At 39.2% G+C, this 288,358-nt stretch overlaps 1 protein-coding gene across 14 annotated transcripts; it reads right to left on the bottom strand.

Moving 5' to 3' along the window:
• Nucleotides 1-166,568: 166,568 nt before the first annotated feature.
• On the bottom strand, nucleotides 166,569-288,155 carry CHRDL1 (chordin like 1). Of its 14 annotated transcripts, none has more exons than XM_037989035.2 (13): nucleotides 288,046-288,155; nucleotides 284,370-284,497; nucleotides 283,433-283,525; nucleotides 255,213-255,325; nucleotides 252,191-252,284; nucleotides 212,689-212,834; nucleotides 211,773-211,866; nucleotides 193,091-193,158; nucleotides 186,347-186,515; nucleotides 181,439-181,648; nucleotides 174,195-174,362; nucleotides 172,047-172,136; nucleotides 166,569-169,031 (listed from the first exon to the last, which is right to left on the bottom strand). In XM_037989035.2, the coding sequence occupies exons 2-13, from the start codon at nucleotides 284,461-284,463 to the stop codon at nucleotides 168,901-168,903; spliced, it is 1,470 nt and encodes a 489-aa protein (XP_037844963.1). In that variant the 5' UTR covers nucleotides 284,464-284,497; nucleotides 288,046-288,155; the 3' UTR covers nucleotides 166,569-168,900. The 14 variants fall into 14 exon arrangements, with proteins under 14 accessions (XP_037844963.1, XP_072869554.1, XP_037844964.1 ...); XM_073013453.1 differs by having other exon boundaries at nucleotides 181,454-181,648; XM_037989036.2 differs by having other exon boundaries at nucleotides 212,689-212,831.
• Nucleotides 288,156-288,358: the final 203 nt, after the last annotated feature.

Genomic DNA, 288,358 nt, shown 5'->3' with positions numbered 1-288,358 from the left:
AAGCATTTGCTTGTCTGTAAAGGATTTTATTTCTCCTTCATTTATGAAAGTTAGTTTGGCTGGATATGAAATTCTGGGTTGAAAATTCTTTTCTTTAAGAATGTTGAATATTGGCCCCCTCTCTTCTGGCTTGGAGAGTTTCTGCCGAGAGATCTGCTGTTAGTCTGATGGGCTTCCCTTTGTGGGTAACCTGACCTTTCTCTCTGGGTGCCCTTAACATTTTTTCCTTCATTTGAACTTTGGTGAATCTGACAATTATGTGTCTTGGAGTTGCTCTTCTCGAGGAGTATCTTTGTGGCGTTCTCTGTATTTCCTGAATTTGAATGTTGGCCTGCCTTACTAGGTTGGGGAAGTTCTCCTGGATGATATCCTGCAGAGTGTTTTCCAACTTGGTTCCATTTTCCCCATCACTTTCAGGCACACCAATACGATGTAGATTTGGTCTTTTCACATAATCCCATATTTCTTGGAGGCTTTGTTCATTTCGTTTTACTCTTTTTTCTCTACATTTCTCTTCTCACTTCATTTCATTCATTTGATCTTCAGTCACTGATGATCTTTCTTCCAGTTGATTGAGTCGGTTACTGAAGGTTGTGCATTTGTCACGTAGTTCTCATGTCATGGTTTTCATCTCTGTCAGTTCTTTTAAAGTCTTCTCTGCATTGATTATTCTAGTTATCCATTCATCCATTCTTTTTTCAAGGTTTTTAGTTTCTTTGCACTGGTTATGTAGTTCCTCCTTTAGCTCTGAAAGGTTTGATTGACTGAAGCCTTATTCTCTCAACTCGTCAAAGTCATTCTCCGTCCAGCTTTGTTCCATTGCTGGCAATGAGTTGCGTTCCTTTGGAGGGGGAGATGCACTCTGATTTTTTGAATTTCCAGCTTTTCTGCACTGCTTTTTCCCAATCTTTGTGGTTTTATCTGCCTTTGGTCTTTGATGCTGGTGACATACTGATGGGGTTTTGGTGTGAGTGCCCTTTCTGTTTGTTACTTTTCCTTCCAACAGTCAGGATCCTCAGCTGTAGATCTGTTGGAGTTTGCTTGAGGTCCACTCCAGACCCTGTTTGCCTGGGTATCAGCAGCGGAGGCTGCAGAAGATAGAATATTGCTGAACATCAAGTGTTGCTGTCTGATTCTTGCTCTGAAAGCTTCATCTCAGAGTGTACCCAGCTGTGTGAGGTGTGATGTGCTGGTCTGCACCTAGTGGGGGATGTCTCCCAGTTAGGCTACTCAGGGGTCAGGGACCCACTTGAGTCTGTCCATTCTCAGATCTCAACCTCTGGACAACCACTGCTTTCTTCAAAGCTATCAGACAGGGACTTTTACATCTGCAGAGGTTTCTGCTGCTTTTTGTTTAGCTATGCCCTGTCCCCAGAGGTGGAGTCTACAGAGGCAGGCAGGCCTCCTTGAGCTGCGGTGGGCTCCACCCAATTTGAGCTTCCTGGTGGCTTTGTTTATCTACTTAAGCCTCAGCAATGGCAGGCGCTCCTCCCCCAGTCTCGCTGCCACCTTGCAGTTAGATCTCTGACTGCTATGCTAGCAATGAGGAAGGCTCCATGGGCATGGGACCCTCCAGGCCAGGTGTGGGATATAATCTCCTGGTGTGCCGTTTGCTAAGACCCTTGGTAAAGCGCAGTATTAGGGTGGGAGTTGCCCAATTTTCCAGGTGTTGTATGTCTTAATTTCCCTTGGCTAGGAAAAGGAATTCCCTTCCCCCTTGTGCTTCTTAGGTGAGGTGATGCCTCGCCCTGCTTCAACTCTCACTGGTCGGGCTGCACCCGCAGACCAGCATCAACTGTCCGACCCGCCCCAGTGAGATGAACCTTATACCTCAGTTGAAAATGCAGAAATTACCCGTCTTCTGTGTCGTTCATGTTGGGAGCTGGAGGCTGGAGCTGTTCCTATTTGGCCATCTTTGGCGCCACTCGATATTCCCAAACTTCTTTGAGGTTTCATTCATTTTTTAAAATTCTTTTTTCTTCATCTGATGGATTGGGTTAATTCAAAAGCCTTGTCTTTGAGCTCTGAAGTTTTTCTTCTGCTTGTTCCATTCTATTGCTGAGACTTTCCAGTGCATTTTGCATTTCTCTAAGTGTGTCCTTGATTTCCAGAAGTTGTGATTGTGTTTTATTTATGCCATCTACTTCACTGAAGAATTTTTCTTTCATATTCTGTATCATATTTTTTATTTCTATTGGTTGGACTTCACCTTTCTCTGGTGCCTCCTAGATTAGGTTAATAATCAACCTTCTGATTTCTTTTTCTGGCAATTCAGAGATTTTGTCTTGGGTCCATTGCTGGTGAGCTGATATGATCTTTTGGGTGGGTGGGAGTGGTTAAAGAATCTCATTTGATTATATTACCAGAATTGCTTTTCTGTTTTCTTTTCATTTGAGTAGACTATGTCAGAGGGAAGATCTAGGATTCAAGCGGTGCTATTCAGACTCTTTTGTCCCACGGGGTGCTCCACTGATGTAGTGCTAGCCCCCTTCCCCCAGGGATGTGGCTTCCTGAGAGCTGAACTGTAGTGATTGTTTTGCTCTTCTGGGTCTAGTCACCCAGCAGAGCTCCTGGGCTCCAGGCTGGTACTGGGAGTGTCTGCAAAGAGTCTTGTGATGTGATCCATCTTCAGGTCTTGCAGCCATGGATACCAGCACCTACTCCAGTGGAGGTAGCAGGGGAATGAAGTAGACTCTGTGAGGGTCCTTGCTTGTGTTTTTGTTTAGTGGGCTGGTTTTGTGTTGGTTGGCCTCCAGCCAGGAGGTAGGTACTTTCAAGAGTACATCAGTTGTGGTCCTATAGGGAGGAGGCAAACTTGCCCTAGGGATACCTGGTTAAGCATTCAGGTTTCTCAGGTGGTGGGCAGGGTCATAGAGCTCCCAAGAGATTTACCAGGGCAGGTATAGAAAGACCACCAGGTGGGGGCAGGGATAGACATGTCTGAGCTCAGTCTTTCTTTGGGCTGGGCTTCCTGCAGCTGCTGTGGGGAATGGGGGTGTGTTTCCTAATCCAATGGAGTTATGTTCCCAGGGGGATTATGGCTGCCTCTGCCGAGTCATACGGGTTGCCAGGGAAGTGGGGGAAAGCCGGCAGTCACAGTCCTCATCCCACTCCCATGCAGCTCACAGTCCTAACGTCCAGTCTCACTCCCACTATGCCCCCTCAACAGCACTGAGTCTATTTCCAGGCAGCTGGTGACCAGGGCTGAGAACTTGCCCCAGACCACCAGCCTCCCCGCTGAGAAAGCAAGCAGATTTACAGGTTTTTGGCATCTCAGGGAGCCTGCAGCAGGGATCCTGTCCTCAAAAGGGTCTGTGGATTATCTCGACTTTTCTGGTATGTTCCTGTGGTAGTTCTTGGAGCAAAAGTTAATGATGTATGTCTGCACACACTGCTCTCTCTGTCCAGGTGGGGGCTGCAAGCTAGTCCTGCCTCCTATCCGCCATCTTAATCCCCTCTGATATCTTAATGATATTGAGTCTTCCAATTGTGAACATGGCATGGGATGTCTTTCCGATTTTGGGGGTTTTAAAAATTATTTTTCAGCAATATTTTGCAGTTTTAAGTGAAAAAGTCTTTCACCTCTTTGGTTAAGTTTATTCCTAAGCATTTTATTCTTTTTGATGCAATTGTAAATGAAATTGTTTTCTTAATTTTCTTTTCTAATCGTTCATTGTTAAAGCAACTAATTTTTCTGTGTTGGTTTTGTGTCCTGCAATTTTGTTGAATTAGTTTATTAGTTCTAACAGTTTCCTTAGGGAATCTTTAGTATTTTCTGCACATAAGATCATGTTATTTTTGAAAAAAATAATTTTATTCTTTTCTTTTCAATTTGGATAGCATTTATTTCTCTTTTCTTCTTTCTTTCTTGCTTGCTCTCTCTCTTTCTTTCTTGCTTTCTCTCTCTCTTTCTTTCTTGCCCTTTCTTTCTTCCTTCCTTCCTTCCTTCGTTCTTTCGTTCCTTCCTTCCTTCTTTCCTTCCTTCCTTCCTTCCTTCCTTCCTTCCTTCCTTCCTTCCTTCCTTCCTTCCTTCCTTCCTTCTCCTTCCTTCCTTCCTTCCTTCCTTCCTTCCTTCCTTCCTTCCTTCCTTCCTTCCTTCCTTCCTTCCTTCCTTCCTTCCTTTCTTCCTTCCTTGCTGAATTGCTCTGGCTGGGACTTCCAATACTATGTTAAATAAAAGTGATGAGAAAGGGCACCACTGTCTTGTTGCTGATCTTAGAAGAAAAGCTTTGTCTCTTACCGTTGAGCATGATTTTAGCTGTGGGTTTTGCATATATGGCCTTTCATATGTTGAGGTAGTTTTATTTTATTCCTAGTTAGTCCAGAGTTTTCTTTTTATTATGAAAAAATATTGAATATTTGTGAAATGCTTCTACTGCATCAATTGAGATGATCATATACCTTCTTGCCCTTCATTCTGTTTATGTCATATATTGCTTTGATTTTCATATGCTGAACCATCCTTGTATTGCAGGCATAAATCCCATGTGGTCATGGTCTAAAATCCTTTTTATATGTTGTTGAATTCTGTTTGCTAGTATTTTATTGAGGATTTCTGCGTCAATATCCATGAAGTATATTGGTTTGTAGTTTCCTTTTCTTACAGTCTTTCTCTAGCTTTGATATCAGGGTAATAATGCTGGCCTCATAGAATGAGTTAGAAATCATCTTCTCATCTTGAAGTTTTTGGAAGAGCTTGAGAAAAATTGGTGTTAATTATTCTTTAATGTTGGTAGAATTCATCTGTGAAGCCATCTGGTCTTGAGTTTTTCTTCATTTGGAGGCTTTTGATTACTGATTCAATCTGCTTACCAGTTATAGGTCTATTCAGATTATCTATTTCTTCATGATTCAATCTTTGTTGGTTGTGTGTTTCTAAGAATTTGTCCATTATATCTTTATTATCTACTTGGGTTGTTCTAGCAGAATTTTTCATACAATTATTCACAATGCTCTTTTATAATCCTTTTTTGAAAATCAATTTTCATTTATTTATTTTTATTTATATATTTATTTTAGTTGGAACCTGTGTCTTGAGGGGGTTGTCCTGGAACTTCAGTCTGCAGGGACCTGCCTGGCACCAGAGTCTGCTGAGGTGACTCTTGACCCTGTATCTGCTATATCAAGCCTGAACTTTAAGACCATTGATTACATAGCAGTACTTTTTTTCTTTTGCCCTTAGTTTTGATACTCTTTGATTTATTTCATTATAGTTATAAAGTCTATTAACTTTTTATGATTTGTCATTGTTAACTTATATGCATCATTCTTTCATGCATATAATACTGTAGATGTGGTATTGCTCTGTGGGTTTTTAGTATTTTGTTATGACACTTAAGACTAAACATCACCACACTAATTGAATAGTTATTCTGCTCATCTCTGAGAGATTAAACATGCAAAGTATCACATTTAGAGAGGACACAAGAGTCTCCCCAAAGTGACCATATTGTCTTAAGTGATGAAATCCTAAACTATGATGTTGGTGTGATGAATAGAAAGTATGAGTAAGGAGTGTATATCAGAGGTATCAACAAAATTAACACATGGGGCTAAATATGATCATATTGATGAATTTACTTACATGCGACATGGAGGTTGAAGGGGCCATTCACTAAATCATATGGTCAATAGTAAGAATTAAGACTAGAGGACTTGAATGCTGCTTGACTATGACACAAGAAGAAGAAGAAAGAGTCAAAAATGACTCACTCCAAGATTTCAAGCTTTGATGACTGGGGAGACAAAAAAAGGGAACAATTTTTTGAGAAAATCATGGGTTTATATTGAAATAAGCTTGATTTTGAGGTGACCAAGGACCACTGACACGGGCCATATAGAGCTGGAGAAATAGGACTGTAGTCCCAGGGAGAGATTTCTGCTAGAGCCAGAGTTGGGAGTCATGTATATGAGCGAGTATGGAGAGAAGAAAAGCTGATGGCTAGGAGAACCATGATGAAGGATTAGATACTTGGGAGAAGAGCTTCTTGAAGAAGAATAATACAGATACCAAGAGTGGGCAGATTGGGGAAAAGAATATATGTAGTGAGACACCATGGTGTAGACAAGAAATCTAACACAGAATGAAAACCAAATGAAAACACAAAGATTATACTATTTTCTTCAAAAGTGTTATTGCCCTCCAACTATTCCTTTGTGGATGACTGGGACTGAAGCAAGCCAAGGAAAATCAAGATTCTGCTGGAAGAATCTATGGAAGACAAATTACCACAAGTATCTCAGAAGAAGAGAAGACTCAAATGGTAGAAGGACAATGAAATGTTCATGCTTCATGGAAGGAATACTAAAGAACAAGGCTTTTTGTTGGCTTTTTTTCTCATTTCCTAGAAGAATGCAGTAATTAAGATGTAGTCTGACCTTTCAGTATGTATGTATACTTAACGTTGGTGAAAAGTAATTGAATTGGCCAAGGCCAGGATTCAATATCTAGGTCCATTTCTTTCTTTCCTCCATCAACTTTTAAAAAATCCTCTTGAAAAGTATTTAAGCAGTGTGGCAAATACGTAAAAAATTATGGAAATGCAGGACTCAAATTGCATTAATTTGGATTATGCATTTTCTCAGTGTGAAGAATGTGTCAATATTTCTGTTCTGTACTTCTATCTTAATGGGTTTATTATTTGGCTTAAAAACTAGACTTTAGGGCTGGGCGCAGTGGCTCATGCCTGTAATCCCAGAGCTTCAGGAGGCCAAGGTGGGCGGATCATGAGATCTAGGAGTTTGAGACCAGCCTGGCCAATATGGTGATACCCTGTCTCTACTAAAAATACAAAAATTAGTGTGGTGGCTCGCACCTGTAGTTCCAGCTACTAGGGAGGCTGAGGCAGAAGAATCGCTTGAACCCAGGAGGCAGAGGTTGCAGTGAGCCGAGATGGTGCCACTGCACTCCAGTCTGGGTGACAGAGTGAGACTCCATCTCAAAAAAAACAAAATAAACAAACAAACAAAAACCAAAAAAAACAAACAAACAAAAAACTAGACTTTAGGCTGTAATGTAGAATATTAGGTGTTGACTCCAAAACAAATTTGTTTTCATTGAACTTCAAAACATATTTGTTTATATGTTTGAAATTAATCTATGTCTCTTGTTACCTCAAACACATATTTTTGATGCATTTTCCACCCACAAATAATTGTCAGCAAAACAGAATAGTTATATTCAAGTTAAATAGGCAATGCATCTTTATTGATTCAGAATACCTCTGACATTAAGTCATATGCTGAAATGGCACTCACTTCCAGCTTTGCTGAAGGCTTGCTCTTCTCCCTAAAGAGTATCTGTTCATATTAGTAAATAGCTATTGAAGCAACATTCTCAGTTGCAGCAGTTTGTTATTGTAATTCCCTCAGCTGCCTTATTGATTTGTTTTTCTACAATTGTTGGCCACTGCCACCTACAGTTGAACATGAAAAATAACTATTTTAAAATCCACTTTCAACATGCAACCACATTTGAACTAATTTTCCTGGTGGAGGCTGAAAAATCAAGTGTTTAGAAGTGGATGTTAGGTGGGTCATCTCTGGTCTTTACATGAATTGTGTCAAACATCATCTTCTCAGTGAGGTTTACGTTACCCACTCTATTAAAAATTGCAACCCTCACCCTTACAAAACACCCCCTACTATGTTTCCCTCTTTATTCTTCTCCTTAGTACTCACTGCTATCTAATATACTATGACAATGACCTATTTATTTTGTTCATCGTCTCCCCAACCAGGATGTAAGCCCACCAAGGCAATAATTGCTCACTGTGGTATTCTCAAAGCCTAAAATTATGTCTCACATATAATATAGGCTCCTAGTAAATATTTTTTTGAGTGAATGAAGTCAGAGTCATTCTTAACCTAGAGGCCAAGGGCAGGGCAGGACAGCTCTTTGAATAGCATTGTGAACTGGTTGGTGATGTTTTAATGCTCCTACATTTCTTAATAGATTTTCTAGGCTAAATAGTAGAGATGGAGTTGATTAATGTAAGCCTTCCTAGAGGTGTGTTTGGAAGTGTGCTTTGAAAAGGAAGAAGGCCAGAGAGCAGGGGAAAATAAAAGAAAGACCTCCCAAATTGAAGAAATACTATTCTCCAGAGTGGGGATAATTAGCTTAGCTAAAGGGAAGAGTCCTTATTCAGCAGTACTCAAAAATTAGAATAAGAGGATTGTTGTTAGCCAAGGGCCCTGAAAGCCAGAGAAAGGGGTTTGAAGTTGACATCCCAGGGAGCAATGACTATAGGAACACAATCAGCAGATGTCAAGGTTACTGCTACTTTGTAGCTGTGTGACATTTTACAAGTTACTATTATCTCTATGTGCTTCAGTTCTCTCATCTGTAAAATGGAGACAAAAATAGTATAGTGTCTACCTCCTAGCATTGTAAGAATTGAGATAATACAGGCAAAGTACTTGGCACAGTGCCTGGCATATACTGAACACTTAATGGATTTTACCTATTATTGTCATCATCGTTATAATGTTGTGAGTCTTCTCATAATTTATTATATTATGAGTATTTTATATTTTCTAGTCAAAACTGTTGTTGCTTTAGAGAGTCACCAAACAAAGGGCTTTGGTTGAAAATATTGTTGGGGGGAATTGGGGTGAGTGTTAGTTCATGAGCAACAATCATGAATCACTTTTATGGGGCTGCCCATATGAATGCTGACATGAGTAACTATAGGATGCAGTGGATCCTGAATAGCTTTCTGGATTCTGGACAGCCTGGACAATCGGCAAAATGGGGAGGGGAAGGCAGATTATCTGAAATTTTTAAATTTTGGCACTGAAGGTGAGCTCTGCATATAGACTACTATACTATTACCTCTTTATAGAGAGAATTACCTGAGTGTAATTCCTCACACTTAATGATCTTAGCAAGTAGCCAATGAAGGAAGAGTCGTGGAGTTAGTAGATGAAGTGAAACCATCATTGTTATTTGAGGTCTTGGTCACAAGATATGAAGTTTCTTAGTACTACATGTCTTAATCCATTAGACTGAGTAAATTATAAACAACAGAAATTATTTTTTACAGTTTTGAGTCTGGGGAGTCCAAGATCAAGGTGCCGGTGCTGTCTGTGGAGGGCCCACTTTCTCATAGATGACACCTTCTTGCTGTGTCCCCACATGGTGAAAGTGGTGAGGGGTTGCCTCTCAGGTCTCTTTTACAAAAGAACTCATCCCATTCGTGAAGGTTCCACTCTGATGGGGTCAAAAAGACCCTACCACCTGCTAATAACATCATCTTGGGGGCTAAGAGTTCAACAGATGAATTTCAAGGGGACACAAACATTCAGAACATAGTGCCACATGTGGCAGACAAGGAAGAGGGAGCCAGAAACCAGGACAAGTCTGTTCACCAGGACAGTGCAGGATACCTAGGACAGGCGGCACTTAATTACATTACTCAACTCAACCAGTTAGGTCATCATGGAGTAGTTCTGTCCACATGCTGTAAGGTTCTCAGCTCCTGGACTAGGATTTGATTCTTGGGAGAAAGCTGGGAAAAAGCAAGTTGAGAAAATCACTCTATGGATGAGGAGGTCATATGAATGAAAAGGAGATCATATATACAGATTGTCGGTGATTATCTACTTTAAGCTGCCAGATAGACTGTGAAGGACAAGTATGATTTGGACATGTGGGATTGTTTGTGGGGAGAACAGAATTCAAGTCAAAGGGAATAAGGTAGGGAAATAAACGAAGCTGAGAAGGTACAGAATAGCTGAAATGTAGGGGTAGGTCAGTGGTGTGATATAAGGCTGGGAAGGTAGTTTGGGGCCATTTTGTGAATGGCCCCAAATGCCATATTAAAGAGTTTTAGGATTAATTCAAAATAATGGGAAACTATTGAAGGTTCTGGAGCAGGAGAGTAACATACTTAAAGATGTGCTTTGGAAGAATTAATTTGTTGGCAATTAGGTGTGTGGGTTTCAGGGATGTTAACTTGGAGATTAGGCAACTAGTTAGGAGGTGATCGTTACTTGGACAGGAGGAAATTTAGGACAAACCTGGGGCTGTGGTAGTGGGAATGGAGATGAAAGGACAAAGTCAAAGCATTTGGATGCTCAATTTGGCAGGAAGTGACATCTTAATGGCATTAGAGTACAAGCTCTAGTACGGCAGGGATTTTTGTCTGTCATATTCACTGCTGTATCCCAAGCACCTAGAATAGTCCTTGGTACATAGTTGGTGCTCAATAAATAGTTTTTCAATGGTGCCTAGACATTGTGCAACTTCTATACACTAACCTGCGGTATGTGTTTGCACACCTGACTCCTGAAACCCAGCTCATCTTTCACACTAGCTCCAAGCCCTACCTCCCATGGTAATGCTCCCAATTCCTGCTCCTCTATTCATATTCATGACCCACCAATACTTACAGTCTTAATGATGATAACATTTTGAGTTCAGTTTTTCTCCATTCTTCCCTTTCCAGTGTTTTAGCTATATAGTTTAGATAACAAAAATATTTGTTTAGGACCCAGAGAAGACACTGTGCAAGGGCTGCCAAAGAAAGAGTTGTGTTGTTTCCAAGGATCAAGTGGAAAAGAGAACAAGAGTATATTTGGAGGGTCTGCACTATAGGAAGGAAATGGGTAAGGTTTTCCCTGTGCAATGACTTGGACAACAGCTAACAATTTGGTATTAAACACTAATTTAATAAAAATTCCGTCTAATAGGCAGATTCAATTTTAAAAATTAATTTTTAAAAATTATATAAAAAATAAAAAAATAACTTTTGCTTATTTGGATACTCTGTAAACTTGAATTAAGTTCAGTTGTTTGCACAACTTTTGAAAATATTACCACATTCTGGTTTCATAACAGTAGAATAGAAAAACACTTTTAGATCTTAGTTTTGAAAAATACCTGATTTTCCAGGCAGCCGAATGCAATCAAAGAAAGAGATACCAGTAAGTTCAATTGCATTCATGTTTGAAACCACTGAGAAACTCAGAGCAACCAAAGTGAATTAAAAGAAACCAAGAGAGCCAAACAAAATGCTTACCAGTTGGGCATCAAGAAAAGCTTTAAAATCATGCTTGTAATTCTAGCTTTTAGAGTCAGAAGCAATTACAGGTAAAATTGCAGGTAGCTTTGAGACTTTTAGAAAAAGCTTATGTTATTTTAAAGACCATACTCATATAACATCCTTGTATAAGACCTTTCATCTTGAGGAAGCTTAAGAAATGCTGGGCTGCAATTTCCCTTAGTGCCTTTTTAGTAGTAAGTTAGATACATCAGAAAGCAAAGATGTACAGTCAGCCTGCTAGTGACAATTTATTGCATAAGTATAGAGAAATATGATTCATCTAATTCACTAAAAATCTTCTTCCAGGTAGATAGATATTGCCAATTTGGTTGAGTACATTTTTGAACTTTTCAAGTGTCACTTTTAGTCCTGTTCCTTAAACCCAAACACTGTCCTTGGGATTTTAGGGGCTGAGGGCCTGACAGAGTTATGAGAAAGGCCATTTAGCTTGGGCTTACTCAACATTAAAAGAGGATTTGCAGTTAGCTAGCTGAGATTGTGTCTAATGTGAAGACAAGTAAAGCAAATAACTCTGGCCTCTTAAAGTCCACTTGGATGCACCAATCTATGTGGGTTGATTGCCTACACTAATCAAATATACCAGAAAACTGCCAGTACCCTATTGTCACTTCTAAATTGAAGAGGCCATTTGACATAGTCTAATCTAGTTAGTAGGTTCCAATTAGGTAGGATCTCAAAGGAATATGGTAAACAGCGTTAATTGCAGTGAACTTCAAGAATGACAGGGTGATGGAAAAACTTGGGCCTGTGTCTCCACTTATGGTGGCATTTTTTTTCTCAAATATATCAGTGAGGCACAGTAAATAATCCTGCCATGTTCTTGTGATTGTTCCACCTTTTAGATGAACCAGAGTTGATGGTTTCACTGAAAGGTAATTAGATTGGTCTCAGGTATCACCATAGTAAGTGAATTCTGCATTTATTGTCACCAGTCATTTCTTGGAAGGCAAAAACCATATAGGTTGTGACTAGTAAATTACTGTCAGATAAACAAAGGTGACCAATTATCCAGGTACTCAGGACGCAGGGGTTTCCTAGGATGTAGAACTTACAGTGCTAAAACCAGGACAGTTCTGGGCATAGTTGGTCACTCTAAAAGTTCAATCTTGAGAGTTCACTAGTTAAGACCATATAGCATAGTTGTTGTAGGCACATACTTAAATCTGGTTCTACCACTTAATACCTGTATAAGGGTCACAACATCTTTGATGTTTAAATTCCTCATGTGTATAAAATTTGCATAGTATTAGAACCTACCTGAAGGAGTAGGTGTGATGATTAACTGAACTAATAATATTGCATTAAGCTCAATGCTTGGCACACAATAGGTGCTTAATACTTGTTAGAAATTATTTAAATTAGGCCGGGTGCGGTGGCTGAGGCCTGTAATCCCAGCAGTGTGGGAGGCCGAGGTGGGCCGATCACGAGGTCAGGAGTTTGAGACCAGCCTGACCAACATGGTGAAACCCTGTCTCTACTGAAAATACTAAAATTAGCCAGGCGTGGTGGCGTGTGCCTGTAATCCCAGCTACTCAGGAGGCTGAGGCAGGAGAATCGTGTGAACCTGGGAGGCGGAGGTTGCAGTGAGCCCAGATTACGCCACTGCACTACAGTCTGGGCGATAGAGCTAGACTCTGTCTCAAAAAAAAAAAAAAAAAAAAAAAAAACAAGAGAGAGGGAAGAAGAAGAAGAAGAAATTATTTACATTAGCTATTATTAGGCTTGCAGGCAAGATGTTGCAATTGCGAAGGGCAGAGGTAGGGGCCAGACAAGGTTCTGTATACAGGCAGCTCAAGTAAAGAACTAAAACTGATGGTCTGCCACTTTTATTCTAAGCATATAGAATTACAGCAATAAATATTAAAAATACATAGTTAAGTTTAAAAACAACAAAGTGATCTTCTAAGTATCACAAAGAAAGAGAAATCACGGAGCCATAAGGGAGGCTGTGAGGGCAAAAGGAATGAACATAGGCCTAAAGGACTGAGATTTTAAATATTCACATGGGAGTATAGGGTGTGCAGTACACGCCAGAGAGCTAAAACTGGCCTTCCTGCTTAGAACTTGGTGCTGAAAAAGCTTTGCACCATCCATGAATGGTATTTGGGCCTACGTGGGTGTGAGATCCTAATTGGCACTGCACACATGATGGGGAATCACTGAATCAAAAGTTAACCTAAAATCTAGTTTGAAACTATGAATTTCATATGTTCTTGGCAGAGGCAAACAAAATGGTTCCACTGGGAACCTAGCACAGAGGCACATGAAGGACTTCTAAAAATATAACTTCTACTAAAGATGACCTTGCAAACAAAAATTATAAAACATATGGAAATATCTGAGGCCAAAACACTCCAGACACTGATCAAAGGGAAATTCATACTTGAATAAATAGATATAGTAGGATATTCTAAATGAGGATGTAAAATAAGAACGTTTATAATGTCAAAATTGATGAAGGAATAGAGTCCATTAAATAGGAACAGGATACTATGAATGAATATTGGTAAGTTTTTTTGTTAAGGATCAAGTAGAAATATTGGAAACAAAAACAAGTCATTGAGGATTTTTGCTTCTAGGCATTGTAGAGAAACTAGTACCAGACTTGTGCATCTACTGTACACAGCTGGGAAAGTGGACAAATGTATGAGGCAATTGTTTCCAGGTATCAGCTAATAAGCAGTGTAAGAGAGTGATCTCCAAGAAAACTGAAACTTATAATAGGACGAGTCCCATGGTCACTCTGGTTACTTATCCAGGGACAATTTCCTGAACACAGCACAGGAAAGTGGATCCCAAATGGAATATGACAATACTCTTGAGCTGATGAGGCAGAGATTAAATTTGGGGTTATTGAGGCAGATGAAAATTGCAGAGTAGAGTACCAAAGAGGAATGAACTGCACAGAAAGAGTTCCCATAAATTTATTGAGAGGTGTTTCCATGTGTGTCTTTGGCAAAAGTTTTGTTTTTACATGTATAGAGTGAGACTCCATGAGACTGAGCTACAGCAAGTTTGAGAGTTGAATGAAGATACTAGAGGTAGCACAGTCCTGGGGAGCGTTGAAGAACTGGACCAGTCAGAGTGGAGAGACCTCATTGATATCCTGGGCATTTAGCTGGGGCTCAAGAAAAAACACAACTTAGGAGTAAGGACCACCTTTTAGAGTAATCACCAATCTAGCTTCACCCTAATAAAGCCTAAAACCAATCCTTGACAGCATCAAGAATAGCTGGCAATGAATTAACTGCTTGCCAGAGCAATACCCAAGAAGAGCCAATTAAACTTGAAGTAAGTAAAATTTAAAAAATAATAAAGGTTAGAGCAGAAACCAATGATGTAAAAATTAGATAAATAATAAAAAATTAATAAAGCAAAATGTTTGCTCTTTGAAATGATTAATAAAATTGATAAGCCCATAGCAAGACCAGTTAGGAAAAGAGAATATACAAATTGGAGCAATCTTTGTCACTAAAGAATCTACAAACATTAAAATGATAATAAGGGAATATTGTAAACAAGTTTAGGCCAATAAATTTGACAACATAGATGAAATGGGCAAATTCCTTAAAATAAGCAACTTGCTAAAACTAACCCAAGGATAAATAGAAAAATTCAAATAGATATCTATTAAATACATTGAATTCATAATGAAAAACCTTTCTTCAAAGAGAACCCCAAGCCCAGATAGTGAATTTTATTAAGTATTTATAGAAGAAATCATATCACTCTCATACAAATACTGTCAGAAAACAGAGACCATCATAACCCTGACATCAAAATTAGATTAATATGTGAAGAAAATTACAGACCAATATACCTCATAATCATAGGCACAAAAATCCTTAAGACAATATTAGCAAATCAAATGCTGCAATATATAAAATGGATAATACATCATCTCCAAGTGGGGTTTACCCCAGAAATGCGAAATTGCTTTAACATTAAAAAATCAATGTGACTCAGTACATTAAAGACCAAAGGATAAAAAACTTACAATAATCTCAATGAACAACAATCATTTGGTAAAAACCAATGTTTACTTATGAATATATATATTTATATATACACACACATAAATTATGAAAAGGAAGTAAATTCCTCAATTTGATAAAGGCCATCTACACAAAAAAGACAGTTAATGTCCTACAAAATGGTGATATAGTGAATGCTTTCTCACTAAATTTATGAATAAGTAAGATTTTATTATAGGTTATAGGCAGTGCAATGAGGCAAAATAGAAATAAAAGCAATAAATATTAAGGAGAAAGATATGAAAATATCTTTATTCCTAGGCAACATGATTATGTTCATAGGGAATCCTAAAGAATCTACAGAAAGACTACTAAAATTAATGGATACATTTTACACAGATGCAAGATACAAAGTCAATATATGAAAATCAATTGTATGCCATGAATAAAATTTGGAAATTGTAATTAAATAAAATAGTACCATTTATTATAGTATCAAAATTATGAAATGCTTAGGGATAAATTTAACAAAATACATGTAAGATCTGGACAATGAAAAGTAGAAAACATAGCTGAGACAAACCAAAGAGGACTTAAATAAACAGAGGGACACATTATTTGAATGTGTCAGAAGATTCAATATTGCTAAGATGTTCATTTTCCCTAATAGAACCATAGATTCAATGCAATCTCAAGAAAAAAATTCAGCAGCGCTTTGGAGAAAATGACAAAGTGATTTTGAAATTCATATGGAAATGCAAAGAACCTAGAATATCCAAAATAATTTTGAATAAGAATAAAGTTGGGTGATTGATACTGTTTCAAGACTGTATATAATGTTACAGTAGTCAAGTAAACATGCTATCAGTATAAACATAGGCACACATATTAATGAAACAGACTAGAGTCCAGAAACGGAGCCACACAATAAATGTGGCTGAGACTAATGAATATCCAATGATGAAAGAAAAAGAAAATTAACCTCAACTCATACCTCGTTCCTTTTCTTTTCTTTCTCCTTTCCTTTCCCCTTTCCTTTTCTTTCTCCTTTCCTTTCCCCTTTCTTTCCTTTGCCCTTCCCTTCCCTCCCCCTCCCTTCTCCTTCTCTTCCCTTCCCTTCCCTTCTCTTCCCTTCTCTTCCCTCCTCCTCTTCCCTTCTCTTCCCTTCCCCCTTCCTCCTTTCCTTTCTTTCCTTCCCTTCCCTTTCCCTTTCCCTTTCCCCTTCCCCTCCCCTCCCCTCCCTTCCCCTTCCCTTCCCTTCCCTTTCCCTTTCCCATTCCCTTTCCCTTTTCCTTTCCCTTCCTTTTCCTTTCTGTACAGAGTCTTACTCCATCGCCTTCAGGCTAGAGTGCAGTGGTGGGATCTTGGCTCACTGCAACCTCTGCCTCAGAGGTTCAAGCAGTTCTACTGCCTCAGCCTCCCGAGTATCTGGGATTACAGGCACGCATCACCAGTCCTGGCAAATTTTTGTATTTTTAGTAGAGATGGAGTTTCAACATGTTGGCCAAACTGGTCTTGAACTCCTGACTTCTTGAACACCTGCTTTGGCCTCCCAAAGTGCTGGGATTATAGGCGTTAGCGACTGCACCCGGCCTCATACCTCATTTCATACAAAAAGAAAAATAAATAACTTAAAGTGAATCGTGGACCCAAATATAAAATATAAATGCTAAATATAAAAATTCTAGCAGGAAATATAAAAGAAAGTCTTTATTATCTTGGGGTAGGCAAAGAACGTAGAAGCAGAAGGAATATTTCTAACTCATTCTATAAGGCTAGCATTACCCTAGAACCAATAGCAGACAAAAACATTACAAGAAATGAAAACTACAGACTAATATTTTTCATGGATATAGTTGCAAACATCCTTAACAAAATATTAGCAAATAGAATACAACAATATATAAAAAGAATTATATACCATGACCAACAGGGGTTGATTCCAGTTATGAAAGGCTAGTTCAACATTCAAAAAGAAATTAAGGTAATTCATCACATCAACAAGCTAAAGAAGAAAAATCCCATGATCATATCAATAGATACAGAAAACGCATTTGATAATCTAACTTCAATTCATGATAAAAACTCTCAGAAAACTAGGAAGAAAAGGGAACTTCCCCAATTGGATAAAGATCATCTATAAAAAACCTACAGCTGACATCATACTTAGTCATGAGAAACTGGATGCTTTCCCTCTAAGATCAGGATCAAGGCAAAAATGTCCCATCTCACCACTCCTATTCAACACTGTATTGAAACTCCTAACTAATGCAATAAGAAAAGAAATGATATACAGATTGAGAAGGAAGAAATAAAACTGTCAGTATTCACAGATGACATGATTGTCTATGTAGAAAATCTCAAAGAATTGACAAAAACAAACAAATAAACCTCCCAGAAATAATAAATGATTATAGCAAGGTCGCAGGATACAAGCTTAATATAGAAAAATCAATTGCTTTCCTATATACTAGCAATGAACAATTGAGATTTGAAATTAGAAAGCCCACACAGAGACTTACACAAATATAGTCAACAAATCTTTGACAAAGGAGTGAAGACAATCTAATGGGGGAAAGGATAGTCCAAAGAGACTAAATGGTTCGGGAACAACTGGATATCAAACACGCACACGAAAAAATCCAGATATAGACCTTACACCCTTCAGAAAAATTAACTCAAAATGAATCATAGGTTTAAATGTAAAACACAAAACTGTAAAACTCCTAGAAGATAACATAGATAACCTTGATAACCTTTGATAACTTTGGATCTGGTGATGATTCTCATTGATTGTGCCTTTGATAAAATATCTTTGAAAAAAGTTGATAAGTTAGACTTTCATTAAAATTAAAGTTCTGCTCTGTGAAAGACAGTAGGAAGAGAGTGAGAAGATAAGGCACAGACTGAAAAAAAATTGCAAATATATATTTGATAGAAGATTGTTACTTTAAATGTACAAAGAACCCATAAAACTAAACAATAAGAAAATGAAAAATCCAATTAAAAAATGGACAAAAGGTCTAAACAGACACCTCATCAAAGAAGATATACAGATGGCAAATTAAACTTATGAAAAGGTGCTCAAAATCAAATTTCACTAGGAAATTGCAAATTAAAACAACAGTGAGATACCACTACATGCATATTAGAGTGGTCAAAATCCAAAACACTGACACCACCAAATGCTTGTGAACATGTGGGCTAACAGTAATTCTCATTCACTGATGGTGGACGTGCAAAATGGTACCCTCATTTTGGAAGGCAGTTTGGAAATTTCATACAAAGTTAAATACAAAAGTTGAAAATGTATGTGCATGCAACAACCTGCAAACAAATATTTGTAGCAGTTTTATTCATAATTACCAAAACTTCAGTAGGTGAATGGATTAAGTAAACTGTGATACTTCCAGACAATAGAATGTGATTTAACACTTAAAATAAATGAGCTGCCCAGTCATGAAAAGACATGGAAAAAACTTGAATGTATATTACTAAGTGAAAGAAGCCAATCTGAAAAGGCTACATACATATTCTATGAGTCTAACTATATGACATTCTGGAAAAGTCAGAACTACAAGGACAGTAAAAAGATTGGTGGCTGCCAGTGACTTGAGGAGATGAAGGGATAAAAAGTGGGGCACAAAGAAGTTTTAGGGCAATGAAACTATTCTGTATGATGCCATAATTATAGATATATGTCAATATACATTTGTCAAAACTCGTACACTACAACACAAAGAGTGAAACAATGCAAACTATGGATTTGTGTTGATAATGATGTTCTCAGTGTAGGTTCATTGGTTGTAGCAAATGATATTGATGCTGGGGAAGTTAGAGGAGGGAGTGAGATATCTGTGTACTTTCCACTCAATTTTCTTCTTTCATATTTTATTATATTTTATTTTTGAGACAGAATCTCACTCTGTCACCCAGGCTGGAGAGCAGTGGTGTGATCTTGGCTCACTCTGCCTTCCATATTCAAATGATTCTCCTGCCTCAGCCTCCCGAGTAGCTGGGATTACAGGCACGCACCACCACGCCTGGCTAATTTTTGTGTTTTTAGTAGAGACAGGGTTTTGCCATGTTGGCCAGGCTGGTCTTGAACTCCTGACCTAAGGTGATCCATCCACCTCGGCCTCCTAGCATTTCCATGTGAACCTAAAATTGCTCTAAAAAATGAAGTTTATTATTTTTTGAAAAAGGATTTGAGGCACAACTACTTTAAAGAGAGAAAGAAAACTTCAGTTCATACTTCACTTCATACACAAAATTAACTTAAAGTGGATCATGGACCAAATGTAAAAGTCAAATGTAGAAATTATAGAATAAAATATACAAGAAAGTCTTCAAGATCTTGCAGTTGATAAAGGTTTCTTTAGATACACAAAAAGCAATAACCATAAATTTTTTGAAATGGTAAGTTGCATTTGTTAAATTAGTCAGGGTTATCCAGAGAAATAGACCAATAGGATGGGTAGGATGGGTAGATTACACACACACATACACACACATGTACACACACATACATACACACACATATACACACATACATTGAATTAATTCACACAATTATGGAGGCTGATAAGTCCTAAGATCTGTAGTTGGCAAGCTGGAGATACAGAGTCATTCCAGTCCAAAGGCTAGCAGGCTTGGGATCCAGGAAGAACCCATGTTTCAATTTTTAGTCTGAAGGCAGGGAAAAAACTGATGTCGCAACTCAAGCAGTCAGGCAGAGGAGTTCCCTCTTACTCAGCCTTTTTGTTCTATTCAGGCCCACAAATGATTGGATGAATTCACCCACATTAAGGAGGGCAATCTGCTTTACTGAATTCGTCTATTCTAATATTAACCTCATCTGGAAACACCTGGAACAATGTTTGGCCAAATGTTTGGGCAAGCATCAGAGCCCCAGGCACCCTGATAAGATTAATATTTTCATTTTATTTCAATTTGTGAAAGAAAGAGCTTTGGTTTTCTTGAAAGGAATTTAGGCACAGAAGTGAGGAAGAATAGCTATTTTGGGCAGGAAGATCTTTCTGGAACACCAAAACAACACTTCATAATGGCCACTTGTTCTGTCTAAGCACAAGACTGGCTGTTGGACTGGTTCCTCTCCAGTGTACAATATCTTAAGGCCCTTTTTCATTTCCACTGAAATGGTGAAAAGGCTGTGCTAGAGGAAGTGTAGCCAGTCAGCAGAGCCCCATATTCAGTGAATTCTGTCAGATAGTTTATTTTAATTTCATCTGATCTGCATTGTATGATAGCAATGGTAATCTCTCCATGATGTAGGGCTTTTACTAGGCTTTGAGCTCCTCTTCCTTCTATCATAGATCTACAACCCTTTCACTGCTAATTAATATCTCTTAAGGAAAAACCAGGAAAAGCAGCTGCAATTTGCAGGAGCTGGTCTTGCTTCTTGTGAGCAACTCTTGGGTGGTACATGGGGAGGCTGAAAGTTTGGCAGGCTAATTTAAAATTTTTAAAGTAACTGCAAACTTCAATTATCCAAGCTCTGAATGGAGCCTCCATAGATTTTGTGCTATGTCCTCAGTGGCAGCCCGCAGTAGCTGCTGCTTTATTTATGTTGAAACTTACTATGGCCTTTTATTGATCTAAAGAAGAAAAACAAACATCACATATTCACATCATTAGAAGTGTAATATTTCCTCCAACAAAACATGAGACTGGCATGCCAGGAATGCAGATGTTTGTCTGTATCTGTGGATTCCAGTCTTTCTCACAGTCTCCTTACTAATTGTTCTGCCAGGCAGCTTTTGACTTTTACAAACCAAACCTGATCTGTGTGTCACTGCTCTTTTTCACAAAATTCAATCTCAAAGAATAAAATAACTAAGGTGCCCTTAAAGGATATATGGAAGGAAAAAAGAAAAACCCTAAATCAATAAAAATTGAATTAGAGTTTGAAAACTTGGGGGTAAAATTGCATTTAAATGATTGGAATTCTTTTTTTTCTATGAGATAATAAAATTAGGCTCCTTAGTAACTATTTCTTGGGATTAAATGAATGGCCTTAAAATACTAAGGGGGCTAATCTGTAGTGATTATGGGACCCAACGCTGTTGCTACAGCTACAGACAAAATGCTTGACTATATTTTCTGAGTAAACAAATAAGTTACTGGTAGCTTAACAAAACTGATGGATCAATGTTAATCAGAAAGAGAATTATTTGAGTTTGTGTAGAAAGCCTGCAAACATCTAAATGAATTGACAAATGGGATCTCATTAAACTAAAGAGCTTCTGCACTGCAAAAGAAACTACCATCAGAGTGAACAGGCAACCTACAGAATGGGAGAAAATTTTTGCAATCTACTCATCTGACAAAGGGCTAATATCCAGAACCTACAAAGAACTCAAACAAATTTACAAGAAAAAACAAACAACCCCATCAAAAAGTGGGCAAAGGATATGAACAGACATTTCTCAAAAGAAGATATTCATACAGCCAACAGACACATGAAAAAAATGCTTATCATCACTGGCCATCAGAGAAATGCAAATCAAAACCACAATGAGATACCATCTCACACCAGTTAGAGTGGCAATCATTAAAAAGTCAGGAAACAACAGGTGCTGGAGAGGATGTGGAGAAATAGGAACACTTTTACACTGTTGGTCGGATTGTAAACTAGTTCAACCATTATGGAAAACAGTATGGCGATTCCTCAAGGATCTAGAACTAGATGTACCATATGACCCAGCCATCCCATTACTGGGTATATACCCAAAGGATTATAAATCATGCTACTATAAAGACACATGCACACGTATGTTTATTGCGGCACTAGTCACAATAGCAAAGACTTGGAATCAACCCAAATGTCCATCAGTGACAGACTGGATTAAGAAAATGTGGCACATATACACCATGGAATACTATGCAACTATAAAAAAGGATGAGTTTGTGTCCTTTGTAGGGACATGGATGCAGCTGGAAACCATCATTCTTAGCAAACTATCACAAGAACAGAAAACCAAACACCGCACGTTCTCACTCATAGGTGGGAACTGAACAATGAGATCACTTGGACTTGGGAAGGGGAACATCACACACCGGGGCCTATCATGGGGAGGGGGGAGGGGGGAGGGACTGCATTGGGAGTTATACCTGATGTAAATGACGAGTTGATTGGTGCTGACGAGTTGATGGGTGCAGCACACCAACATGGCACAAGTATACATATGTAACAAACCTGCACGTTATGCACATGTACCCTAGAACTTAAAGTATAATAATAATAATTAAAAAAAAAAGAAAAAAAAAGAATTAGTTAAATCAACCATTCGTATGTTTATATTTCCATGGTACTCAAGCATCAGGAACTGGAAAACAACTGAATAATTGATTCAATTTTAGATATTTTACCTGCAAACATTGTAAATCTTTTAAGGATAGTTACTATGCTTGCACACTTCCTTTCTCTTCCACACAATGCCTACCATTATAGCGTCCTGCAATAACTGCTTGATTAAATGTTTGGTAGGATGTTGTTAGTCTGTATAAATAATTTACATTTATATTAGTCTGAAAAGCTACCTGTGACAAAGATGCCTACTGACCCCCAAAGATTCCTGCTGCCATTTCACAGTGGGGGGTTGCTGTTGAATAGCAGCTATCTAGCCAGGAACTGCATATCCAGCCCCCTTCACATTTAGATGGGGCCATATCACTAATTCTAATTGAACTTTAGAGGAATTGCTTTGTGTTATTTTACACCAAAGTAGTTAAGAAGCAGTGACTTTAGTCTATTTCTTCATCTGCTGGCTGAATAGAGAAAATTCCAAGCTCCCCCAGGAGGGCAGAGGCATGAGATGGAAGGATTTGGGTTCTTGATGTCGATGCGATGCAGAAGCCCTTCGTATCCAGAAACATTCACATTGAACTGTGAAATACTTTTACTGTGTTATGACACTGAGAGTTTTGAGCTTATTACAGCAACTAGTGATATCTTAACACACTGTGAATTTTAGTGTTTGTGAGCTGGAATGATGACCTGGAGGTCACTTATGTTGAGTCTCCATGGTATCAACAGACTGAGAAAGTGGTAACTACATTTTGGTAGGTCTCACAGCCTCACAAGGAAACTGTGCTTGTTATCTTCTATTTGCCATTTCCAAATCCAGTCTTTTCCCCTTTCTTTCCTGCTTTCTGGCCTCCATAATCTGAACTACACCATTACATCAACCAACTCCCTTGCCCTCTGGCATCTGGCTGAGTTTGGCTAATGGGATGCTGCCGCAGGAGGTCAGAGGGAAGGATGAGAATGAGTTCAGGTTATTGATTCCTTTGGTTCTCTTGCTATAAGTTTTCCTTGGGATGGCTGTGTCCCTCAACCAAAGGTCACCACTTCTCTCAAGGCAGCCTTCTCTACACTACTTTCTTCTAACTTTAGTAACTGTTCTTCCCTGTTGTCTCTTCAGATCTAGGTCTGATAACAGCTTTGCTAATAGCTCTGAGTTATTGCACTATCCATTGTGTGTCCCCTATGTTTCATTTACTTTCATACAGTCTCTTATTGCAACTCCCCTGAAATTCTCCTAACCTGAATATGTCGTCGGTTTCTTTTTGGGACCCTAACTAACACAGGGAACCAGAATTTGATGCTCACAAGACAGTATTTTTGCTCTATCATTGGGATCTGAGGTTATTGCCTGAACAAGTTGGCTACAAGTTGGACATTTCTTCCAACTGTTATGTATATGCATTTTGTTTTCTACTATCTATCTATGCTTTAAAGATATGGAGCATAGTAGTTAAGAATATTTGGCATCAGTTGTCAGGCTTCAAGTTAGGATTCAAGTTAGGCTACCTCTATTGCTTATTAACTATGTTACCTTGGACAAGTTACTTAGTCTCTGTAAGTCTCAGTTTCTTATCATTAAAGTGGACATAATCATATTACCAACTTCATGGGGTTGTATTGAAGCCTAAATGACTGATTTATATTAAATACTCAGTAAATTTTAGCTCCATTATATGCTTTGCTAAAATCGATGTTCCATGAAGATGAGCCTTGTTTAGTCTCTGACTTTATATTCTGTCATCATACAATCACACAAGTTACAGTTTGAGAAGGATGAATACATTTCCATGATGTCTAAAGTTGTTTAAGAAAAGCAGCTGTAAGGGCCAAATTGTTGGTATTTGATTTCTCAGAAGACAGGAAGGAAGGGAAGGAAGGCAGGCAGGCAAGCAAGAAGGAAGGGAGGGTCGGAGGGAGGGAGAGAGGAGGGTGAGAGAGGAAAGAGAGAGAGCTCAAAGTGGCTGAATAACATGGCAATTAAGAACATAAACTTGGTTCAAATCCTGTCTCTGATGCTTATCAAAAATGTGACCTTGGGAAAGTTAATTGATCTCTATGTAACCTATTTTTTCATCTGTAAAATGGGGGACAGTAATGATATCTGTCTCATAGAACTGTCATAAAGATAAGATGAGTTAGCAAATGTAAAATGCCTACCACAATGCCTGGAACGCTGTAAGCATTATATAATTGCTTATTATTTCCTTGGATAAATTCAGAACCTAGTTGTAGTACCTTACACAAAATTTCGATTTTGAATTACTTATGGAGTAGGGGCATTGTGGGCACTGTATGTTTTTCAAGTGCTTCATGTCATTGAAGATTTTATTTAGACCTTGCCCTGCTTCACAGTGTGTTGCTTGTTTGGAATACACTCCCTAGACAACCACCACCCTCTTAAGAGTAGCCCACCACACACTTCTTCCTATTTAGAGGCAAAATTATCAAAGTCAACCTCAAACTTCCCCACGCATTAGTTGCTCTTACTTCCTGGGCTCTCACGGCACTCTACCATATTGTGTATGTGGATATTTCATTCACTAACCCAAGAGCTCTTGTCTACATCTTTGTAACTCCCAGTGTCTGGCACATGGTAGCCTTTCAATAAAAACTGGTTAAATTGAAGCATGCTTTCAGTTACAGTCAATGCAATGGTCTCATTTCACTTTAACCTTTGCCACAACCATGCAAAATAGGTATCAGTATTCCACTTTACAGGTGAGGAACTGCAGATCAGAGGGCTAAGTGACATGCCTAGGTTTACGTAAGAAAACAAGTAGTAGATCTGGGGTAGAACTCAAGTGTGCCCATCCACTTTCAAGTCAATGGCTAACCTATTTTAATGAGTAAACACTATGGCATTGTATTAGTCCATTCTCACACTGCTCTAAAGACATTACCTGAGACTGGGTAGATAATAAACAAAAGAGGTTTAATTGACTCACAGTTCCGTATGGCTGGGGAGGCCTCAGGAAACTTACAATCACAGTAGAAGGTGAAGTGGAAGCAGGTACCTCTTCATAAGGTGTCAGGAGAGAGAAGCAAGCAAAGGAGGAACTTGCCAAACACTTATAAAAGCATCAGATCTCATGAGAACTCACTCACTATCATGAGAACAGCATGGGGGAAACCGCCTCCATGATCTAATCACCTCCCTCCCTTGAGAAGTGGGGATTACAGGTCCCTGCTTCCATACATGGGGATTACAATTCAAAATGAGGTTTGGGTGGGGCCAAAACACAGAGCCAAACCATATCAGAAGGACCTTTTGTTGTCAAGACCACATCTCTGTTGCCACAAATTAGGCTCATTTTCTCTCATAGAATAATGAGGTATTTAATGTATAATAAATCATATAGTCTTCATAGTAATTTCCAAGAATTCTACTAGTTAATACCTGGCTAGCAGGTAGAATAAATCTTAAATTGTTTCTGGTCTAGTCAGTCAAAATAGTTGACTATTTTTTTGTGAACATGGTCTTGGTATAAGGAGAGCCATATTTGAAGCACCGTTCATAACATATATGAGCATGCCTTTGTGCAAACGAGTTTGCAATAGATGGAGTCTCTTTATATTAAGGCCTAATCTACAGGCACATGATTAAACTGAGTGTATTTGAAATGTCTTAGTGTTTCTAAGTTGTCCCAGCTTATGCAGATGGCTCCATAAACCAAGAGAGTTGAATTTCTAGTTCTCTGCCATTGAGGGGTCATGGGCTTGGGTTAATGAATTAGAGTCACCAATTTTCCATCATGTCTGATTCATGAGCTCTGTCTAGATTCTGTTTCAAGCCTTCCTTATTTACCAAGGAGACTGTCTCTGCTCACACAACAAAAGAGAGAAAACCTAATGAAAACTATGTGGAAAATGAGGAGTTGTTTCTTCTTCAGATTCATTTTGGCTGTAGAGTACATGCACATGCTTGAGGGTGTGTTTTTGTAAACTTCCCTTCCCCTCCATCCCTGTTACTTAGCTGGCTTACCCCATGATTGTGACTAAGTTGGAACAGTCCTCTTGGGTGTGCCTTTCTCTTTCTGGAGAGAGTTAAGTAGTAACAGGATCAGATCATTTTGACTTGAGGGAGACTGAAGTTTGGGTTGTTCGCCCATTGTAACTCTTTCTCCTTGGTATAGCAAATCCTTTGTCTCCTAACAGCCCTCACCTTTGAGTGTTTGCTAGGATATCAGAAGACAGTGAGAAACAGAAGTTTTTGTTTTCACGGGGACTAGAGTTGGATTCTACAAACTTTGGCTGCATGTCTAGGATCCAGTTGTTACTTGTAGGGCACAGTTGAAAATATGTCTCAATAGAAAAATCTCTAAGCATATGTACATGTTTCTTCACCCATATACATCTATTTTGTATTTTAAGTGTGGTTTAGGGTTGTCTGCATACTTATTAGTCCCTAAGAACCCTGAAGAACAAAATGTAACATTTGTACATTCACAGAAGTTTAAGAAAAACTCAACAGTTTAATTCATACCTCAAAAGGAGTTCTTCTAATGACTGCTAATTACTCCTTTGGCTGTTATAACTATAATCTGCATTTTCAAATCTCCCTGTAGGCCTCAGAGCCACAGGGCTGTGCCAGGGTCCCAGATACTCTCAGATATCTTCTTGCCCAAGTTCTTTCAATAAAGGGAAGTCAGACTTTGTTTCCAAGCTTCCTTGAGCTAATTTTCCTTCTTTACTTTTCTTTCACCTAAATTTTTTTCCTTCCAGAATTGGCCCTATAGATAAGTAAAGGAAGTAGTTTTCTGCTATAATTTCAGAAGTATCATGTGAAGCACTGACCAGAGAGTCCCACACAAGGTTTTCCAACTGATCAACCTCAATCTCATTGTAAGAGCCATACCTACTTTCTGAGATCCTTTCTTTCTTTGCAGTAGTAGGGCCCAAAGTTTCTGACTGCTTCCGTTTCCTCCATAGCTGACTTACTCGGACTCTTTCTGCCCAAACTTGATTGCAGAGTGGCTTGCAATCTTCCTGGTGCCTCACCCTGCTGCTGTTTCGAATGATAAGTCTATAGTCCATTTGGGAGTCCAGAGCAGAGGTCAGTGAATTACACTTCACTTTCCAAATCTGAGGCCACTACTTATTTTTGCAAATAAAGTTTTATTAGAATGCAGCCACACTCATTGGTTTATTTTCTGTCTATGATTGCTTTTGCATTATAATGGCAGAGGTGAGCAGTTGTAATAAAGACTTTGATGGTCTACAATGTCTGAAATATTTACTGTTTGCCACTTAACAGAAAGTTTGCTGATCCTCGCTCTAGAGGTTTGAAGGCTAATCACTACAGGAGAATAAGCAGGGGCATAGGAAGGCTAATCACTGCAGGAGAACAGACATGGGCCAGCACAAATAGCAAACATGGAGCCAAGTTGTAAAATTTAGAATTTTTTATGTCACAGTTTCTGATAAACAGTTTCTGACTCCTAAAATAGCAAACCCAAATCCAGATGGGTTTCAGGTGGCTGCTTTCAATGCTCCATATCTTTGGATGCCTCACCCACTGCTCCATATCTTTGTTTTCTCTCAGAGGTTAGGATGAGCAGGCAGATTCAATTCTATAGAAATCCATATTCCCAGAATATAGTCTCAAATTGCAATCTAGGCAAAACATTCACATTACACAAAGTAGGTAATTTGTATCTCTGGACACCTAGACTTGGTAACACTTAGGCTTTTTCTTACTTTCTGCACCTTCCCCTCAAATCCATCCAGAGTATATACATTTACATATATTTATGTAGTTATTTCTTTTATTAGATTAAAATGTAAGAGTGCTCTGGAAAAGGTTGACATAGTTAGCCAATAATACCTTGGCTTGATTCTTTTTATTAGCTTCCTGTTAGAGGGCAGGACTCTGAGTATCACATGCTGTTTGCTTTCAAGCTTGTGTTGTCTCCCCTTCCCAGAACTGAAGCTGCTTGACTCCTTCTGGCAGGCTTCGGCTCGACCCATTCTCTAGGACCAATCCTGACTATGGTCAGAAAGGACTAACAGTCACCTTGTCTAATATTCTGGAAAAAGGTATTAGGTTAATCTTGTTTTAGGTGAGACCTGACTTTGTGTTCCAGCTCTGTTATCTTCCCTTCAGTCTTGTTTCTCGATTGTTCATTTTGTCTTAACTATCTAGTGCCCAGTTACACTTTGTCTATGTCCTCTTGGCATAGGAATCCTGTCATATACACATTGCCCAGTGGTTGGGGCCCTGCTATTTGCCAACATATTGCCTGGATATTGACTTTCTACCTAGATTTTCAAATGTCACCCACCTGTGGATGACCAGTTGCTCTGTTCTGTTCAGCCATGGGGATACCCGTTATTTCATTTTCTATCCCTCAATGCCAACTACTGGAACGTTAAACAAATGGTTGTTGAGGCCCTGAAGAATGAGGTTTTTGCTCTCATTTTTGCTCTCTCATTCTTAGAAGCCAACAATGATTCAATATTTGGGACTTTTATGTCCATAATGGACATCTCTGGGCCTCCCCACAGTGGATGAGAACCGTGGAGATCCAAGAACACCAGCCTTGGCTGAGGAAAGAAGTATCATATAGTCCATGAAAGCTCATAGAAACTTTGATTCATCTGACCTTTTTGTGGCTGACTAACATGATTTTCATGGCTATTTAAAAATTTATTCCGTTTACATTCTTAGTATAATTTTTGCTTGCTTTTCTCCCTTTCTTTTAACTTTTCTTTTTTTGATATTTGTGCACTTTGACTCTGATAACTGAGAAATAGGGTGAAGACTTCTGCATGAGGCTTTACCCTCTCAGATGGGTTAACCCTTGCATGAGTAGTAGGGCTTTAACTTGGAAGCCCAAAGAGGTCAACCTACAGCCCTAATATCCCCAGAATCTTCACCATGGTATCCAGAAAAGGCAGTAGGAACAGGAGACAGAACCCTGGATGGAGAACAAGAACCATATTTTGTCTTTTAATAAAGCAGTAGTTAACACAATTCCTGATATAGATTATGTACTCAGGAAAGCATCTGTTAAATGAATGAATAATTGTATAAAATTTTTACATACTGGTTTAGCCCATTTTTCCAGTTAACATCTGTAGGTTGTTGTTAGCAGTGTTTTTTTATTTTTCAGGGTGGGGGGAGGTACAATACTCATCTGACCAACATAATTAATCTTTATCCCTCTATTTCCCCAACACACAGTGATAAAACACAGCCTGTGCAACTAAACATTTGAATTTCTTCCTAAAAGAGAATTATTTTAAGCCATACCAAAGCTGAAAACTTTGACATGAGGTGACAGCTCATATTTATGGCATTCAATAAAATTCCCTGCTCTAGAGGACATCCCTTTCCATAAAGACTCAGATGACATGAGGGTGAACTAAGACAGTAATAAGCTAAAACTAGCTTGTGTTTTCAACATAGCTCGAGTTCATAAGGCACAATGTGCCAGTCTTTGCCAGATGGATGAACCCCACAGTAGTGCACTGTTTCTGATGCCTATCAGCTACACCTAGTATGTTGTAGCTGTGGTACAGCCCAGAGCTGGTGGAAAAAAATTTCCTTCTGTCTGTTCAGACATCATCTCAGCCAGATTTAAGGTGCAGTGACTCTTTATCATCTTGGCTTTTTTGAGCTGTTGATCCTCTCTTTACAGATGAGTAAACAGACACAGAGAGGTGAAGTGATTAATTAATTAATCACCTAGCTATATCAGGGACTAAACTTGAACTTGACTTTCCTTCTCCAGTTCAGAATTATTTTATTACCCATGCTGCCATGCTGACTGTGGTGACACCGCTTATATCACTGGGCTAGCTTGGCTCTTATGGCAGGCACTTTCACCACAGAGATTTTATATATGTCTGACATTATAACCACTGGTTGAAAAGAAGGAAATAGTGGCTCATAAATCACAGTCACTTAACTGATTGATTATCCAACCAAAATGACTACATGTACATGTGAACAAAGAAAACAGAAATTATCACCCTTCCTCAAAGTAGACACATCTGTACAAATTTTCCACGTAGGATGAATCAATTTAACTAATTATGCTGGGATATGATTTATCAGTTTGGAAAGCAATATGATATATTTTATGTTTCCTTAAATTTGTTTCAAAATAATTCTGAGGTTTTCGCTCTCATTAAAATCCTATCTACCTACAGAAGAGCCTTCAATGATCCCTTACTGACACATTAGATAATTAACATTTATTTTCACCTATGTGAAGACACTCGTGTGTGTGTGTGTGTATGTAGAAGAAAAAGTATTTAAGGAACAACATAACATATATCGTTCCTGCCATTGAGGATTTTGGAATCAAATTAGGGGGGCAAAGCTAAGACTTAAGAAACCAGCATAGAGCAATACAAGATGTATACAGCTAAATGCTAGTGTGGGTATTATTGATTACGGAGAGAGATGGCCTTAGTCTGAGGCAGTCAAGGAAGGTTTTTCAGGAGACAGAGAACTTGTTCTAGGATTTGAAATGTATTAGGATGTTCATAGGCAAAGGAAACAGAGGAAAATAATTCCGAGTAGAGAAACAACACAGGAAATATAGGAATTAGAAGCATAAAAGTTAGAAGGGCAACAAGACAATCAGTATAAATGAAACAGAAAGTATGTCTGTGGAGGGGTGAGCTCAGCCCAAACTCCTTTGGCTAGCATTCAAACCCTACTTTACCTGTCTCATATAGTCATGATACAATCCAATGACTTTTCTTCTTCCCAAAGAATAGGCCAAAGACCATTATCCTGATTAAGTCCAACGTCCTAGCGGGATACCTTCCTTCATACATGTGGCAAATGATCAAAATTAATTGTGTTTCAAAAATTTAGTGGTAACTCTACCAACGCCTATTAAATCAGTGTGAGAACTCAAATAGCAGATGGAAAACATTGGTCCTTAAATGACGGTTTTTTTTTTTTTTTTTTTTTTTTTTTTTTCTAGAATGAGCAATGTTGTTAGGGATCATAGGGAAGGTCATGGAAACAGTTTTGGAAACTTTGCTTGCAGGAATTAATTGCCTTCAGTTTCGAAAGGGCCTATTTCTTTCTCATTTACAGTCAAAATTTGGTGAAAGGGAAAAGTTGCTACCACACAATGGCAGGAAAATACCCACTATTTTAGAGAATGTGCTGGCTCTTGCTGGAATTGATCCATCTCTGGTAAACTGTATGTGCTGTAATGTCTGGGGTAACTTTTTCCCTGGTGCCCCCATTACCACTTCAGATCCTTTGTTAAGCAAACAATATAGGAGTTTTCTTAAAACAGGGCTCCGAGTGCTTATTCTCAAATAAGCCCTGCCTCAGTTGCAAGGTCTTTCATCTGAAGATGACCTATCTTACGTGTGTGGGAATACAGTTTTCCATGATTACTTCAACAGCTGCATTCTGATAATCTGCCTGGGGAATAACTGTTGATGGATAAAATACAGTCAGCTCATCTTGCCAGTGAATAATGTGCTTTCTGGTTCTACCACGTGAAAATGAACCGCTCAGATCCTCTTCATCTGGAATGATTTCCAGGGAAGAATGAGTGACTGAAACTGCTGACACTTTCAGAATAAACCCTTGATGTCTTTGACAATTGCTCCAAATGATTTGTTTTGGGATAAGCTTTCACACCATATAAGGTAAAGTGACTGATTCTATAGCGATCCAATTGTTCCTTTGTCTCCCCATTTACATATAACAGTGCTGTCAATGTTTGACTGAAAACACCTAGCAGGCAAGGAAAATGCTCTTCAGAACTCTGCTCTTCAGAGTTCCAAAGAAGGGATAAAACATCTTTTATCACCATCAAAATAGCCACAGAGTTGCTTGGAGACACATTTGGGGCAATGTGGTTCACTGTATCTGGTTCCAAATTCCAGATAGATATGGGAGTTAAATAGGAGATTAGGAGTTAAATAGGAGTTAACTAAATAGGAGATGAGGTTAGAAGGAGGAGAAAATATTTAGGTATTTCTTTTATTGGTTTATATGTCAAATTCTACCTGGAACCAATTAAGAAAAATGTAACTTCCCTTTTTTTATGCAACTGGATGCAGATTTGGAGAGCGGTTGAGTTTCAGACGAAGTAGTGCTTACATCCAATGGCGAAATGGTATTTATGTATTTAGGGGTAAGAGTTAAGGTTGCTTTTCCTCTAAAACAAGGATTCTCAACCTAGTAGAGAGGAGGAATTGCAATAGGTAGAATCCCTAAGCCCTTCTGTGATGTATGCCCTGTGGGAGTGTTGGAGATATCCTTCTCAGAGTTCTGGCCAGGGAGTGATTTAGGGAACAATTCATACATGAGACAGGTTCTTTGAAATTTCATGTGTGAACCTCTGAGGGATATATATGCAACATCAATCCAACTTCATTTCTTCAGTGAGGAAGTTCCTTCTTGTGTGGCTGATGCAGTCTGGAGAAAATCCTTCTCTGGACCTCTCTTGATTAAAATTTAGTTATTTATTTGGTTGATGCATTCACCAGAGCCATTCTCTTCTATTTCTGTAATTCACCTTTGGGTTGTAGTAGATTGGTATAGCAACGACTACAAATGTGTTCATATTTCTCTGCTCCATATCCTTGTATAATCCCTGTCTCTACTGAATCTGGGTTTGACTGTGTGACTTTCCTTGACCATGGGACTATATAGAACATGTAAACAGACATTTGAAAATTATTTGCACATTGGGACTTGTTCTCTTTCATTGTTTATAGAAATCCTGTGAAGGACACAAGTGAAGAAACCTGTTGTAACCTGCTGAATAAAGACAGATCTGTGGTCCAGTCACCCTTATTGCTTCTGCCAATAGCCTAAGAAATGCTGGATAAGAGAGTGAGACTATTTTTGATCATCTAGCCACTAGTTGACTGGCAAGCTGATTACAAGAGCATGAAAGAACCCAGTGGAATTGGAGAGCTAATGACCCATAAAACTCAGAGTTGATATTTTAAAATGCTTTATAGTTTTCTTTTTATATATGCACCATTATAGTGTCCATTTTCAAATTATTCATCTGTTGGTTCCTGGGGAAAATTAATAGTCTATAACATTAAGTTGATTTAAAACTTGGATTTGAAAAGTCTTTGTAGTGTTGTTACCTTTTTTAGCAGTGGAGTGAATAACATTAATATGTCTACTTAATACCAATAGAGATTTTCCCCCATTTGACCAATTATAAAAAATATCATTAACGTTTTTCAGGATACATTGTGTTTGCATAAGGCTTTATTATAAAATCGTTACTTTTTCCAGGAGGAGATGTGAATATGAAAGAACCGTCAAGTAGTTCCAATGTTCCCCCAGACATGGGGTAGATTACATTGTAGTTTAAACTGTACCAATTCTTTTAACCAATAAATCAAATAGGCACTCTAAAGTACTGCCTAATTTCTATCATTTCATCTGGGTTTTAACTCACTTCAGTTATTATAGAAAGAAAATGAAGAAATTGGTAAAAATCAGAATACAGTCGACCATTGGATAACATGAATTTGAACTGAGTAGGTTTATTTATACACAAGTTTTCTTCTGCCTCTGCCACTCCTGAGATATTAAGACCAACTCCTCCTTTTCCTCAGCCTACTCAGCATGAACATGATAAAGATGAAGACCTTTATGATGAGCCACTTCTGCTTAATGAATAGTAAATATATTTTATCTTCCTAATGATTTTCTTAATAGCAAACTCTTTTTCAGCTTACTTTATTATAAGGATTCAGTATATACTAGGTACAACATACAAAATATATGTTAATCGACTGTTTATATTATTGGTAAGGCTTCCAGTCAACAGTAGGCTATTAGAAGTTAAGCTTTTGGGGAGTCAAAAGTTATACACAAGTCTTTCACTGCTTGTGGGTGGAGGTCAGCACTCTTAATCCAGTGTTGTTCAAGGGTCAACTGTATTACAAATAACCTATAGGCAAATAGAGTCTTTGTATGGCCTGCAAAACACATAGAGTGAGTAGGGCTAAAATTACTTGGCAAAAACAAACAAAAAAAGATTTTTCAGGGTGAAAAAATAAGTTTCTTTCAAGAGAAAAGGAAAAAGAGACTCCAGCAGTGATTACCCCACCTGGTTTAGATAAGAACCATCAGGGCTGGGACTGTGGTGAGACAAGTGAGGCACTCAAAGCAAAAAATGAGAAAAGGCACTAACTTTGAGGGTCATGCAAGTACAGGGTTGCCAGCATGACCATAAGAGTGAATGCTTCCTTCAGTTTTGTGCCCTAGGAAGCTCACTTCAGCTCCCTGTAATCCTGGCCCTGGGGGACCACAGAACATGAGCCAAATAACTGGTGGTTGTTTTAAATCACTAAATTTGGCAGTGGTTTGTGATACAGCAACAGATAACTGGTACGTGTTGGCTATTTCCTCCATTCTTGTTTCAGAATGGCAAAATGAGCCCTGAGGGAATGGAGCTGTAAATCCAATTAAGTTAATGAGCTCCCCAAGAGGAGATCCCCTGATGCATTCGATAAACAAAAAGTTTTCCACATCAACTGTGGATTCCAAGTCATTGTTCGTTTTTGATTTGCTTTATTTTAGGGGTGGATGGTGTCTCATTCTTCACAGATAAAACTGGTGCCAACTGACTTACTGCTGGCAGAATATAGCTGGTTCCCTTTTTACCTTTCAGCACCCGTGAAAAATTTTAATTTTTCTTAGGTGGTAATTTTCAGAGGGAGGTGATCATAATCTTGAAAGACACAATCCCAAACACCATAATCCCAAATGTTGAAATCCCAAAAGTTAAAAATTCTTGAATTCTAGAATCCCAAAAATCAAAATCCTGCAAATATAATTCTAGAAAAAATAAGTTGAAATACTTTAAAGGATATTTAATTACATCTTAAAAAGAGAGATTTATTTGAGAAACATACAAACATGATAGAATACTTCATAGGCCACTTCATGCAACAAAATAGGCAATAACAACATACATATTTTTGCAAGCATGAACACTCAGGTATACAATGACAGTCCACAGGTATAACAGTTATGAGCAGATGAACCATTTTAATAAAGAAATAGCTCAAAGAGGGAAATGTATAAATACATATCACTATGGTTGGTGATTGTGTGCACCCAGCTTTAGAACTATAGCTGAAATACCATGAAATACATCTGAAATACCATGATCTTGCCAAAAGATCTTGGATAGAGAATATTTCTCACACACATCAGATGTCAAAAAGCTGACCTGCCATTCCATCTGCATATGTCAAGCAACTCAAGCAACTTCCATTCTCTTATGGCCTTGGCCTAATTGGAATATCAAGTACTTTGCTTTTATTTCTAATTGCATTAGTGAAATTATCTAACAAGTAACCATGACATAGTAATTTTAGGAACTTAAAAACTTTTCACCTTTTTTTTTTTTTTTTTTAGAAAAAATAAAAAAGGAAGGTTGTGTTTTTTTTTTCATGTGGCTCTTTTCACCCACTTTTTTAAAATAAAGGGGGCTTCTTATATCTCATACTTTCTACATTCTAACAAAAATAACAAAGCAAAGTCAGGATCAGTGATTTGACCTTTAGACACCTTGAGATGGTCTCTTTTTGACAAAGCTATCCCTGAATCTGAAACAGCTGTCTTCTTCTTGCTGCCAGGCAGGTCTGGCTGTTCCTCATATAGTATCCCAAACATCCCTAGCAAAACTAGAGGAGACGGATAAATTCCTAGAAAGACACAACCCTCCTATCTTAAATCAGGAAGAAATAGAAACCCTGAACAGTCCAATAACAAGCAACAAGATTTAAATTGTAATAAAAATATTACCAATGAAAAAGTCCAGGACCAGACAGATTCAGAGCTGAACTCTACCAGACATTCAAATTAGAATTGGTACTAATCCTTTCGGCACTATTCCACAAGATGGAGAAAGATGGAATCCTCCTTAAATCATTTTATGAAGCCATTATCATGCTAATACCAAAAGCAGGATAGAACATAACAACAAAAGGAAATGTCTCTGTTGAACCAATATCTCTGATGAACATAGATGTAAAATTTCTTAACAAAATACTAGTTAACTGGAACCAACAGCATATCAAAAAGATAATACACCTTGATCAGGTGGGTTTTATACCAGGAATGCAAGGATGGTTCAACATATGCAAATCAATTATGTGATACATTATATAAACAGAATCAAGGACAAAAATCATATGATCATTTCAATAGATTCAAAAAAACATTTGATAAAATTCAATATAGCTTCATAATAAAAACTCTCAACAAACTAGGTGCAGAATGAACATACCTCAAAATAATAAAGACCATATACAAGAAATGCAGAGCTAACATTATACTGAATGGGGAAATGTTGAAAGCCTTTTCTCTAATAACTGGAACAGGACAAGGATGCCCATTTTCATCACTTCTATTCAACATAGTACTGGAAGTCCTAGCCAGAATAATTAGGTAAGAGAAAGAAATAAAAGGCATTCAAATTGGAAAAGAGGAAGTCAAATTATCCTTGTTTGTCAATGATATAATTTTATATCTAGAAAAACCTAAAGATTCCACCCAAAAAATATTAGATTTAATAAAAAAATTCATTAAAGTTGCAGGATGCAAAATCAAAGTACAAAATTTAGTAGTGTTATACACCAATAATGATCTAGCTGAGAAAGAAATGTAGGAGGCAATCTCATGTTTAACAGCTACCCAAAAAAATATCTAGGAATAAATTTAACCAAGGAGTTGAGAGATGTCTACAAGGAAAACTACACAATACTGATTAAAGAAATCAGAGATGACCAAACAAATGGAAAAAAATCCCATGCTTATAGATTGGATTAATATCTAGCTAGTGTCAATTAATATTAGGTTAATATCTGATTGATATGAGAATCAGCCAGACTTGTCTGGCAGCAAGAAGACAGTTTTTTCAGGATCCCAGTTGGCTTTGTTAGAAAGAGAGCATCTCAGGCCGGGCACGGTGGCTCACACCTGTAATCCCAGCACTTTGGGAGGCCAAGGTGGTCGGATCATGAGGCCAGGAGATCAAGACCATCCTGGCCAACATGGTGAAACCCCATCTCTACTAAAAATACAAAAAATTAGCCGGGCGTGGTGGTGGGTGCCTGTAGTCCTAGCTACTTGGGAGGCTGAGGCAGGAGAATGGCATGAACCCAGGAGATGGAGCTTTCAGTGAGCAGAGATTAAAAAAAAAAAAGAATAAAAGAAAAAAAAATCATCTCAACATGCCTAAAAGTCTAAAAGTCAAGACACTGATCCTAACTTTGCTTTATTATTTTTGTTAAAATGACCACACTGTCCAAAGCAATCTACACATGTAATGTAATCCCTATAAAAATACCAATGTTAACTTTTGACCAAATTAGAAAAACTAATTCTAAAATTCATATGCAACCAAAAAAAAAAGTCCAAATAACCAAAGCAATCCTGAGCAAAAAGAATAAAGCTGGAGGCATCACATTATCTGACTTCAAATTATATTACAAGGCTATAGTAACCAAAACAGCATGGTACTGGTATAAAAAGATACATAGATCAATGGAACAGAATAGATAACCCAGAAATAAAGCCATATATTTACAGCCCATTGATCTTTGACAAAGCCATCAAAAGCATATACTGGGAAAAGAACATTCTCTTCAATAAATGGTGCTGGGAAAATTATGTTGCCATATGCAGAAGAATGAAGCTGGAACCCTATCTCTTACCATGTACAAAAATGAACACAAGATGGATTAAAGACTTAAACATAAGACTCAAAACCATTAAAAACTAGAAGAAAACCTAGGGAAAACTCTTCTGGACACTGGTCTTGGCGAAGAACCTCAAAAGCACAGGCAACAGAAAGAAAAAGATAGACAAATGGGACTTTGTTAAACTGAGAAGCTTCTGCACAGCAAAAGAAATTATCAACAGAATGAACAGACAGCCTGCAGAATTTAAGAAAATATTTGCAAACTATTCATTCAACAGGAGACTGATATCCAGAATATACAAGGAACTCAACAACTCAACAAGAACAACAAAAACCACACAGATAATCCCATTTAAAATTGGGCAAAGGACATGAACAGACATTTTTCAGAAGAAGACAAACAAATTACCAACCCGTATATGAAAAAATGCTGAACATCACTAATCACTAGAGAAATGCAAATCAAAACCACAATGAGATATCATCTTACTCCAGTCAGAATAGCTATGATTAAAAAGACAAAAACAAAACAAAACAAAAAAAAAAAAACAAAAAAACCCAACAGATGTTGGTGAGGATGCAGAGTAAAGGAAATTTTTCATACACTGTTGGTGGAAATGTAAATTAGTACAACCTTTATGAAAAACAGTATGGCAATTTCTCAAATAACTAAAAATAGAACTACCAATGAATTCAGCAGTCCCACTACTGGGTATCAACTGAAAGGAAAGAAATCTATATATGAAAAAGACACCTGCACTCATATGTTTATTGCAATACTATTAACAACAGATAAAATATGGAATCAACATGTGTCCATCAATTGTTGATTAAAGAAAATGTGGTATATATATGCAATAGAATACTATTTCAGCCATAAAAAGAATAAAATATGCCTTTTGCAGCAAAATGGATGGAATTGAAGGTTATTACCTTAAGTGAAACAAGGCAGGCACTGACACAGAAGTATAGCTTGTTCTCATTCACAAGTGTGTCAAAAAGCTTTTTCTTACATTTAACCTAAATACTTTGTGTTGCAATTCACCTTTTCCCCTCTGAGTTCTGTCTCATTATCTCTCTCCATATGTCTAAAGACAACTGAACTGTGTCTTTTGGAGCTTTTCTGATGACTGAGTGAGTGGGCTGAATTGACAGACCAGTTTAGTCAGGCATTTCCTTTGACTTGCTAATTTTTTTCTCTCCACTATATTGACTAGGTGTTTGACTGAATCCACCTCACCAGCCAGTCTTCTTGGCCCTGTGAATTTCTGTGTGTGTGTGTGTGTGTGTGTGTGCCCACGCCCAGTGGTGGGATCATTATACAGTGGTTTCAATCACTACTTTTGATTGAACCAAGCAACCTTGGTCAATTTACCTGGCATTGCAACCAGCAGCAGACATCACAGTGGATATATATCACCCCAGTTACTGTGATGAGTAGAGAGAAGATGGGCTTGATAGATTCAACTGGAAATTCTGTTCTGATTTGGCCTCTGAACATACAGAACAAACAAAACTGTGAAACAGGCATGTTTGATTGGTGATGCCCTTCTGTCTCATCTATCACGGTCTCACTCTTTGGCTACTTTCCTGGCACAGTGCTTATGCTCTCCATACCTTTTATTTCCCCCAGTAGCCAAATATCTGTCTTATGCTCCAGCCTGTGGGTTCACTGATCAGTGGTTGAAAGTAACATCATTTATGGGTGACTCTGGGTGTTGAAAGATGAGGCAGTAGGAACAAGTCAAGGTTATAGGTAAGAAGTTGGTGAAAGTGGGACTGTATTTCTCAAAATTGCCTTTGCAAGAGGCTAATTCTGGGGATGTAAACAGAGTTTATGGGTAGAAAGTTTCTGTGGGTAAACATTATAATAGTCTGCTGGTTTTGGGAACCCTTCTCGTCTTGTTCTCACTGTACTAACTTGGGAAAATCACCTTATCTCTCAGAGCCTCAGTTTCATTATTGGTAAAATGGGGTAAACACAGTATGAAGACCATAAGATTGTGTGAAGAACAAAATAAGCTAATGCAAGTAAAATTCTTAGCACAGGGCCCGGCACAGTAACTGCCTGATTAATGTGAGCTTTTTTTATTCATAAGTAAGTTTTGAACACTCTAGATTATACAGGTTAACTTCTCAGATCCTTTGACATGCTGATGTGCCTAGTGTATCAACACAAAGAGGTTAGAAAAATAAGCAAATGCTTATTAGATCATGGAACCTCTCTTTCTGTCAATGTAATTCTCCATAAACTTATGCTCTATGAAGAACACTTTGGGAAGTTCTGGTGTAGAGAAAGAAGATGTGATTTGGAGACAGAAAGAACACTTAGGTTCCAGGTTGACTTGAAAATGACTTCTATTTCTTTTTTGACTTTGTTCAAGTCACAAAATCTCTCTGAGCCATGGGTTTCCTGTTTGTAAAATTATGAGCATGAGACTACCTGTGTTATCTGCCTTGTAAGATACAGGGAGAGAGAGTTTTATAAGCTATCACACATTATACTAACATCAGGGATCAGAAGGAGGAATGATCATGGTGAATCCAGGTGCAAGAAGGGGTGAAAAAAGGACTTCTTGTGTGGTGAATTCAAGGGTGTGGTCAGCGAGACCTCAGGATGACAGTGAATACAACTGAAATGGGCACAAAGCAGAGCTCCCTGGGACTTGCAGTGTGAGGCTGTCCGGATTTCTATGCCCCATCCATTTCTGTAGGCTCTTTTCTCACTGTAGTTAGTCTCCAAAGCAGGCACTTTCTCTAGATGGACAGGAGAGTTCTAAGGAAATCCAAGCACTCCATGATCTATTGGTCAGATTCCTGGCTTACATCATTTGCTACTTTCCTCGGTGTGGATTTATAGAATCCCTGAAAATCAAATAGTGACCTAATTCACAAGATTTTAGTCACTGGAAACAGCATTCAGTGTTTTCTTTCCAAGGCTCTTTTAAAGGCGGCCTATAGGAGAGTTAATACATACCTGAAATAGTAGGTTGATGGGGAAGACCATCTGGGCCAGGAGAGGCTCATCAGCACCCCACAAGTTATATCAGAGAGATGACTGTTTCCTTCCTCTACAAACTAGACCAGGCACAGGCTTGAATTAAATTAATTTTTCCTCTGCCTGTTGTTCTCAGACACACACAGCCCAGTGGAAAGACTATAAACAGAAAGCATGTGACTGACTCTTGTCTGTAACATTTTGGCTGGATATTAAACTTTCCTGCCTTGGAACCACCCACTATTCCCTTCATCAGTAGCTTTCAGCATGCTTCTTCCAACTGGTCTAGATGCTTGATTAGTATAGTGGAAAGAGCACTGGGCTGGGAATTGAGACCTGGAGGCCCAGTCTGTGCTCCTGACTCACTCTGACATAAGACAAGCTATGACCCCTTCCTGAACCTCAGTTTTCTCATCTGTTACACAAGGCATTTCAACTGGGGTGATCTCAAAGCTCCCTTCCAGTTCAGCCTATGGTTTTACTTATTTATTTTCATCCCTGAGATTGGAGTCACCTTCATTCCATCTTCCTGTATGGAGCATATCAATTTAGGTTAATTGCAGGATGTTGGAGAGCTGTCCAGGAACATCTGAAACATTGGAATATTTGTTTGAAATTAATCAGACACAACAAGACATGCAGGTGGCTGCTCTTTTCTTTCGACTTTTTGCCTCCTAGGATTCTGCCTCCTGGAAGGTGTTCACAGGCCACAGCTGCAGAACACAGCCTGTGGATTGTTGCCTAGAAGAACATTCTCTGTAAATGGGAGGGGTTAGGGCAAGACCACTAATTGAACTCCTTTCCCAGTAAAAATAGGGGTGAAAGTGTTGAAGGAAAGGGTACAGTGTAGGGGTCAGAAAATCCAGACTTACCAAGAGCAAGAACCAAGGTCACAGCCCTTATTTCTTGGCCCGTGGTCTTGTCTGGGGATTCACTTGGATTGACGTCATGAAAGAGACTGTCTCATGCTGGCCTCCACCCAGCCTCCAGATGTTTCTAAATACACTGATGCCTGGGGTCACTTAGGCATATATCCCCACAGTGGCCTGGCAGTTTTTCATTTCTCATCAGTGCTTGAATGCTGATGGGCCTCATTCAACCCCACCACCTTCTGCTCTTCAGCCATAGTCTCATTGAGCTCTCTAATCTTGGAGCCTTTGCATATGCTGCCCTCAGGCTGACTTACTATCTCTTATGGGGAATCTTTTTCTCCTTTAAGACTTATCTCAAATGTTACAGTCTATGAGAAGTCTTCTGCTATTGCCCTATGCCAAGTTGATTGCTTCTTCATTTATATTTCCACAGGACTCTAGAAACTCTTCTACTTTATACCCACTATTTGGCAAGCTCCATGAGAGCAAGGACCACTGATTTTGGAGTTAAGATATTGTTAGCAATAATGTGTCATATAGTTTCAAGTAGCTAGAAGGAGGATATTGAATATTCCTTACAAAGAAATGATAAATATTTGAGATGATGGATATACTAATGACCCTGATCTGGTTATGATACATTATATGTGTTAAAACACCACTATGTATCCCATAAATATTTACAATTATTATTTGTCAATTAAAAAACTTAAAAACTTACACTTAAAAAGATAATGCTAGCTCCAGGAAGAGAAAAATCCCCAAATCTCAATCTCAATGGTTTAACAAAGTAAAGTTTATTTTTCACTCACATATAGTTGGTGATAGCAAGAGTAGGTGACAGTGTTACGTGTTCTGCTCTGTGAAGTCATTTAGGACCGAGGTGATGGGAAGCTAGCTTCTTTTGCATGTGGCTTCCAAAGTCCCCGTCCATTAGCCCACTAATGGGAGAAAGTAGACAAGATCATGCACCTTAGGTGTTTTTATGGGCAAGGTCTGTAAGTGGCACACATCACCTCTGTTCTCTTCTGTTTGCTGGAATGCAATCACATAACCACATGTAACTTCAAAAAAAGGCTGGGGAATGTAGTCTAATCATGTGCTTGGGAAAAAGAAGAAAAATATTTTGGCAAACAAGTCTGTCTCTAGAGGCCACACTGCTTTATTCACTGCTGAATCCCCAAGATGGAGTCCAGCAATCAGGAGGTGGTGAGCACCTTGGATTGTGATGGAAATTCCACCACTGGGCTGTGAACTCATGGTCTAGTGTCTTAAACCCTGATCAAGCACAGGTACATACCTTGGGCTCAATAAATGTTGATTGGTCATTATTGGAATTGGTGTATCCGGGAGGTGTTCCTATTCCAGAAAAAAATTTGGTATAACACCTCCTAAGGGCAACTCGTTCCCTAGTAAGTAGCCCCTGGTTGGACTGGCTTTTCTAACCACCAGAACACCCCTGATCCCTTGGTCTTTGACCTAACTTTATCCAATCACCAGAATTATCTGCTCCTCAGACTTCTTGAAACCTAACTGTCAATTCCTGCCTAGCCAGAGAGTTCTGAGCTTCTTTCTATGTAAAGGCTTATCTTATTCCATCTCCGTTCTCTCCCCTTCTCCACAAGAATGCCCTCAATTTTGCAACTTCAGCATTTACACTGTCTTTAGCTACCTTCTGTCCCATTATTTTTATAATTGGAGGGATGGAGGTGATGAGGCAGGGGAGATGCTTATATCCCAGCCAATGTCAGTATTATGAATATCTCACAATGCTTGCCTCTGCTCTAACCTGGTCCAGTCCAGCCCAGGCCAAACTAACTTCTATGGTTTAGCCAATCAGCATATATTTTTTTGGAGATACATTGCTGGAGCCACAAACACATTCATTAATGGTGGCCAAGAAATGTGTTCTTATCCTGCAGCTGTCAGAATCCAGAATATCTTACCAGCTAAAGGTTCACTCAGCCACACATTACTATTCCTTATGGAATTCTTCTCTGTGAGAGAAATAGAATTTGGAGGCCAGGCATCGTGACTCTTACCTATAATCCAAACACTTTGGGAAGCCAGGGTGGGAGGATCACATGAGCCCAGGAGTTCAAGACCAGCCTGGGCAACATAGTGAGACTCTGTCTCTACAAAGCATTTTTAAAAATGAGCCAGGCATGGTGGCATACATATGTAGTCTCACCTTCTTGGGAGTCTGAGGCAGGAGGATGTCTTGAGCTCAGAAGTTAAAGGTTACAGTCAAGTTAAAGGTTGATATGATTACAGCCAGAAGTTAAACGTTACAGAATGTAAAGGTTATGATTGTGCCACTGCACTCTAGCCTGGGTGACAGAGTGTGTCTCAAAAAAAAAAAAAATGCAGCAGGTTGGATGGCCAGGACACACAAATACTTCTGAAGAGGCCTTGGGGAATCACTTGGACATGACAGGGAACATTATTTAGCCAAGGAAAACACAAGATTTGGGGTTAGACTTTGGCTAGAGTGAGCCAAGAGCAAGTTTGCAATATTGCTACTGTTAGCTTAGAGAAACCTCAGCTCACTCTTCCTGAGGCCTTCCTCGTGCTGCAGTGTGATTTTTCATCCACTGCCCACAAGGGCCTGGGACACTGTACCCCTCAGCTCTCTCTCCTACTTCCTATGGCTGCACCTGCTCAGGTAATTTCCCTCTCTAGGAAGATGACAGCCAATGTGCCTCTACTCTTCCTTATATCTGCCCTGTCAGGCCCTCCATGACTGGGACAGAAAGAGATCTAAAGGTCTGACTCTGAGTAAGTAGGGAAGTTGGTTATTAGTCCTCAGGAGGCAGCTGTCCACTTTGCCAGTACTAAATGGCAGCTCTTGGCTGGCCCAATTATTTTTCTAGAAAGGGGTTCTTTCACCTCCACAGAATGTGGATCACAAACAACTGGATGCAGTGGTTCATTTTGCTTTTTTTTTTTCTTTACTTCTGCTTTAGATGAACATATGAGAGCTTGTTCAATTGACTAAGGTTCTCAGACAGAGATGGAAAATGAGGAGATAGTATAAATGAGCCCAGGAAACCAAATAAAAGAAATCCCTCAGGCTTTGGACTCACTGGAGGGAAGTCAAGAAGTGAGCCCCTTTTCTGATACCTTCAGGGCGAAATGGCTCCCGACTGTCCATGAACTGGTGGGGGTCATAACTTTTTTTTTCTTTTCTTTTGAGACAGAGTCTTGCTCTGTCACCCAGGCTGGAGTGCAGTGGCACTGCAAGCTCTGCTCCCCAGGTTCACACCATTCTCCTGCCTCAGCCTCCCAAATAGCTGGGACCACAGGCGCCTGCCACCACACCCAGCTGATTTTTTGTATTTTAGTAGAGACGGGGTTTCACCGTATTAGCCAGGATGGTCTCGATCTCCTGACTTCGTGATGCGCGGTGGGCATTATAGCTTTTAAGGGGAAGGGAGGTAAGTGCAAAACTCAAGTCCACTGAGCAAAATACTATGAGACACAGTCATTGAAGCCATTTTTGGAGGAATAAAAACTAAAGAAGCTGGGACACAGGTCTTTCTTTAAAATTTCTATCTGAAAGTAAAAGAAAAAAAACTGAGTTAGGGAGGAGAGCTTGTGAAGAAAGAGATACATGTGAGATACAGAGGGTGGGGTCATGGGTTACAAAGAAACAAAGAGAGTGAGAGAGAACAAGAGCAAGAGTGAGAGCAAGGGCAAGAGTGAGAGGGAGAGAGAAATGATCTCAAAGAGTTGGCCCCAAATACTTTTTTCCTTTAAAAGAGGAGGGAAATGTTTATTTGGATTAATCAAGAAAACAAAGGGAAATCTAATAAACACTGTAAATTCTGCTACCAAAGTGTTTATGTCAGACATCTCTTTTGTCTGTAAGTATAGTATTCAGCAAACTAGAGGAAAAAAAAATCCTGTGGTTGTTTATTTGAAAAAATGAAGAAAATTCCATCAGCAGAGAAATAAGCTTAATTTAATCATTTGGGGAAAATAATTACATGAAGTAGCTTTTCCTACTCTGCTTTGAAAGCCCCTTCTGAGTCATCAGAGGATCTGTAATTCCAGTATGTCGCTAAAGGAGAATGACGGATTTTGCACACATGTGAATCCTTTTAAGGGCAGCTCGATAAGACAGTATTATCTCTAGGATGGGAGGCTCAGTCAGCCACTCAAGCTAATCCTGAAATTGGAATAATTGAGTTTAATCATCACTGCCTCTGTGACCCCCACCCATCCACAGTCCTCAAGAAGACATTTTCAAGAGCTGTGGCTCTGACTCAGCAACAGTTTTAACGATTTCCAGGAAACGGATTGTTGTTCAAGTTCAAGAACAAGAAAGGAGAGGCTCCTAATCTTTGTTAAGAGCCAAAATTAGTATAGTCAAGTTCCTTGTTTATTTACGCAATAGTAGAAGCTCCCATACTAAAGAACTTCTGATAAGCACTTGAAGGGAGGCTAACAGAGTGGGAAGGCAAAGTAAATGATGTAAACCAGTCCAGGGTTCGGTTCCCAAATTTGCCCTTTATTGACTGATGTTACACAAGTTCCCTAACCTAAGTTTATTTTTTTCCTTTGTACAATTAGGCTGATAATAATAGTACCCATCTCACATGACTATTGCTATTTATAAGTGAGATAAGACTATCAGTGTTCGGTAGTTACTACTTATAATAATTATAAAAATTACATTAAAAATTCAGTCAATGTAATCCAACATGTCAACAAGTTAAAGAAAGAGAATCATATGATCATATCAATTGATGTGCAAAAAGCATTTGGCAAAAATCTAGCACCAATTCATGATAAAAACTCCCGGCAACTTAGGACAAAGAACAAAGAATAATTACCTACACCTGATAAAGAGCATCTACAAAAAAAGTACAGCTAATGTCATATTTAATAGTGAAATTTTGAATCCTCTTTTTCCTAAGATTGAGGAAAAGACCAGGATTTTCATCTCGTTACTATTATTTAACATCATACTGGAAGTTCTAGCCACTGCAATAAGGCAAGAGCAAGAAATAAAAGGCATACCTGTTGGAAAAGAACAAATAAAATGTTCTCATTTACAGATGGCAGAACTGTCTACGTAGAAAACCCCAAATAATCTACAAAAAGTTTCCTTAGAACTAACAAATGAATTTAGCAAGGTCACAGGATATAAGATCAAAACTCAAAAATAAATTGCATTTCTATATACTAAAAAAAGAACATGCAGGAAATAAAATTAAAAACACAAACTATTTACAGTTACTTTGAAATAAATGAAATATGTAAGTATGAACTTAACAAAACACATAGGATCTGAATGCTTAAATTAGAAAACACTGATTAAAGAAATCAGGGAAGACCAAACCAAACACCGCATGTTCTCACTCATAGGTGGGAACTGAACAATGAGATCACTTGGACTCAGGAAGGGGAACATCACACACTGGGGCCTATCATGGGGAGGGGGGAGGGGGGAGGGATTGCACTGGGAGTTATACCTGATGTAAATGACGAGTTGATGGGTGCTGACGAGTTGATGGGTGCAGCACACCAACATGGCACAAGTATACATATGTAACAAACCTGCAAGTTATGCACATGTACCCTAGAACTTAAAGTATAATAATAAAAAATAAATAAATAAATAAATAAATAAAAAGAAATCAGGGAAGACCTGATTAAATGGAAAGACATAGTGTCTTCATGGATCAGAAGACTCAGCATAGTAAAAATGTCAATTATCATCAAATTAATATTTAGGTTTAATACAATTCTTATCACAATCCTAGCAAGGTATTTATTTTGTAGGCATTGACAGGTTTATTTTAAAATTTACATAGAAAGGCACAGGTCCTAGAATAGCTAAAACAATCTTGTAAAACAGAATAAAGTGGGATAAATTACTGTAATATTAACTCCTTCTCTATGGTTAAAATAATCAAGATAGTGTGGTACTGATACATAGGTAGGTGGCATATAGATAATGGAATAGAATAGCAACACACACAATTATATTGTTGACGAAGTTGCAAAAGCAGTTCAATAGAAGTAAGATAGCCTTTTACATAAAAAGAGTCAGAGCAACTAGACATCCATAAGCAAAAAATAAAATCCTCATCCTCAAAAAGTTACAAAAATTGATATAATTATTTTTAAAATTGTTTATTTTAAATTTATTTTTATTTTTATTTTATTTTTTTTTTAAATTTATTTATTATTATTAAACTTCAAGTTGTAGGGTACATGTGCACAACGTGCAGGTTTGCTACATATGTATACTTGTGCCATGTTGGTGTGCTGCACCCATCAACTCGTCATTTACATCAGGTATAACTCCCAATGCAATCCCTCCCCCCTCCCCCCTCCCCATGATAGGCCCCGGTGTGTGATGTTCCCCTTCCCGAGTCCAAGTGATCTCATTGTTCAGTTCCCACCTACGAGTGAGAACATGCGTTGTTTGGTTTTCTGTTCTTGTGATAGGGGTCCGCCGGCCTTGCACTTTTACACTGTTGGTGGGATTGTAAACTAGTTCAACCATTATGGAAAACAGTATGGTGATTCCTCAAGGATCTAGAACTAGATGTACCATATGACCCAGCCATCCCATTACTGGATATATACCCAAAGGATTATAAATTATGCTGCTATAAGGACACATGCACACGTATGTTTATTGCAGCACTATTCACAATAGCAAAGACTTGGAATCAACCCAAGTGTCCATCAGTGACAGATTGGATTAAGAAAATGTGGCACATATACACCATGGAATACTATGCAGCCATAAAAAAGGATGAGTTTGTGTCCTTTGTAGGGACATGGATGCAGCTGGAAACCATCATTCTTAGCAAACTATTTTTATTTTTTAATTTAGATTCAGGGTATGCATGTGCAGTTTTGTTTCATGAGTATATTACAAGATGCTGAGGTTTGGGCTTCTATTTATCTCATCAGCCAAGTAGTGTACACAGTACCCAATAGGTAGTTATTCAACCCGTATCCCCCTCGATCCTCCCTTTTGGAATCTCCAGTGCCTGTTGGTCCCATCTTTATATCTGTGGGTACCCAATATAAAAAATGGTTAATATATTAAAAATTAACTCAAAATGGATCATAGACTATAAATGTAAAACATAAACCTATAAAACTTCTATTTTTTAAACTTCTAAGTTCAGGGGTACAAGTTCAGGATTGTTACGCAGGCATCATGGGGGTTTGATGCACAGATTATTTCATCACCCAGGTAGTAAGCCTAGTATCCATTAGATATTTTTCCTGATCCTCTCCCTCCTCCCACTCCCAATGCTCTGATAAGCCCCAGTGGGTGTTGTTCCCCTCTATGTGTCCATGTGTTCTCATCATTTAGCTTCCACTTATAAGGGAGAACATTAAGGTTTTCTGTTCCTGCATTAGTTCGCTAAGGATAATGGCCTCCAGCTCCATCCATATCCCTGCAAAAGATATTTTTTAATGGCTGCATAGTATTCCATGGTGTATATGCACTACATTTTCTTTATCCAGTCTATCACTGATGGGCCTTTACGTTGATTCCATGTCTTTGCTATTGTGAATAGTGCTGCAATGAACATGTACATGCATGTGTCTTTACAATAGAATGATTTATATTCCTTTGGGTATATACCCAGCAATGGCATTGCTAGGTCAAATAGTAGCTCTGTCTTTAGGTCTTTGAGGAATCAGCACACTCTCTTCCACAATGGTTGAACTAATTTACACTCCCACGAACAGTGTATGAGTTCCTTTTTCTCCACAACCTCACTAGCATGTGTTATTTTTTGACTTCTTAATAATAGTCATTTATTATATAATAAAACTATATATAATGCGTATATAATATATTATATTATATAATACGTATATAATACATATTATATAATTATATAATAATAGTCATTCTGACTGGTGTGAGATGGTGTCTCATTGTGGTTTTGAATTACCTTTCTCTAATCAGTGATACTGAGCTTTTTTTTCCATATAATTGCTGGCTGCACGTATGTCTTGTTTTGAAAAGTGTCTGTTCATGTCATTTACCCATTTTTAATGGGGTTGTTTGTTTTCTTATACATTTGTTAAAGTTCCTTATAGATAATGGATGTTAGGCGTTTGTCAGACGTATAGACTGTACATGTTTTCTCCCATTCTGTAGGCTGCCTGTTTACTCTGTTGATAGTTTCTTTTGCTGCACAGAAGCTCTTTAGTTTAATTAGACTCTATTTGTCAATTTTTGCTTTTGTTGCAATTGCTTTTGGTGTCTTTGTCATGAAATCTTAGCCCATGCCTATCTCCTGAATGGGATTGCCCAGTTGTCTTTCAGGGTTTAAAACTATAAAACTTTTAGAAAAAAACAGAGAAGAAAGTTTTGGGATCTAGGACTGGGCAGAGAGTTTTTAGATTTCACACCAAAACATATTCCATAAAGGAAAAACTGATGAATTGGACCTCATCAAAATTAAAAGCATTTGTTATGTAAAGTCTACATGAAGAGGATGAAAAGGCAAGCTACAGACTGGTAGAAGATATTTCTAAACTATGTGTGCCAAAAAGAACTAGTATCTAGAATATATAAAGAACTCTTAAAACTCAATGGTAAAAATTCAAACAATGTAATTAGAAATGGTTGGTTCCAAGTCTTTGCTATTGTGAACAGTGCTGCAATAAACATATATGTGCATGTGTCTTTATAATACAGTGATTTATAATCCTTTGGGCATATACCCAGTAATGGGATTGCTTGGTCAAATGGTATTTCTAGTTCTAGATCCTTGAGGGATCGCCACACTGTCTTACACTAATTTACACTCCCACCAACAGTGTAAAAGCGCTCGTATTTCTCCACATCCTCTCCAGCATCTGTTGTTTCCTGACTTTTTAGTGATCATCATTCTAACTGGCATGAGGTGGTATTTAATTGTTGTTTTCATTTGCATTTGTCTAATGACCAGTGATGTTGAGCTTTTTTTCATGTACTTGTTGGCTGCATAAATGTCTTCTATTTTTTTTTATTATGCTTTAAGTTCTAGAGTACATGTGCACAATGTGCAGGTTTGTTATATATGTATACATGTGCCATGTTGGTGTGCTGCACCCATTAACTCGTCAATTACATGAGGTATATCTCCTAATGCTATCCCTCCCCCGTCCCCGCACCCCACAACAGGCCCCAGTGTGTGATGTTCCCCTTCCTGTGTCCAAGTGTTCTCATTGATCAATTCCCACCTATGAGTGAGAACATGTGGTGTTTGGTTTTTTGTCCTTTCAATAGTTTGCTGAGAATGATGGTTTCCAGCTTCATCCATGTCCCTACAAAGAACATGAACTCATCCTTTTTAATGGATGCATAGTATTCCATGGTATATATGTGCCACATTTTCTTAATCCAGTCTGTCATTGATGGACATTTGGGTTGGTTCCAAGTCTTTGCTATTGTGAATAGTGCCGCAACAAACATACGTGTGCATGTGTCTTTATAGCAGCATGATTTATAAACCTTTGGGTATATACCCAATAATAGGATGGCTGAGTCAAATGGTATTTCTAGTTCTAGATCCTTGGGGAATTGCCACACTTTCTTCCACAATGGTTGAACTAGTTTACAGTTCCACCAATAGTGTAAAAGTGTTCCTATTTCTCCACATCCTCTCCAACACCTGTTGTTTCCTGACTTTTTAATGATTGCCATTCTAACTGGTGTGAGATGGTATCTCATTGTGGTTTTGATTTGCATTTCTCTGATGGCCAGTGATGATGAGCATTTTTTCATGTGTCTGTTGGCTGAATAAATGTCTTCTTTGGAGAAGTGTTTGTTCATATCCTTTGCCCACTTTTTGATGGGGTTGTTCGTTTTTTTCTTGTAAATTTGTTTGAGTTCTTTGTAGATTCTGGATATTAGCCCTTTGTCAGATGAGTAGATTGCAAAAATTTTCTCCCATTCTGTAGGTTGCCTGTTCACTCTTACGGTAGTTTCTTTTGCTGTGCAGAAGCTCTTTAGTTTAATTAGATCCCATTTGTCTATTTTGGCTTTTGTTGCCTTTGCTTTTGGTATTTTAGACATGAAGTCCTTGCCCATGTCTATGTCCTGAATGGTATTGCCTAGGTTTCCTTCTAGGGATTTTACAGTTTTAGGTCTAACATTTAAGTCTCTAATCCATCTTAAATTAATTTTCATAAAAGGTTTAAGGAAGGTATCCAATTTCAGCTTTCCGCATATGGCTAGCCAGTTTTCCCAGCACCATTTATTAAATAGGGAATCCTTTTGCCATTTCTTGTTTTTGTCAACTATGTCAAAGATCAGATGGTTGTAGATGTGTGGTATTATTTCTGAGGGCTCTGTTATGTTCCATTGGTTTGTATCTCTGTTTTGGTACCAGTACCATGCTGTTTTGGTTACTGTAGCCTTGTAGTATAGTTTGAAGTCAGGTAGCGTGATGCGTCCAGCTTTGTTCTTTTGGCTTAGGGTTGTGTTGGCAATGCAGGCTCTTTTTTGATGCCATATGAACTTTAAAGTAGATTTTTTCCACTTCTGTGAAGAAAGTCATTGGTAGCTTGATGAGGATGGCATTGAATATAAATTACCTTGGGCAGTATGGCCATTTTCATGACATTGATTGTTCTTACCCATGAGCATGGAATGTTTTTCCATTTGTTTGTGTCCTCTTTTATTTCGTTGAGCAGTGATTTGTAGTTGTCCTTGAAGAGGTCTTTCACATCCCTTGCATGTTGGATTCCTAGGTATTTTATTCTCTTTGACTTCCTCTTTTCCTAACTGAAAACGCTTTATTTCTTTCTCCTGCCTAATTGCCCTGGCCAGAACTTCCAACGCTATGTTGAATAGGAGTGGTGAGAAAGGGCATCCCTGTCTTGTGCCAGTTTTCAAAGGGAATGCTTCCAGTTTTTGCCCATTCAGTATGATATTGGCTGTGGGTTTGTCATAAATAGCTCTTATTGTTTTGAGATATGTCCCTTCAATACCTAATTTATTGAGAGTTTTTAGCATGAAGGGCTGTCTCTAATCCATCTTGAATTAATTTTCATATAAGGAGTAAGGAAAGGATCCAGTTTCAGCTTTCTAGTTATGGCTAGCCAATTTTCCCAGCACCATTTATTAAATAGGGCATCCTTTCCCCATTTCTTGTTTCTCTCAGGTTTGTCAAAGATCAGATGGCTGTAGATGTGTGGTATTATTTCTGAGGACTCTGTTCTGTTCCATTGGTCTATATCTCTGTTTTGGTACCAGTACCATGCTGTTTTGGTTACTGTAGCCTTGTAGTATAGTTTGAAGTCAGGTAGCGTGATGCCTCCAGCTTTGTTCTTTTGACTTAGGATTGTCTTGGAGATGTGGGCTCTTTTTTGGTTCCATATGAACTTTAAGGCAGTTTTTTCCAATTCTGTGAAGAAACTCATTGGTAGCTTGATGGGGCTGGCATTGAATCTATAAATAACGTTGGGCAGTATGGTCATTTTCATGATATTGATTCTTCCTATCCATGAGCATGGTATGTTCTTCCATTTGTTTGTGTCCTCTTTGATTTCACTGAGCAGTGGTTTGTAGTTCTCCTTGAAGAGGTCCTTTACATCCCTTGTAAGTTGGATTCCTAGGTATTTTATTCTCTTTGAAGCAGTTGTTAATGGAAGTTCATTCATGATTTGGCACTCTGTTTGTCTGTTACCAGTGTATAAGAATACTTGTGATTTTTGCACATTAATTTTGTATCCTGAGAGTTTGCTAAAGTTGCTTATCAGCTTAAGGAGATTTTGGGCTGAGACAATGGGGTTTTCTAAATATACAATCATGTCATCTGCAAAGAGGGACAATTTGACTTCTTCTTTTCCTAACTGAATACCCTTGATTTCTTTCTCTTGCCTGATTACCCTAGCCAGAACTTCCAACACTATGTTGAATAGGAGTGGTGAGAGAGGGCACCCCTGTCTTGTGCCAGTTTTCAAAGGGAATGCTTCCAGTTTTTGCCCATTCAGTATGATATTGGCTGTGGGTTTGTCATAAATAGCTCTTATTATTTTGAGGTATGTTCCATCAATACCGAATTTATTGAGCGTTTTTAGCATGAAGGGCTGTTGAATTTTGTCAAAAGCCTTTTCTGCATCTATTGAGATAATCATGTGGTTCTTGTCTTTGGTCTGTTTATATGCTGGATTATGTTTATTGATTTGTGAATGTTGAACCAGCCTTGCATCCCAGGGATGAAGCCCACTTGATCATGGTGGATAAGCTTTTTGATGTGCTGCTGAATCCGGTTTGCCAGTATTTTATTGAGGATTTTTGCATCGATGTTCATCAGGGATATTGGTCTAAAATTCTCTTTTTTTGTTGTGTCTCTGCCAGGCTTTGGTATCAGGATGATGTTGGCCTCATAAAATGAGTTAGGGAGGATTCTCTCTTTTTCTATTGATTGGAATAGTTTCAGAAGGAATGGTACTAGCTCCTCCTTGTACCTCTGGTAGAATTCAGCTGTGAATCCATCTGGTCCTGGACTTTTTTTGGTTGGTAGGCTATTAATTATTGCCTCAATTTCAGAGCCTGCTATTGGTCTATTCAGGGATTCAACTTCTTCCTGGTTTAGTCTTGGAAGAGTGTAAGTGTCCAGGAAATTATCCATTTCTTCTAGATTTTCTAGTTTATTTACATAGAGGTGTTTATAGTATTCTCTGATGGTAGTTTGTATTTCTGTGTGATCGGTACTGATATCCCCTTTATCATTTTTTATTTCATCTATTTGATTTTTTTCTCTTTTCTTCTTTATTAGTCTTGCTAGTGGTCTATCAATTTTGTTGATCTTTTCAAAAAAACAGCTCCTGGACTCATTGATTTTTTGAAGGGTTTTTTGTATCTCTATCTCCTTCAGTTCTGCTCTGATCTTCGTCATTTCTTGCCTTCTGCTAGGTTTTGAATGTGTTTGCTCTTGCTTCTCTAGTTCTTTTAATTGTGATGTTAAGGTGTCAATTTTAGATCTTTCCTGCTTTCTCTTGTGGGCATTTAGTGCTATATATTTTGTTCTACACACTGCTTTACATGTGTCCCAGAGATTCTGGTATGTTACGTCTTTGTTCTCATTGGTTTCAAAGAACATCTTTATTTCTGCCTTCATTTTGTTATGTACCCAGTAGTCATTCAGGAGCAAATTGTTCAGTTTCCATGTAGTTGAGTGGTTTTGACTGAGTTTCTTAATCCTGAGTTGTAGTTTGATTGCACTGTGGTCTGAGAGACAGTTTGTTATAATTTCTGTTCTTGTACATTTGCTGATTAGTGCTTTACTTCCAACTATGTGGTCCATTTTGGAATAAGTGTGATGTGGTGCTGAGAAGAATGTATATTCTGTTGCTTTGGGGTGGACAGTTCTGTAGATGTCTATTAGGTCTGCTTGGTGCAGAGCTGAGTTTAATTCCTCTATATCCTTGTTAACTTTCTGTCTCGTTGATCTGCCTAATGTTGACAGTGGGGTGTTAATGTCTCCCATTATTATTGTGTGGGAGTCTAAGTCTCTGTGTAGGTCTCTAAGGACTTGCTGTATGAATCTGGGTGCTCCTGTATTGGGTGCATATATATTTAAGATAGTTAGCTCTTCTTGTCCCATTGATCCCTTTACCATTATGTAATGGCCTTCTTTGTCTCTTTTGATCTTTGTTGGTTTAAAGTCTGCTTTATCAGAGACTAGGATTGCAACCCTTGCCTTGTTTCGTTTTTCATTTGCTTGGTAGATCTTCCTCCATCCCTTTATTTTGAGCCTATGTGTGTCTCTGCACGTGAGATGTGTCTCCTGAATACATCACACTGATGGGTCTTGACTCTTTATCCAATTTGCCAGTCTGTGTCTTTTAATTGGGGCATTTGTCCCATTTACATTTAAGGTTGATATTGTTATGTGTGAACTTGATCCTGTCATTTTGGTGTTAGCTATTTTGCCCATTAGTTGATGCAGTTTCTTCCTAGCATCGATGATCTTTACAATTTGGCATGTATTTGTAGTGGCTGGTACCGGTTGTTCCTTTCCATGTTCAGTGTTTCCTTCAGGAGCTCTTGTAGGGCAAGCCTGGTGGTGACAAAATCTCTCAGCATTTGCTTATCTGTAAAGGATTTTATTTCTCCTTCACTTATGAAACTTAGTTTGGCTGGATATGAAATTCTGGGTTGAAAATTCTTTTCTTTAAGAATGTTGAATATTGGTCCCCACTCTCTTCTGGCTTCTGCCGAGAGATTTGCTGTTAGTCTGATGGGCTTCCCTTTGTGGGTAACCTGACCTTTCTCTCTGGCTGCCCTTAACATTTTTTCCTTCATTTCAACTTTGGTGAATCTGACAATTATGTGTCTTGGAGTTGCTCTTCTTGAGGAGTATCTTTGTGGCGTTCTCTGCATTTCCTGAATTTGAATGTTGGCCTGTCTTTCTAGGTTGGGAAAGTTCTCCTGGATAACATCCTGCAGAGTGTTTTACAACTTGGTTCCATTCTCCCTGTCACTTTCAAGTACACCAGTCAGATGTAGATTTGGTCTTTTCACATAGTCCAATATTTCTTGGAGGCTTTGTTTGTTTCTTTTTACTCTTTTTTCTCTAAGCTTCTCTTCTTGCTTCATTTCATTAATTTGATCTTCAATCACTGATACCCTTTCTTCCAGTTGATCGAGTTGGCTACTGAAGTTTGTGCATTCATCACGTAGTTTTCGTGCCATGGTTTTCAGCCCCATCAGGTCCTTTAAGGACTTCTTTACACTGGTTATTCTAGTTAGCCATTCATCTCATCTTTTTTCAAGGTTTTTAGCTTCTCTGTGATGGGTTCAAATGTCCTCCTTTAGCTCAGAGAAGTTTGATTATCTGAAGTCTTCTTCCCTCAACTCGTCAAAGTCATTATCCCTCCAGCTTTGTTCCATTGCTGGCGAGGATATGTATTCCTTTGGAGGGGGAGAGGTGCTCTGATTTTTAGAATTTTCAGCTTTCCTGGTCTGTTTTTTCCCCATCTTTGTGGTTTTATCTACCTTGGGTCTTTGATGATGGTGATGTACCGATGGGGTTTTGGTGTGGATGTCCTTTCCATTTGTTAGTTTTCCTTCTAACAGTCAGATCCCTTAGCTGCAGGTCTGTTGGAGTTTGCTGTAGGTCCACTCCAGACCCTGTTTGCCTGGGTATCAGCAGCGGAGGCTGCAGAACAGCGAATGCTGCTGAACAGCAAGTGTTGCTGTCTGATTGTTCCTCTGGAAGCTTCATCTCAGAGGGGTACCCAGCCATGTGAGGTGTCAGTCTGCCCCTACTGGAGGGTGCCCCCCATTTAGGCTACTCGGGGGTCAGGGACCCACTTGAGGAGACAATCTGTCCGTTCTCAGATCTCAAGCTCTATACTTGGAGAACCACTACTCTCTTCAAAGCTGTCAAACAGGGACATTCAAGTCTGCAGAGATTTCTGCTGCCCTTTGTTTAGCTATGCCCTGCCCCCAGAGCTGGAGTCTATAGAGGCAGGAAAGACCTCCTTGAGCTGCAGTGGGCTCCACCAAGTTTGAGCTTCCAGGCCGCTTTGTTTACCTACTCAAGCCTCAGCAATGGTGGGAGCCCCTCCCCGAGCCACCCTTCCACCTTGCAATTTGATCTCAGACTGCTGTGCTAGCAATGAGCGAGGCTCCGTGGGCGTGAGACCCTCAGGTGTGGGATATACTCTCCTGGTTTGCTGTTTGCTAAGACCATTGGAAAAGCACAGTATTAGGGTGGGAGTGACCCGCTTTTCCAGGTGTGTCTGTCACCACTTCCGTTGGCTAGGAATGGGAATTTCCTGACCCCTTGAGCTTCCTGGGTGAGGCAGTGCTTCACCCTGCTTTGGCTCATGCTCCGTGGGCTGCATCCACTGTCCTGTCCCCACTGCCTGACAAGCCCCCGCGAGATGAACCCTGTACCTCAGTTGCAAATGCAGAAATCACCCATCTTCTGCATTGCTAACGCGGGGAGCTGTAGACTGGAGCTGTTACTATTCGGCCATCTTGGAACTGCCCCTAAATGTCTTCCTTTGAGAAGTGTCTGTTCATATCCTTTGCCCACTTTTTGATGGGTTGCCATTCCTGAAAGTTCCTGAACACCCCTTGAAATCAATTCCTCCCTACACCTAGGCTCAGACCAAAAAATATTTTAGAAAAAAGGAAATACTGATGTCAACTAAATGCATACAAAGATGTTCCAACATCAATAGTCATTGGAAAATGCAAACTAAAACAGTAAGATATTATTATAAAAATCTACAAGAATGGCTAAAATAAAAAGTAGTGAAATAAACAAATGTTGGTGATGATGTAGAAAAACTGAGTCACTCATACTTTGCAGATGAGAACGTAAAATGGTACAGTCTGGAAAACAGTTTTTCAGTTTCTTACAAAACCCAACATGCAATTACTATATGACACAACAATTGTGATATTGGGCACTTATGCCAGGGAAATAAAAACATATGTTCACACAAAAACCTGTACATAAATGTTTACAGCATATTTGTTCTTAATATATCAAAACTAGAACCATCCAAGAGACCTTTAAATGGGTGAATGGTTAAACAAACTGTGGTACATTTATGCTGTGGACTACTAATCAGCAATAAAAAGGAACAAATTATTGATATATACTAAATTTTATTTAATTTTAGTTTTTTATTTATTTATTGAGATGGAGTCTTGCTCTGTCACCCAGGCTGGAGTGCAGTGGCACAATCTTGGCTCACTGCAACCTCCGCCTCCTGGGTTCAAGCCGTTCTCCTGGCTCAGCTTTCCCAGTAGCTGGGATTACAGGCACACACCACCATTCCCTGCTAATTTTTGTATTTTTAGTAGAGACAGGGTTTCATCATGTTGGCCAGGCTGGTCTCGAACTCCTGACATCACGATCGTCCTGGCCCAGCCTCCTAAAGTGCTGGGATTACAGGCATGAGGCATTGCATCTGGCCTACTTTTTTTTTTTTGACTTTTAAGTTCAGGGGTACAGATTCAAGTTTGTTACATAGGTAAACTTGTGTTATGGGAGTTTGTTGTACAGATTATTTCATCACCCAGGTACTAATCAGTTATTTTTCCTGACCCTCTCTGTCCTCCCTAATACCTGTAAATTATTTTTCCTGATCCTCTCCATCCTCCTTCCCTCCATCCTCTGAAAGATCCCGTGTGTTTTGTTCCCCTCTATGTGTCCATGTGTTTTCATCATTTAGTTCCCACTTGTAAGCAAAAACATACAGTATTGGACTTTCTATTCCTGCGTTAGTTTGCTAAGGATAATGGCCTCCAGCTCCATCCACATCCCTGCAAAAGATATTATCTTGTTATTTTTTTTATGGCTGCATGGTATTCCATGGTGTATGTGTATCACATTTTGTTTATCCAGTCTATCATTGATGGGCATTTAGGTTGATTCCATGTCTTTGCTTTTGTGAATAGTGGCACAATGAACATGTACATGCATGTGTCTTTATAATAGAATGATTTATATTCCTTTGAGTATATACCTAGTAATGGGTTGTTGGGTCAAATGGCATTTCTGTCTTTAGGTCTTTGAGGAATTGTCACACTGTCTTCTGCAATGCTTGAACTAATTTACACTCCCACCAACATTGTATAAGCATTCCTTTTTCTCTGCAACCTCGTCATATATGCTGAATTTTAAAAGCCACTTCCAGAAGGCTACATACTGTATGATTCCATTTATATGATATTTTTATATGATGACTTTTAGAAATGGAGGACAAATTAGGGGTTTCAGGGGGTTAGGGAGAAGAAGGCATAGTTGGTGGGGGCTAGTGACTATGGTTGTAAATGGGTAACAAGAGAGATCCTTGTGGTGTTGGCACTATTTTGTATCTTGACTGTGATGATAGATACACAAACCACTATATGTGCTAAAATTGTATAGAACTTAACACACATACACGAATAAAGGAAAATATGAATAATATAGGTGGATTATGTCAATGTTGATATCCTGGTTGTGATTTTTGTACTATAGTTTTCTCAGATGTTACCTTTGGGGAAAATTGGGTAAAGGGTATATGTGATCTTTCTGCATTACTTCTTATAACTGTATTCAAGTCTATGATTATCTCAAAAATTTCAATTAAAAGCTAAAATTTATGAATATTGGTGTTATTTCTTTTATAAGGAACCCTGTCACCCAAATCTACATTTCTGGTCTGCTCCAGAGGGGAGAGTTGAATTGAGAGCTGACTTGTATTGGAAGTTTAAGCATAAAAGGTTCTCTTTTATGTTTGTTCATTAGGGGACTCCATGAATTCCTCAGAGGGAATTGTGGAGTCAAGCCATTGGGTCCCAGCTTTGCCACTTGTTAACTGTTCTGACCTCTGGCAAGTCTATCTTTTTCCTTATCTTTAAAATGGAAGTTATAATTCATTCTTCCCAAGGAAAGAATAAGGGGGAAGGGTGTAAGCAGAAAGGCATCAGTTGCTCTCTGGTAGCAGTTAGCTCTTGAGGCAGGGATAGGGTATGTCCTCCTCACACTGGGTTACTCACTGTACCTCAATCTGGCACAGTGTTTCTCCATAAGAGTACTATGGACATTTTATGAAGGGCACTTCTAGTAGATTGCCTCACACATTGCAGAATGCTTAGCTTTCCTGCTTCCCACCCACTAAATTATAGTAGCATCATCACCTCTTCTTCATTAAACAACAACAACCAAAAGCCTCTATAAATTTCCAGCTGTCTTTTGAGGGAAGTACTGAATATTGTCCATTTTTGAGAACCATAACTATGTGTCTTGCTAGTATGTAGGAGGTATTCAACAAATATTTATTAATGTTTGACTGATGGATTTTTTTTCTCCTGGGCTAAGGCTCAGGTCCATCTAACCATTGGCCCTGGATTTGGCCTCTTTGCAGGTTTGTTTATTGTAGCCAGCATGGCACCAAGAAAACCATTTGCATGGGCATCATTTCACCAGGATCCTGACTGTAGCAGTGAATGGGTGATTGCTCGTAGGACTGACACCAGCATGGCTACCTTGGGAGATATAAAAGGAGGACAAAGGGAATGCTTTCTCCTTTATGCATTTCGGAGGCTGTATGGTTAAGGCTTGCAGGGCTACAAGGGCCCCTTCACCACATTATTGAGCCAATGTATTCATTGCAGGTACAGTCAACTCTCAGTTATCCTCAAATGGGATATCCAAGTTACAGTGAAATAATTAGGCACAGTTAGTAGATAATGAAGCACTTCATGGACACTGTTTACTAGTTTTTGCTTCCTTTTAGTCCCTTATGAGGCCTGCAATTCAGCCAAAATGCTTATTTATCTCCTTCAACCCAACAAAAATATAAACTAGAAATTCAAATTCAATAGGTTGAGAGTAAGAAAAGGGGCTTTTAAAAAAGTTCCTGACATAGTCAATCCAACCTCTCCCTACAGCCCCAGATGCTATCAAACTTCCTTAGTTGCTGTGCAGGAAAGGGGGGCATATCTTTGTGCCCAACAAATTTATCTCTGCTATGGTCTGAATGTGTCCCTCACAATTCTTGTGCTGAAAACTTAATCCCCAATATAACAGTGTTTGGAGGTGTTGGTGGTTAGGTCATGAGGGCTCTGCCCTCATGAATGGGTTAATGCCTCTATCAAAAAGGCCTTCTGTAGTGGGTTTGCTCTCTTTCACTCTTCTGCCATGCGAGGACACAGCTTTCATCCTCTTTTGCATTTCACCTTTCATCATGTGAGGATGGAACAAGAAGGCTCTCACCAGATGCTGGTGACTTGAACTTGGACTTTACAATCTCCAGAACTGTGAAAAACACATTTCCGTTCTTCATAAATCGCCCAGGCTCATGTATTCTGTTATACCAGTACAAAATAGATTAAGATGACCTCCAAAATCACTCACAAATCCCTTTCCTTCTCTCTCTTCCCATTTTCTCTTATATTCACCCTAACCCAAGTCACTGTTATCTATCTCTATCTTGCCTGGACCATTGCAGTAGCCTCCAGACAGGTAAACAAATATTTTGCTCAGTGCTTTTTTTTGTTCTTGCCTCTGTTTGGCATTACAATTGCAACCTTATTATTCTTGCCTAATAAGTGGAGCTTTACAAATTAAAGAAGAGGTTAAGATTTGTGAAAACTTTAGGGAGCATCCTCCCTAAAGTTTACTTACTTTAGGGAGCATCCTCCCTAAAGTTTACTTACTTTAGGGAGCATCCTCTAAGGTGCATTTGTTATTTCTATAAAAATAGTTGCCATGAAGATGTTTTGTTTCCTTAGCAGTTGAATTGCCTCCTTAAATCTTCTGTATACTACTCATTGGTTTAGAAAGGTCTGTGATTCTTAGATGGGGAAAGGATCACCTATAATTCCTTCCAGAAATTGTTTGTATTTTTTTTCTTTTTGTACAGAGCATCTTTTAAGAGTATAAATCCAAATCATATCAGCCCCATTCTACCTGCTGTGCACTCTGCCTGCAATTCACTGTTCTGGGTGCTAAGGATGCAGTGATGGACCAGGCTGACAAAGCCCTCAGAAAGCTCACAGTCTTCTATGGGAGTTGACAAATAAACAATCAATCATAATAATAAATCTCTAATTACAAATTATCTTAAGTCCCCTAAAGGTAAAGGAAATATGTTATAAGGGAGAAGGACCTTAACCCCACTTATCACATTTTTGACTTCTCTCTCTCTCTCTTTAGCTTTTAATTTGAAAATAATTTCAAATTTATAAAATGGCATACCTTTTATCCAGATTCATCTGTTATTGACATTTCACCTCCCCATTTGTTTTATTATTTACTTTCTTTATATATGCATTTTAAAAATCAGTGGAGAATAAGTTGCATATGCTGGAGTGCAATGGCATCATCTCAGCTCATCACAACCTCTGCCTCCCAGGTTAAAGCAATTCTCCTGCCTCAGCCTCCTGAGTAGCTGAGATTACAGGCATGTGCCACCACGCATGGCTAATTTTTTGTATTTTTAGTAGAGACGGGGTTTCTCCATGTTGGTCAGGCTTGTCTTGAACTCCTGACCTCAGGTGATCCGCCCACCTTGGCCTCCCAAAGTGCTGGGATTACAGGCGTGAGCCACTGTGCCCGGTCTACCATGTATTTTCTATATATAGAGATACTCTCCTACATAATCACAGTACAGTTATCAATCACAAGAATTTGACATTGATGCAATCATTTTATCCAACTTGCTGTTTGTACTTGAATTTGTCAGTTGACCCAATGTCCTTTATAGCATTTTCCTCCTTCAGCAGAAGATCCAATCTATAATCACATATCAATTCACTGCCATGTCCCTTTAGCCTTCTTTACTCTGGAACAGTTTCCCAGGCTTTCCTTGTCTTTAATGATATTGACAACTTTGAAGAATAGAGTCCTCTTGTTATTAACTGAATTGTGTCCTCCCCCTCAAAATTCATGTTAAATTCTTAACCCCCGTGTGATTATATTGGAGATCGGGCCTTCGGGAAGTTAATTAAGATTAAAGGATGTCTTAAGGGTAAGGCCTTAATCCAAAAAGACTGATGTCTTTATAAGAAGAGCAAGATACATCAGATCTCTCTCTCTCTCTCTTTGTGAGAGAACATAGGAAAGGCGTATGAGGACATAGAAAGAAGGTGGCCACCTACTAGCCAGGAAAAGAGGCCTACTAAGAACCAACCCTGATGGCACCTTGATCTTGGACTTTCAGCCTCCAGAATTGTGAGAAATAAATATCTGTTATTCAACCCGCCCAGTCTCTGGTATTTTGTTATGGCACCTGAGCAAACTAATACCTCCTCCAGCACCCACTTTAAAATTAAAAAGCTTCTCATTTTGGTTTGGTTGTTATTTCTCTCTATTAAATTCAGGTTATGCCAGAATACTATATAAGTGATGTTGTGTTCATCTTGGGATATCACATATGAAGGCACACAATATTCATCTGGTCCTCATTGGTGATATTAATTTTGATCTTCTGGTCAAGAGGTTATCTGGTTTCTCCATTACAAATTTACTACTTTATCGTTAGCTATTAGTATGCAATCTGTGGAGAGACACCTTAAGACTGTGTAAGCATTTAGCAGCTTATCATGTTGGGTGCTTTGTATCCTTCCTGTCTCAGCCGAAATGTCACCTCCTCAAAGATGTCTTCCTTGACCATCTCTAAAATGGGTCTCCCTGTTTTGCTTTCAATTGCAACCCTGTCCAATTTCTTCACAGCACTCACCCTAATTTGTGATGATGTATCTATTTGTGCATTTGTTATGTCTGTAGCAAATTTCCACTAGACTGTAAGCCTGATGAAGGTGGGGGTCAAATCTATTTTGTCTATTGTTTTCTCTCTAGCACCTAACACAATGCCTGGAACATAACAGATGCTCAATAAATATATGTTGGATGAATGAATAAATGAATAAGAAGAATGCATGTGTGGTGTGGAAAGGATTTGCTAAACACCTGAGGACCCCACTGGTGCTGTCCTTTTGGAGAGAAATCCTCTTGTTAGTCTTCATTAACTTTGCAATCCATGTTCTATTTTTTTCTTTTTTCTGGAGGGGAAGATGCCATGACCAGGTGTGACCTACCATACATGAATTTTAAACTTCACTTTCCTGCTGAGTTATCCACCATATGGTAGACAGGGCTAAAACCACTCTGGCAGGCTTTATAATTCAATAAATGCATAATCATGCAAGTGTGCCAGTAGCCACTGGCAGAAAGCTGATTGATTGGCAGGCCAGACTCCATGACAGTTGTCTTCTGAAAGAAATTTCCACAGCTCCCTGGAGATGATTCTGCAAAGGACCCCTCTGGATAATCGGGTTAGTTATTTCCCTCACATTAAAAAAAAAAAAAAGAAAAGAAATAAAACACCACCCAATGCCACGTGCAGATTAAGAAGAGGTGGTTCTAGGAAGAAGTATTAAGTAGCCAAATCTATTGTTGGGATTTTTTTCTTTGGGCAGGTTTTGTCTGCCTTATGAAGTGCATACCGCCCCTCACCCCAGGCACCCGATGTCTTGCTGCTGTCCCTGTAAATTTCCCTCTCCAGGTGGCATCGTAAGTGCTGCTCTTCCCCTACACTTATTATGACTTATCGGACTAGCTTTGTGACTATGGGCAATACATGACAATTTTTCTTTTAAATTAAAGAAATCGCTAAGACTTCAAAAGCACAGGCAACAAAAACAGAATAGACAAATGGAGCTATATTAAACAAATCTTCTCCATAACAAAGGACGCAAGAGTGAAGAGACAGCCTATAGAATCGGAGAAAATACTTGCAAACTATACATCTAACAAGGGACTAATATCCAGCATATACAAGGAATTCAAACAACAAACAAACAAACAATCTCATTAAAAAGTGGCAAAGTTTCTGAATAGAAGTTTCTCAGAAGACATACAGATGACCAACAGCTATATGAAAAAATGCTCAACATCACTAATCATCAGGGAAATGCAAATCAAAACCACAGTGAGATATCATCTCTCCCCAGTTAGAATGGCTGTTATCAAAAAGACAAAAATAACAAGTACTGGCAAGGATGTGGAGAAAAGGGAACTCTTATATACTGTTGGTGGTAATGCAAATAAGTAAAGCCATTATGGAAAACAGCATGAAGGTTTCCCAAAAATCTAAAATAGAACTCCCATACAATCTAGCAATCCCACTACTGGCTATTTATCCAAAGGAAAGGAAATCAGTATAGCAAAGGGATACTGGCACCTCATGTTTGTTGCAGCCCTATTCACAATAGCCAAGTATGGAGTCAAAGTGTCCATCAGTAGATAAATGAATATGGAAAATATGGTGTATACCAATGTGCTGAATAATTTCCCCTGACTGTTTTGAGAAATCATCATGTATAATTTTTTGATTTTGAATATTTTTCTGTTCTTTTTCTGGAACTACCATTAATCAGATACGAACATCCTAGATGCTGAGCTATGATTCACTAACTTTGTATGTAATATTGTTTCTATATATGAAATACTAACTTCATTTATAAACTAAACACAGTAAATCTGAAAAAAAAAAAAAAAAAAAGAAATCCAGTGTTTCAAAAACTTGTGAAAATATATTTAAAAAACAGGGCCAGGGAGCCTGCCACACCATTTTGCCCACTATAACTCTCCTACATGTACCTACTGATACCAAGAGATAGTAAAATAGCCTCTGTTTTTATAGGCCCTATTATATTAGCTCTATTCTAAACTGTACCTCTCTAGAGAAAAAAATAGAAAATAGGGAATAAAAGTAAGGCAAATTTGACTAGTGAAAAGAGGATGCAAATAAAAAGCAAACTGGAAAGCAAGAGGAATATTAAGGGTGTGATGAGAGACTGAAGTGGAGATGCTTGAGAAATATGTCAGAGTATGCTCTGGTTTGGGAAATTGAAGAAGAGCCTAGATATTTAAAGTGCAATCCCATTGGTGATAAATGACCATCCTTTTCTCCTGACTCCTTCCCCAGCTGGTCATTTCTCACACCACCATATACAGCAGGCACATTTCAGGGCTAAGAATGACACACCAAATAACAAGCATCTTTTACAATGTTGTGAAGAACTTGCCAGAATGCTAAGTCAGGGAATCTGCTCAATTCCATTGGCTCCCACCATCAGTTGCTGGAATAGGAACCCCCAATGACATAGACAGCAATCAGTGATGCAAATATGAGACAAAACCCATCCCGAGGTGGGAGATCTCTGGGGAATAGACCAGGCTCCTATCCTTCTCAAAGAGGTAGAAACAATCTTGGACTTTGTCTTCCTCCTCAGACACAGGGTTAAAATTGTCCACTAGAGTGTGTTGATAGTCTTTACTCCTATCATCACTGCTACATGACAATGCTGCTTCTGGCTACAGTGGTTGTTGTATTCATCACCCTCTTTATAGATCAGCATGATTCAATTACTTCCATTGAAGACGTGAGTCTGGTTGGGTCTGCCTACCTCCTTCCTGTTACTTTTATTGATCAGCACCAGGCCTGCCCCAGATATGTGATTCTTAGCTTCCTAGCATGCCCTGAACATGTATATGTATATATCTGGGCCCTGGCCCACAGTGCTCTCAAAGCTATTGTTAAACACTGGTTTCAGCCACTTGAGTGGAACCAACTTGTTCCCTGACTGTTTACCTTTTTCTCTACCAGGTCACAGGTTTTTTCTTTGGTGTGACAGCATTGTCTTTCTGCCACAGCCAGGAGTAGCAGCAGTGGCAGTCTAGCCTTTTGGTAGCTGTAGAAAAGGGACATCTTGCTACAGGCAAAGGGAATAGGAAAGGCTCAGAAGCAAATACCTGTCTGAGGCTGGGACACAGGGCTAGATGTGAACCCCAGTCCTAGAGTTAGTGTCAACTCATAACCTTTTGCATTATGTTTAAATTGGAATTGGCAAGAGGAGAAAGAAAGATATAGATGTGAAATAGCCTACATAGTGCCTGGCATATAGTAGGCATTAAATAAAATGTCTAAGGTTGTGCTGTCTGCTTTCAATGATAACAGCACATTGTAGGATGATGAATCTGAATACTGTACTAATTTGATACAGGTTAATGTGCAGTCACTACCCCAGGGATTTGCTAGCTTGCTCACCCAGATGTTTTGCTCTCTGGTAGCCAAAGACTTCTGGTAAGTGCAATGTTTTAAGCCCCACACAATGAATTTTGTGTCACATGTGGTTTCTGAGGCACCATAAGCAGCCAGCTAGTTGGCAGTGGGTATTTTCATGAGCTGGCTAGAGATTCATGTTCAGAGAGTATCTATTATGTAATTTATTCAAGATTTAACACATATTTATCATGACTTATCTGGTAGATTATTACACTGTTCATCCATATTCAGTGTCCCTCCCTGCAGTATCTCTGCCTTTAGAAGGGTTATACTTCCCTACTCCTTAAAAAATCAGGCTTAGACATAAGACTTGCTTCAGTCAATGAACTATGAGCAGAAGTGACATATGTCACTTCTAGGTGGAAGCTTAAAGAAACAGGGCTTGCTTTGCTACATTCCTTTTTCCATATGCTTTGTTGACTGGCAACATCCCAGATGGTTCCTTTTCTATTGACGAGGGTCCCAGAGTGAGGTCAACTAAGATCTACTATGAGTAGAACCATCTACACTGCCCTTCTACCAACCTATTTTGGACATGTAGTATGGCAAGAAACAAACATTTATTACAAGCCACTGGAATTTTGAGATTGCTTCTAACTGAAGCATAACCTAGCTTGTAAAACTTTTAGGGATACCAGAAGAGTGATTATAAGCAGTTCATCTGCAGTTGGTACATGATATGGTTAGGTTCAGTGCTCCACCCAAGTCTCATCTTGAATTATAATCCCCATAATCACCATGGGTCGAGGGCGGGACCTGGTGGGAGATGATTGGATCATGGGGATGGTTTCTCCCATGCTATTCTCATAGTGAGTGGGTTCTCATGAAATCTGATGGTTTTAGAAGGCGCTCGTACCCTTCACTCTGTCACTCTCTCTCACCTGCTGCCATGTAAGACATACCTTTGCTTCTCTCTCACCTTCTGCCGTGATTATAAGTTTCCTGAGACCTGCCCAGCAATGTGGAACTGTGAGTCAATTAAACATCTTTCCTGTATAAATTACCCCCAGTCTCGGGTATGTCTTTACAGCAATGCAAGAATGGACTAACACAGTACATGACAACTCTGAGCTTGGACTGAGGGTTCAACTCACTTCTTGCTTTGATTCTGGTATAAATACTGAAAAGCCCAAGACACAGAGCTCAAGAAGTCGAGGTGTGAGAGTCCTCTAAAGACAAAGACTGTTCTGTGACTAAGCACTCTCTCTCTGCGCCCTCTCTCTGTAGTAAATGATGTAGAACCTCTGAGCTGGCCCCCTGAGGTCCGAGTTCAGTGACTTTCCAAACTTTATGAGAAGTATATTGTAAATCTTCACTTTCTCTCATCATAAACCAGTGTGAGAGTTGGCATTGTGTTGCAATGGGAGTTTTCTGCTTTTAGTGGTTTGACACTCTGGCCCTTTTGTTACAAATCCAGTTTTAATTTTCTTTACATAGTCCAGGCACAGCACATAAAGCTCTGTATACTGGGGAGGCCTATATGGTCAGTTTTTGATTTTTTTTTAAACTTTGTTGAAATTGATTACAAGTGTTTCAACAAGTACCCAGGTTATTTCCTTGTCTGGGCAGCTCAGGGACAAGGGGGAAACCAAGTTGTTAGAGCACACACAAAACTCGTTGGTATTTATTCTGGTATAAATATTGAAATTGGCAAATTTAGGAAAGCCCTGTATGGGAAGGTACATAGCAGATGCGTGGAAAACAAAGTACTGACTACCATTGCTTTTTCTAGCTTTCATTTTATTTTGATAAAATTTTACCTATGTATACACTTTTTAACTACTACCCAGAACAAGGTATCAAACATTTCCAACATTCCAAAAAGTTCCCTTATCCTCTTCCTCGTCAATACCTCCCCATTCCAGAAGAGGCAACTGTTCTGACCGCTATCATCTTAGATCACTTTAGCCTGTTTCAGCAGTAGGTATCAATGGAATCACATAGTATACACATTTTGTGTATGATTTCTGTATAACTGGGTTTTTAAAATTTTTAATTTTAACTTTTTCTGGGTACATAGTAGGTGCATATGTCTATGGGTTACATGAGGTATTTTGATACAGCTGTACAATGCATAATAATCACATCAGGCTAAGTGGGGTTCCCATTACCTCACACATTTATCCTTTGTGTAACAAACAATCCAATTATACTTTTTCTGATCTTTAAATGTACAATTAAATTATTTTTGGCTATAGTCACCCTGATGTGCTAGCAAATACTAGGTCTTATTCATTCTTTATATTACTTTTTGTACCCATTAACCTCTTGAATTCCCCTCCACCCACTGACTTCCCTTCTTAGCCTTCTACACTCTATCTCCATGAGTTCAACTGTTTTAATTTTTAGCCCTCACAAATCAGTGAGAATATGCGATGTTTGCCTTTCTGTGCCTGACTTATTTCACTTAACATAATGACTTCACTTCCATCCATGTTGTTACAAATGACTGGATCTCGTTCTTTTCATGGCTACATAGGTCTCCACTGTGTATATGTACCACATTTTCTTTATTCATTCATCTGCTGATGGACACTTAGATTGCTTTCAAATCATGGCAGTTGTAAATAGTGCTTCAATAAACATGAGAATGCAGATCTCTTTGATATACTAATTTCTTTACTTTTACATATACACCTAGGAGTGGAATTACTGGATTGTATGGTAGCTATATTTATAGTTTTTTGAGGAACCTCCAAGCTGTAATCTATAGTGGTTTTACTAACTTACATTTCCACCAGCAGTGTACAAGGGTTCCCTTTTCTCCACATCCTCCCCAGGTCTTTGTTATTGTCCGAATTTTGGATAAAAGCCATTTTAACTGAGGTGAGATGATATCTCATTGTAGTTTTGATTTGCATTTCTCTGCTGATCAATGATGTTGAGCACCTTTCCATATACCCATTTGCCATTTGTATGTCTTCTTTTGAGAAATGTCTATTCAGATCTTGGGATCATTTTTTAATTGGATTATTAGATTTTTTTCCTATATAAGTGTTTGAGCTCCTTATATATTCTGGTTATTAATCTCTTGACAAATGAGTAGTTTGCTAATATTTTCTCTCATTCTGTGGGTTGTCTCTTCACTTTATTGACTGTTTCCTTTGCTGTGCAGAAGCTTTTTAACTTGATGCAATCCCATTTGTTCATTTTTTCTTTGGTTGCCTGTGCTTGTGGGGTATTACTGAAGAAATCTTTGCCATGTTCAGTGCTCTGGAGAGTTTCTCCAATGTGTTCTTGTAGTAGTTTCATAGTTTGAAGTTTTAGATTAAAGTCTTTAGTTCATTTTGATTTGATTTCTGTATATGGCAAGAGATAGGAGTCTAGTTCCTTCTTCTGCATATGAGTATCCAGTTTTCTTAGTATCCAGTTTTTCTCTCAGTATTGGAGAGACTGTTTGTTACCTCATGTATGTCCTAGGCATCTTTGTCAAAAGTGAGTTCACCGTAGATGTATGGATTTGTTTCCGGGTTCTCTACTCTGTATCATGGGTCTAGTCTATGTGTCTGTTTTTCTGCCACTACTGTGCTGTTTGGTTATTATACTTCTGTAGTATAATTTAAAGTCAGGTAATATGATTCCTTCAGTTTTCTTTTTCTTTTTTTGCTTAGGATAGTTATGGGTATTCTGGGTCTTTTGTGGTTCGACATAGATTTTAGAGGTTTTTTTTTCTATTTTTGTGAAGAACGTCATAGGTATTTTCACAGGGATTGCAATTAATTTACAGATTGCTTTGGGTAGCATGGACATTTTAACAATATTTATTCTTCCAACACATGGACATGGAATATCTTTCCATTTTTGTGTGTGTCCTCTTCAATTTTTTGCATCCATGTTTGATGGTATTCATTGTAGAGATCTTTTGCATTTGATTAATTACTAGATATTTTATTTTATTTACAGCTATTGGAAATGGGATTACTTTTTAATTTGTTTTTCATATTGTTCACTGTTGGCACATAGAAATGTTACTTTTAGTTCTTTTATTATTATTATTATTATTTTTATTATACTTTAAGTTCTAGGGTATATGTGCACAATGTGCAGGTTTGTTACATATGTATACATGTTCCATATTGGTGCGCTGCACCCATTAACTCGGTCATTTACATTAGGTATAGCTCCTAATGCTATCCCTCCTCCCTCCGCCCATCCCATGACAGGCCCCGGTGTGTGATGTTCCCCTTCCTGTGTCCAAGTGTTCTCATTGATCAGTTCCCACCTGAGTGAGAACATACGGTGTTTGGTTTTCTGTTCTTGTGATAGTTTGCTCAGAATGATGGTTTCCAGCTTCATCCATGTCCCTACAAAGGAGATGAACTCATTCTTTTTATGGCTGCATGGTATTCCATGGTGTATGTGTGCCACATTTTCTTAATCCAGTCTGTCATTGATGGACATTTGGGTTGGTTCCAAGTCTTTGCTATTGTGAATAGTGCCGCAACAAACATACGTGTGCATGTATCTTTATAGCAGCATGATTTATAATCCTTTGGGTATATACCCAGTAATAGGATGGCTGAGTCAAATGGTATTTCTAGTTCTAGATCCTTGGGGAATTGCCACACTTTCTTCCACAATGGTTAAACTAGTTTACAATCCCACCAACAGTGTAAAAGTGTTCCTATTTCTCCACATCCTCTCCAGTACCTGTTGTTTCCTGACTTTTTAATGATCACCATTCTAACTGGTGTGAGATGGTATCTCATTGTGGTTTTGATTTGCATTTCTCTGATGGCCTAGGAATCCAACTTACAAGGGATATGAAGGACCTTTTCAAGGAGAACTACAAACCACTGCTCAATGAAATAAAAGAGGACACAAACAAATGGAAGAACATTCCATGCTCATGGATAGGAACAATCAATATCGTGAAAATGACCGTACTGCACAAAGTAATTTATAGATTCAATGCCATCCCCATTAAGCTACCAATGACTTTCTTCACAGAATTGGAAAAAAACTACTTTAAAGTTCATATGGAACCAGAAAAGAGCCCACATTGCCAACACAATCCTAAGCCAAAAGAACAAAGCTGGAGGCATCACGCTACCTGACTTCAAACTATACTACAAGCTACAGTAACCAAAACAGCATGGTACTTGTACCAAAACAGAGATACAAACCAATGGAGCAGAACAGAGCCTTCAGAAAGAGTACCACACGTCTACAACCATCTGATCTTTGACAAATCTGACAAAAACAAGAAATGGGGAGAGGATTCCCCATTTAATAAATGGTGCTGGGAAAACTGGCTAGCCATATGTAGAAAGCTGAAACTGGATCCCTTCCTTACACCTTATACAAAAATTAATTCAAGATGGATTAGAGACTTAAATGTTAGACCTAAAACTGTAAAATCCCTAGAAGAAAACCGAGGCAATACCATTCAGGACACAGGCATGGGCAAGGACTTCATGTCTTTTTTTATTATTATACTTTAAGTTCTGGAATACATGTGCAGAACATGCAGGTTAGTTACATAGGTATACAAGTGCCATGGTGATTTGCTGCACCCATCAACCTGTCATGTACATTAGGTATTTTTCCTAATGCTATCCCTCCCCTAGCCACCCACCCTCTGACAGGCCCTGGTGTGTGATGTTCCCCTCCCTGTCCATAAGTTCTCATTGTTCAACTCCCACTTATAAGTGAGAACATGCAGTATTTGGTTTTCTGTTCCTGTATTAGTTTGCTGACAATGATGGTTTCCAGCTTCATCCATGTCCGTGCAAAAGACATGAACTCATCCTTTTTTATGGCTACATAGTATTCCATGGTATACATGTGCCATATTTTCTTTATCCAGTCTATCATTGATGGGCATTTGGGTTGGTTTCAAGTCTTTGCTATTATGAACAGTGCTGCAATAAACATACATGTGCATGTGTCTTTATAGTAGAATGGTTTATAATCCTTGGGGTATATACCCAGTAATGAGATTGCTGGGTCAAATGGTATTTCTGGCTCTAGATCCTTGAGGATCACCACACTCTCTTCCACAATGGTTGAACTAATTTACACCTTCACCAATAGTGTAAAAGCATTCCTATTTCTCCAAATCATTTCCAGCATCTGTTGTTTCCTGATTTTTAAGTTATCACCATTCTAACTGGCATGAGATGGTATCTCATTGTGGTTTTGATTTGCAGTTCTCTAATGACCAGTGATGACGAACTTTTCTTCGTATGTTTGTGGGCTGCATAAATGTCTTCTTTTAAGAAGTGTCTGTTCATATCTTTCACCCACTTTTTTGATGGGGTTGTTTTTTTCTTGTAAATTTGTTTAAGTTCCTTGTAGATTCTGGATATTAGCCCTTTATCAGATCGATAGATTGCAAAATTTTTCTTCCATTCTTTAGGTTGTCTTTTCACTCTGATGATAGTTTCTTTTGCTGTGCAGAAGCTGTTTAGTTTAATTAGACTCCATTTGTCTATTTTGGCTTTGGTTGCCATTGCTTTTGGTGTTTTAATCATGAAGTCTTTACCCATGCCTATGCCCTCGGTGGTGTTGCCTAGGTTTCTTTTAGCATTTTTATGGTTTTAGGTCTCACGTTTAAGCCTTTAATCCATCTTGAGTTAACTTTGGTATAAGGTGTAAGGAAGGGGTCCAGTTTCAGTTTTCTGCATATGACTAGTCAGTTTTCCCAGCACCATTTATTAAATAGGGAATCCTTTCCCTGTTGCTTGTTTTTGTCAGGTTTGTCAAAGATCAGATGGTTGTAGATGTGTGGCGTTACTTCTGAGGCCTCTGTTCTGTTTCATTGGTCTATATATCTGTTCTGGTACCAGTACCATGCTGTTTTGGTTACTGTAGCCTTGTAGTATAGTTTGAAGTCATGTAGCATGGTATCTTCAGCTTTGTTCTTTTTGCTTAGAATCATCTTGGTTATATGGGCTCTTCTTTGGTTCCACATGAAATTTAAAGTAGTATTTTCTAATGCTGTGAAGAAAGTCAATGGTAGCTTAATGGGGACAGCATTGAATCTATACTTTGGGCAGTATGGCCATTTTCACAATATTGATTCTTCCTCTCCATGAGCTTGAAATGTTTTTCCATTTGTTTGTGGTCCTCTCTTACTTCCTTGAGCAGTGATTTGTAGTTCTCCTTAAAGAAGTCCTTCACATCCCTTGTAAGTTGGATTCCCAGGTATTTTATTCTCTTTATAGTTATTGCGAATGGGAGTTCACTCATGATTTGGCTGTTTGTCTGTTATTGCTGTGTAGGAATGCTTGTGATTTTTGCACATTGATTTTGTATCCTGAAACTTTGCTGAAGTTGCTTATCAGTTTAAGGAGATTTTCGGCTGAGATGATGGGGTTTTCTAAATATACAATCATGTCATCTGCAAACAGAGACAATTTGACTTCCTCTCTTCCTATTTGAATGTCCTTTATTTCTTTCTCTTGCCTGATTGCCATGGCCAGAACTTCCAATACTACGTTGAATAGGAGTGGTGAGAGAGGGCATACTTGTCTTGTGCTGATTTTTCAAAGGGAATGCTTCCAGCTTTTGCCCATTCAGTATGATATTGGCTGTGGGTTTGTCATAAATAGCTCTTATTATTTTGAGATACGTTCCATCAATACCTGGTTTCTTGAGAGTTTTTAGCATGAAGGGGTATTGAATTTTATTGAAGGCCTTTTCTGCAGCTGTTGAGATAATCATGTGGTTTTTGTCATTGGTTCTGTTTATGTGATGGATTATGTTTATTGATTTGTGTATATTGAAACAGCCTTGCATCCCAGGGATGAAGCTGACTTGATTGTGATGGATTAGTTTTTGATGTGCTGCTGGGTTCAGTTTGCCAGTATTTTATTGAGGATTTTCGCATCAATGTTCATCAGGGATATTGGCCTGAAATTTGTTGTTGTTGTTGTGTCTCTGCCAGGTTTTGGTATCAGGATGATGCTGGCCTCATAAAATGATTTACCCTCTTTTTTCTATTGTTTGGAATAGTTTCAGAAGGAATAGTTCCAGCTCCTCTTTGTATCGTGGTAGAATTCAACTGTGAATCTTTCTGGTCCTGAAATTTTTTGTTGTTGTTGGTAGGCCATTAATTACTGCCTCAATTTCAGAACTTGTTATTGGTATATTCGGGGTTTCAAATTCTTCCTGGTTTAGTCTTGGGAGGGTGTATGTGTCCAGGAATTTATCCATTTCTTGTAGATTTTCTAGTTTAATTGCACAGAGGTGTTTATAGTAATCTCTGATGGTAGTTTGTGTGTCTGTGGGATCAGTGGTGATCTCCCCTTTATCATTTTTTATTGCATCTATTTGATTCTTGTCTCTTTTCATATTAGTCTGGCTAGCATCTATTTTGTTAATCTTCTGAAAAAAAAAAAAAAAAACCATCTCCTGGATTCATTGATGTTTTCTGAATGGGTTTTCATGTCTCTGTCTTCTTCAGTTCTGCTCTGATCTTAGTTATTTCTTCTCTTCTGCTAGCTTTTGAATTTGTTTTCTCTTGCTTTTCTAGTTCTTTTAATTATTATGTTAGAGCGTCAACTTTAGATCTTTCCAGCTTTCTCCTGTTGGCATTTAATGCTATAAATTTCCCTCTAAACACTGCTTTAGCTGTGTCCCAGAGATTCTGGTATATTGTGTCTTTGTTCTCATTGGTTTCAAAGAGCTTACTTGATTCTGCCTTAATTTCATTATTTACCCAGGGGTCATTCAAGAGGAGGTTGTTAAGTTCCCATGTAGTTCAGTTTTGAGTGAGTTTCTTACTCCTGGGTTCTACTTCGATTGCACTGTGGTCTGAGAGACTATTTGTTATGAATTCCACGCTTTTGCATTTTCTGAGGAGTGTTTTATTTCAAATTATTTGGTCAATTTTTGAATAAGTGTGAAATGGTGCTGAGAAGATATGTATTCTGTTGATTTGGGGTGGAGAGTTCACTAGATGTCTATTAGATCCTCTTGGTCCAGAGCTGAGTTCAAGTCCTGAACATCTATGTTAATTTTCTGTCTCGTTGATCTGTGTAATATTGACAGTGGGGTGTTAAAGTCTCCAACTATTATTGTGTGGGAGTCTAAGTCTCTTTGTAGGTCTCTAAGAACTCACTTTATGAATCTGGGTGCTCCTATATTGGGTGCATATATATTTAGGATAGTTAGCTCGTCTTGTTACATTGATCCCTTTACCATTATGTAATGCCCTTCTTTGTCTTTTTTAATATTTCTTGGTTTAAAGTCTGTTTTATCAGAGACAATAATTGCAACCAGTGCTTTTTTCACTTTTCATTTGCTTGGTAAATATTCCTCCATCCCTTTATTTTGAGCCTATGTGTGTCTTCACATGCGGGATGGGTCCCCTGAATACAGCACACCAATGGGTCTTGGCTTATCCAATTTGCCAGTGTGTGTCTTTTAACTGGTGCATTTAGCCCACTTCCATTTAATATTCATCTTCTTATGTGTGAATTTATTCCTGTCATTATGATGCTAGCTGGTTATTTTGCCCGTTAGTTGATGCAGTTTCTTTATAGCATCGATGGACTTTACAATTTGCTATATTTTTGCAGTGGCTGGTACAAGTTTTTCCTTTCCATATTTAGTGCTTCCTTTAGGAGCTTTGTAAGGCAGGCATGGGGGTGACAAAATCTCTCAGAATTTGCTTGTTTGTAAAGGATTTTATTTCTCCTTTGTTTATGGAGCTTAGTTTGGCTGGATATGAAATTCTGGACTGAAAATTCTTTTCTTTAAGAATGTTGAATATTCGCACCCCCTCTCTTCTGGCTTGTAGGGTATCTGCAGAGAGATCCACTGCTAGCCTGATGGGCTTCCCTTTGTGGGTAACCAAAGCTTTCTCTCTGGCTGCCCTTAATATTTTTTCCTTCATTTCAACCTTGGTGAATCTGATGATTCTGTGTCTTGGGGTTGCTCTTCTAGAGGAGTATGTTTGTGGTGTTCTCTGTATTTCCTGAATTTGAATGTTGTCCTGTCTTGCTAGGTTGGGGAAGTTCTCCTGGATAATTTCCTAAAGAGTGCTTTTCAACTTGGCTCCATTCTCCCCGTCACTTTCAGATACACCAAACAAACGTAGGTGTGGTCTTTTCACATAGTCCCATATTTCTTGGAGGCTTTGTTCCTTTTCATTCTTTTTTCTCTAATCTTGTCTTCATGCTTTATTTCATTAAGTTGATCTTCAGTCTCTGATGTCCTTTCTTCCACTTGATTGATTCGGCTATTGATACTTGTGTATGCTTCACAAAGTTCTTGTGCTGTGTTTTTCAGCTGCATCAGGTCATTAATTTTCTTCTGTATACTGGTTATTCTAGTTAGCAATTCCTCTAACCTTTTTTTCAAGGTACTTAGCTTCCTTGCATTGGGTTAGAACATGTTCTTTTAGCTTGGAGGAGTTTGTTATTACTCACCTTCTGAAGCTTACTTCCATCAATTTATCAAACTCATTCTCTGCCTAGTTTTGTTCCCTTGCTGTCAAAGAGTTGTGATCCTTTGGAGAAGAGGCATTCTGGTTTTTGGAATTTTCAGCCCTTTTGCACTGTTTTTTCCTCATCTTTGTAGATTTATCTACCTTTGGTCTTTGATGTTGGTGACCATCGGATGGGGTTTTGGTGTGAACGTCCTTTTTGTTGATGTTGATGCTATTCCTTTCTGTTTGTTACTTTTCCTTATAACAGTCAGGGCCCTCTGCTGCCGGTCTCCTGAAGTTTGCTGGAGGTCCACTCCAGACACTGTTTGCCTAGATATCACCAGCGGAGGCTGCAGAATAGCAAAGATTGCTGCCTGTTCCTTCGTCTGGAAGCCTCATCCCTGAGGGGCACCTGCCAGATGCCTGCCAGAGGTCTCCTGTATAAGGAGTCTGTTGACCCCTGCTGGGAGGTGTGTCCCAGTCAGGAGGCATGGGGGTCAGGGACCCACTTGAGCAGGCTGTCTGTCCCTTAGCAAAGCTCCAGCACTGTGCTGGGAGATCCACTGGTCTCTTCAGAGCTGGCAGGCAGGAATGTTTAAGTCTGCTGAAGCTGCGTCCACAGCCACCCCTTCCCCCAGGTGCTCTGTCCCAGGGAGATGGGAGTTTTATCTATAAGCCCCTGACTGGGGCTGCTGCCTTTCTTTCAGAGTTGCTCTGCCCAGAAAGGAGGAATCTAAAGAGGCAGTATGGCTACAGCAGCTTTGCCAAGTTGCCGTGTACTCCACCCAGTTTGAACTTCCTGGTGGCTTTGTGTACACTGTTAGGGAAAACACCAGCCCATGCCTCAGTAATGGCGGACGCCCCTCCACGCACCAAGCTGGAGCATCCCAGGTTGACTTCAGACTGCTGTGCTGGTAGTGAGAATTTCAAGCCAGTGGATCTTAGCTTGCTGGGCTCTGTGGGGGTGGGATTCTCAGAGATAGACCACTTGGCTCCCTGGCTTCAGCCCCCGTTGCAGGGGAATGAATGGTTCTTTCTCACTGGCATTCCAGTTGTCACTAGGGTATGAAAAAAAAAAAACTCCTTCAGTTAGCTTGGTGTCTGCCCAAATGGCCACCTGGTTTTGTGCTTGAAACACAGTGCCCTGGTGGTGTAGGCACCTGAGGGACTCTCCTGGTCTGTGGGTTGTGAAGACCATGAAAAAAATCATAGTATCTGGGCTGGAGTGCACCATTCCTCAAAGCACAGTCCCTCATGGCTTCCCTTGACTAGGGAAGGGAGTTCCCCTACCCCCTGTGCTTCCTGGGTGAGGTGATGCCCCACCCTGTTTTGGCTCACCCTCTGTGGGCTGCACCCACTGTCTAACCAGTCCCAATGAGATGAGCTGGGTACCTCAGTTGGAAATGCAGAAATCACCCACCTTCTGCATTGATCTCCCTGGGAGCTGCAGACCAGAGCGGTTTCTATTCAGCCATCTTGCCCACCACTTGAAATGCTACTAATTTTTGTATGTTTATTTTGTATTCTGCAACTTTACTGAATTTGTTTATCAGTCATAATAGTTTTTTGATGAAGTCTTTTGGATTTTCCAATATAAGATCATAACATCTGCAAACAAGGATAGTTTGAATTCTTCCATTCCAATTTGGATATACTTTATAATTTTCTCCTGTCTGATTGCTCCAGCTATTACTTACAGTACTAGGTTGAATATCAGCAGTGAAAGTGGGCATCTTTGTTATGTTCTGGATCTTAGAGGTAAGCCTTTCAGTTTTTCCCTATTCCATATGATACTAGCTGTGGGTCTGTAATATATGGCTTTCATTATGTTGAGGTGTGTTCCTTCTATCCTCAGTGTTTTGATCATTTTTATCAGGAAGGGATGTTGAACTTTAGCAAATGCTTTTTCAGAATCAATTGAAATGATCATATGTTTTTTTCGTCCTTTATTCTGTTGATGTGATGAATCACATTGATTGATTTGTATATGTCGAACCATCCTTGGATCCCTGGGATATCAACATGCTCATGATGGATGAACTTTTTTATGTGTTGTTAAATTTGATTTACCCTAATGCCAAAATCAGACAAAGACACATCAAAAAAAAAAAAAAAAAAAAAAAGAAAAAGAAAACAATAGGTCAATATCACTGATGAATATTGATTCAAAAATCCTCAGCAAAATACTGGCTGACAGTATCAGACAAAAATCAGACAAAGGCAGTATTTTGCTGAGGATTTTTGAGTCAATAGTCATCAGTGATATTGACCTATTATTATCATTTTTTTTTGATGTGTCTTTGTCTGATATTGGTATCAGAGTAATACTGTCTTTGAAGAATGACTTTGGAAGTATTCCCTCCTCCTCTATTTTTTGGAATAGTTTGAGTATGATTAGAATCAGTCCTTCTAAATATTTGGTATAATTTAGCAGTGAAGCCAAGTAGATCCCGTTCTTTTCTTTGCTGGGAGACTTTTTATTATGGCTTTGATCATGTTATTTGATATCGGTCTGTTCAGGTTTTGGGTTTCTCCATGGTTCAATCTTGTTAGGTTGTATGTGTCTGGAAATTTGTCCATTTCTTCCAGAATTTCCAATTTATTGGCATATAGTTGCTCATAGTAGCCACTAATTATTCTCTGAATTTCTGCGTTATGAGTGGTAACATTTCCTTTTTCATATTCAATTTTATTTATTTGGATATTCTCTCTTGTTTTTCTTATTCTGACTAAAGGTTTGTTGATTTTCTTTAACTTTAAAAAAAAACTTTTGTTTCATTTATCTTTTCTATTGTTTTCTTCATTTCAAATTGATTTATTTCTGCTCTGATCTTTATTATTTCTTTTCTTGTACTAATTTTGGGTTTGGTTTGTCTTGCTTTTCTGGTTCTCTAACATTCATTGTTAAGTTGTTCACTTGAAATTTTTCTTCTTTTTGATGTGAGGCACTTACAGCTATAAACTTCCCTCTTACTTTCACTGTATCTCATAGGATTTGGTCTGTTACGTTTCCATTACCACTGGTTTCAAAGAATTTTTCAATTTCCTTTTTAATTTCTTCATTGACCCACTGGTTATTAAGAAGCATATTGTATAATATCGATGTGTTTTACAGTTTTCCAAAATTCCTCTTGTTATTGATTCTTGTTTCATTCTTTTGGGATCAGAGAAGATGCTTGAGATTATTTCAAATTTTTTGAATGTTTTAAGACTTGTTTTGTGACCTAACATATGGCTTATCATTGGGAATGATCCATGTACTGAGGAAAAGAATGTGTATTCTGCAGTCATTCAATAAAATGTTCTGTAAAAATCTATTAATGTCCATTTTTTCTACAGTGTGCAGATTAAGTCAGAAGTTTCTTTGTTAACTTTCTGTCTGAAAGATCTGGCCACTGCTGAAAGTAAGGTGTTGAAGTCTCCAGATATTATCGTATTGAGGTGTATCTCTCACTTTAGCTTTGATTGTATTTGCTTTATATATCTGGGTGCTTCATTGTTGGATGCATACATATATGAAATTTTTATATCCTATTGCTGAATTGACTCCTTTATCATTATGTAATGACCTTCTTTGTCTCTTCTTACAGTTTTTGTCTTGAAATCTATTTTTTCTGGTATAGGTATAGCTACTCCTACTTTTTTCATTTCCATTGGCATGGAATATATTTTTGCATCACTTTATTTTTAGTCTACTGTGTTTCTTGTAGGCAACAGATCATTGGGTCTTATTTTTTGTTGTTTGTTTTAATCCATTCAGCCACTCTATGTCTTTTGATTGGAGAGTTTAGTCCATTTATATTCAATATTATTATTGATAATTAAGAACTGACTTCTGCCACTTTGTTACTTGTTTTCAGATTGTTTTTTAATCTTCTTTCTTTCCTTCCTTCTTGTTTTCCTTTTAGTGATTATCTCTCATTGTATGATTTAATTTCTTCTTTTTAATTTTTTCGTGTATCTTTTGTATTTTTTGACTTGAGGATACCATGAGGCTTTTAAATATTATATTATAACTCATTATTTTAAGCTGAGAAAAAAACCACAGTTTGCCTAAACAAACAAAAAAGCAAAAAGAAAACTAATAAAAATTCCATACTTTAACTTTATCCCCCACTTTTTAACTTTTTATTATTTCTATTTATATCTTATTGTGCTATCTATGTCTTGAAAAGTTGTAGTTATTATTTTTGATTTGGTTCATCATTCAGTCTTTCTACTTAGGATAAGAGGAGTTTACACACTACAGATACAATGGTATAAAACACTGTGTTTTTCTGTGTGCTTACTATTACCAGTGAGTTTTGTACCTTCAGATGATTGCTTATTGCTCATTAACATTCTTTTCTTTCTGACTGAAGTACTTCCTTTAGCATTTCTTGCAGGACAGGTCTTGTGTTGATAAAATCACTCAGCTTCTGTTTGTCTAGAAAAGTCTATTTCTCTATCATGTTTGGAGATTATTTTCAGCAGATAAACTATTCTGAAAAATCTGCTGCCAGTCATATTGGAACTCCATTGTATGTTATTTCTTTTCTCTTGCTGCTTTTAGAATCCTTTCCTTATCCTTGACCTTTTGGAGTTTGATTATTAAATGCCTTGAGATAGTCTTCTTTGGGTTAAATCTGTTTGGTGTTCTATAACCTTCTTGTATTTGGATATTGCTATGTTTCTTTTGATTTGGGAAGCTCTCAGTTATTGTCACTTTGAACAAACTTTCTAAGCCTATCTCTTCTGTAACTGCTCTTCAAAGCCAGTTACTCTTAGATTTGCCATTTTGATGGTATTTTCCAAATCCCATAGGTGTACTTCATTGTTTTTTATTATTTTTCCTTTTGTCTCCTCTGACTTTGTATTTTCAAATAGCCTGTCTTCAAGCTCACCAATTCTTTCTTCTGCTTGATCAATTCTTCTGTTAAAAGTCTCTGATTCATTCTTCAGTATGTCAATTGCATTTGCCAGTTCCACAATTTCTGTTTGATTCTTTCTATTTATTTCAACCTCTTTGTTAAGATTATCTTATTGAATTTTGAATTCCTTCTGTTTTATCATGAATTTATTTGAGTTTCCTCAAAACAGCTATTTTGGACTTCTTGGGAAGATGGTGGATAGAAGGCAGGACTAGCTTGCAGCTCCAGCTTGGATGGAGACAGCAGCATGTAGAGACTCACATCATGAACTTTTGCTCCAGAACTACTGCAGGAATATACCAGGAAAGTTGAGAAAATCCACAGACCCTTTGAAGGAAGTGGATTATTCCTGCAGGACCCAGGAGACAGCCCAAATACTGTGAATGCCCAAGCTGTGACAGTGGGAAAGGGGGATCATTGGCCTCTGAACACACACCCTCACTGGGGAACCCAAAGGTCTAGATAACTGGAGAAGAATTTGACCTTACTGGAACTGAGTCAATTTAGACAGCCAAATGAAATACAGGGGTAGAGGAAGCAGTGGGAAAAGCCCTGTGAGCTCTCTGGGCCCCCAGGGAAGCCACTCCAGACTTGTCTCACAGGGGTCCATGGGGAGGGTTGCCAGAGGAACTGGGAAAATACCACAGGGAGAAATAAACCTCCAGCTGAACTTTGTAACAATTCCAACTGAATGCAAAAACTCCTGGCCAGAACTTGGGAGAGGGCATGAAACTGGTGTGCAGACTTGACAGGTGGGAAGGTGCAAAAGTACTGCTTGCTTTTTCAGTTGGGAGGCTGGAATCCTACCCACCCTGGTAGCTAAAGACAAAGGACATATTCTCTTGGGAGTTCTAGGGCCCCACTCACCACCTGATCCTCTCTGTAATACCACAGTTGATGCTCTCTTGAAAGCACTACCTCCTGGCAAAAGGCTAACCAGCACAAAATGGTGCATTAAACAACTAAAACTAAGGACCCACACAGTTCATTTCACTCCCTTGCCACCTCCACTGGAGCAGGTATTGGTATCCACAGCTGAGAGAACTGAAGACAGTTCATATCAAAGAACTCTGTGCAGACAACCCCCAGTACCAGCCTGGAGTCTGGTAGCCCTGCTGGGTGGTTAGGTCCAGAAGAGAAATAACAATCACTATAGTTTGGCTCTCAGGAAGCCACATCCCTAGGAAAGGGGGAGAATACTACATCAATGGAAGACCCTGTGGGACAAAAGAATCTGAACAGCAACCTTTAGCACCAACAGTCTTGAGTCTTCCCTCTGACAAAGCCTACCAAAATGAGAAGGGACCAGAAAAACAATTCTGGTAATATGACAAAACAAGGTTCTTTGACACCCTCTAAAATAACACTAGATTGCCAGCAATGGATCCAAACCAAGAAGAAATCCTTGATTTACCTGAAAAAGTATTCAGAAGTTTGATTAGGAAGCTAATCAAGGAGGCACTAGAGAAGGGTGAAGTCCAATTTAAGAAAATCAATAAAATGATACAAAATATGAGTGGATAAATATTCAGTGAAATAGATAGCATAAATAAAAAACAATCACAACTTTAGGAAATAAAGGACACATTTAGAGAAATGCAAAATGTACTGGAAAACCTCAGCAATAGAATTGAACAAGCAGAAGAAAGAACTTCAGAGTTCGAAGACAAGATCTCTGAATTAATCCAATCCAACAAAAACAAAGTAAAAAGAATTTAAAATATTAACAAAGTCTCTAAGAAATTTGGGATTATGTTAAACAACCAAACCTAATAATAATTGGTGTTCCTAAGGAAGAAGATAAATCTAAAAGTTTGGAAAACATACTTGAGGAAATAATCGAGGAAAACTTCCCTGGTTTTGCCAGAGACCCAGACATTTAAATACAAGAAGTTCAAGAACCACCTGGGAAATTCATCACAAAAAGATCATTGCCTAAGCACATAGTCATCAGGTTATCTAAAGTCAAGATGAAGGAAATTTTCTTAAGAACTGTGAGGTAAAAGCACCAGGTAACCGGTAAAGGAAAACCTGTCAGATTAACATATCTGCAGAAACCCTACAGGCTAGAAGGGATTGGGGCCTTATCTTCAACCTCTTTAAACAGAACATTTATCAGCCAACAATTTTGTATCCAGTGAAACTAAGCTTCATAAGTGAAGGAAAGATACAATCTTTTTCAGACAAATAAATGCTGAGAGAATTTGCCACTATTAAGCCAGCACTACAAGAACTGTTAAAAGGAGCCCTAAATCTTGAAACAAATCCTGAAAATACATTGAGACAGAACCTCCTTAAAGCATAAAACTCACAGGACCTATAAAACAAAAACACAATTAAAAAACAACAAAGTATACAGGCAACAAATAGCACAATGAATGGACTAGTACCTCACATCTCAATCTAACATTAAATGCAAATGGCCTAAATGCTCCACACAAAATACAGAATGGCAGAATGGATAAGAATTCACCAACCAAGTATCTACTGTCTTCAAGAGTGTCACCTACACATAAGGACTCACAAAAACAAGGTAAAGGGATGGAAAAAGACATTCCATGCAAATGGACATCAAAAGCGAGCAGGGGTAGATATTCTTATACCAGACAAAACAAACTTTAAAGAAACAGTACTCAAAAAAAGACAAAGAGGGACATTATATAATGAAAAAAGCTTTGACCAACAGGAAAATACCACAGTCCTAAATATATATGCACCTAACACTGGAGCTCCCAAATTTATAAGACAATTACTACTAGACCTAAGAAATGAGATAGACAGCAACACAATAATAGTGGGAGACTTCAATACTCCACTGACAGCACTAAACAGGTCATCAAGATAGAAAGTCAACAAATAAACAATGTATTTAAACTATACCCTGGAACAAAGGGACTTAACAGACATTTACAGAACATTCTACCCAACAACTACAGAATACACATTCTATTCATAAGTGCATGGAACTTTCTCAAAGATAGACCATATAATAGGTCACAAAACAAGTCTCAATAAATTAAAAAAAATTGAAATTAATCAAGTACTCTCTCAGACCACAGTGGAATAAAATGGGAAATCAACTCCAAAAAGGAATCTTCAAAAACATGCAAATACATGGAAATTAAATAACCAGCTCCTAAGTGATCATTGGGTTAACAATGAAATCAAGATGGAAGTTAAAAATTCTTTGAACTGAACAACAAGAGTGACACAACCTATCAGAACCTCTGGTCTAGAGCAAAGGCAGTGCTAAGAAGAAAGTTCATAGGCCTAAATATCTTCCTCAAAAAGTCTGAAAGAGCACAAATAGACAATGTAAGGTTATACCTGAAGGAACTAGAGAAACGAAAACAAACCAAATCCAAATCCAGCAGAAGAAAGGAAATAACCAAGATTAGAGCAGAACAAAATGAAATTGAAACAAAAAAAGCAATACAAAAGATAAATGAAACAAAAAGCTGGATCTTTGGAAAGATAAATAAAATTGATAGACCATTAGCAAGATTAACCAAGAAAAGAAGAGAGAAGATCCAAGTAAGCTCAATTAGAAATGAAATGGGAGACATTACAACCAACTCCACAGAAATACAAAAGATCATTCAAGGCTACTATTAATACCTTTACGTATGTAAACTAGAAAACCTAGAGGAGATGGATACATTCCTGGAAAGACAAAACCCTCCAAGCTTAAATTGGGGAAAATTAGAAACCCTGAACAGACCACTAACAAGCAGCAAGATTGATATGGTAATAAAAACATTACCAACAAAGAAAAGTCCAGGAACATACAGATTCACAGCTGAATTCTACCAGACATTCAAAGAAGAATTGGTATCAATCCTATTGGCACTATTCCACAAGATAGAGAAAAACAGAATCCTTTCTAAATCATTTTATGAAGCCAGTATCACCCTAATACCAAAACCAGGAAAGGACATAAAAAAAGGAAACTACAGACCAATATCTCTGATGAACATAGATGCAGAATTTCTTAGCAAAATACTAGCTAACTGAAACCAACAGCATATCAATAATAATAATAATAATAATAATAATAATAATAATAATCCACCATGATCAAGTGGGTTTCATACCAGGGATGCAGGGATGGTTTAACATAGGCAAGTCAGTAAGTTTGATACATCACATAGACACAGTTAAAAACAAAAATCACATGATCATCTCAGTAGATGCAGAAAAAGCATTTAACAAAATCCAGCATCACTTTATGATGAAAACACTCAGCAAAATCCTTACACAAGGGACATATCTCAATGTAATAAAAGCAATCCATGACAAATCCACAGCCTACATTATACTGAATGGGGAAAAGATGAAAGCATTCCCTCTAAGTACTGGAACAAGACAAGTATGCCCAGTCTTACCACTTCTATTCAACATAGTACTGAAAGTCCTAGCCAGAGCAATCAGACAAGAGAACGAATAAAGGACATCCAAATCTTTAAAGAGGAAGTCAAACTGTTATTGTTTGCTGATGATATGATTGTATACCTAGAAAACCCTAAAGACTCATCCAAAAAGCTTCTAGAACTGGTAAATGAATCCAGAAAAGTTTCAGGATACAAAATTAATGGACACAAATCAGTAGCTCTGCTATACAACAACAGCGACCAAGCTGAGAATCAAACAAGAAGTTAATCCCTTTCCCAATAGTTGCAAAAAATAAAATACTTAAGAATATACCTAACCAAGAAGGTGAATGACCTCTACATAGAAAGCCGCAAAAAACTGCTGAAATAAATCATAGACAACACAAACAAATGGAAACACATCCCATGTTCGTGGATGGGTAGAATTAATATTATGAAAATGAACATACTGCCAAAAGCTACCTACAAATTCAATGCACTCCCCATCAAAATACCACCATCATTCCTCACAGAACTAGAAAAAGCAGTCCTAAAGTTCATATGGAACCAAAAAAGAGCCTGCATATCCAAAGCAAGACTAAACAAAAAGAACAAATCTGGAGCCATCACATTACCTGATTTCAAACTATACTATAAGGCCATAGTCACCAAAACAGTATGATACTGGTATAAAAATGGGCACATAGCCCAATGGAACAGAAAAGGGGACTCAGAAATAAAGCCAAATACTTACAGCCACATGATCTTTGACAAAGCAAACCAAAACATAAAGTGGGGAAAGAAACCCTATTCAACCAATGGTGCTGGGATAATTGGCAGGCCACATGTAGGAGAATAAAATTGGATTCTCATCTCTCACCTTATAAAGCGATCAACTCAAGATGGATCAACAACTTAAATCTAAGTCCTGAAACTATAAAAATTATAGAAGATAACTTTGGAAAAACCCTCCTAGACATTGGCTTAGGTAAAGATTTCATGACCAAGAACCCAAAAGCAAATTCAACAAAAACAAAGATATATAGGTAGGTCTTAATTAAGGTAAAGAGCTTTTGCATGGCAAAAGGAAGAGTCAGCAGAGTAAACAGACAACTCACAGAGTGGGAGAAAATCTTCACAATCTATAAATCTGACAAACAACTAATATCCAGAATCTACAATGAATGAAAACAAACAATCCCATCAAAAAGTGGGCTAAGGACATGAATAGATAATTCTCAAAAGAATATATACATTTGACCAACAAACATATGAAAAAATGTTGAACATCACTAATTACCAGGGAAATGCAAATCTAAACCACAACGTGATACCACCTTATTCCCACAAGAATGATAACAATCAAAAAATGAGAAAATAATAGATATTAGCATGGATGCAGTGAAAAGGGAACACTTCCATACTACTGGTGGGAATGTAAACTAGTACAACTACTGTAGAAAACAGTATGGAGATTCCTTAAAGAACTAAAAGGAGAACTACCATTTGATCTAGCAATCCCACTAGTGGGTATCTACCCAGAGGACAAGAAGTAATTATACAGAAAAAGATACCTGCACATGTATGTTTATAGCAGCACAATTCACAATTGTAAAAAATATGGAACCAGCTCAAATGCCCACCAATTAACTAATCAATAAACTGTGATATATGTGTGTGTGTGTGTATATGTGTGTGTGTGTGTGTGTGTGTATATGATGGAATACTACTCAGCCATAAAAATGAATGAATTAACAGCATTTGCAATGACCTGGATGAAATTGGAGACTATTATTCTAAGTGAAGTAACTTAAGAATGGAAAAGCAAACATCATATGTTCTTACTCTTAAGTGGGAGCTAAGCTATGAGGATGCAAAGGCATAAGAATAATACAATGGACTTTGGGGACTCAGAGGAAAGGGTGAGAAGCGGGTGAGGAATAAAAGACTACAAACTGGGTTCAGTGTATACTACTCATGTGATGAGTACACAAAATCTCACAAATCACCACTAAAGAACTTATCATGTAACCAAATACTACCTATTCCCCCAAAACCTATGGAAATTAAAAAACAATAAACAACAACAAAAAAACTATCCTGCTATCTTAAGAAGAACAGTTATTTTGAGTTATTTTTCTGAAAAGTACAATATCTCTGCCTCTCCAGGATTAGTCCCTGGTTGTCTTGTTTAGTTCATTTTGTAAGGTCATGTTTTTCTGGATGGTCCTGATGCTTGTGAATGTTTCTTGGGCATTGAAGAGTTTGATATTTATTGTAGACAGGGATTGTTAGGCATTGTGCTGAACTCAGTGCTGCCCTATTATAACAGAAAACAAAACCAGACCAAACTCAGCTGACATTTACCCACGGAGGGAGCATTTAAAACAGCCCTAGTGAGAAAGGAATCACCAATCCAAGCAGTCCAAACTTGAGTTCCCACAAGCCTCACCACCATGAGCTAAAGTGAGATGGGGCCCTAATAAACTGGAAAGGGAGTCTAGGCCACAAGGACTGCAAATCTTAGGTGAGTCCTAATGCTAAACTGGGTTCAGAGGCAGTAGACTTGGGGGCACACAACGTACCGAAACACCAGCCAGGGTGGCTAGGGGAATGGTGGCATCATCCCTCCTTTAACCCCAGGTGGCACAGCTCATGGCTCCAAAAGAGACCCTTTCCTTCTGCTTGAGGAGAGGAGATGAAAGAGCGAGGAACACTTTTTCTTGCATCTTGGATACCAGCTCAGTCACATCAGGATGTTGCACTGGGCAGAGCTATGAGGGCCCTGTTCCAGGTCCTAGCTCCCAGACATTTCTAGACACACCCTGGGAAAAAAGGGAACCCATTGCCTTGAAGGAAAGAACCCAGTCATGGCAGGATTGATCACTTGCTAACTGAAGAGCCCTTGGACCCTGAATAGCCAGCAGCAACACCTAGATACTTCATTGAGACCCTTTGGTGAGTCCCTGAAACTTGCTGACTTCAGGTGAGACTGTGCACATTCGCAGCTGTGGTGGCTCTGAGGAGAGACTCCTTCTGCCTGAGAAAAGCAGAAGAAAAACTAAAGAAGATTTTGTTTACATCTTAGGTACCAGCTAAGCAACAGGGGGTAGAGTGCCAAGTAGGCTCTTGGGGTCCATGATTCCAGGCCATGGTTCCTGGACAGCATTTCCTGACCTGCTCCAGGCCAGAGGGGAGCCCACTGCCCTAAAGGGTGACTCACATGCTAGGAAGCGTTCACCACAAGATGACTGATGAGTCCTTGGACCTTAAGTGAGCATGTGTGGCAGCCTGGCAGTACTCCCTTTGGGCCTATGGTGTGGTGGCCATGGGGTGAGAATCCATTGCCTTTGGAAAGGGGAGGAAAGTGTGGGAAGGAGTACATCTCATAGTTTGAGTGCCAGATCAGCCACAGCACAATAGAACACTACGTAGACTTCTAAGATTTTTGGCATTAGTTTCTGGCTCCCAAAGGCACCCCTGGACCTACCCAGGGACTGGGGGAACTTGCTGTCCTGAAGAGAACACAAGCCTGACTGGCTTCCCACCTGCAGATTGGAGAGACCCAAGGCCTTAAGTGAATATAGGCAGTAGCTAGATAGTGGTTACTGTGGGTCTTCGTCAAGACCCAGTGCTCTTCCAGCTTCATGTCTGACCTAGCCCAATCCAGGTCATGGCCACAGAGGTTCTCATGTCACCCCACCCTTAGCTCCAGGGAGGTTCAGACAGAGAAAGAGACTCTACTTGTTTGGGAGAAAGAGAAGAGAAAAAGAGTCTCTTCCTGGTAATCCAGAAAATTCTTCCAGACTATTAAAGACTAACAAGGTGTTACCTCTACAGGTGTGCAAGGACCACGGTGTTAGTGGGTTTGGGGTTCCCCCTAATGCAGATATGGCTTAGATCACAACACTCAAGTCCTTTCCAGTACCTAGAAAGCCTTTCCAAGAACGATGGGTACAAACAAGCCCAGACTGTGAAGACTACAGTAAATATAAAACTCTTCATTGCCCACGCACCAACAAACATTGATAAGCATGAGGACCATCCAGGAAAACGTGACCTTACAAAATGAACTAAGACACGAAGGACCTATCCTGTAGAGGCACAGATAATGGACTTTTCAGACAAAGAATTCAAAATAGCTGTTTTGAGGAAACTCAAAGAAATTCAAGATAAAACAGAAGGAATTCAAAATTCTATAAGATAAAATTAACAAAGATATTGAAATAAACAGAAAGAATCAAGCAGAAATTCTAGAGTTGCAAATGCAATGGACATACTGAAGTGTGCATCAGATACTTTTTTTTAATGGCAAGAGTGGAAGTTTATTTTAAAAGGTTTTAAAACAGGAAAGAAAGCAAAGTACACTTGGAAGAGACCCAAGCAGGTGACTTGAAGAACAAGCGCCCCCAACTCCTAAGACTTTTAAAAAATGTTTCTATAAGTTATTGGGGTACAGGTGGTATTTGGTTATATAAATAAGTTCCTTAGTGGCGATTTGTGAAATTTTGGTGCACCGATCACCCGAGCAGTATACACTGCACCATATTTGTAGTCTTTTATCCCTTGCCCCCATCCCACTCTTCCCCACAAGTCCCCAAAGTCTGTTGTATCATTCTTATGCCTTTGCATCCTCAAAGCTTAGCTCCCACATATAAGTGAGAACCACAGAGTGTGTTTGTTTTTCCATTCCTGAGTTACTTCACCTAGAATAATAGACTACAACTTCATCCAGGTCATTGAAAATCCTGTTAATTCATTCCTTTTTATGGCTGTGTAGTATTCCATCATACATATGTATGTGTATATATATATCACAGTTTCTTTATCCACTCGTTGATTGGTGGGCATTTGGGTTGCTTCCATGATTTTGTCATTGTGAATTGTGCCGCTACAAACATGCATGTGCAAGTATCTTTTTCAAATAATGACTTCTTTTCTTCTGGGTAGATACCCAGTAGTAGGATTGCGGGATCAAATACTAGTTCTACTTTTAGTTCTTTAAGGAATCTCCACACTGTTTTCCCTAGCAGCTGTACTAGTTTACATTCCCACCAGCAGTGTAGAAGAGTTCCCTGTTTACTGCATCCATGCCAACATCTACTGTTTTCTGATTTTTTTATTTTGGCCATTTTTGCAGGAGTAAGGTGGTTATGGTTTCGATTTGTATTTCCCTGATCATTAGTGATGTTGAGCATTTTTTCATATGTTTGTTGGCCATTTGTGTATCTTCTTTTGAGAATTGTCTATTCATGTCCTTAGCCCATTTTTTGATGGGATTGTTCATTTTTTTTCTTACTGATTGAGTGTGTTGTAGATTCTGGATATTAGCCCTTTTGTCAGATGTATAGATTGTGAAGATTTTCTCCCACTCTATGGGTTGTTTGTTTACTCTGCTTATTGGTCCCTTTATCGTGCAAAAGCTCTTTAGTTTAATTAGGTCCCAGCTATTTATCTTTTTTATTGTATTTGCTTTTGGGTTCTTGGTCATGAAACCTTTGCCTAAGTCAATGTTTAGAAGGGTTTTTCCAATGTTACCTTCTAGAATTTTCATAGTTTCAGGTCTTAGGTTTAACTCCTTAATCCATCTGGAGTTGATTTTTGTATAAGGTGAGAGATGAGGATCCAGTTTCATTCCCTTACATGTGGCTAGCCAATATCCCAGCATCAATTGTTGAAAGGGTGTTCTTTCCACACTATGTTTTTGTTTGCTTTGATGAAGATTGGTTGCCTGTAAGTATATGAGTTTATTTCTGGGTTATCTATTTTGTTCCATTGGTCTATGTGCCTAGTTTTGTACCAGTACCATGCTGTTTTGGCAACAATGACCTTATAGTATAGTTTGAAATCAGGCAGTATGATGCCTCTAGATTTTTTTCTTTTTGCTTAGTCTTGATTTGGCTATGTGGGTTCTTTTTTGGTTCCATGTGAATTTTAGAATTGCTTTTTCTAAGTCTGTGAAGAATAATGGTGGTATTTTAATGGAGATTGCATTAAATTTGTAGATTACTTTTGGCAGTATAGTCATTTTCACAATATCAATTCTACCCATCCATGAGCACCAGATGTTTTTCCACTTGTTTGTGTCATCTATGATTTCTTTCAGCAGTGTTTTGTAGTTTTCTTTGTAGAGGTCTTTTGACTCCTTGGTTCGATATATTCCTAAGTTTTTTTTTTTTTTTTTTCAGCTATCGTTGTAAAAGGGGTTGAGTTCTTGAGTTCTTGATTTGATTCTCTGCTTGGTCACTGTTGGTGTATAGAGGAGCTACTGATATGTGTATATTAATCTTGTATCTGGAAACTTTGCTGAATTCTTTTATCAGTTCTAGGAGCTTTCTGGAGGAGTCCTTAAGGTTTTCAAGGTAAACTACCATATTGTCAGCAAGCAGTGACGGTTTGACTTCCTTTTTACCAATATGTATGCCCTTTATTTCTTTCTCTTGTCTGATTGCTCTAGCTAGGACTTCCAGTACTATGTTGAAAAGGAGTGGTGAGAGTGGGCATCTTTGTCTTCTTCCAGTTCTCATAGGGAATGCTTTCAACTTTTCCCCATTCAGTATTATGTTGCCTGTGGGTTTGTCATAGATGGCTTTTATTACGTTAAGTTATGTCCCTTGTATGTCGATTTTGCTGAGAGTTTTAATCATAAAGGGATGCTGGATTTTGTCGAATGTTTTTTCTGCATCTACTGAGATGATCATGTGATTTTTGTTTTTAATTCTGTTTATGTGGTGCATCACATTTATTGACTTGCATATGTTAAGCCATCCCTGCATCTCTGGTATGAAACCCACTTGATCATGGTGGATTATCTTTTGGATATGTTGTTGGATTCTGTTAGCTAATATTTTGTTAAGTATTTTACCCTCAATGTTCATCAAAGATATCAGTCTTTGGTTTTCATTTTTGGTTATGTCCTTTCCTGGTTTTGGTATCAGGGTGATGCTGGCTTCATAAAATGATTTAGGAAGGGTTCTTTCTTTCTCTATCTTGTGGAATATTGTCAAAAAGATAGGTACCAATTCTTCTTTGAATGTCTGGTAGAATTCTGCTGTGAATCCATCTGGTCTTGGACTTTTTTTGTCGGTAATTTTTAAACTACCAATTTTTTTTATTATTATACTTTAAGTTCTGAGATACATTTGCATAACATGCAGGTTTGTTACATAGGTACACACGTGCCATGGTGATTTGCTGCACCCATCAGCCCATCATCTACATTAGGTATTTCTCCTAATGCTATCCCTCCTATAGCCTTCTGACCCCTGACAGGCCCTGGAGTGTGTTGTTCCCATCCTTGTGTCCATGGGTTCTCATTGTTCAACTCCCACTTATGAGTGAGAACATGCAGTGTTTCATTTTCTGTACTTGTGTTAGTTTGCTGAGAATGATGGTTTCCAGTTTCATCCATGTCCCTGCAAAGGACATGAACTCATCCTTTTTAATGGCTGCATAGTATTCCATGGTGTATATATGCCACATTTTCTTTATCCAGTCTATCACTGATGGGCATTTGGGTTGGTTCCAAGTCTTTGCTATTGTGAACAGTGCTGCAATAAACATATGTGTGCATGAGTCTTTATAGGAGAATGATTTATAATCCTTTGGGTATATACCCAGTAATGGGATAGCTGGGTCAGATGGTATTTCTAGTTCTAGATCCTTGAGGAATTGCCACATTGTCTTCCACAATGGTTGAACTAATTTACACTCCCACCAACAATGTAAAAGTATTCCTATTTCTCCATATCCTCTCCAACATCTGTTTTTTCCTGACTTTAATTATTGCCATTCTACCTGGCATGAGATGGTATCTCATTGTGGTTTTGATTTGCATTTCTCTAATGGCCAGTGATGATGAGCTTTTTTTCATATGTTTGTGGACTGCATTAATGTCTTCTTTTAAGAAGTGTCTGTTCGTGTCCTTTGCCCACTTTTTGATGGGGTTGTTTTTTTCTTGTAAATTTGTTTAAGTTCTTTGTAGATGCAGGGTATTAGCCTTTTGTCAGGTGGATAGATTGCAAAAATTTTCTCCCATTCCGTAGGTTGCCTGTTTACTCGTATGATAGTGTCTTTTGCTGTGCAGAAGCTCTTTAGTTTAATTAGATCCCATTTGACAATTTTGGCTTTTGTTGCCATTGCTTTTGGTGTTTTAGTAATGAAGTCTTTGCCCATGTCTATGTCTTGAATGGTATTGCCTAGGTTTTCTTCTAGGGTTTTTATGGTTTTAGGTCTAACATTTAAGTTTCTAATTCATCTTGAGTTAATTTTTGTATAAGGTGTAAGGAAGGGATCCAGTTTCAGCTTTCTGCATATGGCTAGCCAGTTTTCCCAGCACCATTTATTAAATGGGGAATCCTTTCCCCATTGCTTGTTTTTGTCAGGTTTGTGAAAGATCACATGGTGGTAGATGTGTGGGGTTATTTCTGAGGCTTCTGTTCTGTTCCATTGATCTATATATCTGTTTTGGTACCAGTACCTTGCTGTTTTGGTTACGGTAGTCTTGTAGTATAGTTTGAAGTCAGGTAGCATGATGCCTCCTACTTAGTTCTGTTTGCTTAGGACTTTCTTGGCTATATGGGCTCTTCTTTGTTTCCATAAGAAATTTAAAGTAGTTTTTTCTGATTCTGTGAACAAAGTTAATGGTAGCTTGAGGGGGATAGCATATAATCTATAAATTACTTTGGGCAGTATGGCCATTTTCATGATATTGATTCTTCCTTTCCATGAGTGTGAAATGTTTTTCCATTTGTTTGTGGTCCTCTCTTATTTCCTTGAGCAGTGGTTTGTAGTTCTCCTTGAAGAGGTCCTTCACATCCCCTGTAAATTGGATTCCTAGGTATTTTATTCTCTTTGTAGCAATTGTGAATGGGAGTTCACTCATGATTTGGCTCTCTGTCTGTTATTGGTGTATAGGAATGTTTGTGATTTGTACACATTGATTTTGTGTCCTGAGACTTTGCTGAAGTTGCTTATCAGCTTAAGGAGATTTCAGGCTGAGGTGATGGGGTTTTCTAAATAGACAATCATGTCATCTGCAAAGAGAGACAATTTGACTTCCTCTTTTCCTAATTGAATACCCTTTATTTCTTTCTCTTGCCTTATCGCCCTGGACAGAGCTTTCAATACTATGTGGAATAGGAGTGGAGAGACAGGGCATTCTTGTCTTGTGCCAGTTTTCAAAAGGAATGCTTTCAGATTTTGGCCATTCAGTATGATATTGGCTGTGGGTTTTTTCATAATTAGCTCTTATTATTTTCAGATGCATTCCATCCGTACCTAGTTTATTGAGAGTTTTTAGCATGAAGCACTGTAGAATTTTGTCGAAGGCCTTTTCTGCATCTATTGAGATAATCATATGGTTTTTGTCATTGGCTCTGTTTATGTGATGGATTATATTTATTGATTTGTATATGTTGAAACAGTGTTGCATCCTAGGGATGAAGCTGACTTGATCAGGGTGGATAGGTTTTTTGATGTGCTACTGGATTCAGTTTGTCAGTATTCTATTGAGGATTTTCACATTGATATTCATCAGGGATATTGGCCTGAAGTTTTCTTTTTTTGTTGTGTCTCTGCCAGGTTTTGGTATCAGGATGATGCTGGCCTCATAAAATAAGTTAGAGAGGATTCCCTCTTTTTCTATTGTTTGAAATAGTTTCAGAAGGAATAATAGCAGTTTCTCTTTGTACCTCTGGTAGAATTAGGCTGTGAATCCATCTGGTCCAGGACTTTTTTTTTTTTTTTGGTTTGTAGGCTATTAATTGCTGCCTTAATTTTAGAACTTGTTATTGGTCTATTCAGGGATTCAACTTCTTTCTGGTTTAGTCTTGGGAGGGTGTATGTGTCCAGGAATTTACCCATTTCTTCTAGCTTTTATAGTTTATTTGTGTAGAGGTATGTATAGTGCTCGCTGATTGTAGTTTGTATTTCTGTGGGATCGGTGGTGATATACCCTTTATCATTTTTTATTGCATCTATTTGATTCTTCTCTCTTTTCTTCTTTATTAGTCTGGCTAGCAGTCTATTTATTTTGTTGATCTTTTCAAAAAAACCAGCTCCTGGATTCACTGATTTTTTGAAGGGTTTTTTTGTATCTCTATCTCCTTTAGTTCTGCTCTGATTTTAGTTATGTATTGTCTTCTGTTAGCTTTGGAATTTGTTTGTTCTTGCTTCTCTAGTTCTTTTAATTGTGATGTTAGGATGTCAATTTTAGATCTTTTCTGCTTTCTCTTGTGGGCATATATATTTCCCTCTACACATTGCTTTAAATGTGTCCCAGAGATTCTGTTACGTTGTGTCTTTGTTCTCTTTGGTTTCAAAGAACATCTTTATTTCTGCCTTCCTTTTTCTTATTTACCCAATCATTCAGGAGCAGGTTTTTCCATTTCCATGTAGTTGTGCGGTTTTGAGTGAGTTTTTTATTTTTTAACTTATCACATAAAGCATATATATTTGTATTTGTCCATTATTATTACATCTCAGTTTATTGTACAGATTTTTGTTGTACTTTTACATGAATGTTAATTTCTATTGTCAATTGTAAACTGCTAGAAAAAGAGTCCCATTTTAATACTTCAGCATATTTATCTCACATGATTTGGTCTTCTTTAGGTTTTTGTTCCAAGTCAGATTTACACAAATTTAATAATGTTATAACTGTCCTATTTCTCATCTTTTCCTTTCCCAGCATCCTGCTCCTCTTTCTAAAAGGACTCTTTTTTTTCTTTTAATTATACTTTAAGTTCTAGGGTACATGTGCACAACGTGCAGGTTTGTTACATATGTATACATGTGCCATGTTGGTGTGCTGCACCCATTAACTCATCATTGAGTGAGTTTCTTAATCCTGAGTTTTAATTTGATTGCACTGTGGTCTGGGAGACGGTTATGATTTCCGTTCTTTTACATTTGCTGAGGAGTGTTTTACTTTCAATTATGTGGATGATTTTAGAATAAGAGCTATGTGGTGCTGAGAAAAAAGTATATTCTGTTGATTTGGGGTGGGTGCAGAGTTCTGTAAATGTCTATTAGGTCCTCTTGGTCTAGAGCTGAGTTCAAGTCCTGAACATCCTTGTCAATTTTCCGTCTTGTTGATCTGTCTAATATTGACAGTGGCGTGTTAAAGTCTTCCACTATTATTGTGTGGGAGTCTAAGTCTCTTTGTAGATCTCTAAGAACTCGTATGAATCTGGGTGCTCCTGTATTGGGTGCTTGTGTATTTAGAATAGTTAGCTCTTCTTGTTGAATTGTTCTGTTTACCATTATGTAATGACCTTCTTTGTCCTTTTATTTTATTTTTTGAATCTTTGTTGGTTTAAAGCCTGTTTTGTCAGAGACTAGAATTGCAACCTCTGCTTTTTTTTTTTCTTTCTATTTGCTTGGTAAACTTTTCTCCATCCCTTTATTTTGAGCCTATGTATGTCTTTGCACATGAGATGGGACTCCTGAATACATGATGGGTCTTCACTCTTTATCCAATTTGCCTGTCTGTGTCTTTTAGTTGTGACATTTAGCCATTTACATTTAAGGTCAATATTGTTATGTGTAAATTTGATCCTGTCATCATGATGCTAGCTGGTTATTTTGCATACTAGTTGATGCTGTTGCTTAATAGTGTCATTGGTCTTCATATTTTCATGTGTTTTTGCAGGGGTTGGTACCGGGTTTTTCTTTCCATGTTTAGTGATGCCTTCAGGAGCCCTTGGAAGGGAGGCCTGGTGGTGACATAATCCCTCAGCATTTGCTTGTCTGTAAAGGATTTTATTTCTCCTCCATTTATGAAGCTTAGTTTGGCTGGTTATGAAATTCTGGGTTGAAAATTATTTTCTTTAAGGATGTTAAATATTGGCCTCCAGTCTCTTTTGTGTCACTTGGTGGAGGTGGTGTGCTTCACTGGGGGGAAACCCACTCATCTGGATGCTCAGATTTCTCAGAACTACCAGGAGAAAAGGCTAAGTCTGCTGGTCCACAGAGACTGTGGGCAGCCCTCCCCCTATGAGCTCAGGTTCAGGGAAATCTGGGTTCTCTCCCTGGGCATCTGGCTGGAGTTATTGGAGTTCCTGCAGGGAAGACCCACCCAATGAGGAAGGATGAGTCAGGGTCAGGCCTGAAGGGACACTCTTGTCACAGTCTGCCACAGCTGGTGTGTTGGGCTGTGGGTGACATGTCTTGGGACCAAGCCGTCCAGCCTCCCTGTCTCCAGCAAGGGAAAAATGCAGCCTGGAGCTATAGAGATGGATGCTTCCCTTCCCCTGCCCAGGGAGCTTAGCTTGTTATACAATTATGGGTCCTAGCACTGGCTGCTGCCCTTCCCCCAAGGAACTCAAATGGCATAGACAGCAGGCTGCCACAGCTGTGGTGCTGGTCACCCCTTCCCCCAGTAACTCAGTAGGCTTAAGCAGATTCTAGCTGAGAGGTATTTGAGAGTCTGCACAGCTCCACCGTTGGGACACTAGGACCTGATGGCGTGGGTGCGTGAGTGGGATCTTCTGATCCCTGGGTTGCACAGTTTCGTGGAAAAACTGGGTAGCATCCTCACTCACTGCCTCCTTTGGTTGGGGGGGGAAGGGGCTCCCCTGTGCCATGTGGCTCTCAGGTGGGCCACCACACCACACTGTTCTTCCTCCCTCTCCATGGATCACACCAGCCTCCTAGTCAGTTCTGATAAGAAAACCTGGATACCTTAGTTGCCAGTGAAAGATTCACACTCTTATTATGATTCTTTTCAATGGGAGCCTCGAATGCCACTGTTTTTAGTAGGCCATCTTGGCCCTGAACCACTATATTCTACCAAACATTTAGAGAAGAACTAATACCAATCCTACTCAAACTATTCTGAAAAATAGGGGAGGAGGAAATACTTCCAAAGTTATTCTGTGAGGTCTGATACCAAAATCAAACAAAGACACACCAACAAAAGAATACTATAGGCCAATATCACTGGTGAATATTGATGCAGAAATGGAGACAGAAGGGAATACTTCCAAACTCATTTTATGATGCCAGTATTATCCTGAAACTGAATCAGACAAAAACACATCAAATAAAACTATAGGCCAATATCACTGATAAGTATTGATGCAAACATCCTCAACAAAACTTTAGAAAACAAAATTCAACAACACAGTAAAAAAATTATTCATCATGACAATGTAGGATTTGTCCCAGGAATGCAAGTATGGTTGAATCTTTGCAATTCAATTAATGTAATACATCATATCAGAAAAATGAAGGAGAAAAATCATATAATCTTTGCAGTTGATGCTGAAAAATCCTTTGTTTAAATTCAACATCCCTTCATGTTAAAAACCTTGAAAAACCTGGGTATAGAAGAAACTCAACTCAGTATAATAAATGTCATATATGACAGACCCACAGCTCATATCATACTGAATAGGGAAAAACTGAAAGCCTTTCCACTAAGATCTGGAAAATGATAAGGATGCCCACTGACACTCATGTTATTCAACATAGTAGTGCACATCCTAGCTAGAGCAATCAGATAAGAGAAAGAAGGACATCAAAATGGAAAATAAAAGTCAAATTATCCTTGTTTGCAGATGATGTAATCTTACGTTTGGAAAAATCTGAAGACTCAACAGAGAAAACTTTTATAACTGATAAACAAATACAATAAAATTGTAGGATACAAAAATCAACATACAAAAATTAATAGCATGTCTATATGCCATCAGCAAACACTATAAAAAGAGTAATCCCATTTACAATAGCTACAAATAAAATAAAATATCTAGGAATTATTTTAACTAAAGAAGTGAAAGAGGCCAGGCATGGTGTGGCTCATGCCTGTAATCCCAGCACTTTGGGAGGCCAAGGCAGGCAGATCATGAGGTCAGAAGATCGAAACCATCCTGGCTAACATGGTGAAATCCCATCTCTACTGAAAATACAAAAAATAAAATAAAAATTAGACAGGTGTGGTGACGGGCACCTGTAGTACCAGCTACTCGGGAGTCTGAGGCAGGAGAATGGTGTGAACCTGGGAGGCGGAGCTTGCAGTGAGCCAAGATCATGCCACTGCACTCCAGCCTGGGTGACAGAGCAAGACTCCATCTCAAAAAAAAAAAAAAAAAAAAAAAAAGTGAAAGATCTCTAAAATGAAACCTATAAAACATTAACACAAGAAATTGAAGAGGACACACACCGAAGGAAAAGAAAATTCCATATTCATGGATTAGAAGAATGAATATTGTTGAAATGTTTATACTACCAAAGCAAAACACAGACTTAATGCAATCCTTATCAAAATACCAATGACATTCTTCCCAGAAATAGAAAAAAAAGTCCTAAAATCTATAGGGAACCACAAAAGACCCAGAATTGCAAAAGCTATTCTAATAAAACAGAACCAAACTGGAAGAATCACATTACCTGACTTTAAATTAAACTACAGAGCTGTAGTAACCAAAACAACATGGTTTTGGCATAAACACACACACATAGATAACGGAACAGAATGGAGAACCCAGAAATGAATTCATACATCTACAGTAAACTCACTTTTAACAAAGATGGCAAGAATGTACATTGGGGAAATCATAGTCTCTTTAATAAATGGTGCTGGAAAAACTGGATATCCCTATGCAGAGGAATGAAACTATACACATATTTCTCACCATATACAAAAATCAAAACAAAATGTATTAAAGACTTAAATCTAAGACCTCAAACTATGAAACTACTATAAGAAAACACTGGGGAAACTCTCAAGGACATTGGACTGGGCAAACATTTCTTGAGTAGGCTGGGCACAGTGGTTCATGTCTGTAATCCTAGGACTTTGGGAGGCTGAGGTGGGTTGATCCTTTGAGTCCAGGAGTTCAAGACCAGCCTGGGCAACATAGTGAAACCCTGTCTTCACAAAAAATACAAAAACTAGCCAGGCGTGGTGGCACATGCCTGTAGTCCCAGCTACTTGGGGGGCTGAGGCATGAGGATCGTTTGAGCTCGGGAAGTAGAGGTTGCAGTGAGCGGAGATTACACCACTGCCATTGCGCTCCAGTCTGGGTGACAGAGTAAGACCATGTCTCAAAAAAAACCAAAACCAAAACCAAAACCAAAACCAAAAATGAAACAACAAAAAAAACCAAATCAAAACAACAACAACAAAAAGATCTTTTGAGTAATACTTCACAAGTGCTGGCAACCAAAGCAAAAATGGACAAATGGGATCACAAGTAAAAAAGCTTCTGCACAGCAAAAGAAACAATTAACAAAGTGAAGAGACAATCCACAGAATGGGAGGATACATTTGCAAACTACCTGTCTGACAAGTGGTTAATAACCAGAATATGAAAAGAGCTCAAACAATTCTATAGGAAAAATTCTAATGATCTGATTAAAAATGGGCAGGAAATCTTAGTAGATATTTCTCAAAAGAAGTCATACAAATGGCAAACAGGTATGAAAAGGTACTCAACATCATTGGTCATCAGAGAAATGAAAATCAAAATTACAATGAGATATTATCTCACCTCAGTTAAAATGGCTTTTATTCAAAAACGGGGCAATAACAAATGCCTAGGGAGGTTGTGGAGAAAAGGGAGTCCTCATTCACTGTTGGTGGAAATGTAAGTTAATACAACCACTATGGACCACAGTTTGAAGGCTCCTCAAAAAACTATAAATATAGCTACCATACAATCCAGTAATCTTACTCCTAGGTATATATGTAAAAGTAAGAAAATCAGTATGTCGAAGAGATATCTGCACTCCCGTGTTTATTTTGGCACCATCTATAATAGCCATTATTTGGAAGCAACCTAAGACTTCATCAACAAATGAATGAATAAAGAAAATGTGGTACATATACACAGTGGAATATTGTTCAGGCATAAAAAAGAATAAGATCCTGTCAGTTGCAAAAACAGGGATGAACCTGGAAGTCATTATGCTAAGTGAAATAAGCTAGGCATAGAAAGACATACATTGCATGTTGTCACTTATTTGTGGGAGCTAAAACTCAAAACAATTGAACACGTGGAAATAGAGAATACAAGGATGGTTATCAGAGGCAGGAACGGGTAGTGGGGGAGGGAGTGGGAGGTAATTGGGGATGGTTAATTAGTACAAAAAATAGAACAAATGAATAAGCCTTAGTATTTGCTAGCACAACAGTATTTGCTAGTAAAAAATAATTTAACTGTACATTCAGAAATAACTAAAAGGGTATATAGTTAGATGGTTTGTAACACAAAGGATAAATGCTTGAGATTATGGATACCCCATTTACCCTGATGTGATTATTTCACATTCCATGCCTGTTTCAAAATATCTCATGTAACCCATAAATATAAACATCTACTGTATGCCCACAAAAATTACAAATTACAAATAAAAAAAGTGAAAAAGCAATCTGTAGAGTGGAGGAAAATATTGGTAAATCATATATCTGATAATGGTTTAATATCCAGAATATAGAAAGAACTCCTATAACTAAACAACAAAAAGACAACCAACCAATTTAAAAATGGCTAAAGAACTTACAGATACATTTCTCCAAAGAAGATATACAGATGGCCAAAAATCACATAAAAAAATTCCCAACATCATTAATCAATTACTCACTATGGAAATACAAATTAAAACCACAAGTAGATATCACTTCACACTTACCAGGAAGACTGTAGTAAGCAAAAAAAAAATTTTTTTTAAGACAAGTTGTTGGTAAAGGTATGGAGAAAACCAGAAACCTCATACTTTGTTAGTGGGCATGTAAAATGGTTTGGCCAATGTGGAAATCGGTTTGCTTCCTTACAAAGTAAAGTTAATTATCCCAATACCAATTACTGAACAGTTTATCCTTTCTCCACTGATCTATAAAACTATTTGTATCGTACATGAAATTCCTATATATATATGTATATATGTGTATATATATATATATATGATTCTATTACTGGATTTTTTTCTGTTGTATCGATCTATTTGACTATTCCTGTGCCATCACTATATTGTTTTATAAAAATCCATGCTATTTGGTAGGCAAGCTCTTCTGTGCATTATAGGATTTTCTTGGCTAATTTTAAACTTGAATCCTTCCATACAAATTTTAGAATCAGTTTGTCAAGTTATACCAAAAAAACACTATTAAGATTTTTGTTTGGGATTGATTAACATTTATGAAGAATCTTAAGATAATTGTCATGGTCTATCTCTCAATTTATTTAGGTCTACTTTTATGTTCTTCAATAAAGTTTTAGAAGACACTGCATAAAAATGTTATACATACTGTGATCTGTTTATTATTTAGGTATCTATACCCAACCTGTGACCCATATAGCCATAGGAGCAAGCCGAAGGAAGAGTGCTAGTGCACCATGGGTGACATGGTGGTGGTAGTGGGTGGGGGGTTGGGGGGGGTCTAGTTTACCTGCTCATGTAGCTTACTATTGTCCTCTGATCCTTTTAGATCTCAATCCTGGAGTACAATTTCTGTCTTATGATGGACTACTGCTGGGCCAGACTGACTTTATGCCTTGGTGAGTATTACAAAACTCAGGCCATAACAAGCAGTTCTGGGTTCATTATCACTTAATGTCACATAGTTAAGTGCTCCATCTCTATTAGGGCCCAGCAACATTCCAAGAGGTGTTTCCTAAAAGGTATGTAATTTTCTGCTGCAGATGGTCTTGCTCCAGAATCTCAGACCAGCACTGTGATTTTTCCACCACAATTTGCCATTAATTTTGCGTAGATTTTTTTCTCACCACTGGAACCTCCATGTCGTAGGGTCTTTCAAATCATATGCTGCAAACAGGGAAGAGCAGCTTGAATCATAACCTTAATCTGTTGCAGAGCCCTCTTTTTCTCCTAGTTCCACTCAAAGTTGACAGCATTCTCTGTCATCCAGCATATGGGCCACTGTAGAACGTGTCACCTCTAGAACTCAAAGAGATGTATTAGATGTTGTGGTTCCTCCTTTGTAGTAAGGAATGCAAGATGCTGCAAGTATTCTTTTGCTATGGAATGGATATTTTGGCATGTCCCTGACCACCGGAACCTTAAAAATTTTAACAAAATGGCAGGTCTCTGAAACTTTGTAGGATTTATCTTTCACCATGTGCAGCACACGTGTGTCTTGCCAAGTCCTCCAGTGATTAAGTCACCTCTTTGCCCATTCTGCCCAATGAGCATGATGTCAAAAGTGCAATGAATCTATGTGATGTCCCGAAATGTGAAGATGGTCCAGATCTCTTTAGACTGTATTATGGCAGAAAGCAAAAGAGTTAAAATGTACCTGGGGCAAAATTGTAAATGTTTATTTTTTTCCATTCCATGTGAATGCAATCTGTTTCTGATACCTTTTTCCGAAGGGGATAGAAAATAATACACGTTCTAAATCAATGGACACAAACTACATACCTGAAGCCATGTTAATCTGCTCTAGTGAAGATACCTGTTCAACATGGCAACCACAATGGCCAATTCTCAGTGATTCCAGTAATCCAGTGACTTGATAGATTTCCTAATGTTGAATTATCCTTGCATTCCTGGATATATTTGGTTAAGATGGTGGTTGTGTCTATACACTGATGGATTTGATTTGATTTGTGAGTTTTATTTAAATTTTATTTAGGATTTTGTTTTTAGCTTCTGTTCATAAAGGAGGCCAATGTGTACTTTTCTTACTGTTTTTGTTCTGTTTTAGTATCAAGGTTATACCAGCAAATAAAATAATATGGGTATCTCTTAATATTTTTCTATTTCATAGAAGAGTTTTTAAAAGATGACATTATCATTTCCTTGAGGGTTTGGTAAAATTCACCCACAAAACCCGCCTGGGCAGATCTGTTTTTGGAGTGATATTTTCAATTTCAAGTCTATTTTCTTTAATGGTCATTAGTATATTCATATTTTTGGTTTCTTGAGACAATTTTGTTAAATGAAATTTTTCTAGAAAATTATCCATTCCTCTAAATCATCAGCACAAATCATTGCCATACATAGTATCCTCTAATAATTTAAAACTTTCTGCTTTATATGTATGCATTTATCCCATTTTGCATTCCTAATGTGCTTTATTTGTATCTTTTCTGTTTTCTTCATTGGTCTTGACACATATTTGACTATTATATTAATCTTTTCAAAGAAGGAGCTTTTAGTTTTGTTCATCACCCCTATAATTTGTCCATTTAAAAATTTTATTAAGGACGGGCGCAGTGGCTCACGCCTGTAATCCCAGCACTTTGGGAGGCCGAGGGGGGGCGGATCACGAGGTCAGGAGATCAAGACCATCCTGGCTAACATGGTGAAACCCCGTCTCTACTAAAAATACAAAAAATTAGTCGGGTGGTGGCGGGTGTCTGTGGTCCCAGCTACTTGGGAGGCTGAGGCAGGAGAATGGAGTGAACCCAGGAGGCAGAGCTTGCAGTGAGCCGAGATCACACCACTGCACTCCAGCCTGGGCAACAGAGCGAGACTCCGTTTCCAAAAAAAAAAAAATATTAATTATCATTTCCTTCTTTATACATTCTTTGGGTTAACCAGTGGTGTGCTGGAGCCAGCTCCTATCAGCTAGCGATGAACAATTGTAATGTTTTCAGAAAATTTGCCATCTGGCTGTTAAGACAACTATTATTAAAATTACATTTTATAAAATTATAATTAAATTATATTAAAAACAAACTGAATTCACACCCAAACCTGTCACTCCTTAATTAGTTTACTACATTTTACTAGTATTTATGTTCTTGAGGTTATTTACATCTATTGTATCTGAATGGAGGAAATGCTACATAATGGTATGCTGTTGTGCATCTTTTCCCAGTAATGTCATGGCAGCTTAAAATTTACCATAGTCAGAGTATTAAACTTGCTGGGCGCAGTGGCTCATGCCTGTAATCCCAGCACTTTGGGAGGCGGAAGCGGAGGAGGGCGGATCACGAGGTCAGGAGATGGAGACCATCCTAGCTAACACGGTGAAACCTCGTCTCTACTAAAATTACAAACAATTAGCTGGGCGTGGTGGCAGGCACCTGTAGTCCCAGCTGCTGGGGAGGCTGAGGCAGGAGAGTGGCGTGAGCTCCGCCTCCAGGAGGTGGAGCTTGCAGTGAGCCAAGATCGTGCCACTGGGCAATGAAGTGAGACTCTGTCTCAAAAAAAAAAAAAAAAAAAGACATTTTTGTATATCCGGAATGTGTGAGTTTGTGGTGTGTGTGTGTATGTGTGTGTGTATGTGTGTGTGTATGCGTGTGTGTGTGTGTCAATGGAATGTTTGATTATTTCCTACATCAGCCTAGACTTTGATCTTGACTGAATAACAAGCCTTTGCTCCTAACCACTAGGCTCTACTGCCTCCTAGTGTTGTTTTTCCTCTTAGGTTTCCAGTATCATCCTTGATGCTTCTGTGTATTTTATAAATAAAGAGACAGACTCTGTGACATACATTTTCTCCATACAATAAAAATAGACATATCTGTCACACTTGAAGTTAACTATGGAAAACAAGTTAGTAAATTAATTATTTTATTTACTTTCCAAATGAGACAATTATTTCTTTCATTAGCTATCATTTTGATTCTCCATTTGGGACCTTAATAATAAATATACTATCTATCTCTTTTAGTTTTATACCACCTTTCACTGGACACCAGGAAACCAAATTTAGTTAGTTTCTTCATACGAAAACGAGGTCCAAAATTGAATGATAAAACTAAAATTTGCTCCTTCTTCAAATTTAAAATTTAAAATTTAAGTGTAAGCAGGATCTTGTATAAATATGCTGACTGGTTTTTTTGTTTTTTGTTTTTTTTTTTTCCGGCTGCAGACATTCGGCTTTGACTAATATATTTAGAAGGTTGAAGATCAACACCTGTTCCTCTAGTGGTTCTCTCTTGTACAGTGACCTTTGCCTCACCCTGTATAAATACACCCATGGTGATTAAGCTGTCAAATATCACAGGGGTCTTTTTCAGGGGTGAGGACAATAAATCATTCCTGGAATTTCTCGCTAATGGTCCCTCAGATGTCTGCCATTCACCTTGCCAGCTACTTCTTTGCGTACTCATTTTTATTAAGCCAGAGTCTCCAAATGGCTCACTAATGTCGTGGCATTTGAGAATTCTCTGTCAAGTATAATGCTTGGACTAGATGATGTCTTACAAAGAGCCCTCCCAATTCTGGCATTTTATGGGCTCAAATTTCACTGCCAGCTTCCACGATTGAGGACAGATATCACATGACATTAAATTTGTGCTTAGGAAAGTGTCAATGCTCATGTTTACTGCCACCTCAGGACTAAACGTAAATCTATTTATCAGTAGTTAACTCTGCAGTGCCTCAGGGCTTCTCTAATTGGTGGAAGAAAAGGGAAGGAAACTAACATTTACTGAGTTATCACATAGCATGTATTACCTCAGTTAAACCTTACTGCTTATGAAGGAGGTATTATTTTCCCTATTTTACAAGAAATGGGATTTGAGAGAATTTAAGTGATTTGCTGGATGTTGCACATTTAGTAAGTAGTGGACATGAGATTCAAATTTTCAAGTCTTTGTAGTTACGAAATCTTGCCACAACTCATTCTGTTGTCTATTTATCCATCAATTTATTCATTCATCATATATTTATTGAGCACCTAATATGTGCCATACAGGTACTGTGGATACAATGGAAAATAGAATAGACAAGGTTTTTGCTTTCTAATATGATTCATTTGCAGCATGAAATTATCCTGAATGTGGCAGACCACAGGACAATGAGTATTCCCATGACTAATAAGACTCAAAACAGACAACTTGATTACAAAGATCCTAGAGGGCTATGGTGCAATCTGGTTAACACGACTCAGGAGAGGGACTGATCTTTTATCTGATCTTCATCTACTAAGACCACAAAAAGACTCCATCACATGTGATCAAAACTGCTGGCAAAGTGGTGTGAAGGGAACTTAACCACTTTTATGTATATAAGGTTTTACAAAAACAACATTACTGAGCTCTAAGATACATACCATAAAATTAACCCATTCTAATTATATAATCCAATAGGGTTTTTAAAACATATTCACCAAGTTGTGCAACCATCACCACAGTTTAAATTTAGAACACTTTCATCATCTCCAAAAAGAAACTGCGTAAGCATTAGTAGTCATCCCATTCTTGTTCTTCCTCTCTCCCTGTTCCACACCCAGGAAAACACTATGAGTCTGACTTAACTCTTCCCTAGCATGGTCTTAGGTCTTGTTTATAATTAAGCATCTTATTGCCATGAAGACTCTGTCTTGTCAGTCTTATCATCTCCATTTTAACATTAATACTGCTCAGTTGTGCCTAGACACAAAAAGGGAGGGGGTCTAACGAGGTGTGTTTGACCTCCCTTCCCATCATGATCAAAAACTCAATTTTTCAGATTTCTCTGGGGTCCCCTTGACCAAGAAGGCATTTGTTCAATTGTTGGGGGGCTTACGATTTTTAGTTTACAGGATTAAATGGAGATAATATGTATAGAATGCTTAAAATAATGTTTGGCATATTGTAAGATCTCAATAATTGCTGCTCTTAGTAGTAGTAATAATTATTGTTATTTTTGTATGATAATACTAAATGTCAGGAAAAGGTAAGATCATAAATCTTAAAATGAACATACTCCTTGACCCTGGAGTCCCACTTTTAGAATAATTATCCCAATAATTACATATTCACTGTCTGTTCTCTGAACTACAATGTAGACCTGCATGTCTTGAAAGAAAGAATCTTTATAATATATTGCTAAGTGAAAAAAATGTACATTATAATTTCAAGATTTGAAAAATACATGTATATGTATGCTTGGAAAAAGGTCTAGAATATTGATATTAACAGTAGTTATCCCTGAGTTTCTGATCATTTTTATGACTTCTTGATTTATTTATACTCTACTTTTTTTCTCAATGACCAGGTATTATTTGTGTAATTTTAAACAGTCATTTTCAAAAGTCAAAGCCTGCCAGTGTTTGATTCCCCTCTTCTGGCAGCAAGTTTGGACACTAGTGGAAGCAGCCCAGATTATATATGAGGTATTTTACATTCTCCACAGTCATCCGAGGATAGAATCTCAATTAGAACATCAAGGTGTGCCTTCTGTGGCCCCTTGCTATGTCATTTCCACCTATGAGCTGCTGTGGATTTGCATAAATTAAATGCTGCTGGATAGTTGCCATTGTCTTGAAAAACGGAATGTGATCAGCATGGGGGAGGGAAGGAGAGGGAAAATTTGTCTTTGTTTCATCCTCTTCTTGTTAATACTCATTCAAGACTGCTTTAACCACAGGTCAGTTGTGGTTTGGTAATTTTTTATTTTTATTTTTTCTATGGGGAAAACAATTTGAGCAACATTTTCTTTCATGAGAGGCACTCCTTAGGAAAGAGATGTTGTACAGCAGGATCACATGCCATGGGATGTGCCTAGGCTTAGAATCACAGAATTTTCAAGTGAGAGGTGCCCCTAGAGACTGCCAGTCCAGTGTTGCCTGCAATCATTATAGGGTATACTGACTTTTTGATGAACAAAAAGCTCATGTCCCTTTTGTAGTTTTTATCATGAAAACAATCTTTTTTTTCACATTTTCACTTTATAATATTTTAAATTTATAAGTAATTTTTAAATTTGAACAACATATTTTTAATATTAGAAAGTGTCTTAGTGCTTTTTAAATGATTCTGATTGTGATATTATAGCCTCCTAAGGTAGGTGCTCACAATGCCCTCACGAGTGCAAAAATCATTCATTTAAGCAAAGTTCCTCTCCTTATAGTCATTTCTCTCTTTCATTCAGTTAGTTATTAAGCCACTGCTACGTTCTAGGGAATGTGTAACTCATGTTATATGCCTCCTGTGAAAAGTGAAGCTCCACAGATCTAATGAATAAGTCTATGGTTAAGTGTGAGTTAGATTTATTCAATCATCCATCCATCTATCCATCCATCTATCCATCCATTCATTCATCCATCCATTCATCCATCTATCCATTCATTGAACATATGTTTATTGAGCATCCATTATGTCTTAGGCAAAAATTTACATTTTGCAGGAAACTGTAGTGAGCTGGAGCTTACATTTTAGTAGGGAGAGAGACAATAAATATAGTTCAAAGTCAGTTAGTGATAAGTGCTATGAGAAAGCAAAGCAGGGCATGAGAGTGCTTCTTTAGATAGGATGATCAAGGAAGCCTCCAAGGAGATGACATTTGAAACAGATAGCTGAATGAGATGAGAGCATAATCAAAGACAATCCTAGGGTTGAAATGCATTTAGTGTTATCTAGTGTTTATTTTCAGAATCTGTTGAGACTCATGGCAGAAAGTCTCCCCTGACTTCAGAAGGAGAGATGACTGGGGTAAGGTAAGCAGTGGGAAGCATTCCATAGCCCACATCAGAAACCAAGAGACACAGCATTAATCAGGTCACAGTTAGCAGAGGAGGACTCAGAATGCCTATATCAGATGGTCTATTGGGGGAACCCACTCCCAATATTTCAATGTAGGTTCTTTCTATTTTCCTTAATTGTCGGCCAATCTGAGAAATAAAGAGAAAGAGTACAAAGAGACGAATTTTACAGCTGGGCTGCTGGGGGTGACATCACATATTGGTAGGTCTGTGATGTTCCCTGAGCCACAAAACCAGCAAGCTTTTATTAGGGATTTCAAAAGGAGAGAGGGTGTACGAACAGGGAGTAGGTCACAAAGATTACATGCTTTAAAGGGCAATAAAGATCACAAGGCAAAGGGCAAAATTAGAATTACTGATGAGGGTGTATGTTCGGCTGTGCACGTATTGTCTTGATAAACATCTTAAACAACAGAAAACAGGGTTTGAGAGCAGTGGACTGGTCTGACCTCAAATTTACCAGGGCGGGGTTTTTCCCCACCCTAGTAAGCCGGAGGGTACTGCAGGAGACCAGGGTGTATTTCAGTCCTTATCTCAACTGCATAAGACAGACACTCCTAGAGCAGCCATTTATAGACCTTCCCCCAGGAATGCATTCCTTCCCCAGGGTATGAATTATTAATATTCTTTGCTGGGAAAATAATTCAGTGATATCTCTCCTACTTGCATGTCCATTTATAGGCTCTCTGCAAGAAGAAAAATATGGCTCTATTCTGCCCGACCCCGTAGGCAGTCGGACCTCATAGTTGTCTTTCCTTGTTCCCTGAAAATCGCTGTTACTCGGTTCTTTTTCAAGGTGCACTGACTTCATATTGTTCAAATACACATGTTTTACAATCAATTTGTACAATAGTGGTCCTGAGGTGACATATATTCTCAGCTTATGAAGATAACAGGATTAAGAGATTAAAGTAAAGACAGGCATAATATAAGAGTATTATTTGGGAACTGATAAATGTCCATGAAATCTTCACAATTTATGTTCCTCTGATGCAGCTCCAGCTGATCCCTCCATTTGGGGTCCCTGACTTCCTGCAACAATGGTGTGTATCAGAAACAAAAATCAGCAGTTTTGGAACTCCCAACTCTTTAGGCTCTCAGATTATCTGCTTCTGTGATGGATAAATCACTTGTCCTTGCCGACCTCCTCTACTCATCCTTCCTGCTCATATCCACCCAGTAGTGTGACTGAAGGGTCTAGAGGAGTTCCACATTTCCCAGAGCAAAGTTTTAAAATCCTGGGACTAGATGCTCTAAAGCTTGCCCCAGGAGGGCATAAGGGTTGTCAGGGCTTTGGGGTAGCAATTAGCTGAGATGCTAGGAGGAGTAAACCAGGAAGCCATTTCTGTTCTTGGGCTCAGGGGCACAAGCCAATGGTGAGGAGAAATGGAGAAACCAGGTAAACTCATACAAGCTTCAGAGAAGACATTACCAATATAGAACAAATTCTGAGCAAACAGGGATGTGACTGTGTTTGTAACAGCCACTCTCTCCTTTTGGTGCCCTCTCTGTTTCCAGTGCCCCTTACTGAGACTCCATCTAGACCCTGAGTTGACTCTCAATGAATTGTCCACTAATCTCCCCAGGAAGGGTAACTCATAAGATTTCAAATCACTAGGTTGTAAACTAGAGCCCCAGGGGTCTGAGGTGGTGCTTTGAAGGCCACAATGGGAGATGAATGGGTGGCTAAGCAACTGGGCTTTGGCTTTCTTAGTCCTGCTAACCAAATCAATAATATTTATATCTGCTATACATGCTGGCTGCCATAAAAAGGTCTAGCTTCTTTAGAAAAAAACACCAAGTGCAACAAAAACTGTCACTGTAAGTTGCTACACCTTCTGGGATGCAATAGCTAAGTGTTAGGGTCTAAGACAGGTGGGTGGCCAGTATTCCATCCCAGGTTCACCTCAGCAGTGAACTGCAAATTATTGAAAAAATTTTGAAATTGATTACTGTAAATTCTGTTTCCTCATAGAGTTGTGGTGAGGATCAAATGAGGTGATAGTGTTGGAAGGGCTTTGTACAATGCCTGACATATAAGCACAGTAAATGTTAGCTATTATTAGCTACACATATTAAGGTACTCTACTACCTTGCTGCTCAAAATGTAGTCCATGGACCAGCAGCACCAGCATCCCCTGGGAGCCTGTTAGAAATGCAGACTCTCGGGTCCCACCCTAGACCTACTAAATCAGAACCCACAACTTACCAAGATCTGCAAGTTTTTCATATGCACTTTATAGTTTGAGAAGCACTTGTTTAGAAACCATTCAAGATCAAAAGAATAGATCTTGAGTGATGGTGTTCTGGGTGCTATTTTGGGGACATTAGAAGTCCTTCCTTTATGATACCCTTCAAATCATATCATGTAAACAGTTATTTTCTTGACCAAGAAGGTTGATTTTGCAAGTAAAGTACCTGACTGCCTCCAGAGAACATATTCATCTTTCAAGGCACATCCATCTCAAGCATTCTCTCCTTAGTACTGCCTTTTCTGACACACCTATCTCACCATGCACATTTCCATGGAACTGAACACTTCTCCCTTTGCCTTCCTCTTGAATCTGAACTTTTACATCATGATACAAAAATATGTACAGTGGGATTGGAATGTATACCCAGCAAATCAGATGAGCAAAAATATTCCCTAGAATTGAACTAAGCTACCTTAGGAACTTTCCACCCATGAGAGTAGAGGGGAGGGAGTGCAGACACATAATTCATTGTGCCAGAGGAAAGAGCTGCCTTTTTGGATAAATGTTGAGTCTTGCATGTTTTAACTTCATTTCCCCTCCTATAAAATAATGTATCTGCAGGAAGTGGGGTTAGGGAGAATGGAGCCTTCGATCCATGCTCATTTTTCTGAATGCTCACTATTCTCTGCTATGGAGGGGCTGGTTTGGAACAATTCTTACAGCTATGTGAAAAGTGATGTGCAGTAGGTCCCTTCAGTCTTTTAGGGGCTTCATTGGTTGCACCTGTTGTTGAAATCCCTGGTTTTAGCTATTTGTTTCTAGATGCAAAGCTCCCTGATTTTATAGTTTTGTTATTCCAAACCCAGGCTTCTAGTGACCCACTGGTCCTTTCTACTCCTTCAAACTCTGGATTTTCTGCATGCCAGAGGCAGACTATGAAGAAACAGAAGTGCTATATCAGATTCATGCTCTTAGAAAACTTCCTCCCCTATTGCTTTTTTACCACCTGGATCTGTCAGATTGCTTCAACACCAGGATGAATGCAGGACTTCTCTAAGGAGGCATCATTTCTTCGTAGTCTGTGAGGAACATGCCTCACTGCTTGTGTGGTTTTTATCAGGCCCGTCTGGTATCTGTCTACTTGCCCCTCTCATTTTCTTCTTTCTTCCACAGTTCCATATCGCAGATCCTAAAAGTGGTCTTTACTCCCTAGGCAGGTGGGAACTTCCTTTGCATCGTTGACTAAGTTCTTTTTTCTCGCGGCTTAGAGTAAAACCCTGTGCTTTGCTTAGAATATATAAGGGAAGCTTTTGGCATTTGAAAATTCTTCTCTTCCTTGATAAAACCTCACTCTTAAAACTTGTCTAACAAGGGTTCATAGTCATTTTGTGACATAGTAGTCTCCTTTAGCAGTCTGATGGTATCTCTGGACCCCTTCTCAGAATATTGTTTTTAAATAGATAAAAATGTATACAGGATTATAAAGAAAGCCAATTATATTGAAATACAGTTATTAAAATATGAAAACAATTTCATGATAGAATAATACCTGTGGTTCATTAATGCATTAAATGATAAGATCTAGTGGCAGGACTAGTAACCACTATAATTTTGAAGTAATGATGAGAGTAAATAATATTTTGAGATAACTATAGGAATATTAGTTTGATATAAAATATCTGTCATTTTTATTGGTGACAAAGTCATGGGTACGGGTAATATTACTTTGTTGTTGCCTACATTCATAATGAACATAAATGCTAACTTTTGGTGAAAAATTAGTGAAAATTAACATGCATCACATACTTTGTGTACTTTACTTTTGGATCCTTTTTTTTAAACCCTCAGCTACAGATTAAAAAAGCAAAATGTAATCTGTCAGTCAAAGCTAAAAAATGACTTTTTGGTATCCACCCTCCCCTGAAGAGTAGAAACCTACAGATTCTGTGAAGCCTAGGACATCAAGACTTCCAGGGAAGAAACGATATGTCAGTTTAATTGTTTAAAAATGGATTATGGCCATTACACTGCTTATTGGCATTGCTTTGTTTTCATATCCATCTCCCGCACTAGACCATGAACCTCTCGAGAGCAGGGATTGGGATTATGTTTTAGTCATCTTTATCTCTTAGAAGAGCTAGCCTACCACATGGCAGCTACTCAGAAATGGTTTAACAAGTGAATGAAGCAAATCAACCAGCTTTGCCTGCAAATCTGCAGGACTTAGCAGCCTGCTGAGCCATTCACCATTCATCTCCTGTTCAGACTCCAACTGTTGCAAGCTCATCATCAAAGACTTGGCCACTCAGCTCCAATGCACTCCAGTCTTCAGTTTTTAGTGCCTCTTTCTTTCAGTGCACATACACAGGCAGACACACATCACAGGAGGACAAGTCATGTAACAACAGCAGCTGTCACAAATCGCTGACATCCACTATTCATTCAATACATGATCATGATTTCCCACTATGTACTAGGCTTTGAATAAAGAGCAGGGATACAGAGGTCAGTAAGCCAGACATGGAGAATGTTCAGAGGCTGATATAAGGAGAGAAAGCTTTCAGAGTTCTATCTTTTTGTCTATTTTATATATTGTTTCATTTTTAGGAAGTATTTCATAGCTAAGGCTGGGCACAGTGGCTCAGCCTGTAATCCCAGCACGTTGGGAGGCCGAGGTGGGCAGATCACCTGAGGTCAGGAGTTCGAGACCAGCCTGAACAACATGGAGAAACCCCATCTCTACTAAAAATACAAAAAAAAATTAGCGAGGCATGGTAACGCATGCCTGTAATCCCAGCTACTTGGGAGGCTGAAGCAGGAGAATTGCTTGAACCTTGGAGGTGGAGGTTGCAGTAAGCCGAGATTGCGCCATTGTACTCCAGCCTGGGTAACAAGAGCGAAACTCCATCTCAAAAAAAAAAAAAAAAAGAAAATGTTTCATAGCTAAGAAATATTTAAAAACCACTGCCCCAGTGGAAGACCCTGGCAATTGAAGTGGCTCTAAGATTAACCTCTCAAAAAACCACCTACTTGGAATGGCAAAGAAGAGCTTGTGTATTCAGGATTTAGTCCCAACAAAGAAAAGTTTTTTTTTATTCTTAAAGTCCTCGGGGAAGGAGATTCAAGAGGACAAAGTCCCTGCCCCCTTGGATGTCTGGGCATCAGCATCTTTCTGCCCTTGATGGGGGTAGGAAAAGGGGCTAAAGGGAGAGCAGCTGTGTGGCCTCTGTCCTAATTGTGGGCCCCAGCCACAGGACCTACAGGAAGGAGATGTGGATTTTGCAGAGAATGGAATTTCTGAGTGGTTATGCCACAGATGCCAAGCTGATGCCTTCTCCCTGGCACCCTGCTTACTTCCTCTGCCTTTATAAGTGAGATGGCAGAGAGAATCAGGAATGCAACCTCTCCAAGGCCAAAATGTGGTTAATTCCATTGATGGCTGGAAATCAAGACCAAAATCTATAATACAGAATAGTGCCCTTTTTAGACTGCCTTGTTTAGATGGGGAGTGTAAATTACATTAAAAATATATATGGGGCCCGTGGAGACTGTGTTTGGAAACAGATGAGGCACATAGTCTTGGGAAAACATTTTCCTCAAGATTTGCCTTCTACAGGACTGCATTACTTTGTTTGCTGTTAAAAGCAAATGTGGAAAGAAATAATTTGAATTCGATTGGTTAAGCCACCACCTTTCTCCCACTGTCACCCCACCTCAAGCCTTAATAAAGGTCAGACAGTGATGGTGGACCAGGCAGAATTATAAGGAGTGAACTGCATGAAGAAATAACATAAATGAGGCCTAATAGCTTGTGCATAGTGCAAAAGGAATCAATTACTTACTCATTCATTCAATTATCAATATTTCTTGAGCATCAGCTATGTGTCAGGTACTTTGTGAGGTGCTGGAAGTATAGGTGACATAGTCGCATTCTCTGCCTTCCTGGAGTTCACATATGTCTATAAGTTTTAGTATCCTCATTATAAAATCAGGTTAACATGAGTATCTTTCCCATGGGGTTGTTATGGGGACAGAATGAGTTAAAACACAGGTATGCTCAGCTGGGACATTTTGCAGATTTTACATTAAAAAAAAAATTTTTAATCTACTCACTTACCTGCTTAAAAGCTTATAAATGTTCCAGGTAAAGACAGGATTATTAGAAAATGAGGATGGAGAAGTCCAGAGATTGCTACTATGGCAATGAAATCTACCCATCGAATTTACCTCTAGACTTCAACCTGTGAATTTGGTCAGTCTGTGGTCAGGGTTTATTACCCCAGTTTGTTAGGGGTCCTCAGTTTCACAACTCCAGCTGCCTTTTGCCCTGATGAAATTCCAGCCCAGTTAGTGATTTATTTCCTGATAGACTGGTCCCCAGGGGCATCATATCTATACAAAACTCAGGCCCTGGCTCCACTCGGAAGCTGCCATATTAGTGGTACGGTTCCCCAAAATAGAGATCCTCTGACCCTAAGGCCCATGGGTCCTTCCTTAGTCAGAGTCTGCCTAATGAGGCTCTTTGTTTCAGGATCCTTTTTTTCTTGAGTATAAATTAAGGAATACCCCCAAAGCAGGATTGGGTGAGCCTCTGCCTTTGGTGGCTTATTTCTAATTTATGGAGGAAGGAGGACAATTAGATTACATGCTATGGTTAATTCTAAGGCTAGCAGTAATCTTTATAAATATACCAACTGTTTTATTACCAAAAGAAGTACCTTTTGATAACAAAATATCTGAGCTGCAGTGAACTATCACTATTTTGAGTGTGTCTGATTTTTGTATTTGAATATGACTGAAACTGTCGTCTTTGTGGAATTCATACATTAATACATTAAATACACTATGGAATTATACTGAAGGCTCCTTTGGAGTTATAGTCTTCCCTATAATTTTATAATCTATTTAACGTACCCACTGTGGGCTAGTGCTGAAGGGCAATACCTGTCAGTTTGGTGGGAAGCTCAACCTAAGCACTATAGAATAGTTCGGAGCACAGGCTCTGGAGCCAGACTGGCTGCGCTGTAAATCCCAGCTTGGCTACTACTCAGCTGTGTGACCTTCAGCAGGTCATCTAAACTCTCTGAGCCTCCATTTATTTATCTCTAAAATGGGGGTAATTATAGTAATTACCCTACCAGGTTGCTGTAAGTCATAAATGAAGAGGGCCTGGCACATAATAAGTAAGGTAGATTGTAGAGCTGTTTACTTATATTCTGTGCCCCTTCTGGCAGTGCTCCTCCCCGTGGAATGGTTATACATCTCTGCCCTGTAGAATGCAGGTGTGGTCATGTGACTCAGTTTGGTCAGTGAAATATGAGCAAAAATGACCAGTTATTTTCAAGCAGGGGCTTTAAGAACCAGTATGTGGTTTGTCATGTTCCTTTTTTCCCTCTGCAATATACCTGCAATGTTCCAGACAGAGGTTGATCTTTTAGTCTGAGTCCTGGAGTAAAGACAGCATGAAATAGAGGCTTAACCAAGCCATGAGAGACAAGCAGCATAAGTGAGAAATAAACTCTTGTGGTTCACAACTGAAATTTTGAAGTAATTTGTAACTGCAGCATAACCTCATCTATCCTGACAAATACAAGAAGTGCTAAATGGATGTTAACTCTTATTACTAAGCAGAATCTTCCTCTCTCATTCTATATAAAATCCCAATGCATTAGTGAAAATTCTAGTAATTCAACTGGCTGCTTCATCTCCACCAATGCTTTTCACACCTGTTAATTAATGAAACTCCCTTTTCAAATAAAATTCTATACATGACCTGAATATATAAATCAGATAAAAGCAGTAATTTACTAAGATGTTTATTTGATAACCCAAATACATAATTATAAAAATTAATAAATATGACTATTTTGATAAACACAAACATTTGAAATAGGAAGTTATGAAGCAGTTGTAGCCATTCATTTCTGTAATTTGTTTTGGTTGCACAGTATTCTATATTCTATATATAGAATACTCTAATATTCTGACCCACACAGATAAGTATTTGCAAATGGCATTCTATTCCCTTATCCAACAGTATGCTGTAGAATTATGGTATATGCTTTAATTAAACTGAATGACAAAGTTTATTTTGAGTTCTGCACAAAAATGAGTCTATTGAGGAGCTCAAGTTAATGCACTGTTGGTCTTCAATGTGTTAAAATTTGGCATCTATAACATTTTTGAGTGTATGCATTGCTTTTAGTTTAATTTTCTTTAGTTAAAAATTTTAAGTTGTTTACAAATATTTTTAAATGATATCTAAATAGATTTTAGAACTCCTGGGTCATTTTTTCAGAATCCTTGGAAGGCAACAAAAACATTTACCTACATCAGTGTTTTCTAAGCATCACTCATTTACATACCACCTTTACTATTTTTGCTATATCTGTAAAACATCTGTGCTATTATTCACTTAATATTTTTTATCTAATTGACTCACTTTAAAAAATGTAGCCTCTCAAGAGATCCATTGTACAACATGGTGACTATAGTTAGTAACAATGTACTAGATACTTGAAAACTGCTAAAAGAGTAAATTTTAAGTATTCTCACCACAAAGATGATAAGTATGTGAGCATATGATAATTAGCCTGATTTAGCCATGACATTACATATACGTAAAAATGTTATACATAGATAAATATATATGAAAGCATGTTATAAATCATAAACATATACAATTTTTGTCAATTAAAAAATGTAGCTTCATCCTAAGCAGCAATATTTCTGAAATAATGGGCTTGATATAATACTGTAGTTGTATTTTTCTAGTACATGTCAAAATACATTATAAATTTAAAAAATAAACTTATTCTGTTTACCAGCTTTCATTTAGCATTTGCTGGTAGTAATAAATACTACACTTACAGAAATGATTGACCACAGTCCCAAGAGATCTATTTTATTGTGTTTTTCATATGATTATGTAATAGGAATTACTCTAATTAATACCTTGATTAAGTATCCCATTGAAACAGCCTAACATTGATATATTTTATTCAGTCTTTTCCTGAGAAAGCACTAGCATATGGAAGAGGAAAATAGATTTCATGTGTGGAATGGGGCATGAGAGTTATTAAGGTAACTCAGAGCTCCCTACTAGGCTTTGGGCTGCATACCTAAAGGGAGATCATGAGAAATTATGTGGCAGTTGTAAAGGGGTTAATCTAAGAAAGTAAATGTGTCTGTAAGGATTTAAACAGTGGTTTTTTTTTTCAGACTAGCCAAAATGCAGGGCTGCCATCTGTAGATAATAGAGTTGCATTGATTCCTTGGGTTCTTAAAAACAGTAAGTAGCATCCGATACTTTTGAGATAAAGTATGCAATGAATAGTGGGGAGCAAGAGGGGAGAAAATACCTCCATTATAACTTGACTTAAGTGATCATCTGTACTGATGCTTCAACATTTTTTCCCTGTTTCTGCCAGACCTAGACAATTGACAGTCTCTAGGGGAAACTCCATAAAGGTGGCAAACATGAACACAGTGAGGAACAGAAAATCTTTGGGAAATGTTTTAAGAAAAAACGTCAGTCCACATTAATGTCCAAACTGTCAAGTTTCTCACTGACTTTACAGCATGAGTCTTCCTTAGTAAAAATTTGTAAACATCAGATACCCTTTAGTCTAGCTCCATAACACAGCAACAGCAGGAAATGCCTGGGGAGCAATTTGGAAATCTGGGAGTTGGCTAGTTATTCAGTTACCTTCTGCCTTTGCACTGCAAGACAGCCTGGGTTTGACTCTACCATCTGGAAGTCTCTGGTCATATGTGGCATTTAATGAAATGATATTAGAACCTGATTATTATTGACTACTTAAGTCTCCCTCCATCGCTGATGCATGCAGATCCATCAGGCCAAGCAAGAAAAGTCTGTGGCCAAACAAGAATAAATTGCTTTGACTCTCAGGGACCAAGATACTGAAAGAAGGTTATTTTGACCTTGTCATTTCAGCTTCTCCTGGCTTGTTTGTTTGGTTTAGGTCAAAACTATTTGGCCAACCACAATGAGATAAAAGAATTCTGAAGACCTTTTAGCATTTTGGTCACCAGATCCTCCAGGAGAGAACTAGGTCAAAACTATTTGGCCAACCACAATGAGATAAAAGAATTCTGAAGACCTTTTAGCATTTTGGTCACCAGATCCTCCAGGAGAGAACTTTGTCTTCCCACATGTGCCACTGTAATATAGAGTGGGCGTTCTATGAACATTGATTGAGAAGTTCAGCAAAAAAGCAGCATTCAAATTCTCACATATGGCACCAGGAGGCTGAAACAGAATGTTCCTTGCAGCATTGCCTGAAATAGTGTAAAATTGGTGTCAGCCTAAGAAATCATTGATGGAATAATAATAAATAAAATCAGGTTATTCTTACAATGGAAGGCTGTAGTGGTGCAAATGAGTAAACTTGAAGTACATGTGTCAATTATAGATCCAACTTGTAAACATATTTATAGTTATTATATCATTGATACAAAGGTTAACAACATGAAAAACAATGCTGTATATTATTTAGGGATACATTCTTATGCATATATTTATAAGCAGAAAAATTACAAAGGAGGGACACAGGTATCTTCAAGACAGAGGTTACCTCTGTGTGAATAAGAGGAAAATGAGAATAAGAGATCAGAGTGGTTTAAAAAATGCTTTGACTATATCTATAATATTTTATTTCTTAATCTGGGTTTTGGGTATGTAGGTGTTCCTTATATTTTTCTGTACATCTTTTAAAAATATCTAATATTCTTCATAAATTAAGAGCATTATCCAAATTTGCTCATTGTAACAGTCCATCTTGCAAAGGTCCACCAAGTTCCAATGATCACACATGTGAACTGAGCTGTTCCTTACACTTGGCGCTGGATGTTTTACAGGTCAACCAATTTGTGCTGACCCTAGAAAGGGCAGACCATTTAGTGCTGCACCCTCAAAAGTAAGTTTTGGATGGTAACCTTTCTGGGAGGTGGCAGCCATTAACACCTTATAACTGGATTATAAAGTCACCTCTCAGGGTCTTCAGAGGAATTGGACTGAGGATATGTTGGTTGGCTTGGAGAGGACAGAGATAGTTGTAGAACAGCGGCCAGTAACTTTTTTCTTAAAAATAAGGGTAAATTCAGGAAAAATTTAAATGTTTATGAGATACCTTTTTTCCCTGTATTTGAAATGAAAAGATCTTCTTTGGGTTCTGATTCGGATTATTTACTTTATAGAGTAAAATAACGCCAATGAGAGCATTTGTTCTGCCACTAAAACATTAATATCCAGCCATATTTGAGGGATAGCTACTGGAGGTGCCCATTTAATATTTCATGTTGAAATTAGATTGCAATTGTGTCACAAGGTTGAGTGGACACATGAAGCCTGTGTTTCGGTGGACAGGTCAACAGAGGTCTAGAGCAGGGGATGAAAAACTACAGCTCATAGGCCAAATTGGGTCATGGTCTGATTTTGAAAATAGATTTTTACTGGAACACAACCATGTTCATTCATTTATGTGTTGTCTATGATTGCTTTTGCACTGCAATGACAGAGTTGAGTAGCTGTGAGAGAGACCAACTGGCCCACAAAACCTAAAATATTTATGATCTGGCTCTTTACAGAAAATTTATCAACCCCTGGAATACAGCATAAGGGACTGACCAGCAGGATGAGTGTGGGGCAGTGGAGGCACTGGAATCCAGGCAAGAGAAGGGAGAGGCAGAGGAAGGCTCAGGTCCAAGTCGGTCTGTTTCCTCAATCTACCACAAACCAGCTCTTTCTGCAACTATGGTGAGGTTATTCGAATCCAAAGTCTTCCAGGACCCATTCAATATAGCCACCAGCTGCTGCCATTTTTTTTTCTGGTCCCTCCAGGACTGGGAAAACACAAATCTAATAGTTACCAGACTTTGATGTCCACCTCTCAAATCTGCTTCTCTACTTATCTTCATCATCTCAGTTGCTGACAAGTTGATCCTTCCAGTTGCTTAGGCCAAAAGCTTCATTGTCATTTTTGAATTAAAACATTCTTTCTTTAAATTGTATATTGACAAATTATAATTTTATGTATTTGTCAGGTACAAAGTAATCTTATGACTTGTGAGCACAATGTGTAAGAATTAAATCAAGCTAATTAACACATCGATAATATCAAATACGTATCTTTTCTTGTGTTGAGAACATTGGCAATTTACTCTCTTAGCAATTTTGAAATGTACAATATATTATTATTTAGTATATTCACCATGCAGTTCAATATATCGTAAAGAAGAAAATAACCTTACTCTTCCTGTCTAACTGGGGCTTTGTACTCTTTAACCATCATCCAATAGCCAAGATATGGAACCAACCTAAGTGTCCATCAGTTGATGAATGAATAAAGAAAATATGATGTATATACACAATGGAATACTATATAGCTTTAAAAAGAAGGAAATTCTGTCATTCACAACAATATGAATGAACCTGGAGGACGTTTTGCCAAGTGAAGTAAACCAGGCACAGAAAGACAAAAACCACATCTTCTCACTTACATGCGGAATATAAAAACAACAATGTCGTCGGGTGCAGTGGCTCACGTCTCTAATCCCAGTACTTTGGGAGGCTGGGGCGGGCAGATCACAAGGTCAGGAGTTCAAGACCAACCTGGCCAATATGGTGAAACCCTGTCTCTACTAAAAATACAAAAATTAGTAGGGCATGGTGGTGGGTGTCTGTAGTCCCAGCTACTCGGGAGGCTGAGGCAGAAGAATTTCTTGAACCCGGGAGGTGGAGGTTGCAGTGAGCCGAGATCACACCACTGCACTCCAGCCTGGGTGAGAGAGCAAGACTCCATCTCAAAAAAAAAGAAAAAAAAAGCCCATCAATGTCACTGTAATAAAGGTGGTTACCAGAGACTGGGGTGGGGGGAGGAGGAAGGATGGGGAAAAGGGAGATGTTGATCAAAGGCTACAAACTTTCAGTTATACTGGAGGAATAACTTTTAGTGATCTATTGATTTCTAACTTTCTTTATATTATATACATCCTAACTCATTAGCAATTTCGGTCAACTCTACTTTCTATATATATTGTAATTTGTATATCAAATTCTATATATCAGTATGTCTCTTCTCTCCACTACCACCTTACTGGCTCGAATCACTGTACTTACTTGCCTGGATTTCTGTAGTTTTCTCCTAATAGTATTCCCACTTCCCTATAGTCTATCCTCCAAGTAGCAGCCAGAGTGATCTATTTAAAATGTAAGTAAGATTGTGTTACTCCTTTACTGAATGGCTTCCCATCTAACTCATCATAAAGTTCAAATCCTTAGGCACTACACCATCTGGTCCCCTGTTACCTCTTCAATCTCAATTCCTGCCACACCTCTTCCCCTTGCATCATTTCAACCACATTAGTCTCCTTGCTGTTCTTCAACCATGCCAGGTCTTACCACATGACCTCCTCTTTGTCAGGAACAATCTTCCCACAGACATTCACATGACTCCTTCCTTCACTGTCTTCAAGTCTCTGCTCAAATGTCACCTTCTCCATGACATTTTCCCTGACCTATCTAAAATCATGAACCCCTACCACCAAGCATGGTATTTAGTATCCTTCCTAGCTCTGCTTCATTTTTCTTCATAGTATCCATCATCATTTAACACAGTATTTAGTTACTAAATTATCTTACTTATGGTCTGTCACCCCCTACTAACATATCAACTCCATGAGGGTCGTGACGTTTGTCTACTTTGTCCACTGTTACATTCAACTGGCCTAGACACTTTCTGTTATATAGTAGACATTCAAAGATATTTGTTGAATGAGTTATTGGGAACCAATTTTTAGTGGGAGCCCCATGGGTTTTGAAAATCTTTTAGAACACTCACTAACATAATTACTATGTATTTCCAAAATAGTTACTTATTCTGTATACCTCTAAAGGGAGTATCTGATAAGAAAAGCCCAGGACTGTAGGTCTGTGGACATAAGGCATAGTCTTCTGGCATTAGATACCTCAGCCCTCAGCTCAAATTTAACATTTTGCGTTGCTTCCAGAATAACCAATTAATCCCTGGAGAGGCCCTATCTTCCTCCCTCTCCACTCTCTTTTCCTCCAAGCAAGGAGGTTAGGACTCAGTTTTCTTACTTGGTACACTCTGCTTTATTCAGAGTGGGCAGGGCAGTTGCTTTCTTTTCTGATTCCATGTGAGCATGCCCCATCTACTGAACTTCCTGAGGATATTTGAGTAGCATGGTGGCAATGGCAGTGACAACAGTGCTGACAGGCAGCTCATTAGGTACAACAAACCCTTTCCCCTGCAACCCCATCTTTCAGCCCCAGGCTCCTCTCCCTCCAAAGGAGCAGTCTCACTTTTGTTCACTCCAAGCCACAGTTCATGGGGATGAAAGAAGTTGTGGCAGCTTTGAGTCCAGCATTGAGGGATGGAACAGGCTTAAAATAGCTCCATGAGGCCATAAACTTTTAATGATCCAATCTTTCAACAGCCCTGGGATGCTGGAGCAAATCTAGCTCAAAGACCCCCCTCTTTGGTGGCAAACCCCATTGAGACAGTGGTCTCTTTGTTCGCTTATCAGCCTGAATAATTATGCTGTGGTAAGTGGGGCCTTTCACCATTGCCTTCCCTTAAAAGACTCTTGGGAGAATGAGTGAGTTACATGGGCACAAAGGGTCTGCTCACTCTTTTCCACTTCAGAGCTGGCCTTGTTTTCAGGAATGTTTGATTTCAAATCCAGAAGCTCTTCTCAGGAGAAGCTCCAGAGGCACTCGATATCTTCCTCTCACAGAGGTTTTCTAGGACCAAGCTCATCTCTACCACTTACTGAGGATATTGGTTAAGGAGACGAATGCCTTAGAACCCTAGGAACCAGAAAGCACATCAAAATGCCATGCCATTCTCCTGCTTCCAAGTGAGGGCAAGACTAGATGGGTAAAACATTCTGCTATTTTTGCTATTAAAAAAAAACTTTTTGGCAATAGTGATTGTGCAACCTGCTCTATCCCTCCCTGTGTTGAGAATTAAAGTGTTGCTTTCCTCTAAGAATAAGAATTTCAATCCCATTAGAGATATATCTGGCAGCTCCACTCTCTACTCTTCTCAAAGTCAATATAAGGTCACCTCCAAGCATGTGAACATCTCAACTAAAGGCCTGAAGTCTGAGCCCTGTTGATGACAATCATATCACAAAGTCAGGGGGTCATGGGCATTTGCTTGTATATATTATTACTTTGGCAGATATTTGGAGCCCTTATTTTCATATTACTCAGATGATGGTATTTTATTTATTTGTTCATTCATTAATTCACTCAACAAATATTTATTAAGCAGCCACTATACGTCAGAAATATTGATAGGTACTGATAGTTCAATGGTAAAGACAAACAGACATGGTTCTTATTCTCATGTTGTTTTTTGAGGAAGACAGATGTTCCTCAATCATACCCAAATTATAAATATACCACTGCTATCAATGAAAAAGAGGTGTTAAAAAACTAATTCTTGAGCCGAATCCTGAAAGATAAGCAAACATTAAGTAAATGAAGAGAATAGGAAGAGTATTCCAGGTAGAGATAAAACAACTTGAACAGAGGTCCTGTCATGGGGGTGGGGGAAAGGGAGCATGGCAAGTATGAGAAAGTGAAAATAGCCTATATGCTGGGAGTCCTTAGAGTCATAGGATTGATGGGCCCCAAAATAAGGCTGCAGAAATGTGGGACAGGGCGAGGGTTGTGGTCCTCAGCCTCTCAGATGGCGTCCAATGATTTCCACCCTTTGGGATTTGAACCCCCATGTAATTCTTTACTTTTTAGGCCACATTTAATGATTCAATTCTAACAAATAGAATATGGCAGAAGTGATGGCATGTTACTTCTGAGGTTAGGCTATACAAAGATTGGGTGGCTTCCATTTTGGGGGCTCTCCCTCACTCTTTTTTAGATCACTCATTCTGGGGTATGCCACTGCCATTTATGAGGCAGTTCTATGGGGAGGCACACGTGAGTGAGCTTGGAAGATCTTCTGAGGCCTGCTAATAGCCATGTGTATGAGCTTGGTAGCAGATCCTCCCTGATTGAGCCTTTGGATGACTACAATCCCAGCTGAGGACTTGATTGCATCCTCATGAGAGTCTCTGAAACTAAACCACTCAGTAAGGCTGTTCTTGGATTCCTGGTATCTAGAAATTTTAAGGTAGTCAATGCTTGTTGTTTGCAGCCGCTAAGTTTTGGGGTAACTTGTTATGCAGCAATATATAACTAAAACAGGAGCTATAGGGTAAGGTATTATAGGTCACAATAAAAAGAAATACTCTAGGGGTGAGGTTGTAGGTACTGCCTCTTATCTCAGAGTAGGGAAGGCCCAAACTTGAAGGGGGTATTATCTGCATTTTGGCTTCACTTGGCTTTAAGTTTGTTTTATAAATGTTCATATTGTTAATAGTAATATGGTCAAGGGGATATAGCTTGTCCAGGCACAGGAAGTTTGGAATTGGGTGAGTTAGGCTTGGGATGGGGGCACGCATTTTCCAAAGTTCTTCACATCCTTCCAAATTATTCCTTCTGGATAGTTTTCAAGACTGGTAGATGACTTCATTAGATAAGGCCGATATATCCATCATGTCAATAAACAGACGGTCATTTTATTTCCTTTGGGTTCAATTAGAGTGACTGATTTAACAGCTATGAGCCACCAATAAAGCCTCCCTGTGAAGTCTCTTTGCATATCACTGCAGCTTTGCAGCTCTACAACAGGCCAATTGGAGCTACCTCAAAGGCCCTTTGGGTCTCAGGGTGGATACAAACCAAGGCATAGAATATGAACAGACATTTCTCAAAAGAAGACATTCCTACAGCCAACAGACACATGAAAAAATGCTCATCATCACTGGCCATCAGAAAATGCAAATCAAAACCACAATGAGATACCATCTTTGTAGGAATAAGTTTCCCAGAGATTGGAATGTGCCTGGTGATGCCACCATGAATCAGACAGAGCTCTCTAGTCTCTCTGCAGGCCAAAGAATTCCTGAATGTCCCTGGAAAATCTCCCTTTCTCCCCACATCCATTTCACACCCCATGAAAATATTTATTATTACCATTTATATGAATTTTAGAATTTACAAAGCACCTTCTCACGTAAAGTTTTACATTTGATAACTTTAATAACACTAATAAAGATGAATGTTTTGTTACTCCGTTTTACAGATGAGGAAACTGAGGCTCCAGTTCTCAAAATGACTTGTCCAAGTTATCATAGTCACTAAGCAGTAAAACTGGGACTTCTTGAGCCCCAGCCTCTATTCTGACATCGCTTCCTATTTGGTTATCTCATAGGCACGTGGCAATCAACGTGTTCAAAATTGAGCATATCACATCAGTTCCTCCCAACTCACTTCTCCTGTGCTCCTCATCTTAGTGAATGACACAAATATTCTATCCAAGGCAGAAACCTTAGAGTTATCATTGATGCCCTCCTCTCCTTCACTCCCCACAGCCAATTCTCTCATCAAGTCTGTGAATTCTATTTTGTAAATCTTCTTTTTCTTAATTCACTCACTTCTCTCTATTCTCATTGCCACCTCCCTAGTCCAATACACCATTTTGTCTCATCAGAACTCGTGCAGTAGCTTCCTAAGTCATCTTGTTTCTTTACAAGGCGTTTTCATGGAATATCCAGAGAAATCTTTCTACAATCATGTCTGGTCATGTTTTATTTGGGATTTTTGTTCATTTCTGTTTTTGGTAGTAATGCAGTTTTATAAAAATTAATAACACCTATATACATATAAAATACACAGTCATACAGTCATGCATCACTTAATGACAGGGATATGTTCAGAGAAATGTGTCATTAGGTGATTTAGTTTTTCTGTGAACATCATAGAGTGTACTTATACAATGCTGGATGGTGTATCCTACTACACACCTAAGCTCTATGGTATAAACTATTACTCCTAGGCTACAAACCTGTACAGCATATCGTCATACTGAACACTGTAGGTAACTGTAACAAAGTTGTAAGTATTTGCGTAGCTAAACATAGAAAAGGCACAGAAAAAATGTGGTATAAAAGCTAAAAAATAGTATGCCTATATAAAAGAAAGAGGGAATCTGAAATGCTACATGGGAGTTGCAATTGAAGAAACAGTGGCCAAGAAAGGCTGCACTGACTTGAGGGTCATATAACTAACGTAGTCACATTAAAATATTAATATACATATATCCTATGACCCAACAATGCTGCTCTTGAGTATATTATCCAGGAAAATCCTCACATAAGACCATGGGGAGACATGTATGAAGATGTTCATGAGAGTGCTATTTGTGGTGGTGGAAGGTAGCAGAATCCCTGGGGGAGCCCTTGACTGAACCAGTGGATAGGTAAAATGTGGTAGAGGCATGCCATGAAGTATTACATAACACTTATAAGTAACAGATTAAATGTATACACAGCAACATGGATTGATGTAAAAACATGATGTTGAATGAAAAAACTAATAAATGGGGGTGGGGGGGCGGGGCCAAGATGGCCAACTAGAAGCAGCAGCAATTGTAGGCTCCCATTGAAAAGAACTGAAACACTGTGCAAATCCCCTACTGGCAACCTAGGTATCCAGGTTCTGTCATCAGGCCTGACTAGGTGGCTCGTGTGACCCACAGAGAAGAAAGAAGACCAGTGTGGCGTGGCAGCCCACCTGAGAGCCACACGGGGCAGGGGAGCCCCCAGTCCCCAGCCAAGGGAGGCGGTGAGAGAGCATGCTACCCAGTCTGGGAAACCATGCTTTTCCCACAGAACTATGCAACCCACAGATCAGAAGATCCCACTCGTGAGCCCATGCCACCAGGGCCTAGGGTCACAACCATGGAGGTGCACAGATTCTCAACAGTCACTCAGCAACAATCTGCCTAAGCTTACTGAGTTCCTGCGGGGAGGGGCAACATCACCACAGCTGTGCCTGCCTGCTGTCTAAACCATCTGAGCTCCTTGGGGGATGGTTGGCAGCCAACACTGGGACTGCTAGCTGCCTAACATACTAAGCTTCCAGGGCAGGGCAAGGGTGGCAGCCATCTCTATAGCTCCAGGCAGTGCTTTTCCCTTGCAAAAGCCAAGGAGGCTGGACTGCTTGGTCCCAAGAGGTATTCCCTGCAGCCCAACACACTGGCTGTGGCAGACTGCCACCAGAATGCTTCCTCAGGCCTGACCCTGACTCATCCTTCCTCACTGGGTGGGGCCTCTCTGCAAGAACTCCAACAACTCCAGCCAGGGGCTTAGGGAGAGAACTCTGATCTCCCTGGGCCTGAGCCCCTAGCGGGAAAGGTGGCCATACTCTCCGTGGACCAGCAGACTTAGTCTTTCCTCCTGCTAGTTCTGAGGAATCCAGGCAGCCCAGACTAGTGGGTTTCCCCCCAACATGGCACACCCCCTGCACCATGGGACAGTCTAAGTGCTTCATTAAATGGGTCCTGCACCCAGTGCCATTCAACTGGGCGAGATCCTTCAATAGGAGTTGTCAGACACCCTATACAGTGGTGTTCCTACTGGCATCAGGTCAGTGCCCCTCAAGGTCAGAGATCCCGGAGGAAGAAGCAGGCACCCATCTTTGCTGTTCTCCAGCCTCCTCAAATGATATCTTCAGGTGTGAGAGCAAACCAGATGAAGAAGGCCTGAAGTGAACCCCCAGCAAACTGCAGCAGCCCTACAGAAGGGGGACCTGACCATTTAAAGAAAAACAAACAAACAAACAGAAAGCAACAACAGCATAAACAAAAAAAGTCCCCACAAAAATCCCAACCAAGGGTCAACAGCCTCAAAGATTGAAACTAGACAAACTCATGAAGATGAGACAGAATAAATGAAAAAAATGCTGAAAACCCAAAAGACCAGAGTGCCTCTTCTCCGAAATATTCACACAGAACTGGATGGAGGGTGAGATGGATGAATTGACAGAAGTAGGCTTCAGAAGGTGTGTGATAACAAACTCCACTGAGCTAAAGGAGCATGTTCTAACCCACTGCAAAGAAGCTCAGAACCTTGATAAAAGGTTATATGAGCTGTTAACTAGAATAACCAGTTTAGAGAGAAACATAAATGGCTTGATGGAGCTGAAAAACACAGCATGAGAACTTCGTGAAGCATACACAAATATCAATAGCCAAATTGACCAAGCGGAAGAAAGAATATCAGAGTTTCAAGACCATCTTGCTGAAATAAGGCCTCCAGAAAAAATTAGAGAACAAATAATGAAAAGGAATGAACTAAAACTGAGAAATATGGGACAGTATAAAAACACCAAACCTATGATTACTTGGAGTACCTGAAAGAGATTGGGAGAATGGAACCAAGTTGGAAATCACACTTCAGGATATTATCCAGGAGAACTTCTCCAATCTAGCAAGACAGACCAACATTCAAATTCAGGAAATACAGAGAACACCACTAAGATACTGCATGACAAGATCAACCCAAAGAAACATAATCATCAGATTCTCCAAGTCAAAATGAAGGAAAAAATGTTAAGGGTAGCCAGAGAGAAAGGCCAGGTCATTTACAAAGGGAAGCCCTTCAGACTAACAGTGGACCTCTCATCAAAACCCTACAAGCAAGACGAGAGTGGTGGCCAATATTCAACATTCTTAAAGAAAAGCATTTTCAAGCCAGAATTTCATAACCAGCCAAACTAAGCTTCATAAATGAACAAGAAATAAAATCCTTTACAGGCAAGCAAATGCTGAGAGATTTTGTCACCACCAGGCCTACCTGGCAAGAGCTCCTGAAGGAATCACTAAATATGGAAAGGAAAACCTGGTACCAACCACTGCAAAAACACACCAAAATACCAATGACACTATGAAGAAACTGCATCAACTACTGTGCAAAATAACCAGCTAGCGTCAGGATGACAGGATTAAATTCACACTAACAATATTAACCTTAAACGTAAATGGACTAAATGTCCGAATTAAAAGACACAGACTGGCAAATTGGGTAAAGAGTGAAGACCCATCGGTGTGCTGTATTCAGGAGTCCCGTCTCATGTGCAAAGAAACACATAGGCTTGAAATAAAGGGATGGAGAAAAAAATTTACCAAGCAAATGGAAAGCGGGGAAAAAAAAAAAAAAAAGCAGAGGTTGCAATCCTAGTCTCTGATAAAACACAGTTTAAACCAATAAAGATAAGAAAAAGACAAAGAAGGGCATTATATAATGCTAAACATATCAATTCAACAAGAAGAGCTAACTATCATAAATATATATGCACCCAATATAGGAGCAACTAGATTCATAAAAACAAGTCCTTAGAGACCTACAAAGAGACTTAGACTCCCACACAATAACAGTGGGGGGAGACTGTAACACCCTACTGTCAATATTAGACAGATCAATGAGGTGGAAAATTAACAAGGATATTCAGGACTTAAACTCAGCTCCGGGCCAAGCAGACCTAATAGACATCCACAGAACTCTCCACCCCAAATCGAAGAGAGGAGTGCCTCTGCCCAGTCGCCCTACTATCTGGGATGTGAAGGAGCTACTTTGCCCGCCCCCGCACTGTCTGGGAAGTGAGAAGCACCTCTGCCCAGCCGCCCCACTGTCTGGGAAGTAAGGAGCGCCTCTGCCCGGCTGCTGCACCATCTAGGAAGTGAGGTGCCCCTCTGCCCTGCCGCCGCCCAGTCTGGAATGTGAGGAGCGTCTCTGCCCACCACTGCCCCGTCTGGGAAGTGAGGAGCATCTCTGTCCAGCTGCCCACCGTCCAGGAAGTGAGGAGTGCCTCTGTCCAGCTGCCCACCATCCGGCAAGTGAGGAGCGCCTCTGCCCAGCTGCCCACTGTCTGGGAAGTGAGGAGTGCCTCTGCCTGGCCGCCGCCCTGTCTAGCAATTGAAGAGCGTCTCTGCCCCGCCGCCTCCCTTTCTGGGAAGTGAGGGGCGCCTCTGCCCGGCTGCCCAACTGACTGGGAAGTGAGGAGCGTCTCTGTCTGGCCACCTCACCTGGGAAGTGAGGAGCACCTCCATCAGGCCGCCAACCGTCTCAGAAGTGAGGAGCACCTATACCTGGCAGCCAACTGACTGGGATGTGAGGAGCGCCTCTGCCCGCCCACCCCACCATCTGGGAATTGAGTACCTCTGCCCGGCCGCCAACCGTCTGGGAAGAGAGGAGCACCTCTGCCCGGCCGCCCCACCGTCTGGGACGTGAGGAGCGACTCTGCCCAGGGGCTGCCCTGTCTGGGAAGTGAGGAGCGTCTCAGCCCAGCTGCCCCACCGTCTGGGAAGTGAGCACCTCTGCCCCACCGCCAATTGACTGGGAAGTGAGGAGCGCCTCTGCCCAGCTGCCGCCCAGTCTGGGATGTGAGGAGCGCCTCTGCCCAGCTGCCCACTGTCTGGGAAGTGAGGAGCACCTCTGCCCAGCTTCCGCCCTGTCTGGGAAGTGAGGAGTGTCTCTGCCCGGCCCCCTTCCCGTCTGGGAAGTGAGGAGGCCTCTGCCCAGCTGCCCACTGTCTGGGAAGTGAGGAGCGCCTCTGCCCTGCCCCTGTCCTGTCTGGGAAGTGAGGAGTACCCCTGTCTGCCCCCACCCTGTCTGGGAAGTGAGGAGCGCCTCTGCCCTGCCGCTGTGCAACCTTCCAAGTAGGAAGGGACAGCCTTGTGTGTGATCTTTTCTGTCTTCCCCAACTTCGCATTTTTGACATTAAAGTTTACTTTTTAATAATAAAAAAAGAACTCTCCACCCCAAATCAATAGAATATACATTCTTCTCAGTGCGACATAGCCCTTATTGTAAAATTGACCACACACATGTAAGTAAAACACCCCTCAGCAAATGCAAAAGAACTGAAATCATAATAGTCTTTTAGACCACAGTGCAATCAAATTAGAACTCAGGATTAAGAAATTCATTAAAAACCACACAACTACATGGAATTTGAACAACCTATTCCTGAATAACTCTTGGGTAAATCATGAAATTAAGGCAGAAATCAAGAAGTTCTTTGAAACCAATGAGAACAAAGAGACAATGTACCAGAATCTCTTGGACACAGCTAAAGCAGTGTTAAGAGGGAAATTTATAGCACTAAATGTCCATATCAGAAAGCTAGAAAGATCTCAAATCAACACCCTAATATCACAACTAAAAGAGCTAGAAAAGCAAGAGCAAACAAACCCAAAAGCTAGCTGCACATCAAAAGAAACTATCATCAGAGTGAACAGGTAATCTATAGAATGGAGAAAATGTTTTCAATCTACCTGTCTGACAGAGGTCTAATATCCAGAATCTACAAGGAACTTAAACAAACTTACAAAACAAAAAACAAACAACCCCATCAAAAAGTGGGCAAAGGACATGAGCAGACACGTCTCAAAAGAAGACATTTATATTGCCAAAAAACATATGAAAAAATCTCAATATCACTGATCATTAGAGAAATGCAAATCAAGACCACAATGAGATACCATCTCACGCCAGACAGAATGGCAGTTATTAAAAATTCAAGAAACAACAGATGCTGCCGAGGCTATGGAGAAGTAGAAACGCTTTTACACTGCTGGTGGGAATATAAACTAGTTCAATCATTGTTGAAGACAGTGTGGTGATTCCTCAAGGGTCTAGAACCAGAAATACCATTTGACCCAGCAATAACACTAATGGGTATATACCCAAAGGAATATAAATCATTCTACTATAAAGATACATGCACACTTATGTTTTTGGCAGCACTATTTACAATAGCAAAGACATGGAACCAAACCAAATGCCCATTAATGATAGACTGGATAAAAAATATGTGGTACATATATACCATTGAATACTATGCACCCATAAAAAAGGAATGAGATCATGTCCTTTGCAGGGGACATGGATGAAGCTGGAAGCCATCATCCTCAGGAAACTAACACAGGAACAGAAAACTAAACACTGTGTGTTCTCACTCATAATTGGGAGTTGAACAATGAGAACACATGGACACAAGGATGGGAACAACACACACCAGGGCCTGTTGGTGAGGGGAGGGAAGGCAGAGTATCAGGACAAATAGCTAATGCCTGCAGGGCTAAAAACCTAAATGAAAGGTTGGTAGGTACAGTAAACCACCATGACATGCATATACCTATGTAACAAACTTGCACATTTTGCACATGTATCCCGGAACTTAAAGTAAAATAAATTTTTTTTTAAAGTGAAAAAAAAAGAAAAATCTAGGAAGCAGAAAGAGCAATATAAGATCGTACTACTTATATAGGTTAAGAAGATATGCACACAAAAACCAAAACACAGTTTGAAAGAACACAATCTAACACAAAAACTACATGTTAAATATTAATATCTTAGAAAGGTTGTGAGACTAGGAAGGAAGGGAATGGGAGTGGGTTATGGGATTAAAAAATAAGATACAATGAACATAATTCATATAAATATATGGATTTGTTGTTAGAGGATCAGATTTCTACAACCCAAGGGTCAAGTGTCTCTAACACTATGCAACAGTGCAGCTTTATTGAATTCACTTGATTCATCTGGGCTTCAGTTTCCTCATCTGTGAAGTAGGACAATATTTCCAGTATTGATTACCTGTTAGGGTTGTTGCAAGGCTCTAGTGTGCTAATGGGTGTGAAGGGGTTTAGACAAGTTTAAAGTTAAAACAATTACCTAATATAAGCAACAATTTGTGTCGCACAGAGTGGACATTTGTTGTTTGCCTTTCCATCACTCATTTCTACTTTCTCCTTTCCCAAAAATCCTGATTCCCATTTGAGGATACATGTAATTTTGAGGCAGTTGACCAATGGACTTATGGAACACAAACTAGTATAAGCCAGACTCTCGTTTCATCCCCTGGACACAGTGTTTGGTTGGGGGTGGCCATATAACCCAAAATGTTCAAATCAGACGGAATCTTAACACTTTGGCTTTGGAATACTGGGGGGAAATGCTTTTCTTTGACATGAATGGGGTAGTGTGCACCCCTGGAAGTAGCAGTCACGTCCCTCTTTTAGACCAAGAAGAGAGACTGGACCTGAGAATGGAGTCCTCATTGAGGATGTCGAGCTGAGAAATAGAGAAAGACAGCAAGAGACTGAATGAGCAGCATAAGGCTCAGGCTAGGTTTTCAGTTTTCACCAAACTATACAGTTACATTGTTCAGTAAGTTCCTTTTTTGTTTGGTTGAGACTACTTGGGCAGGTTTTCAGTGAATTGCAAACAAAGAATTCTATCATAAATAAAGTATTGTTATACTTTTTATCTGGTTTCTCAAAATGAGCAAGAAACATTTTAAAATATAGCAGTGCACTAAACAAAATGGGTAGGTTGGATTGGTCCACATCACTACACCGGATGGAAATATTCCCCAGAAAGTGCCCTGAAATGAATTGTTTAAGGTTTTCAGCAGTTCCATACTGCAAATGATGTCACCTGCTCCTATTTTGAAAGAGGAAAAAAGATATCCACTTTCATACATTTGTTTCCTGATCTGTAGTTGACAAGAGAAAGAACCCTGGAAATAAAATTGTTGCAGGTGGCTGATGATTCTGATCCATTAGCCACATGTGATGAAATAGAGACCTTGGTTTGAAAAGAATGCCCCTCCAGAGGATCGTGGGCTTAGGAATTGAACACCACGAAGAAGCACGAGGAGCCTCAGCCCACAGTGTCTTCTCAGCACAGTTCCTTTGATTCCCAAGGCTGAATCTGTGGAGCAAATGCCTTTGAAACAATACAACAGCCAAAGTGCTAACATTCATCATCCGAACTGCTGGATTTCTTCAGTGGCCTTGCTTTCTAGACCGAATGCTTTAATACCCCCAAGCATTCTTTGTACAGTTGGTTTGTGAAGATTTTCCCCAGATTTGGGGTAGCCAGGCAAGAGGAGAATAATCCTCAAGAATGGCAGCCCTTTCTTGCTACAAACATCATCAGACTTGCCCGGCACACTTAGTAAGGGTCATCCCCATGTCTACTGGGTATGATGGAGAAGACAGAAGCTTGAGACTTGGGCCATGCCGTCATTAAACAGAGTGCTTGGTTAGGAAGACAGGAAATAGTGTCATCCTTCCTGCTTCTTCCCCAAACATGTTTTTGCCTAATATACTCCTGCTTATCCTCAGCTCAAATACCACTTCCTTAGAGATGCCTTCCCTGGTCAAATCTCTGTAGCACAAACTCTTATAGCGCCATGTAAATCTCCTTTGTAGCATTAACTGACACTTGAATTTTATATTTGCTTGTGAGTTTTTTTAAACAAATTAAAGTCAGTCTCTCCCACAAGACTGTATGTTCCTAGGAGGCAGAGATTGCCTAAGATTGTATTGTTTAACAAACACTTATGTAAGTTTTACTATGTGTCAGGCAATTTTTCAGTAGTTTACAATTACCTCATTTAATTCTTATAGTGGCTTCATGAGGCATTATTATTGTCATATATATGGAGGGAACTGAGTCCCAGAGAGGCAGAGTAACTTGGACAAGCCCACAAAACTAATGACTCCCAGAGCCAGGGTTCAAATTTAGGGAGTCTGGTCTTAGAGTCCATGCTCTTAAGTATTATGCTATGCTGTTTGGATCACCATCATATCCCCATTACCTAGCACAATATCTGACAAATTATATGCTCAATGAACTTTCACTGAGTAAAGTAATGAATCTTGTACTTTATAAAGTCAAACAATCTTAAAAAAAGCCTCATAATCACACATTGACCTAACTCGTATTCATCAAGTTCATACTGCATATATGAAAAGATGGTTATAGCCCCTATGTGATTTTTTGACATTCTCTTATGTACCTTTTTCTATTTCTTCTACTTTAAATTGGATTAATTTTAATTTATTTCTATGTAGCCAATTAATGTGTAAGTATCCTAAAATGAATTAGCTAAAACAAAATGTTTAATGAGATGTTTCAACTACTGGTACAGCCAAGTAAGCTTCTATCAGATTCGACCTTGAAAATAACAGAGTAAGGTTTGGCAAACCATGGCCCACAGGCCAAATTTGGCTTGTCACTTGTCTTTGTAAATAAGGCTTTGTTGGAATACAGCCACACCCATTCATTTATATATGCATTTTTGCTTTCATGTTATAGTGGCAGAATTGGGTAGTTATGACAGACTATATGGTCCACAAAGCTTAAAAATATTTATTATCTGGCCTTGTATAGAAAAAGTTTGCCATCAACTGCTCTGAAGAAAATACAATAAATAATGACACAAAGGACTGATGAGTGAGCAAAAACCATGGACATGAAAAAAAAGAAGGGAGGGAGTGAGTTTCCCACGTTTTACTCCTTTTAGCCTGAGGGTAGGCCAATGTTTGGATTGTGGGAAGCAGTTAACACTCTGACAGATAGCCAGTAGTCTTTCCTAACTGAAGAACCAGAAGACAGAGCTCTGGACAACCACAGCCACTGGAAAGTGAGAGGGTAATTCCAGAAATGACAGACTCAGAGATGGGGCCATCAAATTCCTCTCAAGTCCATTACTTACCCCTGAACCATGTATATGTGGGACAGATGCAAAGCAGCCCAGCTAAATAATTAGAATTGGCCGCTTCAGTCCAATCATGTTGATTTACTGCTAATATCAATATTCTTCAAGAGAATGCATGAGAATCTCAGAGCCTCTACAACCTAGCATTCATAATGTCCAAGCTGTAATACAAAATTGCTTGATATATGAAGAACCAGGAAAATGTGATCCTGTTTTAAGAAAGACAACCATTGAAACCAGTCAAGAAATACCATGATGTTGGAATTAGTGGATGCTTTGGTCTGAATGTTTGTGTCTCTTCCAAACTGACAGCAGGTTGAAACTTGATCCCCAATGTGTTGGTATGTGGAAGTGAGACCTTTGACAGGTAATAAGGTCAAGATATGAAGGGAGAGCCTTTGTCAATAGGATTAGTTCTCCTATGAAAGAGACCTCAGAGAGCTTGTTCATTCCTTCCACTGTTTGAGAACACAGCTAAAAGATGCTTTCTTGAATTAGAAAACAGGCCTTCACTAGACGCTGAATCTGCTGGCAACTTGACCTTGGACTATCTAGCCTTCAGACTTGTGAGAAATAAATTTCTGTTGTGTATAAGCTACCCAGTTTGGGTATAGCAGCCCACATGGGCTAAGACAGTTGGCAAAGAATATAAAGCAGCAATTACAACTGTGCTCAATTACGTAACAAAAATATGCTTGTAACCAATGAAATAATAGCATTTATCAGCAGGGAAATAAACATTTTTTTAAAATGGAAATTTAAAACTGAAAAACACTACATAAGGAATGAAAATTCACTGGATAAGCTTAATAGCAGAAAGGAAATGACATAGGAAAGAACTAGTAAACTTGAAGATAGCATAATAAAAATTATCCAGTGTGATGCAAAGAGAGAAATAAGATGGGAAAAAACCTATAGAGTCTTAGGGACCCATAAGACACTACCTTAAGACCTAACACAAATGCAACTGGAGTCCCAGGAGAGAACAGAATGGGTGGGAAAAATACATTTGAAGATATATGGCCAAAAACGTACCAAATTTGGTGAAGGATTCAAGAAACTCGGTGAATCTGAAATAGGATAAATAGAAAGAAAATCATGCATAGATACATCATAGTCATATTTCTAGAAACCAAAGATAATATCTTTAAGTTAATAGAAAATAATACCAGAATAAACTTGGATTTTCAAGGATGAAGGAAGAACAAGAGAAATGGTAACTATGTGGGTAAATATAATTGACTATTATTCTTCTTTTTGGTTTTAAAAATGTCTTATAATGTTTGAAAACAAAAATTATAACACTGTTTTTATTGTATGTAAATGTAATACAGGCATATCTCAGAAATATTGTAGGTTCAGTTCCAGACCACTTCAATGAAGCAAATTCACAAATTGTTTTGTTTCCCAGCATATATAAAAGTTACGTTTCTATTATACTGTAGTCTATTAAGTGTGCAATATAATTATGTCTAAAAAAATGAACATACCTTCATTTAAAAATACTTTATTGTTAAAAAATGCTAGCAATCATCTGGGCCCTCACCAAGTCATATTCTTTTTGCTGGTGGAGTGTCTTTCGTCAATGCTGATGTCTGCTAACTGATCAGGGTGGTGGTTGCTTAAGGTTGGGGTGACTATGGCTATGACAACAATGAAGCTTGCTGCATCAATGGACTCTTTCACAAAAGATTTATTTGTGCATGTAATGCTGTTTTATAGCATTTTACCCATAGTAGAACTTCTTTCAAAATTGGAGTCAATTCTCTCAAGCCCTGCTGCTGCTTTATCAATTAAGTTTATATAATTTTATAAATCCACATTTCAACAATATTCACAGCATCTTCACCAAGAGTAGACTCCGTCTCAAGAAACCACACTCTGCTCATCCATAAGAAGCAACTCCTCATTCATTCAGTTTTATGAGATTACAGCAATTCAAACATATCTTCAGGCTCCATTTCTAATTCAGGTTCTCTTGCTATTTTCACCACATCTGTGGTAACTTCCTCCACTGAAGTCTTGAACCCCTCAAAGTCATCCATGAGGGTTGGAATCAACTTCTTCCAAACTGCTATTAATGTTTATATTTTGACCTCTTCCCATGAATCACAAATGCTCTTAATGGCATCTAAAATGGAGATTTATTTCCAGAAGTTTTTAAATGTACTTTGCTCAGATCAATCAGAGTAATCACTATTGATGGAAGCTATAGGCTCACAAAATGTATTTCTTAAATAATAATACTTGAAAGTAGAAATGACTCCATGATCCATGGGCTGAATAATGGATATTGCATTAGCAGGCATGAAAACAACATTAATCTCCTTATACATCTTCATCAGAACTCTTGAATGGTCAGGTGTATTGCCAATGATCAGTAACAGTTTGAAAAGAATCTCTTTCTCTCAGCAGGAAGTCTCAGAAGTGGGCTTAAAATATTCAATAAACCACATTCATTGTAAACAGGGCTTTGCCCTTCCATTGGTAGAGTATGGGCAGAGTATATTTAGCATAATTCTTAAATATACTCTGCCTGTACTACAATTTTTGGAATGGTAAATAAGCACTGGCTTCAACTTAAAGTCACAAGTTGCATTAGTCCCTAACAAGACAATCTGCCTGTCCTTTGAAGCTTTGAAACTAGGCATTCATCGACTTTTTCTTTCCAGCTATGAAAGTCCTAGATGGCGTCTTCTTCTGACATAAGTCTGTACTGTCTATATTGAAAATTTGTTGTTTTGTGTAACTACCCGAATCAATTATCTTAGTCGGATCTTTTATTTTTAAATGTACTTTAGACTCAGAAGTACATGTGCATGTTTGTTACATGGGCACATTACATTGTATATTACATAGTGGTGGGGATTGGGCTTCTAGTGGACCCATAAACCAAATATTGAACATTGTACCCAATAGGTAATTTTTTAACCCTCATTCCTCTCCTACCCTACCCTGTTTTGGAGTCCCCTGTGTCTATTATTTCCATCTTTATGCCCATGTGTTCCCATTGTTTAGCTCCCACTTATAAGTAAGAATATGTGATATTTGATTTTCTTTTTCTGAGTTAGTTCAATTAGGATAATGGCCTCTAGCTCCAACCATGTTGCTGCAAAGGACATGATTTCATTCCTTCTTATGGCTGCATAGTATTCCATGGTGTATATATACTAAATTTTCTTTATCTAATCAACCATTGATGGAAACTTAGGCTGGTTCCATGATTTTGCTATTGTGAATAGTGCGGCAATAAAAGTACAAGTGCAGATATCTTTTTAACGTAATGATTTATTTTCCCTTGGGAAAGGAAAATAACGCAGTAGTCGAATTGTTGGGTTGAATAGTCCTAGTTTTAGTTCTTTGAGATTTATCTACACTGTTTTCCATAGAGGTTGAACTTATTTACATCCCACCAACAGTCTCTAAGCATTCCCTTTTCTCTGCATCTATACCACCATCTGTTGTTTTTTGACTTTTTAAAAATAGCCAATCTGATGATGTAAGATAATATCTAAGTGTGATTTTAATGTGATTTTTTTTCTGATGATTAGTGATGTTGAACATTTTTTATGTGTTTTTGGCTGCTTATATTTCTTCTTTTAAGAACTGTCTATTCATGTCCTTGCCCAGTTTGTAATGGGGTTGTTTTTTTCTTGTTCAGTTGTTTGAGTTTCTTGTGGATTCCGGATATTAGTCTTTTGCCAGAGGTATAATTTGTAAATATTTTCTTCCATTATGTAGGTTGTTTGTTCACTCTGTAGATTGTTTCTTTTGCTGTACAGAAACTTTTTAGCTTAATTAAATCCCATTTGTCTACTTTTGTTTTGTTGCATTTGCTTTTCAGGTCTTCATCATAATTTCTTTGCCTAGGCCTATGTACAGAAGAGTTTTTCCTTAGCTATTAATAGATATTGTGGATAACTTGCTACAGCTTCTGTATTAGCACTTGCTGCTTCATCTTATATTTTTACGTTGTGGAGTTGGCTTCTTTCCTTAAGCCCCATGAACCAACCTCTGTTAACTGCAAACTTTTCTTCTGTAGCTTCTTCACCTCTCTCAGCCTTCATAGAATTGAAGAGAGTTAGGGCCTTGCTATGGAATAGGGTTTGATTTAAGAGAATGTTTTAGCTGGTCTGATCTTTTATCCAGACAAGTGAAACTTTCTCTGTATCAGCAATAAGGCTGTTTTAATTTCTTATAATTTATATGCTCACTGAAGTAGCACTTTTAATTTCCTTCAAGAACTTTTTTTTTTTTTGCATAAAACTTGGCTAACTGTTTGGGTCAAGAGGCCCAGCTTATGACCTATCTCAGCTTTTGGCATACCTTCCTCACTAAGCTTAATCTTTTCTAGCTTTTGACTTAAAGTGAGAGACATGCGACTCTTCCTTTTACTTGAACACTTGGAGACCATTGTGTGGTTATTAATTGGGCTAATTTCAATATTGCTGTGCCTCAGGAAATATGGAGGCCTGAGGAGAGAGGGAGAGAGATGGGAGGACAGTTGGTAAGTATAGCAGTCAGAACACACACAGCATTTCTTAATTAAGTTTTCCGTCTTATATGGGCATGATTTGTGGTATCCCAAAACAATTACAATAGTAACATCAAATATCAGTGATCACTGATCACCATAATAGATATATAAGAAAGAAAAGGTTTGAAATATTATGAGAATTATAAAAATATGGCACACAGATACAAAGTGAGCACATGCTGTTGGAAAAATGGGCATCGATATACTTGTTAATACAAGGTTTCCACAGATCTTCAATTTGTAAAAAATCACATTATCTGTGAACTGCAATAAAGTGAAGTGCAATAAAACTAGGTTCGTCTGTATATATATGTAATGACTACAACATACAGAGAGAGTGTAAGGGAATCCACACAGTGGAAAGATTTCTATAGTACATTTGAAATGATAAAATATTAATTTTACAAATTAAAATTTTGGAAAGTTAACTATGTATATTTTAACAGGAATTACTAAAAATATACAAAAATATTTATTAAAAGTTCAAAGGACAAATTAAAATGGAATACTGAAAAAATCCAAATGATTACAAAAGAAAGCAAGAGAGTAGAAACAGAGGAACAACCACAGAATTTAATAAAATCATAGACTTAAATGCTACCATATCACTAATTGCATTTAATGTAAGTGGTGCAAAACACACTTATCAAAAGACAGAGAACCAGGAAAGTGAAATATCTGTACCCTGGAAACTATAAAAAATTGATGAAAGAAACTGAAGAAGACAGATAGATGGAAAAATATTTGTGTTCATGAATTGGAAGAATTAATATTGTTAAAATGTCCATATTACTGAAAATGACTTATAGATTCAAAATAATTCCTATCAAAATACCAATGGCATTTTCCACAGAAATAGAAAAAGCAATCCTAAGGTTTGCGTGGAACCACAAAAGAGCCCAAATATCCAAGCAATCTTGAGCAAAGAGAACAAAGCTGGAGGCATCACAGTACCCATTTTCAAAATCTACTTCAAAGCTATAGTAATCAAAACAGCATGGTACTGACATAAAAACAGACACACAGACCAATGAAATAGAATAGAGAGCACAGAAATTAGTCCATACATTTTACATCCAACTGATTTTTGACAAAGGTACCAAGAATACACAATGAGAAAAGAATAATACCTTCAACAATTGGTGTTGGAAAAACTAAATATCCACATGCAAAAAAGAAAAAAAAAATAGAAAAAAGAAATTGGACTTGTATCTAAGACCATACACAAAAATCAACTCAAAATGGATTAAAGATTTAGACATAAGACCTGATGCTGTGAAACTAGTGGAAGAAAATATAGGTGAAAAGTTTCTTGACATTGATTTGGGCAATGATTTATTGGATATGACACCAAAAGCACAGGCAAAAAAAGTAAAAATATACAAACGGCATTGCGTCAAACTAAAATACTTCCACATAGCCAAGGAAACAGTCAAGAGAGCAAAGAGACAGCCAACAGAATGGGAGAAAATATTTGCATATATTGGATAAGAGGTTAATATCCAAAATATATAAAAAACTCAAACAACTTAACAGCAAGAAAAATCACCTGATTAAAGAATGGGAATTGACTAGACATTCCCCAAAAGAAGACATACAAATGGCCAAGAGGTGTATAAAAAAATGCTCAGCATCACTAATCATCAGGAAATACAAATGAAAACCACAATGAGATATCACCTCACACCTGCTTTTATCAAAATGACAAAAGATAACAATTACTGGTGAGAAAGTGGAGAAAAGGGAACTCTTACACACTGTTGGTGGGAATGTAAATTAGTATATTCATTATGGAGAACAGTACAGAGATTCTTAAAAAAAAAAAATCTACCATGAGATCCAGCAATCTCACTTTTGGGCATATATCCAGAAGAAAGGAAATCAGTATGTCGAGGAGATATCTGCGCTCCTACGTTCATTGCAGAATTATTTACCATAGTCAAAATTTGGAATCAATCTAAGTCTCCATTGGCAGATGAATAGGTAAAGAAAATGTAATACACATACATATATACACACAGTGGAAAACTATTCAGCCTTTAAAAAAAGAAAGAAGTCTATCATTTGTGAATACACGAATGAACCTGGAAGACATTAGGCTAAGTGAAATAAAGTAGGCACAGAAAGACAAATACCGTATGATCTCGTTTATGTGTGGAATCTAAATCAAAGAGTACAGTGTTTCAATTAGACAGGGTGAATAAGTTCTGGAGATCCATTGTACAGAGTGGTAACTCCAGTTAATAATGTATTGTACACTTGAAAATTGTTAAGAGAGTAGATCTTAAATATCCTCACCACATAAAAATGATAAGTATGTGAGCTGGATACCTAAATTAGCTTGATTTAACCATTTCATAGTGTATACACATACCAAAACAATCACATTGTGCACCATAAATATATACAATTTCTATTTGTCAAAAAAATTTTCAGAATACATAAAAACATAAGAGTTAACTATATGCTCTCTATATCAAACCCACTTAAACACTAAACAAAATAAATCTGGAAGGTTCAAAGAGGACCTGGTACCATTTCTTCCGAAACTATTCCAATTAAAAAGGAGGGACTCCTCCCTAAATCATTTTATGAGGCCAGCATCATACTGATACAAAACCTCGCAGAGATACAACAAAAAAAAGAAAACTTTAGGTCAATATGTCTGATGAACATTGATGCAAAAATTCCCAATAAAATACCGGCAAACTGAATCCAGAAACACAACAAAAAGCTTATCCACCACAATCAAGTTGGCTTCATCCCTGAGATACAAGTCTGGTACAACATATGCAAATCAATAAACATAATCCATCACATAAACAGAACCAATGACAAAAAACATATGGTTGTCTCAATATGCACAGAAAAGGCCTTTGATAAAATTCAACATCCCTTCATGTTAAAACTCTCAATAAACTAGGTATTGAAGGAAGATACCTGAAAATAATAAGAGCCATATATGACAAACCCACAGGTAATATGCTGAATGTGAAAAGCTGGAAGCATTCCCCTTGATGACCTGCACAAGACAAGGATGTCCTCTCTTACCACACTTACTCAACATAGTATTGGAAGTTCTGGCCAGGGCAATCAGGCAAGGGAAAGAAGTAAAGCATATCCAAATAGGAAGAGAAGAAGTCAAATTGTCTTTGTTTGCAGATGACATGATCCTATATCTAGAAAACCCCACTGTCTCAGCCCAAAAGCTTCTTAAGCTGATAAGCAACAGCAGCAAAGTCTCAGGGTAAAAAATCAATGTGCAGAAGTCACAAGCATTCCTATACACTAACAATAGACAAGCAGAGAGCCACATTTTGAATGAACTCTCATTCACAATTGCTACAAAGATAATACAATACCTAGGAATACAGCTAACGAGGGAAGTGAAGAATCTCTTCAAGAAGAACTACTAACCACTCCTCAAGGAAATCAGAAAAGACACAAACAAATGGAAAAACATTCCATGCGTATTGATAGGAAGAATCAATATCGTGAAAATGGCCATACTGCACAAAGTAATTTATAGATTCAATACTATTCCCATTAAACTACCATGGACATTTTGCACAGAATTAGAAAAAAACTATTTTAAAATTCATATGGAACTAAAAAGAACTTGTATAGCCCAGAGAATCCTAAGCTAAAAGAACAGACCTGAAGGCATTACACTACTTGACTTCAAACTATACTACAAGGCTACAGTAACCAAAACAGCATGGTACTGGTACAAAAACAGAGACACAGACCAATGGAATAGAATAGAGAATCAGAAATAAGACTGCACATCTACAACCATCTGATCTTTGACAAACCTGACAAAAACAAGCAATGAGGAAGAGATTCCTTATTTAATAAATGGTGCTGGGAGAACTGGTTAGCCTTATGCAGAAAATTGAAACTAGACCCCTTCCTTACACCATATGCAAAAATTAAGTCAAGATGGAATACAGACTTAAATGTCAAACCCAAAACTATAAAAACCCTAGAAGAAAATCTAGGCAATACCATTGAGGACATAGGTATGGGCAAACATTTCATGACAAAACTGCCAAAAGCAATTGCAACAAAAGCAAAAATTGACAAATGGGATGTAATTAAACTAAAGAGCACAGCAAAAGAAACTATCATCAGAGTGAACAATCTACCTGGTGGGAGAAAATTTTTGCAATCTATCCATCTGGCAAAGGTCTAATATTCAGAATCTACAAGGAACTTCAGCAAATTTACAAGAAAAAAACAACCCCATTAAAAAAGTAGACATGAACATACACTTCTCAAAATAAGACATTTATGTAGCCAAAAAAAAAAAAAAAAAAAAAAAAACCATATAAAAAAAGCTCAACATCATTGATCATTAGAGAAAGTAAAATCAAAACCACAATGAGATACCATCCTATGCCAGTGATAATGGCGATTATTAAAAGATCAAGAAACAACAGATGCTGGTGAGATTGCAGAGAAATAGGAACACTTTTGCATTGTTGGCGGGAGTGTAAATTAGTTTAACCATTGTAGCAGACAGTTGGTGATTCCTCAAAGATTTAGAACAAGAAATACCATTTGACTCAGCAATCTCATTACTGGGTATATACCCAAAGGAATTTAAATCATTCATTTATAAAGATACATGCATGCATATGCTCATTGTAACACTATTCACAACAGCAAAGACATGGATTCAACCCAAATGCCCATCATTGACAGACTGGATAAAGAAAATGTGGTACATATATACCATGGAATACTATGCAGCCATAGAAAAGAGCATGATCATGAGTTTTGCAGGGACATGGATGGAGCTGGAAGCCATTATCCTCAGCAAACAAATGCAGGAACAGAAAATCACACACTGCATGTTCTCATTTATAAGTTGGAGCTGAACAATGAGAACACATGGACATAGGAGGGGAACAATATACACTGGGGCCTGTTAGGGGGACAGGGGAAGGGGGAGCATCAGGAATAATAGCTAATGGATGCTGGCTTAATACCAAGGTAATGGGATGATCTGTGAAGCAAAACACCATGGCACATGTTTACATGTGTAACAAACATGCACATCCTATACATCCTGCACATGTATCCCAGAACTTAAAATAAAAAAAAAAAAAAAGAAATCTGGAATAATGATATCAGATAAAGTAGACTTCAGATCAAGGAGTATTATTAGAGATACTGAGAGACATTCTATAATTATAAAGGAGTCAATTCTCCCTGAAGATATAACAGTTTAAAATATGTATGCATCTAACAACAGAAGTTTAAATACTTGAGCAGAAATTGATAGAAATAAAGATAGACAATTATTTTTGGAAACTTCAATATTCCTCTCTCAGTAACTGATAGAACAAGTATACTGAATGTCATTAAAAATACAGAAGACTGGAGGGTGCTTCCAAGATGGCCGAATAGGAACAGCTCCGGTCTGCAGTTCCCAGCGAGACCTATGTAGAAGGTGGTTGATTCCTGCATTCCAAACTGAGGTGCCTGGTTTATCTCATTGGGAGTGGTTGGACAGTGGGTGCAGCCAACAGAGGGCGAGCTCAAGCAGGGCAGGGCATCGCCTCACCCAGGAAGTGCAAGGGGTCTGGAAATATCCGTTTCCCAGTCAAGGGAAGCCGTGACAGACTGTACCTGGAGAAACGGTACACTCCTGACAAAATACTGCACTTTTTCTGCAGTCTTAGCAACTGGCAGAGCAGGAGATACCCTCACGTGCCTAGCTCGGTGGGTCCCATGCCCACCGAGTCTTGCTCGCTGCTAGCACAGCAGTCTGAGATTGACCTGCGACACTGTAGATTGGTGGGCGGAGGGGCGTCCACCATTGCTGAGGCTTGAGTAGCTCACAGTGTAAACAAAGAGACCTGGAAGCACAAACTTGGTGGAGCCCACCACAGCTGAGCAAGGCTGTATAGATTCCACTTCTGGAGGCAATGCTTAGTAGAACAAAAGGCAGCAGACAGTTTCTGCAGACTTAAACGTCCCTGTCTGACAGCTCTGAAGAGAGCAGTGGTACTCTCAGCACTGCGTTTGAGTTCTGAGAATGGACAGACTGCCTCCTCAAGTGGGTCCCTGACCCCCATGTAGCCTGACTGGGAAACACCTTCCAATAGGGGCCGACAGACACCTCAAACAGGCGGGTGCCTCTCTGGGAGGAAGCTTCCAGAAGAAGGATTAGCCAGCAATATTTGCTTTTCTGCAGCCTCTGCTGGTGTTACCCAGGCAAGCAGTGTCTGGAGTGGACCGCCATCAAACTCCAACGGACATGCAGCTGAGGGGTCTGATTGTTAGAAGGAAAAGTCACAAACAGAAAGGAATAGCATCAACATCAACAAAAGGACATCCACATGAAAATCCCATCTGTAGGTCAACAACATCAAAGACCAAAAGTAGATAAAACCACAAAGATGGGGAGAAACCAGAGCAGAAAAGCTGAAAATTCCAAAACACAGAGCACCTCTTCTCCTCCAAAGGATCACAGCTCCTCGCTGCCAAGGGATCAAAACTGGACGGAGAATGAGTTTGATGAGTAGAAAGGAGTAGACTTCAGAAGGTCGGTAATAACAAACTTCTCTGAGCTAAAGGAGCATGTTCTGCCAGGCGCGGTGGCTCAAGCCTGTAATCCCAGCACTTAGGGAGGCCGAGATGGGTGGATCACAAGGTCAGGAGATCGAGACCATCCTGGCTAACATGGTGAAACCCCTGTCTCTACAAAAACAAAAACAAAAACAAAAACAAAAACAAAAACAAAAACAAAAACTAGCCGGGTGAGGTGGCGGGCGTCTGTAGTCCCAGCTACTCGGGAGGCTGAGGCAGGAGAATGGCGTAAACCTGGGAGGTGGAGCTTGCAGTGAGCTGAGATCTGGCCACTGCACTCTAGCCTGGGTGACAGAGCGAGACTCCATCTCTAAAAAAAAAAAAAAAGAAAAAGAAAAAAAGGAACAGGTTCTAACCCATCGCAAGGAAGCTGAAAACCTTGAATAAAAGGTTAGACAAATGGCTAACTAGAATGAACAGTGTAGAGAAGATCTTAAATGACCTGATGGAGCTGAAAACCATGGCACAAGAACTTCATGACACATGCACAAGCTTCAATAACTGATTCAATCAAGTGGAAGAAAGGATATCAGTAATTGAAGATCAAACTAATGAAATAAAGCAGGAAGGCAAGATTAGAGAAAAAAGAGTGAAAAGAAATGAACAAAGTCTCCAAGAAATATGGGACAATGTGAAAAGACCAAACATACGTTTGATTGGTGTACTGGAAAGTGACGTAGAGAATGGAACCAAGTAGAAAACACTCTTCAGGATATTATCCAAGAGAACTTCCCTAAACTAGCAAGGCAGGCCAACATTCAAATTCAGGAAATACAGAGAACACCACAAAGATACTCCTCGAGAAGAGCAACCCCAAGACACATAATTGTCAGATTCACTAAGGTTGAAACAAAGGAAAAAATGTTAAGGGCAGCCAGAGAGAAAGGTCAGGTTACCCACAAAGGGAAGCCCATCAGACTAACAGCAGAACTCTTGGCAGAAACCCTACAAGCCAGAAGAGAATGGGGGCCAAATTCAACATTCTTAAAAAAAAGAATTTTCAACCCAGAATCTCATATCCAGTCAAACAAAGCTTCATAAGTGAAGGAGAAATAAAATCCTTTAGAGACAAGCAAATGCTGAGAGATTTTGTCACCACCAGGCCTGCCTTACAAGAGCTCCTGAAGGAAGCAATAAACATGGAAAGGAACAATGAGTACCAGCCACTGCAAAAACATGCCAAATTGTACATAACATTGACCCTATAAAGAAACTGCATCAATTAATGGGCAAAATAACCAGCAAACATAATCATGACAGGACCAAATTCAAACATAACAATATCAACCTTAAATGTAAATGGGCTAAATGCCCCAATTAAAAGACACAGACTGGCAAATTGGATAGTGTCAAGACCCATCGGTGTGCTGTATTCAGGAGACCCATTTCACATGCAAAGATGCACATAGGCTCAAAATAAAGAGATGGAGGAATATTTACCAAGCAAATGGAAAGAAAAAACACCAGGGATTGCAATCCTAGTCTCTGATAAAACAGACTTTAAACCAACAAAGATCAAAAGAGACAAAGAAAGCCATTACATAATGGTTAAGGGATCAATTCAACATGAAGAGCTAACTATCCTAAATATATATGCACCCAATACAGTACCACCCAGATTAATAAAGCAAGTCCTTAGAGTCCTACAAAGAGACTTAGACTCCCACACAACAATAATGGAAGACATTAACACCCCACTGTTAATATTAATTAGACAGATCAACGAGACAGATGGTTGACAAGGATATCCAGGACTTGAACTCAGCTCTGCACCAAGCAGACCTAATAGACGTCTACAGAACCCTCCACCCCAAATCAACAGAATATACATTCTTCTCAGCACCACATCACACTTATTCTAAAATTGACCACATAATTGGTAGTAAAACACTCCTCAGCAAATGTAAAAGAACAGAAATCACAACAAACTGTCTCTCAGACCACAGTGCAATCAAATTAGAACTCAGGATTAAGAAACACACTCAAAACTGCACAACTACATGGAAACTGAACAACCTGCTGCTGAATGACTACTGGGTAAATAACGAATGAAGGCAGAAGTAAAGATGTTCTTTGAAACCAATGAGAACAAAGACACAACGTACCAGAATCTCTGGGACACATTTAAAGCAGTGTGTAGAGGGAAATTTATAGCACTAAATGCTCAAAAGAGAAAACAGTAAGGATCTAAAATCAACACTCTGACATCTCAATTAAAAGAACTAGAGAAGCAAGAGCAAACAAATTCAAAAGTGAGCAGAAGGCAAGAAATAACTAAGATCAGAACAGAACTGAAGGAGATAGAGACACAAAAATCCCTTCAAAAAATCAATGAATCCAGGAGCTGGTTTTTTGAAAAGGTCAACAAAATACATAGACCACTAGCTAGACTAATAAAGAAGAAAACAGAGAAGAATCTAATAGACTCAATAAAAAATGATAAAGGGGATCTCACCACTGATGCCATAGAAATATAAACTACCATCAGCGGATACTATGAACACCTCTATGCAAATAAACTAGAAAATCTAGAAGAAATTGATAAATTGCTGGACAAATACACCCTCCCAAGACTAAACCAGGAAGGAGTTGAATCCCTGAATAGACCAATAACAGGTTCTGAAATTGAGGTAATAATTAATAGCCCACCAACCAAAAATAGTCCAGGACCAGACGGATTCACAGCCGAATTCTACCAGAGGTACAAAGAGAAGTTGGTACTATTCCTTCTGAAACTATTTCAATCAATAGAAAAAGAGGGAATCCTCCCTAACTCATTTTATGAGGCTAGAATCATCCTGATACCTGGTAGAGACACAACAAAAAAAGAATTTTAGTCCAATATCCCTGATGAACAGCAATGCAAAAATCCTCAATAAAATACTGGCAAACCGAATCCAGTAGCACATTAAAAAGCTTATCCAACATGATCAAGTCAGCCTCATCCCTGGGATGCAAGGCTGGTTCAACATACGCAAATCAATAAACGTAATTCATCACATAAACAGAACCAATGACAAAACTCACATGACTATCTCAGTAGATGCAGAAAGGGCCTTCAACAAAATTCAACAGCCTTTCATGCTAAAAACTCTCAATAAACTAGGTATTGATGGAACATAGCTCAAAATAATAAGAGCTATTTATGACAAACCCACAGTCAATATCATATTGAATGGTCAAAAACTGGAAGCATTTCCTTTGAAAACTGGCACAAGACAAGGATGCCCTCTTTCACTACTCCTATTCAACATAGTATTGGAAGTTCTGGCCACGCAATCAGGCAAGAGAAAGAAATAAAGGGTATTCAATTAGGAAAAGAGGAAGTCAAATTGTCTCTGTTTGCAGATAACATGATTGCATATTTAGAAAACCCCATCATCTCAGCCCAAAATCTCCTTAAACGGATAAGCAACTTCAGCAGTCTCAGGATACAAAAGGAATATGCAAAAATCACAAGCATTCCTATACACCAATAATAGACAAACAGAGAGCCAAATCATGAGTGAACTCCCATTCACAATTACTACAAAGAGAATGAAATACCTAGGAATCCAACTTACAACGGATATGAAGGACCTCTTCAAGGAGAACTAGAAACCACTGCTCAATGAAATAAAAGAGGACACAAACAAATGGAAGAACATTCCATGCTCTTGGATAGGAAGAATCAATATTGTGAAAATGGCCACATTGCCCAAGGTAAGTTATTGATTCAATACTATCTCCATCAATCTACCACTGACTTTCTTCACAGAATTGGGAAAAACTACTTTAAAGTTCATACGGAACCAAAAAAGAGCCTGCATAGCCAAGACAATCCTAAGCAAAAAGGACAAAGCTGGAGGCATCATGCTACCTGACTTCCAACTATACTACAAGGCTACAGTAACCAAAACAGCATGGTACTAGTATCAAAACAGATATATAGGCCAATGGAATAGAACAGAGTCCTCAGAAATACCACCACACATCTGATCTTTGACAAATCTGACAAAAACAAGCAATGGGAAAATGATTCCCTATTTAATAAATGGTGCTGGGAAAACAGACTAGCCATATGTAGAAAGCTGAAACTGGATCCCTTCCTTACACCATGTACAAAAACTAACTCAAGATGGATTAAAGACTTAAATGTAAGACCCAACACCATAAAAACCCTAGAAGAAAACCTAGGCAATGCCATTCAGGACATAGGCATGGGCAAAGACTTCATGACTAAAACACCAAAAGCAATGGCAACAAAAGCAAAAATAGACAAATGAGATCTAATTAAACTAAAGGGCTTCTGCACAGCAAAAGAAACTATCATCAGAGTGAATAGGTAACCTACAGAATGGGAGAAAATCTTTGCAATCTACCCACCTGACAAAGGGCTAATATCCAGAATCTACAAAGAACTTAAACAAATTTACAAGAAAAAAAAAACCCATCAAAAAGTGGGTGAAGGATATGAACAGACACTTCTCAAAAGAAGACATTTATGCGGCCAACAAACATATGGAAAAAAACCCTCATCATCACTGGTCATCAGAGTAATGCAAATCAAAACCACAATGAAATACCATCTCATGCCAGGTAGAATGACAATCATTAAAAAGTCAGGAAACAACAGATGCTGGAAAGGATGTAGAGAAATAGGAACACTTTTACACTGTTGGTGGGAGTGTAAATTAGTTCAACCTTTGTGGAAGACAGTGTGGCGATTCCTCAAGGAATACCATTTGACCCAGCAATCCCATTACTGGGTGTATACCCGAAGGATTATAAATCATGATACTATAAAGACACATGCACACGTATGTTTATTGCGGCACTGTTCACAATAGCAAAGACTTGGAACCAACCCAAATGTCCATCAATGATAGACTGGATTAAGAAAATGTGGCACATATACACCATGGAATACTATGCAGCCATAAAAAAGGATGAGTTCATGTCCTTTGCAGGGACATGGATGAAGCTGGAAATCATCATTCTACGCAAAGTGTCACAAGGACAGAAAACCAGACACCACATGTTCTCTCTCATAGGTGGGAGTTGAACAACGAGAACACATGGACACAGGGCAGGAATCACACTGGGGCCTGTGGGGGTGTGGGGGGTTGGGGGAGGGATAGCATTAGGAGAAATGCCTAATGTAAATGATGAGTTGAAGGGTGCAGCAAACCAACATGGCACATGTATACCTATGTAACAAACCTGCATGTTGTGCACATGCACCTTAGAACTTAAAGTATAAATAAATAAATACAATTTAAAAAATTTTAAAAATACAGAAGACCAAAACAGCACTAACAACCATTTGACCTAATTGTCATTTGTAAAACACTTCACCCAACAACAGGAGAATTCACATTCTTTTGAAGTATATATGGAACACATTCCAAGAGAGGGCATATTGTGGGACCTGCATATGTACCCCTGAATCTAAAATGAAAAATATATAGATATAAAGTAGCAAAAAAGAAGACATTTAAAGGAATAGAAATCATACAATGATATTCATAGAATAAACTAAAATTCAATAACAAAGATATCTAGAAAATCTTCAAATATTCAGAGATGAAAGAAAACACTTCTATATAAAGCAATGTCAGGAGGCAGGAGTAAGCAATGTGATGAAACACATGGATTTAAAATATGAAGCTCACAGAGACGGAATGACATACCCAAAGTCATACGCAAGGACAGGGAACCAGGTTGACTGATTTCAGTGTTGGTATTTTAACCCCTCCACTCTACTTTACTATCTGATGTTTTTAATTATCATCTCCTCTCAGAATATACAAAGTCAGATGGACAATATCAGTAAGAGTCCACCTTCTGCAGAGCTGAGGATAGCCTAACTTCACAGGCCCTGGATATTGGAAGTACAAGGTGCTCAGATATGGGGAACTTAATATTGGCAACTGTGTTGAACTAAGTGCTCCTGATGATACTCGTTTTGTTTTTAAAATAACACTTTTCATGAGCATAACTCATATGTCATACAATTTACCCTTTCAAAGTGTTCAATTAAGTGGGTTTTTGTATATTCACAGTTGTGTGGCTTTTCTCCATTAGCCCTGTTTGGGGAAATTGATTCTTTTGTATTTTGATGGTAGCCAAACTTTAATGAATGGTCTATTGTTTGGCAATCTCTACTTCCAAAAGTTAAACCCTGAATATTCCACCAGCTTCCTCCAGCATTGGTCTCTGTGGAAGTTATTCACATGAGCACTTAGGGTGGCTCCCTGAAACAGGAACATTTCTTTATTTTTATTTTGTTAGCTATTAACTAGCCCTGCCCAGACCTCCTACAGAAAATACATCTGTGAGGTACTGAGGAGAGGCTCTACCCTACCCTCCTGACATTAAAGTATCTTCAGTATGAAGCTTTCAAAGAGATTTAAAGTTTCTGCTTCAATCATTTTTGTTCTCATTCAGACAGTGGTTCTTAATCTGGGGCCACAATACTCTGGGGAGCCAAGGAGTTATGTGAGAAACCTGCAAATCAGCTTGTGAACAAGGCTTTTATTTTGATTAAATATATCTTACACATGTTTGCTACTATTTCTCAATCATACATGGTACTGTTGTGACTAATAAAGGAAAAAACCTTCTGCATATGTAACTTTTTAACTGTATAGCAACTTTTTTCATTATATATTTTCTCAATCAGCAGACACTAGAAGTACAACTACCGTCATGGGATAATCAGATAGTTTTGATTGATAAAATAAGTTATATGGACTCAAAATGTTTAGGAACCACTAAATTAAACAAAGACCTTTCTTCATAGGGTACAAATGTTTCATTTAGTAGGGCATCAACTTATTAGCAGTCATTGACATATTAGTCTGAATTAATCAGCTTGCTTCAGGGTAGGGCATTAAACACTTTCATCCTAAAAGCAGAATGGGGATCAGCAATGGCTCCAAGCAGGTCTAGTGGGTTAGAATTAGTCTTCTGTGTGCCATGTGTGCTTCAGGAATTTGACAGTTTTTATACGTATAATAGTAGTCAAACTTTGATAGATGAATTATTGCTTGGTTAGTACCACTCCAAAGAGCCAAACTCCAAATGTTCTCTAACTTCTACCAATGTTGGAAAACACTCCAAGGTAAAAAAGAGGGTGCTGAGCACCAAGGATGGGAGGTAAAAGGTACGAGGGGACAGCAAAACAGGTGGCCAAGACCAAATTTGTCTATTTTTTAGTTTGTTGGGAGGGCAAGGAGATAGTCATATTTACCCCAAAACTTTAGCAGACTACCATCTTGGAAAGACGTTTAGAATTCCTTTACTTTTGAGGTCCTCCCTCCCTTTTGCTCCGTCCCAGAACTTCCTTCCCCTATACTTGCTTACAAACTTTCCCCTCTCATCCAACAGAGTCCCATTTTGTATCCAAAGACTTTCAATCAGCTCGAATTGTCTGTGTTTTTCTGGAGGTGTTCCCTCTCCAAACTTGCCAGAATGTCTCAATATTCTTGGAGCTTGTCCTCAGTTTCCAAAACTTCAGGGCATCCCATAGGCCACAGTTTTGACTTCAAATGCACACTGACCTTTTCCTTTCACCCAAACACCCTCCTCCTTACCCACTGCATTGCATCAGAGCCTTCTCAAGCCTGTTTTCTTGCTCCAGACATCCCCTTCCCTGTGGCTTGGGGTTAATATCTGGTCCTTTCCAATCCCACCCCATGTGATTATGCCTTTGTTTCAGATCCAGGAGAGTAATCGTACTCAGACTGGGTCTCTGCTAGCCAAAGCAAAAGGGACATTTGAGAAAACAATCAGCTAGTCCTTGCAGGAGGGGTTTTTGGTTGCCTGACAACCAGATAGTTGCCTCAATTCTCCTCTCTGCCTGACATGAGTTCAGGGCAATAAATGGCTACTTTCCCCTGCACAAACACGGCAAGTGTACAATAATGACTCCAGCTGCTTGAGAAGAGGCCATATCCCAAGAGGTACTCCAGAGAGCTGATTTTCTTAGAATTGCAGAGCAAAGGGCTCCTGATAACTGTGCTGACTACTACTAGTGTTTGCCTTTCTCCAACTTCTGTGTGACTGCCATCTAGTGGCATGCAGGGGGTGAGTGGAGAGTGCTCCAACAGGATTCAATCAATAAGCTAGTGCATCGTTTATGAATAATTTAAAAACAATATTAAAACCGACTAAAAGTTGGTCAGACTTTTATTGTAACCACATGCTGGCAATTCTAAACAGTCATTGATAAAATACTTCTCACTTTGGTACACCACTGCCCCCACCCCAGCTCCTAAGTGATTCCCTCATCTCCCCTTGGAGAGCCGTATTTAAGCCTGAATTTTCAGATAATACTTCAGATTTATATCCCTTCCCTCCATCAAAATGTTCCTGTCTTGTGCTCTAACCCCCTAAGGCTCTACTTTTTATTTTCCTTGGTGGAATTTATTTATAGGGAAATATTTATAGTGGTTACCAGCTGTCTCTACCAGGGGCACCTATATTATAACAGGAATCACCTGAAGAATCAATGCTTTAGTCCAATGGTTGTTCGCTTTTAAGGCAGTGAAACTCTGTTTTCAAACAAAATATGGTATGGAACCCCATTTCCTAACTCTTCTTTAAGTCTCACCTTCAGTGTCATTTCCTCTGGAAGGTCTTCCTTACTTCTCCATGATGAGGACAAGTCCCTATGACTTAGTCACAGCACCTTGGACTCGCCCTTTCATACTACCCATCACACGTGTAATAACTTGTCTAGTGTCTGTATTCCCTAGTAGACTGTAATCTCCATGTGGGCAGATACTGCATCTATCTTGTTCACCATTGGAACCCCAGAAACAAGTGTTGTGCTTGGCCCACTGTATGTGGTCCATAAATAGCTGATGAATGAATGAAAGCCTTTCTGTTATTATAGCCTATGAGTAAACGGACATTGGAAATAACCATGTCACATGTTATACTGTGGGTTTTTATTGAAATTATGGTCAAAAACAACCCCAAGATCTTTTTTTTTTTTTTTTTTTTTTTTAGAAAAGAAGTGTGGTTAACCAGTTTTCCCACCTTGTAGTCATGTAATTAAAACTAAATGCAACAGCCACAACTCCCAATTTCTAGTGTGTAGATTTTTCCTCCTCTCTTTGGCACTACAGTCAGGTTCTTCTTCTTACTAAGTTTTGACTGAAGCCCTGTAAGGACAGCCTCCTCTCCTGTTTTATACCAGGACCCCCAAAAAGGCTTCTCCTGGTTGGCCATTTCAGGTTGGCACTTCCTTCAAAGACAGGCTTAGGTTCCACTTTCTGTTTGAAGTTAACCCAGCCTGAGACTGTTTTCCTTTTTCTTTTAACTACTAGAGTTCAAGAACAAAGGGTTCCCCTAGTTTTTAAAAATTATTTTTCTTTTATTATTTTTTTTTAGAGACAGGGTCTTGTTCTGTCCTTCAGGCTGCAGTGCAGTGGGCATGATCACTGCAGCCTTGAACTCCTGGACTCAAGTGATCTTCCTGCCTCAGCCTCCAAGTAGCTGGAATTACAAGCATGTGCCATCACACACAGCTAATTTATTTTTAACTTTTTTAGAGATGGGGTTTTTCTATGTTGCCCAGGCTGGTCTCTAAGTGATCTTCCTGCCTTGGCCTCCCAAATTGCTGGGATTACAAGCATAAGCTACTACACCTGGTCTAATTTTTAAAAAGGCATTTACTGTGCATTTCTACATCAGTCACTCCCATGAACACTTTATTAACTCATTTAAGCCTGACAAGAACCCCATGGCATAGAGATTATTCTTATCCTTATTTTACAGATAAGGAAACAAAGATTAAAAGATGTACGAAACAAGAAATAGGAATTGTTTGCGTGTATTAACTCTGTCTTCTCCTGGTTCCCTGATTGGAGTGAACTCCTCAATAGTTTTGACCCCAAAGTTATTTTGTTATTAATTTTGGTGATAAGTTGAACAGAGGTGAACAGCTTTATTGAAGGACTGAAAAGGGCCAATGCCCTTCTGCAGCGTTTCCTTCCCCTCCCCCACTTACCTCTTGATGAAGAGGGCTCCCTATGCGGATGCATTCCAGAGCTTCAGAATTCCTTTCTGAGCTGCTCCCTCCTATGGCAACGCCCATGTGAATGCCAGAGGACAATGGCACAGACAGTTTTCAGGAACACATGTAGACCATCAGCCCCTTCCTCCTCACCAGGGCCTCTGGCTGCCATGCAAGCTGCTACATCTCACAATAAACCCAAACCCGGGCATTTTAGAGAAGTAGCAGGTTCAGAAGTGAAAGAGAGAGAAAGCTGGAAGAGCAGGAATAATATTAGCAGTCTTTGTAAGGGGAGAAGGCCCGGATTACGGATGCTTAGGAAGGACAGGTATGGCCTATTTACTTGGTGCTGCCTACTTCTACCATCAACCAAAATCTCATCCCTCTCATCCCCAAAATTCCCTTCTATTGTTTCCACTGCCAGAAGGTTTTCACTCACTTTAGCCCTCTGCCTTTATTTTTGTAATTGGGGAATGCATTTTGAGGGTAATAAAGAATAATAAAGTATTTAAAAGTGAAAAGGTATCTGAGGGTTAAGCAATTATCATTTATTTCACTTAAGTTGCTTCCTTCCTAATGCCAGACAGCTGCCCTGGAGGGATTTAGGTTTTGATTGTTGTGTGAGGTGGTTAATGGGGGAGCCTGAGGTTCTTTGTGGAACAAGGCAGGTGGGATAGCTGGATCTGAAGAGAGGAATGAGAGCACTGAGAACCCAGAGAGTGTATGATGACATGGAGAGAAGAAGCTGTCAAGTACAAACTTTGTATTCTTTGAGGTTTTGCCTAGGGCCTGTGCCTTGCCTCCCTCCCATCCATCCCATCCAGAAAAGTGAGAGGAAACTCCCTGCTCACTCCTCTCCTCACCACCTGCCCCTGCCCCCAGGATGGAGCTTAAGCGGGTACTAATTAGTACTATATATAACTTGGCTATATTCAGGGTTCAAGAGGCTTGTGTGGACTGGCCTGGGAATCTGAGGATCAAATAGAATGATGTTTCAGTAAGAAAATGCATGCTGAATTCTAAACTTTTGGCCAATATGTTATTCTTAGATTGGGGACTGCTTAGACTGGGAGGCAATTTAGAATTCCTTCTGTCTACATTAACTTGAAGTCAGGCATTGGGTCTGTTGTACGGGCCATTTTGTGAAGGCTCCATACACACCATGTTGGAGTGTAAGTATTCATACACACACAGAGAAACATATAAAGATATATAAGTATTGTTTTATATATATTTATGAAACGGGGTCTTGCTCTATCACCCAGATTGGAGTGCAGTGGCATGATCGGCATGATCATAGATAACTGCAGCCTTGAACTCCTGGGTTCAAGTGATCCTTCTGCTTCAGTTTCCTGAGTAGCTGGGACTATAGGCATGTGCACCATGCTTGGCTACTTTTTAAATTTTTAGTAGAGATGGATGCCCCACTATGTTGCCCTTACAGGCATAAGCTATCATGCCCGGCCTGTAATGTATATTATAGCTGGTATAAATATTATATTCTATTATAGATAGCATATGTAGAAATATAGATATTACTTATCCACAATATTGAAGTCTTAGCAAAAATTCTTCACAGCTTGGTATTACTGTGACACCTATGCCACACATGCAAGGACATTTTGCTTTAAGCATTTAGAAAAATCAATGTGTAAATCCAATATTTATCATTTATTTTGAAAGACATCTTACGACAAATCAGTTTGTAAAGCAAACAAGAACTTTTCTTCATTTGTACTTGTTAACGCAAGTTTTATTAGTTTTCTTTAGAGTAGGGTACAGAGAAAATGTCCTGAAAATCTGCCTAGCCTCTGCGTATTTATGTATTCCCTGAACTGCTTGCTCTCCCAAATGGAGAAAGAATCTCACCAGATGGACTCTTCACTTGGCAAATATTTACTGAATGTCTGGACGTGCTGGACATTGGGTCCCTTACTTCTCAGCGCCTTCCAATCTAATCATGGAGACCATGACTGAGCAAACATTTCATGTTTTTACATATAATGGCATGTAAAAGGTAAATGCCTTCAATGTTCTCAAGTCTAAAATAGGGTCAATAATGATACTTCCCACACAGGGCTGTGGTGAGGATTAAATGAAAAAACATGAATGTCAATTGATTACTATAGTGGCTGGCACAGGAATACTTTGGTGATTATTTCCTGGAAGCACGGGGTAGGGAAGAACTAACTAACCTGCCTGAAGGAGGTGGACAAGTTTTCAAGTTTTCAGAGCTGAGCAATGTGAGGTTTTTTTTTTTTTTTTTTGAGACGGAGTCTCGCTCTGTCGCCCAGGCTTGGCCGAATCTCAGCTCACTGCAAGCTCCGCCTCCCGGGTTTACGCCACAGGAGCCCGCCACCTTGCCCGGCTAGTTTTTTTGTATTTTTTAGTAGAGACGGGGTTTCACCGTGTTAGCCAGGATGGTTTCGATCTCCTGACCTCATGATCCGCCCGTCTCGGCCTCCCAAAGTGCTGGGATTACAGGCTTGAGCCACGGCGCCCGGCTGCAATGTGAGCTTTTAACAATTAGTAGGTGTTTGTTAAGTAGAGACATCAGGGAATAAACATTCCAGGCAAAGGGAGCTGTGTATGAAGGCTCAGAAGTCCTGAGAATGTGGTAAATTCCAGGATCCTGAGTTGCCTGCCATGGTTGGAAGATAGGGTACATAAGGAGAAAGGGAACATGGTGGCAAACCAGGAGGTGAGCAGGCAAGGTTCCACAGGGGCAGTGATGTTTGAAGGATGACTAGAAAAGTTTACCAGTCACAGAAGAAGAAAGAACACTGTACTGGTAGAAAGAGCATATACAAAGGCACAAAGTTGTACATGCATATGAAATATTTGGGGGACAGTGTTCTGTAGGTGGAGCTTTGCATTCAAGAAGCTACCTCTCCCATGTGGAGCTTTCAAAGGTGTCTGGGCATGTTTGCTAGGCTGGTGGGGTGGGCCTCTTGATGTCAAATTATGTGAGGGTTTCAGAGGGGAATGGAAGCAGTACATGTGCCTGCAAAAGGAGAGGAATTTGGAAGACAGTAGTCTGTCTGTCTTGGAGGCTTGTACTCAGCACAGACTCCGCATACTGGCAAAAGGGATAAAAGTAGAATCTGAATGACTTGTTTCCATAAAAAACTGTGAGACTCTGAGACACAGGAAGACCCTGCTTTGGTGCACATAATACACACTCAAGAACTATTTGTTAACTGGTTTCACATAAGGTGATAAAGTGTAACATCACAGGTTGGGAGGAAAGAGGGTACTCTCTCTACTTGTGCACAGGATCTGGTACCATTTGAGAATGCTGAGGATTCCAGAGCATCACCACTGTGGTGGCATCTCTAGACCAGCAGCAAGAGCCCCTACCAGGAATAGCGCAGTTGGCAGCAGTGTTGATATGTGTGGTGGTACAGGTGGTCAATCGACATTTTTTCTTTTTCTAGCAGAGCCCATCATGAAAGTAGGTGTTGGGGAGGAAAAACTTTTCCTCTACTCTCTTAGGTTCAGTAACTAGGAGACTGTGGATTAAACTAACAAAAGACAGATTAACAGAAGGGAAAGCATACAATTTTTATTAATATTTACATGCACAGAAATTCATAAAAAGGAAGTGATACTCAAGTGGTTACACTTAGGGTCTTTACACCCTTTTAACAAAGGAAAGGTTTGGGATTCAAGGGAGGATAAAATGTGGGAAAGTGACTAGAACATATACAGGGGAACTAATGGAGAGTAAGGGCTAGTTTAGTAAAGTCTTTGTCTTAGTCTGTGTTGCTATAAAGGAATACCTGAGGTTGGGTAATTTGTAAACAAAAGAGGTTGATTTGGCTCATGATTATGCAGGCTATACAAAAAAACATGGCACCAGCAACTGTTTCTGGTGAGGGCTTCCAGTGGCTTCCACTCATGGTGGAAGAAGGGAAGCTTGTGTGTGCAGATTACATGGTGAGACAGGAAGCAAGAGACAGAGGAGGAGAGGCCAGGCTTTTTAACTACCAGTTCTCCAAGGAACCAAGAGTAAGAACTCACTCATTACCACAAGGACAGCACCAAGCCATTTATGCGTGATCTGTCCCATCACCCAAACACCTCCCATTAGGTCCCACTTCCAACACTGGGGATCAAATTTCAACATGAGACTTGGTGAGGCCAAACAAACCATATCCAAACCATAGCAGTCTGTTTCTGCAAACTCATCTTGTTGCTGACTTCCAATCTTCAATGATTAGAGTCACTCTTCTCTCCCTGGTATGAATGGGGGTGTATTAGTCCATTCTCACACTGCTGTAAAGATATACATGAAACTAGGTAATTTATACTAAAAAAAAAAGAGGTTTAATTGACTTACGATTCCACGGGCTCTACAGAAAGCACGATGGCTTCTGGGGAGGTCTCAGGAAACTTACAATCACGGTAGAAGGCAAAAGAGAGGGCAGGGATCTCTTCCATGACCAGACCAGGAGGAAAAGACAGAGGAGGGGGAGGGGCTACACACTTGTAAACAACCAGGTATCATGAGAAGTCACTCACTATCACAAGAACAGCAAGGAGGAAATCTGTCCCCATGATCCAATTATCTCCCACCAGGCCCCTCCTCCAACATTGGGGATTACAATTCAACATGAGATTTGGGTGGGGGCACAAACCCAAACCATATTAGGGCAGCATCTTTCTCAAAGGGAAATTCATCCCCTGCTTTTAGGCAGATAAGGGGAAGGCAGATAACTGTGTCTATATCTGTTGGTTCTCAATTGCCTGCAGGTCAAAATAATCCTTCTGCCAAAGTGTCATATTTGGGGTTGTCATATTCTGATCTTCCTCAAGGGTCAAAGCAAGAAAGGAATGAAAGGGTGGGTAACATGTTGTAACAGGCAGAACTTCTCAGTGCTTCCTGGGAATCACACTGGCGGCAGGTGAGGAGACTATAGGCAAGAAAAACCTGTAAACATTTTCTACATTTAGGAGACCAAATTGACAGGACTGGGTGAAATGCGGATGTGGCTAAGCGGAGAAAGAGGGCCAAGCTGTCTGGTTTGAGTTATTTGCAGTTCCCTCAGTGGAGGTGGAGCAATATTGGGATCTAAAGCCCAACATTCCAGAAGAAAGTGTGCTGGGTGTAAAGGGGTACTACGCACAGCTCAGCATGAGTGTTGGCAACCAGAGGCCAAAATTCCATCCAGGGTGTGGGTCAAGAACTGTTGTGAGTTCCAGGGGTGCAGCATGGAGGCATGGCTTCTTATGCATCTCACATGACAGGCTAATCTCCTTTTCCTCATTATTTTCAATCTTTTCTATAGGACCCTGCCACCCCAGTATTCAGATATGGCCAAATAGCTCCCACATTTAAGACAAAATGGCTTTCCTTTGACCTCATATCCTTCTCCAGCTCCTTCCTTCACCATATCTCTCCATACTCTGTAGTAGAACTTTTCCAAAGAGTTGTCTTTAGCTGCTGTCTCCAATTCCTCATCTCTCCACACACTTCTTACAGTCCACTCCCATCTGGTTTCTGTTCCAATCACTACACCAACACTTTTCTTCTGTGTTGCTAATACCAATATATACTTTTCTGTATCTATATTATTTGACTTCTCAGCAGGACCTGACACGTTTGACTACTCTCTTGAAGCACTCTCATATTTTGGCTTCTGTGATAGCACAAATTTAGCTAGTATTGGGAGCTTGAGGGGATTTGGTTTGGATCAACATATGTGACAAAACTCTTACTCTGATCCCTATACAAATGCTTGTAAAAAAAATAATGTGAGCAGCAGACCAAAATTGAGGCCGCACTGAAACCTAAGTCAATGGCCTTCTGTACCCAATCTCTTAAGTATCTTGACCTAAAGGGAGATCAGAAATCAACAGCCTATTTCAGTGCCATGACATCCGTGAATATCCATGGTCATAAATGAATACTCACTATGCGCCAGACACTATTTTAATCACTTTATATGCAATGACTAAATTAAAGCTCACTGCAAGATTACAGGCAAAGGGAAATAATACCACTATTATACCATTTTATAGTTGGGGAGACTGACAAATACAGTGGTAAGTACAGAGCTGGGCTTAAAAATCTAAATAGTCTGACTGCAAAGTTCACACTCTTAACCACTGTGCTATAGTATAAGAATGTCAAGGTGATTGTGAAACCACCGCACCCACCCATGACCTATTACCCTGTCCAAGGTCAGTATTGACCAGAGAGTCAATTACTTATGCAACAAGACTACAGATGATTTTTCAAAATTAACTTGTTTATTAATTTAAAAATCCAGAAATACAGTGACTAGATAAATAAGTACCATAATTAGGTACATGTCCTGTGAGAACAGTGAAAGGGTAATACTGTTATGTTACTCTTGTTTACATGAGTTAACTAGAAAATGGCTACAACTGCTAAATGATGCTTATGGTCTTTGTTTTTCCAAGTGTTTATGATACAAATAAATACACAAGAAGAACCACATCCATTCTTCTCTACTAACTACTGGCAGCTTGGCCTCTTTTCCCTATGTACTATTCTCTACACAACACCAAACACTGGAGGGTTTCTACTTTGACTTAACACAGCTCCCCAGTTCCTGCTTCCCACAGCACTTTGCAAGGTGTGTCCCAGCACCTGGAGGCAGGAGTATATCTAGGGAAACTCTCTGCATGTTCTCTTAAGGCTAAGCTGTCAGAGAACACCTGGGTGGGAAGGCTTTGGGATGAATCATCCAGAGGAGAAACACCTCTTTGCCTCAGGATCTAGTTACTAGTCTCCACATTATGGAAACACTGCCACCTCTGGGATGTAGGGAGCAGCTGCATAACACCCTCCCCCCTTTACCACACACACACACACACACACACACACACACACACACAAATGCTTTGTGACCTTTCAACAGGGATGTCCTGCTTCTCTCTTCCAAGGAGAACGTGTGTGATGAACTGGTGAGTCTTGTCCCCAGAAGCCCTGGCCATAAGGCCCTTGTGTTTCTTTTATAAAAATTGACTCCTTTATGCCAGGTTGTCATAAAGACTGAACATTTTACATTTTCCCCTATTGGTGTCAAATCCTCTTAGGAAAAATTCTCTCACCTATAGTCATGGAATGAGATTATGGGGTTTCTGGGTCCTTAAAACATTTCTACAGTTCATTCCTGCCCCTCAGAGGGAACAAATCTAGAAGGCATGCCTGAGATCCTTGCTGTGAAGAATTAAGTCTTCCCACAAAGATGATTTCTAAAGCCAGACCACAGAATGGATAATTTATGCTCTGGTATTGGGCTGCAAGTAGACATTTTAGGAGAAGCCCTCTCTAGAATTCTCAGCTAAAATACCTGCTTGATGAATAAGGCAAGGATAGTAGGAAGGTTTAGGATAAAAATATCAGAATATCCAGCTCCCTAAATGATCAATAATTTTCTTAACTGAAGAGCCAACATGCAGATACTCATGAGGAACAAGCCACTTTGCAAAGTAAAAATCAACTCCTGTAATTGGAGAAGGAGGAAAACTTCCCTTTTAAAGAGCTTCTAGAATTTAGTAATTTAATATAATTTTTCTGGCCAGACAACTATGGTCTCAAAAATATTAGTGAGTACTGATCTATTACTTGGTAAATTTTACTGATGTGAAAGCAAAAAGATGGCCTTTTTGACTTCTATCAGCTTCTTTCTTCAACAATTATTTTGTCTTACATGGATTCAGTTTCTGATCATTTTACTCAATTTAACTTCTTTCTGGAAGCCCCATAGGTACAGGGGGAAAAGAAAAGTGGTATCATTAGGGAAAAATTATTTACCATTTCTAAGTGAGTGAATGAGGCCATGAAATAGTGTTCTTATTCTTCACCCTGCCTCTATAGTTGGTGACTTAAACAGCCACAAAGACCTAAGGGCAGAGGCTTTTGTTCACAATTATTTACTCTCCTGGGCACCAAAACCTCCAAGCTACTTGGGATCCAGTCAAGGGAAAAGTAACATAGAGTCTCGGCCAGCTTTGCCAAATAAAGCTTTAGTTTAATGTGAGTATGGACGTGTGTGTGTGTGTGTGTGTGTGTGTGTGTGTGTGTGTGAGAGAGAGAGAGAGAGAGAAGGGAGGGAGGGAGGGAGGAGGGAGGATGAGGAGCTATTTTTTTTTTTAAAAGAACACATGACATTCTAAAATTCAAAGGTATAATTTCATACAAATAATTGTTCTATACTGCAGAACTCCTACTAAGCAATTCCCTTCTCTTTCTTTCGCTTGATTAACTTTCTAGATAAAAACCCTGGGGTCTTGTTTGTCTTTAACCTGTAAAGAAATGTGATTCTCCAAGAAACTAGAGCAGTGTTGTGGTGTTCTATCCCTCCTCCTCCCACACATAATTTAAGACTCTTCTAGTCTCTTTGGAGGAGATGTTCAAGGGCTGACACACCACTCCACATAAAGGCGCAAATTATGCTGTGCATGGCATGAATAATTGACTGCATTTGAGTTTGGAGTTTTAGGGCACTGTTGACTTAAGCAAAATAAGCCTGCAGTCCAGCTGCAGCTTGAGTTTTCTTGCTTTACCCTATCCAATACTGTCTTTCTTGCCTAACAGTGGCCCTTTTCAGATCTCTCCAGGTACAAAACCTTGACCAAATCTTCAAGCTCTGTTCTGCACACACGACTTGAACACATCTGGCTGATCTGAGCTTCTCCTTCAGTGAAGATCTTCCACTGGCCTAAAAGGCAAATAAACACAAAGTGGCCGGGAGTGTGTAAGAGGAGAGCAGAGCAAATTAGGAATAGAACCGATATACCCCATGCTTACCCACTTACACATGGACCTACGAGGGGATTTGGAATACAAATGTCAGCTGGTTTCAAAAAATGCCCACAAAACCCTTTTCTAGTGGCAGATATGGAAAATGGGAAATGAAGTTTTCATTTCAACCCATAGCATTTGTAAGAATCCCAAGAATAATACAGAACTGCCCCTCCTCAAGAGCAAAACCTAAGTGTTATTCTTGGAATTTTTACAGTATATTTAGCATTTGCAAAATGCTTCAATATCTGCTTGTTAGCTATTTAGGCAGCTTACTTGGCACCAGGTCAAAAAGGCACTTTGGAAAACAGCACCTACTGTATTACTGGGGCTTTGCTCACCCTTAGGGTTCCCAAATATTGGTTTGGGTTACTTGATTACTATTTGATTATGTATCACTCTTTTCTCTATTCCTGCTATCTTTTGTTAAAAACTTCTTGACGTTGCTTTCTCCTATGTCCACATGCTGTCCTTATACCCCCTTAGCACCCTAAGTCACTTCCCATGGCTCCTCATCCATTCTTATATACCCCATGGAATCCCTTTCCACTCAGAGTAAACTTGGCTGTAGCCCTTCCATCCCCTGTTGTCTCTGCCCACCTGGATACTGTCTTTTGTCTTCTTTTTATTCCTGTGCTCATGGTACTGCAACTGGAGAACTCCTAGTCCAAGTTAAGCCAACTCCTCTTAAGCCCAAACCTGTCTTGAACCTCTTTTCTTTCCCTTAGCCACATGAGAACATGACCCACCTACCCTATGGGCTTGAATTATCTGCTCCTTTCTCTCTTGGATTTATCCCTTTTCCCCATTCTCTATGACTCAATGGGAAGACAGAAGGAAAAACAAAAAACGAGAAGAGGATTTGGGCAAGGAACCAGCTGTTACTGAATCTCTATAATGTGCTACGCTCTGCTATGCACATTATATAAAGGAGTTGGGTTTGTTCTTCTTTGCTCCTAAGTGACTCTGTAGGATCATACCAACTTCCTTCATCTACACACAGTTTGAGGCACATACCTTCTACTCCATTATATACCCCAAATCCTGCCATGGGCACAGAGTACATCTAAATCATTTTTTAAGTCCCCTGGAACCTAGAATAATGTCTTGTTCACAGTATGAACTAAAACATGTAACTTCAAAAGTCCTGTCATTGATCCTAGGATCCTAGACTCTGTCTCCTTTCTTACTCACATGTAAGGACTCCCAACTTTTCCATTTGAATTATCATACTGTCCTGTTATTTTCTATTAGTCCTGCCAAAGATAAGCAACTGACTGCCTTGGCTCTCTTTCCAGCTGCCTATTGGATAACTCTGCTCAGATGGCTCTTAAGCATATTAATCTAAACATGTTCCAAGTGAAACTCTTTTTCACCAATACCTGCTTATTCTTCACAGTTTCACTGTTGGTGAATGGTATTACTATTCACCCAGTCAAGTTATGAATATCAGACCCATTCCAAACTCATTTCTCTCCTTGATGCTGATCTTGTTGATTTAACCTCAGAAATGTTTCTCACAGTGACCTCTCCTCCCCTGTCTCACTGATTTAATATAGTATAATTACTTCCTAAATCAGACTATCCCACTTCTCTTACTAAGGGTCCACCTTTCACTCCACACAGTGAGGACCTCTTTCCAAAAGAAAGAAAGAAAAACAGAAAGAAAGACAGACAGCAAGCAAGCAAGCAAGCAAGCAAGCAGACCTGAATGCACCATTCACTTGCTTAAAAACCTCCACTGGCATTCTCTGGCCTGGAGATCAATTCCAATGTCCCAGCATGATAAATTGGGCACTTCATAATCTGGTTTCATCAAAGTATGTGCTTAATGTAACAGATGCATCTGATAGCCAAAAGACATCTTTCCAAAGCACCGTATTGATATCTCTATGCTATTTGTAAGTTTGCAGCAACTACAGATGCTACTTGCCTTATGTCTGAACGTTTTACTGGCTTTTTTCAGGCCCTATGACTGCTTTCTACCTCCAAATCAGATTCTAATCTTTTAGTGCACCTTCTGTGGCCTTTGTGATCATTCCTCTCCCCTACCCACATTTCTTGTTTGCTCCTGTCTGAGTCTTCTCTTAGGCTGCACCCTTTTCTTGGACTGACTTCCTGACCCATTGCCCAGTCATACCCTTCTCTTTCAAAACACACCTCCTCCCCGAAGCCTTCCCCAACTAAGCCCACCTGGCTCTCATCTCATTGTTCTTTGCAAATTCCCCTGAGCACTTTGATATTTAACTCCTCAGAACTATACTAATTCATACTGAAGGCAGTTTCATGTTCTGTCTCATCCATTATAATTCCCTATGGATAGAAACTGTGTGCCTTTTAGCCCATTAGAAGTGCTCACCACCCGCCCCAATGCCTAGCAGTATCTTAGTCCCTAGGCTCCATCTAGTGTGGAAAGTGGGAGAGCTGCAAGTATTTTTGAGTGCCTGAATGCTTTTAAGGAAACATGACCACCCAGGGGCAGTTCCCAAGGAGTAAAAGAGCTTTCACACAACACAGGAATTGATATGCCTTCAATTTCTCTTTGCCTCTCATACCCACCACCAGAGGACCCACCCTTCCAGATGTGAAGTCTCCACAAATATACCAGACCTGGAATCTTATGAGCTTTCTCCAACCCTCTTGAGACTCTGTGTTTAGCAGTTTCATTAAAGACATTCAGGAACCCTCGACCTGAGGTATCCTACACTCAGACTACATCTGGGTTTGTATTCACTATGTCCAAGCTTTTCAGATTACATTCAGACACCCCATTCACTGCTAAGTCAGCCAGAAGAGAGATGGAACATCCTGTAGTGTTGATACTGAGCAGTGCTAATGTTCACTGAGTTTGCAGAGGGACTTTAGCTGTGGCTATGCTAAATTGAAAACTGGATGTGTTTTCCAGGGAGCAGTCAAGAAAAGCACTGCTTACTCAGGGTTGTTCTGGTCACCAGCTTGAAGTGAGGAAGCTCCTCAAACATCCTCTTGGAGATCTTCTCAATATGGAAGTGCTGGAGAATGCCTAGGGCCAAGCAAAAAGTGGAGCAAGTGGTCAGGCACTCAATCTGGAACCATCAACTCCCTTTTTTCTGCTCAGGCTCAGCATATCATTTCATTACTAGGGCTAAAGAGTATCGAGCTGGGCTGTGTAATGTGCTTAACCAGGAAATTGGATGGCTCAAGGGTTATAATTGACTCCATTTGTTTCCTTGGCTTACTGGCTTCCCCTCGGTTTCTCCAGTGGATGGAGATAGTGCTGCTGACCATGGGACTCTCTCCTAGGGAAAGCCACATGGAATCTAGCATAAGTGCTTATTGGAGCTTCTTCAGCTAAAGGCAGTATTAGAAATTCTGCCCTTGCCCCCAACCTGGGTAGACTGTGTCCATGCCAAACCACTGGGCTGCCTTCCTGGCTAAGCACTGAGAGCCTGCAGTGGGATTGCAGGCAGGTTGGTTTTGTAAATGGAGAAGCCACCCTTGTTCTTGAACCCACTGAAAAGCATATTTTCCTTTGGGAAATATTCAGATCCTTCAGCCTTCCTTATTCATAAATGGGGAGAGTTAAAATAGAGTGCCCTCCACAGTCTCAACCTTGCCTGAATAACTTTTATCACAATAACAGGTAGACAACTGGCAATTGCTCTTATAGTTAAGGAGCAACATGTTACCAGCCCACTTAAACGGGTAAAGTAGATTAAGCCTCTTTTTTTGTGCCCACCAAGCATAGACCTTGATAACCTAGCACTGTGAACAGGGGGCTATTCAGATGCTACATTAGCAAGTTGAAATTCATCTGCACACCTCTGAGAGGTGAAAGATGTGGGATGATGAATAGTGGGCCCACTGCTGGGGAATCGCAACAAACCAGTGCCTAGTCCTAGGTGTCCTGTTATGGATGAGCTAGGGTGTTAAAGATGGTAAATCAACACTCCTAGGCATAGACCAAAAATAAGCATGAATGAGAAACATATACATGTTCAAGCATCTTTTTTTTAAGGGTTAGGGAGGAATGCATTCTTTAGATAAAGACTGTTGTCTAAAGGGAGAGAAAAAAGCCTCATAAACACTGAGCAGTCTTTTTCAAAGCATGGTCCAAGTGCCACGTGCATTAGAATCATCTGCCTATTTGTTAAACACGCAAATGTTTGGACTCTACCCAAGGTCTACTGAATTCCTATCTCTGGGATGGAGCCAGGTATCCTCATTTAAAACCAGCTCCCTGTGTAATGCTGAAGCACACAGAAGTTTGAGTACTCTTGAGCCTTATGTGAGATCCAGTAGCAAAAAGATGTGTATATTTTCCAGTTGAAATCTCACTTATCCACTTGGAGTACGAGGAACCTTAACTACACTAAATCAGCACTAGTCTTGAGCCTACAAAAGTTAGAAGAGCTGTACAATCACAATGAACAGAATGTGGCTTGCTGTGGTAGTCACTGCGAATAATCAGAAAAGGAACTGAACATTGTGACTGGGGTTTCTCCAGTAAGACTATAGACATCATCCCTTGAGGGCAGGGATGATGTTTTAAATTTGTTTTACCCCATAATACACATCACAATATTAGGGACGTAGCTTTGCCCTGAATGAATGGGTTTCCATGGTTGTTGAACTTTACTCTGGAAAGAATGACAGACTACAGTTTGATAGTTTGTAATCCTGGCTACACATTACAATCACCTGAGACGCATTACCAACAAACACTGATGCCCATGCCCCACTCCAGATCAACTAATCATAATTTCTGGGGGTAGGGCCCAGATATTTGGTATTTAAAGGAAACCAAAACTCTCCCTGATGATTCTGATGGGCAGCCAGGGTTGAGAATCACTTCTCCAGCTTTTGGTGGTGTGAAAAAGGCAGCTTTGGAAACCCAAGGGTCAATACGTGATCTTTAGCATAGGCCATCGTTAAATTTGAAAGGCCATAATGACAATAGCGTTAGATGTGTCAGTTTCCAAGCAATCAAAAAAACTTCTAATCCAAACGAAGGAACAGGTTGAAGCAAAATTAAAGTGAGTCCTCTCATCCTTTTCTGTGCCCCCTTACAAAGATGAGAAATTAATGTTGTCTTGCTCACCCTTTCGAATAGTCCAAACGTGGACCTCTACCTGAGGTGGTCTCTCAGTCTCCAGTGCTATTTTTCTGGTTGTCTCCCCATCCTCCATGAACACAGACTCATACACAGGCATTGTTTCTTCCCCACAGAAGTAGCCTTTGTTGTCAAAGCTTTGGCCTGGAAGTTCTTCTGGAATCAGGAAGCAAGTAGAATTTTGTCATGGTTTTCTAAAGCTAGAAGTGAACTTCTACATTTATGTATCTCATTGTTCATAACATCTCAGACTTATCAAAAGTGGACAATTAACAAGAACATTCTTGGAGAGACAGAAATTCCACCGATACTTGATTAGCCCAGCTTAGGCTGCCACTGCAACAAGCCACAGATTAAGCCACAAATCACAAAGGAGCACGTAACCTTTGATTGAAGTCCATGTGTTGACAGAATTCAAAATTCTTTGGAACACTGGCCCCCTACTATTGTCACCGAGAAGTGGACTTTCATAAAGAAAAATGTAGCCAGGTACAAATCTCCTAGGCACTTACGGGAACATAGGATTTTCCATACAGGGTCAGGATCATGCTCTGTCCAGCTCAGTGTTGCCAGGTGAGGCCCAGGGAATGGGCTGAAAAAGGGCTTTGGTTAACATCCCTGACATCATTTTGGTATACTTAGAAAACATTCATGACACTCATTTATGTGCATATACTTGCCCAAAGGATCTATCCAAATTGGCTTGACATTTCTGAATGCTCTTTGATTTGTTTGTAAGGGGAACAATAATACCGGATCAGCACCAGTGCCAAAATCTAGATGTCAGATTAGTCATATGTATGCTATGCCAAATGAATGGTTGGGAGACACAAAAAATTGGTCAGGTCCCTCAACTATGGATCATTTAATGTGTAAACTAAACTGCTGAATTTCAGCTTGCAGGCATAGAGGCACCAACCCCCTAATACTCTCCATTTCACTCCACCCTCCTCTTTCCTCAGCCCCCTGTTTTAAAAAGTTTCTTCTTGTTGGTTATCAGTGAGTTAAGTTTCCTTGCTGGCCTTGTAATCAGTACTCTCTTGAGCTGCGTACTTAAAGCGTGCACTCAAATCAGAACAACAGATGCCATCTGTAAGAATATCTGAATTGTTGAGGATGAAACCACTGAGTGTTGAACGCTTTGGGTCTGTGACTCTAATTAGGGAGACTCACTGTTAGCCAATCAGACACATTTGGACTAGAAGTTGTAATCAAATTGCTATTGTATGTCTCTTGGTAACCTGATTAGCTTTCCCACCCCCATAACCATTTGGCGTTGTAAGGACAAAACCATAGTCTTCTCTTGACGATTCCAGATTGGAAAACTCAATTTGTGGATTATTGTGGAATCAAGCTTTTTGTTTTCCTCCTTTTGTCCTTTTTAGCTATTTATTTACTTGGTGGGCCAGTCTTTTTGGTGATATGTTAGGTAATTAAGGGCTATGTGCTAGCACTTTTTACATGGGTTGGAGAGAGGGAGGAGGTCACTGAGTGTACAGAGACTTCTATGTATTCAATTACTACCTTTAGAATGACAGCCAAATTCATTTCTCAAACTTTGCTCACCAGTTTAATATTGGCTACAGCTATAGCTGACATGAAATCCATGATGGCACTAGCAGTACCTGTAATATACTAAAAGTTCTCCCAGTAGCCTGAAGAGTCATCTTGCACCACTACCTCCTTCCCTCCAAGAGCTTAATTTACTTGACTGAAGGGATCTACAAACAACAAAACTCATTATTGACTTAACCCTGGCTGGTACTTGAAAATGCTAAGAAAAGCAAAGTTTGTCTTTAGAACTACCTACTCAGCAATATCCGCCATTTTTCACACTCTGCACTTCAAGGTGCTTTCTGATCACTATATGTCCACCTACTCTCATTTTCTTTTGGGGAAGACGATGTGCTTGAAGTCATTTCTGGCCATTTCCACAGCCCAAGAGAATGTTCCCATCCTGAGCCTTCCAGAATTCCTTGTGGAAGGGGTAATGAAGGAGAGGTATTATCCCAGCTGGGAAAACTTTTAAGTCTTAATAGGGACTTTTAATGCCATAACCTAAAAGGAGTATGTAATTATGGAAATTCCAGTTATTGGGATGGTACTGTGGTTGTATGTATGGTAAATGCTCATGATAGCAATAACTTAAGTGTACCCTTAGAATGACCCTGTATGGCAGACACATCTGAATGTGTGTTCCCAGCTTGGGAATCCGGGCGTGGCCAACTGGGAGATTATTTCCTTGTCTATGAGGACCATCTGAACCCCAGGCTCATCCCTGGGGCTGCACAGGGCATTGGGGCCTTGAGTTTTGGGTTCGATGAAGGTTGCCAGGTGGAGGTCGTTAAGGGGAGAGTGTTCAGTGAAAATGCTATATAAACTGCATGCTGTTTGCAAGAGGTTGCAGTTTTCCTGCCCAACCCACTGCCACTGGACTGTTTCTATATGTAAGGTGGTTCTCCTGTCCAGCCCACCTCCACTGGACTCTCTCCCCTGTACGTAAGCCCCTAATAAAACCCCATGTCTTGTTTGCTGGCTCTGGATCTTTTCTTCGGCCTCTTAAACCTGGTGCCTTCCCTACTGAGGTTAATAGGGGTTTGGCACGTCAGTGTGAGAAGTGAGTTGGGGAACCTTCAGCAAGTGGACATCTTACCCAAGCCCGTGGGTGGCCACTGATATGCAAGGCAAGGTCAGCCTCTACCAAAGCAAAGGGAAGAGAGAGAGAGGAAACTCACATCTTTAATATTGGTCCTAGTTTGTTATCGTAGGAGCCTGCAATCACTTGTTACAATGAAGCTTTTGGCTGGATTATCAGTGAATTTTATTTATCTCTTTTCCCTTTTCAACATAACTGAATTTACCGTTCGTTCTTCCTTCCATCTACTTCTCTCCTCACTGCTTTGTTCCTTTTCTTCTGTGTTACGTGTCATTTTTTAAGAGGCCAGTAATGTCATGATTATCCCATTTCTCACCGCTTCACGTCATTCAGGACTCTACTCAAATATCTTTAGAGAAGCCTTCCCTGACCACTCCTTTAAAAGTGCTTCCTGCCCCATTCACTCTCTCTTGCTCCTGTTTGGTTTCTCTTCACAGCACTCATCACAATCTAAAATTACCTTACTGAGTTGGGTTCACTGTCTTTCTTTTCCGCTAGAATGTAAAGACCATGCTGGCAAGTAGCCTTTGTCTTGTTCACATCTCTGTCCTCAGTGCGTGTAACCGTGTCTTGCACACAGTAGGTACTTAAAACATATTTCCAGATTGAATGCATGAGCAAGTGCATGCCTTCTGATGCTCTGCAGTTGCAGAGTACCTGGAGCAGGTGCCCTTGGCTATGTGGATATTGACTCTCAGGCAATGTGACTAAGGAGTGATTCAACATGCAGACACCCATGTCTGGCTCACTGAGAGGCAGATACACAGAATGAGACAGAAATTCTCTTCTTCCATGTTGCTCAATCAATCGTCTATCTCCACATACTTGAGCAGAGTAGGAAAGTGGGAAAAATAGCTCTTCCAGAAAAATCGGTTTAATCATTCAGACTTCAATATATTGCCAACTGGGATACTGGTGGGCAGTTTTTTACATGATAAATTTTATTACGTTTTCTGAATACAAAAGTAACACATATTTACTATTGAAAATTTGGAAACTACAAATAAATAAAAAAAAAATAAGAGTTACCCATAATTCAGTCACCTAAAAATGGTCACTGTTAACATTTTGCTGTATGCTCCTCCAGTCTTTGTGTTTCTCTTTTTCGTCTTAGCATATATAAACACTTTCTTTCTTTCCTTCTTTCTTCCTTCCTTCTTTCTTCCTTCCTTCCTTCTTTCTTTCTTTCCTTTCTTTCTTTCTTTTCCTTCCTTCCTTCCTTCCTTCCTTCCTTCCTTCCTTCCTTCCTTCCTCCTTTCTTTCTTTCGAGACAGGGTCTGGCTGTTGCCCAGGCTGTAGTGCAATGGCACGATCTTGGCTCACTGCAACCTCCACCTCCCGGGCTCAACCCATCCTCCCAAGTAGGAGTAGTTGGGACTATGGGCACATGCCACCACACCTGGCTAATTTTTGTATTTTTGGTAGAGACGCGGTTTTGCCATGTTGTCCAGGCTGGTCTTGAACTCCTGGGCTCAAGTAATCTGTCCGCCTCGGACTCCCAAAGTGCTGGGGTTACAAGGGTGGGCCACTGCACCTGGTCAATGCTTTCTTTTTTAACACAAAAAGTGGGATCATAATATACATATTGTTTTTTAGCTTGCTATTTTTACTTAACAAATACATTGCAAACATCTTTCTCTGCCATTCAATCTTAGTCTATAATGAGTTTTAATGGCTATATTAATATTCCACAGTACAGATACACCATAATTTGTTTAATCATTCCCATATTCGTGAACTTTCAGATTGTTTCCAATTTTTCATTATTGTAAACAGCACTGTAGCAAAAATTCTTATTTGTATATCTTTGTGTATGTCTCTGATTACTTAGGATTCCTAGAAGTGGAATTTTTTAGCCCTTTTTTTTTTTTTTTTTTTTGAGATAGGGTCTCACTCTGTTGCCCAGGCCAGAGAGTAGTGGTGTGATCCTGGCTCGCTGCAGCCATGATCTCCCAGGCAATGATCCTCTCACCTCAGCCCTCAGCCTCCCAAGTAGCTGGGAGTACAGGCATGTGCCACCATACCTGGCTAATTTTCTTTTATTTTTGTAGAGATAGCGGTCTCACCATGTTATTCAGGCTGGTCTCAAACTCCTGGGCTCAAGAGATCTTCCTGCCTTGGCCACCCAAAATGCTGGTATTACAGGTGTGAGTCACTGCACTCGGCCACCAAATGTTTTAATAAACATTACCAACCTGAGAGGACAATTGTTTTAAAAGCAATGACTTGTTTGTCCTGTCCTCACAACTTTTTGATTATTTCACTTTTTAATTGAATCACCTGCATCAATAAAATTTCAAGCACACAATGAAATAAGACTTGGTCTGAAGGTCCGAGATTAAAATTTGAATATTATACAATGAGAAGCTTTATGTTATCATGGGTAATTTACGTAAATATTAGTTTTTGTCTGAAATTATCTTGTTGCATTACTTTTTAAACTATTAAGTGTTAGACTCCTGACAGAAGAGAAAATTGTGTTCATGAAACTACCACTATGTGACACTAAAAGGTTTGAGGATCCAGTGAGACCACAGACTTGGAAGTCATAATAGGTGATCATTGCTGGGTATCCCGGATGTCCATATCATCCTTAGAATGTGCTCTCTGTTGGCCGGATGCAGTGGCTCACACTTGTAATCCCAGCACTTTGGGAGGCTGAGGCGAGTGGGTCACTTGAGCTCAGGAGTTTGAATAGCTGGGTGTGGTAGTGCATACCTGTAGACCCAGCTACTCGGAAGGCTGAGGCGGGAGAATCACTTGAACCAGGAGGTGGAGGTTGCAAGGTTGCAGTGAGCTGAGATTGTGCCACTGCACTCCAGCCTGGGTGACAGAGCTAGACTCTGTCTCAAAAAAAAAAAAAAGAATGTGTTCTCTCTGTACTCGTAATAAATACATTTTCTCATAAATTTCAATGCCCCGTTCTCTACACCTTATCAAATAGCTCCTGTCCTTCCTGTCCACACCCTGCCCCCTATGTACTCTGGAAGATGGGGGTTGTTACATTGAGGAAGATTCTGTGTCCCAAAATCAGTGCCTCTCAAGCTGTAATGTGCATTAGAATCACCTGAGGTTCTTGTTAAAATGCAGATTATGATGTAGTAGGTCTTGAGTGGGGGCCTGAGAGTCAACATTTTTAACCAGCTCCTAGCTGTTGCCAGTCCATAAACCACACTTTGAGTAGCAAGACTATAAATGACCCTGGGCCTACAGCAGTAGTTCTCAAACTTTTCTGCACATAATGTTCGCTTTGGGATCTTTTAACAATGCCACAGCCCAGGCCATACCTCAAATCAACTAAATTATAGTCTCTGGGGATGGGACACAGGTATATGTAGAAGCTCTCCAAGGGGTTCCAATATTTAGACAAGTTTGAGTACCACTGGCCTGCAGGAAAACGCTCAAAAAATATACATTGACTCAGGGCATGTTTGCCTTCTAGTCATGAGGAACTAAGTTGAAGAAGTATATAATTTAGCTCTCTACCTGCTTTTTAAAATGTTTGAATTTTCATCTCTGTTTATAAAAATGCTTTGCAGAAAGCATAAAAAATGATAAATTCATGTGCCTGGGATTGACTAAATCATTGACTCTTAGAATGCTGGAGCTGTAAGGGCCCCCCAAAAAATCTACTCTAACCCTCTCATTTTGCAAAGAAGGAAACTGAAGCTCAGAGGGGTGAAGTGACTTGTTATAGATCACACAGGAAACCTGTGGCACACCAGAGACAGAATGCTTGATTACCCATCCTATATTCTGTCAACCCCATTATTAGGGATTGATAAATCCTAGTAACAATCAATGATAAAAAAAATATTTTATTTAGCTCATGTTTTAAAAACTACAATTTAAATAATTAACTTGTCTTTTTTTTATCAGTCAATATTTTCTACTGGCATAGAAAAAACAATGGGCTGGAAGCGACTTGGGTTATAGGCCTTGGTTTTATGATCGATTAGTTGAATGAATCTGGGCAAGTCATTTGACTTTATGTACTTCAGTTTTCTTATCTTTAAAAGATAAATAACAATATAATTATAGGACTCTAGTGTTAGAAGGGAGCTTACAGATAATTTTTCTAAACTTTCAATTGTACAGATAAGGCTAATGAGGCTCAGAGTGGATATGGCACATTTCCAAGGTCACTCAACACCTTAGGCTTGGATCAGAACCTGGTCTCCTTCCACTCTAACTCACCTGCCTCTTGTCCTGTCTTAAAAGGGAAATGGATGTGATTGCACTTTGATGGGTTTAATAGTGATATAAATGAAAGCTGCTACTGTTCTTCCTAATCAACATGATAGCCTAAATTCTCTACTATTTAGAAAAGCAGGTAAGTTCAACACTCAGGGATACATGAGAGGTGTGGTAGACACAAGCATATTTCTGGGTAGTAAATTTCTTTCAAGCAACTGTCTTTTCAGTCTTTCAAGAGAGGAGAGAATGAAATTCATTATTATTAGAAATATTATCATTATAATTATATGAAAGGTTATATTTCTGATGCTCAAAGAAAGCTTAGAAAGACTATGTGGGAATCTCAGTCAACCAAAGGCAGGGCCTGCAACCAACGCACCTTTTGCTTTTTTACCTGGACACACCTTGCAGCACTTTCCATCTATTTTCTGAGGATACTTGCAGGGGTATCGATTAGGGCAGTGGATTTTCTTACACTCTTGCTTGGTGACATTACAAGTACATAGCACACACTCCACAATGCCAAATGCCCGGAGGTTTGGGTGCCAGGACTCTCCATGAGAATAGGTCTTTCCATTGGAAACACACACTGAAAGAGAATGTAGTATTAGCAATTAAAAGCTAAAGAGCTAAAATGGAACCCTATATTCAGAACCCAAGCCCTGAACTACTTAACACATCAACCATCTTTTGTTCTTGTCATAGCCATGGGGCTATGTTTACCGAGTAGTATCTGTGACCAAAAAACAGCTTGGGCCATATTCTACTCACAGCAGTTTCTCCAAATTCTTCAGCAGCAGCTTCTGGATGCTTATAAATGGCCTCACACATAGTAGGCAGTCTATATATATATGTATTTTGGGACAGGATCTTGCTCTGTCACCCAGGCTGCAGTAGTGTGATCGTGGCTCACTATAGCCTTGACTTCCTGGGCTGAGGCAATCCTTCCACCTCAGTCACCCGAGTAGTTGGGACTACCATGCACCACCATGCTGTGCTACTTTTTTTTTTTTAAAAAAAATTTTGTAGAGACGGGGTCTCCCTGTGTTGCCCAGGCTGGTCTCAAACTCTGAGACTCAACAGATTCACCTGCCTCAGACTCCTAAAGTGCTGAGATTTCAGGCATGAGGTCCTGCACCCAGGCTGTATATATATATTTCTTTTTTGAGATGGAGCCTCGCTCTGTCATCCAGACTGGAGTTCAGTGGTGCGATCTCGGCTTACTGCAAGCTCCACCTCCTGGGTTCACGCCATTCTCCTGCCTCAGCCTCCCAAGTAGCTGGGACTACAGGTGCACTCCACCACGCCAGGCTAAATTTTTTTTGTATTTTTAGTAGAGATGGGGTTTCACCGTGTTAGCCAGGATGGTCTCGATCTCCTGACCTCGTGATCCGCCTGCCTCCCAAAGTGCTCGGATTACAGGCGTGAGCCACCGAGCCCAGCTATATATATATACACACACATATATGAGATAATAAATGAATGCATGAAAGCAGAGTTCTAGCTCTAGTAGAATGTAATGTTAGTATTTTCAATTCTATAGAAAATTTGTATGCCTCAAGTGGATGTGCTTCCAGGCATGAAAATTTCCTTGGGAGATTTGCTTTCAATGGAGGCTAGATGCAAAAATTACTGCTCTTCCCAAAGGGACAGTTTCTTCCAGATCCTGAAGCAAATCCATTCAGAATGTCAAATGCTATGAGTCTGTCTGATCCACCAACATATATAAGTATGAAGCTTAATGGTGTTGGGCACTCTTTGGTGTGGGAAGGAAGGTGGTAAGTCAAGATTGAGAGAGAAAGGACCAACCGGCCTCCTGGGTAACTTGTGAAAGGATAGCCTTTTATGCCTCTAATCTTCAGGCAGTTTCCTCAGTCTCCCACCTCATAGTGGCTATAGATATTTGGCTACAGCTGATCACTGCTTGCTTCACAGATATCCTTTGGCAGTCTGACATTTATTAAGTGGGAAGTTAAGTCATTGGCCCCATGTCTTCTGAAGGGCCTTAAAAGAGCAATCATCTGGCTGGGTGTGGTGGCTCCTGCCTGTAATCCCAACACTTTGGGAGGCCGAGGCAGGAGGATCCCTTGAGCCCAAGAGTTCAAGACCAGCTGGCAAACAAAGAGAGACCCCGGTCTCTACAAAAATAATAATACGAAAATCGCCAGGTGTGGGAGTGCATGCCTGTAGTCCCAGCTACTTGGGAGGCTGAGGTGGGAGGATCACTTGGGCCTGGGAAGTCGAGACTGCAGTGAGCCATGATGGCGCCATTGCACTCCAGACTGGGTGACATAGCAAGACCCTGTCCCCTCCCCCGACACACCCAAAAAAAGGAGCAAGCATCTGGGATGCAGGCTGAGGGGCCTAAAAAGGGAAGGGGCCACAGGAGCATCTTTCTATGCAAATCAACACCAAATATATCTGGCTCCTACTATAAGGCATGGAGCTAGGCTCCAAAATAAGAACTGCACAGGGCTGCAGATGGGGAAGTCTGAGGATGAGTTATCTCCTTTTTTGAGAGTGCTGAGACATTGTGGAGATTTCAAGTCATGACTAGGACTGAGTGTGTTTCTTATTATTTCTATCACCTCATCACACCCAGGGAAACCTGTGGGCATCCCAATCAACAACATCTCTAGGGTGGGTTGTATCACTTTAGGCTGGGCTGTTGGGGAGAAATAGTCCCACTTGAGGCATTTCTAGGAATTGGCTGATTTGGCTGCAAGACAATGGCCTCAGAAGGATGAATCACTGGGCTCTTTCTCATCAAGTCCACTGAGTCGCATTAAGATATAAGAATAATGTTGGCTGCCTTTTCCTGTCCTTTGCAAGAGCTGCTAGAATACTGGACACTCTAAGTAGTCAACCCATGTAAAGATTTCCAATAACCTAAACTGGAGTGGCTCACAATATTACAATGAGACAAAATGGAGAGCTGATACCTCAGCTGTGAGGTCAGGGCTGTGGACAGGATCACACAAGACAGGCCAGATGTGCTGTTCTCTTTCCTGCCCCTACCTCTTTTTTTCTTCCCAAACAGTGATGTTCCCTTCTAGACAGTGTGATCAAGTGGATATATAGTATGCTTCAAGAAAATTTAGGCTGGATTCAAGTTCAAAATGGTGGAGTCCTATCATTTTTCTTATTTGATGCTAACAAGGAGCCAAGTAGATATATCAGAGGACCACATTATTAGCAAGAGATCTAAGGAAAAGAACGACCCATGCTGAGCAGGGCAGGCAGGACTCCCAGTGTTATATGGCTAGGTTCCCTCTCCCCTGAACATTTGGACTAAAGGAATGGTCTAGACTGGGTGAGAGCTCAAACTCTGCAGTGGAATGGGGTGAGGTTAATTCTCGACAAGGAAACACAACCCTCTCCTTACCCAAAAAATTCTCGGGATGATTTTGAATCATCCAGCTTGGGAGTTGGGGGTGGGGACAAGTGATTCCTCAGTGAACTATATTAGAAAGGTCAGAATAGAACTGTTGCATCCAAATCAGTGGGGGCAAATGAACAAATGTAAACCAGCTGGGGTTTTTGTAGGCCATGGAGAAAATCAAGGGATGAGCCTCTGCCCTGAAATTAAAGAGACCTTGTGGAAATTGTGGGATTTAGGATTTTCAAAATCCATTTCCCTACACCTTTAAAAAGCTTTGAAATACTTTCACAACAAATGGAATCTATTGGAGGCAATTTAGAATTGAAAATCTAACTATCTTAACCTAACTCTCCCTCCTTATTTCATAAACTTTTATCAGAAATCCTTGGAACTTAAAAATAATAAAATTCAAATCCAACACAGATCGATAGTAAGTATTTCCAATTCTTCTAATACATCACCATTTTCCATTAACAGTTTTATTTTGAATTTTTTTAAGCCTGCAAATTTCAAAAGCAATTTAATTTTTTTATCTGTAATCTGAAATTTACGTCTAACTAGTAACAGATGTGATCAACTAGCTTTGGCTTGACTAGCTTTGTTGAGATTTATGGTAGGAGTTCTTTGTAACGGATTGTTTTTCACCCATGTTATTCAATCATTTGGTTTAATAATTTATTGCTTTTAACCCATTCAGAGAACTGCTTTTGATTTGTTTTCCCTTTAAAGGAAACAAAACATGTTTGTGGTTTCATAAAAGGAACCAGCTGAGCCCTTGCTCCAACGAGCTAGTTGACAGGAGGCCTAAAAAAGTAAGAAGCAGTCAATTGTTTGATTGAGTTTCTCCTCCCCTGACTCCTGCTACTGGTATGTGTGTGTTTGGCGGGATGGGGGGGCGCAGGGAGCAGGTGGAGGCCAGAAAATGCTGTGCAAGAAGAAATTGGAAGCTATGGAAGTCTGTGGGTGCCTGTTGTAGCCAGTTGATCAACTAAGTGAACAGCACGTCAGTCTTAACCTGATCAGTCTTCCTGGTGCTCAGCCAGGTGGTTTTGGGATTTCTCACTGGATTACTCTTTTACCTTTCAAAAATCTTTAATTTAGAGACAGGGTCTCACTTTGTCACCCAGGATGGAGTGTAATGGCACAATCATAGCTCACTGTAACCTTGAACTCCTGGACTCAAGTGATCCTCCTGTCTTAGCCTCCCAAGTAGCTAGGACTGCAGGCACTCACTACCATACTTGGCTAATTTTTTTTTCATTAAATTTTTTTTGTAGAGTCTTGTTATGTTGTCCAGCCTAGTTTGAACCCCTGGCTTCGAGTGATCCTCCTGCCTCAACCTCCCAAAATGCTGGGAGGCATGAACCACTGCACCTGGATTACTCATTTCTAAGGACAGTCTCATATGCTACATATTCAACCAGAATCTGAGTGTGGGGCCAGGAATATGTATCTTTAACGAGAAGCCCAGGATAATCTGGGGTGCATTGAGGTGTGAGAATTGCTATTTCTAAGGTATAGATAAGAGCTTCAGTGATGTTGGGCACTGAGTACCTTTGAATGTTGGGTCCCCTACTAAAACACAGACAATCACTCTTTCTGTTAAAGACCCAAGGAATTTTCCCAAATGACCTACAATCCCCAGGGACAATTGAGAAAATACAAGAGGCTGTTTCACAAGCACAAAAGGGGCCAGACTATGCTCTTTTGGCTGCATTTAAGGAAGTCCAAAGAGTCTCCTGGAGTCACCTGACTCTACCCACTTTATGGACTTGATGCTAAATGAGCCACAAGTGAATATGGGCTATTCCTGGGAGAAAGAGTCCTTTCCCAGCTCCAGCCCTGCAAAGACCAGGGCTGCTGAGGCCCTGTTGTGGAAGTATACAAAAGAAGGATGCCCCTTACCTTGTCCATGCTTGTGTTTGTTATTGATCACAATTTGCACAATGGTTCCTGATGCTTGCTGGGAATCCATAAGAGCTCCGCGGTGACTTCTGGCCCCAGGAAAGCGGGACAGACCTCCAGCCTGTCGGCTTGGTGGAGGATCATAGTGAGAGCGGTGGTAAGAATGTCTCTGTAAAATGACAAGAACAATTTTCATCCAAAAGCCACCAATGAGATCACAGAGATTAAGTTATACACATTAGAAGTCATTCAATAATTTTGATTTATAGTGGTGAGCTCTTATTTCAGCTGCATGCTCACCTACACCAATAGAAACAGGGATGTGGTCATGTAAAAGCATCATTGGCAACATGCTGAGGTTTATCTCTCTTCTTCTAAAAGATAGGACTAGATTCACATGCAAACTTCTTAGGGAGAAAAGAGCCAAAAAGGTTAAAGTGTCCTTCCTGCTGCCAAGACTCTCACATTTCAGTTTAAGAGTTAAGACATTAGTCTGCACGCAAGGCAGAATGTAAATAGAGGCTGCAGAAGAAGTAAGAAGTCCTGCGCAAATCAGGAGGAGAAAGAGAGAGCTTCTAGTTGGGGAGGGTTTGTGATCTGGGCCATGATGGATGGGTAGACTTTTTTACAGCCAGAGTATAAGGGGAGTAGTCCAGGCAGAGGTTTCCAAGTTGAGAAGGTGAAGCGGAGAACATCGAGTCCATAAAAGGGAACAGTTGCAGGACAACATTCCAAAAGTGGGTTGAAGCCAGATCATGGAGGACTTTAAATTACAGGCTAAGGGGTGAAGACTTTATTTGGTAAGCAGTAGAGGTGAGGGCATAGAAGGCTTTGAGGGATTTTTTTTTTTTTTTTTTTTTTTTTAAGTTAGAGAAGTAATGTAATCGGAACTGTTTCAGAGCATTGAATCTTGATCATGCATTGGGTGAACTGGATAGGAGGAAAAGATGAGATTCGAGTATAGTTCGATAAGATGTACTGAGACTCTAAACACAGGTAATGGCATAAGATAATACAGCACAGTACAAATACCCGAGGTATTTTATAGATAGAAGAATTGATAGTACACGACAGTATTGGCATGTAAGCTCTACAAATCAAGGACTTTCTGTTCACTGCTACATCTCCAGTGTCTAGAATTTAGTGCCTGGCATCTAGAAGGTGCTCATCAAATATTTGTTGAGTGAACAAAACTGGCACCTAAGAAAAGCTTAGAGTCTTGTCATACAAGCAATCTTTCAGCAAGGGTTCAACACACATGATGACCAGACTATTGTGCTACCCACCCCTCTCCCAGAAGCTAAAGTAGGCTGGGGGTAGAAGAAGATGAAATGAATGAAGAATGGAACCTTAAGGCTTAAAGCCAAGTAAGATTAATTGTATTTTGTACGCAATTGTTAGGGGTGAAGGAGGGGGAACCCATTAAAAAAATCTTTCACAGGCAATTGAAAAGGAAGATCTTTATATTCAGTGACAGAAATAGTGAGGAACCTTGGGAAGATAGTTATGGGGTCCCCTGACCATATCATCCCATAAAACACTGATTAAAGTTATGGGCCAGACACACATGTTGCAAATTTCGCTTTGGGAACTATTATTGCTCTCCTGGCAGGAAGGGGCCACTGGTAGGGGAAAGGGAGAGTAAACAGGAGCTGAAGTCAGAGGACTGTCTTTAGCCTTTTGAAAGACAACATTATTCTCTCTAAGAGGAGCCTATGCTGGTGCATTGCTATCAAAATTCACACAAATAAGAATATGCATCAATTTGTTTTCATGCACATGGATAGGATTCTCAGTGCAAATATTCCTCATTCCCACAATGGCTCGTATTTTTCTGCCATAATTGCTCACATTCCACAAAGGCCATTACAGGTTGCTCTGTCCTTTTTGAAGTTTGGCAAAGTTTTGCCAAAGGAACACAGAGAGGACAGTTTGGCTGGTTGGTGTCCCACTGATCCTAAAAAGAAGCAGTTAGACTGGGATAGAATTGGAGAGGGAAGGTTGTTGACCTAGGATAAGCTGCAAGTACAAGAAGTTCTCTGACTCATGATGGTGAACACAAAATAAAAAGCTATTCTTTAGCACCAACGTCTCAGACCTGGGACATATCATAATGGTAGGACAATGATCATGACGAAAAAAAAAAAAATCCTCAGCTGGGCGCGGTGGCTCAAGCCTGTAATCCCAGCACTTTGGGAGGCCGAGATGGGCGGATCACGAGGTCAGGAGATCAAGACCATCCTGGCTAACACATTGAAACCCCGTCTCTACTCAAAAAAATACAAAAAACTAGCTGGACGATGTGGCGGGCGCCTGTAGTACCAGCTACTCGGGAGGCTGAGGCAGGAGAATGGCATAAACCCGGGAGGCGGAGCTTGCAGTGAGCTGAGATCCGGCCACTGCACTCCAGCCTGGGCGACAGAGCGAGACTCCGTCTCAAAAAAAAAAAAAAAAAAAAAAAAAAATCCTCAAGAATTTTGATCACAGATTCTATTGTAGACCAGTCAGTCCCCTAGAACCTAATCTTGTTGAAGTCTTTTGTTTTACAAAGTGAAGCCAGGGAGGAGAGGCAGTTTATTCAAGGTGACTACGAAGATTGAGTTTTTGGAGATGGTAGAAGTGGGGGGAAGATGAACAGAAGGAGGAAGAGAAGGAGAAGAAGGAGAAAGTGGAAGAGAGAATGTCCAATCAAACTCTGTGGTCTATAACCATTTGACTAAAAGCTGCTCCAAAGACAAGTTCTTTCAGATACGGAAGTTCATTCAGCTACAATGTTCACCACCACATATACCACATACTCCACTTTGGCTACACACTAAAATTACCTGGTGAGCTGTAAAAAATACTCATACCTGGGTCCCACTCCGAGGGATCCTTATGTAAGTGGTTTGGGGGAAGGCCTGGGCATTAGGATTTTTATATACTCCCCAAGAGTCTCTGGTTTGAAGCCAAGGTTGGGAATCACTGGCATAAAGGATCTTCTGTTTGGGGGCTGGAGTGGGTGGTGGCGGTGTGCGACTTTGATTTAAGGGTAATGGTTCTTTTAGAGTTCCTCCCGTAAACAAATGAAAGAGACTTATGAGGGGCCATTCTGACCTTGTAACTCAGAGCAAAGGAGAAAAAGGTTATTAATGCCCTGAAGTAAGCGAAATTGGAGCTTATCTTAAAAATTAGCTGCAAATAGGCTGCTTGAGAGAGCAGGTCAAAACCAGTTAGAAATGACCATATAGCTATGATTTTTTATTTTGCTCAGTATTTTGGTATTTTTTGATTTACTTACTTGAAAGACTGAAAAATATTTCAGGTTTCAGAGGTGGCTCTAAAACAATTCTTTTCTGGTGTTGAAAAATCCCCACTATTGTAGAGGCTCCCCAGGAATTTCATGTTCTAAAGTCTACAATGTAAGAGTTTTATTGGTGCAGACAAGAAAACATCAGGGTCCAGAAAGGGCCCTCATGTTCGTGATATTGTACTATAGATTTTCAAGATGTTACCATTTGGGGAAGCTGGGCAAAGGGAATATGGGATCTCTCTGTATTATCTCCTACAACTGCAAGTGAATCTATAGTTATCTCAAAATAAAAAAGTTTAATTTAAAAAGCGGCTTCAGAATATATTCTAATCCATAATAATATATTCTAAGCCATTAAAACATTGTATCTTAATCACTACGAACCTAGGACTATCCCTGGCTGGAAGACACTTAGGCCAATTTCCATCCCAAACCATTGTTCTGACAATGTGAATGAGACATGGATTTTTATCTGTTTCATGTTGTTTCTATCCCAAACCCTTTCACTTTTTTTAATGGTACATTTCAATGTAATCTACTGGGGGCAAAAATCAGGGCTTGGCTGTTGTCCAAAACAAAATTATGCATGCTTTCATGTTTTGACTTTCTAGTCTGTGCCTACTTCTTCCTCCCCACGTACCACACCACTCCACACACACACACACACACACACGCAAGCGTGTGCGTGCGTGCGCAGACATACTCCCCATCAATGGCAGGAGGACCAATTCATGAGAAATTACAACTTAGAAATCAAACAAAAACTGTTTCAGGTTTTTACAAAGGAGTCATATTTGAACCACTGGTTCCCCTTCCTGTGCACTTCATAAAACTTGCTAAGCTGATGGTTTTCAGACCACTTGGCCAAAGAAACCAGTCAGCTGTATTTCTGTTGAACAGAGGTTTTGCTGGTTTGGGGTAAATAGGAACAGTTTACGAAAAGGACAGTCTACTGGATAGGAAATGTGTTGTTAGGGCTGCCTTTTCTTCTTCCCCTGAGGAAGTTGGGCCTGCAAAGGATATTCAGAAGGGATTCTCCTATTTTCTCATTTTAGGCTAGTCAAGAGCAAACAACAAATTTGGAGTTTATTTCTGATTTGAGACAAATTCCTGTGCATTAAAATTAATGAGGAGCCCCCTCCCCACTATACCATCACACACATTTTACGCCACCTCCCACACCCATTCATTCAACACTTATTTATTACGTGACTACTACGCACCAGGTATATATTTTTCCATTACTACAGATGCTATTTATTATTCAAATCATATCCCACAATATCTATCCCTTTCAGAACAAAGGAAAATATTTATTTATAATAAAGTGAAACCATATGGCCATTTTGGTCTACCAGGCCCAAATGTTTGTTTCTAAAGATAGGTCTTGAACTTTGAAAATCAACAACTATTTCAAGGGCCCACATTCTGTACCTGACCTTTTTTGCTACAGGAAGTACTATCACTAGGTCTGCCAATGAAGCTGAAAGATAAGCGTTGGAGTTGAGGACAGTGTAAAATGAAGTCAAGAAGAAAGGCTAATTCATGGCATTACCAGCAAGACTGCTAAGGTGGCCACAGTGCTTAGTGTGGGGGCCTCTCAGGGAATAAGCCACATAGCTTAAGGTGACTGAACCCTAAATTTCTTTTAGAATGACATCTGGTTGACAGTCACTAATTCAGCCACGCTCAACTTCCTACCACAATAAAAAATCGGGGCTGAGAAAAAGAGGAACACACAACACAGAAAACTGAGACTGACATCATCCCCTGTCAGGCTCTGGAAGGAATCTCACTTACTATAAAGCAGATAGAGTTGCATGGAGAACATCTTTCTTCAGGGTTTATATTAACCAGCAAACAGGGAAGCCCACCCTCTCTTGCAGGATGCTGATTTTTTGAGAGTTCCAGAGTACTGTTCTCCAAACCCCTTCCCCCCAATTCTTCTGCAACTATTCAGAAACAGCAGTGTCCAGAAAATAATACTCAGAGACAGTAAGACAAATAGAAATGGTTCCATCTCACTGTTTAATCTTTGGGTTGGGTGTTGGCAAGCTGGGAGCGTGCAAGTCAGAAGTGGCCCATGTGATGACCGGGAAGCCCAGCCTCAGCAGCACTGTGACGTTTGTATGAGTCATTCTACTGCATCCCCTATCAACACCTTCCTCATATGCTCAATATCCTCAGGCTTGCCCTGTAATTCCCTGGACTCCTGCCTTATATACAATATTTGCTGTGATGTTCTAAGGTTTTAGAAAATCGATTATATTTTATTACAAAAATAATTGATGCTTATGGGAAAATATCAGATTATACAGAAAATATAAAGAGTCAAAATCTACCTTTCCACCTGCCTGCTTCTACTCCTTTAAGATTAGCACACCTGACATGTTGGTATGTGACCTTCCAGATTGGTTTATATACATTTATATACATGCACGTACAATTTTTACATAAAGAAGTGGTAGTGTAAAATTTCATTCTGCACCTTGTTTTGTTACTTAATATATCTTGGAGCTCGATTCACTTTACTACATTTAGACGTACCATATTCTTTTTAACAATTGTACAGTGTCCCATTAATTGGATGTACACACCAAGTCCATAGTAGACATTTAGGTTGTCTCCATTTGTTTTGCTTTTATGAAAACAACAATGCAATGAATGTCCTTGCATACTTTTTTTGTACAAGGATGTTAATGAATACCTATTTATGTGCAATGGTCACCACTGTGCATTTTGTATGATACATTCTTTGAATTGGAACATCTCCTTTTCAGATTTTAAGAAATTTGAAGTGTAACTCTTCTTAGACATATATTTTTAGAGAGGAATTCTAGTTTATAAATTACTTCAAAATACAAAAGAACAAAAGATGCTATTACTTACATAGAAAGATGCCTACTTGTGAGGCTTATTCTGAGATTAGTGCAGAGAACAGAAGGGAGACATTGCCAGGCTGAAGGGAGGAGAATCCAGACTGCTACCTTTCCTCTCTTCCAACTGCATGACTGAGCGCCTAAGGCTTGGGAGAGAGTTTATGTGGACACATCTGAAGTACCTACCAAATCCAACCAAAAAGATGGTTGTATCTTACAATCCCACAGAAGGTCCTCACTGTTGAGGACAGGAGGAGTGACCTGGCTTCCTTAGAGAACATACATAGACTTGGCAAGTCATCCTAAAAGAATACCAACTTCTGACCTAGACAAAGGGCTGGGGCTATGGTTTCTTTGTGCACATTTCCTGCCTCCAGTTACCAATTTTACAGTGTACTTAAATGGTTTCCAGTTGGTGATGACATTCAAAACTTTGAGAAAAGGGAAGAAAAATGGTGTTAGAAATCGGGGTCTTTTTTTTTTTTCTGGCTTTGCTAGAATAGTAGCCATGGGGAGAGGAAAGCTTGGCCTGATGCTGTGGAGTGTTGAATTATTTGAGCTATTAACACTTACTGCTTCTCTGTTGGCAGGCTGCCGGAAGATATCACCATCAGAATGTTCCCATGACAGTTCTCCATCCCCTGTTCATTAAAAAGAAATAAAGAGAAAATCACATTCATAGAAGGGAAAGCTATCACCCTTGTGACCCAGCAACATTTTGATACTATGATCCCAAAGTTCTCGAAGTGTTTTTGCTTTTGTGGCTGTCCTTCAAAAAGCGGTTGTGAAAGATTTCTCTGGGTGTGCCTCATTTTTCAAAACAACTCTGAAGAAAGTTACCACTTTCTAAATAGATGACCTAGCAACATTATGCAGAATTTGGAAAATGAAAGGAAAATAATCACTTTCCACCTAATTTAGCCATCATTGTCAGTTTTGCTCATTTTACTTCATGACAGTTAAGTATTTTGTAGGTCATATTTAACTTTTGTTTAAACTACCATTAAACAATGAGTTTTGAGGATTTGATCTGTCATAATTTCTTATGACACACCTTTCTCTAGGTCTACATGACCCACTCTTTGGACAGAGAACTCCTTATCATTATCTTCCAAAGTAACTGCTTATAAGAAGAATATTCTACTTTCAGCTTCTAGAGCAATGAACACACAAGAGATGTGGATATACCTCAGCTAATTAAAAAACAAGAGGATAATTTCCAAGAATATTGCTCTTGTGTTACTTATGACCAAGCAAGCGAATGGGAAGAGCCTTGTCTTAGAGATGTTTGCATCACTTGAAATGAGTACTATTTAAATTGTACATATGGCTGAAGATAAACCTAATATTCAACAAATATTTTATAAGATAACCAGGAACACCAAAAAGTGTAAGTACTAAGAATTTTCTATTCTGATTACTCTCTCAAGCCTTCATAAGAGTAACAGGCTGGGTGCAGTGGGTCATGCCTTTAATCCCAGCACTTTGGGAGGCTGAAGCAGGCAGATCGCTTGAGCTCAGGAGTTTGAGACCAGCCTGGGCAACACAGGGAGACCCTGTCTCTACAAAAAATACAAAAACTAGCTGGGCATGGTGGTGTGTACCCATAGTCCTAGCTACTTGGGAGGCTGAAGTAGAAGAACTGTTTTGAGCTTGGCAGGTGGAGGTTGCAGTGAGCCGAGATGATGCTACTGAACTCCAACCTGGGCAACAGAGCCAGATCCTGTCACACACACACAAAGAGTAACATGTTACCGATTCAAGCATGTGGTAGTAGTGTTAGGGGAGATTACGTAGTATCATAGGGTTTTAGGGCTTGAAAACGACCTAAACATTAGTTTGATAGCAATATTAGAATCAGGCAGTGACTTATAACAAAGTATAGCTGTGAATCTTCATAATTCAAATATTATCTGAGGAAAAATAATGAATGTTGAAGATTTAACTAGTTCTAGGTTAATCTTCATAAAACAGTAAAACACCACTTTGATTGTATAATCGTGTCATTCCCTGATCAAAATCCTCAGTGGGTTCCCAACCAAGACTCTCTACAATCACCCCTTACCTCATCTTTACTGAACACCTACCTCCCACCCAATGATCTCAGCTGCTCTACAATGGGAACCCTTTGAGCTATTTGCTCTTCACTGAACACGCGACTCCCATTGTTGCTTCTGTGCTTTAGCTCATGTTATTCTTCTTCTGAAATTACCTTCCATCTCCCATGCCCCATAGCTGCCCCATAGCTTCCCCATGCCTGTGAAAGCCATTTAGGTTTTCTCTCGTCTACAAAGTCTTCTTCCAACACTCTTACATATTTCTGATTGCTAAAGGACTAAGCGTCCTGAAGTTTTAGAAGTATAGAGGACGTCAAGTATAACTTTGTCCAACTGCTCCATTTAACAGATGGAGAAACCATGGCTGAGAGGGGAAGTCGCCATTCAGAGTCTAACAATGAGTTTGTGAGAATTAACACCAAAGCCCCAGGTTACCTGGCTCCCAAATAGGTATGTCCGTTCCATAAGATAAGGGTTCATTACCTGTGTTACTATATCACTATCACCTATAACCATGCCTGATACATAGCAGTCGCTCAATAAATACTTGTCAAATGATGGAGCTGGGAGGCCTTCTCTGACCACCCTATCTACAATTCCAACGCCCATCTGATATTTATGCCTGCTCTTTGCTTTTTCTCCTTAGCACTTATTACTATCTCATATTTCTTATATTTTATTTATTGTCTGTTTTCCCCTATTAGAATCCCCCCATGACAGCAGGGATTTTTGTCTATTGTGTTTATTGATATAACCCCAGCATCTGGGGCAATGCTGGGGACATAGTTAGTACTTATTCAATATTTGCCAAATCAATAAATACTAAAACACTGTATAATATTTATTACTGTTAAATGTTTTCTGGACTTTCCTTGTCTCCCTAGAGAGTCTGTAAATTCCTTGGAATGAGAGATTATGTCTTAGACCGCCTCTGTATCTCCTAGACCACTGCTTCTCAAAATCTGCTTCCTGGACTAGCAGTTTCAGCTTCACCTGGAAACTTGTTAGAAATGCCAAATTTCAGATCCCAACCCATACCCACTAAGTCAGAAACTCAGGGTGGGGGCTGGTGATCCTGGGTTTTGACAAGCCTTTCAGGGGATTCTGATGGATGCAGGAGTTTGTGAATAACCAGGCTGGAGCACTTAGCATATTGCTGGGTACACATCAGGCGCTCAATATATGTATTGAATTGAACTGCAGTAAAAGATACAGAATTAAGTGCTTGGTCAATAGTATATATACTCTTGTCTGCCTGTTTTATTCCATGTCTGAGTAAAGATGGTAGACTGCAAGCCGAACTCTGTAGAAACCCTGACTGACTACTGTAAAACAAAGATGATTTCAACTATATTTATAACTAGAAAATTATGCCCAAGAGTCAGTTAACATGCACTGAACACTTCTTGGGTGAAGAGCCTGATACTACAGCAGAAAGAGGAAAAAATCAGGCTGGGCCCTTGCCCTCAGGATATTTACACCCAGGTTGGAGGTGATGGGAAATCAATATAGGAAACAGCCTAAAAACACACACAAAAGCAAATACAAATGAAATACACATGCTTAGGTGACACTGAAGGGAGGAGTGCTCAGTCAGATGTAATCGTAGAAAGCTTCCTAAAAGAACCATTAAGTTACATTTTTAGAAGTAGATGCTGTACAGCATAAACAGACAGTGATACAGGCAGAGAGTACCTCACCAAAGGGAGTGACATTGGCAAAGGACCAGAGCTTTGTAAACAGCAAGTCACATACTGGAGACAGCAAGCAAGGTGTGGCTTGAGTAGAAACTTCAGATATGAAAACAAGATAAATTACGCTGGTAATTGAACATGTAGAGAGAAAGGGAGGAGAAGGAGAGCGAAGGAGGGAGCGAGGGAGAATGAGAGTGGGGTGGGTTGTTGAGGTAAATAGGGGTAGTAAATAATTGCTTCATGGACCTACTATTTGATAGCACAATAGGGTGACTATAGTCAATAATAACTTACTTGTACATTTTAAAATAACTTAAAGAGTGTAATTGGATTGTTTGTAACTCAAAAGATAAAAGCTTGAGGGGATGGATACCCTATTCTCCATGACGTGTTTATTTCACATTGCACGCCTGCATCAAAATGTATGTACCTCATAAATATATACGCCTATTATGCACCCACAAAATTTTAAGAAAATAATTAAATTTTAAAAAGTAAACAGTAAAAATTCAAAAAAACATATAATTTTGTAAAAGGCTGAAGAATTCACATTTGATTCTGTTGACAATTTTTGTGTAGGGGTTCCTATGGTAAAAATGATATTTGTGGAAGCCCATTCTGGCAATGGAGTGCAGACTAGTTGGGGAGTAACTCGAATCTGGGAGGCCATACAGGAAGCTGCTATAGTAATATGTAATAGGCCATGAGCATCTGTGCACACAAGAAGGATTGAATGAGACTCCTACAGATAAAAAGAAACTGATGAGACCCTGAAGGAAGATTTGATGATGGGGAAAGAAGGCAAAGGGGAAATCAGTATCTGACAACTCTTGGGTTGCAAATCTGGAGAGCTGGGGACAGTGATTGGGCAGGGATGAGCTTAGATTTACCTGTCCCCTTTGTTTCAGTGGGCAGTAGTGGGGCTGGGCCAAATAAAATATGGGACTAGAGAGAAGAATAGAAACCAGTAAAGATTTACCAGCAAATGGCAAAACAAAATGTAAAAGCTATATAATGTGGTTTCAAGCCTAATTTAAGTAGTCAAAAGGGAGAAAACAAGTTGCAAAAGAAAAATGATAGACTAGCTCTCTTCATCAAATGTCCTTTTAAAATGTAGATTTGATGATTGGTATTGACATAAAATGTTTACTTAGCTGGCCTTCTGAGAAGTTCAGTTTATTGAATTTATACCCTAGAGTTTTTAAAAGGATTTTAATTAAAGAGTGTCTTTAAATACTTATAGTCCAGTCAGAATCTCAAAGCATTATAGAAGCACATAGCCCCTGTTACAAATGAGCAGAGAGGTAAGATGGCAAATCAAGGAGGCAACTCACTATCAGGCATAGGAGCAGACTACTAATACCCTGGAACACAAATCAGATGAGTGTGTTGTGACGTGTATTTGATGAGCATTTGCAGACAAGAATGCATACCTAAATTTCAACACTTCATTAAAAACTAATGGAGCCTATATATCAACCATCTGATCTTTGACAAACCTGACAAAAACAAGCAAGGGGGGAAAAGATTCCCTATTTCATTTTTACACACACACACACACACACACACACACACACACTAAACCTGTATGATATATAATATATATCATACTAAACCTGTATGATATATATATCATACAGGTTTTAGTATCCCTAGTCTAAAATGCTCCAAAATTTTTTGAGTGCTGACGATGCTCAAAGGAAACTCTCACTAGAGCATTTTTGGATTTGGGGTTTTCAGATTATAGATGCACAACTGGTAAGTACAATGCAAATATTCCAAAATCCAAAAGCATCGGAAATCTGAAATACTTCCAGTCCCAAGCATTTTTGACAAGGGATATTTAACCTGTATATAAATACACACATATATGTATATATACACTATACTTACATATAAGATATGCTATGTACATTATAAATTATATACATTAAATATATAAATACTAGGGACTGTTAGCATTTCTGTTGTCTCCAAGCTTTCAAAGTCATCAAAATTGCATTCTGTAAACTTGAATGTTCTGTTAAGTCTATAATGTATCTGCTAAAGGTTTTAACATTTGAGTTATTCTATTTAATTAAACCCATAATTAAACTGGAATTATCTTCTCAGATGTTGACATTTTATAAAGCTATAAGTGGTTCTCTAGACCTGGGTATGGTCTATCTGGATAGCTGAAAATAGGTATGTCTGTTTGCAATCTTAGATATTATATCTTGAAAAAAAAGTAGGCACCAATACCCTAAAAAATCTGTTTCTTTGCTCTTTTTGTCTGATCACTGGAAAAATTATCTTGAATGAGATGGAGGCTTTTTCATTCAGCCAAGGCTTTTTGTAAAAAACCAAACAAAACAAAAAACAGTGATTTTAATGGATACAGATGGATCCTAGTTAATTTCGAGAAGCAATAAGATACAATTTTAACCAATTTTTTGAACTGAAATGAAAAACAACTCTAATGTACTGTATGTCAAACAATATTCATTTAACCTTAAAAGCCACATGTATTGTTTATTCAAACCTCAGCTATACTCTGAGTGTTAACCCTATGAAGCTGTAATGGGTTGGCTTTCTGGTAGTGGGAGAAATGGAGAACAAGTATTTGAAAAGTGGCCAAAAGCTAGGCTGAAATTCAGACTGTTTCTAACTCCCATGGCTTCCATTAATCTCTGGTGGCTTGAGCAGGTCAGAGAAGTAAACCCTGTTCTCTCAAAAGCACTAAGTGTACAATGAGATTCTGAGATACCCATGAAGATAAGCCTCAGAGAGCAAAACTAAGCCAGCATGTGGCCACTTTTGAACCATATAAGACAACATAAATAGGGTAGCCATAGAGTGGATTTATCTCAGACCATCCAGTTTTATTGCCTGTTTTTCTGGCAGGCATAATTATTAAGATTGCAGCTCTTGCTTTCAAAATGTGCCTCAGTTGAGATGGTAAATTACATAGTCACTCTCATCATAAGGCAAAGGGACATGAGACAAATCCCTGAGACAGGGGAAGTGTTCTCTGTATTTTTTGAGGGAGAAGTTGAAACCCGCAGAATCAGGGCAAAGTGGGAGACAGCAGGGAGGAATAAACCCATTGTGAAGTCTCTCCTGACCATGTGCTGGGTTCCATGGGGGAGCACTTTAATGCCAGTGCTCCATACCAAAGCTGGAGATGAAGAAGTGAGTAGAAGCAGATGACCTTAGGGAGCCTCTGCCAAACATCTAATTCTATAAATTCTGCTGGGAGGGAGCAAGTGTGTTGAAATTTGAAAGAAGCTTTAAAAGGAAACTAGTATAAGGATTCTCCATTGATAGGCATTTGAGCTTCCAATGATGATATACAGCACTATAAGAAATCTGCCAGTTCTGTAAAACACAGAATTAGAAAAAACTACTTTAAATTTCAAATGGAAACAAAAAGAGCCCATATAGCCAGGACAATCCTAAGCAAAAGGAACAAAGCTGGAGGCATCATGCTATCTGACTTCAAACTATATTACAAGGCTCCAGTAACCAAAACAGCACGATACTGGTACCAAAACAGATATATAGACCAATGGAACAGAACAGAGGCCTCAGAAATAATGCCACATATCTACAATCATCTAATGTTTGATAAACCTGACAAAAACAAGCAACGGGGAAAAGATTCCCTATTTAATAAACGGTGCTGGGAAAATTGGCTAGTCATATGCAGAAAACTGAAACTGGACCCCTTCCTTACACCTCATAAAAAAATTAACTCAAGATGGATTAAAGACTTAAATGTAAGACCCAAAATCATAAAAATCCTAGAAGAAAACCTAGGCAATACCATTCAGGACACAGGCATAGGCAAATAATTCATGACTAAAACATCAAAAGCAATGGCAACAAAAGCCAAAATAGACAAATTGGATCTAATTAAACTAAAGAGCTTCTTCACAGCAAAAGAAACTATCATCAGAGTGAACAGGCAACCTAAAGAATGGGAGGAAATTTTTACAATCTACCCATCTAACAAAGAGCTAATATCCAGAATCTACAGGGAACTTAAACAAATTTCTAAGGAAAAAAAAAAAAAAAAACAACCCCATCAAAAAGTGGGCAAAGGATATGAACACACAATTCTCGAAAGAAGACATTTACATGTCCCACAAACATATGAAAAAAATTTCATCATCACTGGTCATTAGAAAAGTGCAAATCAAAACCACAATGAGATACCATCTCATGCCAGTTAGGATGGCGATCCTTAAAAAGTCAGGAAACAACAGATGCTGGAAAGGATGTGGAGAAACAGGAACACTTTTACACTGTTTGTGGGAGTGTGAATTAGTTCAACCATTTTGGAAGACAGTGTGGTAGTTCCTCAAGGATCTAGAACCAGAAATACTATTTGACCCAGCAATCCCATTACTGGGTATATACTCAATGGATTATAAATCATGCTACTATAAAAACACATGCACCCGTATGTTTATTGCAGCACTGTTCACAATAGCAAAGACTTGGAACCAACCCAAATGCCCATCAATGATAGACTGGATAAAGAAAATGTGGCACATATACACCATGGAATACTATACAGCCATAAAAAGGATCAGAGAGTTATTTTCTTAAAAAATACTTTATTGTCAAATGAAGTACTTTATTGTTTGGGCTGTCAATATAAGATCTTGGCATTTTTAACAAAATAGCTCTTTGAGAAATACCAAAACACACACAATGGGGGGACTTCCTGCCAATAGTAGCAAGCCAAATCTGAAGAAGAGTATAAAATTATTTGTCCAGAAAAATCATAAATACTTATAAAAAGTGCATTGTGAGAATGCATGCGTTTTCAGGAGGAAATCAGAAGAGAGTGAATAGAGAAACTATGAGCTGGATGGTGCCCACCATCCACACTCTGTTCTTTCAAAGGAGATGTGGTTAAACAGATCCAAGTTTATGGTGAGAAACAGATTCTTTCCTTCCAAGAGCAGTCCCAATGCATCTGCTGGATTGTTACTATATCTGGCTCCTGGAAAGATGGTCATCACACAGTCTGTTCCTCCCAGTAGCCTCAGAAGTAAGAGTTCCCAAATTTGCTTTGCTTCCCCAAGTTGCGAGGCAGTATAATATAATGGATAAGAGAACAGATTGGAGCCAAACAGCTTGGATTCAAATCCTAGCTCTGCTCCTTCCTACCTATGTGACTTTGGGCAAATGAATTAATCTCTATGTGCCTCAGTTTCTTTATTGCTAAAATGGAGACAATAATGCCTACCTCATAGGGTTGTGAAGATTAAATGAATTAGTATATGCAAAGCATTTAGAATTGTGCTTGGTACACTGTGTCAGCTAAATGTTAGCTGTTATTCCTAATCCCCTTTCTTCCCATTCTTTGCCTCCACTTCTTTTTCCTCCTTCTCCTCAAGGGTAGCTTACACATGGGGGAATATCTGGCTTAAGGGACTCCCACAAGTGTGCTATGTATTTAACAAAGAAAAGGGTTTGAATCAAACCAACAAACAAACAAGCAAACAAAGCTTAGCAAAGATAACTGTATGCCTACATACTGAAAAGGAATCTTTTCATCTCTAAGTCATTGGAAGACAGGGTCCTGGAGATATTTTTTAAAATGACTAGAGAGATTTCTTCGGCTCGTGCCTTCTAAACTGGCTTAGAATTTCCCATAATTATGCTAGTCCTCTATTTCCAATTTTTAAAAAAAGAGTTTGCATCTTAATTAAAATCTCTTTTCTCTCTTGGTTAAAAATGAGGCTTGACAGGACAGATATCTGCTTAATTGGTAGAAGTACAATTTACAAAGTTATAAAGTGAAGTGTTAAAAATCCAAGTACCCGCTGGGCAAGGTGGCTCACACCTGTAATCCCAGTACTTTCAGAGGCTGAGGCGGGTAGATTACCTGAGGTAAGGAGTTCAAGACCAGCCTAGACAACACAGGGAAACCCCGTCTCTACTAAAAATACAAAAATTAGCCAGATGTGGTGAGCACCTGTAGTTCCAGCTACTTGGGAGGCTGAGGTGGGAGGATCGCTTGAACCTGGGAGGCAGAGGTTGCAGTGAGCTGAGATCACGCCACCGCACTCCAGCCTAGGCAACAGAGTGAGACTCTGTCTTTAAAAAAAATCCAAGTACCCAAATAAAGTAGAGTCCTGTGCTACCACATCCATGAACTCAAAATAAAAAGCAGGACCCAGAGGGGAAACTCAATGACCTACCCATGTTGACTGCCTGGTCAACCTGAAAATGAAAAGCAATCAGTTGTATACACTGCTCTTCTTTCTCATGTATCTTTTACCTCTGTTTGCACTGTCAGTCAACAAATCAGGGTGATTTCTATAAATTGTTGGAGTCTAAGCTCACAAAGACTATTCTAATGTGAGTAATGGGCACATCCAGTGGTGTTTCTGGGCAGCTATGGAATTCCCTGATGGAGTTAGAAAGAATAAGACTGAAGAAAGAGTGGCTTTAACCACTCATGAAGAAATAATTGCTCTGAAATGCTTCACTGGGAATTCCTTATTTTTATTGTAGAAACAGATTCATATACACACACAAAAGTCCTCCAATCCGAGAAACAGAATGGGGTATTATTGACCCTGACAGGACATCGCAGATGGCCGATTAGGAATCACTGCTACTAATTTGTTAAACTCAATATGAAAGTCAACGCTTTCCCATCCACTGTCTGAATGACTTTCTATTCAAGAAGAAATATTCTAGACATAAGAAACATGCCAAGAAGGAACATGATGACCTCAGAGGGACAGGGTCCTGGGACAGTCAGCAAGCACATGGGGATGAATTTTGAGCACAAGAGATGGACAGAAAGCAAAAATAATCTGGAATGTTTCCATGGAAGGAGATCCAGTTGGGATTTAGAAGATGAGGAGTGGTAGGTGAGGATGGCAAATCTCTAAAATGATCCCATACGCATGAACATAAATGATTCACTTTTGAAAAGGTATTACTAATGACAGCGAGACTCTTTGATAGCTATGAAAAGATCAGAGTATCTCAATACACAGTTGTCCCTCAGTATCCATGGGGAATTGGTGCCAGGACCACCCCCCAGATACCAAAATCCATGGATGCTCAAGTCCCTGATAAAAAATGGCATAGTGTTTGCATATAACCTACACACATACTCCCATATACTTTAAATAATCTCTAGATTACTTATAAAATGTAATACAATGTAAATGCTATGTAAATAGTCATTTTACTACATTGGTTTCTAAAATTTGTATTTTTAAAATTGTTGTACTGTTACTGTTAACGTGTTTTTAAAAATTATTTTCTATCTGCAGTTGGTTGAATCCATGGATGTGCAACCAGTGAATATAGAGGACAGACTGTATTTTGAAGTTTAGGTGAGAACATATAAACTCAAAAATTACTGAGTTAATTTTATTTTTTTTTATTTTATTGTGGTAAGGACACTTAACGAGATTTACCCTTTTAACAAACTTAAGTGTACAATACTATATAGTTAACTATACGCACAATGTTGTACTGCAGATCCATAGAACTTGTTCACCTTGGAGGGGGAAGTCGGGAGTTGCTAATCAACAGGCATAAGGTTTCAGTTATACAAGATGAATTTTCATTTTTTAAAGTAGTGTTTCTCATTAACAATGTTTCTTTCCTATCATCACGACCAGGAGATGGTGGTGTTTCTGCAGAAAACGTGGGCCAAAACAAAAACAACTTGAGACTGATTTGTAAGAATCTATATTTGGATTTGCTGTTATTTTCTTCAGTTTTCTTTGATTTTAAAAACTTTGAAAAATCTGGTCAATTTTTATGATGTTTAAAATCAATGAAGTATCTCACATACCACTTCCCCGAAGATCCCGGATTCTAGCCGAGATGGGATCTGAGGTACAATTTTGCTGCTCTTTTGGAAAGAGAAATCAAGTGTCTTAGGTAAAATGGCAGTTATCTTGAACACTGACTAATTACTTTTAAACAGTTGCTTCCAGTTTCATTTACCTTGAAGGAGTTAGCAGAAATATCACAATTTCATAAAAAGTGACTTCCATTTTCTCCCTGGGCTCATTTGACATATGTTGGATGAATGGGGTTGGGTTGAGCAAATTGTGAGTTCGGCCATTTCTCCTCCCTCCCTACTGCGTCTGTACTTGGAATGCTGTCAAGAGCTTTTTGTGACTGTGGCTCTCTTTGTTTTAAATAAATCAGTCAGCATGATATATGATTAATATTATGCTAGGGGAAACAGGAAGACACAAAGCAATAACAGTGCAAGAATATATTTTTGAATGCTCAACTCTATGAACCAGATGAAGCCCTGAAGGTGGTCAAAGAAGATCAATGAGAACTAGAGTGATTAGGCAAAACTATTAGAAGAGGTGCAACTTCAACTGGACCCTTGAAAGATGAGTGGGATGTGAATAGGTAGAAGAGGAGGGGGGCCTATTCCAAGCTTGTGAAAAGTAACGGTGTAAGTGAAGCACATAACAGGAGGGAAGGTAGGAAGAAACATAGCATGTAACAGAACAAAGAGATTAGCCAGCCAGCCTAAAGCAGATGCGTGTGTTGGTGTCAGAGAAATGAGGCTGGAAAGTAGGTTAAGGAAGGATCAGACTGTTTCACAGAAGGTCTTTAAAACAAGATGAAAAATTTAGATTGGATAATATTGTAAGAAATAGTAGCATGATCAAGTAGTTTCTCAAGAAGAAAATTCCTAGGCTGGGCACAGTGGCTCATGTCTGTAATCCCAGCACTTTGGGAGACTGAGGCAGGAGCATCATTTGTGATCAGGAGTTTGAGACCAGCCTGGGGCAACATAGCGAGACCATGCCTCTACAAAAAAGAAAAAAAATTAGCCAGGCATGGTGGTGCAGGCCTGTAGTCCCAGCTACTCAGGAGGCTGAGGCTGCAGTGAGCTATAACTGTGCCTGCACTACAGCCTGGGTGACAGTGAGACCCTGCCTCTGAAAAAGAGGAAACAGCCAAAAGAAAGAAGAGTAAAAGAAAATTCCTAGATTAGGGTATTATGTATCACGCATAATGTAGAAAGAACATTATGGACACCTACAGCCTTGGGGAGGGGCTGGATTCATGATCAGAAGTTGGAGATCCCAGACGTGTATGACTGCCACCAGTTATCTCCCTAATTTTTGAGCCAATCTTCCCTCACCCTGGAGTGCAGAGAACAAGGAGGAATGTGGTGTGAGTTGAGGCTGGAGAGACAGTCTTAGAAGTCTTCCTTCACCTCCCTGACTAGGTCAACCCCTCTCAATTATTAGCTTTTATAACACCTTTCCTTTGTGGCATGTGGCACAGTTGCAATTTTATAATTACCTATATCATGATATGGTGTCTGTCTTCCCCACTAAAACTCCATGAGGGCAGGTTCCATGTCCATTTTTGTTCACCATTGTATCTCTAGCACTGGTGCAGTGACAGGCTCTTAGTGACTGCTTAACAATGTTTGCTGAATGAAAGAAAGTAGATATTTACACTTAAGACACTTTAAGATATTTACACTTTAAGCCTAGAGTGAGAGAAGGGTAAGTTAAGGCCTTGATGGGAAAAGATGGAAAGTGTGGTAAGGTACTCTCTTAGGAGTATCTGCACATAACAATGTGCCATGCATGTCCCCTCTTTCCCTTTACTCCCCTGTACTAGGAGATATCCTTGTCATACTCCTATGAATGGGTCCCAAAAGGTAGTATAGAAGTTAGGAGCTTGAAACTTTGGAGCCAGACTGACCAGCTTAAATTTCTAGCTCTGCCACTTACTACCATTTGTCCTTGGACAAATCACTCAACTTTTCTGCCTTAGCTTCCTCATCTGTAGAATGGGATATAAATAGTTGTTATTGTTTTTGCAAGGATCAAGTGAGCTCTTCCACACATAAGTGCTTAGAACATGGTCTGGCACATTGTACGTGCTACATTTAGATGCCATTTGCTAAATGCATACTTGGCTTTCAATACAGTTAATACCTACCCCAAATACCTTCCCCTTGTCTAGTGTCCAAGTACATAGCCTTCCCTGTTGCTTTGACAAAATAAGCAGGAGACAGGAAGTAGAAATGATCAGTGGTGGAGGGAAGCTGGGTGTGGGTTTGGGTTTGAAGCCGGCTTTCCCAGGATGTGGCAGTAGTATAATCTCTGAAGAGATTTTTTCTTCTGATAAAGTTTCCCTTAAGGTTCCAGTGGCTGTTTGCACTGTGCTTCCAGTCCTAATGAGGTTTGCTGAAGTGCCAGCAATGACACACATTGTGCCAACGCTCTTCTTGACTGTCCTAGCCTCAAAGACATGTCTAGCCAACAGAGGCTAGGGCTGAGATTCAATCCGTGCCTAGGATTGCTGTCTGACCCAGGAAGAAAGACACACATTAGGGTTTGGGGACAGTGCAGAGAGGCTATTTCAATGCCCTTTATATGAAGGTTTGCAAGTTCAGCAGTCAAAAGATTATTTCTTCTTCAGTATTTGGTCTGCAGTTAGGGTGGCCAGCATAGGGGAGAGGTGTCTGGGTTCCCTGCTGTATGAGTAATATGCTTATATAAGATACATTGTTGTAAAAACGTCATTTCCATGGGAAAAAAATAACTAGGTGCCTCAAAAGTTAGAACTTCAAAGGAGTTTCAACCACATTATATACAGCTGAAAGATGCAAAGAAACTGGAGGCAATGAAAGAACAACAATTTTTATGAAAGTGTAGGATTTAGTCTTTATAAAGGAAGATGAAAGAAAATTGTGCATTTAGGCTGGATAAGAGGTTGCAAAGAAAGACTTAATGAATTATCGAGTACATAAAGGGACAATACATGGCCAGTAATAACTAGCTTTTATCTGTTGCTTCTGAGGACGTAAAAAAGAAAAGAAATTTAAATTGTAACAAGAGAACAGTAGAGAAAATAGCTAGTTCCAGGATCTGTTACCACAAAAAGGACTAGAACTAAAATTCTGTCTGGAGATTAAATTTTAAAAAGGCAAAACTATCAGAGATAGAGGAGAAGGTGCAATGCTACTTAACTCGAGGGTAATAAATATTGTAATTACTATATACAATATAATAATTATTACTCATAAACCAATAACTCTGTATTAGGCCCTCTCCTAGCACTCTATGCCATCTCAGTTAATCTGCATAACCATTTCATAGGTACTAAGCATAATCTCCATTTTTATACCTGACAAAACCAAGGCTTTGAGTGGTTAAATAGTTTGTCCGAGGTAACAGCACTAGTAGGTGGTAGCCCTGCAATGTCAAATCTATGACCTTCTTTTCAGAGCCTCTGTCCTTTGCATTATACTGTATTGCCTCTAGGTTGCAGTGACATGTCTTTTCACTGTTGCCTTTCCTTTCTATTATCAATTGTTTTTCAGTTTAGATTCCACATATCCTTTTCCCCAAAGGGAATAATCTCAGCCTAACAGCTGGATTATAGTGACCAGCTGGTTATATTAGCAACCACATGTACACCTCTGCTCAGTATGGATTTTCTTTCTTTTGAGCCACACTGAAATTAAGTTGGGGCAAAGATGAGAAAGGAGGTGAGGAACAAAATATCCATCTTTCTTGACTGGAATGTAATAGCTACACTGTAGTACAGACATATACACACACACACATTATGAGAAACACATATGGAAAGATCCAGGGCCTTACCAAAACATAAGTTAAATTAGGCTGTAACTAAATCCATATTGACTTATGAGGGCTGGTACAAATAGCATATTAAAAGGGATGAGCATACACTGGTAGTCCAAACAAGGTCAGTCCTTCCAAAAAGCAATGTTAACTGTAGTGTCCTAAAGTGGTATGGGCGAAAAACAACAACTTGGAGATCAGGAATGAGACCAAGTAATTTCCTACTGACCAGGAGTCACGTGTATAGTCAACACCATCTACCACAGTCAATCAGTAATTCAGGGGGGAAAATGCACAAAAACCATATTCTTTTTTCTGGTAGCACCTAATTCAAATCATGACTAAATTTCTAGCAATCATTCCAATCTAGTGTGTATTCATTTAAAGAGCACCTACTTTGTCTGGGACAGTGGGGGAAATAAAGATAAATGAAAAAGAGTAGCTGTCTTAAAGAGTTTATGCATTGATACGGACGATAGTACATGTGCACAAATAACAAAAAACAGAAGTTGACGTGGTGATAAATGCTCCCAGTGAAGCACAGGTTAAGTGCTGAGGAGTCTTAGAGTAGAGACAGGTTTATTTCTAGCTTGCAGGATTTAAAAACGTTTCATGGAAGTGGCATTTAGACTGGATTTTGAAGGATAAGCAGGATTTATGGGTGGAGAAATTAGGGACGGAAGTGGGAAGGCAGAAAAGAAAGGCCTTCCAACTACTACTTATCAAAATGTGACCTGAGGACGGCCTGCAATAGAATCTGAGGAAGCTGCATTTGTGCTAGGTCTTGAAGGACTAGCAGGATTTCCACAGGCGGGGATGGAGAAAAAGAATTTTCCAGAAAGAGGAAACATTTTCTCCATCCCACCTGTACATGTGCAGTTGTTACTTAGGCAGCCCTTTTGTCTCCTTTTACTCACAGTTCCTTATCATGAAATGCCACCACTCATTCATCCCAAACTGGTTGCCATATGGTTGGACTTAGATGCTTTAACCAATCAGAAACTGAAATTGGTTGCTTTTCCATTGGTTCACTGAGGTTTCAGAATTTTAATAGGCTCAATTTAAGTGCACTAAACTCAGATTAAAAAAAAAAAAAACCAACCATGGTTCCAGGTTGTCCCAAGTTACCTACATGGTCTCAGGAATGATTTCTCAAAGTGACAGTCCACAGACTACCATTCTGCATCAGAGTGAATGATGGGATCTGCTTAAATGCCGATTCCTGGATCCCACTCCAAGGTCACTAAATCAGATTCTCTGCAGGTGTGATCCAGGAATCTGAACTTCAACAAGTTTTCTGAGCAATTCTGAAGTGCACTAAAGTGTGAGAAACATCGAGTGGAAGAGGACAGAGCAAAGGTAAAAAGGTGAGAGCCCAGGAACAATGCAGTGGGCCCTGAGGTGCATGAATGGAAGAATATTGACCTATAAAGGTAACTTGAGGTTAGACCACGAAAGGCCTTCACTGTCAGAGTCGGGGTTTGATATGTATTTGAACGGCAACAGGGAGTCATCCCTTTCAGTGGCAGAACACTGTGGTTAAAAGCCTGAAATATGGAGTCAGTCTGCCAGGATTCAAATTTAGCTCCTCAACTCACTAGCTACCTGACTTTGGATAAGATTCTTAACCTCTCTCTGCCTCAGTTTCCTCATCCATAAAACAGGGAGAACAACAGTACTTATCACATAGGGTTGTCATGAGATTAAGTGAGTTCATATCTGTAAAATGCTTAGAGCTGGGACTGACATATAGTAAGTCCAAATAGATGTTGGAATACAATTTTTGAACAGGGGTGTAACACGGTGATGGATCACTTTTTGGAAGATTAAAATTGCAGTAATGTATAGGAGTCACCTACGCATCCCCTACCAGCAAATCCTATAATTTTTTTCCTCTAACTCAGTGGTTCACAACCTTAGCTGCATATTTGAATCACCTCCTCCTCCTCCTGATCTGGTATAAGTCTACCAAGGTAATTCCAATACGCACCCATGGTTGAGAACCAAGGCTCCAAATGTATTTCAAATTTGTCCACTTCCAATTATTGAGTCCTCAGTATATACAAGACACTGTGCCAGGTCCTTCTCTTATATTATCTCATTGAAATCTCACAAACATCTTGAAGGTAGGAGCTAACATTATCCTCACTTTAAAGATTGGTAGAAAGGTTGAATAAAGTCATCCAACTACAAAGTAGCAAGGCTTAGAACCAAGGCAGTTTGGCTCCAAAGGCTCCACTCTGAACCACTACTGTGTTCCCAGTCCAAGCACTCGTTTTCTCACACTGGAAAGAGTACTATCCTAACCATATTGCTAGTCCCTCCACTTGCATTATTGCCTCCCTCCAACCTAGTCTGGACACAGTAGCCAGTGAGATCTTTTAATATGTTAATTGGATCACTTCATACTCTTTCTCAAAACCTTCCAATAGCTTCCCAATGCATTAAAAATGGGCATCCAAAATCCTTCCCATGGCCCTCAGAGTCCCGCATGGTCTAACTTCTAGTCACCTCTCCAGCCTCATCCCATGCCAGTTTCAACCACAGTCATTACATTTCAGTCACACTGATCCTTAGGCTCTTTGAATGCTCTAAGCTCTTCCCTGCCTGGGGCCTTTGAACTTTCCTTTCTCTCTACTTGGAATGCTCTTCTTTGGGCTCTTTGCATGGATGACTCCTTTTTATCTTTCAGGTCTCAGCTTAAATGTCACCTTCTCAGAGAGGCCTTCCCGACAACTCAATCTAAATAAACTACTTATTTTTTGTCTCAGTCCTTTGTTTATTTTCTGCATAGTACTCACATTGTCTGTATTTTCATGTTTGCTTATTATTTGTCTTTTCTGGTGAGTTCCCTAAGAGCAAAGAACGTATCTTGTCTGCTATGTATGCTATATATATATTGTTGTGTACGTTGTGTACTGCAAAAGGATGCCACAGCTACAGGGGTGCATTCCTTGGGATTTTCTGAAAAATGGCAATAAAGTATCTTACGTAAGGGAATCCTTTTTGTAACTCACATAAAGATGCCATATGGTCTAGCACCGCCCTATATATCTACTGTATTTATCAATATAAATACTCCAGTTCTAGCACAATGCTGAGCATACAGTAGATGGTCAAAAAATATGTTGACTGGACAGAAGGAAAGAGGACAAAATTAGGATACTGCCAGTGGGAAAGTGGGAAAAGGGAGAGATACAGATAACTGCCGACAGATTTGGTAATTTGAGAAGAGGTAACAAAGGAGAAATTAAAGGGGATTACATTTGATCCCAGGAACCTACAGAAAAAAACTAGTGCCATTATATATATATATATATGTATAAATATATATATATATATAAAGAAACCTAAAGAAGAAAAGACTGATGTGAGAAGATAATTCAATTTTGAATATAATTTGAGAAAATGCTTTCTGTTTTTGCTTTTATTGAGTTTGTCACCATCTTATTATGGGGTTTTAAAAATATACCTAAATCTGCACAGTCTTCAAAATGGCCACATCAGTTCTTTGCAAGGTCCACTTTTCCTTTTAAGGCTATGAACGAAAATAGTCTGTGTTTTATGATACAATAATTTAAGGGCCAAGCTAGAAGGGATTAAGGATGGAGAAATAAATATATTCACTTTCACATTTGATGACTCTCTCCCATCCTCCCCTGAAGCACAGCAATCCATCCAGTGCAGTTTTTTTTTTTTTTTTTTTTTTAAGACTGTGGTCTTTAAAATCAATGTTTTAATTACTTTTTCCCTTTGTTAATTAAACTACCTTTAAAAACTAAGGCTACCATAAAAATTACCTTTCCCTAGGACACTGGACAGGCATTTTCCTGTTTTCTGAATTCTACTACACAGGATAGCACCACCCAGGGGTCTTGGGATATAACACACCTACCTCTGCATACCCGGCAGCAGGAATCTGGAACAGAGACTGGGAAGGCACAGGTTAATTTGGGGCAAGTCTTGAGACCACAATACACATTTCCCTCCTGCCAAGGAGAAATAGAATTAAGATCAGAAGCATCTAGGATAAGTGTAAAGGCTTCACTTAATACCTGAGATAGAGCAGGGACTCAGAACATGGCATGTCCTTCCCCCCAGCTCTCCCATTGTCAGTTCTCGGTACTTCCTACATTTTATTACACATTATTTTTTTTCTCCTACAATTCCTCCATGCCAGAGACTAAGCCACAGAAAAGTTAGCAATCCTAGTCGAGCATCATGGTCTAAGGTGGTACAAAGTAGTCTGTCAGGGATGCCATTGAGCCTTTGAACCACCAATTATAGTCTTATTTCTTTCTTCTCTTTTCATGGCATCCTTGGTCCCCCAGCTGGATTGGGGGTTTAAAGGAATGAAGATTTATTTCATAGCTTTCATTTGTAATATTCACTAGACTCTCCCTTCCAAACCAAAGGAACAAGCTCTCTGGGATAATACAAAACTATACAAGATGATCTGATGGTCACAGCTCAGTCTTGCACAAGGCAAGGGAGAGGATAAAATTTACTTGGTGGTTACATCTGTCTTTGCAATAATCCTGATTTCCTAAATTTCTATCTTCCAAATGTTATTCCTTAAACCTTGTTCTTAGTTCTTAGAAGCATATTCTTCTAGGGCTAGAAGGGTTCCTGGAAGGCCATTAGGAAAGCAAGTCCACAATGAAATTCTCCTAAATTTATGATTATGATTTAATGCAACTCATGTTGTATTCAAACACCTGACAGTGCAGGCACAAATGAAAGTACAAATACAGAGGAAGCTCTTGTATTTGGGTAGGGCCTGGCAGGAATGTTAAGATGTATGGTCTTACCGAACAGCTGCACTGGGTGCATTGATTGGGTTGCCGATTCTGAAAGAGCCCTTCAGCCACGAACAGCTCTCCATGTTGGTAAGTTGTCCCATTGTACTCGCAAGACTTGCTGGTCACCTTATTGTTCACTGGGGGCAAGGAGTCTTCTAGAACAGGGTGGAGAAAAACTACACTGAGTATTGGCATCATTGAAAAGAATTTCATAAATCCCAACAGCAGACGGACCTGTACTACATAGAAGGAGTTTTAAGACAGTCCTTGCTCCAGTGACCAATGATTTTAAATAACATTAAAATAGCCAGACAAATATAGCAGCTGACATTACCATCTATCCATCCATCCATCCATCCATCCATCCATCCATCCATCCATCCAACCATCTATCCATTCTTTTATTTGTTGACCATTTACTGAGCACCTACTATGTGCCGGGAATTATAATATGTGTTAGAGAGGGATCAGAGAACACGGACAAGGTCCCTGCCTAGACGGAGCTAATATTCCTAGATGAATAAGATATTATCTTTCCTCAAAGGAAGGAGTCCATGCTACCTCTATTTAATCTTTTCCCCTGGTTGCTTCAGAAGGGGACCCATCTATTATAATTGCCCTGGTAACTTTATTCCCTCCAACATTTATTTATTTATTTATTTATTTATTTATTTATTTATTTATTATTTAGAGACTGAGTCTCACTCTGTTGCCCAGGTTGGAGTGAATGGTGTGAGCTCTGCTCACTGCAACCTTTGCCTCCTGGGTTCAAGCGATTCTCGTGCCTCAACCTCCCAAGTAGCTGGGACTACAGGCGCCTGCCACCATGCCTGGCTATTTATTACTATTAGTATTAGTAGTAGTAGAGATGGGGTTTCACCATGTTGACCAGGTTGGTCTCAAACTCAATTGATCCACCTGCCTCATCTTCCCAAAGTGCTGGGATTATAGGTGTGAGCCACGGCGCCCAGCCACCACCCACATTTTAAATCACTTTTGTGCTTATCTATTTGTTCCAGCCTCTGTAGTTTTGCTTATTTTTAATCCCTCCACCAAGACTGCCCACTCCCCGACTCTTTTCTACCCATTGAAGTCCTATCTGATCTTGAAGGTTCAGCTTATGCCCCCTTTCCTCCACGAAGCATTCTCTAAATAACTCCAGCCACAATCTGGACCTCTCAAGGCATCTAATGTCTGAAGCACACAATATGACATTTGAATATTATTGAAACTCATATTTGTGAATTATAGTAACCTAGCAGACCATTTACAAAGAGATTTCACATATATTATTACAACGGAGCTTTATAACAACCCTGTGAATCAAGGAGGGTAAATTCTTACCTTCATTTTCATTTTAGGGAAATAGGGTTGCTGAGGTTATGTGAATTATTTGAAGTCACAAAGCTAGTGAGTGGTGAAAAAAGGAACTGAAACCAACAATAGATACAACCAGAGCTTGGAAAGTGCCTGCCATGAGACAGTGGAAGGAGAGAAATCAGGGGAGCTGTATGTTTCATTAAGAAGGGGCTTAGAGAGTTGAACCATCCTTTCTTTCCATTAGTCAAAACTATAAGGAATATGAATCTAGTTTATGGTGGGTAAGTTGTACCTCAATACAACTGTTTAAAAAAACAGGCATGGTGGCTCACGTCTGCAATCCCAGCACTTTGGGAGGCCAAGGCGAGCAGATCATGAGGTCAGGAGATCGAGACCATCCTGGCTAACACAGTGAAACCCTGTCTCTACTAAAAAATACAAAAAATTAGCCAGGCATGGTGGTGAGTGCCTGTAGTCCCAGCTAATCGGGAGGCTGATGCAGGAGAATGGCGTGAACTCAGGAGGTGGAGCTTGCAGTGAGCCAAGATTGTGCCACTGCACTCCAGCCTGGGCGACAGAGCGAGACTCCATCTCAAATAAAACAAAACAAAACAAACAAACAAACAAAAGAATGAAATCATTCTCAGGATGTAGTGAAAACGATAAGGCTAACAATAATAACATCCATAATAATAATAATAATACAATAATAGATACCATTTATCAAGCCCTAGCTATGTGCCAGGCAGGAGTGAGTGCTTTTACATACATAATCTCATTGGCTCTTACTAATAATGTTCTGATGTAGACATTATGATTATGCCCATTTTGCAGATGAGGAAACTAAGGCTTAAGAGATCAATTGACTTACCCAAGGTGACACAACTTGCAAGTGGCAGCACTAAGATACAAATTGATGTCTGACTGATTCTAGAACCTTCTCTCATAGCCACTATCAAAAAGACTGCCAATCACTTTAAACCTATAATAAGGAAGGGACCATTTAATTAAAAACCAAAACCCAAACCACTAGAACATGAAGGCTATGCTGTCCCTAATGTTGTGGCCTAAAATACCCAGACAACAGACAATGCGCTTCCTTTGGCTTCAGTGATTTGGGTAACTAACTCAATTCTATACTTCGCTATATAAGTTGATCTAACATCTATTTCTGAGCAATTCACTCTTAGAGTGTTAACTACTTATTAATGACCCTTTACAGGATATAAAGAAAGTTCCTTACTTTTGCCTATAAAGACAGCCTTAGCTCCTAGAAAGAGTTTAACTCATACTAATTGACTCTCTGTCTGGGCTAAGAGGCCCTGCCCCTGCCCACAAGCGTATACAATCAGACAGCTGCAGCTGGCAGACATGAGTGAAACCCATCAGAGAAAGGACAGAAGCAGACCCATTTGCCCCTTGGGCTCTAATTATTCCAAATCTCAGCATTATGTGGTGAAGGAAAACTACAGTGACCTACAAAATAATATTTGCCATGGCTCTTACAGGAGCTGGCAGATGTTTGGAATACCAAACAAACAACAACAACAAAAAAAGAAGTTTGGAATTATTTTGCCTCAAAAGAATGTGGCTTGATTTTTGAACCAGGCCTTCTACCAAGGGATCAATGGCAAGGCAACTGCAGGGTGAGATTTTCCAGCGGAAGAATGATCTTGAGAATCTTCCTTGCAATAGTCTTCTGAGTAACCTGGCATTGGAGTCTTATTCTACTCAATAGGAGATAAGGAGGAAGAGAAAGAGAAAGAGAGGAAGACACAGTAGAATCAAAGAAAAAGAAACTAATTATGGTCATGCTTAAGGCTAGTTTTATGTAATAAAAGTCTTAACATCTTCTCATTCTTATTTCATTCTTCCAACAACTTTAATGGTGTGTATGTTAGCGGTGGGGGCGAATTACTGAAAATGAGGCTACTAGTACTCCAAAAGATTTGTCCCATGTCACACAGCTGTTTAACAGGAGAGCCAACTCAGAAATATAGCTTTCCTGCCTTCAAATTTGTGCTCTTCACAGAATGGGTGTTAAAGCTTCAGAGTAGGATCACTGAGTCATAATCCCAACTCAGTGGTACAGACTCCCCACAATCTTGTACAAGGCACTTTACCTCTTTAAGCCTCAATATTTCTAGGAATGCGATATGGACTCAAATCTCCCCTTGCATCTTTAGAGGGCCAACACAGCATGCTTCCTAACTGCAGAAGGAAGAAAAGCCACCTCACACTTTACCTTCTCCTCTCCCAGATTTTCAAAGTTGGCTGGGCTAGTAACCAACTATCCTTGGAACACATTCCAGGTTCCTGACTGAAAACTAGCAGAAAATCACTTCAAAGCAAAGCTGGTTACAGGGCCCCTCAGGGAATGCTACAATAGGAAGGACCAGGCTGCATGGCTTCTAGCCTCCCCCATCTCTTCTGTTTCCAGTCAAATTCCCACCTAGCACTAAAAGGAGAACTGGAGAAAAAACCATCATAGGGTGAGCAGACAAGCACTAAGCCATGTGACCACAGATGTGTTGGGAAAGAGGAGGTTTCTTCTCCCCAAGTGAGGGATGATCTCATATGTAAGTAGAACTATGATTTCCGGGATGCTCAAAAAATACCCCCTTATCCTAAATGTCTCTAACCACTTTTTCTCACACTGATGCTTAAAATGCCACTATTGGAAGTCCATTCCTCTAGGTTAAATGGCTGCCTTTTGCAATCAGATTTTATAATCCCAAGACTTCTATGAGAGGGTACACTTACACCTTGTCACTAACTAACACCCCAGTGTCAATAACTGCCACAGACCTTTTTTTTGTCCTTCAGAGCAACTGGCAAATTTTACCACGAAGTCTGTGGTTCCACTTCACTGCTTTTTGTACACCTTCTCTCCTCTCCTGGTGCTAGCCTTCTTCCCACACGCTGGAACCAAGTCCTCATACTGACTGCTCTCTTCCCCACTCTACCCACCCTATAAAATGATCATTTCCATAGTAGGACAGTTATTGGATAGTCAGAAAAGCAGCTTGCACGTCAGGAGAAAAATCTACTCCCAGTGTTATAAATACAAACCTCCCCAGAGCTTTCAGAGATCAGTTGCTAATCTCCTTGATGCCAAGCCATCTTTTCTTTTGCCATTACTGCCATTACTTTGGTTCCTACTTTTCTTCTGATGGCTGAGCCTGATTCTAGCATTTCTTTGGTTCTCTGTCATTCTACTGATACAGTCCTGGAACATTTGCAGGCTGTTGGGGGGGTGGTGGGTGGAGAAGCGACATGGAAATGAAGGTAAAGGCTAGAAAGAGGTTATATTCTCTTTAATTACCCATGACACACAGAGAGACACATACATCCAACAAAGTAAAACTATATCATGTAAAGGGCTTTACCCCAGGTCTCAGAAATATATGGGAAGAGAGAATGACAAAAAGGCCACGAAAGAAACCCCTAGAATAGGATGCTGTTGCTTTGTGCGTATCTCACAGCGATGCAAGAGAAAAAAACTGAGCCTGGTCTTTGGGGTCTGCAGACATTGGTCTCTGAGGTCCCAGCTGCTATGATCTGAATATTTGTGTGCCTCTGAAATTCATATGTTGAAATCGTAACCCCCAAGGTGATGGCTTTTAGGAGGTGGGGCCTCTGGGACGTTATTAGGTTATAAGGGCAACATCCTCATGAATGAGATTAGTGCCTTCATTAGAAGAGGCCTGTGGGAGCTTGTTTGCTCCTACTATATAGGCTCACAGGGAGAAGGCATCGTTTCTGAACCAGAAACCAAGCCTTCATCAGAGAGCAAATCTGATGGTGCCTTGATCTTGGATTTCCAGCTTCCAGAACTGTTAGAAATAAATTTCTGTTGTTTATAAGCTACTCAGTTTATGGTGTTTTGTTATACCAGTTCGAACAGACTAAGACACCAACTTTGGCATGTCTTGGTTCTGTGATCTTAGGAAGGTTTCAGTACGCCTTCTACTTTACATGGCTGTGAGGTTTAGTGATAATTAATTTTTTTTTTTTTTGAGACAGAGTCTCGCTCTGTCGCCCAGGCTGGAGTGCAGTGGCTGGATCTCAGCTCACTGCAAGCTCCGCCTCCCGGGTTCACGCCATTCTCCTGCCTCAGCCTCCCGAGTAGCTGGGACTACAGGCACCCGTCACCTCGCCCGGCTAGTTTTTTTGTATTTTTTAGTAGAGACGTGGTTTCACCGGGTTAGCCAGGATGGTCTCGATCTCCTGACCTCGTGATCCGCCCGTCTCGGCCTCCCAAAGTGCTGGGATTACAGGCTTGAGCCACCGTACCCGGCTAGTGATAATTAATTTTAAAAGCCCAAAAGTATCTGGTACATAACATTCACAATAAATGGTAGACGATGTTGCTCTAGAAAGAGGGCACAGAGAGGAAAGCAGTAAAGTTGAAGAATATGAAGGAATTTTCCCAATTTCCGTGGATGATAACTAATTGAAAGGCATTTGCTTTGTACTGATGTGTATGGTAGGTGCTATGGAGACATGAGTCAAAACACTATTTCTCTTTTGTTTTCTTACTCCTTCAACAAGCACTTGTGGAGGTCTTTGACTATACCTGGCACTAATAGATACTTGACTATACATTGACAATACCTGGCACTACGTTACGTTAAAGCTACAAAGAAAAATAGGACATTCCCCTGACTTCAAGTAAAATCCTGCTTTCATTGGAGGGGATGGAACAAAAAGATGTTAAATGATAATGTATATAAACAACACATAAAGGTTCATAAAGGAAGAGAGGTCAGATAATCACAAATTGCCATTGTTAAGTGGGGAGGAGTATCAACTGCATCAATAAGGATTCAGGTTAGATACTAAAAAATATTCCTTGCTGAAAGGGTTATTAGAAACTGAAACCACAGGCCAACTAGGCATGTAGGGAAATTATTTTCAAACTAGGTTCTGCGCTGCTTTAGGATTCTTCAGAGGTACTTGAGGGATCTGAAAAAAAATCCCTTCCCCATTTCTACTTCAACAGAATATGTCTTACTTTATTAGTGAATGTGTTTTTATTAGTTTTTTTATGATTTCATTTGAAGAAAGGGTTTGCTGCCATAAGACACTGTAAAACACTGGAATAGAATCTCTTCACTTATTTGCTGTTTGGGGATTAAAATCTTATTTGTCCCTAATATATAAAGAGCTTCTAGAAATTGACAAGAAACAGATTCATAACCCAACGGTATAAATGAAAAAAGGATATAAATAGACAGTTGACAGAAATGGAACTACAAGTGACCCTTGGACATGAAAAAATCAACCTCATTCATTAGAGAAACATAAATTAAAACTGCAATGAAATACCATTTTTCTTATCAGATTTAGAAAAATCCAAAAGTTTGAATAAAACACTCTTGGTAAGTTTGTGAAGAATTGATTAAAACACAATGAAGGGTAATTTAGCAATATATGTTCATTTAAAAATACATATATATTTGACCCAACAATCCCATTTTTAAGAATTTATTCTACAAATATACTTGCACATGTGAAACATATAAAAGTTATTCATTGCAGCATTGTTTGTAATGGCTGAATATGGAAACAACTTCTATGTCCATTGATAGAAATCTGGTTAAATAAATGATGGCTCATCATTATAACAAAATATTATGTAGTTCTATAAAATAAGTTCTCTGTGCACTAATACAGAAAGATATATTATTAAATGATGAAAATAAGGTGTAAAATGATGCGCACAATAAACTACTTTTTATGTAAATGAAAAAATATTTTTAAAATATATATATTTATATTTGCTTACATTTCCATAAAAATCTGGAAAGATATATAACTACTAAAAGTTATGGGGGAACTACATGTTGTAGGGAGAAGATAAGAATTGGGTGAGTGTGGGATGGGTGAATAAGATCTTCTATTGCATTCTTTTATATGTATACCTAGATATATAATCATATATACATGTACATATACATATGCATTCATATTCTTGAACGATATAAATGTACTACTCTTCATTACATTTGAAGACTATGTTTGAAAAAACTTCTACTTGAAGGCCATAGACTAGACTAGGTGAACATTTTGGGTCCCTTCCAACCACAGAAAATCAATCCTACAAAGCTGGTCATCAGAAGCCCGGTTGTATTCCTACTAGTGGGAGAGATTCTAGCTATGACTTTGTGTTCCCAGTCTTATTCCAATAAGTGGGTTCTCTCCACCGACATTATTGAGCCCCTCCATCTGGGCAAAGTGGAGGTTGTTACACTGCTTTCTTAAACAGTGTTAAAGTAATTGTGTAAATCTGAGCTGTCTTTCAGTCCTTGGCCCAAACGGAAGGAACACAGACAAACAAGGGTGCTAGTGGGAAACCACCCATGGCCTTCTACCAGAGCACCGCTGCAATGGAGGGAGGAGCCGCTGGGATCTAGCTGCATTTCAGTCAGGCAGAGTAAGAGCATACATCCGGCATGCAACACATCTTGCAGAATGAATGTATCAAAAACAGTGGGCTGGGCGCGGTGGCTCACACCTCTTAATCCCAGCACTTTGGGAGGTGGAGGTAGTAGATAACCTGAGGTCAAGAGTTCGAGTCCAGCCTGGCCAACATGGTGAAACCCCGTTTCTACTAAAAATACAAGAAATTAGCCAAGGGTGGTGGCGGGAGCCTGTAATCCTAGCTACTCCGGAGGATGAGGCAGGAGAATTGCTTGAACCTGGGAGACGGAAGTTGCAGTGAGCTGAGGTTGTGCCACTGCACTCCAGCCTGGGCAGCAAGAGTAAATCTCTGTCTCAAAACAAAAACAAAAACGAAGAACAGTGGGTGTCTGCAGCCTCCTCCAACCTCCAAAAAGTAGCAATGCTCATATTCTGAGGCTATGTGGATTCAGATGATGTTTTCCTTGGGATGCTCCCTGCTTCAAATGGGTCCATCAGTTGAATCAGTGATGCCTACCTTTCGATTTCTTTTCTTTTTTTTTTTTTTTCCCAGCACTCCAACTGCCATCATTTCCTTTTCCCCTGGGTCTCTTGATGTGACGACTTAACTAGATCTGCTTTCCTTGGGTAGAGTCCAATGATTTCTAGATTTTCCCCAAACTCTCCTCCCCCATAAAAACTTAACTCTTCTGTGGCCCATCACATTAAGGTCATGCTGGCAGGCCTTAATACTAATCCCATTAAGTAATTTATACTGAAATGAAAATGGAAGATAGTGTTTTAAAACAGGGTCCTTTGCTAGATAATTACATTGTAACATAGGCCTTTGATGTTTTATTCATAATGAGGCTGTAGAACATAGGGTAAAGAGTGTTAAACTTTCTAGAACTTAAGACTTGAATGAGGGAACTTGCTGAAAATGCAGCTTCCAAGACCTGTCCTAGGGGGAGGGGAAGCCTTACTTCATAGTGTCCCATTTGGATTCAAATTAAAGCTCCATTAGTAATTACTGCTTGTTAGCTGAGCAAATTCTTAGCATCTCTGAGTCTCAGTTCCCCCATCTATAAAATGGGGATGATAATGGTACCTACCCCATAGGTTGCTGTGATGATCAAACAAAGTAAGACATATAATCTGTTCAGCATAGCACCAAGTACATATTAATGCCCAATAAATGTAATTGTTGTTCTTTTACTACTAGCTATAAATGGTAGGGTTTCTGGAGGGCAGAAAGCAGGCTGGTAGGGAAAGAGATGTGGGGCTACTTAACCCTTACAGTGGTCATCCTTTACCACACTGGCAGACCCTGCCTCTGTATAAGGCTTATGCTGAACTCCAAAGTAGCAGTGACATTTACTTTTCAGTCAGTATTATATACTGTAAATTTTAGAAATTCTCAACACCTGTAATGTAATGACAAGGTTTGTTTTTACCCCGTGCAGTCTTTCACAGTCTTTCACTGCCCTGTAAAACTTCTCAAAAATTGTGAGATCCCAAGTGGTTACTAGAGATTCACTTCTGAGCCCATCACATCCACTAAGAATCCTTTTATGCCACAGCTCCTGGGTGAACACAATCTGCCCCATTTTCCCATCTCAGTGGGAAGACCATCAGGCGTGATTTAGCCAAGCAGTTGCTTTCTAGCCAGAGCTATTTACCAAACACTAAGACTCTACTTTGGACTTATTGAGGACCCCAGACAGGTGAATTTATGCTCAGAAGGGTCACAAATGTTATTTGTGATTACGAGTAGTCCTAAAAGGCATGGAAGAGAGAGAAAGAGTGAACTCCTTGGCCAACACTCCAATTTTATTTTATTTTATTATTTTTAGAGTTGGGGTCTCACTCTGTTGCCCAGGCTGGAGTGCAGTGGTGTGATCATGGCTCATTGCAGCCTCAAACTCCTCGGATCAACTGACCTTCTTGCCTTAGGCTCCTGAGATGCTAGGATTACAGGCTAAAACCGCCATGGCTCCCACTATATTTTAACCATCGTTTCCAGCGTCCTCTCCTGCAACATGTTTTCCAGAATTGCTAAACAAAAGTAATCGTTGATTGGTTTGACTTTCATCTTTGTTTTAGGTCACTATTGAAGGTGCTTTTCAGAAAGGATTTAATATTTTTTGGTTTAGGAAGCCTCTCCATTTCCCCCTTCAGGCATCCTTTGGCCTCCCACCCTTCATTGCCCAGCTCTTGTCTTGCCTTTTCAAGAAAACGTCACTTGATTACTTCTGCACTTGAGTCTCTTTGTGGGAAGGAAAAACAATCAGCAGAGCAGATTGCTCCTGCGATGGTAGAGCTTCCAAAGGTGGCAAGTTCATCATGTCCCTAAACTTTCTTCCTCTCCACTCTGCCAAAATGCCTGAAATGCTCCCAGATTCAATCATTAGTTAGAGAAGGGCCCTATCTTTCCGAGAGGTTTAATATCTTCACAGTAATGAGTGCACAAGACTGGAACTATTCCCCAGTAAAGAGAAAGGCGCTGTTGGGGGGAATCCCACAATGAGACACCACTTCACATCCACTAGGTTGGCTATAATAAAAAAGACAATAATAACAAGGGTTAGCAAGTAGGTGGAGAAATTGGAACCCTTATACACTGCTGGTGAGAATGTAAAAAAATAATAGTATAGCTGCTTTGGAAGATAATCTAGCAGTCTCTCAAAAAGTTGAGCATAGAGTTACCAATATGAGCCATCAATTCCACTCCCAGGTATATACACAAAAAAATTGAAAGAAGGAACTGCAACAGATATGTGTACATGAAAGTTTATAGCAGCAGCATTATTCATAATAGTTAAAAGATGGAAACAACACAAATGTCCATCAGTAGATGAGTGGGTGAACAAAATATGGTATATCCATAAAATATAATATTATTGTTAGAATGGATGAATCTTGAAAAATTCTGCTAAGTGAAAAAAAAGGCCAGTGATAAAACACCACATACCATATAATTCCATTTACATTACATTACATCCAAAATAGGCAAATCCACACAGAGAGAAAGAAGAACAGTGGATGCCAGGAGATGGGGAAGGGGAGAATGGGAGTGACTACTAGTAGGTATGGGGATTCTTTTAGAGATGATGAAAATATTCTGGAGTTAGATAGTGGCGATGGATGCAACATCTTGTAAATATACTAAAACCAACTTAACTTTACAACATAAAAGGGTGAATTTTACAGCATGTAAACCTTAGTATGTATGTATACCTCAATAAAGCTGTTACCAAAAAAGAAAAAAAAACTAACCTCCAAACATTATATAATACAAACACAAAGGCTGGGTATCAGACTGGAGCAGGCCTGGAAAAAATGAAGGTGCTTTGTAAGTGATAGGCAGGTGAAGAAGAGAAAGGTAAATTAAAAAGAAAAGGAGAATCACAAATGGGTAGAGGGCGTCAATCTCAAGTCATAATTTTGCCCAGTGCCCCCAGCCATGGTGTATCCACTTTGGGAGATGGAGTGGGTCAGCCAAACAGCTCAGCTAAAGGAGGGGGTGATGGGGGGAAGATTTTCCTGCTTGAAAGCTTCCAGGAGACTCTGTGGGATCACACCTTCAACAAGACTAGTGGCCTCCCTACTTCTACCATTGGCCCAACCCCCAGTGAGGTCCCAGGCCAGGAAATTCTTGTAGCAGATTCAGCAGATCACTCTGCAGCTAAACAGACAGACACAACACTCTGTCCCAACCAAGAAGGTGCCGAGTGAGAGGAAACAGTCATCTGCTGCTCCAGCTGGCGAGAAGAGAGTGGAAGAGGGCGCTGAAAGCTCACACCCTAGTCTAATCCCAGCTCTCCCCCTCCTCATCCGGACCCCATCTGCAGGCTGTTTTTCATCCCACTTCCGTCAATGTTTCAGCTGCTGTCAGTCAGTAGCTGACCCTGCCTGAATATGCCATCTTGTCAGACAGATGGCTAGGAAGGATGGCTTGAGGAGAGAGTGTGCAAGAAAGGGCCATGTCTCTGTGAAGCAGAGTGCTTGCAAATGGTATAGATTTGGGCTTTTTTTGGGGGGCGGGGGGAGAGCCCATGTATTCTTAGCTAAGTTTCACTATTTGCTTGCTGTATGATGGAACTGCTATCACTTTGCATCTCTGGGCTTCAGTTTCTAAAGAACTTTCTGTGTGGATATGTGTATGTGTGTGTCGGAGGTAATCATTTCACCTGCTTCTCTTTCACAGGGATATATTATAAAGAACAAAAATGATTATGTTTTTTTTAAAAGGTTCAGGGAGTAAAGAAGCAACATACAACAAAGCCAACTGATTATGATTATCTCCTGCTTACCAAATACATTCTATCTGAAGGCAAAAAGAGATGTATAATTTTGTCTGCTTTGGTGGTCCAGTGTCCAGAGTTACTACATCCCATAGAAGTTAGAAAAGTCCCTTCAGCTTGTGATGTGCTGCTGCCTTACAGGTAGCAACTCTAGTCTTGCAGTGTCCGTCACCTACTTGTGAGTAAGCACACCCAAAGGTTGGAGTTCCATGTGCGGGAGCCACATCACAGCATGGCCCAGCCAGGGTCATGAAGTTCATGTCAAAAATGTATCCCCTGAGGATATGCCACTTGGCTAAAGAAAGCTCTACCTCTGACTGGCCAATTCTGCCCTGACTCATGCTAGCCCCAACTTTCCCCACAGACTACTCTTTGCTTACTCACATCCAGCCCCCAGGGCCCATCAAATACACTGTGATTTTCTGCAGCAACTCTCATGGTCTGCCTGTCTGTATCCTACAGTCTAGCACCTAATATAAAAGTATGCTGCTTTTTAACTGATCAATAAGTACAAAGGAAACAGGGTTTATGCCTTCTACTTCTCTATCTCCTGCTGGCTCTAGCATTGGAACACAGCATGCTGGCCGGGCGCAGTGGCTCACAACTGTAATCCCAGCACTTTGGGAGGCTGAGGTGGGTGGATCACCTGAGGTCAGGAGTTCGAGACCAGCCTGGCCAACATGGTGAAACCCTGTCTCTACTAAAAATACAAAAATTAGCCTGGTGTGGTGGCAGGTGCTTGTAATCCCAGCTAGTCAGGAGGCTGAGGCAGGATAACTGGTTGAGCCTGGGAGGCAGAGGTTGCAGTGAGCTGGGATCACACTGCTGTAGTGCACAGTTTGTGCTGTATATCGCACAGCCTGGGCAAAAAAAAAAAAAAAAAGAACAGAGCACGGCAAGAAGGAACAAATATTCAAATAGTCATACATGCTAATTTTAATACAGTATTAATTCCATTAACATATAAATATGCATATCCAGAGGCAAGGTGGTTCTTCATTTAAGGCCAGATAGCTGGAGAGAAATAAGTGTGATTTTCAAAAGTGATTCAGACATGAGTTACAGAATCGATTTCTTCTGGGAAAACGGTCTGTGGGTTCAATCAGAATCCACAGTGTTTCATGATTCTCAGTGTTTCATGACCCAAAAGAAGTACCCTCTCTATTGCCGTACAAAGCAGGGGGGCTGTGGATTTCACTTCGGTCGTATGAGATCTCTGCAAGCAACTCTGTCCAGATTCTATGGCTCTAAGGTTATGCATACTTGTTTTCAGCTTTCTGTGTGCTGAGAGTACTTACTTGTGAAAGTTTCTGATAATCCAATCTTCAGAGACAATCTTTATGTTCTTTCCTGTCAAAATTTCTTCTTTCACTTTACTGAACAGCTTTATCATCAGCTCCATTATTCAGCTCATGGACCATTCCAATCTCATTACATAAGCCTCCTAGGGTTCTATCTCCAAGAGGAAACTGGAAATGGCCTTCTCTTTTGACAGAAGGAAATGAGGCCCAGAGATGCCAAGGGGACACTGCTATTTAGTGCCAAAGCAACGATTCAAATTTAGGTCTCATCATTTTACCTAGAGCCACAAAACATGAGGGCTAGAGAAGCCCACTAAAATCCAGTCTAATAATTGAGGAAGATAAAACACAAATCTCTCTGTTTTCAGGAGCTAATTCCTCAACCTCAAATCTTCATGTGAACTTGGATTATGTAGTTCAATAAAAAGAATCCCTTCTGTGGTGAATCTGATAGATTTGTATTATTCCTTTGCTACTGTACTATGGGTTTTAAAAATCTCTGATTACCAGGAGGTGTAATGTTAAATCAATGATTCTTCATGATGCCTCATTGTTAATGACAGGTTATGTGGTAATGTGTCACTCACTGCCTTCCTCTTCTCCCTGAATAAATTAAGAATGAGTCCTACTATTACTTGGTTAGTTCTAATCCTTTGAGAACTAGGCTTTTTTTTTTTTTTGAAGGTCAGTGACCCTTTGAAATGGACAAATTAGTCACTACCCTCAAGCAGCATTTACAGAAACAATGCGAGGCATCTGGATGAGACAGTGGGGAGTTCAGTCAAGCATTCCTTTGTATTGCCTACACCAGCATTTCCCAAGTCTGCTCTGCAGAGCACTACTAGTCCACAAGATGCTCTGTGAAAACAAAATTCTGTGCTTAAATGAGGTTGGGAAAAGATCCATATTCAACATTCACAGTGTCCCTTTCAATGTGTTAAAAGGATCTCACAAGTCCCATAGTAAAGAAACCTGTTTAATAACAACTCAGCATTTTCTCTGACTTTACTTATCCACCAGACTCTTTTTTTCACCTAAGTAAAAACTATGAACGCCCCAGAAACACTCCTTGGAAAGCACTGCCCTGCACCACATCAAAACCTAGATGTTTTGAGGATCTGGATATTCGCCATCTTGTGGACACTACTATCTGCCAAATCCAGGACCCCACTCCCAACTTTAGTCACACTCAACCTTCAGCTAAGACCTAACATGTTTCTCCTAGATGACTGATAGCATCTCCAATATCTTTTCTTTCATTAGCAAGCCCTATAAATCAAGAGAAAACGCTCCTCTGTGAAATACTGTATAGTGCTAATAACCAGAACCACTTGCAACAACAGCCCAATGACATCAGGCACCTGGAGACACAAAGAAGTCAAGTCCAGGAGGTGATATTTTTCCCGTATATGATGAGAAGCCAGGGAAGTTATTTAAGTGGTGAAATGATTTGATGAGATTTACATTTTTGAAAAACTATTCTGAGATGATTAGAAAAGAGATAATGAACTTGGGGGCAGAATATGTCAGGAGGTGACTGAAAGAGCCCACTGCTATCAGATTACGCACTAAAGGAAGAAAAGAGGCATTCGGTACTTGAGGATTAATTGAGAAAAGTTATCCCCCAATGCACATATTATTTTGTTTGGAAAACTGTTAGCAGCTGGTTTCAGAAAGTGGTCCCTGGAGGCCACTGGCAGACGTTGCAAGGAAGGTGGTGGCACACAAGGCTCCAGGCTGCTAGAGCAGTGGGAATGCTGTTAGGAATATCCAGTCTACCTCTTCCTGGAGACCAAGGGAAGCAGCTCATCTCCCATGTCATGGAACTATTAGAGGAAAAGACAAAGTATCATTTTGCTTCTCCTAGGAAATTCTTTAAGAACCCAGACCAAAATTCTTGATGCGGGGAGAGTCATTTAGTTAAGACTACACAATACACAGAAAGGAAAGGGAAGGTGTTAGGAAATCTAGATTCTAAAGAACTCCACCACTGATTGCCATGGGATGGTGACAATTCCTTAGGAAAGAAAGGTGTGAAAAGTAAAAATATGTCAAATATTAATAAAAATTTCCAGTTTGAAACTGGGCTGCTTCTTTTGGCAGCCAGATGCTCATATCAAAGTGATTAGAGTGAAAAGTGATGATAGGGGTCAGAGATCAAACAAATAAATAAGGTATATTATCATCTTTGGACTTACCAAGGCTGGGAAAACAATATGAGATTCAGTCATTGCTTTAGACCAATAATTCTCAAAAGGGGAACAAGGAGACCATGGTATCTGGTGGGAGTGGTTTCAAACTCCACTTACCACCTCATCCCTGGTTGAGAATCACTGCACATGATGAAAGATGTCACTGATAGGAGTATAACATATGCAAACAATTTAGAGGCAAAAAGAGTCTTGAGGGTCACAGTTCCAATAATGACAATAATCACACCAATAAGATTAGGAACTAATATTTACTGGCTTGTGCTTACACTGAGCTGGCTCTGTGCTCAGAGCTTCAGGTTGATATTCATTAGTTTTTTTCTCCCTACGTTCACCCTCTAAGGTGATTTCAGCTATTACCTACAGTTATAGATGAGGAAACAAAGGCTAGGAAGTGGTCAAACCAGAAGTGACCCCAGAAGTGGAGCTATACTATATTGCTCTAGAGACAGATTTTGTATTATCTGAAACTTCAGCTAGGATAAAATAGCCACCTATTTCTGACACTGTAATGGCTTTTCCTAAGTTCTTCCCACTATTTTCTCCAGAAAGGAAACTATTCTCCCTCACACATGGGCATATAGAAGGTCCAAAGAATATGAGGTAGCTACTCAAAAGGAAGTACTTGACTAACTTACCTCATATTACCTTTAAATGGCTGCAGAGAATGAAAGAGAGGGGAGGGAGACTATCACTGCAGGTTGTACCTTCTTGAGAGGAGAAGGAAGGAATGTTTAAGAACTGCAGATTACTTCATTATTTACTGGGCCAATAGAACAATCTTGGAAAGAACAACTCCCTCTGTAGAACCTAAAAATCATGTCTAGATAGCCAGCTCCTCTTCTCCAGAGACCACCAACCCTCTACTCAAAGTGTGGTATGGGGACCAGCAGCATTAACACCACCTGAGAGCTAGTTAGAAATGCAGAATCTCACACCCGCACTCCAGACCTACTGAATCATGGTCTGCACTTCAATAAGATTCCCAGTGATTCAGATTCTAAGAGTTCATCTTAATTAGAACCTTCAATAAAGCTGTAGAAACAAGTCAGCTTCTCAAAGGTTAATGAGTATTGAGAAACCTTTTTGCTACCCGTACTGGACATACATATGTCATATTTGTTCCATATGGCCTCAATCCACATGCCAGTGAGGTATAAATGCAGGCAATCTTAGAACTGAGCTCCTTGCCATCCATAACCTTTGTTTCCAACTCCCATCTCTGCAAGAAATGTCAAATACAGATCAGGATTCTAGGAAAGTGAGGGTATCTACCTCCAATTTAAAAAAAAACCAAAAAACAACTTTACAACTACAGTAGTACTTCTCAACTGGGGCCAACTTTCTCCCAGGGGACATTTGGCAATGTCTGGAGACATTTTTGGTTGTCACGAGTTGAGAAGGGTACTCTGGCATCTAGTGGGTAGAGAAGCTGCTAAATATCCCACAATGCACAGGATAGATGATATGACAAAGAATTATCTGGCCCCAAAGTGTTTGTGAAGCTCTGGACTAGAAAAAATAATAGATACAAATCATCTAATTCCTAAATGTTTGAAATATAGCTAGGGAGAAAAGGAACATAAAAGTGCTTTTACCATTCTTGTGAACAGCTTTAGATTAGAGAGCAAAGATCTAGCTGTCCTCGAAGAGGTGATGCACTCCTTTGGCTCACATCAAACTTAGAGTTGAGCCTTTCTTTGAGCTGAAGTTCATTTCCAAAACTACACCATATAAAACCAACTGCTCAGGAAGTCACGATAGACACAGAAAAATCTTTTTTCACAAATACCAGTCTTCAAACCGAGCATTAAATAAAACAAGTAGAAGCCATGCTTTATTTTTTCCTCCTGTTCTCAACAAACAACATATATCATGAAGTAATTGAAAATAGAAAAAACCTGAACCGAGAAGTAGCTATAAGAAATACCTCACCTGTAATCCCAGCACTTTGGGAGGCCGAGGTGGGCAGATCACGAGATCAAGAGATCGAGACCATCTTGGCTAACACTGTGAAACCCCGTCTCTACTAAAACTACAAAAACATTACCCGGGCGTGGTGTTGGGGGCCTGTAGTTCCAGCTACTTGGGAGGCTGAGGCAGGAGAATGGCGTGAACCCGGGAGGCAGAGCTTGCAGTGAGCCGAGATCGCACCACTGCACTCCAGCCTGAGCAACAGAGAGAGACTCCTTCTCGGAAAAAAAAAAAAAAAAAAAAAAGTGCGAGGTGGCGGGCGCCTGTAGTCCCAGCTACTCAGGAGGCTGAGGCAGGAGAATGGCATAAACCTGGGAGGCAGACCTTGCAGTGAGCTGAGATCTGGCCATTGCACTCCAGCCTGGGTGACAGAGTGAGACTCCGTCTCAAAAAAAAAAAAAAAAAAAAAAAAAAAAGAATAGGATTAACATAATTCTTCTATGTGAGTGTGTTAAAGGACTCTGAATGCCCCGGTAGCCAGGCCAAAAATGAAACAAAGATTAGTTCTATAGTTCCAATTTTAATGGTTTCCTTTTACTTTTTAAGAATGGTTTATGCCCAGTTTAGGATTCAGAATGAATTTCCTAGGATCACTGCTCATGATACCACTGAATGTCATCTATTTCACGTTCCTGTCCCAGGATACATATCCCAAACCTGTATCAGTGAGAATGCAAGTGCTCTTACATATGGGTCCAGAGGCCATGTGAATTATGAAGTAAAATGTAAGGACTGGGGAAATTGCATTTATCCAAGGCTTCTGCGGTCAGGACTAGTCTCCCATTCAACCAAGGCCTACAATGCTCTGTAAGGGGCAACCTTTTCAATATTGAGAGTATGTTAGTGAAGACTTCAGTCAAGACTCAGTCAGACTGAACCCTTCCTACAAAGAATCACCCTTGCTCAAGACAAGTATGCAGCAGAATACACAATGTTGTGTGCTCATTAAACGCATCTCCATCCTCCATCCCTGGCACCCAGCTACACTACATTCCACAGTCTCGCCTGCAGTTAGGTGGAGCCATGTGAATGAGTTCCAGTCAATTGAATGTGAGAAGAAATGATAAACATGCCTTAGAAGACTGACCTATAAAACGTCCTGCAAAACTCTCCTTGCTTTCTTTTCCCTAAACTAAGGACCACATACCAGAGGCTCCAGTGATAAACTGTGAGACTCTAGAGGAAGGAAAGACCACTAGAGTGAAAGGGGCCTGGGTCCCTGAATGACTGCATGGAGCAAAAGCCCTCCCTCTCTATAGGCCCCTCCACTCCCACATTCATTGTCTTTAGTCACTGAGATTTGGGGACTGTTAGAGCAATTGGCTTACCCCCACTAATTCTTTTGTCTTTGCAAATATATTCCTTCTTCTAAAATCATGGGCCATATATTTCACTTTAGCCCATAATACTGCATTAATATCACCTATACTTTCTACTTTTCACATTCCATATTCCTCTTCCCTCTTGATAACTGCTCTCCATAGCACTAAGGGAAGGAACTGCCTAAAGTCAATATGTTTAGAACTTCCTCTCTGATTTAAATTCCCATTAAAAATAAACTAAAGTGAAATCAAAACCAGAGTTACGGGAGGTCCAATTTTTCCTAGGCTTGCTGCCCAATGGCAATCAACCCTTGGATCCAATGGCATGTAAGACCTGGCTCTGAGGCCTGACTTCACGTTCATGCTGGTCTACACAGCATTTTAGGGAATAATTGCTGTCCCAGTGCTTTAGTCCCTAAGTTGTCCCTCCCCCATGTATCAATGTCAATGACAAGCATGGCTGAGGAAGGCCAGGTAGAGTTGAACAAAAGATTCAACTAGGCCAGATAACCTAAAGGTAGGCAAGGACTCACATGAAGAAGAAACTGAAAAGGAGTTCTTAGAGTGTGTGGTTGTCATTAGGGCTTTCCATCAATATTCAAATTCTCCTCCTTCCAGGCACATGGTAGTATTGCATTTCCCTGTCCTGTAGAAGTCAAGTCATGGTCGTGTGACTGGCTCTGGCCAATGCCAGAGGAGCAGAAGTAACCTGTGTCATTGCTGGCCAAAAGTCTTAAACAGCCAGGCCACAGTTTGTCCACAGTTTGCTATATTCCCTTCCCATAGTTTTGGAACTAAATTCCCGATGGCAAGGCACTGTCAGCCAGGGTCCGTTGGTGATAATGACATGCACCAACCTAAGACAAAGAGGTAGTATGAGTAAGAAATAAATCTTTGTTGTTTTAAGTCCTGAACTTTGTAGGTTGTTACTGCATCATACTTTAGCCAATTCTGATTACTACGGAGTATGTAATATTTGATGAGGAATGGGCTTTGATATTCAAAATGGGAAAGATGAAAATATTCCTACAATTTCTATCTCTCTTCCCCAAAGGAATGGAGGATAGGAGTGATTTTTCCCCAATGTGACATGCACAAGCACTCTAGCAGCTGAAACTAAGTCTCACCTACTAATTTGACTTAGCCTGTTGTGTCTAGAACAGGGGTTATAGGCCAGATATGACTGGCAACTTGTTTTTGTAAATAAAGTTTTATTGGAACATAGACATGCCCATTCATTTACATATTGCCTATGACTGCTTTCATATTACAAGGCAAGAGTTGCTACAGCAGAGACTGCAAGGCCTGCTAATGCTAGCATATACACTATTTGGCCCTTTACAGAAAAAAAAAAAAAAAATGCTGCCCTCTGGTATAGAAGAAGCCAAAGGAAAACAGATCCATGGAGGGTCTGGAAAAGAAATCCAATGTGCACTGCCACTCCAAGTAAAGAGTACATACTCTAGGTAGCTATGTAACCAAAAGCACACACAGATCAAAAGTTGGTACCAGCAGGATTTCTCTTAGTGCTTCAGGTCTTTTTAGAGACAGGGGGCAAAGGGAACCCTAATACAAATGACTTCTAATGAGCACATCCTTAATATTCTGTTGTTTATAACCCCTCTCCTCCAATATCAGGATGGGTATGGGATCTGAACAAAGGGTATACACAGTATATATCAGGTTTAGTAAACCTGACAGTCCTCAGAATGACTCAGTGGAAAGTTGCTTAAGTGCTTGCTCAAAATGATTCACTGCCTGGAGAGTCCATGGCAAGTCAGATTCTTAGGCTAAAGCAGGAGGTACAGTTTGTCCACCTCCCTGAAGTCAGCACAGTGCAAGCAGGCAGGCCCGAAGTAAAGAAGTAGGCTCTTGGAGGGTCTGATGAGGGTCTCAGCCTGCTGGTTGAGGCCTCTGCTGTGGCCATTGGCTGCCCTTCGGGGGTGGGGGTGTAAATGGCGTGGCCGGAATGCTAGGAATCCTGGGCTGGCCTAGCAGGCACTCCAATTGGCTTGGTGTTCTACATGCTCCAGAGACTTTCTCCAGTGTCCTTGGCATCTGGTGACTATACTTGGGCTTAAGATTTTTAGGGCTGGGAGGGTCTCTGGAAGCCTTCTATCTTAGTACCAGATCACTCCTTCATTTGGTGGTACCAGCAAACAATCTGGCCATTCTACTGCAGATAGGACACAGGCTATTTGCCCCCTTGTCTCTGACTGGCTCTTGAAAGGGCTGCCTGGAGGAGCTATCTGCTTGGCTGAAACTCAGCCTTTGATGACTGTTAACAGGTTTTGCTTCAATTCAGCTATTGCTGTGTTACTGTAGGTTGGCTCTGGGTTGAGGGCAAAGGCCTGGGGTGGAAAACAGAGAAAGGAGAAGAGAGATGAAAGGATACTTTACTTGGACCTACAAGTTGAATTGTTCCTTCTTTTAGCAGGTGATTCTGAGGTTAGTTTCTACTGGGTATTTTCTCTTACTTTCTAAAGTAACCAGTAAGATGTGGCCCTAGAGTCCTCCCTGAGGCACCTTTAGTTCTAGGTTACTATGAAAATGTGGTGAAGGGAGGGCGCTATGTCTGATGACATCCTTGTCTACCATCATGTCTAGAGAATTTAGAAGACAGAGGGGCTCAGGTCCCAAACTGCTACAGTCTTTTTATCAGCCTGTCAGGCCACTGCATAGGCTTCTCTAATGTATACCTGATCACCTGCACAGGCCAGGGCCACATCTACAGAGGCTCCATCTCCCTGGGCTGAGACAGCATAAGTAATGGTTGTCTCAAACACACTGAGGCAGAAACAGATTTTCTTTAAAAATACAGAAGATAACAGGCAACAGAAAGACCTTAGAGAATTAATTCACCCCATAGACATTTGTCCAGAGCCTATTTTTTGCCTTGGCAGATGAGGAGATAAATGTAGACTTGAGATCCAAATTATTTCCAAGTATCAGGGGCTGAATCTCAGATATAGACAGTGAAGAAAGTGGAGAGGAAGAAAACTCTTCCTCTTTTGAAAACTTGTCTGCAAGGCAGAAGTGGTAGAAGCACAGTCCGGGAGGCAAGGAGACCTGGGTTCCAGGCTCAGGTAATGTTACTAATGAGTGTTGTCACTTTAGGGAAGTTACAGAGTCTTTTGCAGTCTCCCTATTTGTCAAATATGGGGAGAGGCAGCTGGAAAAAAATATCTTTTCAAGGTATAACTTTCTTTAGTTGTAGAATATATGATTCCTGCCTTCAAGAAGTTTATGATGTAGTTGCAAGACACTGAACAGAGAAGAGGTACAAAATTAAATTCAATGCAGCACAAAAGTATCCAGGGAATGGGATAGAGCTGTGCCATACACTACAGTAACCACTAGTCACATATGTCTATTCATATTTAAACTGATTAACATTAAATCCAACTTAAAATGCAGCTTCTCAGTCTCACACCGGTCACATTTCAAGTGTTCAACAGCCACCTATGCTAATGGCTGCCACATTGGAGAGTGCAGATACAGAATGTTTCCATCATTGCAAAAAGTTCTATTGGACAGTGCTAGTATAGACAACATGTATCATAGATGTTCAGAGAACACAGAACTTCCCTTCCATGCCTCCTAGGCTTCTGCTCATGATAGCCGTTCAGCCTGACCAATGCTGACTTTGGGTGGGGGTGGGGGCTCTGTGATTGGTCAGATTATTGCTCTGCTCTGGGAGCTGAGCAGTTCCACACTTTCTACATTGTCTCTGCTCCTTTGATTTTTCCCCAGGGCCTTTGGGAAAGCCATAACGATCCACTCCTCTCCTGAAAAATTTCCTTTTAAGCAGACTCGTGAATAGATAATCCCAGAATTCATGCATCTTTTAGAGCTCCCTGAGCTATTCACCCAAGAGGTATTGTATGCAAAGTCTGACAAAGATCAGTTTGATCAATGAGAGTCAGCATTGTATTTGGAGAAGGAAGCATGGCCAGGACTGAGGAGGAAGTCCTTACATGCTCCCTGCACAGCACTATTAATAACATGAAAAAATTGTCCAATGTAATCCCAAAGACTGATTTCAAATCAAAACAAAGCAAATAAAGGAAAGCAAAACAAAAGAACAGCAAGACAAGCACAAGGGCTCCCTAGGGCTCCTCTAGCTTGTGGGATGGGTGTGGGTGTGAGCCTGTGAGAGTGTATGTGAAAGTATGTGTGTTCCAGATGTACATGAGAGTCACGTGTGTGTGTTTGTGGGGACGGTGGTGAGGCGGGTAGGCAGACTTGGAGGTTTTCAGGGTTAGGGCTGGGCAAACGTGCCTCTGACTCAGAGAAGGAATCTCAGTTTCTTTTCGTGGGGAGAGGAGAATTAAACTTTTGTAAAACAACCTCATGCCTGATTCCTCTAAAGGGGGGTAGGAAGGACAGTGTCATAACACAGAGAGTGTTAATGGCTGCTATTTTAACAATCTAAACTCACTGCCCCAGGGCGCCAGTAGAAACTAAACAGTCTTATTGCAAAGGGTGCATTTAAAAAAAATCAAATAAATAGCTGAAGGCGCACTCACATTGAACTTGTGCCCAATTCAGTGTCAATCAACAAGTTTCCATTGAATTCTGGACAAGCCAACTCCTCTTCCAAAGAGAACACAGAAAACATTGTAAGTTCAGTTTGGGGGCAGCTGGATGATCTTATGTATCCTGTCCTGTTTTTTTCCCCCCTTTTTGCTTCTTCCTTCCTTCTCCGGCTAGGACTTTTGTTCCCTAATTCAGATCCTCTCAAGTTAATTCCTTTCTAATGCATCTCCCTGGCTCTGGCCCTAGTGCTGTGGTTCTTCTATTTTATATTCCTATACATGAGGACAGACCAGCTGATCTGGGCCTCAAGACAGGTCCACATCATTTGTAAAACACCTGCCATGTGTACTATGAGTAGAGATGGAGAAAGTACCCAAATATATACAGTATAATGCTATGACTCCACTTGGGAACATGAACATTCTGATAAGCCAACACGCTGAAAAATTATATTATCCCAGTGATAGAATGTGTCCTAGGTACATACTTGAAACTAGTCAGACATAGCCACTAAGTCTTAGTGTAAAATCTTCATCTCCATCTTGGTAGTAAGCATGTTCCTCCTCCTCCAGACTGAACTCTGGCCCTGCATTCTAAAATAATACCAACAATACCTTGCATTTATTGAGGGTATACTACGGGCAGGGCACTATGCTAACTCCTTTAGATACCTTAATTCAGTTAATCCTCACAACAGTCCTTTGAGATAGGAACTATAATTGTCCCGTTTCTTTCTCTCTCTCTCTCTCTCTCTCATTCACACACACACACACACACAAATACATACCACACAGTGTCACCTAATCCAACATACACGCTCACCCACATGCTTACATACACTTACACTTACATCAAGTGTGTGTAAACTGAACAAAGCTCCTCTGCCCTATCTCCATAGTACTCAGTTCTTCCAGGTTCTCTGCCCAAAGACTCTCCCACTGACATCTGGAATTCTATCCTTAGCTAATTCTTATAGTTAAGCTAAGACCTTTCTGCTGGAAGGAGTCTCATCAGCTGCCTATGTAAGTGGCCGGGAGAGAGGTGAGGATGTGAGGGACTGCAAGAGAGGAAAGGGGGTACAAAAAGACATCCAAGAACACTAAAGACAAACTGCACCTCCTCCCTACTTTTGCAGTGGGCTGGCTCTGCAAAATAATGTCTACCCACAGGATGTACAAGGTCCTTTGAGACTGGGCCTCCATCAATCTGACCTTTCCAGCCTCCTCCCTCCTACACAGACCATACTCAACTGCAGTCATGGATCCCACACATGCCTCTGCACGTGCCCTCCCCACCTCCCTCTTCTACATCTGGCAAAGTGCCATTCATCTGTTAGAACCCAGCTCAAATGTCCACTCCCCTCTGGGACTGTGCCTGACTCCTGGCTCTTGTAGAGTACCTGTCTTCTCCCCTCTCTGTCTACATAGCCCTTGTCCACACTTCTACCAGAGTACTCATCACATTACATTTTAATAATCTTGTTATGCGTGTCTCCTCCACTAGACTGTGAACTCCTCGAGGAAGGAACTCTGAAACCTCAGCACCAACATGGGATCTGTCTCAAAGCTTATACTCTGTAAACTTTTGTGAAATGAATATGAGTGAGTGAGTGAATGAATGAATGAGTGGACCTACACCACCAACTTCTGGTTAGGAAGAGACTCCTTTCCCTAGGCTTCTCTGACTAAGGCTGCTGTCCAGTATTTCTAAATAGAGCCACCACTGGAATTTTGTGTGGGACACTTCTTCCATGCACTGTGTTTCTACTTATTGTGGAATATTTTGCATCTTTTGTTGCTGCCCACTAAATGCCAATGACATCCTCCCATTACTGTGACGAACAAAACAGTCCTCAGACATTTCTAAAGCCCTGGAGAAGTTGGTGGGGGCAGAAGGGGTGTGTGTGTGTGTGCTGATCCTCCCTGGTTTGGAAGTAACACTACAGCAATGGCTCATTTCCCTGATCCCAGTGGTCTGAGAGGCCCCCTGCAGTAGGGGCACACTGTGCTCCTGCAAGAGGCGCCAGATGACAGCCTCTAGCAAGAGCACGAATTAGCAGAAGGTAGGAACCAAACAGGAATAAGGCAGTCTAATCAACACATAATGGTGAATCTTGCACTCTCTTTTTATGATTTAGGAGGGATGAGGTATCAGTTCTAGTCCTCCCCCAGAAAAATCCCTCTGAATTTTTCAAGGCAGTCCAGAGATTTTTACCTTGTTTCTGAGTGCATTCACAACACTACCTTATGTTTCTGTTAAGAGCTCACTCAGCTTTGAGAATATCAGCATTATTGTGCAGCATACTCATACAGGCACCTCTGGAAATCTAATCAGAAGGAAATAGAAAGGTAAGGCAGAGGTGATGCCATTAATTTAATGCCTTTTGCCTGACAGTCATTAAACCTGTTACTTGTTTCCTTTAGACTCCCCTCATCTTTTCCCTGAGGCTGGAGACACATGGTCAATGCCTGGTTATGAGGCTGCTATCATTGGGATCTAGAGGAACACGTACCAAAATGCTATGGTTTCAGGCTTTGCCCATATTGCAGATATGCCCAGATGAAATCTGGGGACCTAGGATTTAAATACCTTCTTTTCACTGCTCAGCACTGCCTTGCTTATATATACCTCCTTACACTTTTCAAAGCAATTTCCCGTATCAACTTTCTCGTTTGTTGTCAATGCAAACTTTAAGAGAAGTCAGGAATTATCATCTCATTTTACAAGCTGAGAAAATAGGTACAAAGAGGTTAATCAGCTCTGTGAATGTCCCACAGTGAACTGGAAGGAGAGCAGAGCTAGGCCCCATCTCTTTACTGGTCCCCCTGCCTTCCTCCCCCCATGATAACACAATACAACCTCACTCTGAGGGAGGGCAGGCATACCCCACAGGTCCAAAGCCCTCCTTCCTTCCCAAAAGTGGTCCTGAGCAGCCTGAGTTCCTGGAAGCCAAACATGCCCTCTGGTCCTCTGGTCAGTGATAAAAGCCTGGAGCCAGATGACTTCATCCAGATGCCGATATAGTGTGCACTCTACAACTTGGAAATCAATGCCCACTTACTAATTCCAAGAGCCCACTTAAAGGACAAGGAACACACCTTTCTCTAGGTTTTGGTACTGCTCTTCTTTGTGACAAAAAAAACCCAAAAACCAAAAACCAAAAAACAAAACACATACACACACACAAAAGCCAAACATCAAGAAGACCAAAACAATGCAAACAAGTAGACAAATATAACAACCCCCCAAACTGCCATATGCACATAAAAATCCTATGCTTGGTTGTAATCTTGCAAGGTCTTCTGGTACTTTTGCCTCCAATCAGAACCATCAGGAACAAATGAAAATGTAATCCCACTTTACATTATACTGGAAATATAACTTACATACCTAAAACATAAATGTAGAGTTGTACTGATGCTTTCAAAGCAAACACCCATGTGACTACCACATGGATCAAGAAAAAGTGCATTGCCAGCACCCCAGAAGCACCCCCCAATGGAGGTCAACTCATCACCATGCTGACTATTGTGATAATTATTCACTTTCTATTGTAGTTTTATCACATTTATGCACATCCATAAACAATATAGTTTACTTTTGCCTATTTTGAACTTGATATTAATGGAATCATATTGCATGCGTTTGTGCATTTATGTGTGTCTTGTGTTTACTCAGCATTGAGTTTGAGCTATTAATATATTGACTATAAAATGACTTCATTCCCCTTATTTATGCCCAGAACTACTTTTTTGTGCCTAAGTTTCTTATACTGAAGCTCACTTCTACTCTTTCTTCCCCTTTGAGGTGGAAGAAGAAAGCTGATCAGCCTCCTCTAAGGTCCATTTATGTTTCTGAAACTTAGTGAAGGCCGGTCTTTCTTTCACCAGTTTCAGTAATTACAGTTTTCCTTCAACATCAACTCATAGGTTTCATACTCTAATCCTTTAATAATCTTTCTAATAAAGCTATGTTGAATGGCTCCAGACACAATTTCCCTCAGAAAGCAATGTCAGAAGAGGCCCTTTTGGAAAAGTACTTCTCCAGATAAAAAGAAACACGGGTACTGTTCTATTCCTATGGATTTCTCCAAAAGCAAATGACAAAACTTGCCAGTAATCACCTCCTAATAGATGACACTCTTGAAGTTCCCTGGGGAATGTTAATAAGGAATACATCTTTCGAAACCTAGCATTTCCCACAGGCAGCAATGCTAGTTACTGCTTGTCATGCCTGTCATTTTCAAAGACAGTGTGGTCTCTGGAGTCTTCCAGAGAAAATGTGCTCTGAAAACAACATTTGCTAGATTCCTCTAAGACTCCTTAGTTGTCTCCTGACTTCACTTCCTCATCTCTACCACCAGCCTCTTCTCAAATTTCTTCTCTCTCTTCCCCATTTAAAAAAGAGACACACTACATCCTGGACGAACCTTAAAGACATTATGGTAAGCAAAAAACATACACCACAAGAGGATAAATACGGCATAATGCCATTCATATGAGGTACTGAGAGTAGCCAAATTCATAGAGACAGGAAGTAGAAAGTGGAGAGTTAGTGTTTAACGGGTACAGAGTTTCAGTTTGGGGAGACGAAAATGTTCTGGAGATGGATGGTGGTGATGGTTGTGCAACAGTGTGAATGTACTTAATGTTACTGAACTGTACACACAAAAATGGTTAAAATGGTAAATTTTATGTTATGGATATTTTAGCACAAGAAAATAATCACAAATTAAACAAAAAAGAGAATGAAAATAAAAAAGGAAGGAATGAGGGAAGGAAAGAAGGGAAACAAAGAAAGAAAACAAGGAAGAAAGCATGCCACATTTCCTTGCCCTCTCCTTCTCAATATCCATTTCTCTCCTATTAAAATAATAAATGAATATTCTATATAAAAGGTATGATGGTGAGTGTGGACTCTGATTTGGCCTTAGATCCCTGAGGGCACAATCTTGTGAATGTGGAGAAATCAAAACGGGATGAATTTATTGAAGAAAAGAGAAAGAGCTTGTGGGGATACTTACATTATCTTCATGTTCCAAAAAACAACCTCAACTCCCAAGTTTGATGTATTTCTCTGTCTTCCCAATTAAACTAAAATCCAAACAGCCTTCTTCCTCCCCCTCCTGCAAACAGCTTTGATTTAGCCCTTTATTGAGAGATACAGTACATATATTTCTTAGCCTATCTCCAATTCTGGGAGTATTACCCTAACCATACATATATTTGCTGAACCACTTCCCAGTTTCTGTGTCTTGGAGTGTATGTGGCAAAGACAAAAGACAACACATCAAGACATTTTATAAAATAGACTACTTTGATGGCCAAAAATGGAGTCCTGTGAGGAGACGGGTTTTGGAACAGATTTCAGTAACTGTCACCCTAAGTCTGCCAGTTCCTAAAATCACTTTTAGGGAATAGCTGATAGTATAAAATTCTAAATACAAAAATCAGACAAAAATCATTCTAATAAAGACAACTGCTTATCTTAGTGGCTGCAAATAATCTGGCAAACCTTTTGGGTTATAGTCATTTCGCGTCCAAAACCCTGAAGCGAAACTCTTTGGCTCTAGGCAACAGATAGCAAGGATATTTGGCTACTTTGAGAACATATTGGTTTTAAATTAACAACTCTAAAGTGAAAAACTTGAGAGCTGGCAACTCATCCTAGAAACCACTGTGTCCTCTGCCACAAATAAAGAACTTATCCTCAATACTACTGGTGTTCTGCAGGACTTTGGGGTAGGTACAGCTTGACTCCCTAGGCCCTTCCTTCAACAGGCCCCTATCCCTTTGTAACTCTTCAGGTGCCCAGCTGAGCTTAGCGGCCTCAGGATCTTCCCCTACAACACCTGCCTCCTCTTTCTACAATCAAATTCTGCTTTCTAAATCCTGTGTTCAGATGAAATTAAAAATGATTAATAAGAGTTAAGTTACGACCTTCAAATATTGGTGAATTTATCAGGACAAGGCCTAAATTTAAAAGATTAAGCTGTAATGACAATTTCAGGTGTCAGGCAACTTGGCAGGGAAGTGGGGGTGGGCTTGGGCAAAGCTGATCCGATAGCTGGACAGGTCTCAGAATCACAGGTCACAGGAAATCAAGGTAATAATTGCTTCTTCTGCTTACTGAAGAAGAAAACAGGCCCTGGTTCAAGGGTCAATCCTGCAATTCAGATGAAAGCCCACCACAGGATATTTTGCTAATTCTTTCCTTAAAGTACCCTAGATGTGACTCTTATTTCAAACTAAGTTAAAAACAGACTAAGCTGAAAACGCTGATTTTATTTCAAACTATGTTGATTGCTTTTCCCTTTGAGAGTTTCATTTGTTTATCAGCAGAAATTCCTGGGCTAATTCCGAGAAATGCCATTCATTTCTCGCCAACAACAAGTCATGAACAATGGGCGGGGTAGAGGGGGAAGCTCCCCACGGAGGGTCTTGCTTTCTGGACATGACAGCCAAGGACTCTGAATGTGGAAGATGGCAGAGGAGGCAGCCTTTGGGTGGGAGCTCTGGGAAAGCAGAGGGGCAGGCCAGATGGCACATTGTGCACATGTTACTGCAGGGTTGGTCCTGGGGAAATGTCACACAAGGAAAATGTGTTTCCAGAGTGTCTATGTGCTCCATTATCAGTGAAACGATGTTGTCATGTTGCCCACAGCCCTCTGGAGATCCTACTGCTGCAAGATCTTACCCAGAACGGCTTTCTGTGGGCAGTTCTCTTGACCTCCTTTCTCAAAACCTCCCCTGGGCCCTATTACTGTAGTGCAGTCCTTAATCCGACTGCATTAGAATTAACTGCAATGCTTGTGTGAAATGCATGATACCCATTGCAGCCTAAATGATTCAGGATTTTTGGTGTAGGGTCTGGGAGTCTGCATTTTATCAAATCTCCCAAGGTGATCCTTGAGCACGTTAAAATTTGAGTGTACTAGTTTAGGGTCTTGGGCTAAAATTGCCTACTACCCTAACAAACTTCTTCAATTGCTTATTGCTATAACATAAATTACTCCTAGAAATTGAATGGCAAAATACAACACTTCTCGAAGCACATAATAAAGAACCCTAATTCTGCAAAGTGCCTCCAAAAAATAGGTCCTATGGCTGAATAAGTTTAGACAATATTACATCCCATATACCTCTCTGGTAGATTCATAATGTGTACTAATGTATCAAGGCTCTGTCATATAAATAGACAACAAGTATATAAAAATGCTCAATATCACTAATCACCAGGAAAATACAAATCAAAGCCACAATGAGGTATCATCTCAGCCCAGTTAGAATGGTTATGTTCAAAAAGACAAAACATAATAGATTCTAGTGAGGATGTGGAGAAAAGGGAACTCATATGCTGTTGGTGGGAATGTAAATCAGTACAGCTACTATGGAAAACAGTATGGAGGTTTCTTTAAGAAGCACAAATAAAACTACTATATGATCCAGCAATCCTACTACTGGGTATATATCCAAAAAAAAAAAAAGGGAAATCAGTATATCAAAGGGATAGTTATATCCCTATGTTTATTGCAGCACTACACACAATAGCAAGATATGGAATCAACATAAGTTTCCACCAACAGAAGTATGGATAAAGAAAATGCGGTATACATACACAATGGAGTATTATTCAGTCATAAAAAAGAAAGAAATCCTGTCATTCACAGCAATGTGAATGAGCCTTGAAAATACTAACTTAAGCAAAATAAGTCAGGAACAGTAAGATAAACACTGCATGTTCTCACTCATATGTGGAAGCTAAAAAAGTTGATCTCATAGAAACAGAAAGTAGAATAGTGGTTACTAGAGGCTGGAACAGTAGGAGAAAGAGGAGGATAGGGAGAGGTTGGTTAAATGATACACAATAACAGCCAGAAGAGAGGATTTTGAAAGTTCACAGCACAAAGAAATGATAAATGTTTGAAGTCATGGATATGCTAATATTCTGATTTGATCACTACACACTGTAGGTATCAAAATATCCCTATGTTTTGTACTCCATAAATTTGTACAATTATTATGTGTCAATTAAAAAATAAAAAACTTATTCCTCTTAAATTATAAATGTGTGTATATGTCTGTGTGTGTGTGTGTATATATGTGACCCTGAGAAGTCTTACACTGAAAATCACATGTTGAACTTTTTCTAATTCAGAAACTCAAATTTATTTTACCATACAAATGTTTTCCCTAGTAAACTCAATTACCATCCCACCAAATTATGTTCTCTGGAGCAAATTTTGGGAAACACTATCTTAACCCTGGAAAACTATTATAATGGTGGCAGTTTCTTGCATATAGAAAGCAAATGAAAGATTTATTTGGGACCAATGGGCCTCTTGATATCCCTCAATGTGGTATCACCTTCTTTACTTTTGTGTGAGGCTAGCTTTAGTTAATGTTCACTGAAAGAAATAGAAGTTAAGAGTTCTGCTCTATCATAATGGAAGGCCATAATGCACCTAAAAGCCTTGTTCTTACATGACATAAGGGTTCTAGCATACCAAAAGGAAATCACATTCTTTTTAAAAAGAAATTAAATTCCCAGAGTTTACCAGAGACAAAGATCACCTCATCTGATAAAGGTAAACTGACTGCTCCTTTTTTTTTTTTTTTTTTTTTTTGAGATGGAGTCTTACTCTGTTGCCAGGCTGGAATGCAGTGGCATGATCTTGGCTCACCACAACCTCCACCTCCTGGGTTCAAGCGATCCTCCTGCCTCAGCCTCCCGAGTACCTGGGACTACAGGCACGCACCACCACACCCAGCTAATTTTTTGTATTTTAAGTAGAGATGGAATTTCACCATGTTGACCAGGATGGTCTCAATCTCTTGACCTTGTGATCCGCCCGCCTCGGCCTCCCATAGTGCTGGGATTACAGGCGTGAGCCAGCGCGCCCAGTGAATGCTACTTTCTTGAAGAAGGTTTTAACCCCTTGTACTGTGTCAAGTGTCCAAGGACCAATGGTATGAGAAAAATAGTGGAAATAAGGCATAGAAGATAGTTAAAGGGGTTTAAGAGAACAGTCAGTATGGACATGGAAGGTCTAGTGATCAAAAGTGAACATCTCCTTTGGCAACCCCTCAGTAACCTAAAATAGTAATAATAATAATAAAGCAAAATATCTGCTCTCCAGACACCAACATTTCAGAATCTTTAGGCTTTTGGATAACTCTGGACCCATAAAGATATATATAATTATTATGTGTAATATATATACCAATCTTTTGCAGGCAAAGGAGTGGACCCTGATTGATCATCTTGCACATTACAGCTATTGTAGTCATCTTACTAAGGAAAACAATATGTGAATTGACTGTTACTGTTAACAAGGAATTGATCTTTTTTGATAAAATCCAAGACACAAATGAATATAGAATTCAGAAGAGAACAGAAGAGAGAAGAGAGCAATGGAGATCAGATATGGATGGTGGCAACAGCAGCAAATCAGCAGCAACCATGGGGATGGCTGGCAGTAGGTACTCAAAGAAATGAACTAAAAGAAGATGGGGCAACCTTAAAATTTAAGAGTGATTCCTCAATAAATTAAAGACAAAATTACCATGAGATCCAGAATTTCCACTCCTAGGTATATACAAAATAATTGAAAACATATGCCACACAAAAACTTGTATATAAATGTCCATAGCAGCATTATTCACAATGGCCAAAAGGTGGAAACAACCCAAATGACTACCAACAGATGAATGGATAACGAAAGTGATCTATTCATAATAATGGAAGATTATTCAGCCCTAAAAAGAAAAGTCATACTGATACATGCTACAACATGGGTAAACCTTGAAAACACTATGCTAAGTGAATGAAACCAGATGCAAAAGGCCACAAATTGTATGATTCCACTTATGCAAAACATCCAGAATAGGCAAATCCATAGAGAAGTAGATTCATGGCTACCAGGGGCTAGGGGAAAAGGGGAATGGAGAGTGACTGTGTAATAGGTTTCCTTTTGGGGTGGTGAAAAATTTCAGAAACTAGATTAGCGGTAAATGTTCTTACCACTTGTACAATATTGTAAATGTTCTTAATACCACAGAATTATTCACTAAAATGATACATTTTATGTTGTGCATGTTTTACCACAATAAAAAAATAAATCTCTCTTTTGAACCTTTGCCCTAGATAAAAACTGGAGGAAACACAAAAGGCCCGTCTACTTGGTTACTGTAACAGTGGAAGTCACAGATATAGACAGACATAGTCATAGACCTAGACTCTAGATTCCTTTTTAATATAAATGCATGGATGGGAGAAAAGGGGAACACAAGGGCAGATAGGTCAGTGATTAAAGACAAAAAAAGCAAATTCAGAGTAGACAAGTGATTTTCAACTCTTACTCTAAACTTGTCTAAAGTCAAATGCCATGTATCTACCTCATCTTACACAGTCTGCACTATAGTGTGGATTTGTGTAACACAAGTGGTTCATATGTGAGTGCTAAATAAGGGAATGAAGTTGGTATAAAATAGAAATTGCATTAGTTCATATATGATTACCCAGCAAATTAATATTTTGCACTACCAAGTGACTGCAGCTAAAAGCCAAGTACACTAACTCAACTGAAATCAGCAAGCCATTTGCCCTACATTCTTACTCTTGCCTCAGTTGGGCCACATGCTCTGTCTTATAAGTGCTTATTACATGATTCTCCCTGATCTTTGTGCAATTTACTGTTGTCTCTATAACTCAGCAGCTTCAATTCTTCCTTAAACACCCTTCCTTCAAGCTAATGTTACCATTTTAAAAGGTGAATTCTAGAAGTCTATATTTACTGTAACATTTTATTAGAAATGTAAGATGCCTTTTTAAACTGTGTTAGTATTTCATTAGTACAGTTGCTTTGTTAGTATTCTGGTTACAAAGCTGCATACGTTTTGAGTGGTTTTCTCCAATGCTACTTTTTCCTTAAGCCCTGTTACTTTTCAGTGTACAATTTTGTAGAATGTGAGGATTTTCAGATATGTGCATATCATATTGTGGCAGAAATACCTGTGTTTGTTAGCTCACTCACAACCCAACTATTGTTGAAAGGGAAATGACACAGGGCTTCCCACATTCTCCTTATGGGAACACACACTATAGTGCAACACTGGTAAGGTCTTTTCCCTCACCTACCTTGAATATCTAAGATTGGGTTGTCTCTCTTGGCAAAACCACACTGTCACTATTCCTATTAAAACCATTCATAGTGCCAAACTTTTTCACCTAGCCAAAAGGAAACACTGTGGATTAGGTCTCTGCTAACCAGATCAAATCAGTTATTTTGGCAATTTTATAAGAGCTCTTTAATAACACAGGAATGCTGGAATACTTCCAGGAAAACCCAAATTTATTAATTCTGAACAGCAAATTCTCAGTGGAATGACCATTTTAAAAAGCCCTCTTAGATAATACAATTTAGACTCCTGATCACTATAAAAGTCTTCTTTTTGTGATAAAATTCTCTCTCTGTGCATATATATAATAAATATATGATGAAATATATATATACACACACAAACACACACACACATATATTATGAAAGTAAGTCATGTTGTTTTACTTTCCCTTCCAGCATTACCACTTCATTCGCCCAAAAGAGAAGATAGAGAATTTAATTCCTACAAATCTCTAACATCTCTTAATTATCAGGGACTCCACAGAGTCCTGCTTAGAGACCAGGATGAATTTAATGACATTCATGAGTCCTATGCAGTCTTGACTTTTCCATTAAGAATGTTCCAGCCTCCATGTAGCCTCTTTGGGCCCAGTAAAGCACTATGGTATGTGACTAAGACTTGACCTCTGCCAAGACTTGGACAAGTGCTGATGAAAATAGTTTTATTTGCTCTTTGTGGGAATCAGCATAGATTTCTCTCTGGTATTTCTGGAAGAGCTGCCTGCATACTATGATTTCCACGGTTTAGCAGGAGCTGTAGGAGATAATTTCAAATATAGGTGGGATCCTTGGAAATTTTAGAGGTAGAATTTAGAAAGCAAGAGCCATGGGAAATATATAAACAAATGAAATGAGATGGCTCCTCTGTCTCCTTCAGTGGAAACTAAGCTCTAAGCATGATAGATAGAACACTTCCACTGAGTCTGTTACTACCTAGGCAAAAGCTCCTCTAAGTCAATACTGCTATAGGACAGTATGTAAAGCCAATATCTGGAGTATATGGTTTGCTTGTTTGTCTTCTTTTTACACAGAGCTTATTCATCATCTTGGCTTTAAATATTTTCTTCTTAAATGAGGACATTTTCATCACAGTGCCTTCCATTGGGTTAAGACAGAAAACCAGAGCCCTTTTCTTTGACCAAACATTTCTGTGACCCTGAAGGCATGAGTTTCCTCATGCCTAATAATCACTGGGGTGGAAGGAACACAGAGGAGTCATCACATCCATTGCCCTGTCTCAAAGCACGACTGTGCCAACTCTATCTCAGATGGGTGGGTACCTTTTTATTTCTAGAAATATTAAGTAAAGAGACTAAAATTCTCCTTAGTCATTTATTCTAGGATTTAACAGCCATGGTGTTCCAAAGTTCTTCCTTTTGTAAAGCTCTATTCCTCTCTGCTATGATTTAAAGCTATTTACTCTTGCTTTATCTTCAGTAGGAAGAAAGAATAGCTGGTTGCATTTTGGTTCAATATGGCAAAGAGAGCACATGAGAAATCTCCCTGTTATTTTCAAAACAAAGAGAGATGAAATGTGGAACTAGAAAAATAAATAAATAAAATGTGGAAACTGTAAAATCATATTCAGAAACATAAAAAAACTCTTTGTGGAATAAAATAGAGGAGGAAAGTACAGCAATAAGTGGGAGCCAAAGCCATATGGTCCATCAGCAGCTGGGACTGAATATGGGTAGTTTGGATCCAAATGGCTGAGGAGAAACTGCAGCTTGCAAGTGGTTTCCCATACGAAGTTGGGGACTAGGGTCATAGTACTCACACGTAAACAGGGCTGACATAGCTCTCCCCATTCAGTGTTCCCTAAAAAACACTGATTGTTCAAGGTAGGCAGTTGTAGATGAGGTCTCTGTCCATGATCATTATCAGAGACTAGTAGTGCACAAGAAAACAGAGGTAGAAATAGACCATTCGGGCATGAGGCAGCCCAAACCGAGCCATTAATATATGACCTGGTTTAGAGCAAAGTGAACTATAAAGCCTGCAACAACCATCCCACAAGGAAGGGCTCATGCAAGAAAAAACAAAAACAAAAACAAACAAAAACACCCATGGATAATGAGCTTTGAAAGAAAAAGTAGAAAACCAAGGAAAATTCAGGACTGAGAAAAGCTGTCAAGAAACCCAGCAAAGGTGACAATTCACATCTAAAAATATTTAGATATTTGAACAATCTGAAATGGACTTCAAATAAACATTTAAATATTTTAAAGAGGTAAAAAAGAGAATAAGATCCCCCAAAACAATAACAGGTTATAAATTAGCATCATGTAGATGTCTTTTTAAATAACTTGAAAACCTGAGGGGAAACAAGGTTATTGAAAATAAACAAGGAAACAAACAAACCCCAACAGATGGCCTAAATAGTATGCATGGAAAGAATTCATGAATTGGAGAATAGACTTGAAGTAATATATCATTTTAGGGAGAATATCAGGAGGGAAAATTAAAGGAGACATAAAGGATAAATTAAATGAGATGCAATAATATACACCAAAGACAAGTTTGAGAATGAGAAAAAATAAGAAGGTGAAGAGATAATTTTCAAAAAACTGACTAAAAATTGATGAGAAATTAGACTCCTTTGGCTGAAAAAATCATCTGCTGAGCAGGTTGAAGAGAATAATCAAACTTACACATCCCATTGTGTGCATCAATGAAAAGAAGAAAGTTTTAAAAGCTAGAAGGAAAAAAAACCCAAAAAACAGAAGAACCCACAAAAGAACTACAAATAGCAGAATTCTTAACCACAAACAAATAAACAAGCAAACAAAAAAGCCAACAAACCATTTAGTAGTATCTTCAAAGTGCTGAGGGGAGATGAACATGCACATATAATTTCATACCCAGCCAAATTATCATTCAAGAATGATTGCAAAGTAAATACTTTTCTGGTATATAAGGACTAGGGAACTTTAGGACTATTACCCACAGAAAGAGCTGTTAAAAGGTTATAGTTAACAAGAAGAAAAATGAACTTATGGAGAAGTGAGCTGCAAGAGCAAGAAGGAAAAGAAAAGGAATAGTTTATTTCTATCCTCCATACCATAAAATGAGCTTTTTAAGTCTTAACGATAATGATGTTTATTTCTTTCAATGTTCTCACCTCTGGAATTTTTGAGCTCAGTTCTTTTAACACTTTATTTTTCTCTCAAAATAACTGCTAGCTTATATTCTCCCTTTTTCTCAATACTTGCCTCCTGTTAGGCATCTGGGGTAGGTGCAGCCATATTCTATTCTATGTTCTTTTGCCGTATGCTCTGGGTCTGGGTCATGCCTCAACCTTCTTCCCAGGGAAGACCAATCTTTACACAGAAGTTTAGATAAGTTCCTATGACATTAGACCACTTTTGGAGACTTCTGGGGAATAAAAAGTTTTTATAAGGCTATCTGACAGACTACCTGGCAGGTTAACAAAAAAAAAAAAAAAAAAGTTCTCCAGAGTGGCAACTTTATCAGAAACATTGTTCCCATTTACCAGAGCACCCCCACCCCCACACCCCGCTGCCCATACCACATTTTTGCAATCCAGTTTAGGAAGAAGAAGCAAATAAACACACACAGAAACAGTAAGCCTCGCTTAGGGACTTATTCCAAAAAAACCCCAGCAACTTTTAGCTTGGTCATATGCCGAGTCACTCTCTGACATCTTAAAGCATATACTATCAGCACCAACACTCACAATTTAAAAACCTGTGATATGGCATGATCTGCCATCTGGAAATAAATCACTTTTGTTCATTAGGGTGTATTTACTGATGCAGGAAAATATATATTATAAAGGTGGTGACAAAAAGAGTTTGGGTGTTTCTTCTCCATTAAAAAAAAAAATCCTCCACTCTTGGAACATTTCAGTTGACTGGGTTTTCATTGAACCCCATTCCCAGCCTTATTCCTAAGATTTTTTGCCCTGATACATTTGGTTTCTCTCTTCCTCACCACTTAAAAAGCACCGTGTATACCTTAGCTAGGGTAGTGGTTCTTCGTGAACACCCCTTTGGGACTGACAATAAAGCTGCGGATGTTCTCTAAAGGAATTTACACATATACATAGTTACATCAAAAACTGCAAGCAATTTTAAAGGGTTCTTTGACCCTCAAAAGCCCACCCAGGAACCCTAGTTCAAGAATTTCCACCCTAAAGAGAAATAGAATCAACCTACAGGATGATAAGACTTGTACTTGACAGATCCCAAGAGTGTCAAGTAGCTTTTTCTAGGACTGCCATTGGGCCCACAGGCATTCTCTGAATTATTCCACACACTTCTGGGGTCGGAATCAGGCCCCAGTCAGACATGAACAAAGTGTCATTGAGGGAGCCCCTGCCTCAGACAAATATCCTAGCTGCAAATCGTGAAAGTAGACATCCTAACAGCCTTGTGAAAAATCTCTGCCTGGCTGCCCCTTAGAATTACTCTTAACAATGTGTACATAATAACTGTGCAGTCTGGAGGAGGTGACTATTCAGCAGGCAGGCAGCTTTATACTGTCATAAACCTCACTGGGTCAGCTCCTTTGATTTATGAATGGCCCCCTCATAATTTAGAAGCTATGCTCGGATGCAATTCCAGCACTAATTGCATAAGACACATGCCGCCATGCTGCAACTCTCCTGGTGCCTGCTGCCCATGGCAGGAAGAGGTTGCTTACAGCAGAAAATCTCTGGGCCACAATTTCCATCTCCGATTGACATCCACCTTCAAATGATTAAAATGCCAATAAAAATCTGTTACTGGGTACCCAATAACTTATTAGAGCCTAGAATGTACCCCATTTGGGCTATAAAATGTATTTAGAGGCCAGTTTGGACTGCCTAAAGGTTCCTATTGTTATCTGTCTGGAAGTTTCCCTTCTGGGGAATTATGGAGATAAGATGAGTTGGGAGAAGAGGGAAGATGGAGAACCACAGCTAGGAAAGAAAGAGACAAACTGCTTTACCTGGGCAGCGAGGGCAGCATAGATGAGGAATATGCACAGGAGAAAGGCAATGAACATTTGGACATCTGACTCGGCTGCAAAGCACATTCCCATTCTGAAAAAGAGAAGGCAATGAGAAAAAATAAATGTCTTTCAAAGGTCACTGGGATCAAGCCAGTTTGGGAAACAGTCATGCAGGGACTCACCCAGGCAGTGAATAATGCATTCCCAATAAGCTGAATGCATTCAACATTTTCTTTCCTTTTCTCATCACCAGCACCTCTCCTGGGTTGGTTGATAGTTTACTGGCATATTTTTCTAAGGCTGAGATCACCACTCCTCCAATTTTCAAAGCTTTCCATTAATTGTGACAGGCTTCTTCTGGCCTGGCTCTATGGCATTTCTACCATTCCCCAGCTCTAGCTGCATGTCTTTTCCAAGAACCTACTCTGATTTCATAATCACCTGTCCAATAACATGAAAGACACAATGAGCAATGGGTCCCCTGAGCTGCTACCCAGCCCTGGGCAAGGAGGCATCCCTAGCAGATGGATCCTGGATTCCATATAACTCTGCCTTGGCCCAGTGGACCGAGTGATTCTTCTCATTTCCTTTTTAGCCAAAATTCTTCTGAGAACAAGCTAGAGTTTGGAATTTAGCTGATTAGGTAGTATGCCTGGGTGGGGCAACTGTGTCCCTGCCTAATCTACAATTCCAAGATCCCTCGCTCTGACAGCTCACAATCATTTCTAGAACAAAGACATACTCTGGAAATAAATTTTTCATTTACATTTACCATCCATAAATCATTTGCAGCAAGGGCTACTTGTATTTGTCAGGCTGAGGGGATAAAGTAGTGAAGAGGACATAGAAATAGAAGATGCCTTGTGCTTGAGCTGTTGGCATTGGGATCAATCATTTTAACATTTTGACTGCCTTGCAGACAGCGAAGCCTCAGCTCCCAATGGTTAGCTGTCCATCTTCAATGTGTCGCGTCAAGAATCCGACAAAATCAGGCCATCTCAGGCAGTTAATCAATCCCCAAATGATCTATTTAATACATGCCCTAACCATTTAAAGAGGCAGGCTTCTTTTATCCAAATTGGAATTGCCTTATCACAACCTTTTCCTTTTCTTGTGTACTTTCTAGAATAATTTTTTTGGAGTGTTGCATTTGGCAACACACAGAACCTCCTCATGTATCACACTTCTCAGAGGCAGGTGGTATAATCTTGAATTGAGATCACTGAAGCACATCAGAAACCACACCTCCCAGCTGAGGTCTAAACGGAATCCTCCTTAATGCTACATACTGAATTCTGTTCTAGAGTTAATAGATTAATAATAATAATGATGATGATAACCACAATGATAAGGACAGCAATGATGACAATAACAGCTGTTAACATTTCTTGAATGTTTACCATGACTAAGCATTGTTTTAAATGATTTAAATGGATTTGTAAATTTAATCCGTTCCAGAACCCTATGAAATGGTAATATCACCATCCCGTTTATAAAAAGAGGAAGATGAACGAATATCACTGAGGTCAGGTAACTTGTCCAGTGGCTCGTAAGTGGCAGAGGCAGGGTTGGAAACTTGGTCTGTCTTTGTTCTAGAACCTCATAGCCTCTTAATACTGCCTGATGTTACCTGATAATTATGTTTCCACATGCTCAAAATTCTGACAGCCCAAAATTATGTTCAAATGGTAAATGAATCAGGCTTGCAAGTGATTGTTTCTGCTCTAGCTGGGCATGAGGGAAGAGGTGCAGTCCTTACACAAGGTCTCAAGTAAGAAGCTGGTCTTGAAGATCCATTGTGTAAGTTCAGAACTCTCAATGCCTAGTACAAGGCCTCCCTTTCCAATTAGCCTAGTGCACCGCTTCTCTACCAGGGGTGATTTTTGCTCCCCAGGCAACTTGGCCAGGTCTGGAGACATTTTTGGTTATTATGATTGGGGATGGTGCTCTTGTCATCCAATGGGTAGAGGCCAGGGATACCGCTTAACATCCTACAATGCGCAGGACAGCCCCCAACCAAATATCTATAGTGCAGACAACAAGAAACTCTAGCCTAACATATGATGGTAGAGGTTTGTTCAGAAAGATGGACCAGAGCTATGCTCCTGGGTCAAGACCATGGGAAGAAGATGGAACAACCTGCTTTACCTGTTGCAAAGATGGCACTCAAGCCACGCAAAATCCTTTCTAAATGACTGGACAGGAGCCAAGGCTAAGCCAAGGGAACTCTAATCCTTAAGAGGTACAGGCCAAGGTTTCACAAACTCAGTCTTAATTACAGTTATTGGCTGAGACAACATAAAATCCACTCTCCCAATGAACCAGTTTATAATTTGTCCTAATATTCTCCCTAAAGGTCAGCCTTAAAATAATTTTCAAAAACTACTTTGTCTTACAATCTAAACATTCTATTGAGCTTTCACCTCCACTCCCACTATCAGGCTCTTCTGCCTTCTGCAACCATGCCCTATATCATTAGGCTAAGAGATCATAAATATCTGTCCATAGCAAATACTCAGAGAACCCATAAAAATCAAGCCAAAAAGCAAGAGAGGACAGAAGACAGAAAATGTTTATTTTTCCTTGCAATCTTCTTCTTACTTTCTTCTTTTATTTTATGAGATAGGGTCTTGCTCTGTCAACCATGCTGGAATGCAGTGGTGCAATCTCGATTCACTTCAGCCTAGAAGTCCCAAGCTCAAGTGATCCTCCCACCTCAGCCTCCCAACTAGCTGGGACAACAGGCATGTGCCACCACACCCAGCTAATTTTTGTACTTTTTGTAGAGAAGGGGTTTTGCCATATTACCCATGCTGGTCTTGAACTCCTGGACTGAAGTGATCCACATGCCTCAGCCTCCCAAAGTGCTGGGATTATAGGCATGAGACAGAGCGACCAGTCTGCTTCTTTACTTTCTTTCAGGATTGTATCACCCACAGTGCCTGGCCATGTGGGCACTGAAAGCCTCTCTGCATGCTGAGAAGCAAACTGGGAAATCACATGTCATGAGAGATTGTACCTCTGAGCAGATGCAGTTCACGCAGTAAACCAACCCGTAAGGTTCCAGGTAAGGATGCCATCTCTCACCCACTCTGTACTTCTTGTCTTGAAACATGCAATATGTCTCTGAATCTGTGAAGAAGGAGATGGAGAATATGCCTGTTAGGAAATATCAACCAAGTCACAAAATTCAAAAGCAATCACAAGTTCCACCCATTTTATTACACATCAAGGGAAGAGGCATAGTGAGTATTTATATAATTCCTATTAGGGGATTAGTGTTATATATACTTCGCTCACTGGATCCTCACCACGAAGACCCATAAGGTAGACATTGCTATTAGTCTCATTTTAAAGATAAGGAAAATCAAGAGTCATATAACCAGTAAGAAGCTGAGATGGGACTCAAACCCAGGTTTGTCCGACAACGATGTACAAAATCTTTTTAAATTTTATTTTTCCATAAGTTATTGCAGTACAGGTGGTATTTGGTTACATCAGTAAGTTCTTTAGTGGTGATGTGTGAGATCTTGGTGCACCCATCACCCTAGCAGTACACACTGCACCATATTTGTTGTCTTTTATCTCTCGTCTCCCTCCCATTCTTCCTCGCAAATGCCCAAAGTCCACTGTATCATTCTCATGCCTTTGCATCCTCATAGCTTAGCTCCCACATATCAGTGAGATCATATGATGTTTGGTTAGCCATTTCTGAGTTACTTCACTTAGAATAAAAGTCTCCAGTCTCATCCAGGTCATTGCAAATGTTGTTAATTCATTCCTTTTTATGGATGAGTAGTATTCCATCACATATATATATTCAGTAGAAACATATATATATACTGACTATATATATATAAGAAATATATATATATAGGAAAAAAATATATATATATTTCTTTATCCACTCGTTGATTGATGGGCATTTGGGTTGGTTCCATGATTTTGCAATTGTGCATTGTGCTGCTATAAACATGCATGTGCAAGTATCTTTTTCGAATAATGACTTCTTTTCCTTTCCATAGATATCCAGCAGTGGGATTGCTGGATCAAATGGTAGTTCTACTTTTAATTATCTAAGGGATCTCCACACTGTTTTCCATAGTGGATGCACTAGTTTACATTTCCTGCATCCATACCAACATCTACTGTTTTTTCATTTTTTGATTATGGTCATTCTTGAAGGAGTAAGGTGGTATCACATTGTGATTATGGTCATTCCTGAAGGAGTATGGTGGTATTGCATTTGATTATGGTCATTCTTGAAGGAGTAAGGTGGTATCGCATTGTGGTTTTGATTTGCATTTCCCTGATCATTAGTGATGTTGATCATTTTTTCATATGTTTGTTGGGCATTTGTATATCTTCTTCTTTTGAGAATTGTCTATTCATGTCCTTAGCCCACTTTTTGGTAGGATTTTTTTTTTTCTTACTGATTTGTTCATTGTGAATTCTGGATATTAGTCCTTTTTCAGATGTATAGATTGTGAAGATTTTCTCCCATTCTGTGGGTTGTTTGTTTACTCTGTTGACTATTCCTTTTGCTGTGCAAAAGCACTTTAGTTTAATTAGGCTACAGCTATTTATCTTTGTTTTTATTGCATTTGCTTTTGGGGTTTTGGTCATGAAATCCTTGCCTAAGCCAATATCTGCTGCGGGAAGCCAGGGGCCCCGAACACAGGGACTGGCTAGAGCCACAGCAGAGGAACATAAATTGTGAAGATTTCATGGACATTTAACAGCTCCCAAAAAATCTTTCATAATTTCTTATGCCTGTCTTACTTTAATCTCTTAATCCTGTTATCTTCATAAGTTGAGAATGTATATTACCTCAGGGCCACTATAATTGTGTTAACTGTACAAATTGATTGTAAAACATGTGTGTTTGAAGAATATGAAATCAGTGCACCTTGAAAAAGAACAGAATAACAGCAATTTTAGGGAACGAGGGAAGACAATCATAAGGTCTGACTGCCTGGGGAGTCGGGCAAAAAGAGCCATATTTTTCTTCTTGCAGAGAGCCTATAAATGGATGTGCCAGTAGGGAAGATATCGCTAAATTCTTTTCCTAGCAAGGATTACTCTGGAAAAGGAATGCATTCCTGGAGGGAGGTCTATAAATGGCCACTCTGGGGGCATCTGTCTTATGTGGTTGAGATAAGGACTGAAATACGTCCTGGTCTCCTGCAGTACCTTCAGGCTTACTAGGGTGGGGAAAAACCCCACCCTGGTAAGTTTGAGGTCAGACCCGTTCTCTGCTCTCGAACCTGTTTTCTGTTGTTTAAGATGCTTATCAAGACAATACGTGCATCACTGAACATAGACCCTTATCAGTAATTCTGCTTTTTCCCTTTGCCTTGTGATCTTTGTTAGACCCTTATCAGGAGTTTCTGATTTTGCCCGTGTCCTGTTTCCTCAGAAGCATGTGATCTTTGGTCTCCTTTTTGCCCTTTGAGGCATGTGATCTTGTGACCTACTCCCTGTTCTTGCACCCCCTCCCCTTTTGAAATCCTTAATAAAACTTGCTGGTTTTGTGGCTCAGGTGGGCATCACCATCCTACCAATATGTGATGTCACCCCTGGCTGGTGGCCCAGCTGTAAAATTCCTCTCTTTGTACTCTTTCTCTTTATTTCTCAGCCAGCTGACACTTATGGAAAATAGAAAGAACCTACATTGAAATATTGGGGGCATGTTCCCCCGATAAATGTCTGGAAGGGTTTTTCCAATGTTATCTTCCAGAATTTTTATAGTTTCAGGTCTTAGGTTTAATTCCTCAATTCATCTTGAGTTGATTTTTGTACAAGGTGAGAGATGAGAATCCAGTTTCATTCTCCTACACATGGCTCGCCAATTATCCCAGCACCATTTGTTGAAAATGGTGTCCTTTCCCCATGTTTATGTTTTTGTTTGCTTTGTTGAAGATCAGTTGGCTGTAAGTATTCGGGTTTATTTCTGAGTTCTCTATTCTGTTCCATTGGTTAATATGCCTATTTTTATACCAGTACCATGATCCCAAATTTATAAAACAATTACTAATAGACCTAAGAAATGAGATAGACAGCAACACAGTAATAGTGGGGAACTTCAATATTCCACTGACAGCACTAGACAGATCATCAAGACACAAAGTCAACAAAGAAACAATGGCTTTAAACTATACCTTAGAACAAATGGACTTACAAGATATATACAGAATATTTCATCCAACAACCACAGAATACACATTCTACTCAACAGAGCGTGGAACTTTCTACAAAACAGACCATATGATAGGTCATAAAACAAGCCTCAATAAATTTAAGAAAATCGAAATTGTATCAAGCACTCTCTTAGGCCACAGTGGAGTAGAACTGGAAATCAACTCCAAAGGAACCTTCAATACCACGCAAATGCATGGAAATTAAATAACCTGCTCCCGAATGAGCATTGGGTGAAAAACGAAATCAAGATAGAAATTTAAAAATTCTTCAAACTGAATGATAATAATGACAGAACCTTATCAAAATCTCTGGGATAAGGCTAAGGCGGTGCTAAGAGGAAAGTGCATAACCCTAAACACCTACATCAAAAAGTCTGAAAGAGTACAAACAGACAATCTAAGGTCACACCTCAAGGAGCTAGAGAAACAAGAACAAACCAAACCCAAACCCAGTAGAAGAAAGGAAATAACCAAGATCAGAGCAGAGCTAAATGAAATTGAAACAAAAAAAAGATACAAAAGATAAGTGAAATAAAAAGCTGGTTCTTCAATAAGATAAATAAAAATGATAGACCATTAGCAAGATTAACCAAGAAAAGAGAGAAAATTCAAATAACCTCACTGAGAGATGAAACAGGAGTATCTTCAAATACTGAAATACAAAAGATCATTCAAGGCTGCTATGAACACCTTTACACACATAAATTAGGAAACCTAGAAGAGATGGATACATTCCTGGAAAAATATAACCCTCCTAGCTTAAATCAGGAAGAATTAGATACCCTTAACAGATCAATAACAAGCATCGAGATTGAAATGGTAATTTAAAAATTACCAACAAAAAAAGTCCAGGACCAGGTGGATTCACAGCAGAATTCTGCCAGACATTCAAAGAAGAATTGGTACCAATCCTTTTAACACTGCTCCACAAGACAGAGCAAGAAGGAACCCTCCCTAATTTGTTCTATGAAGCCAGCATCACTCTAATACCAAAACCAGGAAAGGACACAACGAAAAGAGGAAACTACAGACCAATATCCTTGATGAACATAGATGCTAAAATCATTAACAAAATAGTAGCTAACTGAATCCAACAACATATCAAAAGACAATCCACCATGATCAAGTGGGTTTCATACCAGGGATGCAGGGATGGTTTAACATATGTAGGTCAATAAATGTGGTGTGCCACATAAACAGAAATAAAAACAAAAATCACATGATCATCTCAATAGATGCAGAAAAAGTGTTTGACAAAATCCAGTATCCCTTTATGATTAAAACCCTCAGCAAAATCGGCATACAAAGGACATACCTTAATGTAATAAAAGCCATCTATGACAAACTCACAGTCAACATAATACTGAATGGGGAAATGTTGAAAGCATTCCCTCTTAGAACCGGAACATGACAAGGATGCCCAATCTCACCAGTCCTCTTCAACAAAGTAATGGAAGTCCTAGCCAGAGCAATCAGACAAGAGAAAGAAATAAAGGGCATCCAAATCGGTAAAGAGGAAGTCAAACTGTCCCTGTTTGCTGACAATATGATTGTTTACCTTGAAAACCCTAAGGACTCTTCCAGAAAACTCCTAAAACTGATAAAAGAATTCAGCAAAGTTTCTGGATACAAGATTAATGTACATAAATCAGTAGCTCTTCTATACACCAATAGCGACCAAGCAGAGAATCAAATCAAGAACTCAACTCCTTTTACAAAGGATGCAATAAAATAAAATAAAATACTTAGGAACATGTCTAACAAAGGAGTCGAAAGACCTCTACAAGGGAAACTAAAAACACTGCTGAAAGACATCATAGACGACACAAGTACATGGAAACACACCCCATACTCATGGACAGGTAGAATTAATAATGTGAAAATGACCATAGTGACAAAAGCAATCAGCAAATTCAATGCAATCCCCATCAAAATACCACACTCATTCTTCATAGAATTAGAAAAAACAATTCTAAAATTCATATGGAACCAAAAAGGAGCCCACATAGCCAAAGCAAGACTAAGTACAAAGAACAAATCTGGAGGCATCACACTACTTGATTTCAAACTATACTATAAGGCCACAGCCAGCAACAAAATTTTAACTACTGCTCTGTCACAATGATAAAGGGTGCATATCACGTGTTCTTTTTCTTGAAAAGGTTGTGTTCCCTTTCTTTGGAAATGCAAGCTAATGTCTGAAATGTGGATGTATCAGAACATTCTCAGAGCTGTTTGTTGGTGGTATAGGAACGATAGACTATGCATTGTGTTAGGTCTCTATAATTGGCTTTGCCTACACATGTTAACATCACTCAATCATTAAACAAATATTTGAGCACCAACTGTCAGGCAACATGCTAAGTGCTGCAGATGAAATGAGCTAAAATTTTTATACAAAGTCCCTGCTCCCATTCAACTTACAGAATTCTTGCATAAACAATTCCTGTGATGGTTAACAATGAGTGTCAACTTGATTGGATTGAAGGATGTAAAGTATCCTTCTGGGTGTATCCTATCTGGGTGTATCTGGGTGTCTCTGGGTGTTTTTGGGTATGGCCAGAGGAGATTAACATTTGAGTCAGTAGACTGGGAGAGGAAGACCTACCCACAATTTGGATGGGCACCATCCAATTTGCTGCCAGCATGGCTAGAAAAAGCAGGTAGAAGAAGGTGGAAGAAGCTGACTTGCTAAGTCTTCTGGCCTTCATATTTCCTCCATGCTGGATGCTTCCTTCCCTTGAACATCAGACTCCAAGTTCTTCGGCTTTTGGACACTTGGACTTACACCAGTGGTTTGCTGGGGGCTCTCGGGCCTTCAGTCACAGACTGAAGGCTGCACTGTTGGCTTCCCTACTTTTGAGGTTTTGGGGCTTGGACTGAGCCACTAATGGCTTCTTTGCTCCTCAGCTTGCAAACAGCCTATTGTGGGACTTCACCTTGTGATCGTGTGAGTCAGTTCTTAATAAAGTCCCTTTCATGTATACATATATCCTATCAGTTCTGTCCCTCTAGAGAACCCTGACTAATACAACTCCCAACTAACTCAAACCACTCACTCCCCTTTGCTGGAACAGAAATTTTGAGAGCCACAGCTTATCTTATACCACAGTTCACTTGAGCACATACCATGTTAACTGCCTTACTTTACATGTTATATTTCTCCATCAGTGTCCCTGAAAGTAGGTAACATTTATTCTTTACTCTCTATTCATCACATGGCCTAGTACACTGTGGGCAATAAGCAATTATAGGCAATATGCAAGTGTAAGCAACTGACAAATGATTGGTAAATTGAATTTCCAAGATCAAGTGGCTTATCTTCTAATCCCATCCTCTTCTGTCTCCCACTTTTCATCAAAATAAAGCAATACTCCTCTTATAACAAACACACGAACTCCTCTTATAACAAACACACGAATTTTCCTCACTCCAGTGCACATTTTCCTGAAGATCAAAATTGAAATAATAAAAACAGATAAGCAGGAAACTAAGAGAAGATATTCTGAACAAATAGTAAACAAAATATTAGTATTGGAACATTTTAATCATTCAAATCAATTAGGACCAACCAATCCAATAGAAAAATAATCTAAGTATAGAAACAGCAATTCAGAAAAGAAGAAATGGGAACAGAGAATGTATTAGTCCATTTTCATGCTGCTGATAAAGTCATACCTGGAACTGGGCAATTTACAAAAGAAAGAGATTTATTGCACTTACAATTCCACGTGGCTGGGGAGGTCTAACAATCATGGCGGAAGGTGACAGGCACATCTCACATGGCAGCATTCAAGAGAAGAGAGCGTGTGCCAGGAAACTCCCTTTTTAAAAACCATCAGATCTTGTGAGACTGATTCACTATCATTAGAACAGTGCAGGAAAGACCCGCCTCCATAACTGACCTCCCACCGAGTTTCTCCCATGACACATGGTAATTGTGGGAGTTACAATTCAAGATGAGATTTGGGTGGGGACATGGCCAAACAATACCAGAGAATAAATATTAAAAGATATTTAACCTCACTAGTAATCAGAGATTTAAATTAAAACTAAACTGAGATAGATGCCTCGTATCAATGATTGCTTCAAAGAACCTCTATGAATCTTTCCAAATACCCACAAGGTGAATTCCAATTTATTTTTCAAAACTTTATTTTCAATTTATTCAGAACAATATACTGGGAGACAGAAAATCTAGATTTGAGTCCTAACCTACTCTATCTGTGTGACATTGAGTAAGTCACTCAAATCCTGATAACCTCATTGGGTGAGTCACTCAAACCCTGACTACCTTTTCAACATCTGTGAAATATTATGTTTCTCAAGTGGATGTCAGAGGAATAAATGAAGCACTTTGTAAATTATAAAGTGCTATAAAATGTAGAGTGTTATTTTATATTCATTGGCTTTTTTCTAATTAGAAAGCTAATACATGCTCAATGTAGAAAACTGGAAAACACACAAACACACAAGAAGGGCAACAATAGAAAAGAAGCAAGGAACATTATACATAATCCCAGCACAGGAAGATAACCACTTTTTAGAAGCCGGTAGCATATAAATAGTCTGTGGGTTGAAGAAGAAATCAAAAGGGAAATTAGAAAGTATTTTGTACTAAATGAAAATGAAAACACAGCACATCACTTAGGGATTCAGCTAAAAAAGCACTTAGAAGGAAATTCATATCATTAAATACCTATATTGGAAAAGGAGAAAAGTCTCAAATCATTATCTTAAACTAGAAAAAGTAGGACAAAATAACCAAAAAAAAAAAAAAAAAAAAAAAAAAGGGGGAATAATAAAGAGCAGAAATCAATGAAATTGAAGACAGAAAATCAATAGGAAAAAATCAGTGAGATCGAAACTGGGTCTTTAGGAAGATCAATAAAATTGATAAACCCCTAGCAAGACTAACAAAGATAAAAAGAGAGAAGACAAAAATTACTAAGATTAGAGACACAAAAGAGGACTTCACTGCAGTGACTACAGACATTAAAAGGGTAAGGGTAAAAAGGGAACACTGTGAATAACTATATGCCAGTTAGTTTAACAACACAGAATGATTAATTCTTGAAACAACATAAAATGGATTAATTCTTTGAAAGACGCACATTACCAAAGCTCAATCAAAAAAAGATAACTAACCTGAGGCTGGGTGTGGTGGCTCACACCTGTAATCCCAGTACGTTGGGAGGCCAAAGTGGGTAGATCACCTGAGGTCAGGAGTTCAAGACCAGCCTGGCCAACGTGCTAAAACCCCATCTCTATTAAAAATACAAAAATTAGCCAGGCATGGTGGTGGGCGCCTATAATCCCATACTCAGGAGGCTGAGGCAGGAGAATCACTTGAACATGGGAGGTAGAGGTTGCAGTGAGCTGAGATCGCGCCATTGCACTCCAGCCTGGGTGACAGAGCAAGACTCTGTCTCACAAAAAACAAACAAACAAACAAACAAAAAACAAAAAAGATAGCTAACCTGAATAGTCCTGTATATTTTAAAGGAATTTAAATTGTAGTTGAAAACTTTCTTACAAAAAAAATTCTAGAATCAGATGGCTCCACTGGTGAATTATATCAAACATTCTACCAAACCCTTCCAGAAAACTGAAGAGGAGGGAATACTTCCCAACTGAATATTTAATGCAAGCTTTACACCGATACCAAAACCAGATAAATATATTACAAGAACAGAAACTACAGACCAATATCCCTTAAGAACATAGATGCAAAAATTCTCAACAAAATTTTAACAAACTAAATCTAACAATATGTAGAAAAGATAATACTTTATAAGCAAGTCGGGCTTATCCTGGAAATTCAGGGCTAGTTCAACATTCAAAATCTAATCAATGTAATTCACCATATCAACAAACCAAAGAAGGAAAATTGTGTAATCACCGCAACAGATGCAGAAAAATCACTTGACAAAATTCTACATCCATTCATGACAGACAGTCTCAGCAAAGTAGAATGAGTACTTCCTCAACCTGATAAAGGGCATCTACAAAAAACCTATAGCTAACATTACACTTAATGGCAAGAGACTGCTTTACCCCTAAGATCAGGAATTATACAAGGATGTCTGCTTCACTACTCCTGGAGATATTAGCCAGTGAAATTGGGTAAGAAGAACAAATAAAAGGCCTATATACTGGAAAGTAAAAAAATAAAACTTTCTATTCACAAATGGACATAATTTTCTACATAGAAAATCTATAAGAATCTATTAAAAAGTTACTATAGAGAATTTATAAATCACATTTATATATTTTATAATGTACAATTAGAAATTGAATGTTGAAAGTATACTATTTTCAATAGCTTCCCCAAAAACTTGAAAATGCTGAAGTATAAATCTAACAAAATATGTGTAAAATCTTCGCTCAGAACGCTAAAAAACACTGATGAAAGAAATCAATGAAGGCCTAAATAATGGAGAGATACATTTTACTTATGGATTGCAATACATAAAATTGTTAAGATATCAGTTGTCTCCAATGTGATTTATAGATTCCATGCAATCTAAATCCAATTACCAGCATGATCTTTTATAAAAATTGGTAATCTAATGAAAAATGTATACGGAAAGGCAAAGAAAGTAGAATAGCCAAAACAATTTTGCAAAAGAAACATGTTGAAGACTTAATATAAAATTACAGTTTTTGGCTGGGTGTGGTGGCTCATGCCTGTAATCCCAGCACTTTGGGAGGCTGAGGCAAGCAAATCACTTGAGGCAAGGAGTTCAACACTAGCCTGGCCAACCTGGTGAAACCCTGTTTCTACTAAAAATACAAAAATTAGCCAGGCGTGGTGGCACACGCCTGTAATCATAGCTATTCAGGAGGCTGAGGCACAAGAATCTCTTGAACCTGAGAGGCAGAGGTTGCAGTGAGCCAAGATTGTGCCACTGCACTCCAGCCTGGGCAACAGAGCAAGATTCTGTCTCAAAAGCAAAAACAACAACAACAGACTGACGTTTTCAAGACAACGTGGTGTTGGCAAAATGTTAGACAAATGGATCAACAGAATAAAATAGATTCAAAAACTACCCACATGTGGTCAATTATTGATTTTCAACAAAGGTGTAAAGGGAATTCAATGGAAAAGGGATAGTACTTTCAACAAATGCTGCCTAAATATTTGGATAGTAATATACAAAACATAAACTAAAATGAACCTTAATCCACATCACATACTATATATAAAAATAAACTCAAGATGGATTATAGACTTTAAAACCTAATTCTTTAAAACTTCTAACACACAAGGAGAATATCTTTGTGATTCTGCTTTAGGCAAAAAATTTAGAAATGACCAATGTCACAATCCATAAAAGCACCCCATTGTGCTACCAAATACTACATCTTATTCATTCTATCTAACTGTATTTTTGCAGCCATTAAAATTTATTTTCTATTGATTAGTTTGGATTTGATTTACTCTTCTTTTTCTAGCTTCCCAAGGTGGTAGTCTGTATTATTGTTTAAATCTTTCCACTTTTAATATATTAATTCCTTGCTATATATTTCCTTCTAAGCACTGCATTTGCTGCAGCTTGCAAATTTTGATAAGTTGTATTTCCATTTTCTTTTAGCTCAAAACATTTAAAAATTTCTCTTGAGACTTCTTCTTTGACACATGTATTATTTAGAAGTGTGGTTTTTAATCTTTAAATAATTTGGAATTGTACAGGTTTCTGTTACTGATTTCTAGTTTAATTCCAGTATGGTGTGGAGGTATACATTGTATGATTTCTATTATTTTGTGTTTCACAAGGTATGCTTTATGACCCAGAATATGGTCTATTTTGGTGAATGTTCCATGTGATCTTGAGAATAATGTATATTCTCATGTTGTTGGATGGAGTATTCTACAGACGTCAGTTAAATCTGGTTGACTGATGATTAAATTGAACTATGTCCTTACTGGTTTTCACCTGATGGATCTATAAATTACTAATAAAAGGGTATAGAAGCCTCCAGCTATAATAGTTTGTATTTCTCCTTGCATTTCTATCAGTTTTTGCCTCACGTATTTTGATGCTTTGTTAAGTGCAAACACATTAAGGACTGTTATGTTTTCTTGAGGAATATACCCCTTTATTAATATGTAATGCCCCTCATTTTTCCAGGATAATTTTCCTTGTCCTAAAGTCTTCTTTGTCTGAAATTAATATGACAACTCCAGCTTTCTCTTGATTAGAGCTAGCACAGTACATATTTTTCCATCCCTTTACTTTTAACCCATCTGTGTCTTTATATTTAAACTAGGTTTCTTTCGTTAGCATAATGTCCTCCAAGTCAATCCATCTTATGGCAATAACAGGATCTCTTTTGTATAGCTGAAAATATTCTTTGGTATACATTACACTAAGTGAAATAAGCCAGACACACAAAGAAAAATATCACATGATCCCACTTTTATGTGGTATCTTTTTTTTTAAGGTCAACTTCACAGAGATACAGAATAAAACAGTGGTGACTATGATTGGTGTAGGGGGGTGGAAATGGGAGATACAGGTCAAAAAATACAATGTAGCAGATATACAGGATGAACAAGTCTTAGAGATCTAATGTGCAGCATGAGAACCATAGCTAATGATAGTGTACTGTATTCAGAATTTTTGCTAAATGATTAGATTATAGCAGATCAACTGAACAATGTTCCTCTTGGATGTATTCAACTGAAGAATTTGTCCCTGGATATTTGTACTAAAACATACTAAAACCAAAAGTCAAAATATATTGTTTAACACGAAATTTTTCTCATATATACAGTAAAATGAACCATCATATTAGTTAACAGGATATTGTTCTGAGACATGTAATAAAAGGGAATTGAAAGCATTGTTCCTAAAATAGGATTTGGCAATCTGCAAGTAATGGCCTAGACCACCAAGTTTCATCAGATGCAGTTCAAAGTAATGCTTGCATACTTTGCAACAGAAATTGTGTTTATCAACCATAATATGGACCGAAATTCTAGCCTCTGTGACTTCCACAGATCATACCAATAGAAGATGAAGCTGCATTTTCGGGGATATGTTGGCTTTTGTGAAAAAATATTCTTTTCAAAAGGAGACCCAAGACACTTGGCAATGTGGTGAGCACATTTCCACAAACAGCCATCTTTACATTGGTGTCATATAAGGGTTGGTGACATGAGGAACTTTCAGGAGTCATGGATAACAAATTATGCTGTTTCAAGATGTCAGTAGCTGGTAGGTTTGAAGTATTGACAATAAGAGGATGCAGTGTATCTTGAAATAAATGTCTATCCATTGGGAGAGGTGAAATAAAAATTTTCTCAAAAATAAAACCACTAAAAAAATAAAATTTGAATTTCACCTTCAATGGTTGGTCACAATTGAGGAATCTGACCCATCACAACTGATGAATTTGACTTGAAGGGACAAATTGTTCAATTAATATGATTATAACTGCTCTTGTGAGGGAAAATGGATAATTATGTAAGATGAATAAATATACTAATTTGATTCACTATAGTTACAATTTTTATGTATACATATCTCACAACATCATGTTGTATACCTTAAATGTACACAATAAAATTTATTAGAAATATTTATAAAAATAAAGTGGTCTCTTATAGACAACACATAGTTGGATTTTGGGGATTTTAAATCCCCTGACAGTCTCTGTCTTTTAATTGGTTTATATAGACCATTCATATTTAAAGTGACTATTGATTTGCTAGTTTAATATTGACCGTATTTGCAATGACTTTCTATTCATTGCCCTAGTTTTTTTTATTACTTTTTGTTTTCCTTTCCTTTTCTGTCGTCTCTGGTTTTAACTGAACATTTTATATTATTCCATTTTCTCTCTTCTCTTAGTATATCAGTTATACTTTGTTTAAGGAAGTTTTTAGTGGCTGCCCTAGAGTTTACAATATACATTTACATTAATCCAAGTCCACTTTTACTTTTAGATAACACTATACCACTGCATGTGTAGCATAGGTGTGTTCTAACAGAATTTTCTCAATTCCTCCCTTCCATTCCTTATTACACCTGTCACTCATTCCACTTTCCCATAAGCTACAGACATGTAAGACACCACTGCTATTTTTACTTTGAACTAACTGTTCTTTATTATATCAATTAAGAAAAATAAAAAGATTTTATTTCACTTATTATTTTGCTAATGTTCTTCCTTTCTTTAAGTAGATCCAAGTTTCTGACCTACGACATTTTTCTTCTTTATGAAGAATTTTTGTTAATAGTTCATGCAAGGAAGGTCTACTGGTGACAAATTCTCTCACTTTTTGTCTGAGAAAGTCTTTATTTATCGTTTACTTTTGAAAGATAAATTCTCCGAATACAGAATTCCAGATTGGTAGCCTTTTTGTTCCAACAACTTAAATATTTCACTCCTTTCTTTCTTTGCTTGCAGTTGCTGAAGAGAAATTTGATGTAGCCATAAACTATGGGGGGTGGGAAAGTATTGTATAAATACTTTAAATGTATTTATGTATTTTTATATGTTAAATTAATACTTAATTTTTTAGAGCAGTCTTATGTTCACAGAATTGGGAGGAAGGTACAGAGATTTCCTATATACCCCCTGTTACCACTGCCACACATGCATAGTGTCCCCAATTATCAATATCCCCTGCCAGAAAGGTACAACTGTTTCCACTAATGAACCTACACTGACACATCATTATCACTCAAAGTCCACAATTTACATTAAGGTTCACCTTTGGTATTGTACATTCTATGGGTTTGGACAAATATATAATGACATGTATCCACTATTATAGTACCAAAGAGAGCAATTTTACTACCCTAAAAATATTCTGTGTTCTGCCTATTCATTCCTCTCTCTTGCCTAACCCCTGTCAACCACTGATCTTTTCATTGTCTCCATAGTTTTACCTATTCCAGAATGTCATATAGTTGCAATCATACAGTATGTAGCCTTTTCAGATTGACTTCTTTCACTTAGTAATATGCATTTACATTTCCTCCATGTTTCTTCACAGCTTGATAGCTCATTTCTTTTTGGTGCTGAATAATATTCTAGTGCTTGCATTTACCAAAGTTTATTCATCCATTCACCTACTGAAGGACATATTGGCTGCTTCCAAGTTTTGGTAATTACAAATAAAGCTGTTATAAACATCTATGTGCAGGTTTTTGTGAGACATACATTTTAAAATTTGGGATGTAAATATCAAGGAGTGAAACTGCTGGATCATATGGTAAAAGTATGTTTAGTTTAGTTTTGTAAGAAACTTCCAAACAGTCATCCAAAGTGGCTGTACCATTTTGCATTCTCATCAGCAATGACTGAAAATTCCTGTTGCTCCACATCCTCACCAGCATTTGGTGTTGTCAGTGTTCTAGATTTTGGCAATTCTATAATAATAGGTGTTGTAGTGGTATCTCACTCTTATTTTAATTTGCATTTCCCTGATGACATATGATGTGGAGCATCTTTTCATAAGCTCATTTGTCATCTGTATACATTCTTGGGTGAGGTGTCTGCTAAGGTCTCTGGTCCATTTTTAAATAGAGCTGTTTGTGCTCTTATTGTTGAGTTTTAAGAGTTCTTTGTATATTTTGGATAACAGTCCTTTATCAGATATGTCCCTTGCAAATATTTTTCCTAGTCTGTGGTTTTTTATTTTCTTGACAGTGTCGTTTGCAGAGCAGAAATTTTTAATTTTCACAAAGTCAAATTTATCAACTCTTTCTTTCTTGGATAGAACCTTTGGTGTTGTATCTAAAAAGTAATCGCCTGGAACAGAATAAGGAGCCCAGAAATAATGTCACATACCTACAACCATCTGATCTTCAACAAAGTCAACAAAAACAAGCAATGCAGAAAGGAATCCCTATTCAATACATGGTGTTAGGATAACTGGCTTGCCATATACAGAAGATTGAAACTAGACCCCTTCCTTAAACCACATACAAAAAGTCAACTCAAGATGGGTTAAAGACTTAAATGTAAAACCTAAAACTATAAAAACCCTGGAAGATAACCTAGGAAATGCCATTCTAGAAGAAGGAACTGGCAAAGATTTCATGACAAAGATGCCAGAAACAACTGCAACAAAAGTAAAAATTGACAAGTGGAATCTAATCTAACTAAAGAGCATCTGCACAGCAAAAGAAAGCATCCACAGAGTAAACAGCCTACAGAATGGGAGAAAATATTTGCAAACTATGCATCTGATGAAGGTCTAATATCAAGAATCTATAAGCAACTTAAACAAACTTATAAGTAAAAAATAAATAACCTCATTAAAAAGTAGACAAAGGACACGAACAGACACTTTTCAAAAGACACACACGTAGTCAACAAGCACATGAAAATATGCTCAGTATCACTGATCATTAGAGAAATGCAAATCAAACTCATCATTAGATACCATCTCACACCCATCAGAATGGCTATTACTAAAAAGTCAAAAAATAACAGATGCTGGCAAGGTTATGGAGAAAAGGGAAGGTTATACACTGCTGGAGAGAATGTAAAATAGTTCAACCATTGTGGAAAGCGGTGTGGTGATTCCTCAAAGACCTAAAAACAGAACTACCATTTCACCAAACAATCCCATTATTGGGTATACACCCAAAGGAATATAAATCATTCTACCATAAAGACACATGCGTGCATATGTTCACTGCAACACTATTCACAATACCAAAGACATGGAATCAGCCTGAATGTCCATCAACAGTAGACTGGATAAATAAAATGTCCACATATACACAAATGGAATACTATGAGGCTATAAAAAAGAATGAGGTCATGTCCTTTGCAAGAACATGGATGGAGCTGAAGGCCATTATCCTTAGCAAACTAATGCAGGAACACAAAACCAAATACTGCATGTTCTCACTTATAAGTGAGAGCTAAATAATGAGAACCCATGGGCAAAAAGAGGGTAACAACAGACACTAGGACCTACTTGAAGCACGAAGGTGGGAGGAGAGAGAGGATTAGATAAAATACCTATTGAGTACTATGCTTAGTATTTGGGGGACAAAATTGTCTGTACACCAACCCCCCGTGACACACATTTGTCTGTATTAACAAACCTGCACATGTACTCCTGAACCTAAACTAAAAGTTAAAAAAGTAAGTCATTGCCAAATCCAAGGTTACCTAAATTTTTCTCTTATATTATCTTCTAAGAGTTCTTTAGTTTTGCATTTGACACTCATGTTTGTGTTCTATTTTGAGTAAATGTTGGTGAAGGGTGTGAAATCCATGTCCAGATTTATTTATATTTTGGATGTGGATGCCCAGTTGTTCCAGCACCACTTATTGAAAAGACTGTTTTTCTCCATTTAATTACTTTGTTAAAGATCAGTTGATGATGTTTATTTGGGTCTATTTCTGGGCTCTCTATTACATTCCCTTGATCTATTTTTCTATTATTTTGCCAATAACTCATAACTTTGATTACCATAGTTTAATAGTAAGTCTTGAAGTTGGGTAGTGACTTTGTTCTTCTTTAATATTGTGTTGGCTGTTCTGGGTTTTGCCTTACCATATACACTTTAGAGTCTGTTTGTTGATATCCACAAAATAACTTGCTGGCATTTTTACTGATATTGTATGGAATCTATTCATCAAGTTGGGAAAAACTGACATCTTGGCAATACCGAGTCTTCCTAACCACAAACATGGAGTATCTCCCCATTCGACTTAGTTTTTTATTTCTTTCATCAGAGTTTTATAGCTTTCATCATATAGATATTGTACATATCTTGTTGGATTTATACCTGTTTCATTTTAAGGAGTCTTTATAGAAATAATATTGTATTTTTTATTTCAAATTCCACTTGTTAATTGCTGGTAGACAGAACAGCAATTGACTTTTATATTAACCTTGTATACTTCAACCTTGCTATAATCACTTCTTAGTTACAGGAGTGTGTTTGTCATTGTTGTTGATCCACTGGGATTTTCTACGCAGAAAAACATGTCATCTATGAACAAAGGTAATGCTGTTTTTTCCTTCCCAGTCTGTATACCTTTTATTTCTATTTCCCATCTTACTGCATCTATTGTTGATTTTCAGTTCATTCAGTTTTTTTTTCTTGTGACAACAGGAATAGCAACCTCCAAGATCACTATGTATCAGACTGGAAACAGGAAGCTCTTTCTGATGTTTTTTTTCCCATGTGTTATGTGTATAAAGGTTTTATTACTAAATTAACAGCATACATTATATACATTTTATAAAATACATTATAAATTAACATATCAGAACATTCCTGTGACATTAAATAGTTTCCCCATACTTCATGACTAATTACATAGTTCTAAACCAATACACAGCTGAACCACAATTTATTAACCAATCCCCTATTTTGGAACACTGGGTTGTTTCCATTTCTTTCCATTAAATAAATTATGGCAAAGATCCTTATATATAAAGTTCTGTTTGCAACATTAGGTATTTTCTTTTTTTTTTTTGTATCAAAGTGCTTTAAGTTTTTTTATTTTATTTTATTATACTTTAAGTTCTCGGGTACATGTGCATAACGTGCAGGTTTGTTACATATGTATACTTGTGCCTAATGCAAAATCTTAGAAGTAGATTTCTTGGGTCAAATGTTTTGAGTACTTTCAAAATTTTTATTTACATTACCAGACTACCTTCCAGAAAAGCTGCAGTAATTTACTTTCCCATTAGCAGTGAGTGAGACTGCCCAGCAACGGACTGTTTAAAGTTTTGGCAACTTGGTAAGTAAGGGAAAATCGAACCAATATTTCTTTCTTTTTCTTATCAGCAAGGTTGAATATATATTCATTTTAGTAACCATTTTTATTTCCCCTTTTATGATACTATCATCATTGTCAACATTGCTATATTAATCTCTATTTGTGGGCTAAAAGTAGGTGCTCAAAATATTTATTAGTTGAAAGAAAACAGAACATACTTTTAAAGCAGAATTTGAGTGTTTATCAGTCAAGTCTTAGCAATACTTTTTAAACTTCTGCTCCACAACATTCAAGGACATGGTAAGAAGTATTTTAAATATGTTAATAATCCCAGCATATTTAACTGACGAGAGATGATTATGAATTTCCCAAGACTAACATCTAAATAAGGCATCTTTCTCTACCATTTCGGTGAGATGAGAGTTACTGTTTCTGTACAATAAATGTGTAGTCTCACTGACAAACATTTAAGTGATTTGCTTTTCACATATACAACTTACTTCAACATTTCAGAAAGAATCTGAGTATACACGTGGAAGCAAATCCTACAAGGTGGCTCCTTCAAATGGCATTACTAGGCTAGCATAAATATTCATACTTACATGGGTCTGGGGCAACTAAAACTTGAATGGAGGTAAGCTAAAAGTTACTTTGTAGATTTAAATCCATTTTGCAGAGTAAGCTATAACCTGTATATTATGCGTTTGATTCTGAATTATTTTTCTTGCTTGGATGAGCTCAATCAGAGGTTGACATAATATTTACCTATTTAAAATATGAAACTGAATAAGTCTTTCTATCAGCTATATGTTCTGCATGGTTGAAAAACCTACCCTTTTCTTACTTGATAAAGAAGAAAGGGGATAATAAAAGATAAAGACCACTGAAAAGACTACTCAAGCACTAAAAAGCTACACAAATGTGGGTTTCAAGTGCATTTGCACATTTCCACATTTCCAAAACTCTCTTCCAAACTGTTTAAGATTCTGACTTGCAGGAAAGTCTGCTTCCAAAAGGACAGTATATATTGATGTGATGAGGAAGGTATTCTTAATATGTAACTTTTAGCCAAGTTGCTATCTATTCTCTAAAAAGTCTTTAAGATAGATTATTTCACTGATACTATTAAATGGATCGCTTCAATATATGTGAGTTCACCATTATTCTTGAAAACCACAGATAACCGAAATAACTGATTTCAGCCAATAGATTACACCTTCCCCAAATTCAGCCTCTAAGGAGTATTATTAGACAAAGTTTGAAAGCCGAACCATCTGAATTTTCTGCCCCTAATTTGGCTCAAAGGCTAGGAGGTAGATGATAAGTGTAAAAAGCAGCCAGGGAACCAAGTGCAAGAAAAATATAGAACCAAATGAGAATGGTGATAACAATAATAAAAACAAGTTATATTTGTTGGGCATTTCCTATGAGGCAGGATCTGCTCTAAGGGTTGTACATATCTGAATTCACTAAATTCTTACAACAACCCTACAAGGTAGGTCTCATTATTGGCCCCATTTTACCACTGAGGAATCAATGGCACAGAAAGGCTTGGTAACTTGCCCAAGCTGACATGACTAATCAAGGTATGGAAATATAATTCAAACCTATATCTTGTAGCTTTAGAACCAAGGACTATAACCTTTACAGAATTCTGCCGCTCCTGCTACATAGTTGGTAAGGTGCAGGTCACTGTTTTTAGAACTTGGAAAGTAAAGAGCTTCCACATATTCTTTACTAACCTTTTCTCAAATTATTTTTCCACTATACCTTTTTAATACAGCTTTGATCACCTTTTAAAAATCAATGTTGTTTGTAGTGAAGTCAAGTAATACTCAACAAAGACTATATAAAATAGTGCAGCTGGCAGAGACTATTTTGCATTTTTGTATTTATATCAGTGACAATACATAATGCATAAAATAGTGCTCATGCTTTTAAGGGCTTTGAAATCTTGATGGGAAGACAAGATTACCCCAGCTAAAAGTTATTTTTCATTCTCTTTAAACCTAACAGCACTTTCCTCATTTGTTCACGTGGCATTTATCCCACATACCAGTGTCTTCCAAACTATGCTTCTTGAGGATGCAAATATCTTACTCAAACACTAAGTGCTGATAGAAACCTGATCTAAAATGAAAACATAATGGTATTTCATCAACTGTATTGGTCTTATTATCTCAGCAACATGGGATTTGGCTAATTATGACCCAGACAGAAACCTACAGCTCCTGGAAAGAGAAAATTTAGGAACTGAAGGCAGACAAGGAGCTGAACAGTAATGCCATTAGTGCTATTAAACAATGCTTCTGCAATTACTGACACTCATATTTTTATAGCACATCAAAAAAGTAAACACCATAATTTTTTTTTTTTTTTTTTGAGATGGAGTTTTGCTCTTGTTGCCCAGGCTGGAGTGCAATAGCACAATCTTTACTCACTGCAACCTCTGCCTCCTGGGTTCAAGCAATTCTCCTGCCTCAGCCTCCCGAGTAGATGGGGTTACAGGCGACTGCCACCACGCCCGATCTCAGGTGATCTGCCCACCTTGGCCTCCAAAAGTGCTGGAACACCATAATTTTTAAGACATGTTTGAGCATGGTTGTCCAATACTGAGTGGTTAGCACAATTATACTAATTTCACCATGAACACATTGGACAATCACCAAATTTGAGAAACTATGATAAAGTCAATTTCAGTACATGCTTATAAGTTTGAAATTTTAAAAAGTTGTTGACATTATCCAGGAGAGAATTTAGTGAGTTATGCAGTATAATCAATAATACATAAAACTCCAGTATATCATCTTGGACAAAAAGCACAAATCAGCTCATTTTATTGAAATAAGGATGCCTCGCCAGCTTCCAGGAGATACGTGCAAGAAAATTAAGGTGATCACTTGCCAATAACAGAGAGATAGAAACTGGAGGATGCATGACTTACTGCTAACTAATGGTGTCTGAGAGTAAAATTTGGTCCCAAAGGAATTCCAACTAACATGTGAGATGGACCTTCAACGTGCAACATCACAGCTATTTTTCAAATGTATCAGCTTGCCCTAATTAGAGGTGGCTATCTCTGCTACTTTAGGGGCCCCTGTTAATAGGAACAATGATGACAAAAAAGTAAACAACAACAGATACGTATCACTATGCCATCAATGTTTTGCCAACCATTACTGACCAGCTCCCAGGATTAGGCAAAGGTCAGTAACTTCATCACCAGTCCAAAATCAAGAAAAAATTCCCAAGAACTGTTTTTGATAAGAGCTATTACTGTAGACACATTGTCATGTAAGTATTACAATAATATTTATTCTATTATAACACGTGGTCAGTGGAAAAAAAGATGAATCTCTGCTATTCATTATATGAGTGGACACATCAAGTAAACAAACTCCTTTTAAATTATTTATTTCTTAAAAAGGCTACTAGAAGAGTGAAGAAAAAATAAAGGCATAAGTGCTTCTCTTCTGTCACTTATCAAACTTGAAGTAGAATGTAGGAAGGGCAAGATATAGTAGTTAAGGGGAAAACGTTTCTTATTTCTCTGACAATTGAATTTCTAGAGTTGAAGACTCTGTGTCATATTTTCTCAGGACTTTAAGACTTCATTTCCAGTCTGTGGACAACAGAGAAAAAGAAAGTAATGAAGCAGCAAAATTCTCTATCCTGTGTATGCAGCTTTTTCCTTCATTCAGAAGTTAATTATCTTTTTCCTTCTTGCTGGATCACCTGCCCAAAATTATATATTGAGTATTTTATGTTTTTTTGTTTGAGATGGAGTCTTGCTCTGTGACCCACTGGAGTGCAGAGGCACAATCTTGGCTCACTGCAACCTTCGCCTGCTGGGTTCAAGTGATTCTCCTGCCTTAACCTCCCGAGTAGCTGAGATTACAGGCGCCCGCCCAGCTAATTACTTTTGTATTTTTAGTAGAGACGGGGTTTCACCATGTTGGCCAGGCTGGTCTCGAACTCCTGACCTTGTGATTCACCTGCCTGGGCCTCCCACAGCATGGCCCTCTCACTACTTGCTTTGTGGTTATTTCACTTTCCTATTAGCAGGTGGGCAAACCCATCAAAAGGAGATCCTTTTACAGAAAGGCTGCTAAGCTGGTGAAATCTGACCTTAATATTTTTTCAGACAAATATAATCTCTTCCATGTCATATGACTTAGGACTTTGGGCAAAAATAAAAATGCCTGTTCAAAAAACCAAATTGTTCTTCCTATCAGCACTGTAGCGGTGCAAATCTCTGTGAAGGGAGACTTTCTGTTTGATCAGGAATACTTTCGTTCCCTTTGGTAAAGAATAAAAGTTGAGCTCTTGAACTTTTCACAATAGAATCAAATATGTATGTCCTGCAACTGGTATCTAAACCACCCAGCTTTCACTTACAGACATCATGGGATATCTCTTCACTACAGGTGCATTTTAGAGACTCCCATTGTGAATTGACCTTAAGTGAAACAACTCAAAAACAAAAAGCCAAATACTGCATGTTCTCACTTACAAGTGGAAGCTAAATAATGTGTATACATGGACATACATTTTGGAAAAAAATAGACACTGGAGATGTGGAAAGGTGGGAGGTAGGAGAAGTGTGGGGAATGAGGAATTACCTGTTGGATACAATGTACACAATTCAGGTGATGGCTACACTGAAAGCTCAGAGTTCACCACTATGCAAAATATCCTTGTAACAAAACCGCACTTGTACCCCCTAAATTTATATAAATAAATAAACAAACCCTGATCCATCCTGTTTAAAAAGTGCTTCAGTTTTGTAAACTAATATGTTTGTATAACTGAGCTTAGAAAAAAAGACTACAAGTATATATATCAATTAACTATGGTTATCCATACACATTGTGATTACTGCTCATTTTTGTTTTCCTTATACTTTTATGCACCTTTTGAATGTTTAACAATGAGCATCTATTTTAAAATCAGAAACAAATCATGTTAATAGAAAGCTTGCTTAGGGCATCTGATAGTTGACAATCCAGTCTAGTAGACGTGTTAAACATCTATTTAACATTTCCATGTTCTATCCTCCAATTTAGATCATTCAAAGGGAAAGTACCTAGAATGCATTTCCTTACGCTTATAGAAAGTCCTTTATTGAATTACAATATTTGCCTTCTTCCTTTACAGAGGGTCAGTAAAGAAATGCCAAACAGACAATTCTATTTTCTATGAAACCAAAGTTACCCAGAATGTACCTTATTCAAACATCCCATGATCAATACTGCTTGAGTGGGTTAGAGGTGAGAATAATCCCTGTAGATGAAACTGTAAATTTTCTCTTGACAACCAACCCAAAGTTTCTCTTTTCATCCTTTTGGGAGGCATAAGCCAAATTTACATTATAAATACTATAATCTACTAAACCAAATGTTAAAAACATCTATTATTTCTATTTTCTTCACATGGCCTCTATTTTATTTCATCTTTAAAAACATTATCTTGCTCCTATTCTTTCATCTCTAATGTGTATCTAATCTTTCTAGAAGCGGACAGGCTACAAATCTTAAATGGATAAAATATTCTTTGCAATTACCTTGTGACAATATTAAACATCCATATGGTTTGCTCCAAGTGCACAAAACCAGGGCCTTTGTTTCCCTTGTTCCATCTCCCCAGCCCCTATACTAGTCTTTAGTTTTCAGTCCAGAAGTCAAGAATTCTTTTCAATTTGTAAGTAGTGAATCTTTACTTCAAAGAACACGAATGACTCAACCAATACCACACGACAAACAATGGAAGACTGACCAGAAACCAGGTCTCTTGACTTTAAGCATAGTCCTCGTTCCATTAAACTATGAAAACATTCCAATCCTACTGAGAAGTCAGGGAAATATAAGAAGCATAGACATAGAGGCACATACTTTTAACCTTCCTCACAACTTTCCTTTGGTTTAGCTAATGTAGGTTCCTGAAAATTTTTTTAGTCCTTGTCTCAGTCTTTTAATTACCAAATAGTATACTACCCCTCTTAGGAATTTGGGTTAGAAAATCTTCATTTATTTACTTGGGTCATCTCTTATGTATTAAGTGGCTGCCATGTATAAAGGACTGGGCTTCTATTCAAGACAATGAACTGACTTTCTCAAAGAATTCCAGGAGGCAGATAGGCATAGAGAACAGAACACTTAATTTGGAGACCTGGGTTTTGGTTCTAGCTATGGCTGGGCCTTTCTGCTTGTCCTTGTACAAAGTCACTTGACCTCATTGAGTTTCAAGTTTCTCACCTTAAAATTAAGGGGATAATATCTTTGACTTGTAAGAGAGTTGCTCTAATAGCAACCACTTACAAAAAACTTACTATGTGTCAGCCACTATGCAAAGCATTTGGTGTACACAATCTCGTTTCTTCTTCAAATGACAATGCTCGTGCTCATTATGCTATTATTTCCCCCACTGTACTGATAAGAAAACTAAAGCTGGAGAGGTTAGGTAACATTCCCAAGGTACATAAGTAAGTCAAGGAGCTGGGGATTGGATCTAGGCTAACTACAGAGCCTCCATTACAAAACCTACTGCCCCCTCACCAAAATAAAAAAGAATTAAGAGTATACTTTGAAAAGCATTAAGCTATCTAATTTTAAGTATTCCTTTCTTCTACTTCCACTTAATTAAACTTCTAAGATGTGAACAGGACCACTCATTTGCTTGTTCAACAATCACCTCAAATGTCCAAGGGAGAATCTGGAGCAGGAAAACTCATACCTTCCTGGCTGGCTCTCACAATAGACAGAGAAGTTCTAAGTGGGCTTCACATGTTTCAAACTTTCTAAGTATCTTCTTCCTTCCCTTCAATGTTTTGGTGGCTTGCCTTTCCTGAGAAGTCCAGAGGCCCAGTTTTAGCCAAATCTGAATGTTGGAAGCTTTTCCCTTGAGGAGAAAAATAAGTGACAATCTGGTTCCTTGAAGATCCAGTTAACTCACCTTGTAAAGCAGGAGTGGACTCCATGAAATACATGAACAATTTCTCTCTCCAGAACCTTTGCCAGACTTGGCACAGGCTGGTCTATTAGAAATACATAATTGAATATTCTTAACAACTCAATTCTTCAACCTCACTTTGATCAATAGTTCATTACCTAAGTTAGATCTGCCAAAGGGGCAAACTCTTCAGCCCATTTGTCCCATATTTGCATGAATATTATGCTGTGAATGTTACGCTCCTTTGAACTTCAAAAGAGTTTCCTGGCCTCATTGACTACAACTTTAACAACAGAGCATAATGGAGTTATACAGAAGGACCTTTTCCCAGCTAAAGACCTCAAACCTTGCTGATGCTGAACAGTAACAAACTTTTATGTAAGCAACAAATGGCTCATTCATCCATTGCAACGCACTATCAGTATTTTCGGGTTTCCTGAGCCTGTCTTGCCTCTTATAAGAGAAATTGTAACTGTGGCAAATTAGCTACCAGCAAGTGGCAGCACCCGCCTTCACCATTCCTTGTGATGAGCTTTCCACAAACAAAGCATTTTTTCCACATCTTCAGATTTCTGAATCAATTGAGTGAGCATCTTTGATCATAATGGCATCCCCCGTCATTCCACCCTGATGCCCCAAATAGGAGAGCAAACAGGCTACAAAGCACAATTCTTGACCTAAAAGCTTATATTCTAACCAGCCCCTGCAAGATAAAAAACTTTGCCTTCTTTTGGTAAAATGGTGTCAGACAAGGAGAGACATGAAGAGTTTATGACCCATACCTACTCTTACCCATTTTCTGAAGTTTTTCCAGTTGCTTTCCTTTTTAATTTTAGAAAACCCCTCTATTTCTTCATCTACTCCCATACCAACTTGTCTCTAGAATTGCACAGTAAAAATATGGGAAATAAGATGTACTTTTACTTTAAAAAGAGCTTTTCTCCTGTTTTAAAAGTGAAACTTGCCAATTGTGGAAATTTTGGAATAGACAGAAGCATAAAAGTGAGCAAAAATAACATTCATAAACCTACCATCCAGAGATTTAAAAAAAATTAGTTCCCCATTGCATACCATACGGGAATATAAATTTCAGATGGAATAGAGAACTATGGGTAAAACATAAAATTATGGCAGCAGTAGAAGAAAATATAAAAATACAGGGTGAGAAAGACCTTCCTAGGAATAAGAAATCCAGAAGCCATACAGAAAATGAATGACAGGTCTGACTACATAAAATTTTAAAACTTCTATATGGGAAAGATACAACTTAAAAATTAAAACAAGTGGCATATCAAAAATAATATTTAAAATATAAAAGGTTAATAAGTTTTTAACAAATAAATATCACAAGCAACCAAACTAAAAAATAGACAATATACTGAAGAAATAAAATTAAACTAATACATAATTGAAAAGATGCTGTAGAAACAGAAAAGTACCAAGAAAAACTGACAGATTATTTGTCCTATTAAAATGGCCCCAAAATATAAAGATTGATTATAATCTTGGTGAAGGAATTAGAAATGTACTTTCATACATAGATGGTGGGAGCATAAATTAATACAACTTATATGAAGGGCAATTTGGCAGTACTTATCAAGATTAAAACTGAACATGCACTTCGACTATTTCTCACAAATACTTGAATAAGTGCCTAAAGATGTTCATAAATGCCTTACTTTTAATAGCAAAAACCGGAAACAACCTCAGTATCTACAAATATAGACTAGTTAAACAACCCAGTGCAAACTTATGCAACTGCAAACTATGCAGGCATTAGAAAGAATACGGCACTATTATATTGCAATGTATTGACATGGAAGGATGTCCTACATACATTATTGAGCAAAAGCAAGTCACAGAAAAGTGTATATAATATCCTATTTTTGTAGAACAAAAACTTGTACAGACATGTATGTATAATTTTATAAAACAAAGAAAGTAGTTTGGAAGAACACACAGCAAACCACTAATAATGGTTATCCCAGGAGAGTGGAATGGGAGTTTAGGGATACATGTTCCATATGAAGCTCAGATGCTTTCATGTTGTTTTGCATAATAAGCATACACATTAATTTTATAATTTAAGAAACTTAAAAATAAGTTAACAAGCATTTCTCAGGGCCGCCAACGTTTCAATAAACAGTGTTTTTAATGGTAGCATTACATTACATTACCCGGATCATTTTTGTAACTATTTATCTATGAACTGACATTTCCACTGCTTCTAACTTCTCACTGTTAGAGCTGCAATATAAATCTCTGTGCATGCATATTGTGTGTGTTTGTGTATGTGCATGTATATATCAAGGCAACATACATAGGACATATGCTTTGAGGTTTTCCCTTTAGCAGAGATGATTTTGCATGTCTTCAGAACAGTTAGCTTGGGCGTGGACACAAATAATGATGCTCAGTGGCTCATTAAGGGAAGGACCATGACCTTAGCCTCATCATCTGACAATAAGCCTGAAACACTGGACCAGATCTGGTGCCCTAGGCCATCTGTTACATAATCAATTTGGCACCAATTGAATATCAAAAGGGCTTGGAACAAATTCATCTGCACAAGGAAATATTAGAAAGTAGTAGATTTGGGTTTGTAATTTTTTTTAAGTCACATCTTTCTTTGTCTAAGTTTCATGGACAATATTATTCAATTCTTCATAAATATGAAAGGCTTTCCATAAGAGATGGTCTTCTGAGAGTTACAAGCTTTCCCCATGAGGTCATCATTAACAGGCTATAAGGGAAGTTTCTCTCTAAGACAGGAAGATTATTTTGTATAAATTTAAGGGGTACAAGTGCAGTTTTGTTACATGGATATATTGTTACATGGATATAAAGTCTGGACTTTTAGTGTAACTATCACCCAAATAATGTACATTGTACTTATTGAGTAATTTTTCATCCCTAAGCCCAGCTAATTGTGAGCTGAGCTGACAATGCATGGATGCTTCCGTCACATCCACTTAAATCAAGGAGGGCTTCTAGAAGAGGAGGATTCTGAGATGAACCATATTCAAGCGGTAGAAGAAGGATGCAATTTGAGGGATACAAGAGTAAAGGCTGATCCAAGCTTCCTTGCTGAGATCATGCCCCACTACACTTCCTTTTGTGTCCCAATCATACTAGATATCACCATAGACCGCTTATGCTCAAAAGCCTAATCAAAAACACTATTAAACACTACTTCTCCCAGGAAGAAGACGACATTTACTATGAAAATTGTAGTGGGACAGAAACACACTTAAGGATGGAATAGGCTTGGCACTGTTCTCCTTGTCAGAAAGCCTTCTGCCTGATCTATTTAACTTATGTGATAAAAGAGATAAAGGTTTAAGTGATGGGCTTCAGATGCTGCTTCAGTTCCTACCATGAATATTTTCACAGCTCCTTCTCATGAATAAGTTCAGTGGAGCAGAGAATGCCCCTCTTGGACCAATTCCACTTTGTGCTTCTTTTGATGCTGTCAAAAAGGAGAACTAGAGCTTAGGCTTTTCCTTCAAATTTAGAGCAAGTATCTACCTCAGAGGTGGCTGCAAGTGGCCCAAAGAAGGTAAGACCCACACTGTGCAAAGGCAGCAAGAACGGAGATGTCGACGGTTACTGACAAATCTCCTAAACGTGGCAGCAAGGAGGGTTAATTATCCCCCCGCCCCCACTTCCTGCCACTCTCAGCTTTCTCCAATGTGTTAGCCCATTACACGGATCGCTGACTTTCTAGAAATATTCCCTGGCTTTGCAGGGATGTTATTTTCAATAAATGGCATCCAATTTGCTAACGGTCCCTGGAATCTCAATTTCCTCAAAGGATTTTTCATCTGAGCCCAGTTCATAGGAAGGTTTCGTCCTTCCTCATTTTTCAGCATAAGGGAATAGGCAGAGACTGCTTTTCTTTTTCTTTTTCTTTTTTTCTTTTCTGTGTCATTATTTTTCATAAACTGAAAGCCTTTGCTGAAGAGTCTGAAATTTGGGAAAATTCCAGCTCATCTGTCAGATATTTCTAGAGTTACGTAAAATGTAATGAGATTTGTATAGTTTACAACAGGAAAGAGAAAATAAGCTAATGTGTCATATGTTCTATGAGACAAAGACTACATGATAATCAGAAAAACAGCCCCAAATTTAGTTGGCCTGATTCAAAGCTCTCATTCTTTTATCAATTCATGCATAAACCAGTAACATTCACTTTCTTCTCTTAGAATAATGGCACGGCCACATTTGGGCTAAATCACAATTGCTACAGATTATAGCCACATTTTCAAAGACATTATAAAAAGTGTATTATTTTCCAAATGCAAGACACTTACGTTTTACTTGCTCTGTTTTGCCTCCTTCTAGGAAAAGAAAGAACAACAAGGAAAAGACGTATTTCATGCCTCCCATTTTCCACTTGTTACTCATTTGGGCCACTGCAAAAGGTGACAGAACCTTCAAGCTGTTGGGAAGAAAGCAGAAAAAAGACTTAACACAGATCTGGAACTGATAGAGGTCACTGATGCTCAGGCTTCTAACCTGCTAGAAAAAATAATGCCAGAGAATTTACATAAGTGTAAGTATTGTTTGCCTGCACAAGATAAAGGACTTGCCTCTCCTGTCTTGCAAAGCTTGTGGGCGAAAATTCAAGTGAAAGAGGGTGCATTCCTATCCAAAGCTGAGGCTAAGTCCTTACAGGCAAGTCATAGGAAAATGAAAATAAATTTTGAAATCTTCCTTTCTAAGGGAATTAAAGTTGATTTCTCAAGAAATTTTTTTGGGAGAAAAGGGAAACTTTAGTTTGCAAAAGCGGTTATTTTAGCAAACAAGGTAAAAGTAACAGGCATGAGACCAAGCAATTTCTGAAATGAAAGTTAACTAATCTTAGCTTCAAGACTATTTTTACCATTAATCCTTTAGGAATGAAGTACAAATTGATCAGTTTCTTGTCTGTCCTCTATGAGATCTACAAGGATCTTTGGTTTGGCAGCTAATGTTGGAAAAGATAGATGTAATTAGCAAATGGATGCAATTAAACACCTGAAAAGTTTTATTGCTTAAAATGTTTCAGACATATTCCTCCCCCATGAAGTCCATTGTAAAATGGAGATTTCAAATGGGCCATTTTTGGGGGAAATTGGGCAAATTAAATAGATAATTTGTTTACCTTGCACCACCATGCAAAAAACCACTAAAACAACTACAGTTCTTCAAAACATGAGATTGGCATTCCCAGTATAAGGAGTAGAAATCTTAAACCTTTTGAACCTTGGAACACAGAAAGTTTGCAGTAGCTCATATCTATAGAGTCATGGGTCATTTCCACAGACTTTAGAGTTTGCAAAATTCTTCCAATGGGTGATCTGAAAATATTGAAATGTTCTAAAAACACCAGATTCAATCTGAATGGGAAATGAACTCATTGATCTTTCTAGAGAGTCCAAACTAAATATTGCACATAAAGAACTTGAAGGAATGCAAAACGATCATTTTGGAGAGCTGAATATGTTTGGGCTCTGAAGTAGATGCACAGCTCCTATTTAAATGCTATGAAGTTGCCTGGGTCATTCAAAATCCACGGTTTCAAATTATGAATGCATAACCAAGGAAGCACTGAGAGTAATTTGTGCTATCAGGCAAAATTTGCAGCACTGTCTGCCTTCTTTCTTTACCTCCTCCCTGCTCCTTAAAGAACCAAATTCTCTTAGGACATGTTCCTACCCATCCAAAGTCCTGAGTTCTGATGTCTTGGTCCCCTCTGTGAGTTTGTGGCCCACTTTCAATCACTCAGAATGTCACTGTCCCTTGAGGGCTACCACGTTTCTTTGAAACAAAACATTTTCATTAACAATTTAACACAGCTACCCACCTCAGTGAGGTTCTTCCTGAGCCTACTCTAATAAGTTTATTCCCCAAGCCTCCGAAAGAGAAAGATTTTTAACCACTGAAATCCAATTTATGACATTCATATATGGATTTCAGTGGGTGTTTCTGAAACCACGGTTTTAGGGTCTCCCCATGCAAGAATCAACAGGGCTGCTTTTCCTGTACAATGGTTCGGCGATTCGGTGAACAGTAGCATTGCTTCCTAACTCAAGTTGGCAAGAAAACAGCTCATAGATTTTTTTGCCTTCCTTAGGTCCCAACTAATATTATAAGCAAATAAAAAAGTTGCTAACTAGAGAGCAATTAATCTCTTTTGGTGTTCCTGTCATCTGTGTGGCCTCCCAGGCTGTGATGGAGAACATCAGAAAATGAATCGCTTTATAAATATTCACTTTTGAATCGCTTTATAAATATTCACTTTTGATTTAAAAGATCCTGAAGTCCTGCCTTTGTATTCTGTGCAGAAATATGAACCAAGAAGAGTTCCCTCCCCAGATCTCCTCACTGTTCAATTTCTCTTTATCTCTTCAGCTTTTTCTTTTGGGGAAGGGGGTGGTTCAAAACATGTGTTGGGACTGCAGCAGTAAACAGAAGCAAGCACTGCTCAGCAAACTTAGCCGACTCTTATTCTTGCAAAGAGCCAAACTGTCCTTAATTTTTCAAATTATACTTTGACCCAGTTAACTGGAGTTATTTCTGCATTAACTCTCTGTCTGCTTCACACAGGCTGTTGTGCCATTGAACTCGCACTGGCTCTTTTACAGGTTACTTAGACATATAGCCATTGACATGTTTCAGGGGATCCAGGACCCAACAAGAAAGCAACAACAACAAAAAAACCAAAACCCTGCAACTAACACTGGTAGCAGAGGTGGGATGGGAGAATTCCTGTGTTTTACAAGAGAAAGAAATGTATCAAGTACCAAAAGAAAGGTATTTATTAAGGTGCTTCCATGAAACAAGCATTCACATTGTTCATTTGCGTTAAGCAAAGGGACCAACTGCTCCTTGCCCAGCTGTGACTGCAAGGCAATCGGGGCCATCAAGTGTCAGGAGCCCACTTTCAGAACAGGTCTCCTGGGTAGAACAGAAGCAAAGAGACATACCCACAGGAAGGATAAGGGATGAACACATGTCAGCCAGTTCTTCACGCCCCACAGTGTCTCTTTAATCCTCCCGAGAGGCTTGACTGACCTTGTAATCTCACATTGACTATCATCTGTGGGACAGCCTCTAGGGTAGCAATTTTGTTTCCGACAAACAATAAGAAAGACACTGGAGTCTCAGGCCCTTGTCCATCAGCTGAAATCCTCTCCCCACTCTACCACCCAGCAAGAAAAGTTCGGTTAACTGGTGGTGTGTTGCCACTGAAAATGGCAGTTTTAACCCAGGGTATCTCTTGTTGGAGGAAATGCCTTCATTGCTGCTTATGACTGCCAAACAATGCCTCGCATTTGGCTTGCAAAACACCTTTCTATCATTTCATTTCATTCCACACAACTTCACCTTCAAAATGGGCACTGGGGGGACACAGAGAACTCAAATATCTTTAGTGGCAGGGCTGGGAGGGACTGGAAAGCAGCCTTTCCGGGCCCTATGCTCTGGCAATATACCACGTTGCTTTCAGAGCCTAGTGTCTCAAATTCTGACCCCCGCAGTCAGGGCCAAAAAATGAGGCAGATGGCCAGAGCACAGGATAGGGAGCCTTTCGCCCATCTACCCTGTTACATTAACTTTACCACATATTCATCAGCAAAATGAGAAAACAGGCTCAGGAACACAGGCAGTGATTAAAGGGACTGCAGAGCCCCTTGGGTAGCTCAGGGTGGAGTACCCAAGTGACCTCTCAAAGCGTCAGAGCAGAGAGAAATGCAGGCCGAGTGGGGAGGGACGAGCTGTGAGTTCGAATTCAGAGACCCCCAACTTGCTTTGGTCAGAAGCCTTGGGCCCCACCTCCATCCAGGTTGGTAGCTGCTGGACCATAGAACCGGCTGGGGTGGCAGGGGAATTTGGGGCACCCTGGGGAAACTTCCAGGGACGGCTCCGGCTAAGAGAAGGCAACCCACCTGTGCAAAGGCTGGAAAAGGAGGTGAGGGAAGCGGGCGCCGGGCACTGCTCACTAACCTGGGCACTGGCCTCCTCCGTCTGCCACGCGTGCACGCGCTCCGAGTTCCCCGGGGCGCTCTCGTCCGAGGTCTGGGGCTCGCAGGTTGTGGCGAGAGCTAGAGTGCGCGCGAGGGGGGAGGAGGAACTCAAAAGTGGGTGGGAGGAAAAACATCACCGCCCTCACACCACGAGGGAGCAGCGGCTTGCTTGGCTCCCGGGGGCAGAGCCAAGGCGCGGGCGCCGCGGCCCGGGGCCACCTGCCCGCCCGCCCGCTCCCCACTTGGCCCGAGAAGCCGGCCACTCGGCGCTGGCGGGAAGTCCGCAAGCACGC

The sequence above is a fragment of the Chlorocebus sabaeus genome, chromosome X (genome assembly GCF_047675955.1).
Source record: "Chlorocebus sabaeus isolate Y175 chromosome X, mChlSab1.0.hap1, whole genome shotgun sequence".
NCBI lineage: Eukaryota > Metazoa > Chordata > Mammalia > Primates > Cercopithecidae > Chlorocebus > Chlorocebus sabaeus.
This window is presented reverse-complemented; position numbering and strand designations above follow the sequence as displayed.

Coding starts and splice junctions, on each gene's coding strand:
- CHRDL1 (XM_037989035.2), bottom strand. CDS start 284,463: ATGAGTAACAAGTGGAAAATGGGAGGCATGAAATACGTCTTTTCCTTG. Junction 212,835..252,190: donor ATGCTGCCCTCGCTGCCCAG/GTAAAGCAGTTT, acceptor ACCCTGTTCTAG/AAGACTCCTTGCCCCCAGTG. Junction 181,649..186,346: donor CAAACACAAGCATGGACAAG/GTAAGGGGCATC, acceptor ATTCTCTTTCAG/TGTGTGTTTCCAATGGAAAG.